This window comes from Esox lucius, chromosome 16 (assembly GCF_011004845.1).
Source record: "Esox lucius isolate fEsoLuc1 chromosome 16, fEsoLuc1.pri, whole genome shotgun sequence".
Classification (NCBI taxonomy): domain Eukaryota; kingdom Metazoa; phylum Chordata; class Actinopteri; order Esociformes; family Esocidae; genus Esox; species Esox lucius.
Window position 1 is genome coordinate 14367821 of NC_047584.1, and position 208671 is coordinate 14576491.

Below are 208671 nucleotides of genomic sequence, written 5' to 3' on the forward strand. Positions count from 1 at the left end.
CATCGGTAATGATAATCTTGTATCTTGTCCAAATATACATCCTTGTGTTTTGAGTGGAATGTCAGAGTTTGACAGAGGCCATTCTGGTTCTTATGCTTGCTCAACTAGGCCGTCTATAGCGGAATCCCTACATGCTGGACGGAACGCACTCTCTGGATTTCTACCTTGATTTAGCTCACAGGTGCCCAAGCCAACACTTGGTGTCACTAGAGCGTGTTGAGGCAAGGCAAGCCAATTTGATCACTAACCCTCAAGACAGTCCAAGCCAATTGCACCTCCCTCTGTGCTATTCTGAGAACTGGATTTTAACCCTGTTCTCGAAATGACGAGGTGGCCACTTTCCCGCTGCGCCCATTCATGGGCACCCTAGTCTAAAAACTCATGAATGCAAGATTTACAATGCTAACCTCGGCAGACTGGAGGCATTTAAGACACATGAACAATGCTTTAGACCCATGACAAGAACTATGACTGAGTGGTAGTGTCAGGTAGACTTTTTTTCTAGCACAAAACTTGGTAGGATTTTTTTCTGACACAAAACTTGCCTGCCTGGGCCTTGACTGTACTGATGGGCATTCATGCCTATGAAAAGACACTCGGATAGTGGAAACTGATAGGGGCTGGTCAAGCTGCTGTGGACATATTTCCCTCGATCCCAGCCCACAACCCTCTCACGGCTTATCTGATGGTACATGCAAATTTAAACTGAAACATCACGAAATGGATTATGTAAAATAAGCCGCAATTTCTCTCTTGTGGTGTAAAAACGCCCTTGGTTGCAGTCTATTTTAAGGATAGTGGGAAAACAGAAATATTGTATTCAAAGGTATGTTGATGTTTTATTGACAAGAGACCTATCCCCTGAGCTAAACTAGTGTTGCGTTAATACTCCAGTGATGAAGAGAGGAGGAGGAGGGATGACATCTCTTCCTGGGAAAGAGAGAGCAAAGCCAAACACCCCTGTTTTCTCAGAGCCGTCACAATCTGGAGATCGGACAGGGCAGTTTCCTGTCTGGGACCTTCCCATCCCTCCCCGTGGAGGAACACAGGAAGTAACGACCCCCTAGGTGAACTGAATGTCAGAATGTGGAGAGGACATTGCTCGGGGGCCTGATTCATGTTATCATAACACTCTGAAGCTTCACACGTTCCTCTTGCTCGTCTCCCACGCTGGAGCCAGGAGCTCCAGGGGCCTGTGACATCACCAGGAACATATAAAACTCTTCATTAGTGTGACTAAGACGGGCAAAAGGGAGGGACTTGGTAGGTTTAGAAGAAGTGGGAAACTAGGGAGTTTGATTGACAGGGAACACACTTTCCTAATCAATCAATCATTCAATCAATCGATTAAATAGATTATATTAAGTCCATTCGCATATGTCACAGAGTTCATCCAACTCACCCCAGTGATAAAATCAAAAAACAGTGGATTTTCAGTCGGGTGGCTAGTTACTGAAGCTAGCTGCAGTAGCTAGCCAGCCAGCTAGTAAGCTCAATGCAATAGCTCAAGTTACATAGCTAGTTACTTTATAACTAGTAAACTGGTTAACTGTAAATCAGATAGCTAATGTACTGTAGATGGTCTAAGCCGTTTGGTTAAAACCCCAGTGGTAGCTAATATTTGTATCTATTTAATTACGTAAACTAAATAAGTTCAGTTAAATACAAAAAATAAAAGAATAATTTGCATGCCAGAAAGAGGAGAGGGTTCATTGCTTTGGTAGTTCAAATAATATACAGTATATTGTGGATTATGGATGGTTACATATGTATCCATTGAAGTAGTGAAATACTTAGGTTAGGAACATTTATAAATGGTTTATTTCTACATACTGTACTGCATATCCACACTGCTGCACTGTTGCTGTTTACAATATATATTTTTGCGATGCAGCTCATATGAGATAATAAACAGTAATGTGCTTAAAAAGGTAACACATTTCAAAGTTTCAAATTCAACTTTTTACTTTTTTTGGGCGAAACTGGTGTCCAGTCCAAATGAATTATTTTGAGAGGAATTAAGTGATTTGAATTTGGTATAATTCATAGAACATTACATTAGGCCCTCCCTATTAATAGAGGTTGTTGTATGCCTGATCTAATAATGTTTTGATAACTTAAAAATGTGACAGTTCCATGTTGTCTAAACAGTCTTTCACAGTTTTTTTTCACAGTTTAGACAACATGGAACCCCACTACGAAGTATTACAACAGCCCTAAACATTCATTATTGAGAGCAACCAAAGCAGTTTTGGAAGCATAGTGTCTATACTCTTCTGGCTGTGTCTCAAGTGTAGATGATAAGAGTGCATGGTTAGTTAGGATGTTCTAAAGTTCATGGATGATCTGCATGGTCTAAAATACTTAGTGGTCATAGAGAGTGCAAGAAGTCAGCAGCTCAAATAAATGTCAGTTGCTTTTCCTAGCCAAACATTCAGAGGTTAAGACAGCAGTGGGGGAGGGAGAGAGAGAGAGAAAGAGAGAGAGAGAAAGAGACTCGTGAACTGGGCCAGTATCCATAAAGTCTCCTTGAGTAGAGGTGCTGATCAAGGATCAGATTGGCCCTCTGGATCATTATGAACAACATTACTTTGAGCTGGGGATCTGATCCTAGATCATCCACTTGGAGGTACTTTGTGGATACATCCCCTTCTCAGGTTCCATATCCGCAGGCAAAACAGCAGAAACTGGATCGGCAGCATGACCAGGCCAAATGGAAAGAGGGACAACTAGGAGTCATCAGGCCACAGACTCCTGAGGCATGGTCTCATGTCTAGGTCACACAGAGAGGACATAACCAATAAATGTGATTCTGATATTACTGAACACTAGCAGAGTAGATCAGTGGCGGTCCCCTCAGTAGGTAGAGATGGTCAGCGGGGTCATGGAAGCCGTAACGGCCCCTCAAGTATTACTGCTTCAGTTCCTGTTTTCCTCATGGAGTATAAGCTCAAATGTATATCAGCTCAAATGTATTGTGGAGCTCCTTTAGCGTCAACCAAAATTTGTACCGGCACCTATTTCTGTCTTTATCTAGCCCCACATGGAAGAGATTATGATTCATAGCTTATTCACCAAGTACATGCCAACATACTCATCTTGGCCTAGGAGTCCTTTTGACAGACAACACTGATTTTATTGTTAGTGATGATATATTAATCCCAGGACAAATTACACTATTTTGCCCTATGACCAGATCAAACATGATCAACTTGATTCAGTGCTCCATAATTACCCTGAAATTGGACTTTGTGTAATCAACACCTTTTTTATCTTTCTTTTTTACTTTTATTTTGGTATACAAAATACACAATGTTCTTGGTAACTTGTTTTAGGTAAGCGGAAGCCCTAAATGCTAGTTATCTAGCTAAGTGTTTGTCTTTCAACAATAGCACATTTTTGAACGGTTGTGATAATAATGTTAGCTATCTAATTATTATTTGTTATCTTAGGTTGAATTGAAGATGTATTTTTAAATCAAGTTGGCTAACAATACATTTTAGTATTTTTCTAGTTACATAACAGAATTCATGGCAGCACAATACTACTTATACAATGAGCAGGTTAGCTACAGTATGTAGATATAAATTACATTTACTCACCAATGCAACGACACAATTCAGGTTTAACAGCCGGCAGAATGTGGTGTCCATTGGATGTACTCAGTTCCAAACTAATATTTCAGCAAGAATTACTTTGTAATTAAAGGTATCCGATATACGCCATACACATCATTTACAATGCTCAGTTTCACTTTTAACTGTTTTAAATGTTTCCTATAAAAATATCATCACTTGTTTTTAACTTGGAATGTCACAAAAAACATTTTTTTAATCAACATGGGGTCAAAGTCAAAAAATGCTTAGGGTCACCAACCAAAAATGGCTAAAAATATAAAACCTGAGCTGGTCTGTAAAAAAAGTGTTATTTGCTGTAACTAATTTCCACAGCTGTAGAAATCCTTGTTTTAAAATATCTTATACAGCATATCGATACAAATTATGTGCAACAAAGAAAAGGAATTAAGTTATTAATAAATCAACACACTGTTAGATCTGCTAAGCCCCAGGCCACTGACCTGAAGTCATCTTTGGAGGGAACATGTTACAAAAACAGTTAGTAAAAATGTATTTTCTTTTTGCTTGAGCACATCTGGGTTTGGTTACCCGCTCCGATTTAGGTATTAAAATCGGAAACAAGCTGGATTTTCCCTGACTGTATGCCTTGGTGACTCCAAACAAGGCATAACATTTACGTTTCCGAGCCTTCCTGGGATGTTGAGCTGCATGCGGCCCCTCATAAGTCAGAGTACCTGATGTGATGTTACAGAGGCTATGTGAGTGACATGAAAACCAGCTGTTACATTCACCAATCCAAGGTAACCGTGAAGACTGTAGATAGCATACAAAACACACTCATTTTCATTGTGCTGATCTCTGGCATCACTGAAGTTTTAGAATTTTTTTTTATATATATGCACATTTTAATGAAACAAAAATACTTGTGTGATTTGGAAAATTTACACATGCTCCAATTGAGACCATTTTCTCCGCTCCAAAAAAGACAATTGCCTGCAGCACTTGATTGCTGGGTGACTTCTTTCATAACGTAGTTATAAGGTACTCTTAAGGGCCTGATACTTCATTAGAGGGAATGTTGTGTGCCTGTGTGTGTGTGTGTGTGCAGGGAAAGGGTGGTTATTAGAAGGGATAAAAAACAAATCATGGACAGCCTGGTCGTGGCACCAATGTCATCCTCAATCAAAGGCATCTTGATCATTTGAGCGTAATTAGACTTTGTCTATAGTGACGAGATGATTAGAAATGACAGGCTATGTAGCTATTCTGGAATGAATATTAAAGATCTTAAAGGCTTTATATGTGCATACTAAATATTAATAGTAATGTGTACAATGGTGGTTTGTCCATAACATAAGTTTGTGTTACTTAGGGGGATTGAATAATAATAATTGCATGGCATACAAAACAGGCTTAAGGAAATACGTATATACACACACTGATCTGCTATAACATTATGACCACCTGCCAAACATTGTGTAGGTCCCCCTTTTGCCGCCAAAACAGCCCTAAACCATTGAGGCATGGACTCCACTAGACCTCTGAAGGTGTGCTGTGGTATCTGGCACCAAGACGTTAGCAGCAGATCCTTTAAGTCCTGTAAGTTGCGAGGTGGGGCCTCCATGGATCGGACTTGTTTGTCCAGCACATCCCACTGATGCTTGATTGGATTGAGATCTGGGGAATTTGGAGGCCAAGTCAACACCTTGAACTCGTTGTTGTGTTCCTCAAATCATTCCTGAACCATTTTTGCTTTGTGGCAGGGCACATTATCCTGCTGAAAGAGGCTAATGCTATCAGGGAATATTGTTGCAATGAAAGGCTGCATATGGTCTGCAACAATGCTCTGGTAGGTGGTACGTGTCAAAGTAACATTCACATGAATGGCAGGACCCAAGGTTTCTCAGCAGAACATTGCACAAAGCATCACTCTGCCTCCGCCGTGCATCCTGGTGCCAGGTTTTGTTCTCCAGGTAAGCGACGCACACGCACCCGGCCATCCATGTGATGTAAAAGAAAACATGATTCAGCAGATCAGGCCACCTTTTTTCCAATGCTCCGTGGTCTAGTTCTGATTCTCACGTGGATATATACAGTGGGGAGAACAAGTATTTGATACACTGCCGATTTTGCAGGTTTTCCTACTTACAAAGCACGTACAGGTCTGTAATTTTTATCATAGGTACACTTCAACTGTGAGAGAAAGAATAAAAAAATCCAGAAAATCACATTGTATGATTTTTTTAATAATAACTTTTGCATTGCATTGCATGGCACAAGTATTTGATACATCAGAAAAGCAGAACTCGCAGGTTATGTAAAATAAAAGGCTAAAATAGTAGTCACTAAACCCAATCAACACAGCAAAACAACAATGAGATTGTTGATTGGCGGAGACCTGGAGTGCCTCTGGTTTTAACAGTTTTAATGATTCAACACCTTTATCCGGTGGGAACACATGCTGGTTGTAATGTAACTAACCATGCTCTGATCTGAACTCCTGCTCCGTCTAATAAACATATTTTGCCAAGGAGCCAGTTTCAGCGCGGAAGGCTACGCTTTCAGGGTCAAATAACGAAAAGCCCTGCACTATGAAACCAACTAGTCTCCTTATAAAGAGAACCTGAGAGAAAACAGCTGGCCCTCAAAGATCAGCTATCCCTTCCATCCCTCCTCCCGACCCTTCTCTCATAGCTTACTCTCTTCCTTTTGGCCTCCTGCCCTGAAACCTCTCACAATGTTCCCAAGAGCTGCCACCTTTTTCCTGCAGTTTGTTTGTTTCTTTCTGTGGACTTACCTAACATGATCTTGGCAGCAGACCATGGCCCTAATCCCTAGTGTGGGAGAGATGTGGTGGGTTTACAGTACATCATCCACATCCAACTCCTCCACTTCTGCCCTGCATGATATTTCAATGAGTTTATACAGGACTGTCAAAGTTACCCTGTTAACAATGTGCTAACATATATTGTTTTAGGGCCATTAATCACATCTCCATTAAACATTAAAGGTTTGAGGCACATTAAAATTTTCATACAAACATTTTGTAAGCAGGGGTGTAGGAACTTTTATTAGATTATTTTTATAATCGTATTTTCTCAAACAGCGTTTTTACTAAGTAGGCTACTGATAGATGTAGCTTAATGCAATGTCTTCTATGCCCACACAGGTTATTTTCTCAAGAACAATTTCTATTTCTATTACATTCAAACATCAAGTTAGAGTTTCAAAATAGGCTATCCTAACTGCGCAGGCTTTCTCACATTATACTAGCAAAACAAAGTACTCCAAACTACATTGACAATGTAGGCTTTTTGGTCCTGGCAAAATGCTAATTAATCATTAGGCCTCTGTGATTGTAACTATTACAAGTCTGTTTTTCCCCTTGATATATTGTGGGACATCATTGTTATTTCATACATAACTCTGTAAGTGTGTCTTAGTGGTACAGATAATAAATATGACCCATTATTTACACTCTGTGAGTCTATGGAATACAGGAATGGTGGTTTTGCTATACGATGCACATAAGCTTTAATGTCTACATTTGGTAACATTATGTTGCTGTAAGAATGGAATACCACTCACACCAGTCCAAAATGATAAAAGACAATTTGGTCTAGTTTTTCTACAATTTCTAAGATTTAGGAAAATTACTTCACATCAAACTTCCAAATGTTATAAGATTATCAATTTTATCAATGTTTTAAGGCTAATTTGAAAGGAATCTCTAAACATTTTCTATCTTAATTTTTTGTATTGAAGCAGCAAGGTACACGGAGACAGGGGACTGAACGAAAAGGCCTGAAGGGGTTTATTGAACAACTCAATTCAAAAGAAACAAGAAAATTACTCAAATGTACTGTATATCAGAGGCATCGCTAGGATCACAATACATTCGGGGCTTAGCACAAAGCACAGGGTTTTGAATGTGCATGCAGAAAATGCTGATGTACACGCTAGCTGCCTACACATCAACATTGTCATAATGTGTGATCAGAATTGAATATGAATAGATCAGGGGCTATTTTTTTATTATTATTCTTTTTGTTCCATTTGAGATTCGGGGCTATTCATAAAAGATCCGGGGCTATAGCCCCGGACGCCCAGGGCTAACGACGCCACTGCTGTATATGGAGGCTTCTCTGGTTTACTCAGTGGGTGGCCTTTGGGTACAGCGAATGGCATGCTTTATGGATCATCTGTGACACAGAAAGTTTGGTGCAATTTGAGCTTTCCCCTTTTATAGTCACCCTGATCAGTCTCAACGTGAGGCTGGTGTGAAGAGGTGGTGCTGGCCATTCCAAATGCCTCGCTAAAGTTCCATAATCTTCCAGTATTGTTCTCCTCGCATTCGTCTTGAACCTCCATAGGCAACGCAATCTCGCTTGGCAGAGGTCAAGAAACATATGGGAAACTGTGAGGAAAATATTTGGCCAGTTCGGATACAGTATACTGAGGGCGTTTTTATCACTATAACTACAGATGTGCTCATAAGTTTGCATACCCTGGCAGAAATTGTGACATTTTGGCATTGATATTGAAAATATAACTGATTGTGCAAAAAAACTATATATTATTTAAGGATAGTGATCATATGAAGCCATTTATAATCACAGTTGTTTGGCTCCTTTTTAAATCATAATAAAAACAGATATCACCCAAATGGCTCTGACCAAAAGTTTACATACCCCTTGAATGTTTGGCTTTGTTAAAGATACCCAAGGTGACACAAAGGTGAAAATGACAATTAAAGGCGATTTTCCCACACCTGTGGCTTATTAAATTGCAATTAGTGTTTGTGTATAAATAGTCAATGAGTTTGTTAGCTCTCACGTGGATGCACTGAGCAGGCTAGATACTGAGCCATGGGGGTCAGAAAAGAACTGTCAAAAGACCTGCGTAACAAGGTAATGGAACTATATAAATATGGAAAAGGATATAAAAAGATATCCAAAGCCTTGCAAATGCCAGTCAGTACTGTTCATTTATTAAGAAGTGGAAAATTCAGGGATCTCTTGATACCAAGCCAAGGTCAGGTAGACCAAGAAAGATTTCAGTCAAAACTGCCAGAAGAATTGTTTGGGATACAAAGAAAAACCCACAACTAACCTCAGGAGAAATACAGGCTGCACTGGAAAAAGACGGTGTGGTGTTTCAAGGAGCACAATACGACGATACTTGAACAAAAATGAGAGTCTTCCCCATGATTGTGTTGCCTACAGAACTAGACTGAGAGACCATTTAAAGGCCTTTGCAGGTGTTTTGGGTTAATTAGCTGATTGGAGTGTGGCACCAGGTGTCTTCAATATTGAACCTTTTCACAATATTCAAATTTTCTGAGATACTGAATTTGGGTTTTTCATTAGTTGTCAGTTATAATCATCAAAATTAAAAGAAATAAACACTTGGCATATATCAGTCTGTGTGGAATGAATGTATAATTTACAGTTTCAATTTTTGAATGGAATTACTGAAATAAATAAACTGAAATGAATAACCTTTATGATGTATTCAAACGGCCATTGGTGCAGTGGTGCCTAAGTCATATTTCCTTCACACTGACATTACTAGCATGTTTCAAGACATTAAGGTGGATGCGTGGGAGATACGTAGGGAGGAATATGATGGCCCAATGATTTGCATATCATTGTGGAAATGAAGGGGAAACACTGTAACTTATGTATACAGTTTAGAAAACTACATAGAGGCATACTCTCCCTCCCACACCTCACACACACAACTCCCTCTCACGCACATAACTCTTTCATTCGTTCACCCACAAACATAAAACTCTGTCTCACACACACACTACTTTCTCTTTTTTGCTATCTCTTTCAAACACACACACACACACACACACACACTACTTTCAGAAAAAACATATCAAGAACCCCAGAACAGACACATTTTTGATTCATTTTAAGAATTAAATGTATTAGGCCCATCTGATCCTGCAGTTAAAGCATGCTGCTTAAATAGTAGAAACAACTAAACCAGTCAAGTTATCAGGTTTGGCAGGTGTTATGTTGAGTGACATTCTGAGAAAAACTCAAAATGTCACTCACTGAAAAAGGAACTAGGCACAACTGAACAAAACAAAAGGGGTTTCCAAATGGTTTTCTGCAAAACACCCAAGGGGGACTGAAAGTTGACAAGCAACAATAAAATTAGGTCCTAAAAGACACCCACCATCAGCGCCCACTAAATTTGACTAACAGGCAAACAAAAAAAACACACCAAACCTAGGATAAAGTGAAAAAATATGATTGAAGCATACCAAACAGGAGGGAAAAACATATCTAAAGCAGCAACTGTGGGTTAATGGTTATTTGTACTCTTATGGACTTAAGTTTTCATATTTTATTAGAATACGATTCTGATTAAACTTTTTGTGGGCTAAAATGTTAATTAACCAACTGAATCGCTTAGCACCTGATACACATACACATTACTACCCCGGGGGAAAACATTTGCCATCTATGTATATAAGACAAAAAAACAATGAACTCTTTATTCTAAACTATTTTGTAGAAACGACAACTAAAGGAGTTGCTCTCTCAACACCACATCACAAGTGAAACCTATTCTGACTAACGGGACAACAGGTGCAACATATCCTGACAATTCAGGGTAATTCTACACTGGGCAACACACCGAAACAGATTCAAACTCAAAATAATAGTTGGGACGATATGTTGTCTTGTTTAAAGATTTAAAAAGGAGACAAATTAATCTCACAGAAAATGTTGCATTACACTCAAAACCATATTATCCGGCATATACAGTGTTGCTTGAAAGTTTGTGAACCCTACAGGATGTTCATTATTTTTGTATAAAATATCTAATTAAATAAATAAGATGCTTATCCAAACCCCAATTCAAAAAGGCATTCCAAATAAAGGACTAAAACCAAAACATATAACTATTTTCATTGTTTATTTAACAAAAGTAGTTTATTTAACAAAAAATCTGATTTCATGTGTGCAAACTAATGTGAACCTGTTTCATTCAATGGTTTGTGGCACCTCCATTAGCAGTGATAACTCCTATACAATGGTGTAGTGGTGCCCGGAGAAGTGGGTATAATAATCAGGGGCGTAGAATTAGTGGGGGTCGGGGGGGGTCATGACCCCCCCAATATTACAGACAGGTCAATGTGACCCTCCTGGAAAATAGTGAAAATCCTGGGATTTTGCTAATGACTCATATTTGTATCCTACTTTAGTTACTTTTGGTGTTTGGTAATGAAGGGCCTACTTTGCCTCAGCAACACTGACTCAATGACCAACTAATCATTCATCAGAATACAACTGATGGCACCTTTATTCATATGAACTAGTTTCTAAGTAACTAATCATTTGATTGTTAATCATAAATATAATAATAAATGATGTGTCAGGCAGTCATTCATGGAATGGTATGCAAAACCACAATCATATTAAACAGCTACTTCAATAAGGGTACAATCATTTAGCAATCAATTATTTATCTATAAATCATTGGACATCTATTTGGAAGTTGAAAACAAACATTTCAGCACTTTGTCCACAATATGTGTTGATTTTAAATGTAGCCAGAAACATAATCAGAAAGTAGCAACAGAACAGGAGTATTAACCCAACTCCAACCACTGACTCTATTGAGAGATGCAGAATATAGGTATAGAGGACACACACATTAATAGTGTTTAAAGAACATTTACTTAAACTCCAATAGAGAATACTACAGACCAGGTATTCCAAAACAGTTCATATATTCTACCAAAAACAGTCAGATTTACGTGCGAGTGTAGGTATTGTATTGAATGAGAGTGTGTGCCCTTTGGCCTACATTGCAGAGGTCTCTTTAGCTACTGATGCCTTTAAGCACAACTAACTTTTCAAAAGGTGCATTTAGATGTCGTTGATGGGGCTGGTTGATCAGTCCAGAAAAGGAAAATATACACTCTACTGGAGCTGAGGATGGGATGATTGTGTTAAACCTCCAAAAAGGTGCTTGATTAGGGGATACTACTCCAAAGACGCCAAGTACATGTTTCTCACCTTGAACTTCTTCTTCAGGTATGGATGCCTTTTCTGTTCTGATCTCAAAAAGTCTGGGCAAATTACTGAGTAGGCACCAATCAGAGGCAGCATTTCTATGATGTCATCATTTAGACATTTCACAAACAATTTTACAGTCATTTTAAGCTACAAAATAGATCTTGACAATCCTACAAGTGTTGGGTTTTTGCAAAACAACCGTTTTGATTGTGAACAAAATGTTAAACTTTGGACTAATCTCTCCACAGAATCTCTTCACCTTCAAGTGTGTCCAGGTTGTGTCTGATTTTTTGACAGCAGACACTTTTTCTAGCAACCCTCTTATGAATGGCATTTTGATTTAGTGTTATTTTTTTTTTACAAATATTACAGTAACCTTGGATGCAGCAAGGGAGGTTTACAAACCTCCAGATATTGTGTTTGGGTTGGAGTTTACCTGATTTATTAATTTTCTTGTGGCTTTTGGGGATATTTTAGAAGCATGTCCTCTTCTAGGCCGAATTGCTGTCATGGCAAATGTTCTCTGTTTGTAAATAATTTGCCTGATGGATCTGAAATCTTGATGAATGTATACCCTTCCCCAGACTGAAGTGCTCTCACTACCTTCTTCCTGATGTTCTCTGATATCTTCTTTCCTCTTGGCATGGTATGGCTAACATAAAACTGACCAGGTTCCTTGTCTCTATTTATCAGTTCCACCCAAAGTCTCTCCTAATGATCTTTCTTTTGATTATTCATTTGGTACCCAATTATTCAGCCATCTGATTCAACTTACCTACATGGTTTTACCAATGCAACATGGGTTAAACTTATTGTGAACCTGCACTAATTACTTTTAAATTTAGTTTTTCTACTCCATGCATGATTTCCCCTAAATCAACATATGGAATTGGTAACTATTGTTATGTAAGATTATAAAAGACTGTTTCTGATTAAGTAAAGATTTCATGGTGGACACAAAAAAAATCTATCATTGCACAAGCGGCACACATACTTACGAGCAGCAATATAAATTAAACTGCCCCTCAAAAGTAAGAAAACAATGACACTACTGAATACCCATTACACAATGGTGAGAGAAACTATTATTACAACCATTATTATTAAAAGGTAATGAATCAATAACCAAAATGTGTTCCATTATCTCCCCTATGAATGTTTTACTTTGCATGATATGATTGTACAGAAATTACACAAAGGCTGTAGCTTTTAATGTGGGGGAGTTGCACTGTAATTCAGAATCAATAACTTTTTGCCAAAGATGACAAGAGGTAATAAGTGTGTTAACAGTAGACAGGTATATACAGTGGTGCTCAAAAGTTTGCATACCCTTGGAGAATTGATAATATATATTCCATTTGTAAAGAAAACATGAGTGGTCAAACGTATTTTATTTCTTATGGGATTCACATTCAACTTTCAACATTCAACAATCATAAAACAAACAAAAAAAAATAACTGACCCCTGTTCACCTTAGTTCTTAATACTGTGTATTGCCCCCTTTAGCATCAATAACAGTGTGCAGTCTTTCGTAATAGTTGTCTATGAGGCTCCGAATTCTTGCAGTTGGTATAGCTGCCCATTTGTTTTGGCAAAATGCCTCCAGGTCATGCAAAGTCTTTGGTCGTCTTGCATGAACCGCATGTTTGAGATCTCCCCAGAGTGTCTCGATGATATTAAGGTCAGGAGACTGTGATGGCCACTCCAGAACCTTCACCTTTTTCTGCTGTAACCACTGAAGGGTCAACTTGGCCTTGTGCTTAGGGTCATTGTCGTGCTTCACAGTGGGGATGGCATTCCGTTCACTATAGGCCTTGTTGACCCCTCTCCAAACATAGCGCTTATGGTTGTGAACATAAAGCTTTATTTTGGTCTCATCACTCCAAATTACAGTGTGCCAGAAGCTATGAGGCGTGTCAAGGTGTTGTCAGGCGTTTTATAACCTGGCTTTTTTGTGGCATTGGCGCAGTAAAGGCTTCTTTCTGGCAACTCGACCATGCAGCTAATTTTTGTTCAAGTATCGTTGTATTGTGCTCCTTTAAACAACCACACCGTCTTTTCCCAGAGCAGCCTGTATTTCTCCTGAGGTTAGTTGTGGGTTTTTCTTTGTGTCCCAAACAATCCTTCTGGGAGTTTTGGCTGAAATCTTTCTTTGTCTACCTGACCGTGGCTTCCACTTTTAAATAAATGATTGAACAGTACTGACTGGCATTTTGATAGTTCTTTCCTGAACCCCATGGCTCAGTATCTAGTTTTGTGATATTCCACCTGGTTAAGTTTTTTAACATTACACAACGTTTCCAGTCTTCTGTTGCCTCTCCCAACTTTTTTTAAACCTATTGCTGGCATCAAATACAAAGTAGGCGTACATTTTTCAAGAAACTGCCTCAGTTTCAACATTTGATTTGTTGTCTTTGTATTATTTTCTATTCAATATAGGGTTTCAATGATTTGCATATTATTGCATTCTGTTTTTATTTACATTTTACACAACATCCCAACTTTTTTGGAAACAGGGTTGTAGTTATGTGTTTCACATTTCTTGCTAGCTGGCTAAATTTCCCAGCAAGAAGGCTCATCCTTATTTAAATTTACAGTAGCCAACAAAAATAATTTGGGTTTGGGGAAAAAATAACTCACCCAAAAAACATCCTCCCACTTGCTATCTAATAAGCTTAGATTTGTTTCAGAGCCTCTATACAATACAGATAATCTGGCACGGTCCGTGATTATCATAAAATTAACGATAACGCCACTATGTATTTTTCTTTGTTGCTAGTCAGCTCTTTATTTAGATAGTTCATTTACAACACGACTAACTATTACAATAAATAGTTTTGTACTTGGTTTGTCTTGGTTATTTTTAAGGTAATTTAACATACAGTAATTGGCCTGAATCTGAGAATAATTTAGCCCTTTATTGCTTGTTCAGCCTATTTATGGCAATTTACTTTTAGTTCGAGCAGGTTTCCATTTAATTTATTTTACTATTTGTTTCTGGTCGGATGGGAAGAAGGTGGACTTATTTCAGACTGTAAAGACTCCACATAGCTTAGAACATTGTCAGGGAAGGAGTTTGCATGTGTGGCTCAGCAGAGGATCACTGGGTGTGGGCTGGTGTCATTGGAGGAAGCGATTCTGTTAACAGTAGCACTTTGACATTTGTCCATTTTACTGTGGTCAAAATACCTGGAGGGTAAGGGTGTTTTAACTTTCTCTAAATAGAAGGCAGGGGAGATTTCTTGCCATTTTTTGTTGCCTAGTGTTTGAACAGTCCCTTGCAACAATGGATTGCTGGATTTCAATGTAAAAAATAAAAAACTTTTTGTGGGGATTCTTTTTCAACATTTCGTACAAACTAGACTGGAGTATACTTATAGTTACAGTTGACACTTGTATCTCAGAAAACACACATTTGTTGGCATAGATGGAGAATTAGGGATTTAGGAAAGGTCTCTTAGACCAACATGATTTTGCGTATCTTTCTGTGTAACTTCTGCCTTGTATCAGGCGTGGAAACTACTCTGACCAACAAGGTGGGGGATCAGAAACAGAGGCTTTATGCTCGTTAATCAGTCTTACAAAAACGCAATCTCTGGACAGATGTTTTCCCCTTTCCTTTTTTTCCCCGCTGGTAGCTGCAAAACCGTTTTTGACCTGTGTCTCCCATGTCTTTACACGAAACCGTGACCCTGTGGCTTGGCGCATCTGAAATAATCTGTTGGAGACAAGAGAACCAGAAGCACAGTGCACTGAAGATGTACTTTCATGTTGCCCGCAGTCCAGGTGAGGCTTTGTGTTTGTGTAATTGTTTTTCAGGAAAGAGAAGACGAAGGGAAGTATGTTTTACAGACCACATAAAGGGATGTACACTGTGTCCTCATTGGCAAAATGACAGCTTCTAAAATCACACTCACCTTTCCCATTGGCTTGACTCACACTGTTAGCCTCATCATTCATCATATTAAGGCCTTTCCCTTTATTTAGCTTGGATTTCCTTTTGCATTTCATGAGCAGCAATTCTTTTTCCATGTGTGGCTAATTGTCGTGTGGTGTGGCCCTAAAGGTTGTCGGTCTTTGCAATGCACTACTGGACTGAAACTGGTTGTTTTCTAACTGTCGCTAAAACTTCACAGATTTCATTCACCATACAAAATCCCCTCATATGTTCTCCTTAGCAGTTGTCCATTGTTTTGGAAATGGCTGACATCGGTGTATACAGTTGACCTTCGTTCAACCTCAAAATAAAGGAATAGAAGTAAAAATGTTGCATGTTCTATCAAAGTTATATTTAATTCAGTGTAAGGCACTAGATACTCTTGGAATAGTCTTCAAAGACCTTTGATATGTTTTGTTAAACTAGAGGTGGACGACAAATATCGGTTTTAGAGGAATTACTGACATTTCCTTGAAATTGGATAATTGTAGCCTGTCATATGCATAGGATTCAATGGAGCCCACACAATTTGGCACTGAATATTTTTTTGGGTTAGGCTTAAATTATATGTTGTTGATGGAAGCATTTGTGCTGTAATTTTGTGTCTCCCTTTCTTGAGACATGTATAATTTTATTCTGGATGTACGCTGTGTCAGTAAATGCATCGTTTTACATTGTTGCTACGTGAGACGACGCTAGTTATCAATCGAGGATGATGGTTAACTTGGCCTGAAGACTGAACAATATTATTACTTCCATGGTATTGCTCTTGAATAGGACATTTAAAATGTTTTAACTTCAACTTTGCTGATCTCAGCAGCATTAGTATTAGTATTTAACTAGTAATAATACTAATAGCAACGTGATATTGATATAGTTGGACCCTCTGGTAGATACTGTATATAGTCATTTGAATTATATAGAAAAACACTGTTTTCTCCTGATGCAAGTTGACACATCTCACAACCGCTCACTGGGTGAGTGGCATAGTGCTGTTCCGTAGTCAACATGGTGGGCACAAAACAAATTAACGGACAACCTTCTGTTTACCTTTCATATTAGATTTTTAACAACGTCCGTTCAGTGCATGTAAAATGTCAGATTTGTGGCATTTGGTGGCATTATGTCGACTAAGTCTTGTTTGTACCTTTTTTGTGCTTCAAAAATGGCAATAACAAACAGTTACCTCACAACATGGGGCCAGGGAAGGCATCTGCTTGTGGCGACACAATGTCACAATATGGGAGGAGGGAGAGGCCCTCTTTAGCTCTTAAGCTGTCAGGCTAACACACCGGCTGTGATGTAACACCAACGTCAATATGAAAGGATATCAAAAACATCAACTGACGATACCGGACACAGACACACCTGGATCCTGGTGCACGTACCTGCATACAGGAAGGAGGGTACTAGTGCACATGACTAGAAAGCACGCAAAAGAGCACCTGCACGTCTACAAGCATGGACATGCAAGTGTGCACACACATACACACACACACACACACACACACACACACATCACAAACTGGTCAGATTCCCTGTAATCGGATTATGCTAAGCATCCTAAACACACAGCATTATATATATATTTTTTGTAAAGATATATCACACAGCTTTCAAAAAGCATTTATCCCTGGAATTACATCTGAAGACCTGTTTCGGTGGTTGTGTTTTAGTATGTGTGTAAGTGTAGTTGTTTGTGCACACGCGCGTGTGTGTGTGTGTGTCCGTGTCATGTACGTGTGTGTATGTGTGGGGGGGTGGTAGTACAGATGTCAGAGCGTTGATATTCTGTCAACAGTGAGTGTGTGGGATATTAACCCAGTTTCTATTAATGTTCATGCAGACATATTTCATTAGGATTTTGGCAGACTTGAACTTACATGCACCCTTTTCGTCTGGACAAAATTAGATGCACCATAGCAACAGACTGATGCAGGATATTGGTTTTGTCAGGCACATTTGCAATACATTGTTTTTAAAATGGTGAGCGTTGCCATTTCCACTGGTGCCACATCGGGTCCATTTGTAATGCCTTGGTAAGTCACGTTGAAATTGTTTCTCCGCCGTTGCAGACAGTTCTACTGCCTGTTTTAACTGCTTTATTCTTTCAGTCACCCTCAAATTCCAATGAAGTTCAAAGTACAAAGGTATATTTATCAAATGCGCCAAATAACACAGCATCACCCTGCACAATGTCAGTGCACATGACATCTACATAGTAAGAATTAAGAAAGACATAAAGCAGAAATAGAGCAATAATATACATACCAATGTAAACTAGCAGCAATTGTAAATAGAGTAGGATGGGGAATATGAGTAGAAGTTTTGAATATTATAAATACAATATGTGTGTAATGTGCATTTGAATGGTACATACAACAGAATATTCTAATGTGCATTGAATGCACCTGGAAAGACATCAGAGCATCCGGAATGTTCATGTGCGATCAGTATGATCATAGATCTGTGTTGCTGGTTGAGGAGCCTTATGGCCTGAGGGAAAAACTGTTTGTGTGTGTGGAAGTGTGTGCCCTGATGCTCCGGTAGTGTCTACCAGACGGCAGCAGTGTGAAGAGACCATATCCTGGGTGGCTGTAGTCTTTGATGATGTATGGTAGATGCTTTGCACGGAGGGGAGATGGCAGCCGTTGACACACTCCGGAAATGTTTCCACCCTCTGGAGGGACTTGGGATCTGCAGCAAAGAAGCTTAAAATTACTTGAAAGATGAATATAACATACTTTAAAATAAATAACCAATCAACAAAGGTTATCATATCCACATGCGACACCACTTTTGTTGACAGCAATACATGTCATTCTGTAGACAGATTACTGATATACTCCTCCTCCTATATAAGGTACCGTTGGGGTGTAACCAACGCTATAGTATGGAGCCAAGCCACAGATGTGCTCCTGGGCTGGATGATCCAGGAGCAAGGGAGGATGGGCTGAGCTGTGAGGCAGTCACACCCATACTCTTAGGCCATGTGGTCGGGTGGAGTAGACTAAAGCCTTGCTTGCCAAAGCAACAGCAGAAACCTTTTGGTTAGTTACAGCGACATAAAAAGAGACGATATGTAAATAAACATTGTACTATGGACTAAGACTTCATCCAAGAAAAATATATTAAGGATCTTATTTCCAAAAGGGCTGTATAGAAATTAGAAATACCCTTGATATAGAATCCAGTAGTAGATACTTTTAAAACTTTTATGGCTTCATGAGCCCAATGTATACAGACATTTTCTATGTTTATTTTGTGGGATTTGGAATCCATCTTGAAGAATGTTCAGTTTCATCATAGTTTCAGCCTTCATGGACATTGAAAACCTGGGATATTAAATTAAGCATTCTCTGATATGATTATGTGCTTGCATATTTGATTGGAAATGTTATCATAATAATAATAGATATTACCAATTCATAATATCTTTATAACACATGTACAATTTTATAGGACTCTGAGCCAGTAAAGATTGAGGTCAAATAATTGCAAAGGTTTACAAGGATTGCTTGATTGTACAATTAAATGTCATATCATACTGTACCCTCAATTTCTCCACAGGTATGTTGGAGACTGTCACCAAACATGATAGAAAGATTCATTTCACCACTGACTAAATATGTTTTTTATGTTTCTTTTCTGAAGGGTTTTCTGAAGGTTTCTCATATTACGTATAATTTGGACTGTGGTCTGCTTGACTTTTGCCCTGTGGCTTGGCTGGCATTTAGCAAACCTGGATGGAGTTGACAGCACTTGTTTGTGGTTTACCTTACTCTAAAGGAGTCTATTTACACAGACACATGGTCTGACTTATTGCTATGAGTGGGGTCACGTTCACATAATAACACAACAGGAGCTCCTAGTCTTGGCTCTTAGTTGTGACGCCTATGTTAAAAAGTCGGAACGTCTTTGAATAATTAATGATAATGGAATGGGCCTGTCAATGATTGGCATGATAGGCCGATCTACATTACATTTGGGCTCTAAGACATTGCTGTCAAATGTTTCTTTAGGCGCTAATCACCTATAGGTCTGTATCAGAAGCACTCTTTTGCTATTATAAAAGATTACTTTGTTTTTTAGGTCAAAAACTCAATAGTCAAATCTACAGTACTGTCTTTGAGTCAATTTATATGGCATACGCGTGCAGGACAAGTAACTCTGCGGTGGTGGTTCTGGAATCATTGAAGTACACACACACACACACAGACAGACACACACAGACACATCTGCAGCGTAAAATACTTGATTTTATTTCTGGTTATTAGTGAGGTGAAGTAAAAAAGGAACACTCATGCTAAGTTAATTTGCAGACACAAACAAAAATGTAAAACAGAGGGGATAAATAGGTCCTCTGACTCCTATGCAGGGTGAAGCCAGTCAAGTGTAACAAATCTATTTGGAATATATGAATGCTTGCCTTGTCTAATGGCCTTAACACTACATGGGCAAAATAAAAAGATCACAAATATCTGCAAATTTTTTACATTTTGGTGGGCATGTTTTCTTTACTTCACATACCTTTAGACCTACACAGAACACATACCATAGAAAGAGTGTCAGTGCCCAAACTATTTTTCTTTAGTACTTAGTAAGGCTTAAACACTGCTTTACACTTGTCTTAAGACCTTGTGTTGACTCCGTAATTTGTAGTTTTTAAATAATCCCTGTGTGTCTAAAAAAAAAATCTAATGTGATCTTGACAGGATACAAAATTCCCAACTTATTTTGTACGTTCCTTCCCATCTAAAAATGTTTACCCCCCCCCCCCCCCCCCCCCCGCACCCCCCCCAAACAGCTCTTACGCAACAAGGCCATTATTTAAAAAGGAGTTCTGTTTCCAAATAATGTGGAAATATCATCAAGAAAAAGGGTATACCGTGTTTCTGACAGCACTGGATTTTTGTAAACATACATGTACTCATTGTCACTGTTCAAAATAACAGAATAAGTATGTCAAAAAATGTAGGCTCCTCTTTTTATGGCACTACTTTAGGAGACAGTAAAAAATTATAAAAAAATAAATAAACACAATAAAATAGTGTTTACCATCTGTTATCAATCAACAGGATGACTGGGAAGGTTTTTACCGCTGCATCCCTGTAACCCTGAATGGTGAGGTTCACATACTGTACGCCCAATTCTGGCACTTGGGAAACACAGAATTCTCGAGGGAAACTTCTGTCCAACTCAACAGCTCCACTAACAATAATAAAAGAGCCACGGCCTAAAGGTGACATTCTCAATTTACGATTATTTGTGTCTATTAAGTGTGTTGCTTGGCTCCAATCTCATTCGGACTGTCTTTGTGCAGAGGGAGTACTCTCACTCTCAGGCACAACTCAAAAGCTCTCACACCCCTTTTAATGAAATCCATCAAACTACGTCATCCTTTTGATATGTTATGCCTGACCTCATCGACTGCTACCAACTCACCAACTGCCATGGAATCTTGGAAAGGTTCTTTTTTTTTCAATCTCCGAATGCCAATATGATATCATATGAAAGACATGTGGGATATGAAGGTACAAACAACAGATGGGTTGGTCATTTGCCATTCTATATACTGTATATGTACTGGGCTGGTGGATATGGTTGCATGCATAAAGTTTGTCACCTTTACAGTTCATTGATGGAAACAGGGTTTCCTGGGGTCACAACAGCTTATTGTGACCTGATAAACTTTTAAATTATATCTAATATCTAAAGGTGTCTTATATATGGCTTTCTCTGTTTCTTATCTGCATATTCGGTAATTAAAAGTATGTGTCTGTATTGGTATAGCCTGAATATAGTATCTTTACTTGCATACAGTTGCCATGAATTCAAGTGCAGCAGTAATTCATGTTGTACACATAACCTTGCAATTGGGCTAATATGGTAACAAAATTGGCCCAAACGTTTTAGCAACAAGTATGCCCACCTGCTTTTATTAATTCCACATATTGTCTTTGTGGCAAAGTTTTGCAAAAAGCAATGGCACATAGTGATCTTCAGCAGCAAAACATCTGAACATTTGTAATCATACCTCAAGCCAATAGAGGCACTAGATCAATTTAAAACACGTTCAAAATGTTTGTACACGTTGGTCCAGCTTAGTAAGTCGCTGCCTCATATTTATTGCTGCAAAATGGGCAAAAATTTGTCCAACTGCTCTTTCAACAAAACTCTCTCCTGTCTTTTACCACTTTTCTATTTAACAAAGTATTCAATGCCTGAAAAGATGGTATATATTTCATAAGGTTTAAGAATTGGCACAAGTTCCTGACTCCAGTCAATGTTGATGGGTAGGGTAGGCATAGCTGTACTTTGTCAATAGCTTCAAATAAATTCTGGATTTTCGTTCATCCTTTTATCACTTCTGTATGATAAAATACTGCAGTGTTTACAGTATTGCTGGTAAAAAAGAACTCTTAATGTTGGTTAGCCTTTGTCAGGCTGGGTTTTTGGAGCTATTTGTTGTATGACAAACCTAGGTTTGATCACTGATTATTTTGGAGTGAACCTGGCTTTGTCAAGCTCTGGTAAAATATACTGTAGGTCCTGGAACTAGAGATGTGTTGTTCTAACTTGTAATGGACAAGGTCTTGTAAGCTGTTGTCGGGTGCTCAGAGGCTTTGGTACAGCACAGCCAAACCAGAAATGCTTGTGCTCATGGTTTTCATAGGCCAAGTGAAATGATAGGCTAAATCCACTATACTTTTTCAACTCTCACTGGGGTTTTATGCTGGGTATCTATATATGCACTTTGTGACAACTGTTAATGTGAAATGTTTTTTTTTTGTTGAAATAAAATAGAATTTCCTTGAATTGTCCTTTTTTATCATTATAGAATAGACTAGACACTAATGGTGCAATTTGAAGAAGAAGGGGGGATTGGGAGGTGGTGCAGTATGAAGTATAATATATAAATATATGAAGTACTTATAAAATAGAAACAGTATCCTCTGTTAGTATTGTAAAGGAAAATATTTTCTTCAGCGAATGAAAAGCCTTTTCAATTGTGTTTAAATCTGTAAATGTAATTGGCCAATTAAGAACTTTAAACTTTTTGACCATAAAGAACTACCCTAGTTGCTGATAACCCTTTGTTCTTCTTACTTTCCTCTTACCATCAGTCTGCAATAGCAAACTCCAAACACAAATGCAAAGCCTAAAACCAAGACGAGATGCCAACAACGCCTAGAACCTAATGCTAGTAGACTAACTGTCATTGCAGAGTGTGGTTATAAATTGTCATACATTCTTTTTCTGTACAGCAGGTTCCCAGAACATGTCAGTCTCCAGGTTTAAAAAGGAAACAGATGAAGATATGTTTTTCATTACATTTCTTCCAAAATCAGAACAGTATATTTTTAGATGTTGCAATCAAGTAAACACCTTTTCTTATTTTATGTATTTAGCTAATGCTGTTATCCAGAGTGGCTTACATTAATTACATTCATGCATATATTTAGTAACTACATGGAATACATAAGCCAATTTGAATCTAAGAATGTTATCCTAAGGATGAAATCTTACGTTGATTGGATGGCCGCATTGAATACTTTGCCAGGACCCCAGCGCCCACTTAGAGTAACACGTAAATACCCCTCAAGATACACTATTATTTTAACAAGTAAATCCTGTGTAACTCCTAGTAATTACATTGCCCTTGTACAGTATGCAGATATAACATGTACTCTGTGGTACACTAGTGTGTTTATCCATTACATTTTCATTTGAGTCATTTAGCAGACACTCTTGTCCAGCACAATTTACTGGAGTAATTTAGGGTAACTGTTTTGCTTAAGAACCACATCTTTCACCTTCCCGGCATGGGAATTTTATCTAGCAACATTTTGGTTACTGGTCAGATGCTGTAACCGCTAGGCTATTCTCCCACTTGGATGATGCTTTCAGAAGACTTAAAATAAGGGCTAGCCAGTTTCCTTGCTTCTTTAATCAGCACAACAGTTTTTAGCTTTGTAAGCATAATTAGAATAGGTGTCTCTAATGGTGAATTAACCTTTTAAAATGATGATCTTGGATTAGCAAATATAATGTGCCAATGAAAAACAGGAGTGATGGTTGCTGATAATGGGCATCTGTATACCTATGCAGATTTTCCACAAAATATCAGCCGTTTCCAGCTACAGCAGTCATTTATAACATTGACAAAGTTTATACACTGTATTTCTGCTCAATTTGGTGTTATTTTAATGAACTTTTTTTCTACATTTTGTAATACATTGTATTCCTGTACTAATGTATTTTTCCTAAAACTTTGCTGACAAGCAGGTTCAGGTTCTCTTAAAGGACAACATACACATTAAGTAAAAGTAAGTCTTTTAATTATAACCTGGAATGAAACCCACATTGTAGATGCCAGTCAGTGAGGTTGACCATTATATCTGTTTTTGTAAACTTAGCCACGTTAACCCAGATGGTGTACTTTCTGGGGTACGGCAACTAGTAACAGTGTGGTTCTGAAGATCGAAAATTCTCAGGAGGGTAATTAAAGCCTTTTCAAATTCTTAGACACCCTGTGCATCTGTCCACAAGAAATTACAACCATGTAACAGTTGTTTACTGACTTTGATCTAGCAAAGAATTTATAACATTCCAGAACCATGCCTATTTGTTATAATGTTGGTAACAAGTATTTCATGTTACACTGCTGTAAAGCTTTTACCACATATACATATTGATACTAACTAGTTACGTATTACAGTGTAACTATGAGTTATTACAAATGACTGCAATACTTTCTGAGATGTAATTACACATGGCAAACATTATATTCTTTGCTGTTACTGCAGTTATTTGTGTGTAGTAACATAGTAATAGGTTGCAACTTCATATAAATGTTAACCAACATAACATGTTACAGTAATTACATTGTGTTGACAACAATGCTATCTCATGTACCCTCCTCAACCACCATTTCCTGTTTTTTTCTGAACTAAACCACTAATTCTGCCAGCAGCATAGCACACCAGTACTGGGCTCTCTTATCTCTCGCCTATATATCCAAACCCAAATCTCAAGGGGGGTGATGGGGACGTTGCCCTGCACAAGATGCCAATTTGTTTTGATGGGACTTGAAACTGATGTCCTGACTCTCTCTCTTCACTAAAGATCCCTGGGCACTGATTGTAAGAGTAACCCATACTCTAACTCCCGGTGTCATGTCCAAATGTCCAATCTGGCCCAAATACCAACATGGCTACATAACCATTTCAAGCCTTGAATTGGCTCGTTCATCCCCTGAAACTATTCCCCAGGTTTTTGCTGTAAAATAAGTATGTCTTCTCCATCAACTTCCTTTGTAAAATGATGGTAAAATAAATGAATGTAAATGAATAAATAAAACTAGAAAGGATTAGTTTATTACCACTTCCAGGCAACAAAAACTAACAAAACTGTCATTTTAATTTGACAATGTGTGAGGAAATATGTTCTGCATGTCTTCTCTGTAGCTTCAGTCAGCTGTGCCCCACAATGTCATAATAAAGATCCCAGCAAGACACATCCTGCCTCACCAAACTGTCTTTCTTTCTCTCTACAGAATCCAGATTGTTTCCCCTCATTCAAGTTGAAGAGGGAAAATAAAGGGGAAATGAAAGGAAACCATAAATTGAAATATAATGAATGGTTAGGGATTTTGGCCCTTACTGAAAGAGGTAATCAACAACAATGCACAGTGGAGCCAAACTGGGCCATGCCAACAAGAGTTTGACTGGTGTGTCAATTTGAGATGCCATGGCAACATTCTTTGACAGGAAGTTTATTTTCTCAGGCCTCGTGGAATATTAATAACCAAGTTTCAAGTATGGCCAAATTTCATTGGACTATGCTCAACCTTCAAACCCATGCTGTGAACAGGACACACACTAGGGATGTAATGTAAGCAATAGTTGCAGTTCTTATGTTATTTGGGTGTGGATCATAATTAACTCTCTTCTAATAAACACCTGATGTAAATTGTCGTTGATAGAAAGGTCAATAGTACAAATAGTACTTGTTGAGCATCAGTCACACTGTACAGAGGGTAATATAGGATCAATCTCCCAAATAGTAAATTCCCCTACAGTGCTGATTGCGTTGAAAGTACAAACGTTTTTATCCAGTTCGACTGATGATCCAAATGTTTTGTTCTAGGCATTTCTAAACGGGACTGTCAAATGAATGTTTTCTTTATGACAATGTGCTTCATGATAATTAAAATGTCCACCTCTTTTATACGGTATACAGTAGCCTACACTGAGGACAAGATCTTGGGTAGAACATGTAGCCAAGAACCTCTAACTCGGATTGCCAGTTGCCTCTAAAATGTATCAAACAATAGAGTTTCTCACATGTTGGACACAACACAGGGCAGGCCTGGAGCGGCCCCAGAGTATGCTGCTGAGGAGTTGGATAAGTTATGCTTTCCCTGGCTTCTAATCATTTTTGGCAGCAGATCCACTTCCTGTCCAGAAAAGAAACGACTAAGGAATGTCAGTCAACCAGCAGAGAGCAGGAAGAGGGGCAGAGGAGTCACGCTCTAGGCACTGATCAGTGATCACAGAATACAATACACAAGTACCCTTAGACACACACACCCCCACACACAGAAAACTGGGCATATTCAGGCATAGATACTGTCTGTACTAAAGACAGAAGTACACAGAGCCCAGGCAATGTACATGGATGCATGTGTGCGAATGTGCCAATGCTGCACGAACGCTGGCTCTCATCTTGACATCAGGCTGGAACCCATCAACAACAGGGAATGGGAGAGGACAGACCTTTCCCACATTACAAGCACTACAGGGCAATTTAGAAACAAATCCCTGAAGAAAGACGCCAGCTCCGTGTGAGTCTCAGTACAACTGTTGTGCAAACAATAACAATGAAAAGAAGGCATATAAACTGATGTGGCCCCAACCACACACAGACTGCTACAGTAGGTTGTTCACAATCTGAACAAACTTAGGTATGATTCAGAGACAGCAAGGTACACCCCTAATAAACTCATCACTAGGACCATAATGTGATGTGGTACAGTAACATCATCTTTGTCTGCAGGTTTGTCTTGGCGGACCTGCGAAGAAACGCAACAGATACATACAAAAAAGCATCTGACAAGATATATCTGTGTCTCAGCACAGAGAAAACAGACATGATATAAGATGGGAATAGCTAAGAATCGAAAAATCAACACTTAATATTCCTACTGAACTGATGTTAAGTTATTCATGAACCCCTGAATGGCCCAGTGACAAAGTCACTGCCTTGCAGTTAGGTACATCATTGCGAGATCAGGCTTTACACCATCGGATTAGTCAAGGAGTCAGGCGGAGGATGTAGCAATTGGCCAGTCCTGTCCAGGCCTTGCCTTGTTGCGCTCTACCAATTCCTTGTGGGGCTTGGACGCCTCTGAGCTTAATCGGTACAAGGCAGGAGGACGCATAACTTCTGGTGTGTAATGATTCCGGTCCAGGCTTTCTGTCTTCGTGACCAGTGTGAACGTCAATTCACTGTGCTTTGGGAAACACATTCTGACGTTGTCTATCCTGGGTCCGGAGGGAGTTGTCACGATCAAACAGGGCTTTAATGACAAATAAGATGCCATCAATGTATGGGAAAATTGGGTAAAAGTAAATAAATATATGAATAACTAAATAGTGATTCATTATTCTGGTGGTAAGAATACACATATTAAAAATAGAAGACTATAAGAAACATTTCACAAATTACATCATAATTCTGCTGTGTGCAGGTCAACCTGAAACATACATTTTTGGTTCTTGTTTGTAGCTGAATGATTACAGTCTTGTTTCTGATTACTTCCCTGACATTACCCAGTGATTTCAGCACTCTACTTGCATAAGTGTACCTTAAGTCTACCCAGTCTGTTGCTCAATTTGTAGTTTTCAAATTTTTGTGTACTGTGGGGCCTTGGTCCTGCGTTCTAAAGCAATGCTCTATCCTTCTCTTGCCAGGCAATTTACTGGTACTTTCTTTTGCTTTCACTTTGTTTACTCTGGTGTGTACTTTCAGAGGGACCACGTTTCAGCGTAACTTGACATTACAATCTCAGGAAATGGTCTGTCCACCTGCTGCAACTGAACATTACTTTTTCCTTTTCTGCTTCTTCAGATTTTCACTAATGGATTACAGTAACACCACAGTCACAACTCATTAAGCTACTTCTTTCGTTAATGAAACTAAATAGGACTAATCTCACTTACGCACATAGTTTGACAAGAAACATTGAGAGCATTCCCTGTGTGGGGACAGGTTACAACACTTGATCTCATGGATGATCAAAAGCAGTGCCCAATTTGGCTTTTCTTTCTTTTTTTTCATATTAAGCAACTTCTCCTATAGTTCTCATGCGCTGTCCGGAAACTTGAATGGCAACCTTAATCTACCCTTTATGGCAAGAGGACATAACAATATTTTTTCAATATCAGAAGCCTTTTCAATATCATATATTCCCATCTGACAATTAATTCACCAGAAATAAGTAGTACTGTAATCTTGCTGGAAACAAAAAAGGCATATGAATTGAATGGGAATATCTAATGACAGGGTCAAAGTAAGAGTCATGTTGCTCGCTGGTGTGGTCACATGGTGATTCATTTCCATCTGATTTTGAACTTTGTTAGGTTATATACCACTTTAAACCACATCCATGTTTATTTAAGTTCATTGACAACCTCTTTGTGAAATTTGAGTATTTCTGGATACATTTTATTAACCCTCTAAAGCTCCAAGCGGTCTAAACGAGAAACTGGCATTAAACCTTTTCATTTATCTTTGTTTCTTTTCACGGGCTCTGATGATTCCTTGTAGTAGGTTCAATCATGGTTGTTGGCCTGGGGAATGCAGTCACCTTCAGATTGAATGTGAAGGAAATACTTCCTGGTTGTTCAATCTGAATAACTAAACTCCAAAGGGAAGTATTTTAAATCAAACTAAATCACAGGTAGCTTTTATTAAAGTGTATTGTAATTTTGGTTTCACCATTTAGAAATGCTTTCTCCGCAGGGTGGCTGGGCGATCCCTTAGAGATACGGTGAGAAGCTCAGTCACCCGGGAGGAGCTCAGAGTAGAGCCGCTGCCGAGAGGGGTCAGCTGAGGTGGCTTGGGCATCTGTTCCGGATGCCTTCTGCACACCTTCCCGGGAAGGTGTTCCCGTACCCGTCCCACCGGGAGGAGACCCCGGGGAAGACCTAGGACACGCAGGAGGTACTATGTCTCCCGGCTGGCCTGGGAACGCCTCCGTGTCTCCCCGGAAGAGCTAGAGGAAGTGTCTAGGGAGAGGGAAGTCTGGGCATCTCTGCTCAGGATAAGCGGAAGAAGATGGATGGATGGCATTTAGAAATGACGACACTTTATATACAGTGCCATACATACATGTAGTCATCCTATATCAGAACACCTATCATACATTGGACAGTTGGCTTGACAGGTGTTTGATTTTGTTCCATCATACCCATTGTACATATCTGTGCATCACCTACAGACCAGCATAGGTTACACTACAAGGTTCTTCATGCATTCCTTCAAGATGGCGTGGATGGCCCTGTCGAATGCTGCTGTGAGGTCAAGCGGTATGAGGACACCGGCAGCCCCAGTCTGCGTTCATGAGGTCATTTCCAACCATTACCAATAAATTGTATTTGCTGTTTCCAGCCCTGAATCCTGAATGGATGGACACGCGTACATTGTGTGGCCATATGGTTTTAGAGTTGGCTAGAAATGGGAGGTTCAAGGAGTTTAGTTCTGGGGTTTGTTCAGGTCAGAATCTGTCTATTTACGTATTGGCCAGTAGAATCATATGAGCAAGGGTTGGCTTCATTGTCATAACCAGCTTGGTTACATCAGGTGCAGTGACTGTGATGAAGGTGAAGAATCTTTCCTCTGGGAAAGTAGGAATGGGTGGATTAACTACAGTAGCTGGAGAGCACAGAAAGGTGATTTTGATGATTAGTATGTTGCTTTAGAGGAAGCACATGTATTATTTTCACTCTTCTGTGGAAGCAAAGGTAGCAGAGTTCTTCACAGGTAGGAGGAGCTTGTTTACAGTAGAATAAAAACACCCAGGAGTGAGTAGGATTATTTGGGACTAGTAGGATTATTTGGGACTAGTAAAATTATTAGGGACTGGTAGAATTATAGTATGAGCATTGCTGATGGCCTGTTTGTTTTCTTTCTGATGTTCCTCATACATCAGCGCATGCATAGCTACGACAGTTATTTTTAATCTGTTGATCAATGTCTAGTTGCTTTGAGAGGGTGTAGCTTCTCAGTGTTACAGGGGGAGTGTAAGACCCCTGGTCAAGGGAGTGTATTGAGTCACAGAGTTAGTAACGTAGTTTGTCAATGGACTCAGTAAGCCGTGCTTAACAGTTTTCAAACTCCTAAACTGAATCGTGAATAAAATAAGTAACGGTAAAATAAAATATATGAATACATGTTTGGGCAAAAGAAGTAGTGGAATTGCTAGGGTGAGAATTATGACTCCGTCATTTGACAGCCCTGACACATTTCTGTCCAATTTGGCTAGAGCCACGCCTGTGGCACAGATCTGTTCTAGTAAATTGCCCTTTTGTTAATGGCGGCATATGTGAGTCCAAAGATGTCCAGGACACGAGCCAGGTCAGTGGAATGACTGTAGTCAAGGTATTCTACGTAATTTGTAAGTAATTTTGCAGTTGCTCTTTCAGTACTGAGTTTATACATACATGTTTCTACTTTTTGTTTTACAGTGAAAAAAGAGAAGGGGTTAGGCTGTAGCATCATAGTTATCCTTGTAAACTAATATTTGGCAACTGAATGTGTTTTATACATTCCTTGATCCAAATGTGTAATAAATGATTTTGTAACCATGCGGCTATATTACCAAGTAGTTTCATAGTAATACCTATACCTACTACCGTATGCTATTACTAAGTTATTAAGGTGTTACTTTCACATTGTTGAGGGAAACATAATATGAAGTCTTGTCAAATAGGGACGCAGTGGTGTTACATAACAAATGTTACATAGTGAGTTTTCATTGTTACCCTATATTTAAAGGGATATTTCACTCATACTGTTTTCAGTCTAGTCCAGTTTTAGTTTAGTCAGCTGATATAACATTCTCAGAAAGGATGTCAGCATTCAAGAGAACTTTCTTGACAGATGATAATGCATTTTGCATGGTTTGTCTTGGTAATTTCTTTTAAATAATATATTTTTTTGTTTAGCATGAGTAAAGACATCTAAATAAAAAGTTAAGATTCAGTAATTCAAACACGGTGACAGATATGAGGGTGAAAGTCAGATTGCTTATAACAGTATTCCCTGTAGGTAAATCTGTGTAATTCATTTTCACTAGTTTCAAAATCTGAAGTTTGCTTGCGATATCAGGTCAAGAAAGTAAAAATGCAAAGAACAACATTAGATTTCACAGTTTTGCTGTGAACCCAACATATGACTGTTAGAATTCTAGAGTGGTGTTTCCTTCAGCAAACACATTAATAAGGGTGTATTACATTAACAATAGCTAAAATGAGTGGGAGACAGTGTACACAGTTGCCGCACAGTCCCATAGGTTTGACTTATTCTCCCCTCAGGCTTTTTACATCAAAGCCAGTGTGCTGTCGAAGAATCCTTGGAACAACGTGATGTCTGATGATGGATTCTATAGAAAAAACAAACCCTTCACAGGAGCACAGATATACTTTTTTCTTCTTTCTCTCTTTTTCAGAGGGGTGTTCAAATTAGGGGTGTTACACTATGCTTTCCACTGTGGAATAAAAGGGTGCCTAATTTGGCTCAAACAATGTTTAAATAATCAAGGAGCTGCAAAGCTTTGAACTAATTTCGCAAGAACGGCACCAGATGTTTTGGTCTCATTGACTGCACAGTACCAGTTGTACTCCAGTAAAATGGAAAAGGCGTGAATTTGATTTCATTCTCTGTACTGCAAAAAATAAAAACGTTCTACCTGTATCTCTTGGGAGATCTGAGTGTGACAACAGAAAGGCCTACCTGAGGCCTACCTACAGACCACAACAGGACATTAATAAACACATACCCACCCAGTGAGCTAGCAGGTAAAGTACAAGCTGTGGGTAGACGACCCAAAACTGCACGAATTGAGTGATGCACCAAACGTGCCATTCGCCCCCAATGATGCCATGTGTTTGTGATCGCAGTAAATGAACCACAGAAGAAATGTGTGCTCAACATTTTCCTAACTCCTCTCGGGTGTTATGGAGAAATAAACGTGCATACAAAATATTCTGAACAAAGAATCGAAGATCACTGCAAACGATTACATCAAACATTTCATATTTGTGTATACTGTATATCTGAAGGCAAAATTCTAATCAGATTCTATCTGTTTAATTTGAGAATGATGAAAAGGAGAGGCCAGGCCCAAATTACACTGCCTGCTAGGCCTCCAAAGGAGAAAATTGAGAAGAGCTTTTCAGACTGTTTTTTATTTGAATCCTGGTAATGAAGTTCATTTTACAAGGTTTCCGTTCATTAAGCACAGCTCACTCAGGTGCTATGCAGACATGTACAGCATGCGCTAGCACAAAGCGAACTCACACGCTCACATTTTACCTCAAGAGTAAGATGAAGCTACCCAGTCAGCAAAAATATTTTCAAAATAAATGTATTTCCTTCATATTTCGTATACTTTATGCAACACAAGAAAAAGTGACCTACGAGAAGAGGTGAATGTGTTGGAGACAGCTAAACGCTTAGGGCTTGTTTAAGCAGCACCGTGCTACAGAGGCCTGACACAGAGTGTGTTGAACCTGAAAGGAAAATAAATGTGTCCCCTAGTGCTGCCAGGGCATTCTCCCAAGCTTTCACATGAGAAAAGCCTCAGGAATGTACAGGAAAAAGTCACTGTTACAACAGCATATCTTTCTCATCCCTCTCTCATTACGCTTCAATAACATACCTTTGATTCTGGCTATTTTTAGCCACTTCCTGTCTATCTGTGGTGCAAGGAGTTGAATCTAGTGGTATTAAAAGGACCAGGTGGTCCGGTCTCACAGTAAGTCAAGGCTTGACTGAATTCACCTGAATGGCTTATACAGTATCATGTTACATTACTCTTTTAATGACAAATATCTCCAATCAAATGCCAGCCAATGTTTTTTTCCTTCAAATGTATCTCAGCAATAAAGTAATCTCTAAATCTACATGTTCAGCCTGCAGCCTGGAGAGTTTCCTCTGTGAGCCAATGGTGCCCACAATGGAAAGGAGCAGTTCATTGCACACTCCCAAATAAACAGACTGTGAGTGGCGTCCACATTCTCAGGGAGAGTGTGGCGCGCTGAGCATTTCCCAGGCTTTGCCCACTCCACCACCCTGTAGGTGACATCAGAGACCATTTCCTGAACAAAGGCAGTTAGCGAAAGGAGAGAGACAGAGAATGTGTGTGTAACAGAAGGAGAGGGCATGGAGAGAGACGGACGGAGAGAAAGGGAGGAAAAGAGGGAAAGAGAGAGAGAGAAGGAAATAAGAAAGGCAAAATGGGGGACAGGGAGAGAAAAAGACAGAGGAGTAAGAGAGGAAAGAGGTGAGACAGTGAGAAAGGAAAGGGAGGGAAAGGGAGACAGGGTACAGAGAGAGAAACAGAGGGATGGGTTGACGGAGCTAGAGAGGGGAGTGTCCTGTTTAAGAAGGAATGGCTGAATTATGTTCCTCTTGGCAGCGTGAGGCACGTCGGCTGGGCCCGAGGCGTTACGGCGCCACCTCAGGCTCACAGCAGCGGCCGGGGCGTTTTCCCAGCACATGGCATTCATTTTGGGGGCTGCCGAGGAGCGAGATGGGGCTCCTTTTCCAAAGCCGAGCGGTGCCTGAGCAATTATGGGCAGCAATTACACAGGGTGGATCTCCTCTCTAAGCATGCCAAGAGTAATGCTCGGGCTGCCAGGGGTCTAATGGAAGTGACAGGGAAGGGAGTCGTAATGGTGATCGTATACTTGATTTACATCAGGAAAGGCGCAGTGTTTTTGTGTTGTTTTTACGCTCTGCTTCAGTGTCCCGCCAATCAGAATCTGAAAAAAATTAAACAGTTACATACATCTGAGGGCTGTGCCTGAGGCGGCAATGATGACAGACTGAATACATGACCAAAATGCATCCTTGTTTTCTACCAATCACAGAATACCTTTAATTTTCCCTCTCTCATGGTGGAGGTGAAGTAAGTGGTGATAAAAAGAGTGTGAGTGCGACTTTGGCCCTGAAGCCATTCTACATTGTAACAACAAATGTGACGTTTCTCTTAGGGTCCCCCATTCTCCAGAAAAGAATTGTTTGGCATCAGGCAGAAACAAATGAAATATAAAAAATCTGATGAGAAAATGCTATAATGGCTAGCATTTGCCACACTTATTTTCATAATATCCCTACCATGTCCCCCTGCTACTGTTAGCAACATATTCTTGGCTATTTTACCGTCAATCCCTACAAAACCATTGTTTCATACAGTATGTTTTGGCTTTGGAAGCTTCATAATATCATTTGTGATTTTTTTTTTTTTACACGTTTACATGATATATGATTGCTGAAGCTATGTAAATACGCGGCCTATGAGAAAAAAACGATTCAAACTGTAACTTATGTTGTGCTCCAAGGGGTTGGCAAGTCTCTGACCATATATTCTGTCTTGAAACTTCTAGATGCTCCATGGGAGAGTTCGTTATTTCTCAGCATACTTAATGTGAGTATAATGCCAGCTAACATTAATCATTAAGAAAGGGCTAGATCTAAACGTGCAAAGCTCAACTACACCTGGAGAAATGCTATGTGCCTTGAAGTAAAATGGGAGAGTAATTGAAGACATTGATCTTGTCTCAGGAGCAGATGACAAAAACATCCCCAGACTTAGTCAATGAATATCGGTTGAGTTGCTCACAACTGGAAGACCAAGATGAGAGGAAATTCTAAACTGAAAACATTCAAAGCTACTAATGTGTTTTTCTGTCCATAGTAGGCAAATCACATTATGAAATGGTACTAATTGTTCTATGTTTTTGCTAACTCTATAAATGGGACAGTGCCTTGTTGAGCTGTACAACCAATCATGGGTCCTCTGGTCTAAAAAAAAACATATTGACCTGTTTTTTATTTGGATTCCACAACAAAATGTTCCATTGCCTCATATTTTGCAACCAATACAGTTAAATTTTTTCTTTTGATTGCTTGTTTTCTGTACAAAAAATTTAAATGTGTACAGACAAAAGGTTTTGCAACGGAATCAGCCTAATGAATACTCCCTGTAACTTGGGTTGTCTGAGATCAGTGTTACATCATCTGGAGTTGCACGTTTTTGTATAATCTTTTTCACTGTCGATGCTGAAATGGTTGATGACTAAACTGTAAAGAAGCCTACACATATTTACATGTTGTTCCTTTTTGTTTGTGCATATACTCCATAAAAGCCACAGGGGTTTGTTAGAAAGTGAGGCAGATTTCATGGGAGCAGTTTCAGTGACAGATTAAAACGTGAAAAAACAGATCAGCGTATGTGTTTGGGTGATACAACTGCTTGTACCACAGTGACAACTCAATTTAACATGCTCAAGTAGAATTAGTGAAACCCCTGAAATTCATATATATATATATATATATATATATATATATATATATTTATATATATATATTTTTATATATATATACAGTATACACTGATCAGCCATAACATTGACCACTGACAGGTGAATATCGTTATCATGGCACCTGTCACTGGGTTGGATATATTAGGCAGCAAGTGAACATTCTGTCCTCAAAGTTGATGCATTAGAAGCAGGAAAAATGGGCAAGTGTAAGGATCTGAGCGACTTTGACAAGGGCCAAATTGTAATGGATAGATGACTGGGTCAGAACATCTCCAAAACTGCAGTCATTGTGGGGTGTTCCTGGTCTGCAGTGGTCAGTACCTATCAAAAGTGGTCCAAGGAAGGAAAAGCAGTGAACCAGCGACAGGGTCATGGGTGGCCGAGGCTCACTGATTCACGTGGGGAGCAAAGGCTGGTCTGTGTGGTCCGATCCAAGAGACAAGCTACTGTAGCACAAATTGCTGAAAAAGTTCATGCTGGTACTGATAGAAAGGTGTCAGAAAACACAGTGAATCGCAGTTTGTTGCATATGGGGCAGCGTAGCCGCAGACTAGTCAGGGTGCCCATGCTGACCCCTGTCCACTGCCGAAAGCACCTACAATGGGCATGTGAGCATCAGAACTGGACCAAGGAGCAATGGAAGAAGGTGGCCTGGTCTGATGAATAACGTTTTCTTTTACATCACGTGGATGGCTGGGTGCATGTGCATCGCTTACCTGGAGAGCATATGGCACCAGGATGCACTATGGGAAGAAGGCAAGCCGGCACAGGCTGTGTGATGCTTTGGGCAATGTTCTGCTGGGAAACCTTGGGTCCTGCCATTCATGTGGATGTTACTTTTACACGTACCACCTTCCTGAGCATCGTTGCAGACCATGTGCACCCTTTCATGGAAACGATATTCCCTGATGGCATTGGTCTCTTTCAGGAGGATAATCCGCCCTGCCACAAAGCAAACATGGTGCAGCAAGGGTTTCAGCAACACAACAACAAGTTCAAGGTGTTGACTTAGCCTGCACATTCCCCAGATCTCAATCCAATCGAACATCTGTGGGATGTGCTAGACAAACAGGTCTGACCCCCACCTTGCAACTTACAGGACTTAAAGGATACCAGATACTACAGCACACCTTCAGAGGTCTAGTGGAGTCCATGCCTTGACGGGTCAGGGCCATTTTGGTGGCAAAAGGGGGACTCACACAATATTAGGCAGGTGGTCATAATGTTATGGCTAATCGATATACACTCACCTAAAGGATTATTAGGAACACCATACTAATACTGTGTTTGACCCCCTTTCGCCTTCAGAACTGCCTTCATTCTATGTGACATTGATTCAACAAGGTGCTAAAAGCATTCTTTAGAAATGTTGGCCCATATTGATAGGATAGCATCTTGCAGTTGATGGAGATTTGTGGGATGCACATCCAGGGCACCAAGCTCCCGTTCCACCACATCCCAAAGATGCTCTATTGGGTTGAGATCTGGTGACTGTGGGGGCCATATCAGTACAGTGAACTCATTGTCATGTTCAAAAAACCAATTTGAAATGATTCGAGCTTTGTGACATGGTGCATTATCCTGCTGGAAGTAGCCATCAGAGGATGGGTACATGGTGGTCATAAAGGGATGGACATGGTCAGAAACAATGCTCAGGTAGGCCGTGGCATTTAAACGATGCCCAATTGGCACTAAGGGGCCTAAAGTGTGCCAAGAAAACATCCCCCACACCATTACACCACCACCAGCAGCCTGCATAGTGGCAATATGGCATGAAGGATCCATGTTCTCATTCTGTTTAGGCCAAATTCTGACTCTACCATCTGAATGTCTCAACAGAAATCGAGACTCATCAGACCAGGCAACATTCTTCCAGTCTTCAACTGTCCAATTTTGGTGAGCTTGTGCAAATTGTAGCCTCTTTTTCCTATTTGTAGTGGAGATGAGTGGTACCCGGTGGGGTCTTCTGCTGTTGTAGCCCATCCGCCTCAAGGTTGTGCGTGTTGTGGCTTCACAAATGCTTTGCTGCATACATCGGTTGTAACGAGTGGTTATTTCAGTCAAAGTTGCTCTTCTATCAGCTTGAAACCATTCTCCTCTGACCTCTAGCATCAACAAGGCATTTTCGCCCACAGGACTGCTGCATACTGGATGTTTTTCCCTTTTCACACCATTCTTTGTAAACCCTAGAAATGGCTGTGGGTGAAAATCCCAGTAACTGAGCAGATTGTGAAATACTCAGACCGGCCCGTCTGGCACCAACAACCATGCCATGCTCAAAATTGCTTAAATCACCTTTCTTTCCCATTCTGACATTCAGTTTGGAGTTCAGGAGATTGTCTTGACCAGGAAGACACCCCTAAATGTATTGAAGCAACTGCCATGTGATTGGTTAATTAGATAATTGCATTAATGAGAAATTGAACAGGTGTTCCTAATAATCCTTTAGGTGAGTGTATATACAGCTCCAAAAAAAAGCTCCAAAAAAGTTGAAAAGGAAAGTGTTGAGTAAGGAACAGAATCGTTCAATTTGCAGTGGTCTCTTAATTTTAACCCTTCTGTTCCTCACTCAAAACCTTCCTTTTCAACTTTTTTGGAGCTTTTTGGTGCAGTGGTCTCTTAATTTTTTCCCAAGCTGTATATATGTTTATATTTATGTTGATAAATGAGTCATGATTTGACCACCTTTAAACTATTTTATATGTTAGCTTATGAGAAATGGCAAATTAAGAATTATTTTAAAGTAGACTTACTTAAAATCTCTGCATTCTTAGGTTCAGGTGGAAGGTGCCAGGGCAGAGAAGAGCTCTGACTGAGTTGAGAACTTGGGATGCTTGAACACTAGGTGATCACAGCATTCTGGGTAGGTTGATGGGGTTCAGTGAACTGCAGTTGTCAAAATGTGAGGTGACATGTTCTTTATAAGTAATTTAATATTTATCGACCCTGATATAACATGTGGATTCAAACGAAGTGAAACTGTGTAGCTGTGTGTAAAAAGTCATTTTTTGAATGTTATTTACATGGTAGGTTATAGTGGGACCAGCCCTAAAAGTATTTACTGCTAACTGTATATATACTGCCTGGATATGTGTTCTCTCTGTCTTCTTAGCATCCCAAATGACCCAACAAAGCACTAAATACATTTAGGGGTGTTTAGCCCTTCCCTGATTGAGAGGAGAAAATGTATCTGTCTCTCTGTTCATTACAGTAACCAGATAATTGCCTACTGGAATGGGTGTTGAAATAACACTGTGGGATCCATGTTCGGTCTGTATTGCAGTATGTGTTCAGGGAACTTTCAACACTGTATGCAAGAGGTTTTTATTGATCTTAGGATTACAGCTTCACTGTGTTACACCCCCACAGGCATCACACAATCTGTGACCCAAACTCCCCAACTGAGAACGTTGTTTGCTTCATTTTGATAGGATATCTTCATTTTATTACATATGGTTTGGTCTGTGGTTGGTCAACAACTTGTTTTTCTTTTTTAACATAAACAGGTCAGGTAACAGAAGATAAATTGAATGCCAGTTTTTCCTGGTTTCTTCCTATATGATATGTAATGATGTACTCTTTCGGTTAGCCTTCTAGACTTATGACGTACTTGGGCCTTTATTGGTTGATTATTTATTTCTTGTTACGCTAAGATTTGTTGTACAGTATGCTTGGAGTAATGTTTGGTTCATATCCGTATTTGAGTATTTTGTAATTTAAGCCATATGCCATGGATGTGGGTTCTTCATACTGTAATGTTAGTAATGTTAATTAAATACAATCATTTATATGAACTTCTCATAATCATTCCTTGAAGTGTTGTCAGAATATGTCATATTGCAATCAGATAGTTAAGTTTACACATCTTGTAGATTGTTAAACAATATTTTACACCACACCCTAAATTAGTATTTAGAAAAGCCATTGCTATAACCTAATTGGAGAATGCTGACACATTTTATTGCTTTGAAAATAGTCTTTCATTTTCTATGCCGCCTGTTTATGAGAAAAACCAAGCATGCATCAGTGATCTAATTTTGTGATTATCATTTCTGTCTGTATCACAAATGCCTCCCTTCATCTACAAACATGATGCACGGCCTACATTTTAGAAAATGTGCCAATGTTCAGGTGCATGAAGCACCCTTTTTATCTCGTAAAAGTAATCCCAAGAATAAACATTCCAGTATTTGATCCAAAAGGTATTGTGCTTGTTAACACTAAACACATAGGGTTATGAAAAACATATCAGTCTATAATCAAACACATAAGTTCACTGGTTTGAAAGAATGTTTATTTGTTGATCTTATTTTTGCACAGGGGCTTGTGTGTGGCGATAGAAATAGCATAGACCTCTTTGATGATAAACAGCTGCATGGCATGAGCTCCATCGTAGCCTCTCTCTATTTCACTCACAATTCAGACCTTTGCCACAGACACTGTAGTTTTAAAGCACACTGTTGGCCAGAAGTCATAGGGCAAAACTGTGAACGAAGCATAAATTCAGTTAAGTCACAATGCCATTTACTGACATAATTGGATGAGCTTGGTGAAAGCAAACCAAAACTTTAGAAAACATTCATGCTTTTTTTAATTATTATTATTTCACCACTGCCAAAGCAACAACAAAGCTACAAATAACCTACAAAGAAACAACTGAAAACCAACTTTAAAATGTCCATACCGACAGTCCTGAGAAATCTTGAAAAAAGCACTACAGCACAACTGATACTTTTCATCCTCTAATCAAATTTGCAAAACATTTCGATGGCAATAAATATGGATGGGAAAATGTTGCTGTAGAACTAAACATAAACTTAAAGCTAGAAACAGCATTGAAACGTCATAATTTGCAGACTGCTATGGTTTTAGATGTTTGCAGATTTTTTATACTATTCATACTTTTAACAATTCAATCTGAAAACTTTGTAGTGTAACTGGTCTTCAACCATTTAAACTACAAAATCTAACGGAAACGTGTGAACACATAGACTGCTCAGGAATGTCCTTATATATTTAACACTACATCCATATTTGTAGAAATCCCAATGCATTGCATAGGCCATAGATGTTTATTGGAAACATCATGTAACTTGTCTTTCATCATTCAAGATGGCAGACAGGTCTGGAATGGGATGCTTCCATACAGTTTCTTTATACCATTTATTATTTCTTAACTTTAATAATTTTAGTGAATCAATTGTACACAAGAAAGAGTGATAAACAAATGTTTAAGTATAGCTGCAGTACGATAGCCAAGTACTATAGATAAGCACAGCTGTGCTTAAAATGATTTTACCAGAACCTTGAGTGTACAATAGGTTTTCTATAAGGGGTTACTCACATTTTGGGCTAACACAAGTTTGCCAAATATATTCAACTTGTATTCTTACTATATGATTTATTTCATGAGGAAAGTAGGACTGATTCAAATCTAGCACCACTATCCAAGACAGCTGGTTGTTCAAATCTTTCAAACCGACTAGCTGTCAAATTGATTAATTCAAATTGCTATGAGCATTGGGTGGGGAACAAGGCACTGTAGAATGTAATTGCGCTGTCCATGATCTTGAATCTGCTGAACTATTTTACATGAAAGGGAATTTTTGTAATCATAACACTAATGATTTATTTGTTTCAATCACCGCTAGGCGATGCTATGAAAGCTCTTTCTCCTTTCAAGCTAATGTTAGCGAACTAATGCTAACTCAATCTCTTAGAAGTTTCTAATTGTTTGAATTTTGTTTTGTTTAAAATTTTGGTCTAACTTGTTTTTCTATATCATTGAACAATAGAACAGTGCTGTTGCATGATTTTGCCAACAGAAAACATGCTGTTCGACTGTTTGACTTTCACATAGAGATCACTGTTCAGAATTGAAATAATGATTCAAACGATGGATAGTGTTTGTACAAAAAACTCTTGTTGTAAACAAATTGCTAGGCTAAAAGCAATGAGAAAAAAAATGCCTGGACACTTTTTAAGGTGGAGATCAAGTTGATGAATGGCCCTGGCTTAGCTGATGGTACAGGGATTTCTCAGATAGACCAGTAAACAATTACCTTAGTTTGAGTCATAGACCTTCCTGAGATATGATTATTGTTTTTTAGCAAGACTTGACTCTGCGAACAACCCATTTTAGAAATATGCAGTAGCGTCAATGGGAACTATTTGGATTTACCACTGCTCTTGGACAGTTATAACTTACCTCATGTAGAAAACTCTCTGTTGTTTAGGTTCCCTGGTTGTGCAACTTATACAGAACACAGCAAACCTGCCTGTTTGAAGTTTGCATCAACAAGACCAGGGTGCTCTGTGTTTACTTCCGCGGTTTCTCAAATTCATTTCAAAATGGGGATTACATGAATAAAGTGCATTACAAATTAGTTCTCACCAAACTGGGGGAAAAAAATATATAGGCTGAATTTGTGTGTTTTATAGAGTGATAAGTTGCGAGAAGACAATAAACCTGAACAAAATGTAAAACCTCAAACCTAAGTCAACATTTTTATTTTTCTCCTGAAGAAATTATCTGCCGAATATGTGTTCTTGCAAAACAGGAAATTTTAAAACTGTTGGTTTCCATTCAGCTCATGCACACACTTCACTTTGAAGGATGGCATGTCCATTGTTCGGGACCTGCTGCCCAGCCTCTCATAGAAAGGCCATGATTGGCAACGTGGTCAATGATTGTGGCACAAATTTCATTTAAAACTATAGTTTTTTGTATTCCCCTTGTAGCTACTCGATCACCACTGATCTTTCATTCCCTTTGCTAAATCTAATCTTGCAAATGGCTACGTGTAGGGCAACTCTTTTTTGCATAAATATGGACAGATTGCTGATTGAACAATTGTGCAAATAAGTTTTGTATTTGTGCAGTTTTGTTTATTCACATTCAAGGATGTCATTGTTATCAGCTGTGAGCAAATCTTTTAATTTTGGCTAAAATGGCAATTAGGTTAAATGGCGATCACCTTGAACTCAGTTTCATTAAAATAATTGTAGCAAAAAAGACAAAAAATATCAGGTGAAGGACTCCCAACGGTAGTATAGTAGTATTGTGGTCAAGCGTGTTGGGCCAGTGTGCAAGAAGTTACAGGTTCTAATCTCTGAGCCAACAAGCTGTCCCTGAGCAAGCCTGTTGATCCAAACGTCTCCCACATTGTTCCTGTAAATAGGAAGGTGTTCCTTGCGTAGTTACTTGGTAAAACAATTTAAAAAAAGACCCACATTTTGCCTTTTAGGGAGATTTTGTACTTAAGTGATCAGATCACATAAGATTGTAGATCTGTGTATTGTTCAGAGGGAATGTTAGCCAATAAAGCAATTTTTGTTATTGTATTATTATTTATAAAACAGATTACACAATAATGAATGTATGTGGGAAATAATAATTCTTTTTTTTATTTTTATTTATTGCACAAGCAATTACCCTTACCCACTGACCTCTACAAGACAAATCAGCTCCATTGTAACTCTGTTGTTGTCTTACAGTAAACTATTCATAACGGCTGCTCATGACGATGTTAAAACTAACACACAAATACACACACATACACACACACACACACACACACACAAAGAGGCTTGCCTCGTTTAACTAATGCTACATGCAGCAGCACTAACGGGCGGTTAAGTTATAATTATAACCAAAACAAGTCCTATGTCAATTACCTGCTGTATCCAGGAGAAAATCACATAATATCTGTCTCCTCATTGGGATTGAAAGTTTAATGACATAACAATATTATGTTAATCAGGATGTGAGGGAGACTATAGACCCAGGGTGGAGTGGGGAGGGAGTGGGTGGGAGAGACAGGAATGAAGATAGATAGATTTGGAAAGAGGTGGAAACAGAGAAAAGAAGGAAATGTACGATGACAAGGCCTCATAGACAGGGTGACGCCGCGGGGGCTACTCTCAGCCTGCGTGACACACCACACTGTGTTCCCTCACTCGGCTGTGCTCCGAGACCCGAGACCCGACTCAGGTTCTAGAGAGCCAAAAAAAAGATAACAATGACAAAAGAAGTAAACGGGCGGACGAATCAACGTGCGGCACGTTGACGGCCTGTGTCCTACGTTTGGTTATTTCTAGATATCCGGTTCAGAAAAAGTCCCCTTCAAAGGTTTAATCAAGCCTAAACATGTTTTCCTTTGTTCTTAATTATTGTTATTTTATTTCTTTTCCACAACGTGAGGAAAATTCTGTCATGGATAAAGTAAATATGGGCTCCTGAGGTAGAGCCCTCTGATCAAACACACTGTGGGACCACCAGTACTCAACACCTCCCTCACTGGCAATGGCCCGTGCTCTTCAAACACCGCTGGCGTGTGTATGTAGTGGTCTGGTTATTTTTACAGTCAGGATGCGCAGAACAAGAGTCTTGGGCCCTGAATGTGCTTACTTTCATTATGGAAGTCAACAGGCTCCAAGTGGGAAAGTCTTTCATTCCCCTGCAGAATCTCAGGCATCCAAACTGACCCGTCTCTTCTTCCCCAACCAAGTCATTCTGTATGTTTCTACGCCTCAGAACCTCTATGGTAACAACTGACTGTTTCTCTCACACTGGCCTCCCTATCCTGACCTACCTCCGAGCCCTCCTTTTGTGTGTTCCTTTTTTTCATTATGTCTTGGGAAACCTAGTGAGATTGCTTGTGGTGCTGAGGCAAATAATCTGGAATTAAAAAATGGATTCCTCTGGCCTTATCCTTAGCAACAGGCCTATCGCCATCTGTCCTGACAACGGGGCGGACGCCTTCACGGGAGCATGTTCTGTCACCTGTTCCTGAAATTCGCGCGCGTGTGTGTGTGTGTGTGTGTGTGCTTGTACCTTTTGTCTCAAAGTAGCCTTAATAATTCAGTGTTGTTACAGAACAATCCACGAAACAATAATTTAGTGCAACATATGGATTCCACAAATGTAATACAGTTTAACATGACTGAACACACCCTTTATTGCTTTTCCTTCATTACATACTGACTGGCCCAATATAGTTAACATGCAGAGAGACATCGGCAGACCCACTGAATACTTTTCTTGGGATGTAGCAGATATCATATTGCGAGAGACCCAGGCATAATACATACAACAATAATATGGAGGTGATTAGACGCTTCAGTTTTGTTTTTCTGGGTTCCAAAAGGTGAAAAGACTGATGAGAGATGACAAAGGAAGGTGTTCTGCCTGAAAGGAGAATGTCTCAATCGTTAGGTTTAGTCATTAGACACTTCTCAGTAAGTCTTCCAGTCACAGGGGTCAGTCAGAGGAGACAAGGGCTGCCTTTATCTTAGCACACAGAGGCCATCTCAGACAGCATTTAGCCACAGGGAGTCCCCTTTAGCACCCGGGAGAGCCCAAGTCGACCTCCAACCAACCAGGGCATCGACAGCTGCTCAACCCCCCCCCCCCCCCCCCCGAATCACCCTATAACCCCACCTATATTAAACTATTACAGGGATTTTCAAACTAAGCCCTCTGAGTGTGGGTCCCAAACCAAGGCCTGTATTGTTATCAAATATATAACCTAAAATATGACCTTAAATATATTCCTTTTATATGCCTTTATATATAAAATATAACCTTAAATGAGATTGATCCCATACCAAAGGGCTAAAATGCCTTCAGGATGTGTTGGTACTGCTACACTTTAAACATTCTTAATTGCTACTACATTTAATAAATATTTTAACCGACATTACTGTTTAGCTCTAGTAACTGCCCTACCCCCACTACACACACACAGACTCACACACACACACAAGGGTAATTTGTGTGTCCGGCTGCTTTATTCAATCAATACTGACTAGTGCTTATTAAAATGATATGATCGGCTCCACATTACTGTAGCTTTCTCTTTTTCCATCTTCCACTTATACTCTAAATGAGATGGATTCCTGTTTGATTTTCTCCAGACTAGTAGGGCAAAAGTCCCTTGCAACACGGGACTTTCCAACACAGTTTATAGAATGTAACATGTTAACTATCTGAAGACATTGCATCTTCTGAGGACAGTTTGATCTCCGCAGCAATCGTTCAATAAGCAATCACTAGCATCATTCTATAAGACTTTTTAACCCGTTATTACATTCATTTGTATTCAGTGGATGTAGAGAACCTCAAAGATGCTGCAGTAAACGTAGCTTTGCACTTCCTGCTCAAAATACCTTCCTGTCCGTTTCCCACCGCTTTCATCCGTGTGCTGTATATACACGTGCTCGTCCATGCAGTGTGTCTCGTATGCATCCGCACGCGCGCCTTTGACTAAGCCACCCGACTCAGTCTCTCGGCGAGTCTAATCGGGAGCTGAACTGACCGCGGTGGAAAATCCTTAAACGTTGCGGTCGAGACACCTGACTGTGAAGGGGACAGTGCGGTCCCTGTCCGTGTGATCAAAAGAGTCAGCGTGACTAATCACGCTCGCTGTGATGACGGCCTGGCTCCTGATCCACTTCAGAGACTGAGGTTAATGAGTGATCTACAGCCTGCAGGAGGCACGGAGAAGGCATCACAAGGCCGATGACCTATTAGACGTTTATTATTATGGACGGAGCACTGCAAATCACCCACCCCCTGGACCACAACTAGACCTGAGGCCAAGGAATGCAGAACGGAGAGAAAAAAACAAGGGTTTAGGTGCAGCTTTTAGTTTTACTAAGTTGGTAGCGGCAATCGCCGGACAAAAATGCACAATGTGGCGCCGAACAAAGAATATTCAGAGCGTTGAATTGTTAAAATACAATCTGGGGATGTGGAACTTTGTACCGATACACACACCGAAGCACTGTGAAGTGCAACATGGAGCTATTTCTTCCTGGTGGGAAAGCCCTCCGTGTAACAAGTTCATGAGTCCATGCGTGCAGGCATTGCAGATTACATTCTTTTCAGGGGCATGATGAGGCCCATTCACACAGTATCAAAGGTCAAACGTGGTAAATGGAAGGTTAACCATTTTATCATGAAGACGCTCCTTCCGAGTAGGGCTCTGTTCAATTAATTAGTTATTGCTTAATTCATTCCTTCAACCAGAGGCAGTCTCCATTTAGCCGAGCTATGCGTATCTGTGCATCCAGTCACTTAAAAACCAGACACAATTTGAAAAGAAACCACCCCCTTAGGCCAAACTGTGTCGGAGACTATGAGCGGAAAAAAGGCAAAACGGACAATCTGTACGATGGGTCACCCCATTGATAGTTAACTAAGGGTGTGTTGTGAAAGCCTTCTCAAATACTCAGTACTTGCCATTAACATATCTACTGTACGTGGCAAACATGAGCGGCCTCAGCTTCAAGAAACGGTGGAGAATGACAATAATGCCACCAGTGTATTAGGAACATGGAGCAACGTGTTATTGTGCAAAGGAATGTATGACCAACTGCCATCCACAAAGGGCCTCTCTTTGAGAGATAGGAGATCATATCATATTTTTAGAACACAGTCCTTCTGTACAAGGGGATGGATTCTATTTGTTTGTTTCCATGGCGAAAGGTAGTAGGGTAGGCTTTCTGGTGTCCAGATGACTTTACGTCGCTCTGTTCACATTAGCATTGATTGTCAAGTTAATCGAAATGACGTTCAGAAAGGGACGGACTGCGTGGATCCAAGGTAATGTCACAAAGCGATTAACCATCTTTTGATAAATAGTCTGTCTCGCAAGTTGTATTCATATGTCAAATTGGTGTCAGCCTATCATGATCAATGTATCCTCTTCTGTGAATATACCACTAAAAGCCCTATGGAAGATTCTGGAAACCCTTGTTGGAAAATTACATAACTTTTTGGATATCACTGCAGAGTGACTGGCTGGCTGCTCCAGTACCAGGTGAAAATCAAGCATCTCAAAGGGCCCAATAGACATGTACATTAGGTGAGACAGAACTCACCCTCACGCTCCCTCCATGCCGCCAGTCCAGACCCAACCTTGTTCCCTGTGGCGGTGAATGCCCTCTCTCAGGGGATTGGTTAATGATTCTCCTTATTCGAGGCCAGCAAAGGACCCTCAGGCATTTCATTGGACAGACAGAGAGACAGAGAGAGAAAGAAGGGAACCTCAAGAGAGAGAGAGAGAGAGACTGGCCAGGAATGGGGGGGAGGGCAGCGTGGGGGGGCTAAATGGCACAGAATTCCACACAGAGCCCTGGACGATATGAAGTGCAACATTGTGCGCTTGTCACAATGGCCATACTGTCGACACGATCCCTTCTAATTGAATTAGCCTGGGAGATGGTGCATAAATTCCCAAAGAATTCTTCTGATGCACAGGGGTTGCCCCCAATGTTGAGGGCCAATATGAGTGCGTCTGTGTTTGGGAGGTTGCAGACTAACCTGCCCCTGGTACAATGGCATGTCTATGAGAAGAATGGGTCTTTTACTTCAGGTCAGACCTGAACTTAAATGTGAGGGACAAGGTCAGGAGTCAACCAGATACGGTGAAGTGCTGGTTTGACTGACCACTTCCCTTCAGTCAGATGAGTTGGACAGTTGGCATGCTATGTTGCAGCAGAAGCTTTCGGAGAAGAACAGTGACACTTTCAGGGAATATAAATAAAATAGAAAATGTATAGTCTATGTATTTCTGAATATATACCTCTTGATTAAAAAACACTTCGGACACTACAATATAATTCATGGTTTATTTTCATAACAGATAACTATTAGCTATTTTTCATTAATGAAAAATGCAAAAACACCACTTAGTATTTTTTATTTTTTATTTTATTGTTGTCAGAACAAAGCAGTGGCTGAATTGCCCTTAAATAAACACATTACTAGCATTAAAAAAGTTATTCTGCAACAATATTTCCCCAAATCACTTAAAACAAAATAAAAAAAATTACCTCAGGTTCAAACGTTCATACAAGGGGGATGAACATCCATTTCTCAGGTGGTAAACTTCTCAAAACGAAAACAAGAAACAAAAGTGTCACTCTTAGTTAATCCTATATATTGTCTACTATTAGGTTTCAGTATTCATTAGGTATTTGAGGTGGTTAAGGCATACTCAAATCAAAGTTTAAATTACACTATGAAGTTGACATAGTCTCCCTGTCTGTACTAAACTCAGAGTGGTGTCATTATATAAAACTTCCCCAAACAGCAACACGTTGGAACAACTTTTCCTGACTTAAGCCTCTCCAAGAATACTACAACAGGGAGGAAGGAATTGTGCTCGTTATTTGGAAAAGCCCTTTTCCTTATTTCAGTGAAAACACTTCCTAGATTGAGTCAGTCCAGGTGGCATTCAGATCACCAAAGTGACACCGTCTCTGATCTTTTTTTATTGATCAAAAATTTTTACATCTTTTTAAATCCTAAAATAGATGCGTGCTTGACAGTTGGAAACAGTTTAGTGGGGGCTCTTTTCACAAATTGCAACTCAAATGGTATTCTTGGTGTGACCCCAACAACCACAGTGGGTGAAAGAAGGATTTTTCCTTTCTTATAGTACACAGAAATACAACGCTGCCCAGTCACTCCATTTAGTTCTCTGACCATTGAGCTTATTCTGGGGCATTTTTCAAATGAGAGTCATGACTGTATCATTTTTCATGAGAGTGGGAGATGTGTTTCAAGTCATCCCAAATTATAATGGGAAAAAAACAGTGTTCTTAAATTGTTATATTTAACATTATTTTCCTTTTGTCTAATAAGTTGTGTAACTGTATTTTTGACTTTCATGCACTACTAGTCACCAGCTGTACAATTGTTACTGATCAGATTACTCTGTAAGGTGGAGCCTACTAGATTTAGTACCAAACAAAAACTGGCTATATGCCACTGGCAACCATAAACTCCCTCAAGTGAAGCATAAATAACATGTGAAACTACGTCTCTGATCACATTCTTAATACACTCCAAATGAAAAATTATGATTTGTCTCCCAATCCAGTGATACAAAAAAAAAAAAAAAACTTGAAATGTCTTGATCGGTGGGAGAGAATCATTCATTTCAGTCCCACTGCTCGCTGGGTTGTGGCTCGTGGATTTAGAGAGTAAACATCCCCAGAGATCAGACGTACATAGCTGAGGTTTCCGTTAGCTAAAACAGTGACCACTATCCGCACTACCATTCACAGTTATGTCACCAGGCCTAGACAAAGATTATCATGACTTAATACTGAAAGGGTGTGGCTATGTGGCAGCACTTCGTGTTGCCAAGAACTCAATCCAAAGATCCAGAAAAAGACCCTTTACACGACACCAAACCGGCTTCAATGTGCGCAGGTTGATAGCCAGATGAAATCATGACACTCAGGCCAAATGCCATAACCAAGTGTGAGCCACCTATATTCATTTGGGGAAAGGTTGAAACATGCATATGTATGCATGAAACATTCATGGACATTAAGATAGCTTGCTGAGAATAAGCGTTCAGTTGACATGATTTCACTGGTAATACATGATGGTTTCATGTGCTGGAGGATCATAAAATTCTCATGGAAAACTGGGTGTTTCTTCACGCCGCTGATTGATCCGCAGATACGAACGGCAAAACAATATCGTTTTAAGAAAGCTGTCTCTCAGAAATCTCTCCATGTTTATCTTTTAATGGCCCATGTGGTTTCGAAAGCACGTGAAAACAAATGATTAGAAGGGAGGGTGGAACGTATGCGTCCAGCATCTCAAACAGAACAAGGTTCTGCTTAAGAGCCTTGCAACACAGACAATCGTGGATGCGTGCACGCCATACGGGTTAAACGGCTGAACAACTTGTGGCCCACATAGTTTACATTGGTTTAGTTCAAATGATGAGTTAAAGTTAAAATAAACGACGGAAGAGGGTTGCAAAAAAGATTTTTTTTTTTAAAAGGCATTATAAAATCATTAGTTTAAAAAAAAATTACATTACAAACCCCATATTAAAAATACACTAAATAATATTTTAATGAAGTGTTAAAAAACATCCCAAAATTATTATTATTTTATAAATTGTGCATTTTGACAGGGCCTGTAATTGTGGCTCATAGATGAAGTTGGATTGGGTTTATTTCAACAGTTTTATAATCTGTCAAAATGACACCGGATCAAAATAATGAGTATCCACTAATCCACAGATTACCTTCAACAGTGTTTAAGAGCACCATCGATTGAACTTTACCTCAACTGGCAAGCGTTTGTGTTTCTTAGAATTCCAAAACCTTCACCTCATTCTCAGCAAAGTGTCACATTGCTTCACACATCATTCCCTCCTGAATTGAGACACACACACAAACACACATGCAAACACACACACAGAAACCCACACCCTACACACACACACACTCACACAGGAAGACTGTTCCAAAGCGTTCTCCTCTGACAGGCTGTAGGTGCACTTGTTAGGTGCCAGATTGTTTCTGTTAACACGGGCACTGACCCTGCTGTTTTACCTGCATGTGTCTGGGAAACACGCCAGCTCTCTTCCCTTTTCCCCTAACTCTCCCAGGCACACTGCCCATTAAGCTGTCAATATGCATGTAGGCCAAGTCACCTTTGCCATGATTTAACTCAGCAAATTTCCTTTTCCCTCTGGTGTAGATGCATGCACAAACACAGACATACGTGCACACACAGAAAAGAAAACAGATATAGGAAAAACGTTCTTGGGGGTAGACAAGCTAAATATTCAAATTTGTTAGAGATTAGGTTGTTATGACTAACTACAAAAATAACTTCAGAACTGTTCATTTTCTAAATCTGAGCATTTACTTCCGTGGTCAGTTGTATGACATTACTTGAATAGTTTACCCTAATAGGTATGAATCCATTTGGGTTGGGTGTCTTAATAAAATGTAATCCTGCCTCTCACCGCTGATATAACTTCTCAGTAGGCCTATACACTCTCAGCATCTATTCCCAATTTGCACAGTTTGATTTAAGTTACCTTGTGAATCCCTCCCCGTAGAGAGGTGCTTACGTTCAAGTGTGACATCAGTGCAACAGGATCTCGCCTTGCGGTGCGGCCATGGAAACCCAAGAGGAATATATCAAGGCCTCAGACATTTCTCTGGGATGTGTGGACGCCAGGGGACAGCCCAAAAACCAAATGAATTGCTCAACGAAATCTGTTATTAAAAGAGAGGGAAAGGGTAGAGAAAGAGAAAAGAGAAATGGGGAGTTGGAGAAAAACAGAAGGAGGAGTATTAAACAGACGTCTCTTTGACTTAGGTATTAAGGATCATGAACAACAGGATATTATACTTACAGGGGATATTGACACACTTGACATACAGAAACAATGAGTTGAGTCTGTGGATAACATCAGTACACAGCGCTCTTCTTTCCTAGTACTTCACTCTCAGTGCATTAGTGTACAGTTATACTTCCTTCAGATACTGTAAAATGCTGTAACTAGGTGTTGGCAGTCATTCTTGACAGTTTCTATTAGTGACAAAAAAGCCGCTGGCCTCTGTTTGAATTATTATACATTTTATAGATTCATTAAACTATTGGCAGAAACTTAAGCATAAATTGAAGTTTGACTTTAGCAACTCTCAGAAAGCTTGCCTGGTGATGGGTAAGAATTAAAATTCCCCAAATTCAGCACTGCCTTTTCACCACAGAAGAGCAAATAAATTAAGGAGGTTTATTATGCTAAAGTTTAACCGCAAATTAGTGATAATATTAAAACCATACAGAATTTCCTTTCACTCTATCACTGTCTTCTCTCCCTTTCTCCACAGACGTGTTTGATATAGTCCCAAACTTTCTGTCTGTAACAGTGTATAGTGTGGCGCAGATCCACTATCAGTGGGCAGGGTGGGTTGGTTGGACTATTACATGCCGTTAGCAAAGCCATCAGCTGAGTCATTCGGGTAATTGCTAACATCGGAAACTGTTTATTTCATTTGCATCCTGTATTCTCCAGAGCCCTATGTAACAACAGAAAATGCCTCATCCTTTTTCATCAACAATTTGTTTCTTTTTCTACTTGTGCCAGCATCAGCAAGTAAAAAATGTTTGCATCAGCAAGTAAAGAGATTTGTGGTATTCTCAAACTATTGTTATTCATGGGCAGCATTTTGGGTGCAATAATGTTGTTGTTTTTTTAAGTTACATATTCTTTTTTATATCTCAGCAATTCTGTGGTAAGTAAGTGTAAAATCCACTTTGATAAACAGTGAATAATTGGATCACTAAATCATGACCAGAGTTTAAATAAGTTCTGATCATCGTAAATGTGTAAGAACAATCTTCATATACAATTGTGCCGGTGGAAACCTAGGCTTTTTCCAACTGCAAAATTATGAGCAAATAAGGTAAGAGTTTATTAGAGATCTATGTCGAACAATAAAATTTTAATTTGCTCTCAAAAATATAATGGTCAAGTTGATAGAAGTGACACTATCACTAACTGTCCCCTACTCAGAATTGTGTTGCCGCCACACACAATTTAAAGGTCGCTCAGATTATTTCTTTTAGAACCTCCTGACATACTACTTCCTTGGGGTCTGGCTCATCACAAAGTCTGTGAGGAAAAAAAAAACTTGACAAAGTTCCAGATTCTGATAAGACACAAGGCCTTCCATTCACACTGTGTGTCCCAGTGAGGTCATATGTTTTGTAGTGAGCTGAGTTGCCTTTTTGTGTATCGGGGAAAAAGGGCATTTTGGCATGATCCTTGTTGTTATGAACTCCCAAAGAACATCCATCAGTCTGTAGGTCATTTGACAAGGCCTTAGGGTGCATGTGTAACGCAGCAAAGAACGTACCGTAAGCTAACGCCACAGCTAGCGGAATGTCACTGATGGAGCTTTCCAGATACACATAAGAATGAATAGAACTGCCGTCCCCATTGTAGTCAAAAATAGTATAATGGTTGACTGGCTGCCATTGGGAGTGCATTCATAAGAGAAAAGTTGGGTAGTGCAACAATGTCACCTGCAGTGATCTGTCTTGTATAATGCAAGGTTAGGATTTCAAAAGTAATGTGGCCACAAACAGCTGTCGCAAAATAAAAGAAGTGCATAATCAATTGGGTCCTATTTTTGTGCCAAATCAGTTTAACAACAATAAATCTGTGACTAATTATTTTGGATTTAAGGTGCAAATGTAAGACCGTTTTACAACTAGTAAAGAAGTTATAGTATGTGCGCCAATAAGCAGGATTTCTAAAGATTTAAATTAGAACTAGTTTAATTCACTTCCACCAAACACAAGCTAGCCTCTGTAATAGCTAGCTAACATACTTTTTTATCTGGTTGTTTTGCTCCAACCCTCTAATGTTACCATTAGCTGTTGCTTAATCCAGCTGCTACTGCTGCAGCTGCCCAAGATCGTAATGTAGCAGGCGAAGAGAAACAGGCTGGTCTGAACTAAGAACTAGAGTTAAACCATAAAAGCAGAGAGTGTACCCATCAATCTGTGCCTTGATTTGTTTAATTAACTTCACTAGCATTAAAATAAACACATTCCATTGCATGAGCCACATCAGTAAGTGTAATTTGAAGGAAAATCCTATGGAAAGTCTAACATCACATAATAGAGACCCATAGCTGCAGTGAAGAAGTCAATAGAAGGCAGACCATGGGTGTCATTGAAAAACATCGAAATTGATATAAGGAAGTGCATATTTGTCAAATCTGTCATGAATGATTTATTGTACAGGCCCACAATTCCAGTTAGTCCAGTTTGGTTACTTCTGGCCGTTCATGTACAGAATAAATAACTGAGTGCTACCTCCTATTCAGTCAGTGAAACATACATACAAATAAGAGCTAAATGTATGCTAATTCTATAGAGGGTCAATGAGGAGATTATACTTTTTTCTCAGGACAAATAACCTCTTTACAGTGTTTTTGAAGGAGGGTAGTCACGTGTGTTTGAGGTCACAGGGTCTCTGTTAAAGAAACTTCATCTTAAACATTATAAAATTGTAAAAATGTTGTTATAGATGCAAAAAAATATTTTGCAATATTTTGTATTGCTCAAAGAAAAATCACAATTGAATGAAATTTAATTTAAATTCATACAGGTATTTTCGTGAAGGTGAGATTTGTCATCTTTTAGATTGTTTCCCTAAGTTTCCCAGTTGAAAATTCAGAGCCAAATATTTAGTTACTGTATTAGTCCTAACTCAACCAACTTGACTCCCTGACGTAGTACCACTTTACAAGACCATTTATCTCAATAACAAAAGTCAAGGTCAAGTCAAATTTTGTATCTGAACGTCATAGGGAACTCATACGTGCAGAATGCAGCTTGTTTCTAGAACAAACCATTCAAAGGATACAAAGACCAAGGTCAAAGTCAAATGGCAGTGCTAAGATTTTGGGTTACATGGATCTAGAACATATAACGACCGTATACTACATAGTACTATTAGCAATATTAGTGTGACGCCTGCCCCCATGGCGCCGCACGCTCTCTCCCTCTCCGACAATTCACCTAGCCAGCGTATTAACCACCGGCAGGAGATGATGGCAGCAGCACACCCCATAGACACACCTGCTCCTCATCATTCATTATGTTGTGTATAAGTATGCCTTGTTATCACCTGCTCCTCACAGATTATTGTGTCCTGTTGTTCGTGACCACATGGTGCTGCCTTATGCCTATGATTATACATAAAAAAGAAGTGAATCTTATCTATGTGTTTTGTTTTTTTGTTTTGTTGTTTTTTGCCTCACCGCATACACGCTACCGTCACACCTCACAATTAGTGCTATTCCTTATTCATATTATTAGTTTGTAAGAACAGTGTCTAATAAAGGTATCATGTAATATATGTAACTCCCTCTCTGTTGATAATAGAAAGCCTGTTTTTACAGTGACTATCAGGCCAAAGAATCTGCTGATATGTGGCATTTGTGCATTTTATTTAGGGCAGGCTGCAAATCACAGTGTTTAATCAGTGAGACGTCTTAGTAAGACTATGAAACTAAATAGTTTGTTAGGCCCCAACCATGTGCGCTAGAAACCAGTGTGACACAGCAAATTCACGTTCTTGGAACATTCATTGGAACATGTCCTCCTGAATGTGTCTTATAACAAAAACAAATGCTGGAACTGAAATGACCACGCAATATTATATTAGTGTTTTTTATTCATGAAAGTATTAAATAGTCCATGTAGTAAAGAATACAATAATCCCCATTCATTCAAACAAAAACAATTATCCCATTTCCATTTGTGGATGGTGAGCTGTTAGACAGATGGTTCAGCCAAAACGTCGAACTGCAAGTGTGTTCAAAGGGTCTGTGTTCTGGCTCTCCATATACGGCTTCAGAGACTGGATTTTGAAATCGGGCAAGAAGGTCGCTGTAACACCACCTGCTGCTCTGATGTTGCTCGGTTTTAAAGGCCCACAGGAACCCAATGTCTGCGGCTTAGTTTCTAGGGTGTGTGTTCCCCATATGCATTTGTTTGAAGCACCTGCTCCATGTGGCATTTTCAAGATCAGTCTGCAAGAAAGCCTCCAGTCACACTGTCTCATAAATTAACCTTGGAACCATGAAAGAGATCTTCTGAACTCATGTGGTCGATACATCGTTCAGAGCTGCACAGTGACTATCAGGGGTTCATTCTGTCTCTGTATTTTCGTAGGATCCTTAGATGCCTTCACAGCATGAAGAAAACAACAACAGTTGAATCTGTGATCACTCATCAGAACGTCAGATCACTGATCAGTTATTTTCCACGTTGCTGCCTAAATGTCTATGTAAATCCTGACTCCTGAAGTGTTTTGGGGATTTAAAGGGAACATAACCTTGTTGAATCGATTATTATTAATCAATATTTTTAGGGCAGTATGCTGTTGTGTTAAGCGTGCACTGATGTGGAGGAGTCATTGTCTGCATTTACAATGAAAAAGAAGGCATCATTCAATACGTCATTCCCCTACTGATGATAAACAGGAACATTTTGAAAATGCCAGATCGCTATTACAAGAGGCATCATTCAGTCAAGTTTAGTTAAAAATGTTACAGTGGTGTCTATGATATTGCATGGCATAGAAAAAAACACTGAAATCCTTGAGCATGTGTGTCGATTTGTCTTACTTAAACAGATTAAAAGATGTTCCATTATAGCTACACCATGTGGTCAATACTGACATACTTATAAACTATATCGACAGAATTCATAACGGGGTACCAACTTTTGTGAATATATATATATATATATATATATATATATATATATATATATATATATATATATATATATATATATATGTTGCATGTCTGATTTAAATGCATGTGTCAATGTTCATTAGTAAACTGCTGCCAAACAGACTTGTGTCACAAAATGATTGATTTGTCCCAGACATTTAACAATAACCTATCATCTGTAGACAGATATCTCTATTTCACAATTAACTCTAGACTAATTCTCAGTAGTTTCCTTCTTCAGTACATAATATACAAAGAGGACTTTAATGGCAGGGTGGCATAAACAGCTGAATGTTGGTTTGTTTCTCTTCAATCATTAATTACTTCAGTTGACTGGATTATCTTGCGATTGCTTGGAAACATGTGGTTTGAACTGTAAGAACTCTATCTTGAAATAATACAAATAGGTCTTTCTCAATAGACCCAGAAAACGCCTCTGGGTTATTGGTCTAAGTCATCACAGCAGACATACAGTCACCTCCAAAATTGTTGGCACCAAATAAATCATGCTTCATTAATGGTTTAAGGAGTTAACCAAAACACATTTTATTAAATCAAAATGATGGGTGAAAAATACACTGCTGCTTTGGTCAGAAAACATGTAAATAAAGGTTTTTGGCTACACATGCTAGGAGTCAGTTGCAAAATGAGAACTAGTTCAGATGATATGCACTAAATATCTAGATATTAGCAATGTTCTACTTGGTAACAGAATTTATCTATGTCAAATAAAAAAAATGTCATCAAATTTATGTATAAATTTGCAGTTGTCACAAAGTGCTTTTACAAAACTCCCTGCTTGAAACCCAGAGGAGAAAGCAACTACAATGTTGAAGCACAATTGCTAGGAAAAACTCCCTAACAGGGCTGAAATTTAGGAAGAAACCTAGAGTGGAACAAGGCTTGGAGGGGTGACCAGTCCTCTTCTGGCAGTGCCAGGTGAACATTTTAAAAGTTTTAAGTTCTAATAATTAATAAATGCATTTGGGTTGTGTCCACTATAAAACCAGTAACCATGTAAGTTTCCCCAACTACCTTTCCACTTCCCAGAAACTGTTGAAATATTTGGCCTGTGTGATCTTTCCTAGCCAATGTAACATTGTCAACTAATCTTTCAGGCAGGTTCTAGTTTTTAAGCAGTGGTGGTCATTTCCATTCCCCAATATTAACCTGCCATCCCTCTGAAATCCCAGTTAGTGATGTTTGCTACCAACTACATGTTCCTCAATGAGGCAAAACATGCCTGTCATATTCTCTAAAAAACAGTGATGTAGTGGTAAAAAATACTAGGTGAGCCTAGTTCAGCTGTTGCACTGGTAGAAGGGACTGTGGTGAGCCAGGGACGGGGCTTGAAGAGCAGCTATTTATTTACTTAAATTGTATTTGCAAGCTATGTTAGTTCTGGCTTGGAGGAGAAAAAATCCCTGTTAGTTAGCTTTTGTAAGTGGGGGACAACATGGACAGTACAGTCAACATGGGAATGCACTTCGATAATAAACAACACCTCAATAATGAACAGGCAAATTTAATAGCTTAACATCCTAGGTGGTCATCACAATAACATAGTATAACAGAAAAGTTGGCCTACTGATCCTGTTTCCCCAAAGCCAACTACCTAGTGTTGATAGCAGCTATAGCCTTTGTGTTAGTTGTATGGACTGGGACCAAACATGACTAACAACAAAAACGGTATTGCAAATTATAAGTTTTGAAATGATCACACCTCGCTACTTAGCTATCGATATGGCTGTATTTTACTTTTGTTTGTTTGTTTGCTTGGTTAACTGTATGTATCTACTGAATGCTTGTAACCAGCTTATCCTCTGCCAATCTTTCATGTCCCTGGCCAGATTTGATACCTAGTCTCCTCAGTTGTCTGCGCTATTTAACAATGGGTTGTCAGTCAGTCAGTCAGTGAGTGACTCAGTCAGAGACATACACTTTTCTCGGTCGGCTCTACTTATGTGGTCCGTCAGAAAGTGTATAAACAGCGTTTACTTGTGTTTATACTCCACAACATCCCTGCAAAAATATGCACCCCACTCCACACTTCATCAAAGGTCTGGGAGCTGGGTCTCACTGTCCAGCAGAAACTGAGGTGGAGCAGCTAGGTTGACTCCATGACTATGAGTGCCATCAGGATGTTCCTATTCCTCAAGCGCATTAGGAGCATTTCTGTAGGTAAATCAGACCTATTGGGCATCTTCATTGGCTACATAAGACCAGTTATTGTGCATTTTGTCCCTGCATGGCGTACTGGTCAGTTAGAGTGTATCCAGAAGAGATCCTGCTAAAAATGTCTGGGTGGGTGTTATACCAGCTAATTTGACGTCCCCAGAAATCTCAGATAACAGATGGGAGCAGATCTGCCTGATATTTGCTAAATCTCAGCTTGGTTTTTCCCAACTTGAGTCCCCAACCAGACTGCAGACTGGACTGGTAACCCACAACAGCCTCAAACTACTCCCATGATACGCACAGGCCACTATCGCCTTCTTTACTCCACTAAACTGACCAATGCACACACCTTTTACCCCTTTAATTGCATATTTTTACTTGTAATTGCCATTAATTGCTTTGCCAGGTAATATTTTTTCTTATTTTCTGTTGATATATGATTGATTTTTATTATAAATTAGTATACAATTAAATATATGACTGGGAGGTACTTAAAACCACTACTATTACAAAAGTATTCACACATGCTTTTTTCAAGGCCACTGGAATGTAAAAACAGAAAACAAAGAACCGAAAAAGCTGCATTGTGGTACACCCCAAATAATGGGATTTACGTTAGAGAAGCTGCCATTATAGTTAATTAAGACCACATTTAGTGTTCAGTTTGAAAGATAACTGTCAATACATAATATATTACATATTTTTGTCAGATTTGTAGGAAGGCTCAGTATGTATCTCTTAGTATGTCAGGGGGAAAGTTTGCTGATATTTTGTACAATCTAAATGTACACATCTACCTCGGGAACCTCACTGCTGCTATCCCTGCATTTAATTTGCGAATGCATCTTCAATATGCCTTCTTTGCACATCCATACATCCCACTTGTACATACGTTATACTTAATACTTGTCCATTTTCTGCCCTCTTCTATTTGCACTTCTGGTTAGATACTAACTACATTACGTTGCACTGTACTTGTATTGTTCAATGACAATAAAGCTGAATCTTATCTAGTGAAAGTCCTTTGTAATTGGTAGATTTGTCAGTCTTAAAACCGTTCTCTTTTTTTATTTTTTATGCATCTAGAATGCTTAGCAAATTAGCAAATAATAAACATTTTCCTTTCTGGCAAATTGTTGACACTAGAAGGTTTTTTGTTGACTCTGTAACAATGGCCTTTATTGTATTTATTCATATTTCTTCTATTAATTGTGTTAATTGGGGTCTCCAATTGCCACTTGCTAGGTACTATATAAAAGACGTCTAGTATCTAAAGGTTGATGAAATGTGAGGTCATTATTGTATAACGGACTACAGGAGTGCTCAATAGAGTAGAATACATTGCAGTACACTTGAACACATTATGGCAGAATATTGTTATTTTGGCTGTTACTCAAAATATTTACAGTTACAGTTAAATGATGAAAAAGTGCAGTTTTCAGTGTTAATTAGAGGGTATTCACATCCAAGCTGAAGGAAGGGTTTAGGAATTACAGTCCTGTAATACTTAGCCCCCTATTGTTCAAGGGACCAGAAGTAATTGGACAACTGACTCAAAAGCTGTTTCATGGACAGGTATGGGCTATTCCTTTGTTATTTCATCATCAATTAAGCTGGTCAAAGGTCTGGAGTTGATTCCAGGTGTGGTATTCGCATTTGGAAGCTGTTGCTGTGAACCCACAACATGCAGTTAGAAGAGCTCTCAGTGCGAGTGAAACAGACCATCCTTAGCCTGCAAAAAAAGATATTCCATCAGAGAGATAGCAGGAACATTAGGAGTTGCCAAATCAACAGTTTGGTACATTCTGTGAAAAAAGAATGCACTAGTGAACTCTGCAACACAAAAAATGATGTTTACAGAAGACAACGGTGGTAGATGATTGTAGGATCTTTTCCATGGTAAAGAAAAACCCCTTCACAACACCCAGCCAAGTGAAGAACACTCTCCAGGAGGTAGGCATATCATTATCCAAGTCTACCAGAAAGAGAAGACTTCACAAGAGAAAATACAGAGGGTTCACCACAAAGTGCAAACCATTCATAAGCCTCAAGAATAGAAAGGCCAGATTAGACTAGGACAAAAAAGCCCAGTTCTGGAACAGCATTTTTTGTACAGATGAACCTAAGTTCAACCTGTATCAGAATAGGCTCTGTGCACAAAACGTATGGACGAACTTCCGCTTTAGCCAGATGTCGGCATATCATTTTCCGGTTTACTTAAGGCGATCACCCGCGTCGCCCAAAATTTCAGTTTTTAGTAGATGTCTCCAAGACCTGCCTAAATTAAGCATTAGTGATGTCCATTGAACTGTTGATGCCTGGTACCCTGCTCCAACAAGCAAGCGGAACAAGGGATTCAAACTCTACGTATCGAGTTATCTGCACAACTACGAGGGTAAGTAGTTTACTGTGGTGTGCCGGCCGGCTATCGGCTAAGCTAGTTAGCGACATGTTCCTTTTTAGTGTAGTATTAGGCAGGACAATAGAACGCATAAAAATTCACCCTAGCCTCAAAAACGGCAAAAGAACACTGGCTGAGCTGGAACGCTGGCGCGTCTCCATAGCAAGTGAACTGAAACGAACCTTCGTTCAGCCTCTTCTACCTGAATGAAGCTTAAAATTCCATAGCCTCAAAAAAGCACCAAAACAGGTCTCCTCTTTTATTGTACTACTGTAACCTCATTTCACAACGAAACAGAAAAATAATAACTGGCATAGGAAGTAAACATCTGGTCCTATATGTTATTAATTGCGCTTAAACCTGCGTTACGTGAAAGTATATAAAAAAATCGCCTTTTCTGACTATTTTTAGTCTAGCGTTTGAAGTCATTGAATGGCGCAAGTATATAAGTATATAAAAAATCGCCTTTTCTGACTATTTCTAGTCTAGCGTTTGAAGTCATTGAATGGCGCAAACCATATTTTATTAAAAAGAGGACATTCTCCTGATTAAAATGATGCCCCACTTGTACCTTGAAACTTAAATGAGTCACGTACATTATATATATATTTTTTTGTACAACAGCATCACTCATCTTGTTGTGAGTTTAGGTGTTTACTATGAGTATTAGTAAGTAAACCGGAAACTGCAATACCGACTTCTAGACAAAAGCGGAAGTTCCTCACTACGCTGGTGCACAGAGTCTATGATGGGGGAAAAACAGTATGGAGAAGCCTTGCAATGGCTCATGATCCGAAGCATACTACATCATCTGTAATGTCACATCACAGTGGAGGCAGTATGATGGCATGGGCATGCATGGCTTCCAATGGCACTGGGTCACTAGTGTATAGTGTTGATGACAGGTGACAGAAGACAGAAGCAGCCGAATGAATTCTCAATTGTCTGCCCAGATTCAGCCAAATTCAGCAAAGTTGATTGGACTTCGCTTCAATGTACAGATGGACAATGAACTAAAACATACTGCGAAAGCAACCCAGGAGTTTTTTAGGGCAAAGAAGTGGAATATTCTGCATTGGCTGCGTCAGTCAACTGATCTCAACCCAATCAAGCATGCATTTCACTTGCTGAAGTTCAAGAAAGACCCACGAACAAACAACAACTGAAGACAGCTGAAGTAGAGGCTTGGCAAAGCATCAAAAAGTAGGAAACCCAACATTTGGGGATGCGTTCCAGACTTTAGGCAGTCATTGCCTGCAAAGGATTCTCAACAAAGTATTAAAAATGAACATTTATTTATGATTGTGTTAATTTGTCCAATTTCATTTGAAATTCAATAAGGGGACTGTGTATGAAAATGGTTGCAAATCCTAAACATTTCATAAAATAATTTTGTTCAACCTCTTGAATTAAAAGCTGAAAGTCTGCACTTCAATTGCATCTCGGTTGTTCCATTTCAAATCCATTGTTATGTTGTGCAGAGCTAAAATTATGAAAATTGTGTTAGTGTCCAAATATTTCTGGACCAAACTGTATGTCTATGTATTAGTCAATGATTGGGCTTTAGGATGGTGTAAGTCAGATTACTGGCTAGGCATCAGTCAGAGATAGTGCCCAGGGATAATCAATATATGTGCTTAGCTCAACAACACAGCGATGCACAAGACGCAAGCATGTTATAGCTGAAGTGACATGGTGTAAAATTCTCCATGACAGGTGCTTTTATTGTAGTCCTATCCGATTTCGTGATTTGTATTTTGAGGTGGAATCTTCTATTTGTTTTACCCATAGAGCACATTGCACTTGAAGTTAACTGAGGCTAAGGACAAAGCTCTGCAGGACATATATGACTTTGTTTAAAGGGAGGCGTTATCACAAATCTGAAATGGTATACTACATTTTTTGGGGTATTTTCTTTGTGACTTTCCTAGGGCCCAAAGAAATCTATGTTTTAGAATGAGAATACAGTGTCCAGAATGTTTTAGGATGAGAACCAATAGGGGGAAATTATGGTTTGTAAAATCCTGCTTTTGCTTTCCGGATTGAGAGAGTGCACTGATTCATTGATTCCCTGAAGAGCTGCCAATCAGTGGGTCTTTTGGAAGCCAAAGAAATGCACTGCCAGCTGTGAGGAAAACTAAGGAGCAATACGTTTGCTTGGGGCTGTCAGAGCACAGATAGGGGCAGAGGCAGGTCTTTAACAGACAGCAACAATGACTGAGATGTTCCTTGATTGTTGGATTTTTACAAACAACATCCCTAAATGTTTAGGCATAGATTTTGTTAAAACCTAACACTGTTACCATCCTGTTAGCATTTTTTTATAGAGGAATACAAAAGTCCTGAATTCAAATATATGTCCTGCATTGCAAAGGGCTAGTGGAATGCAATGTTTGAATGCAGTGTTTGTTCAGAGAAAAATAACCCTGAAAAACGTTTTTGCTGGACCGCCGGCCTAGAAGATGGACGGATGGAAGGACTGACTGACTGACTGACTGACTCTTGTTAAATAGCGTAGTGGTCAGAGACACAGGCTCTGGAACAGCAGGTCCCGCGTTTGACTCCCATAACAGTCAGAACGCATTATGGCTGAGTTTCAGGACAGACAAAAACTTTGCTGGCTACAACCCTATGTACAGTGATGTTTGCCCACTGACAAAGAAATGATCAGTCTATAATTTTAATGGTAGGTTTATTTGAACAGTGAGAGACAGAATAATAAAAAAATTCAGAAAAACTGGCTAGGCCACTCCAGCAGCCTAATGTGCTTCTTCTTGAGCCACTCGTTTGTTGCCTTGGTCGTGTATTTGGGTCATTGTCATGCTGGAATACCCATCCACCCATCCGATCCATTTTCAAAGCTGAGGGAAGGAGGTTCTCACCCAAGATTTGATGGTACATGGCCCCGTCCATTGTCCCTTTGATGTGGTGAAGTTCCGCTTAGCAGAAAAACACCCCCAAAGCATAATGTTTCCACCTCCATGTTTGACGGTGGTGATGGTGTTCTTGGGGTCATAGGTAGCATTCCTTCTCCTCCAAACACGGCGAGTGAGTTGATGCCAAAGAGCTTGATTTTGGTCTCATCTGACCACAACACTTTCACCCAGTTCTCCTCTGAATCATTAAGATGTTCATTGGCAAACTTCAGACGGGCCTGTACATGTGCTTTCTTGAGCAGGGGGACCTTGCGGGTGCTGCAGGATTTCAGTCCTTCACGGCATAGTGTGTTACCAATTGTTTTCTTGGTGACTATGGTCCCAGCTGCCTTGAGATAATTGACAAGATCCTCCCGTGTAGTTCTGGGCAGATTCCTCATCGTTCTCATGATCATTGCAACTCCACAAGGTGAGATCTTGCATGGAGCCCCAGACCGAGGGAGATTGACAGTTCTTTTGTGTTTCTTCCATTTGCGAATAATCGCACCAACTGTTGTCACATTCTCACCGAGCTGCTTGGCGATGGTCTTGTAGCCCATTCCAGCCTTGTGTAGGTCTACAATCTTGGCCTTGACATGCTTGGATAGCTCTTTGGTTTTGGCCATGGTGGAGAGTTTGGAATCTGATTGATTGATTGCTTCTGTGGACAGGTGTCTTTTATATAGGTAACAAACTGAGATTAGGAGCACTCTCTTTAAGAGTGCTCTATATACACAAAACATTTTTTGTCATGCACTTTTCTGGATTTTTTTTGTTGTTATTCTGTCTCTCACTGTTCAAATAAACCTACCATTAAAATTATGGACTGATAATTTATTTGACAAAAAAGTCAGTTATCATCACCTACACTGAGCAACATTTTTTATTGCAACACTTTTGTTTTTGCCCCCATTTATCATGAGCTGAACTCAAAGATCTATTACTTTCTCTATGCACACAAAAGGCCTATTTCTCTCAAATATTGTTCACAAATCTGTCTAAATCTGTGTTAGTGAGCACTTCTCCTTTGCCTAAGTCACAATAGGATGTTTAGAAATTAGCCTAGTCACTTTATTCTTATATGTTACATAATTGACAGACAGCGTTCTATGTATGTCAACAGGCATCTATTGCCAAAGCCTTTTGCCTGAAATGATTCACAAATATCATATAGGCTATTGTATATTTAAGTTTTTTGTGTTTTCCCAAAAAGTTTAATAGGGTGACAATATCTAAATAAACCTTAAATGAGTAATTTTGTATTGGGCAAGTTGTGCCACGAGGGCAAGTTGCAGGGGCAAGTTGTGCCACGAGACCACTTCTTTCCCAAAAGCTATATTTCTGGAGAAAAAAAAATTCAGATCCAAAGTCATTGTTCTCAGGGATGCACCACATCCTGAAATATATGTACATCCAAAGTTGAAGGCATTACTGTCATGGCCTCACTTTAAAGTCACTTTGAGTAAAAACTGGCACAACTCACCCCACTTTCCCCTACTGCCAAATTCTCTGAAACGCCTTTGCTTATGGTAGATGGCTTATGGTAGAGAAATTAACATTCAATTCACGAGCAACAGCTCTGGTGGACATTCCTGCAGTCAGCATGCCAATTGCATGCTCCCTCAAAACTTTTGTTAGATCTTAGTCTTAGATCTTTGAGTTCAGCTCATGATAAATTGGGTCTAAAACAAAAGTGTTGCGTTTATAATTTTGTTCAGTGTATATTGATAGATATTAATTAGCTGTTAAATTGGCCAGTTGCAAAGGAGGATTTGTTCAGGATAGACAAAAACTTACCTGGCTACAACCTTCAATAGCTACCATATGGGAAATGTTACTGTTATATTGTGACTATTTCTGGTGTATTTTCAAATTATGTATCAGGATTTGTTCAGGATAGACAAACACTTCGCTGGCTGCAGCCAGCGTCACCTATTATCGTCACCTATATTGATACAGTAGTTATTGTATCAATGTCATTCATGAATGGCTAAAAAGCTGTTAAAATGGCCATTGGCAAAAGCCATACAGTTCATAGATGCTATCTGTGGTGGAGGTAAACTTAGGGGGACCACATTTTCAAACCCCCAAACCAGGACCCTTGTATAACCGCATGTTAATGCAAGTGCACATGTATGCGCATATGCACGCATGTTGGTCGTCATGCGTGCTTGTGGTTGGTGGAGCGGGGGCAATTTGAGCTTTGATGAGAGTTGTTGCTTTGCTCCGCAGTTCTATGCAGTTGTTTGTTTGGCTCTGAATCGTATGTGGAAACACTACAGTATTATTATTATTATTGTGGTAAAAACCAGAACAATTTGGTAGTGAATGTCAGAAACCGGGACATTTTAGTGTTTTACAGATATTTGTCGGGACCCGGGACACCCAGCTTGAAACAGGGACAGTGCTGGTCATCCTAGGTAAACTTATTAAGAAATGTTACCCAGTTTAGCACAATGCTTAATGGCGTCTAGCTAAACATTCAAACTCTGCGTGATATTTATGCGTGACAAACCCAATAAATGTACAGCTCTGTGGTTAACAACACAGCCTTTCACATGGGCGACCCGGGTTTGATTCTAAAGGGGTCAGCCATGATTTACATATTTTATTGCTGGTCAGCTGAACCAGGCTTGCCTGGTTTCTTGTTTTAAAACCCCAACTGTTTAAGCTATTGTCTGAGGACTAACTGTCTAATGGTAGGTGGATGAACAGCACATGGCTGGAAAGTGTGGGGTCCTTAATAATGCTGTGGAGCTGTAAGGCTGCTCTTAGGATAAAACTCTTCTTGCTGGGTGGGAGCTTGGCACCAATATACTGGGTGATCTTAACTCCTTGTTGTAGAAAATTGTGGTCGACTGCAGAGCAGTTCCCATAACAGGCGGTCAAGATGCTATAATGATGTAATAGTGATATGTGTACACAGGGTGGCATGCTAAATGTATTTTTAATGAATAATAGCCAATTTGTTCCATTTTACCTGTTCTGAAGGCATGTTTGCTAAATATGTATCAGGTTGTCTACAGTGTTCATCCAAACTGCATGGACATCCACTGTTCTTGTATAGCTCAGTTGCTTCCACAGAGTAAATTCCAAACAGCAACTCCAAATGAAAGTTCAAATTTACTGGGAAATTGTGTTTGAATAAAGAGAAAGTCTCAAATTCTTGCCAAAAGTGTAACAAAATACACAAGGCGTTATCAATCCATTATGTTATACTAATATAAAAATGTCTATTTCAGTGTATTCATGTACTATGTTAATTAGGTATTTATGTTTTAACGGACATGACAAACCCTGTAGTAGTGTGCTTGTTATAGTCCATGTTTTTATTTCAACACTTTCCTCTGTGTTTTGTGTTAGTTTTAAGGTTCTTTGTGTGCTTTCACCCACTCCCTGCCTACTGTAGAACTCAAGCTGGGAGGAGTGTCCTAGCAAATACTTTTCTCCTGTTTGAAGATTAAAGGCACTGCCTGAGATGACGTTCAATACAAACACCTATGAAGCGAAGAATTTATGATGACTTGGTCCTTGCAGCAGCTTTAATCTTGCAAAAGAAAACAACACTAATAGTTTCCTTTTCCGACCACTCGGGCTGTGACTACGTACCCTGGCTCTTAGCCTGATGTGGACTTTCCAGACACAAAGAGGGCTTGGCGCTTTGTCAACGCACCTCCCTCCACGTTAAGTTTTCACAACCATAATTGTTACTTGAAATATGCCCTCCATGAGTGAAGGAAAATCACTTTGCTGTTATTGTTCTTGTTGGTTCCTGGTTGGGGCCTTTGATTTAATGTGTTTCCACAGTAGTTTAACTAAAAATATTGCTCTATCATTTGATTACGTCAGTGACAGTTTTCTCCACTACTTTATACCCGTCCTACCATACGCATAGCATCACGGCAGTAACACTTTTGGGCTACGGTTTCCCCTTTCCTCTTGTTTCTGCAATCTGTTAAATTTGCTAGATGGCTAAACTGTGTCCCTGTGCCGGTTACACGATTAATGTTTTGAATATGTCTTCCTCTTCGGGATTTCCTCCACGGCAATCTCGCTGTAATGTGTATTAGTCATAAACAGTGTCTGGCACCAGATACAGAGTCTCTGCCCACACATATGATAGCACAGAAGACATCTCATATCACTGCCGCCTGCTTCGGCCCAGCCTGAGTGGTGCCTTTTACAAATCAAACAGGCTATTCCATGACTGCACTTGCTGTGCATGACTTCATTAGTAACCCTACGGCTTAGGTTGATGGTGTCTCCTGTGAAGAAGAGAATTCCAATGGAACCTTTTGCTGGTTTGCTCAACTCCACATTCTAGCATTTAATCCAGCATAACACCGCACTGTCCAAGGATAACACATTTGGTTGAAGCTCAAGGAGGTTACCTTGCAGACATGTTGTATACCGTTTCACTCAGTAGGGGAACGTGAGTCAACATTATCTGCTGTAGTAAAGAGAGGGGTGGGGGAGGGTGGGGGGGGGGGTAAGGTTTTGTAGCACAGTGTATCAGGAGGGCTGGGACAATTTTCACCACAGAGATGTTTATCCAACAAGAAATATAAAGCCAGAAGTCTAAGTCACTTTGGTTTTGATTTGTCGTGTCCGTGGCCTGGCACCCCTCTACCCCCTACTAACTCTGTCTGCATTCTTTGTCTGCGGCTGCCAACACAATCCTAAATCACTCCTCTGACACGCTGTACCTCCACTTCATTTCGCTTTCGCGCCTTCTGTCGGCCTGCAAGCTGGAAACGTGTCTCTTCTATTCTTTTAATTCATCTCCTTTTTTTCAAAGACACCAGGAATAATGTCTCCACAGAAATTTGAAGAAACAAAAACACATGAGCTGCAACAGGACGACTGCGAGTCACTCCCACACACGGCTTTAAAAAAAGGATCCTGCCCATCTGACAGCATTTAGCAGAAGGGAGTATTGCTTTTCTATAGAACACCTCCCAATAGTTCTAAGAATGTACAAATGTTTTTCCCTCTTTAGTGTTTTTTTTGTTTTCTTATTTTGATATCCTTCAGGGTCTGTTAAGATCATATTCTCCTTGTATCATCTAATCGTTCTCAAAATCTCTCATGCTTTGTATCAAATACTTGAAAGGTATACATGTCTCCCTTCTTGGTAAGGTACCATAACGATACAATTTTCCATGGTAAGCTTGATATAGTTTGGTGGCCTTACTGTTACAATGAGATGACCAAAGACAGATATAACTCAAGCTGTTACTGAGGAGCCTCCAAGAACAACAGGCGACAGAACACGACCCTGCCAGAACATCCAGAACCAACTCTCATTCCTGGGTAAACATATACAGTGCAAAAGCCGAAAGGACTGAAAGAACCTTTCAAAAGTCACCCTGAAATACAAACAAGTATTTTTGCATTGCAAATAAATTCTAGAAATGGGGAATACTGTGACTTTCTAGACCACATCGGTGTCTCTTTCCTCAGTGACATCGTCATGGGTGTCATCCATCTGCCTTTTCAGTCAGTCAGAACTTTAAAGAGGTCAACAATCATTAAAACCTCAGATCTAAATAAGTGAGGCCATTACCGTTCATCCACGTCCACAGGACATAAATATGTGGCGTCTTGCTGAGTGGTGAAACAATAACTGAGACACTTTCACTGGAATTTCTATGAGGCCCCGGTGGAATGTTCGCTCTTTCAAGGTAAGTAATACAAATGAAGAAAAACAACCATGAAGGGAGTCCCCTACGCTGTTCCTCCCTCCCACTCAAACCTCCTTAGTTGCAGAGCTACTTGACATTGGCTTAGGCTCTCTGTCTTTGGAACGCCTGACCTACGATAGCTCCATCTCTCAGAGAGCTCTACCACCTACAGTACAGACCAGGCCAATTTGTGGCGAAATAACCGGTTGCCTTACACTGTGGGGCTATATAGCCAAGCCATTTGAGCATCTGACAGAAAAAAAGAAAAGAAAAACGTTGCTAGATTGAATACCATATTGGCAAGGTGTCCTTTAATTATAATAATTCTTCATAGCAGTCCCCATGTGTTTAATTAACATTTCCACATTTTGACCAGATATGGCAAACATGCATTTTTTGATAAAGGAGTCTCTCACCTCGGCCAGCATCCATTAATGTGTGTACAAAAAATACCTGCCTGTCAATGAGTACTGTGATATTGAGGTATTAATGAATACTCAAAACAACCAGATGTCAGCTACCTCTCTCTCGGACTCCGAATAACCCACAAGTCGTTATCCCATAGCCTGCTCTGTTAAGAGCGTTCATGCAGTTCATACAATACACTGCATGGACCTACTGCACAGGAACAGGCTTTTTATTGCTGCCTTGTAAAAATGTCTGTAAATGTCTGTTTTCAATTATCACAGTTTTGAATGAGGGAGACCTTTCCTGAATGTCTGAAATAGACAAGGGTCGTCGGATGGAAATCCAGTGACTTAAGGTTTAACAACTTATTGACGGGTCTTTTCCCAGACATTATGTGGTGGGATGGGTGAATAGGGGTCAAGGTAAGGAGACACTGTAGGCACGTTTGGCTCTAAACTGTAGGCAGTTACATTCATCTAAACTGTAGGCACCCCATTAAACATGTCACACTACCATGAAATTAGCACTAACCACAGTCTAATCATCATACATATCACGCTGAGAAACACTGACAATCATTAATGTGAAGTTCTCTTGTCATGCAGTCAAATGAGAGAAAAAATATATCAATGGTTCACACTGACCATGTCTAGGCATAATCGAAATAAGCAGTCAATTAGGGCCCCCGACCACTAGGGGTCCCAACCGCTGGGCCCTAACATTTCCATTTCTGCCAGTAGTAAGTGGGGGATTACATGCTATTTTACGTAAGCATAGTCTTGCTTGACTGTAAGATCTAGAAATGGACTGCGCTGGCAGACCACAGGTGAAAAATAAGAGGCACTGGATAAAAATGGAAACATTCAACCCAAAAAATGATTATGATCATTTATAAAATAAAGATCATTATGGAAATGGCATTTCATTTTTATTAAAATGTTAAAATGTTAATGTTTGGTTTATTATTATTATTTCATGTTATGGATCTATTTACAACTAGTCAGTAGTTGAAAAAATACATATTAATGTAAAGACGGGTTAAAAACATCTACAGTCTACACTGCGTTTAAATGTTACATTTCCCTAAAACATAAATAAACTGTGCATTGTAAATCCATCCGTCTTTGTGTCTGACATGTTTAAGTAACTCACCCAATTATCGTAAGGCCATGTTCTATTTATGCAGAAAAGAATGAGGAGCTCTGCCAAAACCTGAAGTGCAGAATCTTTTTTGGTCACAGTGGCAAAGGTCAATTTAAAGTTTTATTGAATTATTTAAATCCAAAAACTCTGCCTCTTGAGCCATGTTGTAAACAGAAATTTCAAAATACTACATATATCGTTACTTTCATTTGTACGCCTATATTGATTATACATTCCCTGAGGCACTGAAAATGGAACAAAACTGTTGAGCGCAGCATGTAGAAGGTGAGAATACTGTGTCCGGTTAGTTTATGCTTAGAAGATCAAGATTTACAGCAACATTTTAGACACTGATCCACATATTCAACTTGCTCCCTCTGCCTCCTTCCCCACATCTTCCCTTACCAGGGAGACATGACACAAACAGCCCAGACGGGTGGGAAGCCTTGCTTTGCAGGGCCAGGATTACAGAGAAGAAATGGAAGTCGTCCTCCTCCGCTCCTCTGGTTTATCCCCCCTCTTCTCCCATTCAATCCTCCTCTTATCATGGCTTCCTGTGAATCTACCTGACAGGCCTTTCACAGGTACAGCTAATCCTCCCTCTGGGGGGATACATGCTCACATCCAGCAGCTCACACAAATCTAAAGCCAACCCTTTTTCGTTGTGGCTGTTCTTTTGTTGATAAAAAAAACAAACCTGGATGTTCTTTTATAGAAGAAAGGTGATGGACCAGCTCAAATCCCCAATCCTCCATTCAATAGCAGGTCAGCAAAACTTACCACGGACATGGAGGCAGTCTTCAGTTAGTGTTTCTGTGTTGTAAAAGCGTGTTCTCGATCAATTCCTGACTTGATCCTGACATTTTCCGGATTGGTGTAGGTATGTTTGTGAATCGGGTCAGTGGCGGAGGTATCTTTGTGAATCGGGTCAGTGGCGGAGGTATCTTTGTGAATCGGGTCAGTGGCGGAGGTATTTTTGTGAATCGGGTCAGTGGCGGAGGTATCTTTGTGAATCGGGTCGGTGGCGGAGGTATTTTTGTGAATCGGGTCAGTGGCGGAGGTATCTTTGTGAATCGGGTCAGTGGCGGAGGTATCTTTGTGAATCGGGTCGGTGGCGGAGGTATCTTTGTGAATCGGGTCGGTGGCGGAGGTATCTTTGTGAATCGGGTCAGTGGCGGAGGTATCTTTGTGAATCGGGTCGGTGGCGAAGGTATCTTTGTGAATCGGGTCGGTGGCGGAGGTATCTTTGTGAATCAGGTGGGTGTGTGTTGAGTGTGCGCTGGCGGTGTTAGCGTTGAGCTGCGTATGTGTTGGTATGTTATGTGCGGCCTAAACACGGCTTGGAGACGTTTGGAAACGTACATGCATACTCCTTCTGCATGCTTCACCTCCTATCGGGGGTGAATAGTCAGTGGGCAGGAGACCAGACTCTGGCCCTCACATTCCAACACCCTCATTCACTTCTGATACGGCCCACTTTGTCTGAATATCATGCCTTGCATTCACTTCCTCCGGTAACACCCTTTACCTCCTCACCCCGACCCGCACACACACACACACACACACACACATATACGTGTCCACTGAGTGTCAAGGGGGTTGACAGTTCTGGGTACAGTAATCACTAGCAGTCACATCCTCCTGGTTTCCTCCTCAGGTATCAACCCACCGCTTCCTCCACGAGATAAGTTCCCGCGGTCCACTTCCTGCCCTCGCTTTGTAGGGTTCACGTAGAGGCTGGAAAAGCCTGTCAGGGCAGTTAGCTCTATCTGGTCAATATAACATTAACTGAATATCAAATGTGTCCTGCTTCTTCAAGTGACTCACTCAAATAAAGACTCACAGATAATGTGTCGGATGGCCAACGTACAAGCGTGAAAACACACATACAAGTGCACATGCACAAACACACACCCACACACCCACACACCCACACTACACTACACTTCCCTACCCACAGTTTATTTTCTGTCAAAGTTGTCATATCACTGTAGGAACCAGCACTCTTTATCGTAACTCCTGAGGGCATCATGACAGCCGAAAGGAAGTGCCAAAGACCATGACCGCCCCAGGAGTAAATTTAGCCCTGACCTGACAGCCCATCACTCTGACTGTTGAGCTGACAGGACCAAGTCTCACCGCCTTGTGTGATTATCATGCACAGCCTCATATAGGCCTTGTTTTAGTAACGTCAGTTTGGGACAGATATCGCTTTGCTTAACCTTCTTTATCAAAAACTTTGACACCGAGTATGACACAAAGTGTTCCAGTTTCCAGTTTTGTTAATGCAGGTTTATAATGCCTAGGACATTTATTAAGAGATATGCGATAGTGTTAGGTGGTATCCATATGTACACAAATTATTACTGTTCCTGTGCCATAGTGGGGTGAATGGCAACAATTTCTTTACATAAACCCCAAAAGAACCAAGCAATAAGATACAATAAAAGTTTTGATGCTAGCAATGGGTAAAACAAAAAACAAAAATAGTGTTTGGTAGCTCAACGTTAACAAGTGAACATGAGTTAATGGGACTTGTGGTTAAGACAGGCTCTGGAAATGAATGGGCTTCTGGGCGGTAAGTAAATGAATAGGCTTCTGGGTTTAATAACGTCAAGAGTTCACAACCTCTGATATTTCAGGTGAAGCGGTGGAATATGTGGTGTGAAATAACTAACCCTGTGCCTTATAGTGCACTGTGTCTCATGCTCTCCAAGAGCAAAGTGCATTGACTTCCTTTAATCCATTTTTTTCCTTTACTCAACTCTGCTCCTCTTTTCTGTTTCTATTCCTCTTTTGGAGTTTCAGCAACGGAGTAGTTCTCAAATTGACTATTTATCAAAGTTAGGACCTTAACTGAGGGATGGTTACATTATTGTCTACCTAACCTCTTTTCAGCTGCTTCCATAAAATTCCTACCTGAAAGAAATGTTCTGCATGATGGCAATTTAATATTTTATTGTTATAGAGACTTTCCATGGGTGGTATCATACCTGCCTTGGATTGAGATTTTAGCTGGAATATCGGTCCTGTTCATACTGTATTTAAAGTTAGCACCACACCTGCCTTTCTGTGAAATACTTTAACACAGCAAACATTAAAAAAAAAAATTCCAGTAGACTAGTCACAGCTTTTCAGCTCCATCTCTCATTATTGCACCTTTGGCCTGCTAGCAGAACTACACTAATGTCAGGATTCAATACAAGCACGCTGTAAGGGTGGTGTCACTGTGTTTGCCAACATTCCAATGCTGCACTTCTACAATAAATGCTGTATATGTCACCTCAGGCACACTTATCTCTGATGGTATCATTTGGTTTACTTTCATCTGACTTTTGGTGAGAGGGATGTTATATTAGGGAGGCGTTTGTGGTCAGATGGAGTGGGGGTTGGGGAGAATCACACTAATCAGTTCAAGGTCCCCGCTCACGTATCTATAAAACTTCCCATTAGGCTTAGAGCACCACAGCTGACCTGCTTGTTCCCTTGGGGCCCCACATCTGGCTGTCAATTAAGGCCTAAATCCAGCGCAAAGCATTCACTAAACTGGAATTGAAAAAAGGGAGGAGAATTGGGAGGAAGGGTTGAGGGTTGCCGGTCTTCAGAGGAGGGTGAAGGCTGGTATTGGATGCTGAGGATTTAGGGGTGGCAAGGGGTGATGGGAAGTTGAAAATGAGCCCTCCCCCAAAATCTGTTAGGGTCTCTCAACACATGAGGGCAGCGTAGAAGCATCCCAAGCAGCTTTGGGACTGGTGCCGGGGACGAACGAGGGAAACCACATTACGACCACTCGCTAACTATGCACCATTTACCTGTATATACCTAAGTGGCATGATGACGAACATCTGGATTTAGTGTGATAAGAAATAATACTTGGCTGTGCGGGATAAAGAAATAAGTATTTTAACTTTATTGAGGAACGCATCTCTTGGGGCAGACAGGTTTTTCAAGGCCACAACTACGGAAATGTTACGGGTTAGGGTATACAAAACACACAGCCCAAAACAGTATTTCATTTGAAGTCTATCAAGCCGTGCATTCAGTGTTAAAAAAGCTTATCAAAGAGCGAGTCAAGAAACTTTTCTTGGATCTTAAATTATTTGTTCTACAGTTGCCTCAGCAAAATGACAACATTTACCCATATTTGAAACATGCTTGTCATCAGTAATTGCTACAGCATTCCATCCCCTTTAAAAAATAAAAGGAGGCCTCTAACAGGAGGCGCCAGGGTCCATGGACCATGCCGAGCTTGGCAGAAGATCAAACCAAACTTTGCTGTGACACTGGTAGGGACACAAGCACCTATTTGTTTGGACAGGGCTTAATGAACGGGCCGGGCACGGCTGGGAGAGATGGGCGGGTGAGTAGAGGGAGAATGGGACAACAAAAAGCTCGGCTTATCTGACCCCTTGGGATTTTGATTACCTCGACAAAAAAACTGCACAGGGCAGAACTATAATTTACCAAAACAATATACTAAATCCAATGTTGTACAGTATACACTGTCATTGCCCTTAGTGATTAAATGTGGTCAGTCTAAAATAATGGTTCTGGCCCAGAATAGATTCGACTGACTTTTAAAGTAGAATATAGCAATTTCACAATACAACTACACAATTGTCTATACCAGGGTGCAAACTAACAAGGTACATGACAGCATAATCCCAAGGTTCCATGTAACAAACTAACACTGTGGTGAATCACAGAGTTCAGTGAAAGCTCCTCCCCTTTGTGGTAATGTGTCATATGTTTTAATCCCTGAGTGGCTAAAAAAGTGAACAGAGATCCACCCACACAAAAGCCAGACTGAACTTGGCCTATCTCTGCCAGTGGTTAGGAGGTCACCTTCCATTGATTCCATGCTTCTGAGAAGTTACTGGTAATGGGCATTCCATGTTTATTTTTTCAGTAAGACAGGTCTGGTGGCCTGTTCACCAAAAAGAGACAGTTCCTTTGGCTCCCTGCTTAAAAGTCAACACAGGAAATGCATGTTCAAATGGGATACATTTTTACCTAGACTCATTATCAGATTGTCATCAATCAAAATATTGTGAAAAAGAAGTATAAGCTAAATCTGCAGCTAATAATAAAATAGTTGTTTTTTCACAGGAAGTCACTAGACCATAATATAGGCCAGCAAATACAGGTATAGACCACCAATCAAAAGTTGGGGTCACTTTCCTGGGTCAAAATACTTGTTTTTTTTTAAATACGATCAAATTGATTGGCAACACAGTGTACACATTGTTAATGTTGGAAATGACTACTGTGGCTGGAAATGGCTGAATTTTCATGGAATATCAACATAGGCATACAGAGGGCATCAGCAATTGAGGCTCAAACTCGTCAGTCTACTCTTGTTCTTAGAAGTGAAGGCAATTCCAATGCAAGAAATTGCCAAGAAACTGAAGACCTTGTCCAATTCTACTCCCTTCACAGAACAGCGCAAACTGTCTCTAACCAGAATAGAATGAGGAGTGGGAGGCCCTGGTGCACAATCAATCAATCAAATGTATTTATAAAGCCCTTTCTACAACAGCAGTGCTTTACAGAGACACCCGGCCTTAAACCCCAAGGAGCAAACAACAGTAGCGTTGAATTTCAGTGGCTAGGAAAAACTCCCTACGAAGGCCGAATTTTAGGAAGAAACCTAGAGAGGACCCAGGCTCAGAGGGGTGACCAGTCCTCTTCTGGCTGTGCCGGGTGAGATATTAAGAGTCCAATTGGAATAATTAATACATTTCTCTGGGCTAAATCCAGAGGCTATTTGATTTTAGACTAGGTCAGAAGTATGACACGGTGGACAAGGACAGGGACAGCAACAGGCCCCCCAAACCTGGTTATTCCACAGGTGTGGACCAGGACCTCATCTCCTCCTAAAATTTAAAACTGGGGGAAACTGAGAAAAGTTAGAAGTGCATTCCTCATATCCCCCAGCACAATAATATAGCAGTGTAACACCTTGGAACTGAGACGGGGGGGTCCGGTGACACTGTGGCCCTACCTGGGGGAGGCCCCGGACAGGGCCCAACAGGCAGGAAATCAATCCACCCACATTGCCAGGCATCAACCAAAGGGACCCCCACCAACCGCAACCCCCCTGAATGAGGGCCAAGTATTGCCAGCAGCGTACAGCCCAATTGCATAAGTGCACCACAGAGAGTCAACAACAAGCCAGTGACTCTTCCCCCGAAAGGCATTGGAGGGAGGGCCCAGTGGCGACGAAAGCTCACCTGGCAAGACAGCAAGGGTGGACAGTATCAAGCCTACTGGTCTCCTTCACGCCCCCGGGCCAGGCTACACCTAAATATAAACCGTGCTGTAGAGATGAGTTTTTATTAGACACTTGAAAGTTTGCACTGAGTTTGCATTTCTAACCTTAATTGGCAGATCATTCCACAGTAGTGGAGCTCTATGAGAAAAGGCCCTGCCACCAGCTGTTTGTTTAGAAATTCTAGGTACAATTAAAAGGCCTGCATCTTGCGATCGTAGGTTACGTGTAGGTATGTCTGGCTGGATCATTTCAGCAAGGTAAGTAGGGGCAAGTCCATGTATTGATTTATAGGTTAAGAGTAAAACCTTAAAATCAGCCCTAACCCCAACAGGCAGTCAGTGTAAGGATGCCAGGACAGGAGTATTGTGTTCAAAAAAATGTTGTTCTAGTTAGGATTCTAGCAGCCGTGTGCAGCACTAATTGAAGTTTATTTATTAATTTGTCTGGGTAACCAGAGAGAAGAGCATTGCAGTAATCTAGTCTAGAAGTAACGAAAGCATGGATTAATATTTCTGCATCCGTTTTTGATAGAAAGTGTCTATTTTTTGCAATGTTTCGAAGATGAAAATAAGCAACTCTTGAGACATATTTTGTATGTTCTTCAAAGGAGAGGTCAGGGTCAAGGGTAACACCAAGGTTTTTCACAGCTTTTTGGGATACAACCATGCAGCCGTCGAGGTTCACATTGAGATCTGCTAACAACGCTCTTTGTTTCTTGGGTCCTAAAATGAGCATTTCTGTTTTCCTTGAGTTTAAGAGCAAGAAATTCTCTGTCATCCACTTCCTATTATCTGAAACGCATGCTTCCAAAGTAGCTAATTTAGGGGCTTCTCCATGCTTCATTGAAATATATAACTGTGTCATCAGCATAACAATGAAAGTTTACTTTGTGATTTCGGATTACATCGCCCAGAGGGAGCATATATAGTGAGAACAATAATGGGCCCAAAACCGAGCCTTGAGGAAAACCAAAGCATACCTTTGACTTGTCAAGAGTACTATGATGGGATCTGAAACCGAACTGGAGTATTTCATAAATGTTATTTGTCTTTAGGAAGGCATTCAGTTGTTGGGAAAAACATTTTTCTTAGATTTTCGAGAGGAACGGTAGGTTCAATATTGGCCTATAATTGTTTAATATGTCGGGATCCAGATTAGATTTTTTTAGAAGAGGCTTCATTTCCGCTATTTTTAGTGAGTTTGGTACACATCCGGAGGAAAGGGAGCAATTTATTATGTTCAGCATTGGCTGACCTAGCACAGGAAATAGCTCCTTAAGTAATTTTGTTGGAATCGGGTCTAGCTGAGAGTTTGTGGGTTTAGAAATCATTACAAATGTAGTAAATGTGTCGAGCGATACGGTATCAAAAAATTCAAGTGTCCCTATTGACACCTGGTCAGGGAGGTTCAGAACATTTTTAGGACAACTGAGATTTTGAGGACCATAACTATTTAAGGAGGAGTCAGTTATTTGTTTTCTAATGGTGATGATCTTTTCATCAATGTAGTTCATGTATTCATTACAACTAAAGTGAAGACCCACTTCACTTGCTAAGCTTTGCTTTTTTGTTAACTTTGCAACTGTATCAAAGAGAAATTTTGGATTGTTTTTGTTCACCTCAATCAGGTTGGAGAAATAAGCTGATCGAGCAGACGTGAGTGATTTTCGGTATTGTAGTGTACTGTCTATCCAGGCTAGTCTAAATACTTCCAACTTGGTGGAGTGCCACTTTCGCTCCAATTTTCTGGAGGCTTGCTTAATTGCTCTAGTATTGTCTGTGTACCAGGGAGCAAGTTTCTTGTTGCGTATTTCTTTAGTTTTTAGTGGTGCAACTGTGTCTAATGTATTTCGCAGTATTGAGTTTAGATCCTCGATTTGATCGTTTACAGATTTATTTACTCTGTCGTTAATGAGCGAACTTGTAAGAATATCAAGGAATTTATTTGTAGTCCGAGAATTTATAGTACGGCTTTTGAAACTCATTGTTTGCGGAGCAAGTGGATTTCTTGTTTTAACGGTAAATGTAATAAGACAGTGATCCCATAATCCAGGATTTTGGGGGGAAATTATTAGATCTACAATATCTATTTCTCGTGACAGGACTAAATCTAAGGTGTGATTGTGGCAATGTGTTGGACCTGAGACATGTTGGATGAAACCCATTGATTCAATTATTGCTTCAAAGGCTTTTTGAAGAGGATCATAGGACTTTTCCATATGAATATTGAAATCGCCAAAAATTTGAATACTATCTGCCATTACTACAAGGCTAGACAAGAATTCTGGAAAATCATTGAGGAACATTGTGTATGGCCCGGGGGGCCTATAAATAGTAGCTATGTAAAAAGATTTATCGGCCTGGTTAACTTTCATGAGTAAAACTTCAAAAGAATGAAACTCAGTGATATGTTTGAGAGTAAATTTATATTTACTGTCATAAATATTAGCCACACCCCCTCCTTTTCGGGATGCACCAGGGATATGATCACTAGTATAACCAGGAGGAGAGGCCGCATTTAAGGCAGTGAATTCATTAGGCTTTAGCCACGTTGCACATAAACCAATAACATCTAGTTTATGATCAGAAATTAATTCATTTACTGCAACTGCCTTTGGAGCAAGGGATCTAACATTTAGGAGTCCCATTTGGAGATGCGAAGTGATACAGTCATTTTTATTTTTATTTGTGACCGAGGTGGAGGAAGCCTTTATCTTAATAAGGTTGTTTTTGTTAGCACTACCTTGTTTAACTTGTCTCAGCCTGGAACGAGTCACAGTGGCAATAGGTAAAGTTGTACTAACTACTCTGGCTATGCTATTGACAGACTCCACTATGCTAGCAGGCTGGCTAACAGCCTGCAGCCTGACCTGCACCCTATCTCATGTTAAGGCTATAGGAGTGAGACTCCTGTCAATGTTCCTAGATAAAAGAAGAGCCCCACTCCAGCTAGGATGGAGTCCGTCGCTCCTCAGCAGATCAGGCCTGGCCCTATTTCTGGGAGAGTCCCAAAAAGAAAGCCAGTTATCTACAAACTCTACCTCCTGCGACAGGCTGAACTCCGTTTTCAGCTAGCGATTGAGTTGCGCAAGTCTGCTGTAGAGCTCGTCACCACCCCAAGCTGGGAGGGGGCCAGACACAATTACTCGATGCCTACACATCTTTCTAGCTAGTTTACACACTGATGCTATGTTCTGCTTTCGTAACCTCTGACTGTTTCATCCTAATGTCGTTGGTGCCAACTTGAATAACAATATCTCTGTACTCCCTATACTTGCCAGTTTTAGACTTCGGCTACGTCGGTGGCTCTGCCCCCCGGTAAACAGTGTATGATCGCGGCTGGTGTTCAGGGGTGAGTAATTCCGTTAATTATGTCCAAAAAGAGTCCCGGTGTAGTAAAGTTAAGGGTAAGAGGTTTTAAGAGATAAAAAAAATATTGCGTTGGTAAAACTCTTAAAATAGAATTTTGACCAATTAGTTGTGGAGCAAGAGGACAAATACATTAGAGTGTTAGGGTTGAGAAAACAGATGCCTCACAGGTCCTCAACTGGCAAGTTCATTAAATTGTACTTGCAAAACACCAGTCTCAACATCAACAATGAAGAGGTGACTCTGGGATGTTGGCCTTCCAGGCAGAATAGGGAAGAGGCAGTCAGCTGGTATACTGTCGAAAAGGGGGCGGCCAGCATAGTCACCGGACCTCAATCCTATTGAACTGTTGTGGGAGGAGCTTAACCGTATGGTATGGTATTTGCCCATAAGAAGTGCCCATCAAGCCAATCCAACTTTTGGGATTACCTCAACAAACTGACAACTAAAATGCCCAAGATCTGCAAGGCTGTAATTGCTGCAAATGGGGGATTCCTTGGTGAAAGCAATGTTTTAAGGACACAATTATTATTTCAATTAAAAATCATTATTTCTAACCTTATCAATGACTATATTTCCTATTCATTTTGCTATAGTTCCTATTCAAATTCATTTTATGTATGTATTGAGAAACTCATCTTTTGGGACAGGTTTGCATGTCATTGCCTGTCATTTCATGTATGTTTCATGTAAAACAGGGACCTTTCTAAGTGACCCCAAACTTTCAAACAGTAATGTATAGGTGGAAAATAGGTCAGGGATACAGTCACTTTAATCCTGTATGCTCGGAAACGTATTGGATACGTGCTGGCCTAAATCCCTTCATCTGACAAAATGTTCCCCACCCCCAGGTCTAGTAAATTTCCAGGACTTGATACTCATTTGTCACCCCTTCCTACATTCAGGATTGGTCTAGGCCACCACCTTCCCTCATCTTCGAGTCTTTACACCTCTCTTTTCAATGTGCAGATAGGTCTGGAAATAATTAAACAATGACACAATTTTTGTTATTTTGGCCATTCACCAAAATATATTAAATGTATAGTTAAATAATAGAATATGAGCTTAGAGTGCAGTCTCTCAGCTTTAATTTGAGGGTAATCACACCCAAATTGGAGGAAGGGTTAAGGAATTACAGCTCTTTAATATGTAGCCCCCTCTTTTACAAGGGACCAAAATGAATTGGACAATTGACTCAAAAGCTGTTTCATGGGCAGGTATGGGCTATTCCTTTGTTATTTCTTCATCAATTAAGCAGGAAAAAGGTCTGGAGTTGATTCCAGGTGTTGCATTCACATTTGGAATCTGTTGCTGTGAACCCACAACATGCGGTCAAAGGAGCTCTCAATGCAAGTGAAACAGGCCATCCTTAGAATGCAAAAAAAAATCCATCAGAGAGAAAGCAGGAACATTAGAAGTGGCCATTTCTGAGAAAAAAAGAAGGCACTGGTGAGCTCTGCAACACAAAAAGGCCTGGACGTCCATGGAACAGTGGTGGATGATTGTAGGATCCTTTCCATGGTAAAGAAAAACAGCTTCACAACATCCAGCCCCTTCATGAGAGCAAATACAGAGGTTTCACCACAAGGTGCAAACCTTTCACAAGCCTAAAGAATAGAAAGGTCAGATTAGACATGGCCAAAAAAAATCTATAAAGCCAGCCCAGTTCTGGAACAGCATTCTTTGGACAGATGAAACTAAGATCAACCTGTACCAGAATGATGGGAAGAAAAAAATATGGAGAAGGCTTGATCGATCATGATCCGAAGTAGACCACATCATCTTTAAAACACTGTAGAGGCAGTGTGATGGCATGGGCATGCATGGCTTCCAATGGCACTGGGTCACTAGTGTTTATTGATGATGTGCCAGAAGAAAGAAGCAGCCAGATGAATTCTGAAGTGTATAGGGATGTATTGTCTGCTCAGATTCAGCCAAATTCAGCAAAGTTGATTGGACGGATGGACAATGACAGATGTACAATGACCTAAAACATACTGCAAAAGAAACCCAGGGGTTTTCTAAGACAAAGAAGGGGAATATTCTACAATGGCGAGTCAATCACCTGATCTTAACCTGATCGAGCAGTCATTTCACTTGCTGAAGACAAAAACTTAAGGCAGAAAGACCCAAGAAACAAACAGCAACTGAAGAGAGCTGTAGTAAAGGCCTGGCAAAGCATCACAAAGGAGGAAACCAAGCGTTTGGTGATATCCATGCGTTCCAGATTTCAAGCAGTCATTGCCTGCAAAGGATTCTCGACAAAGTATTAAAAATTAATATTTTATTAATGATTGTGTTAATTTGTCCTATTTCCTTTGAGTTCCTTGAATAAGGGGACTGTGTATGAAAATGGTCGCAATTCCTAAACGTTTCATACAATATTTTTGTTCAACCCGTTAAATTAAAGGTGAAAGTCTGCAATTGCATCTTCGTTGTTTAATTTCAAATCCATTGTGGTGGTGTACTGAGCCAGAATTATGAAATTGTTTCAGTGTCCAAATATTTCTGGACCTAACTGTACATTGGTATTACACAATATAACCTCAGAATAGGGATGTTTTTATACTGACAGCAGACACCAGATTAGGACCTACTTGGGAGAAAAGAAGAAAGGGGGTTATCTCGAAGAGGGGAGGAGGTTCAGAGGGCTACTGAGTTTTTGAAGTCACAATGTGGATGCACTGTCGAAATACTTAAATAATAATAATTGCAGAGTAAAATGCAGCTCAGTACAGCCTCTCAGACAAATTAGTTTTGTTGTTGATTTACGTTGTTTACCATTGGATGCCAGTGGGCAACATTCCGATGCTGAACCACATCAGAGAGAACAGCCTTGTGGGTGTTCAATGTCATTTTGAGGTGACATTTTCAAGCAATTTACATAGTGATCACCATACTCCAAATAACATAACATTTCCACTTCAGTGTATTCAGAACACTAAGACCCTAAACCATTGGAAAACAAAAGGTGAGTAAATCTCCAACGAAATTAAAAAATGGACAGAATCCAATGCTTTTCTCTAGGGGATAAACGTTGAAGTTAAATCTAGTGGTTACACAGTCATAAAATTAAGTAACACCCCAAAATATTGGCAACTGTACTTCAACAATGTTGCGGATGATGTTGTCGTGTTGGCCCCTTCAAACCAGGACCTTCAGCATGCACTGGGACGGTTTGCAGCCGAGTGTGAAGCGGTGGGGATGAAAATCCGAGGCCATGGTCCTCAGTCGGAAAAGGGTGGCTTGCCCACTACAGGTTGGTGGAGAGTGCCTGCCTCAAATGGAGTAGTTTAAGTATCTAGGGGTCTTGTTCACAAGTGAGGGAAGGATGGAACGGGAGATTGACAGACGGATCGGTGCAGCTTCTGCAGTAATGCGGTCGATGTATCGGTCTGTCGTGGTGAAGAAAGAGCTGAGCCGCAAGGCGAAGCTCTCGATTTACCGGTCAATCTACGTTCCTACTCTCACCTATGGTCATGAGCTTTGGGTCATGACCGAAAGGACAAGATCCCAGATACAGGCAGCCGAAATGAGCTTTCTCCGCAGGGTGGCTGGGCGATCCCTTAGAGATAGGGTGAGAAGCTCGGTCACCCGGGAGGAGCTCAGAGTAGAGCCGCTGCTCCTCCACATCGAGAGGGGTCAGCTGAGGTGGCTTGGGCATCTGTTTCAGATGCCTCCGGATCGCCTTCCTGGGAAGGTGTTTCGGTCCCGTCCGACCGGGAGGAGACCCCGGGGAAGACCTAGGACACACTGGAGGGACTATGTCTCCCGGCTGGCCTGGGAACGCCTCGGTGTCCCCCCGGAAGAGCTGGAGGAAGTGTCTAGGGAGAGGGAAGTCTGGGCATCTCTGCTTAGACTGCTGCCCCCGCGACCTGGCCCCGGATAAGCGGAAGAAGATGATGATGATGATGATAATGAACTTGAACAATGCGAAGGAGCAAGGAAATAACGACCTTGGAATGTTTTTTATTATTATTTATGTATTATTTTTTTACTTCATTTAAACAGGGTGTCAGACTGAGACCTAGCTATCTTTGATAGATGCATAAAACACAAGGTGCATAAACACAATAAAATATATGATATAACAATAACGCAAGATAAAACACCTGTCCTAAATACAACATGTTCATCTATGCAAAAATACATAAATATATATATATATATATATATATATATATATATATATATATATATATATATATATATATATAAATACCTATTTAGAAATATATACATATTTACACATACAGTGGGGAGAACAAGAATTTGATACACCGCCGATTTTACAGGTTTTCCTACTTACAAAGCATGTAGAGGTCTGTAATTTTTATCATAGGTACACTTGAACTGTGAGAGACAGAATCTAAAACAAAAATCCAGAAAATCACATTGTATGATTTTTAAATAATTAATTTGCATTTTATTGCATGACATAAGTATTTGATCACCTACCAACCAGTAAGAATACCTGTTAGTTTTACTTTAAGAAGCCCTCCTGTTCTCCACTCATTACCTGTATTAACCGTTTGACGCGTACGATCACACCAGTGTGATCAAGCTAGAGTGGTCCCTGAAGCGTACGATCACACCAGTGATTTAGAACGCACCATTAGCATGCCTAGCAACAAGTAACGTAACAATGGCTGGTCAGACCGCACTGTTATTTACTCACATTTAGCGCAAACAGTGTTTATAACTTTATTTCCTGATTTTAATTGTTTCAAGACCATACTATGATATTAACCAGGTATAAAGCATTCAAATCGGGACAAGAAATGTTACTTACGTACCAACAGAGTGAGTACTAAAGTCACGTGCAAAAAAACTCATGCTGGGGGGTCGGTAAGGAATATTTGAAACTCACGCGTGAAAAGGTTAACAGCACCTGTTTGAACTTGTTACCTGTATAAAAGACACCTGTCCACACACTCAATCAAACAGACTCCAACCTCTCCACAATGGCCAATACCAGAGAGCTGTGTAAGGACATCAGGGATAAAATTGTAGACCTGCACAAGGCTGTGATGGGCTACAGGACAATAGGCAAGCAGCTTAGTGAAAAGGCAACAACTGTTGGCGCAATTACTAGAAAATGGAAGACGTTCAAGATGGCGGTCAATCTCCCTTGGTCTGGGGCTCCATGCAAGATCTCACCTAGTGGGGCATCAATGATCATGAGGAAGGTGAGGGCCCGTCTGGACACGATTTTCTGGATTTTTGTTTTAGATTCCGTCACTCACAGTTGAAGAGTACCTATGATAAAAATTACAGACTTCTACATGCTTTGTAAGTGGGAAAACCTGCAAATTCGGCAGTTTATCAAATACTTGTATAAAGTATACAAATACTTGTTTTTTATAAAATAAAAAACTAGAGGCAACTGAGCTGCCACCAACGTAAAGAAAACAAAACCTCCACTGTGCAGGAGTGTTGATCCTGAGATTTTTACAATGCTGTGGTTGGTAGTAACATTGCTTTATCAGGAACTAGGAGCATTAATCTGGAAATGTTGGAAACAATATTTTGTACTAGTCTAGAGTTCAATTTTCTTCCTCTGGCAATCATACCTCTCAGGAATTATGTTTGTATGGACATATTTTGCAAACCGCAATTACTTTAAGTATGACAATAAATCGATGTAATTACGTGCACTATGAACATATATCCAGTGCTATTGATCCTTAATGACCTACTATTATGCTGTCCCTTAGCATTTCTCTTTTCTATTTGTCCTTATCATAATTGATTCAAAATAAAACACATCTCGTTACAAATGATTAATAGTTAAGGTTAACTTAGGGTTAAGTTTAAGCATGACAGTACTGGCTATATGGTTAGGAATAAAGTTAGGATTAGGTTATGGTTAGTCATCACAGTACTGAGGTTAGGATAAAGGTTAATGGTAAGGTCACAAAAACAGAAAAACACAACAGTTCTCCAAAAAATAAAGGTTTTACCTCTCACTGGAATCAAGCTCACAACCATAGGACTGAAAGTCATTTGCAGAAAGGTCCACCCACCATCCCCAACTACAATGCCCTAGCAAACAGTCACTCCAGTTTACAAAGAACACATTCATAACTGCATTCAATTTCCAATGATACTTTTACCTACTTCTCCCTTCTCATAGGTTGACACTGAACGTTTTTGCGAGTAATATACATAAAGCACTGCTGATATGTTCATACTGAACATAATTGGGTTTTCCAAAATATTCACATATGTACATAGTTCCTGCGATGCGTCAGGAGTATTCTTTGTACTGTATGTTTTAGTATTGATATATTGATCAGATAATTTAGCAGTTTTTATCAAGTATAGAGCAACATATTTCCAGGGACTGGAAGCACACTATGAATATGTTGAAAACACAATTTGGTGGTTCGATGCAGAATGAAATACCTTATATTTGATACGGTTCCCTATCGCGAAAGTTTCTAAATACTATTATTGAGTTTAAAATATTTAATGCAAAATTACATAACATCTTCTGGTGTATTTAACATTTAACACTGATGTACCTGTTTGATAGTTTGCCAAGTATTACAAGCACAGATCTCAATACACCAATAAACATTGTACTGTAGTATACTGTATTTGCCCTACCATTAATACAAAGTGCTGAAAATGTGGGAATGGCTTCATCATTTCTGGCCATTTTGCCTAACAATTTAAATATCTGTGAATCATGATACGTTTTCTCTCATCCCAAAACATGCTACTTAATGCTAAGAGAACAATATGTTTCTTCCTTGTGGGAGCAACTTTGAGTAAAATAGTCATAAAGTTTGAGAATGTTGAATTACCAAAAAATTGATGATGCAAAGAAATATTAGCTCTTTTGCTAGGAATGGAATTTTGTCTGAATTAATGTATGGTTTTGATACCAAATATTTAGTTGCACACCTCATTGTATAACTGGCATGTTATCACATTCTTTTTAAACTATAATTAAATTATTATAATTGCTAGGTCGAGTGCAACAACTCAACTTTTACACAAAATAACAATAGAAAATCAAAGTTATTACATTTCTACTGCAAAGACATAAGTAATTTATTAATTGATGTGGTAGAATGAAATCACTGGAAAGAGCATTTTATTACTTTCAGTCAATATTTATGCTTAGATCTCACATGTTGGTTTAAAGTAGATTGCCCTGTAAATCGTATATATGCGGATTTGCTAAGAATGTTTCATTTGCATACTGTACATTTAAAGACATCTAAGAGAAGGCACTCTCATCACACACACTTCCCCCAAAAATTAGGATGGGAAAAAATACAGGGTAAACTGAACTGACTGAACTGGCTCCTTTTTAAATCATAATGATAACAGAAATCACCAAATGTTTCAATTCCCTTGAATGTTTGGCCTTGTTACAGACACACAAGGTGACACACACAGGTGTAAATGGCAATTAAAGGTGATCATATGAAGTCACAACTGTGGCTTTTTAAATTGCAATTAGTGTCTGTGCATAAATAGTCAATGAGTTTGTTAGCTCTCATGTGGATGTACTGAGCAGGCTAGATACTGAGCTATGGGGAGCAGAAAATAAATGTCAAAAGACCTGCGTAACAAGGTAATGGAACTTAATAAAGATGCAAAAGGATATAAAAAAAAGCCTTGTTACAATATGCCTGACAACACCTTGACACGCCACACAGCTTTTGGCACACTGTAATTTGGAGTGACGAGACCAAAATAGAGCTTTAAGGTCACAACCATAAGTGCTATGTTTGAAGAGGGGCCAACAAGGCCTATAGTGAACAGAATACCATCCCCAGTGTGAAGCATGGTTGTGGCTCACTGATGTTTTGGGGCTGCGTGAGCTCTAAAGGTTTGGGGGAATCTTGTGAAAATGTATGTTGTATGTTATAACATGTTATCAGAAAATACTGGCAGACAATTTGCATTCTTCTGCATGAAAGCTGCGTATGGACTTTCCAGCATGACAATGACCATAAGCACAAGGCCAAGTTGACCCTCCAGTGGTTACAGCAGAAAAATGTTAAGGTTCTGGAGCAGCCATCACAGTCCCTGACCTTAATATGATCGAGCCACTATGGGGAGTTCTCAAACATGTGGTTCATGCAAGATGACCAAAGACTTTGCATGACCTGGAGGCATTTTGCCAAGTCAAATGGGCAGCTATACCACCTGCAAGAATTCAGGGCCTCATTTTGTTTTATGATTGTGCCTTTCTGTTTTGACCTACAGTTGAATGTGAATCCAATAAGAAATAAAATACATTTGTGTTGCCTACTCATTTGTTTTCTTTACGAATGGTACATATATTACCAATTATCCAAGGTTATGCAAACTTTTGAGCACAACTGTATAATTTTTATTAATGATCTATTGTATTTTAAGAACTTACAATCATCAAAATATTTTGACTATCAGGATTGCATTGAAATAATGACAATGTTTGACAATTTTTCTTTTGCATTACCAAGTAAAATATAATTGAATTACAGGAAATTAGCTTTTTGACTATTCTTAATAATGACTGTTCTTCAATGATATTGTGCTAAATGTTCTAAAGAAGGTTTTAAAAATTGTGTGAATAATAAATATTTTTGAGTCTGTGTATGTTTTTTCAATGCTCTACCTTTGTAGTGGGTTAGAACAAAAAAGATTGGTGGGCCATGAGAGCAAAAACCTTTAGTATTCCCATATAAAATAAATGCTTTTAGAAAATCTTGAAGCAAATTTTAAATAACCTGATCTGTGCAATCTAGTTTATTTGCTAGCTCTAGCTATCTTGAGTTGGCCAATGCTAGCCACATATCAGCAAGTGGAAGGTGCATCACACCACTGAGACACTGCCAAAAAGCTCTCCAAAGAGACTTGAGAGTGAGAGAATCTGTTTCAAGAAGCTACAGAGTTCAATTGCCTGGGATTGGAATAATGATGCACCAATCAATCATATCAAGAGTTATGAATAAAACCTTGGCTAAAACCAAATGCAAATATAAAAGCATATTATGTTGTCTAGTTACCAAAATGTAGGTTTGCATGATTTCAAAATGAATGTATTGGTTGTTTCTGTCATAGAATGTATTCCTATCCAAAAATACCTTTTTGTTTAGATAGGTAAATCCATGTTTAAAACACATTACTATGTTGGTTAATAAGAAGTTAAAGATTACATTTTTATTTTATTTTATAGAAACAAATAATGTCTGTCTACTCAGTATACAAATTGAATTGTCAAAGCCACTTTTGTCTCAATGTCATATAATGATAATGTGATGTATATGCAATGCTTCAGTGCCAGTATTGAACCTCTGGATTCAGTCTATCATGCAGCTTTTTTATTACTGGTGCAAGCATTTGCATACATCATTCTCTTGAATACACTTTGATTGGTTGGGACTCTGACCTCCAGAATGACAGAAATTGTTACATGTTTGGATATACAGTGGATATAAAAAGTCTACACACCAATGTTAAAATGCCAGGTTTCTGTGATGCAAAAGAATGAGAGAAAGATAAATCATGTCAGAACTTCTTCCACTGAAATCTTCAAGGGGGAAAAAATGAAAAATAAAAACCTTACAATAACCTGGTTGCATACGTGTGCACACCCTCTTATAACTGGGGATGTGGCTGTGTTCAGAATTAACCAATCACATTCAAACTCATGTTAAATAGAAGTTATTACACACCTGCCATCATTGAAAGTGACTGATTAATCACAAATAAAGTTCAGCAGTTCTAGTAGGATTTTTCCGACATTTTCTTAGTTGCATCTCAGAGCAAAAGCCATGGTCCGCAGAGAGCTTCCAAAGCATCAGAGGGATCTCACTGTTGAAAGATATCAGTCAGGTGTAGGGTACAAAATAATTTCCAAAGCATTAGATATACCATGTAACAAAGTGAAGACAGTCATCATCAAGTGGAGAAAATATGGCACAATAGAGACATTAACAACGACTGGACGTCCCTCCAAAATTGATGAAAAGTCAAGAACAAAACTGGTCAGGGAGGCTTCCAAGAGGCCTACAGCAACATTAAAGGAACTGCAGGAAGTCCTGCCTGTGTGCTACATGTGACAACAATCTCCCGTATTCTTCATATGAATGGGCAATGGGGTAGAGTGGCAAGACGGAAGCCTTTTCTTAAAAAAGAAAAACATCCAAGCCTGGCTGAAGTTTGCAAAAACAAACATCAAATCCCCCAAAAGCACGTGGGAAAAAGTGTTTTGGTCTGATGAAACCAAGGTTGAACTTTTTGGCCATAATTCCAAAAGGGATGTTTGGCGCAAAAACAGGGCCTTAGTCAGGGTGGAGGGAATTGTGAACAGTTCAAAATATCAAGCATTTTTGGCACAAAACCTTCAGGCATCTGTTAGAAAGCTGAAGTTGAAGAGGAAGTTCACCTTTCAGCACAACAACGACCCAAAGCACATACCCAAATCTACAAAAGCTTGGCTTCACCTGAAGAAGAATAACATTTTGGAATGGCCCCGCCACAGCCCAGATCTGAATCCAATTTAACATATTTGGGATGATCTGAAGAGGGCTGTGCACAGGAGATGTCCTTGCAATCTGAAAGATCTGGAGCGCTTTTGCAAAGAGTGGACAAATATTGCCACTTCAAGATGGGCCATGCTAATAGACATCTACCCAAAAAGACTGAGTGCTTTAATAAAATCCAAAAGTATTAGTTTAAGGGTGTGCACACGTATGCAACCAGGTTATTGAGGTTATATTTTATTTTTCCCCCTCAAAGATTTCAGTTTGTTTTTCAATTGAATGATTCACATTATAGGTCACATTAAAGGTGGAACAATTTTGACATTATTTATCTTTGACTTTTACATCACAAGAACCTGGCATTTTAACAGGGGTGTGTAGACTTTTTAGAAGCCTCTGCTGGACAAAAACAGCAGATAATCTGTTTGATTAACTGCTTTTGACTACTATGCCCTCCACTCATGGAATATTTGCAAAGGGAACTTAAGTTAGAAACCCTGATTCAAATAAGACAGTTCCAACATCTGAAGGAATGACCATTCTACAGCCATTTGTGATTGATTTTCTTAATAAAATGTGTTTCATGATTTTTCTGTTTCTATTGCTGTAATACAGGGCACACCTTTAAAAGAGACACAGGTCTCAGTTTGATTTGACAACATAAAAAAAGAAAACTGTTTTTTAAACAATTTGTAGCTATATATTTTTTTATTCTGCAATCCTCAGCCTCTGTACCTGGCCTTTGTTTTGGTTATTCATTGCGCATCTTTTATGATTTTACCATTATTTATTCTCTTTTTTCTCGTTGCTTTTGATCTCCTCAGTGTGGGTTGGGTTTTTACTTATGTTCTTTGGTTTCCTATCTGTGCTACTGTACTGGTTGCAAGTTGAAGGCCTCTGATGTTTATGCAGTCTGTAGGTAAGTTAGCTGGATAGGTTAGCAGGTTGGCTATGTTAGCTAGCTGACCAGATTTGCTAGCTGGCTTAAATAGCATGCTGGCTGAAATAGCTAGCAATAACTAGCTGGCTATTTTTGCTGCCTAAGATAACTGCTCGTTTTATTATTTGATTACTACTTTGATGGCTAAATTAGCAATTAAAGATGTAAATTAGCAAGGTAGGTATTGATAGCCACAAACTAACTCATGCAGTTCCAATGTTACTGGCTGGTAGGGCTATACAGGTTTGTTTTAGTGATATTTAGTAAAAAAAAAATGTAAATTCTTAAAATATTAACTTGTAATTTGGGGGGAAACAATATTGACTAGAAATAATGCACACAATGTGCACAAAGTGCACACATTTTTATTTAGATTCTAATTATAATTTTTATGTTACGTTAGCATCTGAATGATCCCTAAAAACATTTTCCGTCAATAACTCAGTCAATGACTTAAATAGAAAAGTGAAATCTAGCCTAAATTTGAATTTGACCTGATGTCTATACATTTGTAAAAAAAACATAATTGATCTAGGTTTGCATAGTGTGGTGCAAACAAACCCTTCCAGCATCCACATCGGGTCAATGCCCCAGGGAAAACCACCTGGCCTGGGTCTACAAAACTGGGCCCTTAAATGTAGCCCATCTGCTATCCTTGAACGCCACTCAGCTGCCACCACTTGACTGTGGCACACCTGACTCCAATCAACCTAAAAGGGCCATAGGAAAGCAGCTTTGAACAGCAGGGAGTGGAAGAAGGGAGCAGCGAAAAGAGTAATACTGTACTCCAACCCCAACATTTAAGTTTGATTACTTTTCTTCATCCAATTGCTGTTAATAAATGCCCACCAGGGATCAGAACACAGGAACTGTGTCCTTTCCCTGTTTGTCTTCCTGTTACTACCTAAGCATACAGGGTTAAAGATGCAGTCTGGGACGGAACAAAATTGTTTTTTAAATGTCCCATTTTCGGCTAGATGTGTAATCAGAGCCGGCTCCAGGCATAAGCAAAATTAGCGGTCCCTTAGGGCCCCCAACTGCTAGGGGGCCTCTGACTGCAAGGGGGCCCCACATGATACGAGAGTGGGGGCCCCAAATACAATTTTACTTAGGGCACCCAAAATGCTAAAGCCGGCACTGTGTGTAATACATTTATTATAAATGAGAATATAGAAACACTCACACCTCAGTTAGCCATGACATTCCAAGTTTGAAAGGGAGTGGTATGATGACACAGGGAACATACAATACAGGCCTACACATACATGATATTGTACACCATTTTTGGGACCGTTTTTGCTGGACATCTGTACTTTTACAACCGTTGGCCAAAATTCCCAGAATGCTTATTTAAGGTTTGGCAAGATATCTTTTTAAATAGGAGAGTGTGTGCTTTGAACTTGGATTGAACCCCCTTTCTTCATGATTTCTGAAAACCTAACATATCTGAGGGAAGTAGGAGTGCTTGGGGTGCCGTCCATTTAGCTATATCACACAAGCAGCTAAACCGATCCAAAAAATACCTGGCACTTCATTTAAAAGCGTAATAAAAAAAACAGGTGGTAATAAAAAATAAGGAAATTATAATGGAGTTAAAATACCTGAGAAATATCTGTGTTTACTGTAAGTCAACCTTGCTGATTAATAAAGTCTTGTGAAAAATAGGGTTGATCCATTTGCCTCGACTGCCCCATCTTTGTCCCTAATGTGTTGCAACAGGACTTCTTGAGCAATTTGGTTTCTATCTGTGTATATGCGTGTCTGTGAATGTGTGCGTGTGTGTGTGCGTGTGTGTGTGTGTGTGTGTGTGTGTGTGTGTGTGTGTGTGTGTGTGCGTGTGTGTGTGTGTGTGTGTGTGTGTGCGTGCGTGTGAGTGTATCGCTCACATGGTCAGGGCATGACAAACCTTTCCTCAGGTTTGTGTAGTGACTCAAGCTCTCACTTCCCTTTATTTTTCTGAAAAATTCAGGTGGTTTTATATAAAGGCTTAAAGAAGCAACATATATAAAATCAGCTTGATTTACCTCCAATCATTATTATAGAAATGTACTTTTCTCCGTTTTTTTAAATGCATTTTCTGCTGTCCGCTAGGAGTGATAAAACGTAGATCAGAATGTACGCTACTTTTATGCATGAAGCGTTTCATTAATCACTTATAAGTGATTAATGAAACGCTTCATGTATAAAAGACAGAAACATGTATATTTTTATACATGTTTCTGTCTTACAATAAAGTGATTAAGGTTAAAATAAACAATGTATCCCAGTTGGTAGAGCATGGCGCTTGCGCTGCCAATGTTGTGCGTTCAATTCTCATGGAGGGCTGTATGAAAATGTAAGCTCTCACTACTTTAATTAGCTCTACATAAGAGCGTCTGCCAAATGACAATTGTTAATATTTTCTAAAATGTTTGCCCATTTTTCAAAATCAAGCGTTAGTAAGAGTATAATGTTGATAGAGTGAGTGTGCATCTATATGATGAAAAGCAACTAAAATGACTTATAGATGTAGGACATCTCTGATCAACTCAAGATTCTGTGCAACAGTTTATAAAACACTTCTCTTTCTCTACAAAACGAGATTATGCCCCACTGACCGTGGATTTCTTGTTGCCCTCCGTACTCCGGTATCAAATATGTAATCTAATTTCATGCCAGAGAAAGACAGAGACAAAAAAGGGGGAGTTACACAACTATTTGCACATTTCCTCTGGGCACCTCTATAAAATAGATGACTTAACATGTATCCAAAGTCATGATTTATTTAAATAGCTACCATATGAACTATAACTTTATCACTTATACAATTAGGCTAATATGATATAGCGGGGCGTTGAGATCTTGGATATAAATGACCCTCACCCTTATACTATGACATTTGTGGATAACGATGATGAAAATGATACTACTTGACTACTCCCACTACTACAAACAATAATATTAACTATGACTAAATAATAGTATTTATAATAAAATTGTGTTATGCTATTATTATTATTGCCATGACTACGTTATTGTTGGTAATAACTTTAAAGACTGAAGTAATATATTTAAAACAATTATTATAACCTTGGTACGAGCTACAGCCAAATCCAATTGCCTTTGAGTGGACTCATCATAGGCTACATTCGAAGCAAGTCGCGTCCATTCATTGGTTATCTTACCATCCACACAGAAAATAAATAAACCCAGTGAAGGGAGGGGAACACTTCACCAAACATAAACCATGGTGATACTCCGCTTAACTGACTGTACAAGTGGTGAGCGAAACAAAAAAATTGTGATAAACATCGAACATAATCAAAATGTCAATCTACATAAGGATATTTATAGGCCTATTCGCGGAATATAAGTTAAGCATTTGTTCCAACCTCTTTAAGAATTGCCAGTGCAAGCAACGTAAAAATATATATTTGCATATTTCCCGGTTCGTTTTGATAAAATATTTACAAAATGCGGGAAGGCACAGAACGATTGTCTAAGAGAATATACTCACTCCGTAAATATTAACAGTAGAGGTAGGCTACCTATCCGCTGTGCCTCTGGATACATGCAGGGAGCTATACGCACGCGAACAGGTAAACTACCTGAGCGTGCGCTCCTATTCGGTAGGCCTGTCTTCGCACTCCTTTCAGATTTCCTCAAGTGCCAGTGTGGACAGTGGCTGTCACCGCATTATCCTCTCACTGCAATAGTAATGCTGTTTCATATATTTAACAACATACATATGACGTTTGGACATCTGATGCTTTGGTAATTCCTCGCATATTTGACTCAAAGCACATCCTACAAATTATCAAATATTATCTCATGGGAGACAGCAACTAGAACATGGTCTTCTCCAAACAACGCTCACACATAGCCTACTCCTCAATTATCCCTCCGCGTGAAGATAGGTGGCGTGTGTTAGGAGGTCTCGCGCCTCATATTGCAGAAAAAGAAAGAGAGCGAAAAATGTCATTAGAAGAGGCGTAACACGTCAGTGCGCGTCCCCAGGTCTGTTTCGTGAAGTGGCTGAAAGAGATCAGTCCCAACCTGCCCATCAGGAATAACGGTCCCTCGTCAAGCTATTTTCAAGGCTTAATCACTGTTATTTTCTTTGGATCCACGACGCACCACTTTACCATTTCTCTTTCACGTTCGGTCTTCTAACCAGCTGTTTGGAGGATCACACTGACACTCTGGTAGGTGCATTTTACCATATAATCATTTTTACATTAGTATCTAACTGTGAAACTTAAATATTTGTATGATTGAGGCAGATATGTCATGCAGGTACCTCAGGTATCCCTGCGCGGTAGCGCGATTATTAAAGTTGGACCACTTACCTGCGCAGGTGAGAAAGGTGCGCGGTGCTCCATGAGTGGATGGAGCGCTGTAGGTACCTTAGACAACTGTAGCCCGCTCTGACGCGCTTTTATTCCCGGTGTTCTTTCCGGGGAATCGAAATGTATTCGATGTTATTCATTCCTGTTTCTTTTTAGCTGTCTGATAAGAAACGGGCGTAGGCTATTCCCGTTGTTTTGCCATCCATCTTATTTTTCTCATTTTACGCATAGCGTTCTCTTAAAAAGATGCCATAAACATTTTTTTTTAAAATTCTCATTCCAAAACTGAACATCTCGTATTATGTGTAGCTGGGGTTTGGGCAGTGACCACAAACATCCGCACTGTTGTGTGTTGAAGCCTGTGTGTGTGTGTGTGTTTTTTTTCTGCTTGTGCAAATGCCAAAGCCATGTAAAAAAAGAAAAAAAGAAAAGGCAATGCGAAGCAGTGACAAACATTTCCAAATGTATATAGGCTATCTTAACTAGAATACCCTCGTTTGTACTGTGTTCAAACAATTGAATTCCAACTGATTCTCCTCAGAAGTGTACAAAATAAAGCTTTTCCATGTGCTGCAGTAGACTATTTCGTGTGTTGTGTAAATGTTTGTGTGTTTGTTTTCTCCTGTTACGGTTCGCTACCCTTTTAATACAAACTCCACTGACACCACGTCCCTACATTTTACACAACATTTGAATGGGGGCCACGGACAGGCTGATGCTCTTTATTATCAATGTATTCGAATGTTAGACGTTTAAAAACATACATTTCTTAGAAAGAGGAAGTTTGTCCATTTCCCCACGTTTCAAGATTGCACAATATTGCACTTTTTCTTCTCTGTGAACCAAATTCCTTATATTATGTGGGTAGTCAATACCAATTATTCGGTTTTTCACGGAAATATTTACATTGATAGTTCGGAGAAAGTGAAACAAAACTCGGAATGAATAAGATAGTTGCCATTATGAAATATTTAATTGAATCGAAAAACGATCAAACAGTACACTGACTAATTAAAAAAGCTTTTGAGATTAAAACGAAATAAAGGTTTCTGGAATAGCGTATATTTGGTGATGACATCAATGTTACTAAAGACCGACATTGGGCAAAACCAACCATTCTTAAATATCAAAGACATCAACAAGTCTGAGGGGTTAATGTAAAAGTAAATTAGAAACTTTCATATAGACATACACCTAAAAATATGATGTTTCATACAATAGCCCAATCGTCTTTAGTGGAAATGTATGCATAGCTTTCAGTCATCCTTGTAAGCTATCAAATGTGGCATGTCTGTCCGTCCTCCTCCTTCTGTTTCGGTCATTGACGCTCTGCCCGATTAGAGACACATCAAAAGATCAGGCGACGGCGGACGCAGTAGTCTACCGTCCTGCTCAAACTCACTCTCCTGGACTCTAACCCATGTGAAGCTTCATTGAAGACTTTAGAGTGAATTTCAACGTTTTAGTTCGGGGCCCTGTAGTTGAACTGGATACATAAAGTAATTTTGTCCCAACATTTGTCGCCGTTTTGTTTGGTTACTAGATACCGGAGCCTGTCTGTGTGCTGCTGATTGAAGGAGCCGAGCCCATGCGGACTGCATGCCATCTGACCTAGCCCACTCTTATCAATGAAGCAGGAGATCATGGCGGAGGGTCCCCGGTGTAAGAGGCGAAAACAATCCAACCCACAGAGAAAGAACGGTAAGAACATGTTTTAAGTCTAATAAAAGCACTGTTTGAGAACATTTGTAAGTTCTGCTACCAGCCTTTTGTGGGACATCCCGCGCGCTGTCTCCTTTTACTGTTCGATTATAGGTTACTTTTAGTGTTGGCATTAGGAAGCGGGTCCTGCTTATAAGTAGTCTGCATTGTGTTGTAGTTTGGAAGTTAATCACTATAGAACTCATTAAATATATTCTTTTTGAATGAAACGATGAGCACTAAACTATCAAAAAAGTTTCCAGCGGACTGTGTCAGTAAGGGACGTCAGAAAGAGGCTCGAGTAGCGGTTCAGCAGATTGCTATTATCTAGCATTCAGGAAAACCGTTATTTGGGTAGTAGCGCTTCTAGTATGAATTTGATACGTTGGGGGGAAAAAAACCTGTGGATTATGTAGAGAAACCCGATTTCTTTGCTTACTTCTGTGTGCTTATGAAGTAATTGTGCTCACGTTTACTCATCGTTTTATTGTTGTGTGTATATAATTGTTTTTTTGTGGAGACTGTTGGGATGTGCTGTGCTATTATTGCTATGCATAAGCCTTCATCGACCTTTAACACATCTTAGTTATTATGGTCCGTATTATCAAAGATACAGGTCTTGAAATTGACATGAGGCACATATTAACCTATAAATGTGTCATTTGTTATTTGTTCTGATGCAGCAGTGCACAAAGGCTAGAGCACTTAACGCAAAGTAACTCCTATGACCACACTCACATTTATGGCATTACTGAAAGGTTAACCAACACATGTTATATGTTGTTAAGGTTGCATATGTTTACTACGATTAAGTAATGAAGAAAGAAAAAGTGAGCAGAGGATATTACTTACAAAGACCCCTGCGTTTTTTGTACGAGTTGTATGGGAAGTGACAGGGATTTTGAGAGGGGGGCATCCCTTTGACGCTGCAGTCATGTGTGTTATGCAAAGTTCTATTTAATGTCGATGTTGAACGGAAGTGTTTTCTGTTGTTAGAGAACATAAATATCCCGTGCTATTAGATGTTTGATGTAAAACTGTAATATTCACATTCGCTTGTTTTATTTGTACTGTGGTGAAGCCGTATTGTAAACACACGTATTTTTTTTGAAAATATCTTCACATGCACATGGTTTAAAACAACAATTTTCAGTCGAATTCTTTTGTTTTTTGTTCGTTCATTGATTGATTGAAATCAATAAGTTAGTATCTTAAATGCTTTCAAGTAGCTCCAAGCACGTTTCTGATCAACGAAGGCAAATAGGGTGAAGTATTGCAGCTCTTTCTAGCCTGCACCTCGGTTGTAAGGACCAAGATAAGAAGTTAATTTTAAAATTACATTGGTTTTGTTTTAATTTCAAATATCATTCAGCCAATGAGGGCAGAAATTAAGAGAAAAAGATGATGACCTATTGAAATTCGTTTAAAAATGAACTTATATATTTAACTAACCTCTTCAGGCGGTTTGACGTTTTTCACCCATGCTTACATTTTGTCAAGAGGCTATAGACCACGGAGGCCTGCTGTCGCTGTAGCTTCTCCCAGATGATGATACCATTATTGCTACCTTTAACAAGAAAATGTGTGTACACCCATTCCTCATTTTGCGCCGATTATTGATTATTCTGTACCCTATATATTTTTTTATTAATTTAGATGATTTGCTTCATAATCATTAATTGACTTGTTAACGACATTTAACGTGGACAGCAACAAAATGGGCTCTGTTTTCTCTGGTGTAAATGAATGTTATCCAGAATGGATTACGTTTTAATTCAGATACAAACAAATAGGCCTATCTTATATTGTCATCTTCAACTCAAGTGTGTTTTATAGGCTACTGCGGACAACTTTCCCGTGCGGTAGCTTATCCTTGATTCTATAGTGTCTGGAGCGTCTTTGTTCATTGATTTCAGTTTTATAACCGCAGAGAACCGCGGCACAGCAATACAGGTTGTGAGGTATGTGTATTTCTTAGTATAATTATTTGTATTTTCATAATCTTCACTTTTAAATGTTAAATATGGACAACAAATGTTATTAACTCCTTAAAGGTCTAGGCCCACATAATTTCCATGCAGCATGTTGCAAATGCATTATAACGGTTTCTTGTGATTAGGCTTATATTCCCGAGATGTTTACCCCCCACCTCATCTTCCCCAACTCCACCACTCTCGCGTCCCAATGGGAGGTCACATTAGGCCCTGTGTAACTCGATACGCACAGCTTGCGCAGCTTTGTTGCAATTCCCAGTCCCCCCTCTAGTGCCATACGTCACATCCAGCTGTGAGAGCTCGTTCGGTTGTGTGAGTGCAGCTGTCAAAAGCGCTCCTTTAACCTCACCATCCCGTAAAGTTAAAATTGGCTTTCCCTCTCTGATTTTATTAAATTTTCTGCCACTATTTTAGCCACTCAAATTAACCAAATTGTGTAAATGGGCTTAAAATAAATTAGGCTATAGTCAAATACTCACTAAACGGGAAATAAACCTTGTTTGTTTAAATCAAAAGAGTAGGTCCCAGCTGTGTGTTCTGGTATGTTCTTGCTAACTTAACTTACAGCTGTAAAAGGTTAATCTCAGGGTTATTAGTCTAAAACATTCAAATCGCATGCTTTTTATGACTGTCATAGCCAGTAGGCTAGTGGATCCTTAACTGTCTCAAAACAATGGGTTTTCATAGGAAATGTGTCTCATTTCCATGCTCGTAACGTCAGCAGTGGGCAGTGTCAGGGTGTTCGCTGTACCATTCATGACACATTTCTCACAAATGTGCCATTGTCCTAGCTGCTGCAGACAGATACCTTTTCTTGTTTGTGCTTGGGTATATTTCTATCCCACTTTAATTTAGTCTGCCATCTTATTATGGCTAATGGTATAATAGAAGCACACTCATATAGGTCCATGTGAACTAACACATTTACGCATGCACGCACTCACTCACACACACACACACACACAAACACAAACAATCACAGGCACACACGCACACACGCTCAATCTGAGTGCTCTCTGGCACCGCTATGGTGGTCCTTCAGAACGCCTTTGGTATGATTACCACTCTCGCTCACATCAGTACTGACCTGAATGCCTTTCATATCTGCTCCACCATGTCTTACGCACTCACTCCACTCCTACCCTCCCAGCCTCTCGTCCTCCCTCCCTCCTGTCTCCCTCTCTCTCTCTCTCCCTCCTCCCCAGACCCCCTCAGTAAACACCCCCTGAGGGCAGAACAAAGAAAAGGAGCTCCTCTCCTCATTCTTAATCACAATTCAGGCCTTTCACCGCCGCCAGGCCGCTTTCGCATTCAGCATCCCAAAGCCCAAGATGAAAAGAGCTCAGAAAAATGGAAAGCAGACTGAGAGAGAGTGAGTGAGTGAGAGTGGGAATGAAAAAGAGCGATTATGGAAAAGAGGGACAGAAGGTGGTGGTGGGTAGTGACTGAACGACATAACTTAGGTGTCTCCGGCTGTTTGTCAGGCCTCCCCTGGTTACGTGCCCTATATAGCCTCCCTCCCACTCTGCCTAAGGGCTGGGCCTTACTGATGGACAGATAGGGTTACGGGATGCCATTCCTGGACTATTCACAGCTGAATAACAGGAGAGAGAGAGGGAGGGATGAGTGGTGTAGGGAGACAGAGAAGTAGAGGTGAGTGGACATCAGGGCAACGCTTAGAGAGGGAAGATATAGAGTGAGGGAAAGTGAGGGAGGTGTGTAGGGGATGGGGGGGTGGATAGAGAGAGACGGGTTGTGAGGGCGGGGAACGCAACAGATTGTTTTATGGCTCTAAAATATATCTTGCGAGTGCCTGAGACTTTTCAGATTCCATTTTAATCAGAGTGACAGAGTGGGGGGCAGGTGTGACTTGTTTTTGTTTTCCATTCTGAGTTGGGTGAGCTGGTCATATAGCGTGAATGTATTTCAATGCGCAGTCTGCCCCTTCTGTCCCTCACAGCAAACTACCTTCAGGATGCTCACATTTCTCCTGCCTCTTTCTGTCCGTTTAAAAGATAGAGCATGCGATCTGAGCTTCAAGGCTTTAACACTTACTATTGCACTCAAAAGATCCGTAAAGCCCAAGTCAGGGCTTGTCTTGCGGTGCCGTCTAGCGAGACAGACATCATTGTGGTTAGTAGGCCTCTCCTGTTTTCTCCTGCTGCTTCGTAGGTCAGTAATCATGCATCCACACAGGCAGACAGAAAGAGAGAGCGAAAGGGGACGGGAGAAAGAGAGAGAAAGGGGGTGAGATGCTGCAACTTTAAAATGCACCATGTGATATGAATTCCTAATTTGTCTGTTCCCTCCCCACCCTCAGAACTCTTTTTTTTTTCCCCCGTTAAGAAAAGGAGATTATCTTCATTCACCTTCATTCAACCCCCCACCCTCCATTTGCCAGCCCAAGCTGTGCAGGATTTAGGCAGATTTACTTCACCAAACACCTTTGGACACTGGGGAGAAGACGGGGCTGCTTTGGAAAGAAGGGGGCCTTTGTTCCGAGAGGTGCAGGAGAGATAATTCTTCACCAGGCGGCCGGGCGAAGGCAGGCACATTATATTAACCAGTGTGCCGGTGGCCCAGGGAGCCCTGTTAAGTCCCTGTGCCACCATAGCCCCTCCTCACCTCTAACCCAGGGAGAGATGGGCTGGCTGGCTTCACACTCAAACCCCTTCCTCCAGCCATGGTTGGCCCTGATGACTCTGGCTTCATTCTCATGTAGCCACGCACTCGCAAATACGCCGCGACGGAGGAGCCTTACTCGCCCGTTTCCACATACAGTCACGGCAGGGCAGGGAAACAATTGCAGGCCAGTACACGTGAAATCACCCGTTCGTCCGTGCTGGCGTTACAGGGCGAAGAGGGATAGCTCTTGTTCTGATTTCCCCGTCAAATCGCTGAAAGGACCGGCCATTCTGTGTGTCATGAGGAAGGCCACAGATTTATTGAGGAGTGGGCTTTTACCCTAAGTCCTGCTTCGCTAAGCCACAACAACACTACACTTCCCCCACCTCTGCGTTCGCGCGGCCTGCTTTCCTGCCTGCGCTACCGCCGCTCCAGCGCTATGCCGCCTGTCCTCCTAACATCTGTCACTACTGAGGGGGACAGGAGAGAATGCCACGGGGGGCGCAGTTACTCTCGCGTCACCGCTGACTAATAGGAACAGGCCGTGTACATATTAGTGTGTCTGCAGCCTGCCGAGCACGCCCTCCCGCCCCCCCCACTCGCTCACCCGTTTTACAGTTCCTCTTTGAGAAGCACACGGGCCCTGCGCGCCTGCTTGTAAATGCCAAGACGTCTAACCGTGCAAACAAAGCCCATCACTGTGTCAGGAGCACAAAAGTCTTCAGAACGGAGAGCAACCGCTTTGACAGCTTCCGAAACACCTACGCCTCCCTCCGCCGGGGCGGGAGAAGGAGCGGCAGGAGACGCGGGGAGTTTTGCCTGCTGCCGTCAAAAGGGCCGCACTGACTAACTTTGAGGGATATGAATCAGACCGCTAAAGCGTTACGTTCTGCCGCTTGTTTTTGTGCCTGACTGTTTGTGCATTTCAAGGTGACTGACATGGGTTATTGTATTTCCCCCCACCACCGCCCCCCTCCCCCCCTGTAACCATGTGCATTTTCTTCATGAGTGAATACAGAGTACCCCCGTGACATTTTGTGGCGCCACATCGCCTTTAGCCTAAACAGCTAGGATTTACCAAGGTCAATAATGAGGTATGTCACTGCAGGGTACAGAAACAACAGGCCCAGTGATAATGAATGGGAATAAGGTTCAGTGCAACTATCAGAGGTGGCGGCATGGGGAAGCAAAACAGTCCTCTGTAGGACAACCGTACAGTAGAAGAAGAAGAAGAACAATGCCTCTAGATGTCTTTTTGCTGGAAAGACATTTTGGACGTATTTCTTTTGACATTGTCCCATGTCGATTTATTCTAGCCTGCGTTTATCTCTCCCCCCCCCCCACACATCTTATCAGTATCATGCAGATACTTCAGCATAAGGTGGACTCTAAGACAGGCCTGTGTGTGTGCGCCTATGTGTGTGTTTGTGTGTCGTGTCGTGTACGTTTTGACGAACGCGTTTGAGCCAGACGACTGCGTTTGCAGACGCGCGTATGCTGCCTCCCTCACATGGATATGTGGGCTTGATTGGCGTAGTGCTGTGCAGCACCCGGAGCAAGGTCACCAACATGGAACAATCAATAACGGATCGGTGGATTAAGGTGTCATGACATCTGTGGGTCCAGACCTCTCTCGTATGGGTGAATGCCTCCCACAGATAGCCCTGTTTGTCTGCCGGGCCGGCGCTCCTTTCAGATCTATACGACCGGGACGTACCGGCTTCATATACCGCGCCGCTGGCTGGCCGCGCTGGAGTCACCTGAGTGGGAGCATCTACAAACACACACACGCTGCTCCCTCTCTCTCGCTCTGTCTCTCTCTCTCTCTCTCTCTCTCTCTCTCGCTGTCTCTTTCTCTCTCGGGAATAGACGCTGCTGTTGTATCTGTCTTGTTGTATCAGATGTGTCTCCCCTGTGGCATGTTTTTGGTGATAGAGATCAACTGTTCTGTGTGGAAGTAATAGGAATAGATTGATTTTGGAGATTAGTCTCTGGCGCTCTCCAGCACCCCCCCCCCCCCTCCCCCCCAGTCCTCTTCTGAACTAGAGCAATATGCTTTAGAACCTCTGCCACTAGCAACTGAAAACTCTCAAATACAGCTTATCTCATGGATAGCATGTTTATACATCTCATGGATGTATCTCACACAACTGAAGTTGGTATAGTTAGCTTAGCTCAATTATGGGAAGTCTCTCGGAACATAGAACTTCTAACTACTACAAAACTGTGTGGTTAGACAGTTATACTATAGCAGACTATATCAATCAATATTTTACACATTTGCAAATGTTATTGACAATCATAAGAAACAAGATCCTATTGGATTTCATCCCGTATCTCCCCATGTTGGATAGAGATTAATAGAGAAGGCAACCTTGTATACCGCCTCCATTACCCACTCTGAGGCATCATAACAGGACAGATATGACAACACAGTATATCTGTATCCCTCTTGTTGCGCCACTTTGAACATTGCATCCCATGAAGTTGATCCATGGCTATGATGTTGCTCTTTTTTATTGTCTTTCGGCGGTCTTGATTGTCCTCACTGAAGTTACATTTATTTGACACAAGCGAAAAGTTGCTGAAATCTGGGACTACAGATTTCAAAAGAGGCTGATAGCCATTTGACTTCTCAGTAATCCAGTTGTTTGTCTTTCTAAGCTTTAACCATAACCATTCAAAAGAACGCCTGGACGTAACCGTTCAAGTCAACATTTACTTTACGCAAAGTTCTAAACTTTAACAGTCATCCCTCTGTCAAAAAAACTTGATTTCTACCGTGAATTTAAAAAGTCACATTCTGCTGGATAAAGAGCCATGGGTAGGTGAAGATGTGATGTGATGCTCTAATAGGCTCTGACTGGGGCCCGAGCTCCTCTGAGCCGTAGCCATTCCCGGCGCTGTCACTACCAAATGTCACCCAGACACCTCCCCAGGTAACAAACACAGGGTGAAGGGATTAGTCATGGTGACAGCATCCATCCTCCCCCCCATCCCCCCGCGTGACAGCCAGACAGGCCCCAGCCAGCACCACCTCTCTGCTCCCGTTGTTTGGATCCACTCTCCTGTTCTAGAATCCGTCCCAGTTGATTTGGAGACGTCCTTTGTTTCGGGGGTCCTCTCTCTCTCTCACACACACACACACACACAGCGTTAGGTTAACACCACCGATTCTTTGTCCTGTCCTCCTATTGGTCGTCCGTAATGGTCCTAAGGGTACATCAGCAGGGGTTCCAGTCAGGGATGAAAGGACACAACTTCCTGGTCACAGATCTAGCAATTAAAGTAATGAGGATGTTCAGCGCTCACGGAAGCCAGGCCTGAGCAGAGCCTCAGCCGCTACCGCGGTGCTGACTGCTGACTTCCCAAGCCAGGCCTCCCTCCCTCCCCACAGACCCTCACCCCGCTCAGTCACAACCTCAGGCGTAGGCTGCCCGCGTCTTATCTGAGGGGGATGTCCTGTCCTTACATTCCGGAAGCTAAATGATCCCCTTCCTAGTGTTAGTCTTACCAGTCAAGGGGGATCTGAACTGACATTCCCGTCAAAGCGGTCCCGTGCAGTTTGATTCGAGGGAAATGGGAAGACTTTTTTCACCTACGCCGGCTGATTGGATTGCGGTAGCGGTCGGCCATTCTGGCTTCAGAGGTGGCGTCCGTTGTTTTAAGAAAGGAGCTCTTTTTGGGGGGTTTCCACAGATCAACGTCCACCATGTAAATTCAGGCTTTGTGTATCCAAGGGAAATACTTAAGGTGTGTTTGTTTTTCAATCGCTGTAGTCGGGTGGAGAATTGGCGGTGCCAGGCATGTGCCACTCATCCAAATGGCACGTTTTACCATACCCTCGAAGCAGACAAATCGCAGGGCGTCTTAATGCGATGCTGTATTCAGGACTTCTACAGTACATGGGGGCTGCGTTCCTAATGACTCGCACTGACTCTGGTTTCACCATAAAGGAGTGCTCCTCTGCAATTAGACTTAATGAAATATTCATGTGCGGCACCTTCTCAGCCTGTCCCCCTAGCAAATGAGTGAGCCACGCTTAATGCCCCCCCCTCCCCCCGTTTCTACTACGGTGGCAGCCTGGCGTGTTGGCAATTAGTGCTTTGCTCCGACGAACGACTGTGGCACAGGGCGGGGACAGGAGGGAGAAGAGGATGCTTATTTGGTAAGAAAAGTTGCTTGTTGTTCGGTCGCGCCGAGCTCCTCCCCTAGAAAGGCCCATCTTTTATCCTAGTGACAAAAAGGCACAGAGGGAGTCTAAAATAAATGGAGTCTGACAATACAGCCGGATCCAGCGTAATCCTCAGCGCCGATCAATGATGAAACACCTTTCGGTGTTTACCTTGGCTGTCGCCTTCGGCAGTTTGTTCTTCTTTATCTCTACATCTCCCTTTCTGTCGATGTGAAGTTTTGACATTAAGCATCTGTTCAAACACACCACGTTCACGGATTAAGCACCACGCAACTGCACATTAACAATTTCTTTCTTTTTTTCAGCTCTCTCACACTCTCGCAATCTCATTCTGTCTGTGTGTCTGCCTCTCTTTCACACACACACGCACACACACACACACCCGCACACGCACACTCAGGTTTGCATATGACAGGCAGGGCCTGATGGGGTTACGGCTGTCCATGGTCTTTATTGAGCTAAAGCGGCATGACGGCTGAGTTTTGTTAAGCTAGGAACAAAGGACAGGAGGGCTGCTGGGTGCTGACATTGTCTGTGTGGATATAAGTGTTGTCACTGTTTGGGTTTGGTTGGTGCAACGCAGCACTCTAACAGGGTCAAATTCATTACATCAGTAAATTATATGGCCATTTTAAAACTCCTCACTCAAACTTTGCCGTGAGTGCTTGTCGCAATGAAAGGTAATAATTAGGAGCCACATTTTGGGCGTAACTTCTGTTTCTCTAGTTTGGAGAATGTAAATGTTCAAGTTATAATTTTTCATAGTATAAATCAGGTGTAAAAAAGCACAATAATTTAGTAAAATGTCAGAGCTCATCAGCTGAAAACCTACTCTGTTAGTTTCACAGACCTGTCAACCTTGAAATCTCCTTTCTTCCACAAAATGACACGTCACCGCCAGGTTTTCATTTTGTGAAAAGTCCCCATATGCATTTCAATGAGTTGTCCTTTCACAGATTCCCTCTTCCAGTTCCCACGCAACGGGGCCCATAATCAGTCGTGCACCTTCAGTCGGGGCCCGTGTATGAGAAGTCTCGTGCGTCGCCTTGGCGCAGGCGTAACCGTGTTTGCAGTGGGATTACGAGGGCCCGGGGGGGTGATTTGGGGGGTGGGGGGTGGGGGGGTTAGGGTCGCTTGAGGTCTCGGGAGGGCTCGGGGTGGCCGGGTAAAGGTAGCCATGGGGAGGGCCCCCTGAGGGTGAGGAATGCCGGTCAGGTCAGGGAAAGACGGGGGGGGTGCCGAACGAACACTCCGGGGATGGGGCAGGTGCTTTTGTGGGTCCCGTCAAGCATCAAAGCTGTGACAGAGCTGAAAAGGTTAGTAGTACGACCGAGTACCATACCCCGTCCCAGCTCTTACACCCCCTCCCCCAGAACCAGTCCCTCCTACAACCTTTGGGGCTCAGCTGAGTCCTGGGTGGGTGCTAGACTGACTGGCATCTCATTCTGCACCTATACTCCCTGAATGAAAGGTTGTTTATTGCTCATAAATGGATGCGTTTTAAAAAGCAGTGCCATCCGATCTAGTTTCTACTAGACGGTTGCCATGGCCATTTTTTTTTCAAATTGAGAAACACCTTGTAGAAAGGTTGCTGTTGCCCTGTTCTGGGAATGTTCCCCAAAGGCAATGATACAGTACCTTTACGAACTTGTTTCAGTGGTGTTCTTATGAAGTTGCAAAGGTTTTGCAAAGCTTTTAGTCTAGACAAGGAAACTGTAATTGGTGTGATTATTTCATGGACTCATCATAATCAAAATGTTATAGGAAATATGTATTCAACTGAGCAGCGCCAAACTGAATGATTAGTAATTTACAATAATTTGGAAAAACGGTTTAACTCAAAACCTTTACACGTCTTTCAGTTTATTTTCTGTGTTATCATTTCATCAAACACCAAACATCTAACCCCTCCCTTCTCTACAATCGAACCTGTCCCGACAACTCCTCACACGCAAAGGACACTGTCAATTTGTTGGGCTCTTTTTTTTAGCTTTTTTTCCTGCACTACATCTGGTGGGACCCTCCCCTGTATCTCATGTTTGGGTGGAGGTGGGGGGGGGGTGCAGAGCAGAGGAGGGGTACAGTTGAGGGTAGGGGAGGTGGGCGGCAGGGCCGAGGAGGGGTACAGGTTGCGTCATGGGACCCGAGGTGTCCCCTTTTGTGCGGCCCGTCAAACGTGGTTAACATGCAGCCATTTATCTGCAAAGCCCCCTGGGTGCACAATGGCCTGGGTGAGCAGCGAAGGGCCCAGCCGCGGTGGGGGATGTGGGGGGGGGGGGCTTAGTTGTAGTGCACTCCGATTCTACCCTCCTCTTCTTTTTCTCGCCCTCCCTCTCTCCCTCCCTCCCTCCCTCCCTCCTGTTTCTCCTCTTGGCTGCACACAAGCCCCCTGTCATTGTTTGGTTTCATTATTTCCCCCCGAGGCACTCCTCAGTGTGTGGGTCAGGCGTTATCTGACAAGGTGCTTCAGAATGTCGGGAGCCCCTGCTAGACAGATTGTACCTAGCGAACGTGCTGTAGCCGAAGCAGGGCCCTCAACCAGTGGGGCGTAGACAATAAGACACAGTGTTGTTACACCCCCCCATCCTCTCTTTATTTGTCCTGTGAAGTACTAATAGAAACAGTTCTACCTGACAGTACAGCTAGAGTTTTACAAGCTGCTTTCCCTTTGTTGGGATTTGCATAAAGGAGGGATGTGAGGTGAATAGAATCAGAATGAGCATTGCCTCGTGAAAAGAAAAGAAGGAAATAGAGAGGGAGGGTGTTCGATCAGGTTAGGGAGCAGCGTCTATTCATTAAAACGTCAGACAGTTTCAAATCAACATGCTTTCATAGCCTAGCACAACCACTGTTGTGTAATGATGTTCGGAAAATTAAAGTCTCGGTTCAAATTCTGATCACCAAAAAAAGTTTCTTACATTTGTGAATTTCATTGCATAACGACCAAGACGTAGGCCTTTAAATGTCTGGTAAATGATGACGGTACTGAGTGTACATAATGTTGATGATATAAAACCTCTGCTGGCTTTGATTTGGCCTGCGTCTAAATCAGCCCCTAAGCCCTGCATGCAGCACCTGCCTACGGGGAGGTATGCATTCATTTCATCGTTCTAACAGGATTAGTTTGGGCTGTAATTGATTCATTTGCAGTGAAGGAAGGTGACAGAGCTTTGGAAAGGAGAGTTTAGGTAGAACAGACACCCCACAATCCAGCCCTGACTCCATGTGTCAATTTTATTACATCAGTCCAGATGAACTTAAAAGGCTGCCTTTGTATTCCCTCGTTGGCTGTTTGTGCCTCTCTCAAAGAGACGAGATTCAATAGAGGACATTGACAGTTTTCTCTCTCTCTCCCTCTCTCTCTCTCTCTCTCTCTCTCTCTCACTCTCTTTCGCTCTCTCTCTCACCAGTTGGAAAAAGGTTGCACATTTACAACACGTCTCCCTTTATGTTTAAAGTGGTGGGTATGGCTCAATATGAGGTGACTCTTTCCCAGTAGTTTTATTCAAACAGGCTGCAGAGAGCAGATCGAGAAACCGTGAGACATAAGTGGACTGAAGAACAATCAGTGTTGCTACTCAGAGGGCCGGGAGTGCGTTGTTTGTTTTTAATGAGCACGCTAAACCTGAGGGCAGAGTCCATGAGGAGGAACATGGGTATCTTTCCTGCGTGTGTCTGTCATCTTCGTTTGTGTGTGTGTGTGCGTGTGTGTGTGTGTGTGTGCGCATGTGTGTGTGTGTGGTCAGCTTGTGTATGGGGGTCGGAGGGGGGGGGGGGGGGGGGGGGGGGGGGGTCTAGCCAACATCAGCGGCTGAAGGGGTAGAAGACTCCTCAGGCTACATGTCTGAATAGGGAGTACGGTCCCCATGTAAACCAGTTCACCTGGAAGTAATGGTCCCTGTCCCAGCAGGGCCACAGAGGGCAGGCTCCTTCCCTCTTTCCTTTCTTCTCTCCTTCCCTCCCCTGTCCCCCTGTCTCCTGTCTGGTAATGAGCCTGGGAAAGCAAGCCCCCATGCAGAACTAGGTGACCCACTGGCAGGGCCCGCCATGGGGGCGGCGGAGGGGATGGTGGTAGTGGCGGTGGTGGGGGGTGGGGGGTGGGGGGGGGCAGGTCGGGCCCCATGTCTCAGGAGGCTTCTTTGTTTTCACGTCTGGGACATGAGTAGAAATGAAACGTGAAGATGTTGATGTATGGCTTGGTTAATGCATGTCATGAGGAAGGACACGAGCGAGGGGGAAGGAGGTGGGACCGCGTGGCGTGGATCTGTTGGATGTCCTTTTTTGGGGTGGTGTAACTGTATCAGTCGGAGATGATATCCTTAACATTTGTTAAGCGTAGACGCTACTTTAATGTTTTCTCTCTAAGCGTTTATTTTGAAACAAATTAAAAAAGACGCTGGAACACTGCAAAAGATTCATAATTGCTGCCACCATCTCCTTTTGGTGCTTGGGTAGCAACGTGCCTCAGTCCACTCTGAGTTGATAACTAGGTTAAATGCAAATGGATCCCAGTGATACCAGACATGAATTACCATGCAACTTAGTGTACGTCCACTAGACTAGAAGAAAATTCATTAAGACCTGGATCTGTCCATTGTGGAGTGGGCTCTAGTCAGTATTCAAGTCAATTGACTGTAGTCATTATTTCTGCCTTCTGCTTGCAACAACAACAACAAAAACACAAAAACCGTTATTAGAAAAGACCTTGAAATAGTTTAGACAAAACAGAATTTTCCCTCTAGACTGATATTCTCCAGAATGGGAAATGTCATAGAACAATGTGGCATTTTGAATGACAATGAAGAAAGCTTTACCATACATATATTAAATAATACAATACTTGTTACTGAAAAGTCTGTTTGTATTTTGTATTGATGTTATTGCCAAAATAACAGTAATAAGCTGTAATCCATTTTTTCTAATCTCCTTTGCCTTTCAACTTGCACAAAGCTCCTACAAATATGATAGTTTTTGCAACATATTGTGAATATTTGAATGCCTAAATAGCATATTGTTAATACATTGTGAAAATTGTGTTAAGAAATAATTCTTATCTCAAAATTTATCATTATTCTCTTTTTTTCTTTTTCTCTCTTTTTCTGGCATGGCTCGTCTTTCGATTTTGACTGTGAATGAAAAGCAGGTAAGGAGAAATACGATACATACACGCACACACACACACACATTTCCACTGGCTGTTGATGGTTTTTACTGAGAGAGGTGTCCTTGAGACTTGACCACTTTGTTGATGAGCAATTTGCTGACACTTTGTTTCTGGAGTTTTGTCGACCTTGCCACTATGGTGTCGGTTCTGCTTCTATTTCTCAGAACAAACACTAAAATAGTAGACTGTTCAAAGTGCACTGTCTTCCCGTATCTACTCCTGCTTTTGTATTTATATCCCAAAGGCTGCTTCTCCCTTCCTCCTTTTAACCACCATTTTAGAATAGTTTATTTGAATGAAAGAATAGCAACTCCAGAATAAATGGCTCGGGCCAAATGATAAGCCTTGGTTTATAATCTTAAATTAACATACCTGTACGCAGCACAATGTGGAACAATTTAGTATAATATTGAGAACTGTACACAAACTCCTTGGAATGGAAGCATAATGCAGTTATAAAAAGCCAGGTGGCCTGAAAGCAAAATAACATGAAAACAATATTTTCGATCTTCTTTGAATGGAATAATTAATATTTAACTAGTCTAATAAAATCTCCTGCTATAGCAGGCGCTCCCAAGCAGAGAAACAATATATCCTTCCACCTGAGGGAATGCAAAGATATCATCCTCCATCCGTCTCTCTCTTTCTTTCTTTCTTTCTTTCTCTCTCACTCCCTTTCTCTCTCTTTCTCTCTTCTTCTCTCCCTGTGCTCACTTTAATGTTGTGTTGAGCTCCCAGACATTAACATGTAGCCAAGCCTGCATTTTACCAAACAGAATTCTTGGGGTTTTCATTATTGCTTGAAAAAGAAAATGCATTCATCCCGATAAATATGTTGGAATGTGTTTCCTAGTTGTGGTGGTATAGAGTTCAGAACTTCAGACTAGAACTAGAACTTTGAGTTTTTAATGATGCTACATTCCTATGGGAGGCTTATAATGATTCTCCAGTTTCAACTTAAAACAGAATTTAATTGTAAGTGATTAGATATACTTTGGGTTCCTATATGGTCTATAGGACTGTATATTTGTGCCCTGTAAAGAAATGTCTATACTTTATCCCATAATGTGGTTGTCTTAACATGATAGCATTTAACTTTAGGGAAGTAAAATGAGAGGTTAAGTCAGTTACTCTCACATTTTTAGGCTAGTTAGATGTGCTGCATATTGAAAAACAAGTTTGCAATGCATATAAATAAAAGTTGTCATTCTTGGCTAGTGTGACAGTTACACACCTATGCCACAAGAGCTGACATGACTTGCTATTTTAGAGATGTGCTGATGAGCTGATAGAAGAGAAGTGAGCTCTGATGGAGGCACAGGACACAATGTTCAATGTGAGAGCACTATCAGAATATAAAAGCTATTCATTTAAGCAAGGACTAGATAGTAGGTAGTCATTGGATCTTTTGCTGTTTGAAGGTTGTTAAACCTTATGTGGTCTGTTACTCTGGGTATGTGTGTGACACACCAGCCATGGTCACCAAGGATCAGGTACTATACATCTAGATCAATGTAAATAATAGAAGTTTGTCCAAGTGAGGAAAACATGTATGTGTGTGTGTGTAAATATATTTTTTCCAGAGCTATATACAGCTATATATATATATATATATATATATATATATATATACACACACACACACAATATATTCACACAAAGACATGGACAGGATGATCCATAAGTGGCAAAGCTGTCAGATTTGAAGTTGTATTTCTGTTTAGTAAGTTTAGTAAATGTTCTGCCAATTTTTTTTTTGTTTTGAGCCAAACCTTAAAGTGTATCTAATTTTACAAACCTCTGAACAATTGGTTATTTCAGTACTTCGATACGTACCATCATCACCAAGCATTTACCATTCACCTTTCAAATTCTGGGATGTTTTAGGTGTGATCAAAACATTTACCCCTCTATTAATTCGGTTTTTGCTCACCCTCAGTAAGTTTTCATTGAATTAATCTCCTTGCGCACAATGCCGCAAATTCAGTTGACACATATCTAACCGTTGTTGTCACTTTTGACATAGAGCCTATAACAAAGTATCTTTATTCAGCTCCCCAAAAAAAACACAAGTCAGGTAGAAATGGATTATGTTTATAGAAGGCCATTGCAACCATGAAAACCCCCCCAAAAAACATTACAACAAGGTGTGCAACGACCATTTCTCTCACAAAATTTATTTTAGCTGTAGCTGCTAGGCGCTAGCTTGTTCAAGTTGGCAATAAAATCGGCTAAACCATCAGTTAACGTTAGCTTGCATTAGCTGCAAATGTAGCTGCTTATACACACTACATTGACTGGATTACAATAATTTTAGTGGGTGTGTTATGTTTTTTTGCACTGCTGTTGGTAACTGTTGCCATGTGCAATTGTTTATGTGTGACATAGAAGTGTCTTGCATATCAACGAGGACAAAGTGTACATCTGTGGTATACTGAGCTGTCTGAAGAGGCAATAAGTGTAAAAAAGACTACAGTTATTGGCCATTATTGGGGCTTTATATCTTTGTGGGTGATTAAGATGATACTAAACTTGTGACATTATTAAGACAATAATATTGAGTTTACAGGCACTTTAACCTTTACATCAACAATTCGGAATGAATACCTTACCCTAAGCATTATACCTCAAACAACCCTAACCTTTAACTTTTTGAGTTTTCACCTAGAAATGTAAACTTTCACTTCACCTATAAACTCTTTGAGTGTTCACTTCGACAATAGACATTTACTTTCACTTATAGACATACATCTTCCCCCGAACAAACATAGAATACTAAGGTAAGCTGTGAGATTGCATTCCAACAATGGTCTCTTACACGCACTTTGCATTGTTGGCACGCAAAGTGTTGAAAACAATGGTTTTCTCCACTCACAGAATTCAATTTTGGTTGAGTCTTTAAGATGTGCGTTAGAGTACCCCCCATTCACACTCAGTTTCAAAGGGTTTAAGTCTTGAGAAAATAGTTTTCCAGTGAAGGATGGGACCGGTGATACTGAACAATTCGAGCCGTTTGCTTAATGACTAATTGGCTGAGCAAGCATCAAGAGAGGAAGAGTGAGGAGAAATAAAAGGGTCCTCGCACTTATTTTGGAGTGCACATAGAGTGTGTCTCGAGAGGGAACACTAAAGGCTTGCTATTAAAGGATTAAAAATGTCCCTGTGGCATCGGGCCTAGTCTACAGGCTGGCTGGCCTGCTGACTGGAGCGGGTGGTTTTGGTTTTCAAAGTGTTTATCCCCCCTTCGCTCTCCTGGTTTTTCAAACGGTGACTGATACATCTTTGAATGGCAGCAAACGCGACAGGGAATGTTCGATGTAATCTGCTTGTAATAGAACAATTTATTGGCCTATTTACTCCCGGCCTGACACAGACACACAAACGCACACACACACACACACACACACACACACACTCCCACACCCCACCCAAATAGTTCCGTGACCCCATGGTAACATTCATACCAGTTCCCTAAGAGGAGGAGACCATGTGCAAGAATGGGGGTGTGAAGTTGGGCCCGGTTAAAGGAGGAACCATGCCTGCATGAGTCAGGAATGGGCGACAGTGTGCTTCTATTTCGGTCGCACCTATGTGCAGCCATCAGCCTGGTCCCATCTGTCTGGCATCTGGTTCTAATCAGCTGGCCACTTCCCTGGACTTTTAACAGCCTCCTGATGACTCCTCCTCAAACACACACACACACACACACACACACATACACACACACACACACACACACACGCCCACACACACACACCTCCCCACTGGTTGACCACAGCTGTAACAACACCTGGGACCCCCACAGAGGTGCCGAACACAGATTAAGGTCAGGCTCGAGGAGCGTGGAGAAAGAGAACCGTGCGGCCAGTCGTTTAGTGTGGAACCCTGGGATGAGCCTTGACTAAGATTGGGGAAGAACTGACTGGAAACCTGACTGTTATCTATCGGTTCATCTAATGGAGGCGGAAGAGGCCGTCCAACCAGAGTGATCAAAGTGATCAAAGAAATGTTCCTCTACTCTGAGGGTTGAAGTGAAATCATTTGAAGTTAACAACAAACTTTCGTTTGAAGGCAAAGCACGTGGACAATTTGATGTAACACACTGTTTTGTACGAGGTTACACCATCCTATTGTTTAATGTCGAAGTGTCCCCCCTTCTTCCTCCAGGCTGAGGTTGGATATAATAGACAGAGTTAGTGCAGGCATCCCATGGGACTAGGCATTATGGGACCTGTATTGTTTTGTGTCCCTGCCAACTGTGCCCTGAACAAAAGGACCAGCGTTTATTACCAGACCCTGCTGTGTCCAAGGAAGCCCCAACCGGCCTCCTTTTCCTACGGATGGATCTAACTCGCCGTCCTACACCTTCTCCTTATTGTGTCTACATACTAAGACAGAAGCAGGTAGTCTTGTACTTTCAGTGTATTTTTATTGGAAACTATTTATTATTATAATCCTCTTGAAATGCTTTTTTATGTGATTGAGGGAAGCAACATTTTTCTTCCAACCAGGCCAATATGCCTTGAAGCTTCTACTGCTATAGTAACCCCCAGTCAGAATTAAGCTACTAATGTTATATTTCTGGACTGTAATGAAAACAACAAAAAAAATGAAACACCTTGCTATGATAAGACATGGAACTGAAATGGAAAAGGGAGAAATTGCTACTTTTCACGTGTGTGCACAATTTGTTCCCTCCTCCCAAGATGTCACCGAAGTGGACAAGCGCCACGAGGGACAGGTGACTCGTGACTCGCTTCCGTTTGTCACCTCAATCTATTCCGGGTGTTGACACACGTCAGGGTAACGCAGGAGGGAGGAGAACAGGCAAGGTAGACCATCGGGCTACATAGACAGTAGTTGCGTTGTAACACATCACAGACATGCATATTTCATGATAGACGTTTGTCCGCTTGTTCCCATCAATTGCTTATTTAGTCACGAGTTGTGTTTTAAGTGCTTTCAGGCTAAGTAATGGCTTAGGCACCAGTCATGTCAAATCTGGGCATTCATTATTTAAATCACTATACATGTACAATATGAATAGTATGGGTTTATTGTCATTTTGCGACCAGCGTGGCTACCATGAAGGGATGTGGTCCACTTTCAGTCAACATCTTCAGCCACATTGTAAGACAAGAAAATGATTCTCCGATTTACAGCCCACCATTTTAGGGTGAGACACATGTTCCCAGCCACCCATGTCCTCTGCTGGATGTTAGAACACATTTTTGGTGCTTGTCCTTGAAATGATCTCCACCTGGGTTCTGTAGGCGCAGGTCCAAATACAACAAGGACATAAAATACTAGCGTTAGAATGAATAGTGTTCCCCTCCTGGGCCCTGTTGCTCTCGTCTATGTATCCTTGCTGACAGGACAATGTGTGAGCCAGGAGAAGGAAATGCGACGAATGCAAAAAGCGGGAGCTGTTACATTCCGCACCTGCGACATGCTGCAATAACTCCTAGCTGGCCTTGTCCCACTGCCCCGTTTCGCCATTCATTTGTGAGGTATATAAACTCTACCCTGAAATGCTGGTACCTCCGCTCCACACATTATAAGAAATTAGACACAAATCCTTTTAGCATCAGGTGGTAGTCGTAGATGTGAGACAGGAGGGGTTTCTGCGGGGCCTGGGATCAAGCAGCTGCGCCAAGATCATCCCGTCTGAGCCTTGTAGAAAATATTGAGATTACTGGGACTGGCGATGTTTTACTTCAACCAGAACCCCCCCCACCCCCCCACCCCCCACCACCCTGCCCAGGGTCAGGCACCTTCATCCACTTTTCAGTCTTATCACTTTAAAGCGGTTTGTCTACGAATGTTATCTCGTCCAGTCTCATTCATTCAGTAAGTATGTCTGTCTTTGTGTCCTGGGCTATATCAGGCATGCATCTAGGCAGCTACTGGTAGCTTGGTTCCTGCCCTGGGCGGAAGAGGGATACCTCATAGGAGGGCAGCACAATGGTGAGCACATCGAAGTAACACTGGTCTCATTGTGCCTCCACTACACAGCCACCCCCAACCCCCCCTTCTACCCCCCCACCCCCCCCCCCCCCCTTACCGGCTTTTATTGTCAGAGAATGATGCACCAGTACCCTCTCCTCTCTTTCCGTCAGCTTGTTAAGGCTACAGCTTTGCCATGACAACTGGAAAACATTACAGTAAGACTGTCAGGGACAGAAAGCACAGGTCGGGTGGACACTCTCTGCCAAGGTCCCGCTGTAATTCCACCGCCCAACCATGTCATGGTTATGCTGGCGCCCTTATCATGCGTCAAACTGAAACAATCCAAATCAAAGGCTTCGGGATGCTTGCCTGGTGCCTGAGACGGACAGCCATGCTGGGAGAGCCCTCGATTGTTTGGGAGTTGTAGCGGGGGACCGAATGACTATTCATAAGTCATTTATTTGATTCTTTTTTTTTTTTTTCAGCCCTCAGCCTGCCGATCCACTTGACTGGAAAGTTGTGCCCCGGGGACTGAACGCTTGTCAGTTCCCCTCACCTCAGACTGGCTAGCCCCATCGACGGTGTAGAATGGGAACGGGCGACAAATTACCCGTACTGAGGCCCGGGGGGGGGTCTCTGGCAGTAAGGGGTCGTTTTCCCAGGTCACATGGAGGATGTACACATCTGTCACTCCAAAGGTAGCACCATGGGGCAAAGTGCTCTGACCTACAGTAGGACAGTCCACATCCATTAGAATTGACACACAGCCATGTACCTCATTTCCTTTACCCTTCATTCCTATTGGACAATGACTGCTCTCAGAGACCAGGACGGGTTGGCTGCCTATCTCTGAGAGGCTGACGTGTATTGACATTTTCAGGAAAGAACTGTAACATGGCATTATTGGTGTGGTGTCATATTTATCAGGACAATTACAGGATAGCGGAGACAGGCCTTTACGGCATGGCATCCTTCCTTGCCATATGTCCACATGTGAACCTGGTGTCTGGCTTATCCACCTCGTCCTTTAAACCTCATATCAGGTTTTCATCTGTTTTGGCAGTAGGTTGTGCTCCTCACGTTATCTTACGCAAACACCATCAGGTCCTCGTTAAGGATGGTTTCACGGCCACTTGGCACCGAGATGCTAGCAGTGGTGATAAAAAAAAAGTTTGTGTGTGTGTGGCAGGGATAGTTGCGGTGATAAAACAGTGTGTGTGTGTGTGTGTGTGTGTGTGTGTCAGCGGGCCATGCTTGGCACTTTAATCTGCAAAGAAAACAAGTGTGTTTTGTTTCACACACATTTCATCGTCATTTCCAGGCTCTTACGATCTCCATGCGCTGCACTGCAGATCCTGATGCACCTATGATTCGGGTGTGTCGCAGAGCACCGAGGAAGACCCCAGCCTCGGGCCAGCCCTGTAGTCGTTCTCATTTCAAATTTGAATAGTGTTGGTCAAGCAGGTCTCATGAGCCGTGGCCAAACTGACCTCATCAGCAAAAGCAGCAGTTTCACTACTCTAAACTGTATGTTCCAGGAAGTGTAACAACCTTGCAACATGCAACATTGCTGCCAAACGCGGTGTTTGTCTGGCCCACCGGGAGAGGAACTATGGTGTCGATGTGAAGCAATACACAGTATGTGTGTTTAGGTGTGTGTGCGTGCGTGTGTGTGTGTGTGTGTGTGTGCGTGCGTGTGTGTGTATGCCCTCCCGTGTTGCAGCGTGTAATGATGAAGTTGAAGCCATCAGCAGTAATGAAAGGCCCGGTCTCTCGTTAGGATCAGGGAGTGGCCAATCTAGAATATTCATGAGGCAGGGTGCCTGTATTGTCTTTGTCATGATTCATCCTGGTATAATTGCAAATTCTGTCACACATGTAATCTGCCGTCACCCCAGTCTCGAATCCTTACACCGGCTCCCAGATGGCTCCCTGTTGTCTTCAAGCCCTGGTGAAAAGTAGTGTACTATGTAGGGAATAGGGAACTGTTTGGGACCAAGCCACTGTTCACACTGCCTTCTATCATCCTCTTATTGCTGAGCAGAACATTTCCTGTTATGGCACTGCGTTAAAGACAATGTTATGTTTCGTGTGCGTTCGCAAGGTACACTATTAAGTTATGAAGCTGTGTTCATTTGTGCCACCTACTAAAAAAATCCATCATGTTGATTTTCAAAAGAATACTAGAAAACTCTCCTTCCCAGCAGCCCTCCTGTGCTCTGTTTTGTTCCACTCCCACCACCCTGAAAGGTGAAAAGAACAAAAAAAAAAAAAAAAAACTAATGTTGTACTCTAGGGTCCATAATCAGCACTCATGCTCAAATCCTTCCATATCTACCCTCAACATCCTGCCAAAACTCTCTGAGCTAGCCCACTAAATGGTGCAGAATGAACCTCTGCTCACCTGAGGGAGACGTCTAGCAGCCAAGGTTCACAAATAACATCATCTACAAACAAGATCATGTTTCACATTATTTAGGCCCGGCTGACGATTATGAATCTACAGGGTCCAGTGGAGACAGACCTGGAGGAGCCGAGCGGGTTGGAGAGTCAGGAAGACAAAGAGGTGTAAAACGGGCTGCGGTGGGAAAACCTCCACTTAGTCTGCCACTCTCAGGACATACAGAATTACGTGCCTTTATTCCAATTTGTTGGAACACCGGTAATTATTTGCTGTGAAAGTCTTGATAAAATGTACAGTTCGGAAACCATTCCATAATCTCACCGTGTTGAGCCGATTCCTTTCTAGGTCGTGTTTTATGTCGGTAACATATTACATTTTGGAAGGGGGAAGGAGGCTGTATTCGCTTTATTTGAAATGAAAACCTTTGCTTCCTTTTGTAAAAAAAAAATATATAAATTAATTATTCAGCCATTTTGGAAATAGGCTTCCATCCCTGCACCTCTAGAGGGGCTGGTGGGCTGCCCGTAAAGCCTGAAATGGCCTCATCATGGCCAAAAGTGTACGCATGCATACATTATTCAGTTTAACTTGAGTTAAGTCAGTCTTCTCATAGGCAACCTATGTCAGTGTGGTGAGGGTACTGCAGCTCTTCCCAACCTCCCTTTCCAGTAGTTGATGTTTAATTTAATGGTTACAGAGATTAATTTTGATGTAGTTCAAATGTACTGAATGTAGAGCTTGTTCATAAGCTCTAAAGTTTTTACCTTGTACTCAATTCCTTATTTATATATTATATAATATCTCGTCTTCACACACTCACTCAGACACACATAGAGAGGCATCCTAAAACCCACACGCATACACTCATGGCTGCCTGTTAAATCCCTTGTGCGGTTAAAGAATAGCTGAGGGGCTGACTTATTGTGTTTTGCAACAGAAAGACAAGGAGAGAAAAGAACGCTTCACACCTCTGACCTTCCCTTTGGCTCCTTTACACTGACACACACGCATAAATGCACAAGCATGCGAAGTAACACACACACACACTCACGCACAATGTGCCCATTTGGTATCTATCTCCGAGAGTCTTATCAGAGAGACACAGCAGTTTTTTTTTTTATGTAATCAGTGACTCACCGTTACAGAAATGTTACCGGCCCCTTGAGGTGAGAGGGCTAGGTTTTTAACTGTCAAACTGCCTATGCATACAGAACTGATATGCACTTCATGACAGGGTGCTTAAGTGAATAAGCCTTCATGAAATATGACATCATAGCATGTCAAGGACACATTACACAGTTACATTGAATCAACCTGTAGTTTCAAACACTTATTAGTCTCCGAATGCAGCAGTGTCGTCATTGTTTTGTATGGTTATGTACCTGCATTATGAGAGGGCTTTTTGTAGCGGTGGTTGGGGTGGTAGGGGGTGAAGGGGGCGGGGGACACAACAGTTAACGCTCCTTCCAGAACAGCCAGCCCAACGCCAGGTGCCAAAACCTGATTAGGTCCCCCCTCAGAAGGGTTTAATGCTACATGGCACTCACCCAGTGGCACTTTCAAAGAGGAACTCACTGTTTCACCGTCACACCTTCCACACAGGCAAACGGGGCTGATAAGAAAAAGCATAAGTGCCTGGACACAGACACATGACTGGGTGAACCTAGGGGCTGAAAAAAAAGTTAAACAAAAGTGTGGGCAGTATTTTCTGCCTTTCCTTTTAAGCTGCGGTGTTTCCACACACCTTTCACAGACGAGGGGCTCATTTGTTGCCTGTGTCTGACTGTAACGGGAATGGACCAGCCAGTCTCTCAGAAACCCTAATGAGGTACACTTCTGCAAAGGGAAGCCACCTACAAGATAAAGCAAGGCCACACTCTCGCTTTTAGTATGGAGCTCTGAGAAATTTCCCTTGGCATGTTTAAAGATCAGAACAGCACACCGAACCCCCCTCCGGTTTGTTGAATTTGAAGAAAAACAGAACTCATTGGCTGTGGTCAGCGCCAGGTCTGGTCCGCTCTGCCGTCCTGCCTTTCGGTCCCATAGGAATGAATTACAGAGCGACTCTCCTTTTTTGTTTTCAAAATGGTGGACCGCACTGGGGGAAAGGCTGGGTATGACAGCCATAATGATACCTCAGGCAGCCAACAGGTTGGCTGGCGATGGAAACCAATGGCATTGCTGCCGCTCTTCTCTTCTCCGCTCCCTCCTGGAGCCTGCTCCTCCGCAGAGATTTTCTCCATTCTTAGATTCTCCGTCTGCAAAGATGCAAAATGATCAGGTTACGCATGCCAAGACATCTTTACAAGGTTAGGTTTCCAGCAGAGCTAGTCATCTTTGACTTTCATAAGAACTGTGGACAAACCCTGAATGTCCCCCGCAACAAATCATTATGTGGGTTATTCCGGACTGCTCTTTCACCCTGGTGTGCTCCGAACAACTTTGCAGGGTCCTGTTTTTACCTTAGAGCAAGAAGAGGCCATAGATAATGCATGCCTCCACATCACGTCCTCAACCCTCCAGCACAAACTGTGGACGAAGCCTGAGAGAGCAGTAACACGGCCGACAGAATTTGTGCCACTTCCACCAGGGATGATAATTTGATCTGTGGCTTACTCCCTGGAATGACCCCCAGGAGGAAAAGGCATTGCCGTCTTCATGGTCTCCCAGAGGAAGTGAAAGAAACAATGGTGCTTCAAATATTTACTGTAGCTCAGCTCATAATCGTCCATCCTGGAGCACTGTTTATGGCTTTTACAGGCAGTGTGTGTGTGTGTGTGCGTGTGTGTGTGTGCACGTGTGCAGGGTTATGGTAGAAGGGGATTCCGTAGAGTAGCTTAGCAGCGTGTGAGTCAGAGCCGTTTTTAAGTGGCATAATCTGCATCCTAATTATCCACTTGGTCTAATTATCACCTTCCCAGGTATCCTATGCCCTCAGACTCAGCACCTGGCTCGGAGACAGAAACAAACGCCCTTAATGCCTTCAGATACGGATATGAGCTGTTTGGTTCTTTTTTACGACAGATATTCCGTCTAGGTTGACCGGCAGATCATGTATCAGGCCTAGCGAATGCAGCCGTCCACAGTACTCATAGGCCACCAAGCCTTTTCCTGGTTCCGGGGGTTGGGGGTGGGTATGGGGGGGTTGGGCAGAGGGTTTAGGGCTCTCTTGTCTGGGTACCTGGTGGAGATTCTATTCAGGTGACAGGGATCCTGGCATAACTTGCCAGTTCGGGGAGAGCAGATGTGCATTTACACTCTCATTTACATGTGAAAGAGGTGCTCACATTTGGGTGTCTAAACAGTGCTGGGATTGACTGGCTGTTGCTCATCAGCGGGACCTCCACCAGCTACTACAGTAACACGCACAGACACACACATAGAAAACGGACCTCTTTGAAAGGCTCCCGCCTACACCACCAGCTGGTTACTCTCTGGGTATTACCGCAGTTGCCATAGAGCAGACCACAGATGCCCGCCTTGCCCACCACTACCCATATATCGCTCCATCCCTCAATCTCCCTATCCCTTTCTGACTCTTTGTTCGACTGAGACAGAGAACAGCTACCGAAGGACTCTGTGCAATACTTGATTGCAATTTAGGTTTTGCTTAGCTCTTCATAAAAGGGGGAGAATAAGGCTTACAGTAATCTGCACCAGCAGCGCCGTATGTTATTGTAGGGCCCTAATTAATCTGACGGGAAGAGTGAGGCAATATCAGATGGATGCAGCATCCACCGTCGATTTATTAACGCTCCTAATCAGCTTCGGCTAAATTAATTTCACACTGACGGCATGTATTCTTCTAGGCGCGCGTACGTTTAGCCCAGGTGATTTATTTGTCGCCTTAGTGTCACAAACACACACAAATGCATACGCATACACACACACACACACACAAACGCATACGCATACATACACACACACACAAACGCTAATGCATACGCACACACACACACACACACACACACACACACACGCCGTGAGAGTGATCAACAAGGCCCACCTCACAGCAGTTATTGTAATTGATGACAGCAGCGGAAGGAGTGGAATGTGAACACAGAGTCAACAGTGTGTCGAGGACAGTTGTTCCGGGTTCCCCAGGCGAGTTGAAAGAGCCCCGGTTAACCCATGGAGCGATGAGACCGCCAGGCAGGTGGTGGAGGACTGGAGGAGCAGGAGCAACCTGGCACAGACCGTCAACACAACACAGCCATTGTTAGACATTCGTTGTTGCTGTCATCAGCTTCCTGTGTGTGTGTGTGTGTGTGTGTGTGTGTGTGTGTGCGCGGGTATGGTTAGGCTACAATGATGAGGCAAAAGGAAAGAAAATATGCAATCTTGCTAAAGTCAATTAGAAACAGCATCCATCTCTTTCCATGGAGTGTGCAGGAGTATTGATCCACACGTACAAATAGATCAAATATAGGATTAAAGCTACTTTTTTGAAGGGGCTTTTTTTTTTACAAACAAGGTTAGCTAAATTCTCAGCAGAACAAAGTGGAGCTATGATTGTTAAGTGTGTTATTCTGTCTTGACTTGCCACCCTCACCGCAGGGCCATGCTTTGACGTAGCAGTCAGATTAGACGGAAATGCCACTCCTTCTCCTTGCCTGAATATTTAATGAGCAACCTGTCTTCCTGATTGTGAAACATGGTTTAAAACCCTCATAACGTCCTGATGGCCCCTTCTGGGACCATCTGCACCACACAGCCTAGAAAGGTGAAAATCACATTTGGCCTCAGTACAAGAACAAGTAGCAAGCCACAATCTTGAGAGATATATGGATGTACTCAAAACAAGGATTCTTTATCCTATTGGGTTTGATTTTCGTCTAAAATCAATGCCAAATATGGAGCACGTCGTCATCATACCAAAAATAGCATTAGCGTAAAATCAATAGCTAACCTGCAGCCAAGAGCAAAATCCATTTAGTTAAGTGAATTCAGGTCAACATCAGAGAGCAAATGAAAAGCCTAAATTGATCTGCACAGTTATTTGTCAGTTTATTATATCAGAGCCACATTCCGAGCAATGGCTTAAAAACCCACTAGTATTAAGGGTATAGAGTGTGGCCTTTCGTATGACAGAAGGGCACTGGTTTCAGTTCAGGTTTTTAACTGCCGTTGTTTGTTCTAGAAAGGGCTCTGATGTGTTTGGTTTTGTAACAGTTCCGACGGACATGCCAGAATCACACAGGGGGCGGCTGAATGCTGAGCATCTGCTCCTAGATTTGCATATTAATTGACCTGGGGAAAAAAGCAATCTAGTTTATGACTGGAATGATCAATCTCCATCGCCTCACTTTTTCCTCGCGTTGCCTTTGTTTCTCTCTTCTACCTGGCCTAAAGGACCTTCATAACAAGGGGTTGAGCATCAGGTTAAAGCCCGTCCTTTGTATTTCTCATGTAATTCTTTCGGTCTGGTGGCATGGTGTTTTTTCGGGCCTTTGTTTCAAAAGTCTTCGGCTGGTCTTCAGCGTTGTCCTCGGCACTGGGAACTATTTAGATGGTTTTCTATCTTTAACTTCATAGAGTCTCATTCGGAGGCTATCCTAAGGGATCCTAGTTGCCGGTGTGTGTAATTATGTGTGCCTGCATGTGTGTGTGCGTGTGTGTGTGTGTGTGTGTGTGTGTGTGTGTGGGTGGGGGGGGTTCTCAACATTTGTAGAGAGGAGTAACATGTGCACAGGCAGGGCACAGATGGTGGCTCCGTAACGGTGGGGGGGGGGGGGGGGGGCTGTCTGGGCGTTCTGGGTAAAACTCTGAGATCTTTCTCTAGTTGCCTCTCTCTTTTTTTCCTCTCTCCTTTCTTCCAGCCTGTTGCTCAGGACCCCGTAGATAAATGGGAGTTTAATTCAATTAGAGGCAGACTCCTGTTGCCGGCTCAGGGCAGACACTGGCCTGTGGTACCACCCCCATCCTCCTAGCCGGCGCACACCCCAGACGTGCGTGAATGCACACACAGATTTTGACACACTCTTTGGTGGACGTACTGATGAGCGCATCACACAGTTTTCAGTGACGTGTTACAACACTGGCCCGTTTTCATTGTTCCTCATTCCTGTTCTGTTTGTTGACGGGTGCCGAGCTGTGAGCCCATCACACCGCTGATAGACAGTGAACTAGCAACTGTAAGGATGAAAAGATCCCCTTAACTCCCCTCAGAGTTGTTTCGTGATTAATCATTCATTATTGACAACTCGCCTGGGGAACCCGGAACAACTGTCCATTATTTCCTCGTAACATCCATAAGAAATAGTGCCATACTACCTGTTTGTCATTCACCACCCTGTGTGTGGAAAACAACAGCCTACAAGTGTTATCACATGGATGTTGGACCAATTCCAGCTTTTAGCCGCTAGGCAGCGACCTCCTTTGCACAGCATCCAGGCTGTGTTTCCTTTACCTACTCACCTCCCCCTCCCCTGCCAGTTGTTCGCTCAGGTGATCTGCACCGCTCGCAGGCAGCGAGAGAGAGAGGTAGAACAGAGAGAGCAGTGTGTTTCTCCGGTCGCTTCCACCTCATCTCTCATTACCCAGGCAGTCGTAGCGGCGGACAGGAGAGATAGGAGAAACAGGAGAGCATAGACGGATCACCTGGAACCTGTATTCGTTTTTATTATCATATCAAACTCCCACACACACACACAAACACACGCACACACACACACACACACACACACATACACCAGTGTGTCTGTGTATGTGTATTAAACTAGCCGTTTCATGGAGCTGCAAAGAGAAGGAAGAGAGATTGAGAAATGGAAACTGCGTGGAGTGGACACTAGCCTCGTGGCATACTTACAGGCAAGGGCTATGTCTGATTTATCTGATCCACCCTGGCTCCGTTTAAAATGGACGACGAGGAAGGAAGCCCGTCTCAGGCGAGGAGGGGACAGGTGTGGCGACTGCAGAGCCCAGGGACACGCTGTGGGAGGAACACCCCATTACGGGATCCATATGATTTGTGACAGGTATGGTCTCCACCTGTTAGCTAATGCATGTAGATGCCTCAAGGGTACGCTTGGTCAAAGGTCATTGGATTTTATTGAAGGAAATGGTCGCGGTTAACGCATTACTGGAATGTCTGATGTCGACCTGTCATACGAGTCAGTGGATCAGTCCGATACATTCAAATTATGATGGGCTTCACTGTTTGATGTGAATGGCGCCCTGCATTATAAGACAGCTCCGCCTAACCTCAACTATTGATTTTTCTTGAACATAAAGCAGGCAGAGTGGAAGGACTTGGTTATAATGGACCTACCAACATAATCACTCTACACTATCATTTGAGACTCTGGAGGCATTCTCAGTATGACAGGGTTCTCTTGCCCTGCACTTGTATCGAGGTAGAAAATCCAACTGTGGTCGATATCAGCTTCTTAAAGCCAACTGCCTGGAACCTGTAGCCTGGGTTGGACACATTAAGTCATTCAATCAAACAGCTGGAGGCATTCACATTCACATTAGAGAGACCAGTCTTCTTGTTTGGAATCTGACTTGAGTCAAATATAACAGATGATGAAACCAGCTAGGGAGGGGTCAAGATTAATGTCTCTTTGTGGAACGCCTAAGTTGAGCAGTGAGACAGAGCAGCGGAGGGAGGGACAGAGAGAGAAGAGAGAGAGGCAGGCAGAGAGCGGTCTGAGGAGAATAGCGAGCGTTGTCGCTGCTTTGTCTCTGGCTTCTTGAATGAGCACAAAGGATCGATCGGTGGAGAGGTGACGGGCCGAGACAATGGACCTCTGTGAGATCAGCAGGTCGGAACGGCGGCGCTTCCACACACAATGGAGGTGCGGCAAGACAGAGCGAAGGGTGACGTTCCATCATAGATGTCAGAGGAGACAAAACACACTCCCTCCGTGGGCTCAGAGTTGTTGCAACTCGCTTGGTTCTGACTAAACCTACAGGGAAAACAGTTTGCTAACTGCCGGCTAGCATAATGAAAGGTTGTACGTACAGGTGATGTGTCTGAGGTGGTTTACAAGCAAAACTACAGATTTAGAGACACGGCAACGGAGACCCCAGCCTGTAGGCTTTAGTTCAGCCTCCTGTGACATCTGCCACACAGCTAGACCCATGTGACCTGGGAGGCAAACAGTATAATGAATTGCTTTTGTTTGGGAGGTCACTGGCTTTTCTTCGTCTTCCTGCCTCCCACCACAGCTCACAGATACAAAACAGCCACACACTGGCCAAGTATCTGAGCAACATAAGTAAAGTGACAAACAAACAGTTGTGTTCGTATTCATCCCCCCTAAACATTTTTCTTTGTTGGTCCATGAGAAATAAAAAAAATAAAAAAGTGAGGCAGCTTTTTCTCTCTTTTTCTTTAAAGACATTATTTGATTAAAATCCTTTCCTATAGTAAATGTGCCCACAATTTGTGGTTTTATTATAACAGTCTAGATAAAAAAAGAAGTTAGAGGCCAGGATACTAGCTGGTCTTTTCACTGGCCTTTTTCAAACAGCAAAAAGGCAAAAACGCTATTGTTGCTGGTCTCTGGGGAGGGTGAGAGGAGTTTGTGTGAGGTAGATGTGGAGGGAGGGAGGGTGGGAGTGGAGAAAGGAAGGCAGAGGGAGGGAGGGCGAGGTTAAGACGTTGAATGAAATCATATTATATCCAACATATACCTAGACCACACACGTTTTCACGTCTCACTTTTCAGCCTCTTCTCTCTCTCTCCCTCTGTCTGTCTCTCTCTCTCTGTCTTTTTTTGATTGGAGAGGGCATTACCCTGTCTAAACTGCCCCTAAATCCTTGTGGTCACACCTCTTATTAAAGAGGGTTTTGTCCCACGCCCTCCACCCCCTCCGCTGCTCTTGGTATTCAGCCCAGGTCAGCAGATTCAGCGCACCCCATCGTGGCTCCCCTTTTTAATTTGCACCTGTTGCGCAGTTGTCCCGGAGGCAAGTGCCGAAACCATACAGTCAAACAAAGATCATATTATGAACAGATATGCGAAGCTTAATCTTGATGTACCCGAAGGGGAAGAGTTGGGGGGGCATTTTGAATTCTAGTCCATGGGAAAGTGTGCGGGAATGGTATGCCGTTAGGATGTAAAGGTTTGGAGTTTCGAAAGACGGAAGAGTGGAACCAAATAGTACCCCAAACAAGCAATTTACTTCAAAACGCATTCGTTTTTAGCCATTTCCCACTTGTTTATTAGGAGTTGGCCGCGGCCTCCAGAGATAACACACACGAGCACGGTGAAATATTGCTTTATTAGGCGTACATAGAACTCAAAATGAACCTGAAAATGTTGCTCTATTTTCCAACCCCGAGGGCCCCCTTTCCTGCGTGTAGTTCCCATGATGTCATGCCTTTTAAAAAATGTTTTGTGTGTTATTTCTTTCCCCCTCCTGTTTCTCTTTCGGGTGTACGGCTGCCTTTCTCAGGCACCTTTCTCAGAGTATTTTCAGCTACACCAAAGAGGACATATTTATAGGTTTCAGTGAAGGCCACTGGGATCAGCCAGAATCAAAAATCAACCGAATGTTATCAAGGTTCAGGGATGTAATATTTACAAGCTGACAATTTCGACTGGGTCCCTAGGGTGTCTGGGCTGGGCTGTATTAAAAAGCTCCCCAAACTATTCAGTGCTGGAATGCGACTTTTGCCTCTGCTACTAAACCCTCTGCCACTAGGGCTGTGTAAGGCGGATGTTGTTTTAGAAAGCTAACAGCTCCCTTTATGTTTTGCAGTGCTGAACTATGAGAATGCGGTGGAGACGCGCTCAGAGACAGACGAGGACGACAGGACTTTGGACTTTGAGGAGAATGACCTGACCAATGGGAAGAAGGCTGGCAGCCCTGTTGGGGCCGGTGTGCCCAACCCGGAGGCTTCACCCAGGGTGGGCCATGCCCTGCTGTCCTATAGGGGTGGTGCAGAGGAGGGCTCGGAAGGTAGAGACGGGAGGCAGAACCAACACCACGCCTGGCGCCTGGGAGAAAACCCACATGGACATTTCAATGGGAATGGTAAGTGGTCCCTCCCCTTAGCACACCCACAGAACGTAAATCAGTGAACAAGCAGCAAATCCCACAGTTGCAAATCAATTACAGAACTGCACAACAACACCAGCACAGCGCACCTCGAGAACGATAGAAACTGAAAGACTCTCACTGACATGCGTCACAATAAAGTGCGTTCACCTCTTCGGTCTGGGAAGTAGCTTTGTTCTGTACTCTTGACACTAATATCCTGTTCTCAGAGTCGCGGCGAGATTGACAGGAGATTGAAGTGTTTAACATAGTGCCTTAGTCTACTGGGATGTGTTGCTGCTGAAATACAGTCAGCACTTCATGTCACAAAACTGCCGACCTCACCCCCATCCTCCCCTCTCTCTAACTCACATCCATTGACTGTTCACACCCTCTAGCACCACCCTCTAGCACCACCCTCTAACACCACCCTCTACCACCACCCTCTAGCACCACCCTCTAGCACCACCCTCTAACACCACCCTCTACCACCACCCTCTAGCACCACCCTCCAGCACCACCCTCCAGCACCACCCTCTAGCACCACCCTCTAGCACCACCCTCTAACACCACCCTCTAACACCACCCTCTAGCACCACCCTCTAAAAAAAGAGAATTTGTGCTCCTTTAATTCTCTTGGCTCTGTTGATGCATGTGAACTGTCTTCCAAATACTGTCATTGTTTCCAAATACTTTCAGAGGAATAAACTAAACTCCAACAAGTTCAATGTACTCAAGGTCACGGCAGAACAGAATATGTCACAATATTTTAGTTATGAAGTGTTTTAAAACGGCCAGCCCTTCACTCAGATTGACCCACAATTGTAACCCTGTATATATATTATATATTTATATATTTTTTAAATACCCCCCGATACACATTTCAATTCTTGGACTCTGTTTAGTTGGTCATAACCAGGATATCCCCTCACCCTCCCATTCTGTTGTACTGTACAGGCAAAGCTATCAACAATGAGCAAGTCGTGCATGCGAAACCTGTCAACCACTAACCCCCCCAACCCCCCAACCCCCTCATATTCCTCCATACCCGCCTCCTCCAACTCATCTGCATCAGTGACAGGACAACCGGTGTCGCCAGGGCTGCAAAGACAAATACTTTTAATTAGGAGCCAAACGGGATCGTTAAGGGGGAGCCAGGCTTTAGCAGGACTCATTAACAGCCCTAAATGAAATTTGGAGCTTTATGATGGCCATTTACATGCATAATAGGCCCACCATTCTAGGGCTGCCTGACAGATACAAAGTGCAGAGAGAACTCATGCGAGACACCCGGTTTTAAAAAAGGGACCGGCGTCGGCTATCCGTCTCTGGTAATGGCTTTGTGGTACACAGCACCGCTGATCTGGGAAATAGGAAAGACTGGGAAGGAGTTTTTGAAAATGTTCCAAAACTAAATGTAAATAAAAATTGCCTTGATGTGAAGAGCATATCATTATTATCATGATCGTCTTAAGAAAGTTCTAAATGAAATCAATGCCATATTAGCACATCTGCTACAATTATAGCTAAAGCTAAACTAGCTCTTTACAAAGTGGTTTGGATTTGATTCGACTGGCATTTCACATAGGCTATAGGTATATTTCTTTACTGATCTAAATTATGCCACTGATGTAAAATACTTGGGTGTCACATCAAGGTACCAAAATAAATTTAAAGAAGCAGTCCTAAGCTGTGACTGTTTGAGTCACATCAAGAATGTGTGAAGGGTCGAAACAGAGTTACCACAAACAGAACTGAAATAATAATTGACTGTAACCGCCATTTTGCCTTTCTAGGAAAGAAATACTACTGAAAACACTTCCATTTTATATTTCACATTACAGTACAAGTGTACTCTAAGTGTAGTGGAGAAGGATCCAACTGAAAATAGAATGACACTTGAGTACAGTGACTAGATTCTACGACAGTGGCACAGGGCGTTACTCACATGCCTTTGTCCTTACTCTGAGCGCTTGAACCACAAAAAGTCCCTATGTTGGCGTAGTTTAACTTACTCTAAAAAGTCTGGCAATGATTCTCCTCTGAGTGACTTTCAAGTTGTGGCGAAGGGAAGCAACATTGAATTCCCCATTAGAAAAGGAACGTTTGCTCTTTGTGGCGGTGACACATACTATTAATACTGACATTTCTTTTCACCCCAATTTTTTTAATGAATTGTAGGAAAGCCGGCTGATCTGAATGCATTATATCTTGAAGGCCGCAAAATATGTGTCAATCAACTACATACATTGATTCTATTTGGATCTTACCAGGTTTCTAGTGTCTTGTGACTCCCTTGACTCATAGCAAGACTGTTTTGGTATGAAAAGCATAGCATCAGGTTCCTGTTTAACACGTATCACTTATGAGGAAGGAAGTTTTGAAAAGTATAACCTGGTGCAATGAAAAAGGGGAGAAGGGGGAAAGGAGACTTCTCTCTTGACCCCCCCCCCCTTCTCTCCTGCGGCAGGCAGGCAGGGGTGTTGAATACCCATCCTTTGAAGTGGAAGCTTACGATACTTGTGACTCCTGTTGAGGAGTCACATGAGTGGGGCCAGGAGGAACAAACACAATAGGCACAGTATATGTCCACTCCTCTCCTGCCTCATTATCTGGAAAATACCTTGATATTATGAGCCGTGGCTGGATGGAAGGAGGTACTCCTTAAATGTGTTGTCAGGGCAACATGCGCCGTGTACATTCCGCTTGACTTCGCCTCGAGTGCTGAACCACAGTCACACTTCAGTATATTGAAAGCTGCGTTAGACACAGTCGATTGTCTGATTTTAAACGCTCCTTTCCTCTCCTTCACAGATGAAAGGAAAGATGAATATGAACCCTTGGGGCCAGAGGACACTTTTCCCTCTGTTGGAAACAGTACAGGTGAGTTCCACACAAACAAACAAACACACACACACACACACAGTCAAGCTACATGAAAGATAATGTCCCTCCTTGTGCATCAAAGCGAGAAGGAAAGAAAAGCAAACATTTGTAGGTTGAGCGAGTGAGAGTGCAACGCAAATCGCATCTTGCTGTAAAATTGAGTTTTGACCTAAATCTCATTTGTTTGGTTCATGTACTTTCAAATTGGTTTACGATGAGACAATAAAATGTTAGCTGTTCCTTGCAGCAAGTCAGAACTCTCTTTGCAATTGAGCATTTCATCAACAAAACTTGCCTGAAGTAACCACATGGGATCGAAACCTATTGGGGACAGTTTGGTATCCTTTGTTTTAAGGATATTGTTTATCCTTAAAAGAAAAAAAAAAGCCAAATCTGTGTCACAGCTGCACACAATACACAAGCCAATAGCAACCAGTACTGACCTGATCCAAAGACAAACAAGCCTTAAGGTAGACATGTTAACGGCCATGATTTAACAAATCAGGCGATTAATGCATTAGATACCTGATATACCATTATCCCCACACTGACTGTTAAGCAGATACAACTCTACATTATCTTACAATCAAATTGCTTTAAATTATGTAGAGAGAATTTTAAGTGAGATCTGTAAACCCACAAATCGAATTGCAACTTAAACCAATTACCCGTTACACAAGGAAATATTTAAGTTCAAATGTTTAAAAGCTTTTTTCCACCATTTAAGATGGGTTGCGAACATTACTTAATGATGAAATTGTCTCCGATTTTTCTTTGTAGAAGCCATTACATGACATCATTAACGGTAACTTAAATGTATACTCCCCTCTAAGTAGTGGCTTAATGCTTTCCTCTCTCCATGTCCTTCATCACATTTAGAGACCAGTCTGTTTCCTGTGTGGCCAATATTCTGTAGCTTTGCAACACATCTCTCAAGAAGGAGGAAGGAGACTGACCAATGTTTTCATTTGTCTTCCTCCACTTAAACAGGCAAGGGTATGGATGGAGTGTTGGAGCTGGATGACTACTTCACTAAGCGTAGCAAACTGGAGGAGAGTGACGGTCACTCGGCCAGTATTGCGGAGTACCTTCAGCGTGGAGACACCGCCATCATTTATCCAGAAGCGCCAGAGGAAGTGACACGACTTGGAACTCCTGAGGCCATAGGGCAAGACGAAAACGAAAACGGTGAGGATCCAAAAAAGACACCCTCGCAGAACTTTTTCGCGGCCTCAGGAAATGTGTTACAGACCTTCCACTTCAATCGCTTAGTTCCCCAGTGGTGTTACTGAGTGACTTCTATGGACGGTGTGTTTACGTGTCAGCTGTAAGCAACCGTGCTAAAGGCTTTGTGAAGCAAACAGAACACTGTTGTCCATTTACAGCCTGGGCATGCGGCCCCTCAGTGTCGATTAGCCGACCTCATGACCCCCCCCTCCCCTTTCTTTCCTCTGCACAGAACTGCCACCTGGGACTCCAGATGCTTTCGCCCAACTGTTGACTTGCCCTTACTGCGACCGAGGCTACAAGCGGCAGACGTCTCTCAAGGAGCACATCAAGTACAGACACGAGAAGAACGAGGAGAGTGTGCCCTGCCCCCTGTGCAGTGAGACCTTCTCCCACCGGACACAGCTTGAGAGACATATGACCACGCACAAGCCAGGGAGAGATCAGGTGAGACGGGCCAACAGAGAATATTGTTCTCCCTTTTCTCCTAATCACCTTTCTTTTTTTTTTTCTTGAGCTGATCTCATTCACACACTGCCTTGTCGGTTGGTGGGTCAGTCAGGGCTCAGAGTGAAACACACCGTATCATTTTAGCCAACTGCCCTTCCCTCATTTTTTCCCCATACTTTTTTGTTAATTATAATGGCTTTAATGGCCTCCTCATGGTGACTGGATGCACTTATCTTCTGCATCAAGAATCATATTCTCCTGAGTGAATGATTATTCTCATTTCCTTTTCTTATCGCCCTCTACTCCCCTCACATCAAACATGTTACCTCTGAGCTCTTGTTCTTTAAAAAATAAAAAATCAGACCCCGCACTGCTTGTTCGCAGCTGCATTTTGTTGTTCTCCCCCAAGCTTCCGCCTACAGTGAGGCATGCGTGGGATGTGCTAGCATATTGCCTTCCTCAGGCCATCTGACTTTTTACATCAGCTGTTGCTGGAACTGGAACAGATTTGATTAGAAATTAGCACTCATAAAGATAGTGCTAGAGATATGGACCATTTCCTTTGGTTTAATATGCAGTAATAACCAGTGCTTTCGGTGAGCATAGCGTCCATTAAGTTCCCTCTTTGGATGTACAACCCAAGAATGAGTTAAACTATTTATGAACACCCAATTGTAAACATAAAGACAAAAAAAGTATTTTTTTATATTCGAAAATGCAATCTCCAACTATCTCCTATAACAGACCATGCAAATAAGCAGTGGAATCCTTCAATTTTCCAATTATACTGTGATTACAAATTAGATTTCCTGAATTAGGCATGTCAGATTGAAAACTCTAATTTGCCCTGAGCCCACTGTAATAGAAGCAGCAAAGCAGCACCCCACTCCTTGTCCCGGACTCCCACTTCAACCCCTACACCACCTCACCTGACCAACCCCCCCGCCCACACACACACCCCCTCCCCCTGTCTCCCCCATCAGATTGACTTAAATAGGAGCAGATGGGATTTTCCCCAGTGATCTGGAGTATCATAATCCTCAAATGACTTTAAGTGTTTGTTTATTTGTGAACTTCCTCTCCAGTTAAAAGAGTTCAAGGAAGAATCTTATGGAAGGTCATTTTGATCACCTTAGTGCAACCGAGTGTGGAGGGATTTAGAGTTGAGTGCTACTGGTGCAAATGTGTGAATTGTGCTACTCTGCTTATCCTTTGCAATGGAAATCCTGTTTATCATGGGGTAGTTGTTCACACACTGGGTTATGACGGATCGGTGTCAGCCGTTGGCTTCATTTTCTCGGATAGCTATAATTTCCACAGTAGTCCCCTTTAAGCCACCTTCAATAAGCTCACCATGATCACATGCTGGAACCTGAAATGTCACCTGCTTTAGGAATGTCTGAACTCTATACGCAACCACTCACACACGTTCACACATATCACTACATGGATTCCTGAAAAAGCATTCGCTAGAAGGGATTTTTTTTGGGCATTCAACACGACCATTTAACAAGCAAACCCTCCCACATTTTTCTCATAAAGTTCTTTGTGGGGGCTTTATCTCCCTAGGCATTGTTTTTGTTTGTTATCTGCACTCATTTGAATTACAAATGCAGGAAATGCACCTACACTAAACAGTTACCTTTGAACAAAACACGAAAACTCAACCCACACTGTATTCTCGAAATCGATTGAGGAGTAGCTTTCGTGGTTTGTCTTTTAAAATACACAATTTAGTATGCAACACCCGAAAATAACTGTTATGTAGTTAACTATTGTCAGGAGTGTTTTTGTGTTGCAAAGTAACCTAGCACTGAAGCTTTGACAAACTCATTACATTCCTTCTCAAGGCCAGCTACCTCAAAATCTTACCATGGTTCATTTGTCACCACCCACTCTTACACAACACATTTAGGTGACACTGATGTAAAAACTCCCTTGTCTCTCTTCCACAGCCCCAGCTGCTGAATGAAGGGGCCGGCAACCGCAAGTTCAAATGCATTGAGTGTGGAAAAGCCTTCAAATACAAACATCATTTGAAGGAGCATCTCCGCATTCACAGCGGTAGGTACTAAGCCCAGTCAAATGGGTTAAACCCACCATTTTAATATGTATTCATGTGACTCTAGCTAGATAGCTGAGAGGGCTTATGCCATAAGAGTAAAATTGATAATGTTCCTTTTTGGCCTCTGTCAGTAAATGAGTCATTCTCTTTTATAATAGCGCACTGTTTCAGACCTGTTTCATAACTGACTAATTCAACCATATGGATGAGGCCATATCTCAAGATGAGTTAAATAAATGTTGAGTAGAAATAGAAATGATCATTTTCATACTAGATGAAATATTCAGATATTTTCACTCCTTATTTCCTGTTTGCAGGTGAGAAGCCATACGAGTGTTCCAACTGCAAGAAGCGCTTCTCCCATTCTGGCTCCTACAGCTCCCACATCAGCAGCAAGAAATGCATCGGCCTGATCTCTGTCAATGGACGTGTACGTAATGGAGGGGGCAATGGCAAGGCTGGCTCCTCCCCCAACTCCAACTCTTCCTCGCCAGGAAGCCCCACCCTGGCTCAGCTCCGCCACAAGTTGGAGAACGGACGTCCCATGGGCCCCCAAGATCAGCACGGTCACATGGACATAAAGGCAGAGCCCATGGACTTCAATGACTACCGGCTACTGATGGCCTCCCAGTATGGCGTCGCAGCGCCTGGGAGCTACATGAACGGAGCCGGTCGAGGAAGCAGCCCCGTTGGGTTCCACGGTTCATCCCAGAGCCCCCTGCAGCACCTTGGTGGGATGGGGTTGGACCTGCCCTTGCTTGGCTACGGTTCCCTGGGGAACAACCTGAGTGAGGTGCAGAAGGTACTCCAGATCGTGGACAACACAGTGTGTCGACAAAAGATGGATGGAAACCCAGAGGAGATATCCAAGCTCAGGGCCTACATGAAAGAGCTGGGAGCCCAGATGGAGGAGCAGAAGCTGGCCCTGGCCTCCCCACGTACCAGCTTCCAAGTGGTCAGCCACGGCAGCCCCACCAAGAGCATCATAGACTACACCCTGGAGAAGGTGAACGAGGCCAAGAGCCTGATCGATGACTCCAAGAGGCATATCAGCACGGACATGAAGAAGGATCGGCTCAACCACTCAACAGATCCAGAGGACAAGCCACACCATGAGAGCCACCAGGTACCATTCCTGCCATTCTCCTGTCAGTTCTGCAAGGAGACTTTCCCAGGGCCAATACCACTGCACCAGCACGAACGGTACCTGTGTAAGAAGAACGAGGAAATCAACCACCTCCAGCCCAGCGAGGGCGTTCCTCCCAGCCGCAGGGGGGTCTTCCCGTCAGAGCAACAGGCTGCTCTGATCTCCTCTTTGTCCGAGAGGGGCGCCACCAGCCCTGTGAACCCCTTTAAGGACCATGTGTCGGTGCTCAAGGCGTACTTTGCCATGAACACTGATCCCAACGCAGAGGAGCTGCTGAAGATCTCCATCGCAGTTGGTCTCCCGCAGGAGTTTGTCAAAGAGTGGTTCTCCCAGTGGAAGAATCAGCAGCAGCAACACAACAGCAACGCCAACCAGAGGAAGCGGTCGCCACCACCAGATAGAAGCAGTGCAGAGGAGCACAACCAACTCAGCTTGGCGAGGTCGCCAATGTCCATGGCGCAACACGTGGACCGCATCATGGCACTATCTGATTTACATAGCGGTAACACCAACGGCGACCGTGAGGCTTCCCACAGACACTCAAAGACTAACCAGTTTACAGCCAATAGGCAGACGGGAGACAAACCACTAGACCCCTTGGACCACCTTAGGAGCAGCACTCCATCTCCTCTCAATCTCTCCTCCACTTCTTCTAAAAACTCCCAGAGCAGCTCGTACACTCCAAACAGCCTGACGTCTGAAGGGGACATCCACGGCGGGGACGCCCCTTTGGACCTTTCTTTGCCAAAACACATGATGAGCAAGAGCATCTCACAGGGAGAAAAGAGGTCTAAACCAAACGGATATGTCTCAGACCGTAACAGTGACCACCACCATTCCAGCCGGGAGCAGGGGACTGAGCCCATGGACTTAGCCCACATCAAGAAGGAGTTCTTAAGCTCGGAGAGAGACAACGGCGGGAACAGCGGCCACCAGATGGAGAAGAGTGCCAGCCCCATTTTCGGCATCAACCCTTTTGGTGGTGGTCACATGTACACATCTCTGCCCCCACATGGAGCGTTCCCCCCACCTAGTTTCATGCAGGCCCAGGCCAGCATCCCAGGCCTGAGGCCATACCCTGGGCTTGATCCAATGAGCTTCCTGCCCCATATGGCATATACTTATGCAACTGGGGCGGCTACATTTGCTGAAATGCAACACAGGTCGAGGAAATACCAACGGAAACCAGGTTTTCAGGTAAGAGTTTGGTTGAGTTTGTTGTTTCCATGTCATGAAAAAAAAAATGGTGATGGTGTTGAATCAACATGAAAAATTTCTTTCCAAAAAGTCCTTCAGTGAATTTGGTAATTTTGTCACCCAGATTTTAACCTAAATCGAATGCCATCGTGACATTCCGATTTGAATTTAAGTTGACTTTGAGTTAACTGACAACTGAACAAAATGTACTGAAAATATAAAGTAAACATTCAAAAAAGGCTGTGGCCAGTCGATTTACTGAGTATTTATTATAGAAAGAGGTCCAAAATAAACAATTTGTACTTTTAAATGATTGAGTCATATTGATACAGGTAATTATATTCAACACCACACAATGCAACATTTTCTGCAGAATTTCCTTTTGGTCAAATAATTTAATCAGATAAATGTTCTCCTTGCGGCTGTCTGTTTTATATTTCCGTCTACCCTACACTTAAAATCCACAACAAAGAATTAAAAAGCCCATATGTTCCTTTTTTACTATCTTCTCTCCTGGGCAGTAAGAAGTGTCTTACACAGGTTGCACGGATCGACGGCTAAGCTCTGTCCAGACTTGGGATCAAACTCAGAGCAGAAGGTGTCTATGTTTAGGTGACAGGTGCGGATTACTAACAAAGAATTGAAAAATCTGCCTCTCTCATCTCATAGGGGGAGCTACTGGACAGCACTGCAGACTATCTGTCAGGCCTGGAGGACCTGACAGAAGAATCGCTCCTCTCCCGGAAGAAGATTAAGAAGACAGAAAGTGGTATGTACGCGTGTGACTTGTGCGACAAAACATTCCAGAAGACCAGTTCCCTCCTAAGACACAAATATGAGCACACAGGTATATAACATTTGGACACTTCTTTTTTACCCCATCTTTGCCTTTGTGCCCATCCCCCTCCATGTTTTGTGTCTTTTGAAAGCTCTTTTTCATTTATTTATATTTTTCATTCTTGATCACATCGTTTTTTCTCCCGTCCAAGTCCTTACTCTTTTACTATTCTCTTTTACGTTATTTTACATTCTCTGTGTTCAGACCCATGATCTTTAACATGCTCCTTTCCTTCTGACAGGGGGTTGGGAATAATGGGGTGATGTGACAGAGGTTACAGAAACATTCGGTTAAATAGACATAAGCTTCTTTGCATCAATCCCAGACCATAGTAGTGGCATAGTAATTTCAGGCATTTTGATATTGAATGCCAGAAGTAACAGGACCAGTAGCCATTTTGCAAACCGATTTGCAGCTTCAGATGGGATTTGTTGAAGTCCAGACTAGTCATGTGTGATAATACACAGGGACATACAGTACAAAATACAGAGCCTCCAGCAACAGGGACAGAGGTGACTGTAGACCCCGGTGTTATTTAATAGAAAGTCAGGTCGTATAGGAGGCACGTCTCTGTAGCATGTCTGTATTTGTTTTAAATTATCTTCAAAAAGTTGAACTTTCCTCCCGGGGGACTCCTCTTTCACCACGTTGCATCATCCATCGCTTTGCATTCCCCTGTCACTGTGCAGGAATGCTCCATCAGGATTTCGCTGTCTAGTCTATTTTTGCTCCTCCGTGGGGGTGTTGGGTAGGGGGGGGAGGAGGGAGGCCACTTCTAGTATGCCAACTATTGAAGATGTTGCCGGCATTCCAAGGCTATTTGTGACTAGGAACTGCCAGTGTGTGTCCGTGAATCGGTAGCGTGGCTGCTCACATGTGTATACAGTATGTGCATTGGCATTCGTAGGACGGGAGGCTTTTGCATGTGTTCGTGGGATGTGTGCTTTGGAAAGGTGCTATTATATGGGACGATTAAATTGCCGCGTGACAGGTCCATCACATCTAATAGAAGTCAGATGGCGGGGAACGATATTTCCGGCAGTTCAAGTCACTTGTAGTATACGTTTTGTGCAAAGAGCTCTATGGTGGAAGGGCGGGGACGAGGAGAGATGGGGCAAGTGGTGTGAAGTTCCTCCTGAAGTATAAAAATATTCACAACCATCACGTGAAGCTAATCTTAGTCATTTTAATCTGGACCGAAGATGTCATAACTGCACCCTCCATCACTGGTACCAGGCTGCTTCAGTTTCACCTTGCTTGGTGTTCTAATTATTTGAGGTAATTGGTTAGCTCGCTACCTGGCGGCCGCGCCACAGTTGGATCCAACTCAATCACATCAAACACAGGGTGTTTGGTTTCATAATGCCACCTGCCTCCTTCCAGTGCTTTCTAGTAGCAACTGAAATGTGTGATTCAATTTGATTCAATGAGATGGTCAACCTTACATTGAGTGGTACTTAAAATACTTTTTCTGCAAAACATGGAAAAAAAGAAACAGAATGTTGTGCCCTCCCTAAATAATTTGTTGGTGTATAAAACCTGTTGATCCAAGAAGATGAAAAAGAAAGACTGGCCTGTACTCAAGGATGTTGCTGCCCCCGTATTTCTTCATATTGTGATTATAAAGTAGTAAACTTTGAAAATGAATCGACATGCTTAAGTGCAGTCACATCTCTCTTTTTCATCTACTGACATATTTTAGATATCTATTTGGATTTGTACAGTCACAACATTACTCATTCCTATAATTCTTTTGTGTTGCTGATTCTTTTTTTACCATAATTGGAGGGAATGAATAACTCTTGATTTATGATATGCTTTTACACTCAGTATGCACTTAACATATAATGTGTACCAAAGTCAGATCAAATTCACTCTAACGTTTCATGTCTATTCTATGTATGTTCTCCTAAATAACTGAATAATCTTCCCTCTGTACTGTTCCATTTCTAGAGAAGGGGACAATTGTAACAGAGTAGTAACACCTTCTCTCCCCTGTCTCATGTGTCTCTACAGGCAAGCGGCCACACCAGTGCACAATCTGTAAGAAGGCCTTCAAACATAAGCACCACCTCATAGAGCACTCGCGCCTGCACTCGGGCGAAAAGCCCTACCAATGCGACAAGTGTGGCAAGCGCTTTTCTCACTCGGGCTCCTACTCCCAGCACATGAACCATCGCTACTCCTACTGCAAGAGGGAGGCCGAGGAGAGGGAGGCGGCAGAGAGGGAGGCCCGGGATAAGGGCCAGGGCCCACTGGAGCCCACAGAGCTACTAATGAGGAGAGCCTACCTGCAGGGTCTGGGGCCACTGGGCTACTCGGACCCCGATGACCAGCCGGAGGACATGGGGGGCACCATCATGAGGAACGGCACAGAAGGAGGGATGAGGGGAGGACGAGGAGAAAGGGAAGTGGACGAGACGTACGAGGAGGTGACAGACAGTCGGGAGATGGGAGGTTTCAGGGAAGGAGAGGAGGAAGAGGACGAGGGTGACAGCAGGATGGACGTGAGGGACGACGAGGGGAAAGATGCAGAGCATTCAATGGATGAGAGTTCAAGAGAAGGGAAAACAGACACCAAGTCGGACCAGGAGGAAGCAGATTAAGTTAATAATGCAGTCAGTCGAAAAGAAGCTTTCAGCAGATAATTGTGATGTTGGTTTGTTTCATTTCCTTTTTCCTATCTTCCAGCAAACATGAAACTTGCTTCGTTTTCAGAAAGGCACTGCAGTGGCTCAGTCAAGCAAGCAAGCACTTGCCTCTAGCTTCTCAGAAGCACATGATGATGGACTCATGCAATGTGGTGACTGCCAACATCAGAACTGTGATGAAAAGCTGGGTGGGATTGTTTAAGAATCCACATTATGCAAAAAATGAAGTAATAATGATTATCATTATAATAAAAAAAAAAATGAAGCTGTTTTTAATGTACAGTATTAAAGGCCTAAAAGCTGTGTGGTGCTATAATGTTCTTAACCCTTGTGTTTCATTGTGTTCATACCCCACAACCAGGAAATTGCACTCTGCCCCTTTAATCACTACAAAAATAATTTTTGGAGAAAAAAAAGCCTATGTATTTATACCGTGCTTGAAGACTCGGTAGCAGTCCGTCAGTGTTGTACTTTGTCTACCACTTTACTGTGATGTCCTTGGTTCGACCCTCCTTTTTGCCCGGCAAACTAACCACACAATTTTGGGCCTCACAAATTTCTTTATGTGAAGAAAACTTTAAACCTGTGTGATTTTGATATGTTGTGAGTCTTAAAATGGACCGGAAAGGAGTGATGGAATGAAGGAGAGAATAGTGAAATATGGAGGGCTCCGTATGACAGACAGAGCCTTTGTATGTTTTATTTTCTCAAGAGAAAGCCTTATATGCAAACCTTTTCACCTGTGCGTTTCTGCAAGTGCCATCCTTGTACAGTGTAAATCAGAGTTGACTTGTGTTATCTTTGCAATGGCTTCAGTATTAAATAAATATTTCACCTTGTTTTTTGAAGTACCTATGTCAGTATTAGCATAGTGACAGCAGTTTGTTAGTTTACATATGTTTGTGCAATTTTCTGTATTTTTCATGACCTTTTGTTAGTATTACTTTGTTTTTGTTGATTTTTTTTCCAAGCATAAATTACGTTTTGTTTTTATTTTAAGATTTCCATTTTATTTATGTGACTCATTTTATATTTCCTAATTTTATTTATTTCATACTGTAGTGTACAGTATTATAGTTCCTCAACAAATAGATATATTTTAGTAAAGGATTCTGTCACTGTCTATTGGAGCAAATTATAAATAGAGCATTCTATGGTATTTGAAAAAAAAAAAAAAACATTAATTGTTAAAATTTTCAGTATTGTACTTATTGTTTTATTTCCTTTCAACTACTGGAAATTCTAAATTTGGGGAACTTTTGATACAATATTGTGAAAACACTGTATTTTTTGACAATAAAAATCCACTATTCATCCAGGTAAAGAGGTGATGATAGAGGGACTGTTGATGATGAAAAATTCCTGAAATGTCTGACGTAATGAATTTTTAATTTCTCTTGGAAATTACCATGCTCGAATAAATGTAGCCAAATTAAATTTTAATAAAGCTGTGTTATTCTTCTTGTACTTGAACTACTTTGTTTATTAACAACCTAACTGTGACTAAATATTTGCTCATTTGGTGAATAGCAGTCTGTTTTTCAAACCATTTTTTATTAAGTTAATTATTCAAATATACCTACCACTTTTACTATTAGCAGTCCTCAAAAGTAGTTTTAATAGGTAGAAGTGAACTGTTCTTATCCATTGCATGTTTCACAGTGGATGCCAAGACACAGCACATCTGCAGAATATCTCTCTATTGGGAAAGATTGACCACAAGTAAGACAAGAATACAGTGCAGGTTTGAAGATATATTACTGGTTGTTTTACAGTTTCCTAATTAGACAGCACATAAAATGGAAGTGAAAATGCCATAATTCAGAGTATGGAGACATTCTCATATGAAAGTAGGTTGTGTTAGTGTTTTGTTTCACTTTACAATTTAAGAGTAAGTGAATTTAAACATTTAGACTTATAACAAGCTTTAGTTTCTAGTCAGAGAAAGTTCCATATACTAATTAGTACAGCCTTTTGCTGTACAATAAAGTGAAACAAAACTATCTCAAATCTCCCAATCAAATGCCATTTATTGATGTCTTTACACTTATAATTGGTTTTGTTGAACTTTTACCTTTTGATGTGGATTCCAAATTATGTGCCAGATTTCACAGACACTCTATTTTTAATTTAGCCTCTTTGAAGTTTAAAGACATTAGTCTTGAGCTAGAATTGCCACCAGCAGCAGACAGTCAAACTGGCTGTGAACTGTTTGCACAGGATCTCAGAAGAATTATTATATATGACCGTACTCATTTAACTAATGAAATGCAAACAGAAGCAGGTGAATAGTTCACGCACAGACATCGACACAAACACACAGAGAAAGAGAGAAAAATAGAAAGGACATGAAAGAATCCACAAAAAAAAAATCATAACTGAGTCTAAAACATGGCATATCAGCTTTTAGCAAATGTGCTCACAAGTAGCCTAGCAAAATCCCGTCTTGACAGAATTGTCAAAACACAGAAAAGCCCTCTCTCCCGCTATCGCCTCGATATGAAGATCTATGCCAACCAGTAGTGGAGGCGTTTCTAAAATGACGGTATCGCGTAAGGACGAAATGCGTGCGTCGTTTTTTTCTACCCACGATATTCAGGAAGAGGTGAGTTTTCTTTCCGATTTCTGACACAAACGACTGTTACCATGTGGTCTGCACGCTGTTCCAAATTCTTTACTTTTTGCACATATTCTACATTTTTACATTTGTCAACGTGAAGAAGAAAATCTTTATTTGTATTAATATATCGAAACTGCAGATTACATGTCTTCGATTACAAGGTTATACGGATTTAATTATGGTCTCTATAATAGGAGATGTTGCATAAATTGCTACGTAGTCCGAAACAACATAACTGGCTACGGCTACTTTTTTCGCGAATATTGCATTCCTCAAAAATATCTAAAATCTATGTTCATCCCGTATTAAATACAGTGATGTTTTCCATTAGACAAGGCTAGGATAAAAAAAAAAAATTCTTACCATTGTTCGCAAACTGATATGTCTTTAGTACAACTCTAAACATTTTTTAGCCTATATATGTATTATGTAAAAGTGTCAATACTATGCACACCAGAATTTGCACAACGATATTTAGTGATATCTGGTCATGAGGAGCATCTTTTTGGTTCTAAACAAGCACATTGACTCGATTGTCGAGCCTATGCAGCTACTAAAGGTACCTATGTACAGGTTTTACAGTATTTATTTCATTCATAATCATACTTGTGAGTGACTGCTCCAAACAGATGCTGTGCATCTCAGTTGGTAGAGCATGGTGCTTATTATACCAAGGATGTTTGTACTGTTCCCCATAGGAAGTCGTCCGATGCACATCTCACCAAGACATTCTATGCTTATCACACTGCTTTATCAACCAGGAAGTTTACACCGGCACCAATTGCATAGAGGTGAACAAATTTTCCAGCGACAACCACAATTAAACTGGCAGGCGCAAGGAGTGACTAGAGCACAGACAGTCCTCTCTGACGTTCATGAGCCAATGTTAGTCACTCTCTGCTGGACTTAACAAAACACTTGAATTGTTTACCAACTTCTCTTTGGTGGACTAGTTGACCTAAAACTATTGGGTAATTGGCAAATGCCCAAAATTTATTTTGTTACTGTTAATAATTATCTCTGCCCCATCATCATTTTTGCTAATACTAACAAGTTGGCCTTTGAAAAAAAAAAGAAACAGCTAGCCATTTCAGACCTACGGTTTAAATCGATGCTTTTACCAGAAGTTCACAAGTAAGGACCCATTATGTTCTGCTGCTACAATGGGTCACTTTCTACAAACACGCAGTTGGAACACATGCTAGCTGTCTTTAACGCATACAATTTGTTCCATCCCATGTTGTATTTGAGTAGCATGGCAACCTAGATTTAACAAGAAATAACTTGGTAAATATACAGTGGCTGTGGGAACTGACATACTGCTTTTTTGGGGGTACTGTAGGTTTCGAAGCTACAGTAAGTATTGAAATCTCTGGCTGCCAATCCTGTGTACCTGCTCTTTTTAGATGCAATTGTGCTCAATTGGTAATATGTATCATTTGTAAAGAAAACATGAGTGAGCAGACAAAACAGACGTTTTTTATTTCTTATGGGATTCACAATCATAAAACAAAACATGGTCAAAATAAATAAATTAACTGACCCCTGTTCAAAAGTCTGCATACTATTAGTTCTTAATACTGTGTATTGCCCCCTTTAGCATCAATGACAGCGTGCAGTCTTTCAATGATATTAAGGTGAGGAGACTGTGATGGCCACACCAGAACCTTCACCTTTTTGTAACCACTGGAGGGTAAACTTGGCCTTGTGCTTAGGGTCATTGTCTTGCTGCAATGTCCAAGAGCGTCCCATGCGCAGCTTTCTTGCAGAGGAATGCAAATTGTCTGCCAGTATTTTCTGATAACATGCTGCTTTCATCTTGCCATCAATATTCACAAGATTCCCCGTGCCTTTAGAGGTCACACACCCCCAAAACATCAGTGAGCCACCACCATGCTTCACAGTGGGGATGGTATTCGGTTCACTACAGGCCTTGTTGACCCTTCTCCAAACGTAGCGCTTATGGTTGGGGCCATAAAGCTCTATTTGGGTCTCGACACTCCAAATTACAGTGCCAGAGGCTGTGAGGCGTGTCAAGGTGTTGTCGGGCATATTGTAACCAGGCTTTTTTGACGCATTGGCGCAGTAAAGTGTTATTTTTGGCAACTCGACCATGCAGCTCATTTTTGTTCAAGTATCGTCGTATTGTGCTCCTTGAAACAATCACATTGTCGATTTCCAGAGTAGCCTGTATCCTGAGGTTACCCGGGGGTTTATCCCAAACAATTATTCTGGCAGTTTTGGCTGAAATCTTTCTTGGTCTACCTGACATTGGCTTGGTATCAAGAGATCCCCGAATTTGCCACTTCTTAATAAGTGATTGAACAGTACTGACCGGCATTTGCAAGGCTTTGGATATCTTTTTATATACTTTTCCATCTTTATATAGTTCCATTACCTTGTTACACAGGTCTTTTGACAGTTATTTTCTGCTCCCCATGGCTCTGTTTCTAGCCTGCTCAGTGCATCCACGTGAGAGCTAACAAATTCATTGACTATTTATACACAGACACTAATTGCAATTTAAAAAGCCACAGGTGTGGGAAATTGCCATTTTCACCGGTGTGTCACCTTGTGTCTGTAACAAGGCCAAACAATCAAGGGTATGTAAACTTTTGATCAGGGCCACCGGGCTGATTTCTGTTATCATTATGATTTAAAAAGGAGCCAAACAACTTTGTGATAATACATGGCTTCATGTGATCACTATCCTTAAATTAAAAAAAAATAACTTGAAACTTCATATTTTCTAAATCAATGCCAGAATTTCACAATTTCTGCCGGGATATGCAAACTTACTGCATATCTACTGTCTACATATCTACTGCAAATATTTTACCTCAGCTATGGAGTCTAACTCTGCTTAATATTTATTTGTATGCCTGTGTACTGAATTGTAAGTGAGCAGAAAAGTTCTGCAGCACGTGGGGATATAAGGGGAAAGATTTCGCTTTTATTGTAGATACTTGCATTGGGTTGTGGTTATAGAGTACACCAGTTACTTCAAATGTAATCCCCGGTACATCAGGGGATTACACAAAATTGTTTTGAAGGTTCTGTTAAAGACTGAATTGCCTACTTCAAAAATGGGCAAGTAATTACTATGAAAACCTTTTGTCATAAATGTAGCCTAACCAGATTGAGCATCACTAAGTCTATGGATATACAGAAATGCTGAAGCAACTTAGCTAACATTTTTGCAAGGACTCAAATAAATATCCTTGCAACTTGCCTCGAGGCCACACACGTGCGTCCTTGTACACCGCCATGCGTATGTTGATTTTGTCTCCCCACCACATGATCATCACGCAAGCCAAACACCAAAACATTACATGTTTGAAGAAAGCAAATCCTATTTCTATATTGTAATCCAAAGTAATCTTGCAAAATTAATCAGTTTGTTTTGCTTTGAGGTGTAATGCATCTTGATGAACTGATACAAAAACTGATGTTCAGTGATGAGACAACCCATTTTCACCATTGAGTAAAGCACTTTTAATGTGCAGCATTTCCACCTTCAATCCTGAAATCCTGCTATGGTAGGCGTAAATGACAAGACAGTCAATTATTTCTTATCAATAATACGTTTTATAATGAATGTAATTAATTTGGATCTACCTCCTTTTATTTTTTGTGGTGAACTTTTTATATTAATGTTTGTGAAATACCAAAAGTTGAGATTATTCCTCATAATACCACATAATGAAAAGGCTGACACATTCACAACTGAACTAATTGTTTTTCATCTTATACTAAAGAGCATTTTGTGTTTCTTAAAGGTGCTTTCCTTTTATGATCATCCATCGAATTTGTCTATTCAGCTAAAAAGTACCAACTCCAAAACAGTCAAGACAAAACAAGTGACAACTACTTCTAGCCTATTAAAACAGAGACTAGTACATCCCCCTCATTAAATAACCTGCTGCACACCTGAACCTAATTTTCATTGGTATTGTGATTGGTGGTAATCTGTCTGAGATAAAGGGAGGTCCCTCTTAGACAATGTGATATCACCTTTTCAGAACAGTGTGTTTTTGAGGTAGCTCTTTTCTTTCAATGGGGTGATCGTAATGACGGGAGTACTCCTTTTAATATTGAAATTGTTGATACTGTAGCACAGCCAAATGCTCACCAGTGACAGCATTCAAAAATAACTGTTCAGTGAAAATCTTTAAAAGTTTGTAATTTTTTAGTTCATACCCAGAACATTTGGTGAACTTGTCATAGGCTATGTGGCCAATGCTTAGATTGGAGGAAAACATTTTCTTAAGCAGGAGATTGTATAGACTTGTTAGCGAAAATTGTGTTAAGGGGCATTGTGTAGAATCCTGCCTAGAAACAATAACAAGACTTCCTTCTCGTCTTCCCTTACGAAACAAAACCGGTATAGGACTAGCTAGTCCTGGTTGGTTTAGCGTGGGAAGCATAGTAATGCGAGTGTCTAAAGCGAGTATGAGGAGATTACACGTCAGTGCTATCTGATAGACAGGATGTCGAGAAAGTTTAAATTCGGTATATGTCAGTCAGTCTGATTTATTTTGAATACAAATTATTATTTGAAACATTAACTTGAAACTTCTGCCTCCAATGAAAAAATATATTTTTCAGAAGCATTGCAAAGCACTCCATCAATGCTAATGTGTATATTAGAGTATAACAGTATCAAAGTAGTAGGCATATATTTAATTATAACGTTTCACCTTAAATGGCAAAATAATATTGTATTCTCAAGTGAAAAAGTAAGTACACTCCCTGAAATGTTCAAATGTATAATTGAGCTCAATTCTACACAGACTTATTGTTTAAGTTTCAACAAATCACCCAAATGTAATTAAGCTAAACAGAAATGCATTGTCCATATGCGGAACAAGTTAGTACACATGGGAGGGTTCACAAACATTAGAAAGTTAGTCTGCTTTGGTCTTAAACATATGGATGTGTTACAACATCATTGCATGGTCAGAAGACCTGTACGAGGCCCTCTGAATAAAGGTTTTTGATGCCCATGAGTCGGAGAGGTTTATTTTTCTCAATCATTCTCCAACAACGTATCTCTTGCAGGACCAATTCAAATACATAAGTAGCAGCAAGTCCATGTAATGCTTTTTAGGGTAAAAGTGCAACCTTAAATCAGCTTTAGTCTTTACAGGCTGCCAGCATAAAGAGGCTAGTAATGTAGTAATCTGATAGTAGATTCTAGTAGCTATACTTAGCACTAATTGACATATCTTTAGTGTTTTATCAAGGTCCCAGGAAAGAAGAACACTGCAATTGTCTAAGCTTGAAGTAACACAATTGTGGATTTCCGTTTCTGCATAATTTTTCAACAAAATGTTTTAGAGTTCTGCATTGTTCTAGAGATGGGGAAAAAATGCTCTTGAAATAAGTTTTATTTTTCCAGAGTAACGCTGAAGTCCTTATCAGTTTTTGTTTTTTTTAGATTGTTGTACAACCACCAAGTTTCATTGTGGGACCTCTCAGCAAATCTCCTTTCTTGGGACATACAATTAGCATTGAATACATTTTTTGGGTTTAGTAAGTAAGTCAAATCAATTCTGTCCTATGCCTTATATCTGAAACACAAGCTTCTTGGGTAGGCAGTTTGGTGGCTTTTGCCATGTTTTAATTAATTTTTTACTGCGTGCAGGCAGTATATATATTGTAGTAAACAGTAAACAGAGCCCTGAGGAATACCAGAGCATACCTTTGAGGAGCCATGTATTATATTCAACACAAGTGGGCCAAGCACAGGAAGTATCGCTTTAAAAAATATATTTTTCTTTTATTGAGCACTTTTTTTTTAAGCTTGCTTTTTTTGGTCTGGTATTTTCTCTATACCAGAGAGAGAGATTATTGCCCATTTGTTTACATTTTTGTGGTGTGACTGCATCTAAAGTGTTATGCAGGGTTAAGTCCAGATCCTCAGTTAGACTTTTAACATTTATTTACTCTGACATCTTTGGGCAGGTTGAGGGAGTCTGGAAGAGCATCCAACAATGGGTATTGTCTGATAATTGATATTAAGTCCTTTGTGGGGGTACAAGTTAGTTCTGACGGTAAATATTATAAAATGTCTTTCATGACAAAAACGTCAAGGTATCAGCAAGAGATCTACAAGCCTTTCTTGCCACAATGTCAAAGTGCATGAGTCAACTGTCAGAGACTGCACAAACTTGGCCTACTTGGAAGATCAGGAAGGAAGAAGCCTCTGCTTCATACATAGATAAATCATGTCAGAACTTTTTCCACTTTTAATGTGACCTATAATGTCAACAATTCAATTGAAAAACAAACAAATCTTTGAGGGGGAAAAATGAAAAATATAAACCTTACAATAACCTGGTTGCATAAGTGTGCACACCCTCTTGTAACTGGGGATGTGGCTGTGTTCAGAATTAACCAATCACATTCAAACTGTTAAATAGAAGTCATTACACACCTGCCATCAGGATATCAGTCAGGAGGATATCAGTCAGGAGAGAGGTACAAAATAATTTCCAAAGCATTAGATATACCATGGAACACAATGAAGACAGTCATCATCAAATGGAGAAAATATGGCACAACAGAGACATTACCAATAACTGGACGTCCCTCCAAAATTATTGGTAAAATGAGAATAAAACTGGTCAGGGTGGCTTCCAAGAGGCCTACAGCATCATTAAAGGAACTGCAGGAATTTCTGGCAAGTACTGGCTGTGTGCTATATGTGACAACATTCTCCCGTATTCTTCATATGAATGGGCTATGGGGTAGGGTGGCAAGACGGAAGCCTTTTCTTACAAAGAAAAACATCCAAGCCCAGCGGAAGTTTGCAAAAACAAACATCAAGTCTCCCAAAACCACATGGGAAAATGTGTTATGGTCTGATGAAACCAAGGTTGAACTTTTTGGCCATAACTCCAAAAGGTATGTTTGGCGCAAAAACAACACTGCACATCACCCAAAGAAAACCCACAGTGAAACATGGTGGTGGCAGCATCATGCTTTGGGGCTGTTTTTCTTCAGCTTGAACCTGGTACTTTGTCAGGTTGAAGGGAATTATGAACAGTTCCAAATACCAGGCAATTTTGGCACAAAACCTTCAGGCGTCTGTTAGAAAGCTGAAGATGAATAGGAAGTTCACTTTTCAGCACGACAACGACCCAAAGCGCACATCCAAATCCACAAATGCATGGCTTCACCAGAAGAATATTAACGTTTTGGAATGGCCCAGCCAGAGCCCAGACCTGAATCCAATTGAGCATCTGTGTGGTGATCTGAAGAGGGCTTTGCACAGGACATGTCCTCGCAATCAGACATTTGGAACGCTTTTACAAAGAAGAGTGGGCAAATATTGCTACTTCAAGATGTCCCATTCTAATAGACTTCTACCCAAAAAGACTGAGTGTTGTAATAAAAGGTGCTTCAACAAAGTATTAGTTTAAGGGTGTGCACACTTATGCAACCAGGTTATTGTGAGTTTCTTTATTTTTCCCCCTCAAAGATTTCAGTGTGTTTTTCAATTGAATTGTTCACATTATAGGTCACATTAAAGGTGGAAAAAGATCTCACATGATTTATCTTTCTAAATCTTTTACAACACAAGAACCTGGCATTTTAACAGGGGTGTGTAGACTTTTTATATCCACTGTATGTCAAAAAGCTGAAGCTATTCCAAACATGAATATTAAAGGCAAGACAGTAATCCAGAACACACAATCAAAGCTATTACAGAATGGCTAAAAAATGTAGGGTTATGGAATGTCATAGTCAAAACCCAAATCTCATTCCTTTTTTCCTCACTCTGAAATTTAATTTCTGTTAATTTTTAAAAAATTACAAATTAATGATTGCTGAGTATCTTTGTGTCACTTGTGATATTGGGTTGCCTTTATCTGTCAAGTGTTGAACGGAAGATTACATATTCATATGTCCAAAAAGTAAGGTTTTCAAATGACTATATATACCAGTGAAAATACGTTTTTCATTTTTTTCACCAAGTTTTCATTTGATTTCACCACAGTTTACCCCCATGCTTTTACTGTCTGAAAAGATCAAGGTAAGATTTTACCTTGCAGTGCGTGTTGCAGACAAGAAACCATGTTTCCAAGTAGACATATATCCCATAGCTTGTTTATAAATGAAGACAGTTGTGCATGTGATAACATCAATAAGAGGGCAAAGTTGTCTATACATTTTTTTGCTCGCAAGTAAAACATAGACACGTGTACTGGAATAATTTGCAAGCTAATGTTGGTTGCCATTAAGACATGATATTCAGGGGGTTTAAGCGCATATTTATTGCAACACTAGAGATTGGCTAGCAATAATTTAGTGAATGTATCTTGGATTTTTTGTCCCAGCTACAAAATGTAATTTGTGATTGATATGCCATATGAGACGTTCTATATTTAAATGTAGCATTGTAGTCATTTGGGTGACACTCTTATTTGGAGGAAATATTTTGAGTGGTTACAATTCCAACATGGTTGTTAGCTCGTTCAGGTGATGAGGAAGTTACAGCATATAACATTTAATGCTATCGAGATCCTGATCAAATATTGTTGGTTTTGTGTTGCGGGCAAGGTGCGGTTCCAGTCAGCAAAAATATTTCTAGGTCTGCTCCAGTTTGCTATCTAAAATAGTTAATGAACACTTAATCTAGTGGCCATTCAGATTAGGAGCTGGCCAATCAGCGGCCTTTGTCCATATATTGTATGACCAAGATATTCCCACTTCCACATCATTCAGTTGTTGGGCTATTCCAGTGGCAAACCGTGACTATTGGAGCAAGGCCCTCAGTAGCGGAAAAAGATGACGTCATACATAGAGAACTCGGATGCTTGTGTATACAGAGCATGACTTGAGACCTTTCTTTTGCAGACCTATCTAGGAGAAGCAATTCTTTGATGACAGAGTCAAACGGTCCCAAGCCACGCCTCGGCTGTGGCTCACAGAAGCAGCACACGTACACAATGGTTGCAAATATCAATAGAAGGAACCCTGATCGGAGAAAATGGCATTGTTTCAAAAAAACATTTGCCAAAACAGTCACTCAAATAGTGGAGGAATAAATTCAACCACACAACTACTCACATTGTTTCAAGACCACAGACAGTTTATGCTGTCAGAGAGAGAAAAATTGCGCTGTATTTGATGTCCAGCATGCAACATTAAAAACATGCACCGCAACAAGAAATGTCATATACCCAGTACTTCCAATTGCAATGTAATCTCCTTTGTTTTTACTACAACAAAACCTGTGATCTAAAGTTGAAATAATATTTTAAACATTGTATTCAAAATAATATGAACGAGAGAGCAACAAAAAGCAAGGGGTAGTTGAAAACTAAAAATTCACACACCATTATTAGATTATATATTTTTAAATCCAACACTACTGTTGTTTGCTCTTTGGGGTTTAAGGACAGGTGTTTTGTAAAAGCACTTTGTGACATCTGCTAATGTAAAAAAGTGCTTTATAAATACATTTATTTGATTATGTTTATCATTTAAAAAACAAAGTCCATTCTCTTTTCCTTTTTTATGAAATGGATAATGGCAGGTTGACATAGCTTGTCTTTTGATTTTACATCCAAAATAAGTTATTTTTCTATTGAGATAAAAGACAGAGCTGACAGACGGTCCATCGCCATCCTTACGTACAGTACACTCTTTCCAAAATGCTAGTCAGCTAGCTAGGCTCAAGCTGGTTCAAGCATGAGAAAACACTATAATGAAAACAATCGCTATTGGCTCTGAATTAGTGACTCATACTTAAGCCCTTTGAGTGCCTTGAGGAATCATACATTTGTCCCACCTATTACATGACAATTTGTGATTGGTTGATTCTACTGTAATTCCAAAATGCTGCTGTAATTTAAGTAAATGTCAATGAAGTTGGCTGATGCCTTCTATTCAAAACCTGAGGGCCTAGCCAATGAGCGTTGAGCACGGCTAGATTATTCTACCAAGATAATACCAAAGAAAAATGTTGATTTGGTATTTTTTTCTGTTGGAAATTAAACTTTCTTTTTCCAACACAAACTGAAGAAATGCAATAGAAGATCATTACAATTAAGACAAAAAAAGATTAAATGAATGAGAACAAAATTGCAAATAATATATAAAAATGTACAGATTTGTATCTATCCTTGGACCCTCTCTGAGGGCGTAGAGGGCCCTGACGGTTCCCTACTGGGCTATTCCCATACAGTCCCAACACAGGTAATTACATGCCTAATTATCTTTTTTTTTCTATTTTATTCAAATTTGGAAACACTGGAAAATAAGCTTCTTTCAGCTACTTCAAAGAGATGCTCTAAATGTACAAGGCCACCCAAAGCCCTAGAGTCAGTTGAGTGGATGATCGGTCAACTGCATGACAAATCATAATGTGCCAGAAACAGTATTTTTTTTTTACAATTACCTTGCAGGAAGGCTAACTGTCCAGAGAAGTTAGGTGTTCTTATGATAGGTAAAGAATATGAAGTCTGTGAACTGTTATGTTAGACTGCTGTGCTGCCTGAATGTAAATGTTCCTTACTATATTGTGCGTTTCACTATGCTTCCTCCTTCTCCCGATCCAAGGCAGCACAGAGAGATTAGCACATGTCCATGTTCCTATAATTATAGCTGTAGTCCCTTTCAGTGGATCCTTAAATGATTAGCTATAACAAAAAGCCTGCGCTTGTGAAGCACAAGGGCACGACTCCCTCAATTAATAGAAGGAAAGTCACTTCTCACTCATTTCACCGCTTTGAAACCTTAATCCGTAGAAAATGTGAGCTTCCTCCCCTTTTCTAATATGAGATCAAAGGGGTTATGAATAGCATTACACGTTCCTTGCTCGATGTGCGAAGCTACTTACATTTGCATTGTCAAACTGAAAAGCCTGTTGTGAGAACACTGAGTGAAAAGGTTTTTAGGACCCAATATTACCCTGTGTTTTGCTTGTTGAGCACTGATCCTATTGTAATCATAGTTAGTCTTATGACTGTGGTCTCAGCCTCAGTTATCTGTTACTATTACTGCCATTTACACCAATGGGCAAGCAAATGGAATAGGTGTCTATGATCTATAACTTAATTATTGCCCACAGAGGAAGGACAATTTAATACATTAGTAATGTATTTTATGTCATCTATCAAAAGTATTCATTCAAGTTCAAGATGACGGTCAATCTCCCTCGGTCTGGGGCTCCATGCAAGATCTCACCTCGTGGGGCATCAATGATCATGAGGAAGGTGAGGGATCAGCCCAGTCTCAAAGAAAACCATTAGTAACACACTATGCCATCATGGATTAAAATCCTGCAGCGCACGCAAGGTCCCCCTGCTCAAGCCAGCGCATGTCCAGGCCCGTCTGAAGTTTGCCAATGACCATCTGGATGATCCAGAGGAGGGTCAGGACGACTGCTCCGTATTGAGGCGAGGATGGATGGGGCCATGTATCACGAGATCTTGGCCAACAACCTCCTTCCCTCAGTAAGTGCATTGAAGATGGGTCTTGGCTTGGTCTTCCAGCATGACAACGACCCGAAACACACAGCCAAGGCAACTAAGGAGTGGCTCCTTAAGAAGCTTCTCAAGGTCCTGGAGTGGCCTAGCCAGTCTCCAGACCTGAACCCAATAGAAAATCTTTGGAGGGAGCAGAAGTCCGTATTGCCCAGCGACAGCCCCGAAACCTGAAGGATCTGGAGAAGGTCTGTATGGAGGAGTGGGCCAAAATCCTTGCTGCAGTGTGTGCAAATCTGGTTAAGAAATACAGAAAACGTATGATCTCTGTAATTGCAAACAAAGGTTTCTGTACCAAATATTAAGTTCTGCTTATCTGATGTATTAAATACTTATGTCATGCAATAAAATGCAAAACAATTTCTTGAAAATCTTACAATTGAAGAATACCGATGATAAAAATGACAGATTTTCACATGCTTTGTAAGTGGGAAACACTGCCGATTTTTCAGGTTATCAAATACTTGTTCTCCCCACTGTACATAGATACGCATTCTCCAATTAATTACCCCGTCAATGCATGACAGAAACACCATTGGATGTGATCTGTGAGTGTTCTTAGGTATGTTTCTAAAAGCTTTGTACTTGTGGATGGTTCAATATTTTTTATGTATGTTTTTGTAAGCTACTCCAGTGTGGCTTGAGTGTAGTTGGTCATTTTGCTGAAAGTTGAAGTCCTCTCCTAGTGTGTGGTGTAAAGTACATGGAACTCTGTTATCCATTGGATTTTGCCTGTTTCAGTTTATCGGCTATAACTCCCCAGTCCTTTGTCGATGTCAAGCATATGATATACACTCACCTAAAGGATTATTAGGTACAACATACTAATACTGTGTTTGACCCCCTTTCGCTTCAGAACTGCCTTAATTCTACGTGGCATTAATTCAACAAGGTGCTCAAAGCATTCTTTAGAAATGTTGGCCCATATTGATAGGATAGCATCTTGCAGTTGATGGAGATTTGTGGGATGCACATCCAGGGCACGAAGCTCCCGTTCCACCACATCCCAAAGATGCTCTATTGGGTTGAGATCTGGTGACTGTGGGGGCCATTTCAGGACAGTGAACTCATTGTCATGTTCAAGAAACCAATTTGAAATGATTTGAGCTTTGTGACATGGTGCATTATCCTGCTGGAAGTAGCCATCAGAGGATGGGTACATGGTGGTCATAAAGGGATGGACATGGTCAGAAACAATGCTCAGGTAGGCCGTGGCATTTAAACGATGCCCAATTGGCACAAAGGGGCCTAAAGTGTGCCAAGAAAACATCCCCCACACCATTACACCACCACCACCAGCCTGCACAGTGGTAACAAGGCATGATGGATCCATGTTCTCATTCTGTTTAGGCCAAATTCTGAATCTACCATCTGAATGTCTCAACAGAAATCGAGACTCATCAGACCAGGCAACATTCTTCCAGTCTTCAACTGTCCAATTTTGGTGAGCTCGTGCAAATTGTAGCCTCTTTTTCCTATTTGTAGTGGAGATGAGTGGTACCCGGTGGGGTCTTCTGCTGTTGTAGCCCATCCACCTTAAGGTTGTGCATTTTGTGGCTTCACAAATGCTTTGCTGCATACCTCGGTTGTAACGAGTGGTTATTTCAGTCAAAGTTGCTCTTCTATCAGCTTGTATCAGTCGGCCCATTCTCCTCTGACCTCTAGCATCAACAAGCCATGCCGCATACTGGATGTTTTTCCCTTTCCACACCATTCTTTGTAAACCCTAGAAATGGTTGTGGGTGAAAACCCCAGTAACTGAGCAGATTGTGAAATACTCAGACCGGCCCGTCTGGCACCAACAACCATGCCACGCTCAAAATTGCTTAAATCACCTTTCTTTCCCATTCTGACATTCAGTTTGGAGTTCAGGAGATTGTCTTGACCAGGACCACACCCCTAAATGCATTGAAGCAACTGCCATGTGATTGGTTGATTAGATAATTGCATTAATGAGAAATTGAACAGGCGTTCCTAATAATCCTTTAGGTGAGTGTATATTGTTGCATCCACCTCCATGCTTCAAGATAAAGAGGCTTTCTTTCTCAAATATCTTATTTTCTACTTAAGAGATTGAATTGAGACCAACACCTACATTCCTTCCTGCTGTAATACATTAGTTCCTTATTGCATGTAAGATGTCTGTTTTGAAATATATTGATTCCAAAAAAAATTATTTTGCTTTTGAAACATAAAGGTCATTTTTGTAGTCACTACAGTGGGATTAATCCACCCTCTGTTCACATTGTAACAGAGCAACATTTGAAAAAGTCCAAAATGTTGTGAATACTTATGCAATCCCCTGTAGTTGGGCAAGCCCTAACTACCTTCCAGGCCTGCTCACTGTGGTCCGAACTTTGCCTTAACCTCAATCTGCCACGTTCTCAGCGGCTACAGTATCTGAGGGGATATCTCATCTGATCCCATGTTTAGGAGAAATAAACCCTCCAAGAGAACAGATCAGAGCTAGCTTCCTCCCTGTCAGACCCCATCCGAGATGATGATGTCCACACACACACACACACACACACACACGCACGGATGTGCGCGCACACAAACACAATGCCTGCATAAACCCTGAATGGCCGAAGGGACCAAAAGGGAGGTGTCGGAATCTGGCGTGTATGCTCCAGCGATCTGTTTGTCGCCGGTCACTGCAATCCCATCCAACCATGTGCCTGCTAGGCTTGAGGGCAGGATGGGGGTAGCGCTTCTGGTGACGACTTTAATGGTCATGATTGGTCCTCACGGTGACGTCTTTATGCATTTCTGTATGGAATCATTGGTTCTGGCCGCCTCCCCCACCCTTGCCATCTAGGCCTATGTAATTCCTCTATTTCTGCATGAAATCACTTTGCACCTCCGGGTTTATGTGTGTATGTGTTCCTTTTTTACTATCTCTGTGAGGACCTGTGTGTGTGTGTGTGTGTGTGTGTGTGTGTTGGGGCGTTATGCACTTTTATTGTGGGCACAAACGATTGCTAAAGCTGTGGTGGTTTTTGGTTGTTATTGGTCTGATGTTGAGAATCTACATTCTTTAAAAAAGCAATTGGGCTAATAATTAGCCAACAAAAACATTCAGCCTGGGGAGGACAAAAATAACCTTCCAATAATTTTTTTGTCATGTTGTTTTGTTTCCAGACTGAAATGGTGCTTGGGTTTAGTGACTAAGCCTATCTGAGATTCTCCAGACAGACAGGTCAGGTAATGAAATGACTAGTCAGCATCTACTGCCGTTACCCTGCTATTAATTCCTGAGTGGTTTGGTGCGTTGGGGATTCCCTGCCAGTGCAGTGTGTGGGGGGAGAGAATGGTGACATTAACTCTTTCAGTTCATTTCTGTAATGCGAGGTGGAAAGGTGTCAGTACCCTGAATATTCTGAAAAGTGGGCGAAAGGTATAGGTGAAGGAGAGATGTGATCTTCAATAGGTCCATTTTGCAATGCATGGTGGTAAGGTTGGAAATCCCCCCCCCCTCAGAGACGTGGTCTAAAGCAATTTGTTTTGAGTTCTATTCCAGATAAGATCGTATTTTTGTTTCTAAACGTTACTTCAGCAGGAGCAAACAGAGCAAAGAAGGAAGGGGCTGTTTTCTTAAACAGATCTCATAACCTGTTGGACGCAATGTTGTGTTGTCCCTTCTTGTTTTTGTCTGTTTGCCTATGTTTATTTCCAAACGTCTCTTTGGTAACTAAAACACCTTGTTTTTGCTAAATTCATTCAATCCTCTTTTTTGGCCTAGGTAAATCATGTTTAAAAAAATAATACTGCCAGTATGTATTGGTATTCCATTAGGCATTTTGTTCAATTAGGTCACAATTGTGCTTTCAAGTAGGTTGACTTTGTTTATTGTCATTGGCTTGCACTTCGATTTGCCTTATAAAACATGAACATACAGTACTACTGAACTCCATTTTTACCGTCTTTCATTCGTTGAAAGGTTTTGCCATGTCAAAACAATTGCATAGCTCATTCTCTGCTTAAGATATGACTTGCCTGTAAGAGCGAGAAAGATATTGGCTGATTGGAAAGTCTGTGGGTGAATGATGAGAGTAGCAAATACATTACTACCCATTGTGGGTAGCTAAATGGAGGAACGAGAACATTTACTGTGTTCAACTGGAAATCACAGGGAGGAAATCAGTAGGAAAAGAAATGGCACAGGAACAGCTATATTATATCAATGTATCGTCAGCATGTTAGGCTGCAATTTCCTTCTATCGTAATCTCACATTCTTCCTGGCTTTTGCCATTCCTTTACACTACCAGATAGTTTGTAATGACTGTATGTCATTGTTGGGTCAATTTACCATGGATGTACCATAACAGATATAAAACCGGAGCAGCCTGTGTGAGGTTAGGTCAGCACTTCTTTTGTCCCTCAGGAAATTAATAGACTATACTTCCCAAAATACAACTGGTATTTTCCTCTTTCAGTGCCAAGGGGGCCTTCATTGCCAATCACTGAAAGCAATGATTTCCGTCTCATTTTCCTATTCCCACTGCAGTTTTCATTGTCCTTGCCTAAAATGCTCAATTTTCTCTCCTCAGATTCAGAATAGCTTATCCATGAGTGTGCTCCTGGTGGAGGCTTTCTACGGTGGCTCGCACAAGCAGCTGATAGACCTGCTCAGAGAGAACGTGGAAGACTGCGTGGCCTACACATTGCCTGCTAAGAAATGGCAATGGAGGGCCAGGACAGCAGCCCTATACTTCATGCAGGCCATCCCGGCTAGCCCCACATACAGGTATACAGAAACACAGCTGTTGGAATTGATCAAGATGATTGAGATTGATAGGTCATTTGTTGTTGCAAAAAGACAAGCTGGGTTTCTTTTGTCTTTCCAAGGCATTTGTGAGTTAGCGTGTATGGTGAGATCTGTGAAGGGATGATCAAAACCTCTTTGTGTAGGATTGGAGAGTGGGCCGTAGGGGTTGGTAGTCATTTTCAGGTGCCCTTGAAACTCTTAGTACGAGATTTCAGAGACAGGGATTCCATGACGTCATTGTCTTCCACTGATAGGGTTTTGGTCAAATGTGGAGAGACACAGTGGCTTAAAATATCCTCAACCGTCACTCACTATCTTGCAGTGTCAACTGACTATTACCGAACTACCCCTGCAGTCAAATAGCCACCTTTTTCTGTCATTAAACCAGATGGGAGCACTAGGATCAGTGTCTGTTCGATGAAATGCATTCTTTCACTCGGCAACAAACGTATCTTTGCCTAAACTGGTTCGATTAAGGACTTGGTGAGTTCTTGACAGATACTTGACAAATGGCTGTACATATTTGACAAATTGACAATACATTTAAAGAGGCTGTGCCTTGATGCTGCTGCCCACCCACACGCCCACCGAGGCATTGCTAATGCTCAGGTTGATGTTTAACCTACTTGTCTGGTTTTGATCCCTCTCTGTCATTTCTGCAGTACTGCAGTAACAGTCACTATGGGAGAATACAGTGGGCGGTTCATGTCACATACAGTAGAGTGGAATTCCTACTTCAAAAGGTCATCAGTCAGAATGAAGGCAGGTAGTCAAATCGATAGAGGCTAGGATGTCATGTGGCTAATGAATAGCCTGTACAGTAAGTAAAAAAACAAAAAAAGATAATGAATCATGAATGCATGGATGTGTGTTGAACCTATTCATATACTATATATTCCAGGTTGTTATTGAAACAGAGAATTTCTTCTCATTCGGCTTACCTGGTCAAATGAAGGTGAAATAGATCAAATAAAATATGTAATACATGTTTTAACTTGGGGGGGGCGAGTGAGAATGCTTTGTTTTGGACAACTGTTTGGAATGGTTATGAAATCAATAGTAATTTCATATGGTTTCCATGTGAATACATTAACCCAATTTAATTCATGAACTACATCAAAATCTATGCTGAAACCTTTTCTGATACTGGGAGTATTCACAGACATAAAACAGTACCTTGATTATAAAATGTTGGTCATTATATCATACTAACCATTCAGAAATTGGATTACACATTTAACTGGAGCCTGTAAAAATTGTTTTGAATAAGATCTCAGAAATGCACTCTAACCTTGTTACATTTTGTATCTTAAATGATGGCATTGTACTGGCTCACATTTGATTTTCTTGGCACTGACCACATATTTCTAGTGAGTTTGGACTCGTTTTTAGCCTTAGCAGTTATAGTGCATTGTACCCTGTAAACCTCATTCCTACCTCAGGTTTTATCTGAAACTGAGCTCACTGCTATACTAGTAGGATATTCGGAAGGCTTATACAACAGTGTTCCATTAATGCTTTCAGAATATACAGGGTAAATCCTGCCATATTTAAACTCCTTCTTATGGTGCGCTAGTTCAGTCCAAGCTGTAGCAACCTAATATGGCTAGATCAATTGAAACTGGTGATCTAACCATATATAGAAAAATTGGTGATAATAAACCCTTTGATAGTTTCTCTTGGGTGGCACAGTGGTCTTAAGGTGTCTCCGTAGTCACCAGAGTTGGAGCCCACAGAGTGTAGCGGAATTGCAACTGGACGTTTTGTTTTTTAAATCACAACAGGAATGTAATTCTGTCCATGTTTTAATGTCAAGAAACGTCTCTGCCTCAGCCCCGTACAACTGCCTCATTGCGACTAGATGCTCAAATCCTGGTTGCATGTAATTGTCAGTGCCCGGAGTCCTGCGGAGTATAACTGAAAATTCTCAGTGGTGCTTGTAGTGGTTGTCAGACAGGGCTGCCTTGTCTCGTTGCGCACCTGCTGTTGTTGTGACGAGCCCAGGCAATTACCACGATTGGACAAAACAAGCTTTGGGAACTTTCGTTATGTTTTGAGTTGTCTATGGACCCTGATAAGACTAGCTGCTAGTTGTAACTCCACTGGTGTTGGAAATTGTCCACTGGACAACAGTCAAGTATTGTCATCATGCAATATAGCGTTGAATATACAGCTCTGGGGAAAATGAAGAGGCCCCTGCACCTTTTTCTTTACTTTCAAAAAGTTTTGAGTGAGGAACAGAAGCATTCAATTTGCCGTGGTCTCTTAATTTTAACCCTTCTGTTCCTCACTCAAAACCTTCCTTTTGGAGTTTTTTGGAAAGGAAAGAAAAAGGTGCAGTGGTCTCTTGTACCTGCGATACTCCGAAGGGCAGACTGTGGGCCAGATCAGGGTTACCATGAACTGTACCTAATATTTTATATTTTTGTGGGATTTGTCAGGATTTCATTTTTAGTATCTTATGAACACACATAGAACATTTAAAAAAACCGTAAAACAAGATTCAGCAAAATTCTCATATAAACTTAAACAAAAATGTTCTGTGCAGGTCTTCATCTACCTGGAATTGTCTACCTCAGCCTCATAAGGTTCTGTGGATATGTCAAACTTTTGCCAGTGCAAATTGCTGTCAACCAATGCCTCAAGTGTCATGTTAAAAGTCCACCTCAAACCCAAAGTATTGTTGGATCGTGCCTGTCTCAAAAATAACCTAGGCACCACCAGCCTATCAGAGGGCAAAGTGGAGCTTTCACCACCCAATGATTTCTCTCAGATTGCCTTTAGATTCTGGAGGGTGTCATCATCATCATCATCATCATCTTCCGCTTATCCGGGGCCGGGTCGCGGGGGCAGCAGTCTAAGCAGGGATGCCCAGACTTCCCTCTCCCCAGACACTTCCTCCAGCTCTTCCGGGGGGACACCGAGGCGTTCCCAGGCCAGCCGGGAGACATAGTCCCTCCAGCGTGTCCTAGGTCTTCCCCGGGGTCTCTTCCCGGTGGGACGGGACCGGAACACCTTCCCAGGAAGGCGTTCCGGAGGCATCCGAAACAGATGCCCAAGCCACCTCAGCTGACCCCTCTCGATGTGGAGGAGCAGCGGCTCTACTCTGAGCTCCTCCCGGGTGACCGAGCTTCTCACCCTATCTCTAAGGGATCGCCCAGCCACCCTGCGGAGAAAGCTCATTTCGGCCGCCTGTATCCGGGATCTTGTCCTTTCGGTCATGACCCAAAGCTCATGACCATAGGTGAGAGTAGGAACGTAGATTGACCGGTAAATCGAGAGCTTCGCCTTGCGGCTCAGCTCTTTCTTCACCACAACAGACCGATACATCGACCGCATTACTGCAGAAGCTGCACCGATCCGTCTGTCAATCTCCCGTTCCATCCTTCCCTCACTCGTGAACAGGACCCCTAGATACTTAAACTCCTCCACTTGAGGCAGGCACTCTCCACCAACCTGAAGTGGGCAAGCCACTGGAGGGTGTGTACTTGTCTTAAATGTTAATAGCTGTCAAATGCTTGCTGTTTTCCATGGTGCTTTAACCCACACTGTTGCAGTACAGGCCATAGCAGGGACACCTTGACCACTCTAGGCCATAGCTGTTGGTGATTTGTTGTTGTTGCTCCTCATTGTAAAGGCCTATGTAGGTATTCATTTATATGACTACACTTGAAGCTGCCAGAATGTCATATTGAAATGTATTTTAAACCCTTTAGACATGCTGACCCTCACATCACACATTGAGCCCTTCAATTATAGAAAGAACCATATAGAGTATACTGTGTGTGTGTGTGTGTGTGTGTGTGTGTGTGTGTGTGTGTGTGTGTGTGTGTGTGTCTATGCTGTTGTATACATTTCTCCCACTAAATGGATACGTTAAGTAAGCCCTGCAGTTTTCTGTGCATCTAATTCTAACTACACAGGATGTCCCTGTGGACTATACTTGGCAGGAATAAGGTAAAAATAGAGAACTCATCTGGTTTGAGTCAGGGCCCTGCATTACCGACAGAGTTTAGGGGGTGAGGGTGATTTCTGTAACATGCAGTCCTGTAGGCCTCTTTTAGTTTTGATCGAAGGCCCAAACAGGCCAGGAAATTGGGCTAATCCCAGGTCTGAGAGGCACACAGGGACGTGATCTTAGCGATGGCTCGTGGACGTAACCACATCAAAGAGTCCTCGCTCGTGGGTAAAGGAGTCTGACTGACTGATGAAGGGACGAGCCAAGGCTTGAAGTGGAGGATGGGGTCACTTAGGGAGATGCTGGAGCTTCAAAGCCTCGTCGCTGTGCACGCAACAGATACAGAGACGCCCCAGAGAGAGAGAGAGGGACTAAGAGAGAGAGATATGCTTTTAGAAACCCAGGGCTGCAGTGGAAATACTGCATCGTCTGAGAGGGTGCAAAAGGGAGGTGGGCAGGGCTGGGTAGATTATCCTTCTGGGCAACGTTGTTAGATCTATAATTGTTTTACCTGCTGTTTATGGTCAGGCATTAAGCAGGCTTTATTCCTTTCCTTTCAAAAGATGAAAGACAATTTATTTGTTGGCAATGGCACTGGTGGGCAAAAGTCTGATATGCCTTGGCTAAAGAAAAGAGTTCTCTCTCACCTAGTGTTTCATGTTATTCAGACTCAAGTGAGCACACATTTGGATATACAGTTGTGCTCATAAGTTAGGCATACCCTGGCAGAAATTGTGAAAATATGACTGATCATGCAAAAAAACTGTATTTTATATAAGGATATTGATAATATGAAGCCATTTATTATCACATAGTTGTGTAGCCGTGTTTTTAATCATAATGATAACAGAAATCACCCAAATGGCCCTGAGCAAAAGTTTACATAGCCTTGAATGTTTGGCTTTGTTACAGACACACAAGGTGACACGCGTGAAAATGGGAATTTCCCACACCTGTGGCTTTTTAAATTGCAATTAGTGTCTGTGTATATATAGTAAATTAGTTAGTTAGCTCTCACGTGGATGCACTGAGCAGGCTAGATACTGAGCCATGGGGAGCAGAAAAGAACTGTGAAAAGACCTGCGTAACTAGATAATGGAACTATATAAATATGGAAAAGGATACAGCCCTGGAAAAAAATGTTATTATTACTGTCAAAGACGGCGGTTCATAAGAACAAGGTCAAGCAACAGACATTGGGGACAACCAAGCTACTGACTGGCAGAGGGTGAAAACGACCATCAACTCATTTGAATGTCACTCAACAACCGTTGGATGACATCAAGTGACCTACAAAAAGAATGGCAAACAGCAGCTGGGTTGAAGTGCATGGCAAGGACGGTTCGAAACAGGCTCCTAAGGGCAGGGCGGAGGTCATGCAAAGCTAGAAAAAATCCCTTAATCAGCTAGAAGCAAAGAACAGCCAGGCTGTTCGCAAAAGACTGTATGGATTGGACGGTAGAGGAATGGAGTAAGGTAATCTTCTCTGATGAGGCAAATCTTCAGCTTTGCCCAACACCTGGTCTTCTAATGGTTAGACAGAGACCTGAAGAGGCCTATAAGCCACAGTGTCTCGCACCCACAGTGAAATTTGGTGGAAGATCGGTGATGATCTGGGGATGCTTCAGCAAGGCGGGAATCGGGCAGATATGTCTTTATGAAGGATGCATGAATCAAGCCAAGTACAAGGTTATCCTGGAAGAACACCTGCTTCCTTCTGCTCTGACAATGTTCCCCAAATCTGAGAATTTATTTTTCCAGCAGGATAATGCTCCATGCCACACACAGGCAGGTCAATCAAGGTGTGGATGGAGGACCACCAGATCAAGACCCTGTCATGACCAGCCCAATCTCTAGACCTGAACCCCATTGAATACCTCTGGATTTTGACTAAGAGGAAGATGGATAGTCACAAGCCATCAAAGAAAGCAGGCTACCTGAATTTTTGTGCCAAGAGTGGCATAAAGTCACCCAACAGCAATGTGACTGACTGGCGGAGAGGATGCCAAAATGCATGAAAGCTGTGATAAAAAATCAGGGTTATTCCACCTAATATTGATTTCTGAACTCTTCCTTAGTTAGAACATTAGTATTTTGTGGTGGAAAATGAATATGAATTTGTTTTCTTTGCAATATTTGAAGTCTGAAAACAATGCATTTTTTGTTGTCCAGTTGTTGTTTTCTACAAATATATACTTTAAATGACAATATTTTTATTTGGAATGCAGGTGTAATGTTGTCAGTAATTTATAGAATAAAACAAACAATTTCATTTTACTCAAACACACCCCTATGAATAGTAAAACCAGAGAAACTGATAATTTTGCAATGGTCTCTTTATTTTTTTTGTAAAGAGATATCCAAAGCCTTGCAAATGCCAGTCAGCACTGTTCAATCACTTATTAAGAAGTAGAAAATTCTGGGATCTTTTGATACCAAGCCAAGGTCAGGTGGACAAGAATTGTTTGGGATACAAAGAAAATCCCACAAGTAACCTCAGGAGAAATGTAGGCTGCTCTAGAAAAAGATGATGTGGTTGTTCAGGGAGCACAATACGATGATACTTGAACAAAAATGAGCTGCATGGTTGAGTTGCCAGAAAGAAGCCTTTACTGCGCCAATGCCACAAAAAAGCCCATTTAATATACCCGACAACACCTTGACACACCTCACAGCCTCTGGCACACTGTAATTTGGAGTGACGAGATCAAAATAGAGCTTTATGGTCACAACCAACCTACCTATAGTGAACAGAATTCCATCCCCTCTGTGAAGCATGGTGGTGGCTCACTGATGTTTTGGAGATGTGGGTGTATGACCTCTAAAGCACAGGGAAAAGTGGTGGCAAGATGAATGCAGCATGTTATCAGAAAATACTTGCAGACAGTTTGCATTATTCTGCACGAAAGCTACACATGGGACGCTCTTGAACCTTCCAGTACGACAATGACCATAAGCAAAAGGCCAAGTCCACTCTCCAGTGGTAACAGCCGAAAATGGGAAGGTTCTGGAATGGCCATCACAGTCTCCAGACTTTGCATGACCTGGCAGCATTTTGCCAAGTCAAATGGGCAGCTATAACACCTACAAGAATTTGGAACCTCACAGACAACTATTAGAAAATACTTCATGCTGTCATTGATGCTAAAGGGGGCAATACACAGTATTAAGAACTAAGGGTATGCAGACTTTTGAACTGGGGTCAGTTCATAATATTTCATGTTTTGTTTTATGATTTTGGCATTCTGTTATAACCTATGGGTTAATGTGAATGCCATAAGAAATAAAATGTGTTTTGCCTGCCCACTCATGTTTTCTTTACAAATGGTACATATATTACCAATTCCCTAAGGGTATGCAAACTTTTGAGCAGAACTGTATAAGTAAGGCCCAGCTCTTGTTAGTAAGACTTGAATGCATTTCCAGATGAAACTTCCATCACCATCCTGACCTGTGTTCTGTTCTGGTCCTCAGGGTCCTGTTTGCCAGCTCTGTATTGAACCTGTCTGAACTAGTGGCTCTGCGACCCGACCTGGTCAGACTGAAGAAGGTGCTCTACTTTCATGAAAATCAGCTAGTCTATCCGGTCCGCAAGCATCAGGACCGAGACTTCCAGTATGGATACAACCAGGTCCTCTCATGGTAAAGAAGGCCCTGGTCTTGACTCCGCATTCCACAATGTATTTAGTGCTGTGTGCATGTTGTTGTCAGCGTTCACATGGAACCAGAGTCGAAGCACAGAGCTGTCCTTAGGAACTAGAGCCCAAATAAGCAAGGAAAATTAGCAACATTCATAATTGCTCTGTTTGAGTATTTAGAACAAACAAACAACAGCACACTATTTATACGGTAATAGTTTGCCCTAATGAGCATGTCAGGGCTGCGACATGATTGGTTAATTATGGCTGGCCGACATAATGCTCTCTGGGTAATTGAAGTCACTCTTGTTGAGCAACTGTGTTGTCATTAATCAGTGGGCGAACTGTAGAGAGGGGCACTCTAAAGAAAAGTGATTGTTGTTGATCTGCATAGGGCAACATGTCAATAAGTCAGTTCTGCAAGGCCCACTCAATCTACTTTAATGTCATTAACCCAGTCAAATATGGCAGCATTAAATAATATGCTACTCAAAGGGAATGGATCATTAAAATATGTTTGATTGGATTCAAGCCAGATTGCTTTGCTAATTTGAGTTATAATGCCGGGCTTTCGTTCTAATGAAAGAGAATGGAAGCTATTTAAGAAAATACTGATAAATGCCGACTGTACCGAATAAACTGAACGTCCCATTTGACACAAGCAAATCAGAAATATGAATTTCTCTGCAGTGTGACTGTGTGTGTCCCTACCCCTTCAGCTTGGTGGCAGATGTTGTGGCGTTCAACTCCTCTTTCAACATGGAGTCTTTTCTGTCCTCCATTTCGTCCTTCATGAAGATGATTCCGGACCACAGGCCCAAAGAACTGGACAAGCTCATCCGCCCAAAGTGTCGGGTCCTTCACTTCCCCATCCTATTCCCACATGTCACAAGGTCAGTGTCATCATCCCTGGCTACAGTAATTTGCCTTCTAGGGATAACCAGGCCACTGATTAAAGAAAGCTGAGCAGAGTGAGACGGAGAGAGCGTTGCAGGCTTTTAATCCGTCCCATGGAGCTGATAGGGTTTGGGAGCATAGTTAATGGCAATCTGACTAACTGGAAAGAAGTTAGTTGTGTAAGAGTCAAGATTAGAAGGAACTACAGAGCTGTAATATCCTGTTATGTCTATCTCACCCTGTCCCACTGACATAACCAGTAGAATATATACATTACAAATGTTGATGATTTATCTGAAGTGTTTGGATTAGAAGTTCAGAGGTGTCAATATTTAGAAGTATTGCTTGAGTACTTTCTCAGTGTAGAGAACATGTTTAAAACATTAGGTAGGATAACAATTACCTATTCAAATTATTACCTATTCTAAGTTGTAACAAGCACCATAAAATGATCATTCTAGTTTGAATTATTTCAACTAAAGCACCAGAAAATATAATTTTCTTTCCCGAATAATATGACTTTGTTTTTAAATATAACTGCACCCTCATAGATTTGAGAACAACTGTCATGGTCGATCTATTGGATCCATGCGTCTCTTTATAAGCTGTTGTCTCGGATCAGTGGTGAAGGGTCGTACTTTTTATTGCTTTCTTCCAAAACAACGTGTCTTAACCTCAACGCAACCAGGAGGGTCTGCTTCGTATTACAGACGAAATCAACAGCAGACACTTCATAAAAAAGGAAAGCGACAACATCATAACAGTTTAAATTAGAATATTAGAAAGCCGAAGGGGATTCAGAAGTATTAGTCACATAGGTGTATGTTTGTCTACAACCTTTTAAGGCAATACTTGGTAATACCAGAATTCAGCAAAATTCTTCACAAGGAGTAAAACCAATGAAAATTGTGACACTTTTAGAAACACTGTTTTGTTGTTAGGAGTTTGGGTTTAGGCCAATGGGTTTAGGGTTATGTAAAGAGTTAGGAAAAATATGATTGTCAGTGTAAATCAATGGTTTCTCCCAAGAGTTCCTTACAAGTGTAGCAATATAAGTTTCCTTGCATGTGTCAATCCAATGTATTTTTCACTTCTTGAACAACTATCTGATACCTTGAATTTCATTAAAAACCTTCATTTCCATATTTTCATTGGGCCGGCATGGCATTTATTGAAGAGAAATTCATAAACAAATGATGCTGTACTTTAGCGATTTCTGTGCTTTCTTTCAAGCCTTGCCATTCTCAGGGGTGACCGAACATAGTGGGAAAGATGAAAGCAGTCACTACCGCTCACCCAAGACCTCATATTGTTCTGAGCATACTCTTGTGGCATATTATATCTAATTATTTAGGGCTACGTCCCCTTAGGAGTTTCTTGTCCATGAAACTTGTGTGTGAGACTGTTTGTGTGACCCTGCCTCCAGTAATTGTGTCACGTACACTTTATTCCTTGGCTTTCCCAATTAGAGCAAGTGTGTTACGTGATTTTAGTCCACTCTGATTTGTGCTGGATGCTCTTATTCCCTCATAGGGACAGGTTTAACATTCAACATCACCATAATTCATTATCACTTAACTAAACAGATTGTGAACAAAGACTAAGATGAAGATTTAGGTAGGTGCATTGAAAGCCATGATGGTGATGGCGTGTGTGTGTTTACGTATCTGTACATGTTCCTCTGTATATTTGCTAGGGTAAGAAATACTGAAAGTGAACTGCCATGGATGTTGCAGGCCTCTCGCCCAGAGTGTTTTTCAGCTCATTTTCAGATGGTAATTTGCCTGATCCAAAGCAAACTCACAGAGTGTAAGTAAGCGATTATATGCATGGCCGACAATCCCTCAACATGCCCGCGGTCCTTTTCCAAACACAGTTAGTCCAGCTCTTTGAAAATATAAAACGCTCAGAGAAACAAATGGGGGGAAAAATACCAGATATATTTTTTTTCTGTATAGGTGTTTTCATCTTGCTCGTTCACTCTTTGAAATGTCCTCTCGATCCAAGCTCTCAAAGTGCTCAAATGATCTGGAGAGTTTGTGGCATTGCTGGGAGGCCATCTAAATGTGCAGATGCAGAAGCAAAATCAAACAAAACAACGTAAAGGCCTTTTTGGGCCGTGAACTGGTGGGTTTGTGAAAGCAATGGAGGTCTCTTTGTGGTTTGTGTGTTTGCGGGATCCATCTATCAATTGGCTTTTGAGAGGTGGACTTTTGTAATTTAATAGCGATTGACCTGAGCCAGCAGAAACCTGCGGTGAGAGACAAAGCCATCACATTTATCATGGTGGAACAGCGGGGCATTGACTTTCTTTGAGTATTGTCAATCCACTGGTCTGGTGTGTGTGTGTATATATATAGTGGGTGGGGGAATGCAGACGGGGGGTGATCAAATCAATGTGCACGTGATCAGCAGGTGCCACATTTTGGCAGGCCTTGCCTGAGACCCCTCTGCAGTTTCCCCATTCACCACAGTTCTCTCTGAGGTCTTTGTATGGCTGTCAGGTTGTCAGGCAGTGTGTGTTCCGGCTCCTCTGGAGAACAGAACACCATCAGGTGTTCAAAGATGAGGAAAACCAGATTGATCATGATTAGTCTGTAGTTATTTCATTTTCTGCATTGAAAAGGAATATGGAAGGAACCAAGGGAATGAATGGTAGGGTTTTATGGCACATGTTCTTCATTGTTAATGTTAAGAGACAAATAGAGGGACTCTTTTATGTTCTTCCATGAAAATATATTAATGCAGGTTTCAGCTCTGCTTGAAAGCGCTGCACGTTCTTTAGGACCTCCCTACTGATGGCCGGTTTTCATTAAGTCTGTTAACTCACTACAGATAACTGAAGCTACTTTTAAGTTGATTGGGAAAAGGTTGCTCTTTTGGCTACTTTTAAAAGCCATTGATGTGGCTCCTTGTGAAGAAGCAGGCAGTCAGTCTGCTCAGGTCTCAAATAACTGACTCCTGGAATGAGTCTGCTGTAGGAGCAGATGGCAGGATATCCTGTTTTGAAACGTTCCTTTGACAAAGTTAAAATGCAACTGGACTTTTTGAACTGAATGAAGATGGTTACGTTTTAAATTGGGGGAACACATAGTCTGTTTAATTAAACCAAACATGATCCTGATAAATTAAACATATCAGATGTGCCCTGTGATTCACTTTATGTTGTGTGTTATTGTTTAAACAACTGCTGAGACACAGCTAGACTTTTGGGTAGATACTGTGTGCGTGATAGTGGTAAATCAGTTTGCATTTGGTTTCTTATTAGTGTCTAAGAACATATAGAAATTGTGGTCCAACACAGAGAACCTGTGAAGTGCAAACATCCCCAAGGAGTGTTGAAGGATTTCTATATCATGGACATCTGATGGCATTTGTTGCCACGTGCCTCAGTGAGGCTTGGTGAAGCTGTTTAGCCGTGGGACTCTAGGGACTAATTGAAAACATTAAAGCCATGGAACAGCAGAGGAATTCTGAAAGGCGAAGCAGAGCTGTCTGGGTCGAGCTTAAGAAGGGGAGACTGTGAAACAGGTGTGGTGTACACAGACACCAGGACTGATTCATGTTTGGAATTTATTTAACATTGGAAAAGCAGGGTGATCATTTTTCAATAATTGAAAAATATCTATCAAATTGATAAATTTAGATGGCCAAGTACAAGTGTGGTCACTTAAGCTAAAGACAGAAGTGTAAATAGTTTAGGTTTTGTTGGGCCTATTTACCCTGAGAGTTTAATAGCGATCAACAAGACTTTTTGCAGAAATTAGTGCCAGCAATAAAAAAGTATAAAGTACACTTACAGTATATCAACAAGTGAAAACATAAATTATCACATTTTTGCTTGAGAGGGGAGAAAATAACCTCAACCAATCACTGCAGTGTGAAATGCAGTGTGATATAGTGTCACTTCCACCTGTTCTGATACAAACCGCTTGGTTAGCGCTTCCAAAATAAGAGGCAGCTCCTTTGGAAAAGCTATTGTTGTTAGCTAGCTAGTTACTAACTTCAGTATGTGCTGCACTGCATATCAGCATCCATGTTCCCTTTTATTTCATATTGAGCCAGTTTCGCAGGCACTGGTTAAGCCTAGTGTGGGACAAAGAAATTAAGTTGGGGTTAGGAAAACTCCATTGAGCTTGTTGTTTTAGTCCTATACTAGGCCTCATCTGTATGTGAAACTGGAACATTAAGTTTAACTGGCAGGCTAATCTACATTAGATACCCTAGCTGATGTAAGCTAGCTATGTTAGACAAATCAAGTTGGTTTTCAATTCTTTCAAACTTCTGAAACACTGTGCTTGGCAGTTTTCACCACCCATGGCAGGGCCTTCCGGTCGGCTACGTAGCAGCCGCTAAACCACACTGTGTCATAGTTTGTCAGAAAGCTCTCAATTTTGCAGCGGTAAAAGATCACAAGGATCTTAGATGACAGGCAGGCTTTCTTCAGACTCCTCAAAAAGTACAGGCGCTGCTGTGCCTTTTTGAGCAGGGTTGAGGGTCCAGGAGAAGTCCTCGGAGATGTGGACACCCAGGAATTTGAAGCTAGACACACTCTCCACCTCAGTGCCCTCAATGAAAACTGGGGCGTGAGTGCAGCCTTTAGACTTCCTGTAATCCACAATGAGCTCCTTGGTTTTCTTTGCATTCAAGGCCAGATTGTTGTCAATGCACCATGCTTTTGACCTGCTCCCTGTAGGCTGACTTGTCATTGCCACTGATCAGGCCTACCAGTGTGGTGTCGTCTGTGAACATGACGAGCAACTTGACTGCAAGACAACCCCCAAAAAGGGAATGGTTTTGCGGGTGGTGGTTGCAGACAGTTGCTCTCTCCTTATCCTTTCTGACTAATTCTTCTCTAGTTTTGTATTTTGCTAGTGTCCTTATCACTACTGGTAGCATATGGTGGTACCTGCAGCCCATTCAGGTTGCACAGGTAGTCCAGCTCCTTCAGGATGGCATATGTCCTGTCACAAGAAGGTTTGCAGTGTCTCAAAGTACAGTCCCAAGAGCATGGAGGGGATGCCAGGAGACGGGCTGTTACATGAGGAGATCCGGACAGGGCCGTAGAAGTGTATCAACCCAGCAGCAGGACCGGTATCTGCTCCTTTGTGCAGGAGGAGCACTGCCAGAGCCCTACAAAATGACCTTCATCAGGCTACTGGTGTGCATGTTTCTGACCAAACTGTCAGAAATAGATTAGATGACTGTGGCATGAGGGCCTGATGTCCTCTAGTGGGACCTGTGCTCACAGCCCAGCACCGTGCAGCTCAGTTGGTATTCATCAGAGAATCAGAATTGGCAGGTCCGCCATTGGTGCCCCATTCTCTTCACAGATAAGAGTCTGGAAACGCCGTGGTGAACGTTTTCCTGCCTGCAACATCATCCAGCTTGACTGTTTGGCATGGGTCATTGATGGTCTAGGGTGGCATATCCTTGGAGGATCACACATACCTCCACATGCTGTTAGGTACCGGGATGAAATCCTCAGACCCATCGTCAGATCTTACACTGGTGCACTGGGCCCTGGGTTCCTCCTGGTGCAGGACAATGCTCGGTCCCCATGTGGCCAGAGTGTGCAGGCAGTTCCTGGATGACGAAGGCATTGATGCCATTGACTGGCCCTCTCGTTCCCCAGACCTGAATCCAATTGAGCATCGATGACATTGACTGGCTCTCTGAGGCATTATGTATTGGCGCATCCAATGCCACTAAGTAGCGCCAAAGACTGTCCAAGACCTCACTGATGGCCTGATCCAGGTCTGGGAGGAGATCCCCCAGGGCACCAGCCGCCATCCCATCAGTAGTCATACACACTACTGAGTCACATTATGAGTTGTGGTGAAGAAATTCACGCTAGTTGGAACAGCCTGTGATTTCAGTTGTTTACTTTGATTTTCAGTATGAGTTTGAATACAGCCCACGGATGGTCATTTGGTTTACATTGTCCGTAGTTACGTTATTTTGTTCTTAACGAATTATACAATGTACAGTAAATATTTTAATCTCTAATATGTTTCCTTCATTGAGACTGTGTGATTTGTGTTCCCTTTATTCTTTTGAGCAGTGTATGTTTAAAAAAAAGAAAACAAAAATAGTCTGATAATGAATGGAAAATGCATAAGTGATATTACAATGAATAGGTTCTCATTGTGCAATTGTTTATTATACAATGCTTGGATATAATTGTAGTGAATAAGGTAATAAACTTCTCTGCAACAGAGAAAAAAATTATAACACAATAGGACAATTTACTTCAGAATATAAAATAATGGAGCATATAAGATACCTATTCAGATGAAATCACAGTCAGTCTGAATTGGCCAAATTTATAGCAATCAGCTAATACCCATTATTACATTTTGCCTATAGTGATTGCTGCCTTATATATTGTTGTATCCCTAATACTTTTGACAATTTTGTCAGATAATATATAGGTATAGTTATATTATAGAGGGTGTCTGAGAGAAAAATAACACAAGTTAGAGGCTTGTTTCTTTTTTGTGTGTTTCTGCAAGGTAATTAAACATGCATTCTTCAGGTGTGAACCTTATTGCCCTCCCTAGTTAATTCAACTCAATGAAAGGGATTTTTAGGCTTGATGTCCAATATAAATATGACTAACTGTGGTCCTTGCCTTATAAATAAATCTGGCAGCACACAGGTTCTAAAGCCATGATCAAAATAAGTTCCTAAACTACAGTCTGAACTACAGAACTACAGTCTGCCACATATTGTCCCCATAATGGGAGATGTTTTGGACAGTTCTGAATCTCCCCAGGAGGGTCTGTCCTGCAGAAGTCTTTGCACAAAGTGAAAATCATCCAAGAAGTCACAAAATAACCTAGAACAACATCCAGGAATCTGCTGGCCTCTCTTGCCTCAGAACAAGTTGTGGAACAATGTTCTATGAACAGATAAGTCAAAAGTAAAACTTTTTACGTAACAACATTAACAGTGTCATGGTTTGGGGATGATTTGCTTCATCAGAGCCTGGACAATGTGCCATCATTGAGGAAGACATGTATTCATCTCTGTATCAGATAATTCTACAGGAGAATGTCAGGCCATCCAACCCTGAGCTGATGTGTGGCTGGGTCATGTAGACAGACCAAGATCCAAAACACACGATCCAAGTAAGTCAACATTAAAATGGTTGAAGAACAAGAATTTTTTTTGGAATGGCCTGATATCCAGACCTGAACCCAACAGATTTTTTGTCAGGGCTTAAAATGATTTAATGAGTTAATGAGTTCATGCACAAAAACCCACAAATGTTGCTGACAACATTCAGTACTAAAGATACGCAAAAAATCCAAGAGTGGAAATACTTTTTCCGGACACGTAAATGTAATATCTTGAAAGTAAAGTCTTGTACAGTAGTAACAGAATCACATTCCCACATCAAAATTGCCATATCCTTTTTACAGGCAGGGCCAACTTGTAATGCTATGTATGTTTTGTATTTATTTGTTAGTGCTTTAATGCAATACTAGTAAATTTGTCTTGTTTAATACAAGAAGTCGTCTCCCTGTTTGAGTTTCAAGAGACTGCCTTTTCTTGGAAGTGCCTGGTTGGCAACTTTTACTCTGATTATTGATCCAATTGTGCTCACTGGGATATCCATGCATTTGTATTAATCTATGCACTATTTTATGGATTTGTATTATAAAATAAAAAGCAGGTATTTATGTTTACATTCTTCTCTCCCCTACAGCAGAAAATCATTTTAAAATGTAATTTCCCTTTAATATTGCATCTGGCCATTTAATAGCAAATAGCAAAAGAGGAATGTGTAGTTCTTAGACTATTCTTCAGCATACTGCCATTTTAATCAAATAATAGGTAAAATAATGCACTTACAATTAGTTTGCCTAACTTGCAGTTTCCAGAAGGATTTGGGGAATCCTAAAAATTTCAAAAGATTTCCCTAAATCCACAAGACTCTTATGTTTGCTTTACTGTACATTATTGTTCTGTCCTGTAATGTCCAAACATGTACAAGTACAGATGTACCACACACATTTCAAAAAATATGTTTTGATCATGACACCGTTTTGGCTAGATAACGAATAAGACAACGAGATGAATCTCTCCAAACCTCGCCAGCCAGCCAGGCCCACTCTGCCCTGCCCCGCAGGGGTCAATTCCAGTTTCACCATTTGGCTCCTGAGCCTGTCATCCTCAGAAGACCCAACATTCATCCTCCAATCTCCTCTTTGATTACTCTCTAGTCACCAACTGGCGGTCCCCCTGCCTGCAAGGGTGGTGGGAAGGGAAGGATAGGGGGAGGAGGGGAGTTTAGGGGCTGATGAAGGGGAAGCAGGGGGAGGCCTAGCTCTCCTAATCAAACCACACAGTTTTAATCTCATTGCTGACATGATGAAAACAGCTGTCGGTCAGTTGGTCCACGGGCACCTTTTTCTATTTGCCTGACTTGTCGTCACCTCATTTTCCTTAATCCTCTTCTATCTTCCAACTCCCCATCCTTTCATCTTCTGCCTTCCCTTTATCCCACCCAAAAGTCACATTTAGTTCACTCTAGTACAGTACAGTTCATGTGCAATTAGAACTCAGGCAAAAGTATCGTACACTTCACAACAAAACTGGAGGTACGGTAGTGCCATGCCTTCCAGTCGCTCGTGTGCCAGGAACGACCACAATTGGGTCCATATGGTTCCTTTGAAGTTCAGGGGAGCTAACCGTGATGAATAGGAACGAATTAAGGATCAAACCCTGCATTGGTGATGTGTCCTTAATACCGAACTTTAGCTAACACACGTTGGCATCTGTTCAGTGGTGACATAATCAAGAAAAACTGGTGTTTTCAAAACAAGCTACATAATGCAATAATCTCCTAACTAAAGTTGATTGCCTCAGCCGAAGCTGATTGAGGTTATCAAAAATGATCAACTAATATTTCCTACATTTGGCATATGGCTAGTCTGCAGTGTGTTTGCAAGGTTTCTTTTTTTATGAGCTGATTTTATGTGTAACAAAATATAACTTTCCAAGGCTGGGTTTCCATCCTTTTGTTGAGTTTTACATGAAAATTCTAGATCTGTATAAATATGTGCGTTGACCAACAAGTGGTGTGTGTCCATTAAAATGCCTTGCCGCAGATATATAATTCACATAAAATATAACATATGTAACAAAGAAATAGATTTAATGGTTTAGACCCTTTGCTATGACACTTGAAATTGAGCTCAGATGCATCCTGTGTCCTTAATCATAATGGAGATGTCTCTAGAACTTGATTGGAGTCCACCTGTAGCACATTCAGTTCATTACACATTGTTTAGAAAGGCACACACCTGTCTATAACAGGTTCCAGAGGAAAAACCCAGCCATGAAGTCCAAGAAAATCTCTGGAGATCTTTGAGAATTGTCTAGTAGATGTGGGGAGGTTATTAAGAACATTTTTATAGCATTGAAAGTCCCTGGGAGCACATTGGGCTCCATCATTGTGGAATGGAAGAAGTTTGGAACCATCAAGACTCCACTAACAGAGCATCAGGAAATCTGTCTGAGCTAAAGCTGGGCCAAAAATGGGTCTTCCAACAAGAAAACTACCCCAAGCATTCAAGCAAATCTACCAAAGAATGGCTCAGGAGAAGACGATTTGTGTTTCGGATTGGCCAAGTCAAAGTCCTGACCTTAATCCCACCGAGATGCTGTGGTGGGATCTGAATCAGGCAAAATATGCCAGACACCCCTAAAACCTCACTCAATATATAAACAAACCACTTTTGTTAAATAAACAATGAAAATATATATTTTAGTTTGTGTCCTTTATGTTGTATGTGTGTATTATTAATTGGGTTTAGATACGGAGTTCAACATTTTATACAAAAATGACCATCCCTGTAAGGTTCACATTATTTTGATGCAGGACTGTTTGTGAAAGTCCTTGAATGGCCCAGCCAAAGCCTTGACAGGTACAGAAGATGGCAGTTAGCCATCATACCCGATCCAATCTGACAGCTTTAGTGGGTTTATAAGGACAAATCTGAGAAACCCAAAACCAGGTGAACAGCTGCTAGAGTCATATCCAAGAAGACTCCAACCTGTGATCACTGTGAAAGGCGCTTCTACAAAGTACTGAATAAATGGTCTCAATATTTATGTACATGCGATTTTTTATTTGCAAAAATTGGCACATATTTTCTAGCAACTTGTATTTGCTTTGTAATTGTGGGGTATTGTGTGTAGATTGTAATATGTAATACAATTACGTCTGTAAAGACAAGGGGTCTGAATACTTTCCACATGCCGTGTCGAGGGCGGAGTACTAAAAGAATGATGGTCAAAGGAGGTGTGGGTTTTAGGAGTGACCAGTGGGAGATTTCCCTCGGCACCCAGGTTAATATTGGAGTAACAGATGTTGAGTGAGCTGAGGGAGAGACAGGATTGCCTAAAAATAACTTGTCCTTCTGATGTTGTGAATGTAGTGATGGCCAGTTAAACAGTATGGAGTGGTACAAGGTGCTGGTGACACAGTAAATGGTACTGTGGTGATTTTCATCAAATGTTTTGAGAAGCTGTTTGAGGGCATATCTGTTAATTAAGATACCTTTAGAAGGGTATATTTAACAGTGTAAATAAGATGCCAATTCTGCATTTACTGTATATTTTGGCTCAAGGTGGATGATATAATTTTTAAATGACAGTGAACAGTCTAGCCATTTACCAAGGATTTGTAGGTGTAAACAAATGTGCTTGTTTCTAAAGTAGATATGATGTTGTTTTGGCATTTTATTGCTGTGGAGGTACACTCTTGGCCAGCTCTGAAACCTGACTACACTGCAGTGAAAACAATGGGATGAAAACTTGTGAGTTAACTGCTGACCACACATTAAAAACATTGGACTGGCTGGGCAAGATTTAAGTAGGCCTATAATAACTGGGATCTTGCTTTTCACTTGCAATAGTGGAATAATGGCTGCAGCTTTTCAATCTTGTGTGATTTCAGTTGTTGATGATAAGATGTTTACCAGGAGGGTGGCAGGGTCCTTTTTCCCTAGTAGCAGGATTGGGCGAGGCAGATTGAATAGCCAGCCTTCATGAAGTAATAGCTGAAGAGCTCAACTCAATGATGGCAGTGTTTCTCAATTTTAATGTTATATGCAGCTAAAGGGATGAGTTTTGATTTTCCCTGAAATGTGTAGTGTTACAGAACTTTATTGGGTCAGAGACATAGTCAGCAAGTTGCTGTTTGTAATATGATGCCTTTGCTTTCCTGATTGCCTGAGTTAATTTATTGCTGGTTTCCCTGAAGTGTTTCCTATCAGATAATTTTAAGGAGGCCATAGTTATGGACCAGAGTTATTGATTACACCTTATCTGCTCACTGATGTTACTATCTATTGTGTCTTTAGACAGCATCCTGGCAAATGAGTCCTAACCTAAATATAAAAATGATCAATGCCATGTGGATTATAGCCTATTACTGTTCTGCCAACGATACATCTGCAATACATTACTAGACTGTATTTAATATTGATAGGATAAATGTAGACTTACTGCTTAACTATTTAATAATTTAAATACACAACCACTGAAAGTTCATTTATAAAATCCTCCAAATCATATATGTTGCCCCATTATGTCAGCTTTGAACCAATGCTAAAATGTTTCTATAGCTCTCAGCTAAGCCTCAGCATTAATAAATTGAACCCAGCATATTGTTTCAGCCTGAGGCTACGGGAAAAACAACATCATTCTGGGAATCGAACTGGTTTCATTGATTACAACTAGACTGATTGTTCCATCCCTCTTCTCTGACGCTGAACGCTTGCTGAATGTATTTCCAGCATAAAAAAATAATGGGATTTATACCCCATGCCTTTCGAAAAAATAAAAAAGACAAGCATTTAGCCATGACAGGTCTGTCCACAAAGCAAGGCATAATGGTGCACATGGAGTGTTTTAATTGGAACATAATTATTTATTGTCTGCTGGAATGAATGCTACTTGCATGTCACGAATGTTATTCTGTGTTCCAACCTAGTGAAATATGTTGGAAATAACGGGGGTCAGTTCATGCCTCTGAATGATCCATCCATTTTTTTTTTCCTCTCCTGTTTGCAATGCATCACAGAACTTTCATATCGCATCTGTGCTTTTGACAGCAAATCAAACGCTCACATGGGCATATAACATGAGGATCTTCAGGTCAGATTGTCAACCTGGTTGAAAAACAAGCGTATAGGTCATATTTGGTGTATCAGAGGGTATTACCGTCCGATCTGCGCTCAACAGCAGATGTCTGGGCTTCTGTCTCTGGTTTAAGCTGCTTGTTCCCGATGTGACATTCTGCAAGCCATATACATATTACATAATGTCATAATTGTTCCACAATAACCACAGCAAAAGCCTTCTAATGTCCTGACTTTTGTGCCTATCAGGCTCCGAGCGATGCGGCACAAGCCGTGCATTACACCGTAGGCCAAAACGTCTTCCTCGCTTGCCTTCCTTGCATCTTAATTCCTGCTGAAGTCAGAAACACTCGTTGGGAATTCCCCCCCTGGGCCCCGGGCTTCGACCACAGTCTCTGATGGCGACGCCACATCAAGTGGACCAGTGTCCCTCATAGGAGTGCTGCGGAGTGGACTGCACCGATAGCTTTTGACTAAAGGGTCAGCCTCGCCAGCCTCATAATGACTTTAATGTAGATCTTAATGTGCTTTAATGACCTGCTCTGACCATTCGGAGGCTGAGGCTTCTCTCGGTGCTCTCTGGCTGCCTCTGGAGCAGCTATAGTGGCTGGCTGCCCCTCCCTTCATGCCACTATCAGCTGGGCTAAATGGCTATTCTGGTTTTGAGGATTATGTTGATGAGATTGTTTTGAAGTGATGCCCTCAGGACAGTAACCTCAATGCCAAACATTTGGGTGGTTTCCTGTTCTGTACTCTGCCCTACTCTGGCCACCCACTCTTTACTTGGTCATGTCAGATTGATCCTGAGGAGGAAGAGCAGGACTCTTCTTCGACCACCTTAAAAAATAGTAAAAAGGAAGTGGGTGTAAATAAACAAAAAATGTTTTGGGGTGGGGGCTACGTGTGCTGATCAAATTCTTTGGCCTTCTTTAGGTGGGTTCTTCATGGGTGGTTCTGTGTTAAGTCCTGTATGTAGCCTGTTTATGGCTACTGTGTGAGTGTATAGGCCAGAGGCTTCCATTCTCCTCTCTCCCCAGACAAGAGCAGTTTTACCGTGGCTCAAGATCACTGCCGTTTTTCATTACCCGGTGGGAGAGACACTTGTGATTATTGCCAATAAAGGAAATTAGATCAAATGATTTTTTACTTTGACTCCCCCCTTCATCCTTTCACATTTAATCAAATGCAGAGGTAAAGTCATCACAGAAATTGCTGTTGATTTATAAATAAGCTAATTGGCGGTATTCTCTCTAAGTACCTCTCGCTCGCCCTCTTTTCCCCTCTCTCTTTGCCTCTCCCTCTCTTTATGCCGGTAGATACAGCTGCGTTTTTATTGCCCCTAGTGAAAACCTCTTCATCCAATTTTTTTAATGGATTATCGAATGAAATGCTCCCGGGGGGCTGTGAGGCAGCGTCATTGGTCATACCTAACCACATGGGCCTCCTTGTCAGCTCCATAGTCCCGCCGTGTACTAGAGAGGATCCTGTGTCCATATCTGTTGGGTAATACATCCATCTGCCCACTCCATCCTACTTTGTCGGTTTTGTCAATGGCTTGTCAAGGGAATGTCTGGCCGCATGGTTTCAACGGCACAATGAAAAGAAAGGCCTCATAGATTCTTATTACCCAAGTGCACTGCTAGATGGACAGCGCTTAACATTTGTCCTCTAGCTTAGCCATATGTTTTCATGCATTCTTTATGCTAATTGTCCCACACCTAAGGCAAAATTATCACCCTGTACTCTTTCTACAAAGAGAGGCTTCATTATGTGAAATACAGTAGTGCTTGAGGTAGATTACTAAAGGGAGTTGACATTAGGAAACTGGTTTTACCCAATAAAGTGCATTGGAACTATATACTGTAGCCTATCGCTACCACAACCCTGTTTATTTAATTGCAGATTACCTTTCCAGAAATAGCAAAGAAGGGCCATAAACACAATCAACATCTTATGGTAATGTTGCTAAATCTGTCAGCGGAGATTCGTCACACAGTGATGTCATTCTTACCACAGAATTGTTTTATTGTCAGTAACAAGATTTTAATGAAATTCAGGATAGGCTGAGAGTATTTCCTGTAACAGTTGCTGGATAATGTCGTCCAGGTATTGCTAAGAAAGTCCAACTTTGTGGGCAATATGCTTTGATATAGTTTATTTTTGTCTGTCTCAACCACTGCAAAATGAAAGATATTCATAAAGCCAATGACAAGCAGGAATTGTTGACTAAATACTTATTGACCTAATCTTGGTCAGGGCTCTGTGGTCTTCTACTGAAGTAGCAAGGAGACTGAATCTCTACATTGACTCGAGGTAACAAGACCCTTGCCACTCTGTCATGCAAAGCAGCAGATTCTGGCTTCATAAATTCACCCTAGCCACGAACACTTGCCTTAGTGCCAGCACTTTAAATGTGTTTCCCATTCCTTCGTCAATGACATCAGCATCTTTCCGTGCTTGCTCTCTTCCTCATCCAAGTCTCCCCTCTCCGAGCAAAGCAACCCGATGAAGAGAGCTGTGGATTTCGGTAGCGTTGGGAGATCCTCCTCAGTTTGTTTTCATGGTGATCGTTTTGTTTCACGACACAAACCATCCCGAGATGGATACAGTTCTTTGGAGAGATTAACTTCTCTTGTTAGATTTCTGTGAAATTGAAATTGTGTGTGTGTGTGTGTGTGTGTTTTAGGTCTATCTATAGTCATGGGGACCAAATGAGTATAGTAAAACCATGAGGCAAAAGTACATTTCCAGCTCAGGGTTTAGGGTAAAACATACAATTCATTTTAGAGTTAGAATTGGGGTTTCTTTAAGGTCCAGGCGTTTGTTGGTTAAGTTTAGGGTTAAGGTTAGGCATTACATCTAGGTAAGGTTTAGGCATAAATGTTACTTTATTGAGGTTAGGGTTAGGTTTAGGGTTAAAATTAGGGCAAGGGAACATGCAATTTCTATTTTCTGGACCCCATTAGGATAGCCATACAAACGTGTGTGTGTGTGTTTGTGGTGGGGGGGTGCATGGGCACACGCATAGGTGAATTCATTTAAACAATGTCTTTAGAAGTGTGTCTTTTGTATCCCCCAGACAACTCCGTGAACCGAAGCTCCATGACAGGCCAGATGAGTCTTGTGTTGATGACCTCCGAGCTCCGCAGGTCTCACAGGGTCAACCACCATCTCCAGGCAGGCCAGAGGCTCAGAGGTAATACAATACTAATGTCCACCCACTGAAATATAGCTGAATAGCAAGTAGTCTGAGGCTGTAAGCTATGAGAAATGTCTCCTTATTGGTATACTGTAGAATCATCGTCGAGCATCCTTCAATACCGTATTCACGTCACATTCGGAAGCGGTGCAGTACGTTTTCCTTCATGAGTTGTTGTAATATAATCCCAGCAGGCCTGAAGAGCTGCTATGTCCAGTAGAAGAGGAAAATGAAGGACTTCTCAGTCACCACTCCCCTCCGGCTCCCATTGCTCCATGCCTGAGCCAAGACCCAGAGGATAGCCTGCTGGATCACAAGGAAGGCACCAGGCAGATTGAGGCCGGGCCTGGGGGAGCTGTGAAGGGGAAGGAAGAGAGGGATGGAGAAAGAGAAGAGGGCCATGTTAGGCCTCTACATATCGTCTGGCCTCATAGGTGGTGAGATGCCTCATCGTCTATACACTTGACATATACACAAAACACACATAGTGAATGTTCATTGCTAACCAGAGATTACTATGTTTTTTACTTATTTTTGTTTTCTACCTAACGTGAAGGCTAGTGTGTTAGCATATCAAAACACCTGTCACAATGTTCAAAAACAACCAACATGTTTGGACCAAATGGGTTGTTACCTTGATTGCTTTGGTGTGTTTGCTGCTCCTGGCATCGAATGGCATGACAAGCAGTCACGCAAAGTGTAATCCAAAGATCATGTTGTAGTCCTATTATGGAAACAAAACGACCCAGAAATGCCGACAGGACAGGAACAAATGTACGTAGCAATCCTGCTGAATGTGGTTAGCGTTTGATGGTCAAGGTTGTTGTTTGACAACAAACTAATGGCACAAAATAGGCAGCACACATCGTGAAAAGGAAGAAACAATTATCTAGATATTGTTGTTGTGTTTTGGGTTTAAGCTTTTAAGATGTTTTTGAAGATTGTTTCAGGTATTTTTCTGACATTTCAAGTATGCTCTGCTAACAGGCTTCAGCCTTGAAATGTTACCCAAAAATCTATTGAAACGGTATATATAAACACAATTTATAAATGCCTTTTCAATAGCAGTTATAGGATGTATCAACACATTCTGTGTGGGTTAGTGTTTAAAAATTTTTTCATGACAGCCTGACTATCTTTTCACATAAGTGTATAGGCCTCTTTTTTGGCAAACACTTTCTCCATCTCAGCCTCATATGTGCTGGAAAGGAAAGGCACTCGTCTTTCTGTGGATTCACATTTTTGTACTCTGACTCGGTCCTCCATTCGGCAGCACGACTTGGTTTCCTCACCAAAACATGTCAGTAAATCAGATTAACAACCGCAAAGACCACCGGTGCTGTAGTTTCTCATTGGCGCCGCGATCCGCCATTGTCGGCATCATCCCTCGCCATCCTCTGATCTCCCTACTGTCTGTTTGCATCGGTCGGGTGTCTGTTTTTCACCTACTCTTATATCAGTAACAAAAGCACCCATCATGTAATCTCCTCTAAACTGAGCAAAACACAGATGGATTATCGCTCCCAACATCCAGCCTTCATAAACGCTGGCTTTATTCTGGGCTAAATTAGGATTTACAGTGAGCGAGAGAGGGGGAGGGAGGAAAGTGAGAGAGCAGCCCAGATAATCTCCACGATTGAAGCTGCTCGCAGTTTGTTCCATTTCATTCTCCTAATTTTTTCCCCCACTCTCTATCTCCCTCTTTCTCTCTCTCTCTCTCTCTCTCGCTGTCTCTCTCGCTGTCTCTCTCGCTGTCTCTCTTTCTCTCTCTCTTTCTTTCTTTCTCTCTCTCTCTCATTCTCGCTGCCCTCACTTTTTTGTGCTCATCATTGGTTGCGGATTGTTAATCTGTGTGTGGCCTGGATAGGCGTTCATCCTCAGATTACAGGAATGTCTTATTGCAGTCAGTGGATGGGGCTACCAGGCCATGCCAGGGGGATCAGAGCCCACTCAGCCCCGCGCTGACGACAGGACAGCTGTTTACAGGTGAAGATGGCCGGGCGCCACGGTAGCCATGATAATATCCAGGCGACAGGAGAGGAGCAGAGACCAGGGCGGTTAAGTCTCCTCATCCAGGGGCTTTAGCCCCATCTAAAGTTGATCAGGATCAGCTTTTACCTCAAGAGGATTGTCCTCCTGGGATATTTCTGATTGCAAAAAATAAATAAAGTCAAAGCAATTAAGACGTGTAGACGTGCTTATGCACTCCGCTGAGACATCAAACAGCAGGGCATCAAGAAGAGACACATGGCGGAGGTGTGAGACCCCTTTAAATATTACGCAGTATGATGGTGATATTCTTGATTCCTGATTATTATACGAGAGGGGCTAACCTGATGTCACCAAGGCACCTCAGTGTATATCTTGTTTTTCCACTGGTGCCAGTCCGGCCCGGGCCGCTGGTCACCAAGTGCTCCTCCTGTCCTGGGATTTCTCCCGGCACGGCGTCTGTCCACCACCCTGACCTTGGACAAAACTAACGTAGGGCCAGAAAATGAGCGTTAAAACGTGGGCATGATCTCATCTTGTTCGTTGTCATTTTCTTTTAATCGCCATTCAGTACAGTGTGTTTTTCGTGAGGCTGTACCGTCATCAATTATTTAGCGTACCGTATTGTACACAGAACAACAGGTCCTCTCTCGGAAAATAGATGTTTAGTCTCGATGAGACTCACCCGGTTTAAATACAAATACAGCAATACTAATAATGACGCTCATGAGTACAGGGGACCACACCTAGTGAGCACAGCTCCTTATAATCCTTTAGGATGATGTCATGTAGGGTCCAGTACATTGCAGTAGACAGCAGGCTCTGGAGAAATCATGTGTTTATGTGTGAAGACACGGACTGTTACTCAAAGTTGAAGTTATATTTTAAGAAAGCCTTTGTAGTTCTCTTAGACATATTATTTGGAAATCACCACTATCTACAGAGGAGCACGTTGTCAGGCCTTTGAATGGAACCCTGTCCTCGTTGCTCTCCTACCACATCTTGGTCTGTCTTAATCTATCTTCAACAACCAACTCTTTGTCTTTCAAGTGTCCCCTTAATTAGTGCACAGTCTTTTGGTTTCTGGTGATTGGGCTCGTTTCACATTGTGCATCGGAGTAAATAGTATTTGAATTTTAAAACGCACCTCTTGGGTGCAACATAAAGCAGAATATTTAATCACAGATTTCTAAATGAGAGGATCTTATTTTCTTTTTTGCCGCTACGTGATGCATATTAATGAGGTTTCTCTGGGTAGTACGTAACCCAACACACTTTTCACTTGATCATTCCAGCCGGCTTCATCTGCATCCGTCTGCGAGGTCACCGGGGTGATAACGCGCCACATAGGACCCGTGGAGGACGAGCGGAGGGCCAGGGCGGCTGGCGGTGGGAGCTGTGAACCTGGGAGGGATGAGAAGGGTTGAGGTCGAGGGGCTACCGCTGTCCTACTCAGCAGGTTCTTTGTGGATGTTTTTCATATTACCTAATGGGAATTTGGGAGCCCGGTTGAAGTATCGGAGTCCCGGCTGTACCTCGGAGAACAACCTTGATGTGCTACAGCAGCGGCAGATTAGTGGTGTGCATTGGCAGTGCGGCTGTTTATGTGAAGAAGATGCCACATAGCCTTTGTTTGTCACTCTCCCTCTAATCAGTGGGATGACAGCTCGTTGACTGTCGCTGGGGGTTAACGGTCCTCATTAACAGATCTAGGTCATCAGTGGGGAGTCAGGGCTTGCACTGCGATACGCCGCCGAGGTGTGTGTCTGTCTCTGTGTGTGTGTATGTGTGTGCGTGTGTGTGTGTGTTGCGTGCATGCGTATGTGTGTTTGAGAGAGAGACAGAAGCAGAAAGGGGTGGCTAGAGAGGCTCTTCCTGACAGTAACATCCCACACATTAATTAACAGTCATTTTCCTACAGAGGGGGATGTTCGTGCACAGAGCGGTGTTATCACGGGCTCATTTACGCCTTGTCCTCCTCTATCTGTAATGGGGGAATAGGGATTCATGCTTTGCGTAAGGAGTTAAAAAGGGTAGGAAATAAGGGAATTAGCTTTTATCCACAGGGGAAGCCAATGAATATGAGAGGAAATAAGCTGCTATAATACCTCACCTAAGGAGATCCCATAGAGGTAGCATTAGGAGGGCTCTGTCTGAATTCTCCTGCTTTGTAGAAGGCGTTTGACCTTCACACGCTATCCACTGTTAAACAAATCCTTCCATTTTGGAGCAACTGAACATGACAAAAATGTTATATAAGCACATCACCTAGTCGATGAATGTAATTCTGTTGGTGAGGAAATTTAACGTGGGGTGTTACTGGCGGTGTTTATTGAGCTGCTTTGAGGGAGGCGAGTCCCAGAAGCTCAACCTTGAACCAACGTTAATGTATACCGTCGCTTCCGTTTCTGCGGCCATGTGCGGGAGCCATTTTACAGCGGAATACCAGACAGCTTACATTTGAAGCTGCAGCGACGACTGAAAGCCCCACATTACAGGTACATGATAGCGGGGTACGTTGGAAATTCCAACCAAGTCAACCCTGCTCTTGGTTGAAGTCGGTACCACCGGAGGTTTAGTGACTAGAGACGTCCAGGAGCTACATAATAACGTCACACCCAGGGGATGTCACCCTTCGCAGGTCAATGAGGTCAGTGTCCCTTTGCCCCAGGGCCTAAAGGGCTTTACATACCAGACCGAAGAGTGCCCCCTACTGGCCACCACTTCCCAGTGGCAACGTGGTGGTTTCAAGCAGACACACTGACCCCCCTCCTATAGATTCATGAGGAATAGATAGAGAGAGATAGAGAGTAGAAAGGGTCAAACGCCTCGTGCATGTGTCCATCCTTCATTGTTTCCTTCCGATCCTGTCACCGACAAACAGTAAAGGACAGCGCGCTAATAAGGTGTCAAGCCTACCCTCTTAACACATTTGCGTCATTAACCTCCACCGATCCACCGATTTCGCTGTTTCTGGAATCACTAAAGGGAGACGCGAGCTAAGCGTTGGGGGCTCGTTAATGATAACGAGCGCACAGTCCCATTCACTCAGTTGACCGTACTCTCCACTCCCTCCTTCGGATTAGCACGGAGGTGAGTGACAGGCCACAGCACGGCGTGGCATCTGCGCCACAGCTGAGCACAGCACCTGTGTAATCTGGGAGCAGGGCCTCCTACGCCCCCGAACACATCAAGGATGACTGGCTGCGTCTCTCCGAGAGCCAACGGGGATCTCCGTCTCTGTCAGCTTGTTAAGGCTTCCACCTGGCACACGGCACACCGCTCCCGTATCACAGTCAAGTGCCCTCTAGAGAATTCTATGATCTTTATGTGTTTCTAGCTGCCGCCTTGCCTTGTATAACCTGGTATGACCTCTGTGTGTGTGTGTGTTCTGTGAATAAATCACATAGAAAAATTGTACTGGGAGGCATAAGCCTTCGGGAGCCCAGCACACACCAGAGCGTGTCGTGTCAGTGTGTGAGGTTTTGAGGTAGTGTGTGTGTGTGTGTACGCAGCACCATCAAAAGACCCTGAATTCTGTTTGTGTTTGGGGGTTGAAGGGAACATGACAAAGACCCGGAGCTCTTCTTCAAGACACTGCTGAAGCTGAAAGAGAGAGGCCTGGGCTTTCAAGTGTCCGTCCTGGGGGAGACCTTCACCGATGTGCCAGGTACAGAAACACACTGACTCATTCACAGACACACATGCTTTACTAGAGAACCATTTGTTGGGCTCTGGTTAAGGGAGTTCACTTGTTTTTAAGGCAGTGAGTGTTTTTAAAACGTCATTTGAAAACTTTTCTTAGGTGAGTGTAAAGTTCTAGACGGTTCATGACTGTCGTTTTTGTCTGTGCACCCAGGGCGTTTTGTGGAAGCGTTATGGTTTTCAGTGTAATTGGTCATTTGAGTAAGTGCAGGGTTAAGGTCATCTGACGAGCCCTCAGGACAGTTGTTAATTGATCAAATCCTCTCCCCATTACTCGATGATGATGCTATAATGACTTTGCGACACTCCAATGTATTCACAGACCAATGTTAATTAAATTAATTTGCAGCATTCCTCTATGGCTGGAAGCAAATACATGCTTACAGGAAACACACTCTCTTATATTGGGATGTAAACTTTTATAGGAGCATAAACCAATGGAAAGAGGGACAGTAAATTTCTCATATTCAGTAATTATATTTATGTTTGCTTGGAAGGCAATCGCATTAGAACAATTTTAATCATCTTTGATTTTCTTAATAGGTTCAAAGTATTGACTATGTTCAACCCTCACCTGTTTTGCCCGACCTCAGATTGTATATCATAGTTAGTCCAGTTTATACATGCGCTCTAGTTCTGACCTTTGTTTTGTGTGGGATGTTAAATGTCCCCCTTATGTATTTTCCTCTGGGTTGTTGGATTCAGTCCATTCCCTGTCACACTGACCTGCTCTTCTAAACAGTTTCTGGTTCCAACTGTCCAGATTTCATCAGTGTTTTATGAGAAAATAGCAGCGTGGATCTCATTATAAATCCAAAATGTCACGGACAGATGGCTTTTCAATGACATGCATTTTTTTGCATTATTTTTTGTTCCCATTCACCCTCTATTAATCTCAAGCATTTTTGGGGGGAATCTAATCGGTTATAATGAGTTCGCGAAGTGAACGACTGGTCAAAGCCGATCAGTCTACTCTGGCATTGAACACAATCAAATGAAAGCATATGAAATAATGCTATTTGATCTCATTCATACAAACAACAAAGATGGTTATTGTGAATAATAGACATCAGTTTCTCTTCCCTCACTCATTCACTCCCCTTTTGTCTCTCACTCTTTCTCTTTATCAAACTAACTCCACTTCTCTCTCTCTCTGTTACTGCCTACCTTTCTCTCTACCTTTCTCTTCTCTCACTGGCTTTACTCTCTTTATATATATCTTCTCCTTTGAAATTCAGCCATATTTGCAGAGGCCAGAACAGACCTGGACGCCCACATCCTCCACTGGGGGTTTGTGCCTAGTAAAGAGGACTACCTCCGAGTGCTGTGCGAGGCAGATGTGGTGGTCTCCACTGCCAAACACGAGTTCTTTGGCGTGGCCATGTAAGTTACTCTCCTGGTTGGTTTGAATTAGGTACGTGAGCATGGGAATCAAATCTACACCCCTGGCCTGTCATGCCTCCACGAGCCAAGCTCTCGAAAACAGCACATCACCTCCAGGCAGGTAGTCAGCATGCAGCGATGTTAACTGATCAGATGACCATGGCTTCTGTCCCCGGGCCTGTCCATTTTGAAGGGGTTTCATCAGATCCTGGCTACGGCCATGCAGAGCGGGCGACCCTGCCAGACGGTTCCTTCTATTTCTGTGAAGAGAGGGATCGCGATCTTGGAGAACACCAGTCTGTACATGTGGCGAAGGCATAAAGACATAGACCGAGTCGGATCTCGAAGATATGTCCATGGAATAGACACCATGTAGTACGCTAAGTGTTGCCACTTGCAATCAGTATGGGAGTCTGTCTCGGAAACAGTGGGGAAAACACGTTAGGAGCCTGGCTGTGCAATAATGAAGCCATGTGCTAATTATTCTAGTGAAAAAGACTGTCCTGAGTTTGAGAAGGGATGTCCCTCTGGGGGAGTCTTGTACAATGATGTTTTCCTTTTCCTTTGATCCAAACCAGGGGGATCTGAGACACACCAGACCACCCACTAAGCTCTATTGATAGTGAACCTTGTGGTGGTGATGGTGGTGAAGGAGCTGTGTGTATGCGTGTGTGTGTGTGTGTTTATGTGTGTGTTTGTGTGTGCATGCGTGTGTGTGTGTGTGTTTTGGACAACAGAAAAACAAACATGTTGAATGGATGAATATCAACACTGGGTTCTCCCAAGAGAGATGCTCAGGTGAAGGATGGTTTTATTGTGTTCTCCTTCTCCCAATTGAAAGGAGAGTTCCGTTCAAAAACCGATCAAGTTAGTAAGGGATTTGGAAGAGCTATTAAATACATACATACATACATGAAGTACTGAAAACAGGAAAATTTGTTTTTTCTCTTTGGAATGGACAGATATAGAGGCTTCTGGAGAACACAATAAACAAAAAGGGCAGTCCATTCATTTTGCCTGACAGAGGTGTCACCAATGTGTTTCATCCTCATTATTGTGGAATTTGGCCTAATCTGATTAATTATAGGCTGGCTATGTGAGCAGACGCCTATTCATGCCCTGCAGTGAGGAAGTCATTTAGCCCAGCAAAATTATCAGCTAATTATATTTGAGATGGAAAGCCTGATAACCATTTGCACGCTTACACATTACAATTACACCACTGAAACGGAACTGACCTTAATAATCGGTTTCATAGATGTTGCTGTCATATACCGAGGGGCTATCGTTTTGCTACCTTGGAATTAGTTTAGCTATGCTATGCTATTCTTTGGAATGCAGACAGGTCTATTAGACCATTAGAAAGTGTAAACCACTTTCATATGGTGCCAAAAAGGAGTTACAAATTTAACCCCTGTTGTTCAGGAAGAAAGTGTTGCCTATCAAACGTGCTGGGATGAAATAATTACCCAAATTTGTGTTTTAAAGCTCATCATTGAATGGTCTGTAAACACCTAGTTATTATGTAGCTGTAAGGATCAGTTGTTACATAGTTGTAAAATGTTACAATGTAGCACATAGTGCTGTTATCGCATAGGTCTGTGCTGTACGTGTGAGGATCTTTTGCCAGTCATTTCTGCCCTAACATGAAATTAAACTCCCAATAACTAATCCCATGTTTAAAAATGTATGTCTGTTGCATGAGGAATGGTGTACTAAATTGATGGAAAGGAGTGAGATTGAGGAGTCATCAAATATTGATCCACATTCTACAAAATATTTAAATCGGTGGGTTTGCACACTTTGGGGTCAGCGTGGTTCTGGTAAGTTCAGTAAAAATGTGGAGGGGTTCTGTCGGCCATTCTGATTCAGATGTCTTTTCTATCTCTTAGCTATTTCAGGAGATTAACGTTTTACAAATAAGTTATTCGCATTTGAACCATTTGGATGGATTTTAGGTCCTCTCTTTTGTGATGGTTTTTAACATCCTGTAACATTGCGTATAATGGGAGTTATTATTGATGGGTTCACTGAAAGAGGGGCTTTTCTCTCCCCATTTTAGAATGGGATGAGTTCCACTGTATTGCTAGCTACAGATGCTTTCTTTCCCCTGGATTTACCCAGCTAGTCTGGGGGACTTCATTTATTCTAAATTTTGAATGAAAAGAAACCGATGTTAACAAAGACACAATGTGACCCATTTTGACATTGCTGTTCAGCTCATACAATTATTAGTGGCAGATATTGTGTTCACTTTCCAATTTTGGGGAAAGAGCAAACCAACTTTTGTCCATCTTTGGCAAGACCAGAATACAGCAAATGGATTTCTGATACAATAATGATATAATAAAACCGGTGCCCAAATAGTTTCACACTGTATTACTAGTTGTATTTAAACCAATGCTTTTAGCTAAATGATGCCATTTTGTTTTGCAGGATAGAAGCTGTTCATTGTGGCTGCTATCCACTGTGCCCCAAGGCTTTGGTGTATCCTGAAATATTTCCATGTAATATTACACAAATAGAAATGTGTTGTAACTCTTAAATACACTATATAGCCAAGATAGAATAGTGAAGACATAGCTACAGTTAACTAAACTGATGTACCTGATTTTGAATAACACAGATGTGCTTTTTTAAATTTGCATAAATGATGTCTTTAAAAAGAATACTAGTTGAATTATGTAAAACCTCTCCCAGTTCAGATTATGTATATTTAATAATAAAAAGTTAGCGGTATCCACCCTGTGCTTTGGAGGTTTTCATGAGATGTATTTTTTCACCTTACAGCAGAATATCTGTACTCCACACCAGAGCAGCTCTGTAAGAAACTACAGGGGCTCTGTAAGAGGCCAGATGTGGTGAGGAGACATCACATAAAGGTAATTAACAGTTTGACACGACAAGAAGGTGTTTAGCTAACATACAAATATGTTTCATTCAGCTGACCATTGTTCCTTCTGTAATGTTCCCCTTCCTCACTGTTCTCTCTAGGTTCAGCAGTACAAGGTTAAGACAGAAAGGATTATAATATCCCATACTGTAGTTCGGACCAAGGCTTCAACTGTAGACCAGTTTCTGCGTTCAGAATGACTAGAGTGAATGGTATCGCCACGAAACGTATCTTATTCAAAGTGAAAAATAAATAATATCATAAAAATAACATTAGAAAACTCATTTGAGCTTACCACTTAGCGAACATGTCTACTTTACTGTCATTTATTTAGGCTTTTCTTTTAGTTATCTGTATCCAATTTATTACTTGATGTCTGACCCCTGATCATGTTTTATAACACTGTTCTGCAAAGTCAAACAGAGGCGCTGATCCCATTGCTTTATTTTTAAAACGCTTCCACATGGAACTGTTGTCTTAATGGTGTATTGTTGAACCAAGCCTTCACCCTGCCTTTCTTCCTGGTTTTCTCCCTGGTTTTCACCCTGCCTTTCTTCCTGGTTTTCTCCCTGGTTTTCACCCTGCCTTTCTTCCTGGTTTTCTCCCTGGTTTTCACCCTGCCTTTCTCCCTGGTTTTCACCCTGCCTTTCTCCCTGGTTTTCACCCTGCCTTTCTCCCCGGTTTTCCCCCTGCCTTTCTCCCCGGTTTTCCCCCTGCCTTTCTCCCCGGTTTTCACCCTGCCTTTCTACCTGGTTTTCCCCCTGCCTTTCTCCCTGGTTTTCCCCCTGCCTTTCTCCCTGGTTTTCTCCCTGGTTTTCACCCTGGATTTCTCCCTGGTTTTCACCCTGCCTTTCTCCCTGGTTTTCACCCTGCCTTTCTCCCTGGTTTTCACCCTGCCTTTCTCCCTGGTTTTCCCCCTGCCTTTCTCCCCGGTTTTCCCCCTGCCTTTCTCCCCGGTTTTCACCCTGCCTTTCTACCTGGTTTTCCCCCTGCCTTTCTTCCTGGTTTTCTCCCTGGTTTTCACCCTGCCTTTCTTCCTGGTTTTCTCCCTGGTTTTCACCCTGCCTTTCTTCCTGGTTTTCTCCCTGGTTTTCACCCTGGCTTTCTCCCTGGTTTTCACCCTGCCTTTCTCCCTGGTTTTCACCCTGCCTTTCTCCCTGGTTTTCCCCCTGCCTTTCTCCCCGGTTTTCCCCCTGCCTTTCTCCCCGGTTTTCCCCCTGCCTTTCTCCCCGGTTTTCACCCTGCCTTTCTACCTGGTTTTCCCCCTGCCTTTCTCCCTGGTTTTCCCCCTGCCTTTCTCCCTGGTTTTCTCCCTGGTTTTCACCCTGGATTTCTCTCTGCCTTTCTCCCTGGTTTTCCCCCTGCCTTTCTCCCTGGTTTTCCCCCTGCCTTTCTCCCTGGTTTTCTCCCTGGTTTTCACCCTGGATTTCTCTCTGCCTTTCTTCCTGGTTTTCTCCCTGGTTTTCACCCTGCCTTTCTTCCTGGTTTTCTCCCTGGTTTTCACCCTGCCTTTCTCCCTGGTTTTCACCCTGCCTTTCTCCCTGGTTTTCACCCTGCCTTTCTCCCTGGTTTTCCCCCTGCCTTTCTCCCCGGTTTTCCCCCTGCCTTTCTCCCCGGTTTTCACCCTGCCTTTCTACCTGGTTTTCCCCCTGCCTTTCTTCCTGGTTTTCTCCCTGGTTTTCACCCTGCCTTTCTTCCTGGTTTTCTCCCTGGTTTTCACCCTGCCTTTCTTCCTGGTTTTCTCCCTGGTTTTCACCCTGCCTTTCCCTGGTTTTCACCCTGCCTTTCTCCTCTGGTTTTCCCCCTGCCTTTCTCCCCGGTTTTCCCCCTGCCTTTCTCCCCGGTTTTCCCCCTGCCTTTCTCCCCGGTTTTCACCCTGCCTTTCTACCTGGTTTTCCCCCTGCCTTTCTCCCTGGTTTTCCCCCTGCCTTTCTCCCTGGTTTTCCCCCTGCCTTTCTCCCTGCCTTTCTCCCTGGTTTTCACCCTGGATTTCTCTCTGCCTTTCTCCCTGGTTTTCAGCTGTAGGACAGTTGACACAGAACTTATTCCTGCCATTAATTTGTCTCTCTGTATTATACTGTAGGTTGACACCCTTTCCTTTTCCTGGGCTGCTTTGAAAGAGGACTACAAGAGTCTGCTGGCAAGTCAAGAAGACCACCTTCCCTGACTGACAGACCAACTGACAAACCGATTGACTCACTGACAGACCGACTGTCTGACTGACTGACCAACTGACTGACCGATTGACTGACTGACCGACTGACTGACAAACCGATTGACTCACTGACCGACTGATTGACTTATAGACCGACTGACTGACTGACACACTGACAAACTGACCGACTGACAGACCGACCAACAGACTGCACGACTGACAGACAGACAACCGAAACAGGGCCCGGGACAAGGCGAGTCAGGCAGCAGCTTCCCGCCTCCACAGATCTGTTAAGAAATGGGCACACTCACTTTAGCCGATTAGTGGCGGAATGAGATGGATTTAATGGTTGATGGAAAGTCTGCATCTCCGCGAGGGAGGGAGAATTTCAAGGGCCGTCGTCATAGCTGCCTGACACGGAGCCACGGGCCACAAACCTGTGGTGGCCTCAGACAGCCCGTCCCCACCACCTCTCCGCTCCGCTCAGCTCAAATCAAAGCCATGCCTTTTGAAAACATTGCGCCGGCTGTAAACGTCCCCATCTTCACGTGCGAGAGAAAGAGAAGTCTTTTATGTCTACTGTGGTTTGTGTTTGAAACGAAGGGAAAACGTGTAAACTCTTTCATGTTTCCCATAGGCGGTGCCACCTCATATATCCGGTTGGATCCATTTTTATCCTTTGTACTGGAGAGAACGTGGGGCTGGAATTCCTCAGTTTTTTTTCACCACTCCCGACAGAGTGGCAGCCAAGTTGTGGCTTGAAATGCTATTCTCTGCCTCCCCACCTGGCCTGCCAGGTCTGGAGTTGAAATGTTTTGGGGCAGAGTCTCCCTGAAAGCCTGACACTCCAAGTACCTAAACAGACATTTTCCTTGGGCTGGGTACTTGTCTGCTGCTATCAATGTAGCTCCCTCTGTTAACTTTCTGTCATCTTGTAAAAACCACTGTAATTGGTGCCAACTCAAATTACATATTGGGACTTTTTGTGTGCAGAATGTAGCATTTTGTTTTGTTTTGACAACATTTAACATATTATAATACTGGAATCCATACTTACCAGCAAACGTCTTTGGTTCATCCACTTTTAGGTGAAGCTGTTATATTGTCATGCCCAGACTGCCCGTACTAACATGGAAGATATTATGTACTACTGCTTTTGAATAATCAAACCCTTTAGACAACACCTTCCAACCATGTATTCGGGGCACGTCTATTATCAGTGGGTGAAAAGGCTGAACTTCAACCGTGTCATCAGGAACCACATGGTTGTTTGGCCTCCATTACCTCACAAACCGACTCAAGCGCGTCATTGTTGCTAGCTGCGACCTGGATCCCTTAACTTCTCCCGTATCCTCGATCTCCGGGAGTAAAAGCAGGCCAAGAAAAAATAATATGTCTTTAAAACAGGCTGAGATGACACGGAGGAGGGGGAAATATGTTTAAAAGGGATATTTTGATATTTTAACGAAAGCCTTTCATTACGTATACATGGGGTAGGCCTGCTGTGGTGGTTGAGTTAGGATGCTTGGGGACTGGAAGAGTGCCCATATTGGTTATTAATTGACTTTGAGGTAACGTAGGCCTCGGGGTTCATCATCAAACTGTCCACCCACACCTTAGAGTGCCACACTTGGCTCTAGCCCCGAGCGTACCTTCCCACAATCCCCTTCCAAAGCATTTTACATTCTCATAGATGATATAAAAGGAAGAGGGGGTGGATGGTGGAGGGGCTCCGGGATCCCCGCCCCCCCCCCCCCGCCCCATTTCCAAAACCCCCAGTTCCCCATGCTCAGAGAGCGGAGCGCGGGGTTTTGTGTGCTGCTAATGTATGAGTGGGAGGGGTGAGTACACGGGGGGCCCTCAGCATGGTCGCGCCATTTCCTATTGACATAAAGCAAAGGGTATTATCAGGTGTCGCGGTAGTCGATGGGTTACGGGGAGATAATGACATCTTTGATGCTTTGAATCTCATTCAGTTCGCAGATTCGCCCCCTACGTGCCCTGCCGTAAGTCTCTTGGGATCCGTTTGTTTGTTGTAGGTCGGATCGCAATTGAGCTGTCTTTGTAGATGCAGGCTTTTCAAAAAAAAACATTTGGTTGTTTACACACATCTCCATTAAGGCAGCTTTACCTTCTGCATTGTCCCGGCCCTACTCATAATTAGCCGTTTAGAGACCATAATGCTGTGTGTCCCCGTTGGTGTCAGAAATGAAACAGGCTCTGAACACGGCATGACACATCACTGCAGTTTACCACTAACACTTATTCAATCTGTATAACGCGCAAAACGGCATTCCGTGTTTAAACCCCATAAACAATGTTGCCCCCTGGTTATTCCCTTCCACCTGGTAGTCACAGGGACAAATGGGGGACTTAATGCAATCTCTCTTGCGCTAAGCAAAGTGTGTCACACTTAGTCTGCTGTTGACGTCGTAGCGCGGCGCTGTACAGCAACGAACGGCACAACCCACAGCAACGAACGGCACCACCCACAGCAACGAACGGCACAACCCACAGCAACGAATGGCACAACCCACAGCAACGAACGGCACAACCCACAGCAACGAACGGCTCAACCCACTCACTTTGGTGATGTTGGTACGGTCAGAGTAGTTTGTAAATCAAGGCCGTTGAAGACGTTATAATGGTCCATTTGTAGGAACACCATAAGTGACACGCTGCATCAGATATTGAGAAATTATAAGATTAGTTGTGACGATGGATACTCAGATTTCACCATGAAACATGTGAGGTCAGGTAGAACGCTCAGTTTTGCTCCCCTGCTCATTGTATAATGTGTTATTACGATGACATGTGGACAGATGCCTCACTCCTCTGTACAAAGCCATTGGGACATGTTAGGGCAATATCATGGGATAACCAACTATTATGAGGCTATGAATCACCATGTGCCGCTGATTGGACATTTAAAGTCCAGCCGGAGATTAGGTGTAATATTGTTATATTACTTTATTCTTTGACAACCCTTAAATTGCTCCAATCATTCCTCCTTTAGTTCCAATGGTTCCAATGGAATCATTAGTAAGCGTGCCTCCATCACTAAATACATTGAGTCATCATTCACTTAACTCCCCCTCCTGATTTCAAATGGATCAGATTTTGAAGTTCAACGAGTGTGTTTGTAATGTAACCCGATCATCAGCGTACAGGTTCAACCCCTGACCTTTCTCCATTACCTTAAATGTCTACTTGCTATCTACCACTGCCCTAGCTATGAGCTCTGCCATCTTTCCTGTAGCTGCTCAGTCCTCGCTATCGGTGCCATAGGTTAGCAGTGCAGCCACAACAGACCCAGGTCGCAACCTAGCGATCCCGTGAGATTCAAAAACAATGCCGTCCGTCTCCTCCTCGCAAAATGCCACCCGACTCATAAAGGTTTTATAGCACAGTCCATAAAACACTGAATGCATTAAACCTTTTCATTGGCCTGTTAATACTATTTGATTTGAAAAGTTGGGGTCATGTTTACTGCCTGTGTGTGTTTGTCTACTGCATGAGTTGTCTGTTGGATCTGTACATGACCGGAATTGGTACAAAACAGACAGCTCGAGACCACTTTCCTCTTTTTGTTTATTTGCTGCACCTTTCATTGAATCACTTTCATATGTTTTCCAAGATATTGAGCTTATAGGTGACGTTGTCTACTTTGTAGTAATGTAAGGAAGGAACGTGCTACCCAATCTAAGCCCTGAGAAAACAACCTACTGGGATATTGTCATGTCTTGGTGTTACAGATGGAGCTTGTTGTCACTCCCTATCCTATCCCCTCCACTCATACATACAGCCAAGTGAGAATAATTATCTCTCCGGTAATTAAAGTATTTTATTTTTGCCACGGGTCAAATAAAGGGAAACTGTTCATTCCTTAATGTGTAGGTCGGCTCGATGAGTGCATCATTGTGGCTGGAGGTTCTGAATGACTAGATTGTGGCCCAGAGCACTGGGCTTGTTCACTCATCTTAGCCTCACAATAAAATATACTTTCATACATCCATGAACTATGGCAATATCATTTTTCCTCATGTCGAAGGCTAATGTATTTTCGTCAAGAAACGACTGACTCCTGCAGATACTAGTTTGTCTTTATGATGGACAGTGTTATTGTGGATATTGAAATGAGAATTCACATTTAAGTAGAAATAAACTCTTTTGAGAGATGGAAGAGAGGGAAAGCCTCTGCTATTTGAATTTGAAAGTAAGATGTTGGTTTGGGGCATTTTGAAACTGGTGGATTATCAACAAAGAACAGCAACATTAATTTCACGCATCAGGAGAAAGCCTGGTTCCGTCCTCTTGGTTTTGAGGCTGATTCTAGACTGAAACAACACCTCCAGCATGGAATGACAGACTAAAAGAAAGACAAAAACAAAGGCTCTGGTCTGGGGAAATTTGTTTATGCAAATGTCCATGTGCACATGTGGATACGGATAAGGCATAACTGTTGTCGTCATGACATCTGATATACATTTCTACCTAGAACTGTTGAAACTGTAATGGCTTTATTATAACTGTCTCCCATTCTTCTGAGATATTTGAGAAGAAAACTGTTTCCCAGCAATTCACAGCTTTCCTGAATACAGTATACAGTCAAGTACATCCCTGGATAGTTGACTTTTTGTTCATGTTTGGACGCATTGATTTTTGAGCACAATTCCAAGCATGTTCATTGATAATAGGTAACCCAATTGAACATATCAAGTATCATTTACTTTGAAACCATTCATCCAAATAAAAAATAAACCAATACTATTTCATTGTGTGGCAAAATGTTATAGCAGAAATAACTCTTACATTAACTGGGAGGAATTTTTGCCCACTCTTCTTTACATTATTACTTTAACTGTATCATGGTCAAAGCCTTTGACATGCGTGGCCCAATTCAAGTCCCCCCACATAATTTAGATAGGATTGAGATCTGGGCTTTGAATCAGTAATTCCATAACCTTATATGTAGTATTTTTGAGCCATTCTATTTGTTCTTCTTTTCGAAGGCAGTGTTTTGTTTGGTATTCATCCAGCATTGCAGCAAAACAACACCTTTGAGTCATCTGGCCAGATCGTTACAGTCGTTTTTATTTTTACCCAGGCGTTGTCTGGTAAACGTCAGTCATTTCTTGATTATCTTTTCTGAGAGCAGAGCCTTCTTTCTTCCTGCCTTCCCATGTCGGCCAAGTTCGGGGGTCTCTTTCTGATAGTTGACTCACGCACTTCCACATTGATAGTGGCAAGAGAAGTCTGTAGATCCGTTCATGTTGTAAGTCTCTAAGACCCCTGGGGCTCTTTCAGTCAGCTCTTCCTGTCAGCTCTTGGGCTGAATTTGTAATTCGGTTAAACAACTTTTATGTAGATTGCCAGTGGTGTGGAATTTTCTCCATTTGTAGATGATCCGTCGGACAGTGGAAGGCTATACTTCGAATAGCATGGCAATGGCTTTGTAACACCTCCCAGACTCATGGGCGTCAATATTTTTTTTCTTTTGAGGGCCTTGCATAGACTCAACACATTGATCAATACATTATTTTGGAGAGATTGGAGCCCCAAATATTGGATCTATCTTGTTGGTGGTTCAGTCATCTTAAACCTGTGAAGGACATTTGCACTACTCTGGACCTTGATCTGTTTTGACAAACATAAGGAGTAGTATTTAAAGAGCAGCCTTTTTTCACCACAGTAAAATTGCAAAGACAAATGATGCAGAAAAGCTTATTCTTCTCCCCAACTACCCAGATAAGACGCTAAATGAACTGAGACTAGTGCTAAGTAAGACTGGCCAAATTTAGAAAAACATTTATTTACTTTTGGTGATAGCCTCCAAACATGTTTTCTGTTATGTATAGAACTGATTTCTAGATTTTACTGTTAACCTGCAATTATTACATTGACTTGTACCTACACATATCTGATGTGGTCCTACTTAAACATACCCAATTGTCGCAAGATGTAACCCTCCTTGTTCCTCAAAATTATATAAAATTGAAGGCAGGGCTTTCTCCCAAATAAAATGTCTGTGGAAATGATCTCCCAATGTTGAGAGACACTGAAACTCTCAACTTTTGTTTCTTTCCTGAAACCTCATCTCAACAAAGTCCTATTGCTGAGTGTAGACCCGGGTGTGTGTGGTGAACAGCAAGGAACTGAAATGACAAAAGAGGTCGCACAACGTCTTGCCAGGCTTTTCGACATACTTGTGAGTTGGGAGAACTCTGTGTGCTATAGTCGGAGCTATGCTTGGCAAAGTGGAAGGAGCTATTTTCGGCCTGGTTGGAGCTGTCTGGAGCTGTCTGGGGTTATCTGTGGACCAGGTGATAGTGTCCCCTGCCGACCCCCCTGCCCAGTCCTCAACCACCTATTCTGCGATTGTCAAAGTGCCTGGGGGCCACAGTCAGTCTGTCTTGTCTGGTGTCATTTATCCTGTCTTAACTGGAATCTTGTTGGATCTTATGAATGCTCCCTCTAAATGATCTGGTGTCCTGTTCAATCTTGAGAGTACATGAACCTTTGAACCACGCCTCAGGACTACATGGCCTGACGATTTCTCCAGTCGCTGGGCACAGCCCTCATTTCAAACTGTATTTTTTTATATGTGGGCAATATCTTGAACATTGTGGCCTGTCAGGTAATGTACTCTTATACAGTGGGGAGAACAAGTTTTTGATACACTGCCGATTTTGCAGGTTTTCCCACATACAAAGCATGTAGAAGTCACATTTTTATCATAGGTACACTTCAACTGTGAGTGACGGAATCTAAAACAAAAATCTAGAAAATCACATTGTATGATTTTTAAGTAATTAATTAGCATTTTATTGAATGACATAAGTATTTGATGCATCAGAAAAGCAGAACATAATATTTGGTACAGAAACCTTTGTTTGCAATTAGAGATCATATGTTTCCTGTAGTTCTTGACCAGGTTTGCACACACTGCAGCAGGGAATTTGGTTCACTCCTCCATACAGACCTTCTCCAGATCTTTCAGGTTTTGGGGCTGTCGCTGGGCAGCCTTGTTCTCCCCACTGTAACCTCCAGTCAACAAAGCCAGAAAAGGAGTACCCCACACCCCCCCCGCCTCGTAGCCTGGCTCCTCTTTAGGCTTCTTCCTAAAGATGCACACTAGCATCTTAAACACAATATTGTATAAACTGGATTAATGAGGTATACACATTCTAAAATATACATTTTAGTTGCCAAATGTTATTTCATACAAAATGGTCAATGTAGTACAAAATCACAAGACTTTTGAAAAATAACTGGCTAAAATTGTGCCTCTTAAACTGTAAATTTGACCACATGTCAGAGGCGTTATTCTTCATGCTGTGTTTCTGATTGTTTTCCAAGAACACAAAGGCAACAGCAAAAGCATACATTTACAGAGATAAACGTATAAATAAAGAACTGTCTTTGAAGTGGCAACTTCGTTTACCTCTTCTGTACACTGAATTCAGCAAATCAAACCTTAACCCGAGCGTAGGCCCATCAAAGGACCTCTGCGACTGTCAGAGTTATTTAAAAATGCATCACTTGAGGAAAGAAAATACATTTTTAAATAAAGGCCGGCCTCATTTTTCCATGAGCCTTCAGATGAGCCCCCTCCCAGGAGCAGCAGCGTTAAAGGTACAGTCATTAGCAAAGTACGGCTAGTCTAGCGCTGCTGATTCCACATTAGCCTTTTACAGTTACCATATGGGCCGTTTGATTTCTCTGTGACAGTGTTCCTTGATTTTTTTTAAATTAAAAAAGGGGGGGGGGGGGTGAAGGACTTTGTCCTTAAGTGACACTGTCATATGCTATCAATATGCTGCCATGTTCTTCTGGAGCTGGGTTAATGGGCCTGGTGGTTAGAACGTGGCGGGCCTTTCACAGGGATGCAGTATTGTTATGCTTTCATTTCTTCTTTTGGAAGGACTTTTTTTTTTTTTTTTTACTATAGAAGGCAAACGATGCGATGAAGCTCTCTCGAAAAGGAAGAAATTGAGTGGTCAACAGTTATTCTATGAAATTACCACACACAGTCATGGCTGGGAGAAGGAAAACAAACTGGCCACATTCCCCCGGTGCTATCGGCCTAGTCTGACTCACATCTTGGGTACGACAGAGGGATCCCAAGCTGAAAGCAGTGTCGTGTGGTAGCAGTGTCAATATTCTGTAACCTCTCCCTTATTCACAGACTACTCTGAATTTGCTCCTCAAGGGACACTGCCTGCCTTTTATTTATTCTGGCCTTTTCACACTAATTACTTTTAGCATAACCTTCATACTCCTACATAACTACACACCATCCACCACTTGCTCAACCCCTTTTAACAACATAAGCAAGTGGATGAAACATTCCCATGCCGCGAAAGCTGTCTCAGATCCAAGACTGCGTTCATGATTTTTGTCAGAACTTATGTCGAGAGTGAAATGTGGCGCTGAAAGCATTGGTGGCCTGCCGGGCTCGTTTGGTCTTCGAAAGTGTTTCTGCGTGCCAGGAGGGAGGTCACCCAAAGCTGGAGCTCGTTCTGTCTTTTATTCTCCGTGGAGAAACACACAACCACAAAGCTAGTTTAAGTATGTCGCTCTCCCATCGCTCTCCCAGTTGCTCTGCCAAGGCATGAGACATCTGATTTAGAGAATAATAAAATGCAGAAAAATGGCTTTCCCATAATTACAGACTTTCTCTTATCTCTGCTGAGCTCGAGAAAAAAATAGAAATAATCCATAACGGCAGAGTCTTTGCCTTGGCTTTTAAAATGTGTATAAAAAGAAACTGCTGTTGGGAGTATGAAAGCATTTGGCTGATTCGAAACTGATGTGAACATTGTCATACAGTACCACACAGCTACAATTGTATCTGTGTGGAATATTTGTACACTGAATCCATATGCAGATACGTTGATTGACCAAGGCTTTCTCACAACATTTACACATCCAGTTTTGCTCATCAGCGACAACACAATAGTTGGTAGCCTTCCAGTGGATGTGATCTTAATTCAGTTTGGCCCATTTTGACTTGATGTGTGTTCATCTTATAGTCAGGGCCCTTGTGGTTGTAGCCTTATCTCGTTACATGGTTCACTCTTCCCCAAATAAGCCCTACAGGGAACTGATTAGTACACCCTCAATGGATCTTCCTACCCAGCTCTATTCTGCTGATGGTGAATATAAAAGCAGTTGGGAAATGGTACCTTATTACCTTTCAAACGACTCTAAACCTACTGGGTGTAGGACTGCAATTAATTATTTGATACAGGTTCTTCTGACATACTTTCGCTATCAAAGTGTCTTCAGAGTGGCAGCTGTGGAGTGGAAGTTTTTTTTGGGACAAGCAGTCTACGATATCACCATCTGGTATGCTATGAGTGGAATGGTTTTGAAGGTCTTTTTGAATCCTTTTCTGTGGACAATTCCAAATTTAGTATATCCATTATCCCTCTGGTGATAAATGGTAATGATTTAGGACACCTGGAGAGCTGCTGTCTTAGGACATCTGTTGTCATTTGTTTGAAAATACTGAGTTGTCATCATAGCTTTATTTAGACGTTGTAGAATGGATGACCTCATTGACAAAAATATGTGTACTCACAGTTTATTGCTTTCTTACATTTTCTGCATCCACCACTAATACATGCCACAGACTTTTTGTTCAGGTGTAAGTCTGCAGTGTTTGTGGACATACCTGCTTGTCACAGAATGTGATCCCTGCTATCTCTTTAAAGTCAAAAATACCTCACAGAGCAACACACATTTGCTCACAAAGAACAAATGCTCAAAGTAGTCAGGAAGTTTGTTTGATGTGGTCTAGAGGGGTATAAGTAGGAGTGGAGCAGCTATGGTCTGATGGAGTGATGGAAAACACCTGTGTGTGGGTGACACTGCCCGGGTGTCTAGTGACCAGAAGAGGGTGCTGATTCACCCTCCCTCCCTCTCGCCCACACCACTGAAGAAGTGGTTCTGCGTACCAGGCATTGGATAAGTCTGGACAAATCGCAGACCTTCAGGCTTCTGAAATTGAAAAGGCGATGTTTCCACATTTGCAAAGGCTGCATTGAATTGAGCCTATAGTCTTATGCTAGATTAAAACCTTCACACATTCTCTGTCAAACATGCTGGAATGATTCAATCGATTTAGATCATCAGAAGCACACATAAGAATATGTAGGAAGTAGTGCTGTCAAACAATAAGAAAAAATTATGTTAGCCACCATGTCGCTAACTAACATTGCCTGGCTAAGCAACTAACCTTTTAGAGACATGGGCTCTTACCACAATAAATTGATTAACTATACATTGTAGACATGAATCCCTTGCAATATTCAAAAAGTTCTCCATGTAAAAATATATCTAACACAACTTTTTCCCACAGATCAGTCAATAGCACCAGTCCTGAAGCTCAGGAAATTAAACAGCGTGTTAACGGGAACAGAAGTTTTATTCAAATTAGTTACAAATTTAAACGGAAATTACAGAAATTCTGAAATTCATTACCAAAACTGATTCTGAATCAGCCTGGTAACTCCAACAACCTTAGCGGAAATGTAAATCATTAATATTATACAGGACTTTCAAAACTGATCGGAGAATGTGAACTTGTGATTCTCTTCTCTAAGCATTGTGTGACATCTGCTGATGTAAAAAAAAAAAAGCTTTATGAAATAGGTTAGATTGAGGGAGTCAAGCACACAGACTAAAGGACTCACTGTGAGCTGTGTGGGGACATGATGGGCAACTTTAAACGTGACACAATTAAATGCCATTACACAAGTCCAGATTAGGGCGCCTGTTTTAATTGCAGCCGTGCTTTGAGGAGCAGGACTGTGTAATAGGAGTTGACAGACGTATTATATGAGTCTTATGATCACCGTAAGACTACAGAGGCAGTGGCTGCTCTTCTCTGCTGGGCTCTCCCTCCTATTCATTTATA

At 41.6% G+C, this 208671-nt stretch overlaps 2 protein-coding genes and 1 long non-coding RNA gene across 12 annotated transcripts; 2 read left to right on the plus strand and 1 right to left on the minus strand.

The window, feature by feature from the left end:
* Positions 1-18136: 18136 nt before the first annotated feature.
* Positions 18137-96756, minus strand: LOC105016250. Of its 3 annotated transcripts, XR_828456.2 has the most exons (4): positions 95571-95966; positions 94672-94717; positions 51044-51224; positions 18137-18258 (listed from the first exon to the last, which is right to left on the minus strand). It is a non-coding gene; the product is annotated as an uncharacterized LOC105016250 (long non-coding RNA). The 3 variants fall into 3 exon arrangements; XR_002197985.2 differs by lacking the exons at positions 94672-94717; positions 95571-95966 and adding an exon at positions 96403-96756; XR_828457.2 differs by lacking the exon at positions 94672-94717.
* zeb2a (zinc finger E-box binding homeobox 2a) lies at positions 96112-144346 on the plus strand. 4 transcript variants are annotated; one of them, XM_010879946.4, is made up of 10 exons: positions 96112-96258; positions 97946-98103; positions 130143-130421; positions 133239-133307; positions 134301-134498; positions 134770-134984; positions 136943-137051; positions 137370-139396; positions 140066-140243; positions 142251-144346. In XM_010879946.4, exons 2-10 carry the CDS (start codon positions 98031-98033, stop codon positions 142838-142840), a joined length of 3738 nt encoding a protein of 1245 aa, XP_010878248.2. In that variant the 5' UTR covers positions 96112-96258; positions 97946-98030; the 3' UTR covers positions 142841-144346. The 4 variants fall into 4 exon arrangements, with proteins under 4 accessions (XP_010878248.2, XP_010878250.2, XP_010878249.2 ...); XM_010879948.4 differs by having other exon boundaries at positions 140066-140165; XM_010879947.4 differs by having other exon boundaries at positions 130146-130421.
* Positions 144347-145064: 718 nt separating this feature from the next.
* gtdc1 (glycosyltransferase-like domain containing 1) lies at positions 145065-197833 on the plus strand. 5 transcript variants are annotated; one of them, XM_010879951.4, is made up of 11 exons: positions 145065-145490; positions 161555-161751; positions 169205-169372; positions 170088-170261; positions 185503-185619; positions 185814-186059; positions 191172-191281; positions 192555-192699; positions 195136-195206; positions 195490-195581; positions 197676-197833. In XM_010879951.4, exons 1-11 carry the CDS (start codon positions 145395-145397, stop codon positions 197757-197759), a joined length of 1500 nt encoding a protein of 499 aa, XP_010878253.1. In that variant the 5' UTR covers positions 145065-145394; the 3' UTR covers positions 197760-197833. The 5 variants fall into 5 exon arrangements, 4 of the variants coding, with proteins under 4 accessions (XP_010878253.1, XP_010878254.1, XP_019910662.1 ...); XM_010879952.4 differs by having other exon boundaries at positions 185817-186059; XM_020055102.2 differs by lacking the exon at positions 145065-145490 and adding an exon at positions 148089-148108.
* Positions 197834-208671: the final 10838 nt, after the last annotated feature.

What these genes read in the sequence shown, in the direction of transcription:
- zeb2a (XM_010879946.4), top strand. Translation starts at nt 98,031, where the DNA reads ATGAAGCAGGAGATCATGGCGGAGGGTCCCCGGTGTAAGAGGCGAAAA. An exon ending in CAACCCACAGAGAAAGAACG is followed by an intron (nt 98,104 to 130,142) that starts GTAAGAACATGT and finishes CTTTATGTTTTG; the next exon opens with CAGTGCTGAACTATGAGAAT. An exon ending in TGGACATTTCAATGGGAATG is followed by an intron (nt 130,422 to 133,238) that starts GTAAGTGGTCCC and finishes TCTCCTTCACAG; the next exon opens with ATGAAAGGAAAGATGAATAT.
- gtdc1 (XM_010879951.4), top strand. Translation starts at nt 145,395, where the DNA reads ATGCCAACCAGTAGTGGAGGCGTTTCTAAAATGACGGTATCGCGTAAG. An exon ending in ATCGTCTGGCCTCATAGGTG is followed by an intron (nt 186,060 to 191,171) that starts GTGAGATGCCTC and finishes TGGGGGTTGAAG; the next exon opens with GGAACATGACAAAGACCCGG. An exon ending in GTATCCTGAAATATTTCCAT is followed by an intron (nt 195,207 to 195,489) that starts GTAATATTACAC and finishes TTCACCTTACAG; the next exon opens with CAGAATATCTGTACTCCACA.